We start from the raw sequence: 243793 nt of genomic DNA on the forward strand, positions 1-243793 counted from the left end.
TGCAGTGTATACAATGCAAAGGCATACTAATATTACTTCTATTAAATGTATAATGTAACTCCCCACAGGATTCTAGCAATATGTCTACAATTATAAGTGACCTTTATAACACTTATTAACATCAACCTGTAAGACAAATAGGATAAAAAGAAAATTCCTCAATCTCTGGGATACTCAGAGTCAGGGTTAAGCACCTGGGTCTGGTCTTTTGAGGTTATTTTAACCTGAAGATGCTGTGCAGACTCTGTCTCCTGCGTATCTAATTTGGAGCTTTCCTGCAATACAGTGTTGCCCCTTTTTGACCCAAGCAGCTGGTCAAAGTGCTGGGCCCTGGGGCTGTTCCAGTTGGAAGTAGAAATTGATGGAGTCTGGCATTTTCTTTGATGAAATCTTGTTTATTTACAAGGAGTGTACAAAGTCTTCCTCTGAATGCGGGAAGAACAAAAAACAAAAGGAGCAGTTTCTTAGCTTACAGCTCCAAGCCTCTTTAGTTAACAGACCCAAAAGCACTCTCTAGCTTTTTCCAGGGTCACATTGGGTTGACAGGGTACTGCTTGGCTTTCTTGTATTTTGCATCTCTCTTCATTCTCGATCCAGATTTTTCTTCTTTAGTTGAGTACCTGGGCTGAGGTCCAGGAAGAAATATATCTTCTGGGGTCCTTGCAGAAGTTTCTTTCATTTTACTGGGCTCTGGATACTCTCCTTTTCCTATGTATCTGGAACTATAAAGCTAAATAGTGTCCTGTAGTCAATTCTGATGAATTTTCGAATCCTCTGCTTTATGTACAACTGTTAGAGATTATTTGATGGAAGGTGCTATGTATTGTAAGTGAAATTTGTATTGTTGCAATATTAGAGCTGATTGGGAGTTTTCCATCATATTGATTGTTTTGACCAAAAATGCAGTTTCAGCAAAATGGAAATTTTACTTGGTCCTGCCTCAGGGAGAGCGGCTGACTTCTCAAGGTTCCTATCAGCCGTACATTTCTGCTGAACTAAATGATTTGACATTTCTGATTCAAATTTTTGTGGAATTTGCATAATGCAAAATTTTGATATTTGATTTTTTGTCAGAAGTCAAGACAAAAACAAACTTCCAAATACATGAATGTCTGGTGAGATGGAAAGTCCAATTTTTGCTCAATTATTGTAATTGGTACTAGTAGTGCCACCTAGCAGTTAAGGTTGTCTGACACTTCCCATTATGAAACCGTGTTTTTCAGTTGCTTATAACTTTACCAAAGTTTAACCATTAGGACTGAAGCATCCCAGGCCAGATGTGTGCCTCAGGCTGAATTGTTTTGAAAAGCTTCAGCAAAAATGGTTCAGTTTTCATAAAAACAAAATTAGAGAAAAATGCTATTTCACCCAAGTTAAAAACAATTCTTACAACTGCTTTGTTGGGAAGTTCTAGCAGCTCCTTGTTTTGGAGCAGAGGATTGAAATTTGCCAAGGGATCACCATCACATTTGCCAGTTCCCTGGGGAGGAGGATGGTAGTGGAGACAGACTGGGATTGAGAGGAACAGAGGGGATGGGAGATTGAGATTTGGAGTAAAGACTAGGACTGGCTGCACAAGGAACCTGTGTGGGAGAAAACTGGGATGAGGAACCTAGGGAGAAAAAGTGGGACTTTGAGCCAGGGATTGGAAACTTGGACTAGGAGCCACAAGGGGGAGATTGAGACTGGCTGGGCAAGTAGGCCAAAAGTGGGATGAGAAGCCCATGAGAGTGGAGGCAGAGACTGGGATGAGGAGATGTGGTTTGTGGGATGACTGACCGACTGGGAAGGGGCAGGTTGAAGAAAACTAGGGCAGAAGGGGTCAGGCTTGGGGGAACAGGGAGAGAAGGATGTATGCTCATGAAAATACGCTCTCCTACAGGATTTGGAATTGAACCTAAGATTCCTGAGTCTCAACAATCCTGTGCTGCCAGCAAATTTGTGTGAAACCCACTGGCAAAGTGACTGGTCCACATAGAGGATGACAATCTATTACTACTGTCAGTTACTCCCTTAGCTCAAGTGGCAGAGGTCTGGGTGGTGGATCTAAGGGTTCCAAGCCTGCTGTTGATCGATGTGAGTGTCAGTATGAATACTCATGATGGAATCTCTGTTTTTCAAGTTGCTTTTTTAAAAACATAGGAAACTGAATAATGAGTAAAGTAGGAAGACTTAGGGCCACACATTGAGCACTGAGAAAAAAATGTTGAATAGCTGCTCCTTCAGTGAACACCATCCATCCTGAGCACTGAATGAGGCATGGGTCATGTGGAAAAAATAATAAACGATCATGTAATTAAAGACTGTATCATAATGCATTGCTACAAAGGGGCCAAAATAAGATTGCACAGGTAGCCTTCATTCTGACATTTCTTAATGTCTTAATTGATTTTCTAACTTTAACTTTCTTTTAATGTAGACTCTGTGTGTGTGTGTATTATTATGTATAGTAGATGCTCAACTCCATTATGGTGTGTGATGGGCAGCACTTACTGGTGGTGCTGTATAGTGGTTAGGTACTTGGTAGTGAGACAAACCTCCACCCTCACATACCCAGTCATGTTGTGTAGGGACTGAAAGCATTTCAGGGACATATAGAGGAGATATGCAGGCCCCCCCCCCCCCAGAAACCCCTTATACTTAGACTCAAATATCCCAGAGGAGCGGGGTTTAAACCCAAAGAGTCTCGTAAATGTAGGCGAGGAGATGGACTCTGGAGAAGGGGGTCCCAGACAACAAAGCATCCCCTCAGTCTCCCACCTTGACAAGAAGCTGGCAGCAGCCACTCTACAAGGGGAGGGAATATTTTGATGAGTTTCTCCAACTTTGTCAAGGAACAACGAGTAGATGAAACCCTGAATCAATCATACAGTCAGATGGCCAAGGTGAATGGGGAAATAGTTGGCCCTCAAAAGGACAGTCTACATCCATGGTTTGAGTTCCACATGGAGCAACTTTACCACATAGAAAAAGACCAACAGATGGGGGTGGAGTGGGGAGGTGGGGTCTGGACACAGCTTCTAGTTCCATGGCCACATTATCACGAAATTGTGTGGTTGGCTCATGACATGCCTTTTGCAGGAGATCTGCACAAAGAGAAGACCCAGGACCAAATTATGGCCTGTTTGTACTGGCTAGGAATGTATAAAGCTGTCACTGACTTCTGTGCCTCATACCTGGAAGATATCTAGTTGCTCCCAAGGGAATACTGATGGGGGTCTTTAGTCCCCCTCCTGTTGGTGGACACCCCATTTGAGAATATAGAGATGGACCTTTTGTGCCTCTCAAAAAGAGTGCAGTGGGGTATAAATATATCTTGGTAATAATAGATTATGCCATAAAATACCCAGAGGCTGTTCCAGTATGCTCAATGAACTCTAAAGCCATTGCTACAGAATTGATGAAGCTCTTCGCCAGGGTAGGGGTGCATGAGAGATTTTAACAGATCAGGGGACCATCACATCATTGGTGATGAAAGAATTGTGCAATCTTCTAAAAATCAAGACCATTTGCACCTCTGTATATCATTCCCAAACAGACTGTCTGGTGGAGTATTTCAACCAGACTTTGAAATGACTGCTACAAAAATTTGTCATTACACACCCTTGCCATTGGGACCAACAGCTCTCGCTCCTCCTATTTGAGGTGCAGGAGATTCCCCAGTCATCTACTTTGAATTCCTGTGTTTTAAACTTCACAAAAGGCTAACGGCCTTGAGCATATCTATAAAAGCGAATCTGCTTAATGGCCAGTGTAGACGAGGCCTAAATTAACAAGAGGTGATCTAACTTACAACACCTTGTATATAATTTCTGAATTTGACCTGACAAGTTTACATTCATTCACATAATTTAACATTTTTTTCTGGAAAAGTTTCTCAAAAACCTTCTCTTTTAGTGCACATATAGCAATAGTGAAATTCTTAAAACGTTTGAGGTTTTTAGCTACATAAAAATGGCTTCCCAAGAGTTTGGCCCTCCATATGTTGTGAACCCAAAACTCCCACTGAACTTGGGTGAGTGAGATACCTGGATGTGCAAATAATACAGGAGTGCTAAACTAGCATAGCAATAACTTTCATAAAACTCCATGAATAATGACTATGCTAAATACTCATTAGCTTGACATATTAAGATTATTTCCCACTTAGTGACTAATGTACATAACTTTCTGAATGAGTTTGGAATATGGTGCATTTAACCAGTCCCTCTTAATTTCTGCAAACAATTTAAACAGCTCCATTATCCAAAGTCAGGGAGGATAAGTGTGTCTAAATACCTGTCAAAGACACATAGGCTAAAATTGTCAAATGTATCCACTAACTTTGGGTGCCTCAATGTTTAGGAATGTACATTAAGATCCAGTTTGTCAGAGGAGCTGAGCACTTGCACCTCCACTTCTTTTTAGCTTCATTTGGAATTTTGCATGTTCAATGTCTCTGGAGATTAAGATCTAGGTGTTATATTTGGGTACCAAAAAACTAAGGACCAAAAATTAGTGGACACTTCTGACATTTTGGGCTTTAATGTACATCTAAGAGATGTGTACTGTTGAGAATTATTCTGATGAATTAAATAATTAGTATTGATGGTACTAGCTATTTTTAACTTTCATTTTTCACCTAGTCATGACTAAAATGCTTGAAGTTAATCTTTCACAGAAATATGTAACTATTTCTAATACATATTCATATCTTATCTCTACAGTTTAGTTGAACTGAAAACTCTTGTCTTTGGAGTATTAAAAATGCCAATTTGATTTTCCTAAATAGAGTGTATGAAGTACTGTTCTCAAGAGTTATAGGATATATTGAAAGGCATTGCAGGAGTGCAGCACTGTCCCTTTTTAAAGATGCTTCTGCAAAGCCATGTATAGTAGCACCAACATCTTTAGGATCTCTCTAGCAAAACATGCTTAAATAGCCCTCTCCTGGACAGTACAAATATGTTAAATCCATTATGCCCGTAAGGAATAATATGCAATTGTTATCCCAAATGGAGTTACCCAGACACTTCAACTTGAACACATTGGATTAGATAAAACAAGTGTTTTATCTTCAAAGAGATAGATTTTGAGTGAGTACAAGTAATGAGGCATAAAAGTCAGAAATGCTTAAAAGAAAAATAAAGATAAAATGCCTACTGATGCCCAATTTAACGAACTACATTAGATTCAAAGCAAAGTTTTTTCACCACATGCTTTCAGCAGTCTTACTGACCAAACTCGCTAGGTCAGGACTCCTACCCCAAAGTCCCCTGGCGGCTTCCTCTGTCTGTTCAAGTGCAGTGAATAAATTGGGCAGAGAGACAGAGAGAGAAGGCGGTGCCTTGGGGTGTTTGTCCCTACTTTTTATAGTTTAAGTCCTCTGCTTGAAAAGAAAGAGATTATGTGGAAGAACATTCCCTGCTGTTTTTTTCCCACCTGTTTGAACTTCCTTTATTTTACACCCCTTCTTGATGACTCTGTTTACTGCTTAAACTGCAAAGTAAGGCAAGCACACATTCCTTAGTTTAGGATAGATCTGTTCGCCAACTTCTGTTTGGGCAGAGCTGTGGGGTTTGGAGCATGCGTTAATAACACCATACAGGAGAATCTTTTAACTTCTCATACAATGTTGCCATGTGTATTTTACCAGGACAATACTGTCCAGCAAACTAAGAATGTTCAAATGTGACCTTACAAGGCATACTTTGTACAAAGATTATTACAATAATGTTTAGGGTGTGAATACAGGGGTGTATTGCATCACTACTGTTTTTTAAGTTGGTTTACATCACAGTAATGCCCTACACTGATCAGGGAAATTATTAGAAACTCTGTGGTTCATTACAGAGGTGCTAACACAGTTTCTCTGGCCAGTGTAGACATAGCATAATTGATTTAACTATTGATAGTGGCAACACTGGGAGTGCTGATATAAACTAGCTCCTGGCATTTTAACCACTGTGTTGTCTAATTGCACACTGCAGATCTACATGACACCATGGAAAAATGACTGGAAGCCTATCTAAACTAAATTTCCCATGAGTGCAGCTACACTGGGGTAGCAATGGCAGGAAATTTTAAGAAAAAATGTCTGGTATAGGTAATGGCCAAAAATGAAGTTTATAAGACTTTTACATGAAATTATCAACCAGAGTGGAGCTTGCTAGAAGCATCTCTCTGGCATACTACTGACTGTTTTATTGTACTGAGGCATTATCTCCTGGCTATTCAGATGATGGTGACAAAACACATTCTGCTAATCAACATACTGTGCTGACTACTGATGTTCATTTGAATTTCACAGAACTAAAGGGGTATTAAGGGACAAAAGCTCCTGTTACATATCAGACTATAAAGATATCAGGATGAAAGTTGAAGATATTTTAAATTTACAAAATAAAGTTGTGTTCTAGAAAGCCGAATATAGAAATGCTCCATTCCCCATCCAAAAAAATATATTGTTTTTTCTAATAGGGTACTCAAAATGCAAACAACAGCAGTACTGGTTCAAATGGGCTGAATTGCAACAGTTAGAGATGGGAAATACCTGTTAGAACAGGGAGTCCACACCACTGCAAGTTCGGGGTTTACTTCCCTGATAAAGGACATGTCAGATATTGCATTTCATCATAAGCAAAAGGTTGAGAGGATTAAGAGGGCATGTCTTCACTTGGAACAATTCATAGAAACTTTTTGTAAATATGATGTTTTCATTGCTTTTACTTCTGGTTGAAATCCACATGCTATAATCTTTCACTTTTGCTGTACTCAGATCACTGGAGGGCAAAGGCCTTTCTAACCTGACTGTGCTGCTTCTTGTCTTGGAAGTGATTAAGTCAGCAGACTCCTGCACCACTACTTTATGAGTTCAGAGCTTTATATTAGCTATTGTATAAACTGCCTGCCAATGCTATTTTTTTTCCAGCATTGAAGTGTCATTCTGCAAGCAGTTTGGCTGGACCCAAAGAAGTCCCCCGTGGAATGTTAAACAAGCTGCCAACTTCCCAAATTACAGTAAAAAGAAACTGAGCTGAAGTGAGAAATCATATGAAGTAGTTACTGATGTACAGCTCCCCTGTTGTTTTTAATTTTAAATTGTTCTAAACATTAAAAATTTAACACTGAAAGCTTGTACAACTTTTACTATATTGGAGAAATCACTTTTTAAACTTTTGTTTTTAATTAAGCTAATCCAGTTCAGGGCTGAATAAATCCAATCAATTTTTAATTCCTTTTTCCCCCATAATATGGTAGAAAAGAACTACAAAACAAGACACCCAAATAGTATGTCGTCACCAATACATGGCTTTCCCATACCATAAGCTTATAGCTTGTTTTCCATTCCTTTAACGTCCACATAATATAAAATTACAAGTAAAGTAGAAAATTATGGCTACCATAAGAAACTTAATTTCTTGATCCTGCAAAATTATATTCCCATTGACTTCAGTGGGAGTGGAGGATGTTCAGTATCACTCATCATCATTCTTTAAAAGTGCATAAAACAATTATTAGCCATTGACAACCGTCCTCCTAGTAAATAGAATCTCATGAAGTAGGAGCATCAGCAGTTCCTCTCTTATTAGCAAAAAGAAAAGGAGTACTAGTGGCACCTTAGAGATTAACCAAAATTATTAAATTGGTTAGTCTCTAAGGTGCCACTAGTACTCCTTTTCTTTTTGCGAATACAGACTAACATGGCTGATACTGTGAAACCTCTCTTATTAGGAATATGACAGCAATGTACAGCAATGGTCAAAAAGGGCTTACAAAAGTGTTACCGTATTATTTTGGTCAATCATTCTAGTTTGATTGTAAAAGGGATTTTACAACATGTGGTAATGCATGCTCATGTAACTAATATCAGGATTAAGCTCTAAATTGGAATAAGAAAGCATTTGTTTTGAGAAAACGTAGTTTAAAAATGTTATATTTTGGCTGAAGGACTCACACCATCTTTAAGGAATCTTTAAAGAAGATTTTTCAAATTGGTGCCAACTTTTAAACAAAGAAAAAAACTAAGATATAAACAAGCTACTCTGACAGTATGTATCCATAGTCTCCTCACTATAATTATTGGAGCCCTGAGTATGTGTTTAGCACTATGGAGTACTGTATTCTCAGACATGAATTATCTTTACCAATTACTGCATTTAAGATATTGTTTTAAAAAGAGCTTTATTTTTTGTAGCCCAGCTTCTCTATCAGCTTAATTCTGTAGCAAAACTGTAATTCTCTGTTTATGCATTAGTCTCTTGCCATGGAAATGATTTTGATAATGTGTATGGAATAGTAAGACTTCATATGAATAAGTTGATAGGAAAAGATGGGATATGAGGAGAAATTTTTCATTTTGAGGAAAATATCTTTGTCTGATGCCAAGATAATCTTTTTTAAAAAGTGGGGAGTTGAGCGTAAATGGTGAGAGGGCCCAGGAGAAGCCCTCCAAAACACTGAAGACTTGCAGTCAGCTGTGCTGGGTCTGAGAGGGTACAGGTGGCCTGTGACTCACTTTAGCACTGTTTCCATTAATAGAGCCAGTGTGATAAGCATTTGGTCAGCCTCTGAATCTCTTTCTAGTAATATCAGGTTTCTCTTTTTTGTCATTTTGGTTTATTTTTTGAAGTTCCCTAAAATGGTAGCTACTATGTAGCCCTTACGTCCAAGGCACCTCTTCCTATGGGTTCCATGACTACTTGCTTAGATGCCACTTACAGGACAGTGTGGTTGTCAGATGGGCTTTTGAAATATGTTCTTGGGCCCTAAGACATGCTAGTCATATTGCATTTGTTACTAGGGCAATGTAGACTTGACTAATATCTCAGAACTAGTTTAGTCACAACTCAGTCCTTATTGTGACATTTCAGATAATATTTCTAAAGTTTCCCAGCTGTCTGCTTTACTCACAATGTAGTTTTTGACAGTATTTAGTGGCTAGGGCCACCATGAATAATTCTTCTGTGAATCACAGGCATTTGTGATGTAACAGCTGGACTCTGATTCCATTGCAAACTCCACCAATGTGTTCTGCCCTTGTAAGAGTTTTTTATAGACCTTAACAAAACCACTACAAAAGAGCTATCTAATTCTAAGCACTGTTTCCATTAATAGAGCCAGCTTGATAAGCATTTTGTCAGCCTCTGAATCTCTTCCTAGTAATATCAGGTTTCTCTTATTTGTCATTTTGGTTTCACCTAGGTGCAACACACTAGTTTTTGAGTAACTGAAGGAATTATTTTTGAGGCTTGCACTCTGCCTCTTTCTCCATTTGCACCAGAGCAAACACCACTTAAGGCCTTTAAGGCCATAGACTTGAGTGGAAAGACCACATGCTTGTACCACCACTGAATTTGGTCCGGAGGCTGAATAATCTCCCTGCCCTTTTATATCTTATGCCAGTCAACAGCCTTGTTGGAAGGCAGTAGGTGCTTGGCTAGCAGTGCTCCTTTTGTTGAGCCCAAATGTCTTCAGATATCTGGGATTGTGCAGAACTCAGAGTCAGTCATTCCCTGGACTGAACTCAAGGTCCTTGTCCATAAATATTCAAGTTTCTCACCTCCCTATTTTCTTTCTCACCTTCCCTAGTCTAGTGCAGAAAAGTGCGGACCTTTTCCATGCAATTATCTTTGTCCCTCAGACTCACAGAATCTGGTAGGCTGGCTTTTGTTTTATGCTAATGCAAAGAAACACGGGGCTTCATGGATGTCCTTCAGTTTTCAATCCTATGACCATGAGAGCAGATGTTTTTTGGTTTTTTTTACATTAGAGTCCTAAGTCAGACCAGTGTCTATTCTTAGTGTCTCAGTGATCCAGGTTTTCTGACCTAATGAATTCAGTGGTGGAGCCTTCCTGAACTTAGATTTGCTATATCAAGGCCAGGTTCCCTTTTGATCCATCTCTCAAGTCATACTTGAGCCTTGTGGTCTACCAACTGAGGAACCAATTCTTGAGGGAGGGCTTCTACTTAGAAGTCTGTGTCTGTTGTGCTACAGCAGCAAATACACTTGTTCAACATATCCTTTTAGGTTTTTAAAACCTGGCCTAGCTAAAAATATGTTTAAGGGCTCTGTGGTTACAGAAACTCAGATTCAGAACTACTGTATTTCCCCCAAATAGCATCTTTTGTCGTCTTCTACAATTTATGTGGCCTGCCAGATGGAATCCTACATTTATACCACGGTAGCTTCTCATGTTCCTAGTAGCCTTTTTAGTAACTGCTCTTCCCTCCAGGTAGAATTGTTTTCATTCACCTCCTGTTTTCCTCTTCAACTTTTCAGACTTTCATGTTAACCTAAATAGAAATTACCTGCCTTTTCCTCAGATTCTATACTCTCTCTGCATAAGATGGTTGATGCAGGAAATGTAAAACATGTACAACATACATCCTCATAAATGATCTGGAGGATGGTGTGGATTGCAGTCTCAGCAAATTTGCGGATGATACTAAACTGGGAGGAGTGGTAGATACGCTGGAGGGCAGGGATAGGATACAGAGGGACCTAGACAAATTGGAGGATTGGGCCAAAAGAAATCTGATGAGGTTCAATAAGGATAAGTGCAGCGTCCTGCACTTAGGACGGAAGAACCCAATGCACAGCTACAGACTAGGGACCGAATGGCTAGGCAGCAGTTCTGCGGAAAAGGACCTAGAGGTGACAGTGGACGAGAAGCTGGATATGAGTCAGCAGTGTGCCCTTGTTGCCAAGAAGGCCAATGGCATTTTGGGATGTATAAGTAGGGGCATAGCGAGCAGATCGAGGGACGTGATCGTCCCCCTCTATTCGACATTGGTGAGGCCTCATCTGGAGTACTGTGTCCAGTTTTGGGCCCCACACTACAAGAAGGATATGGATAAATTGGAGAGAGTCCAGTGAAGGGCAACAAAAATGATTAGGGGTCTGGAACACATGACTCATGAGGAGAGGCTGAGGGAACTGGGATTGTTTAGTCTGCAGAAGAGAAGAATGAGGGGGGATTTGATAGCTGCTTTCAACTACCTGAGAGGTAGTTCCAGAGAGGATGGTTCTAGACTATTCTCAGTGGTGGAAGAGGACAGGACAAGGAGTAATGGTCTCAAGTTGCAGTGGGGGAGGTTTAGGTTGGATATTAGGAAAAACTTGTTCACTAGGAGGGTGGTGAAACACTGGAATGCGTTGCCTAGGGAGGTGGTGGAATCTCCTTCCTTAGAAGTTTTTAAGGTCAGGCTTGACAAAGCCTTGGCTGGGATGATTTAATTGGGGATGGGTCCTGCTTTTGAGCAGGGGGTTGGACTAGATGACCTCCTGAGGTCCCTTCCAACTCTGATATTCTATGATTCTATGATTCTATGATACATTCTGTGACTTGTAGAATACTTTTTTGGGGACGTGTAATTATTGCTATTTTTTGTGTGATGGTATCTCCTAGAAGGCCCAACAGAGATTACACCCCCATCATGTGAGGTACTGTGGAAACACATAAAAAGAGACAGTCCCTGCCCTGAAGAATTCACAATATAAATAAATAAGACAGACAAAGGCTGGAAGGGTAGACAGTGCACAGAGAAGTGAAATTACTTCCTCCAGGTCACATGGCAGGTCAGGGAAGAGATAGAATAGAACTTGATTATCCTGAGTCCCAATCCACTGCCCTTGCCACTAGATCATGATGCCTCTCAAATAAGATGTAAAAATAAGGTAAAACGTATTTGTATGCTCTCAGATACATAAAGATAAGAGAACATTCTAGACAACATTGTCATATTGTCTCATTAATCACAAAACCCAGATGTATAAAGATGCAACGAGCTTTCTTTTAGGGATCATCTACTTGGTCATGTCGTGAAGAAAGAGTGATGAGACACTGATAATAGGTATTTGTAGAACCGTCACTTGGATGAAGTGCTCTCATGGTTCGTCCACTCTCATCTGGACTGGTCTTCATTCTCTGAGGCAGACAATGGCAAATGACTACTACAAACTGCCATTTAAATCCACTTCCATCTTACAATACTGCACCTGCCAATTATAAGAAATTATTTCCTTTGTAGAATGAGATAATAAGTACGATGATTGTATTTACTAATGTAATTAACTTAATTACTGATCAGTTTACTTCTTTTATTTAGCCATAACATAGCTGAATGTAAGCACTTTTGAAAAGGGAGCTGTGAAAGTGACCCTGGAAAAAGCTTTTAAAAATGGTCCTTCTTATATAAATATTTACAGATGTGGGCATGACGGCTAGTGAATTTTTCTTTTTGGTGGGCTAATTTCATTTAAACATAGCAAGAGTTATAACTTGTTCTGTGTTTGACGTCCTCATCCACTTGTGCACTAGCTGCCCTACTAAAGTATTGACACACCTGTGTAACAAATTTTATTACTGTCACTCTCATCCTTTTGTCTCACTACTTTTTAAAATCCATTTGGGGTGTCTTGTCTTTAAATGTAGATTGTAAGCTGTTTGGGGCAGGAATCTGTCTCTATAGCACTTAGCTCAATGGTGCTCTGATCTTGATTGTCATTTATAAATGGTACTGTAAAACGAATCTATAATAATAATTAGGGCTGTCGATTAATCACAGTTAACTCACGTGATTAACTCAAAAAACTAATCATGATTAAAAAAATTAATCGTGATTAATCTCAGTTTTAATTGCACTGTTAAACAATAGCATACCAATTGAAATGTATTACATATTTTGCATGTTTTTCTACATTTTCATATATATTGTATTCTGTATTGTAATTGAAATCAAAGTGTATATTAGTTTTGATTATAAATATTTGCACTGTAAAAATGGTAAACAAAAGGTACAGTATTTTTCAATTCACCTCATACAAGTACAGGTTGAATTTCACTAGTCCAGCATGCTCAGGACCTGACCAGTGCTGAACCATAGAATTTGCCGAACCACAGGAAGTCAATGCAGAGTGCCAGTGGGTGGGAAGTAGGGGTGTGAGGGGTGCTGCAGCACCGCCAGGCTTTGCACTCAGCGTGGCTCCTCACCCAGGGGCCCCTCTGTCACCCAGGGTTCCAGCCACCGGCCCCCCGCCCGGGGGCTCCGATGCTGGCCCAAGGTCCCAGCCGCTGGCCCCTTGCTTGGAGTCCCAGCTGCCAGCCCCAAGTGCTCACCCTCCCTCCCAGAGCTTGAACGCCCTGAATCAGCATTTTGTGGTGCTCCGGAAGCACTGGGAGGGAGGAGGAGGAGTTGGTAAGTGCGGGGCCATCGGCGCGCGGGGGGAGGAGGACAAAGGAGGGAACTTGGAGCCAGTGGATGCTCTGCACCCACTAATTTTTCCCCATGGGTGCTCCAGTCCCGTAGCACCCACTGAGTCTGCACCTATGCTGGACCACGGACGTTGCCGGACCAGGGAGTGCCAGATTAGAGAGGCTCAACCTGGACTGTAGTGCAATCCCTTTGTGATGAAAGTGCAATTTACAAATGTAGATTTTTTTTTGTTACAAAACTGCACTCAAAAACAAAACAATGTAAAATTTCAGAGCCTACAAGTCCACTTAGTCCTACTTCTTGTTCAGCCAATCGCTAAGACAAACAAGTTTGTTTACATTCACAGGAAATAATGCTGCCCTCTTCTTATTGATAGTGTCACCAGAAAGTGAGAACAGGCATTTGCATGGCACTTTTGTAGCTGGCATTGCAAGGTATTTATGTGCCAGATATGCTAAACATCCGTATGCCCCTTCATGTTATTCCCACCATTCCGGAGGACATGCTTCCATGCTGATGATGCTCATTAAAATAATGTGTTAATTAAATTTGTGACTTCACTCGTTGGGGGAGAATTGTATGTCCCCTGCTCTGTTTTACCTGCATTCTGCCATATATTTCATGTTATAGCAATCTCGGATGATGACCCAGCACATGTTGTTAATTTTAAGAACACTTTCACTGCAGATTTGACAAAACACAAAGAAGGTACCAATGTGAGATTTCTAAAGATAGCTACAGCACTCAACCCAAGGTTTAAGAATCTGAAGTGCCTTCCAAAATCTGAGAGGGATGAGGTGTGGCGCATGCTTTCAGAAGTCTTAAAAGATCAACACTCCGCTCCGGAAACTACAGAACCCAAACCACCAAAAAAGAAAATCAACCTTCTGCTGGTGACATCTGATTCATATAATTAAAATGACCATGTGTCAGTCCACGCTGCTTTGGATTGTTATCAAGCAGAACCCGTCATCAGCATAGATGCATGTCCCCTGGAATGGTGGTTGAAGCATGAAGGGACATATGAATCTTTAGCGCATCTGGCACGTAAATATCTTGCGACATCGGCTACAACAGTGCCATGTGAATGCCTGTTTTCACATTGTAAACAAGAAGCAGGCAGCATTATCTCCTGCAAATGTAAACAAACTTGTTTGTCTGAGGTGATTGACTGAACAAGAAGTAGGATTCAGAGAATTTGGAGGCTCTAAAATTTGACATTATTTTTGAATGTAGGTTTTTTTGTACATAACTCTACATGCGTAAGTTCAACTTTCATGATAAAGAGATTGCACTACAGTACTTGTATTAGATGAATTGAAAAATGCTATTTCTTTTGTTTTTTTTAGTGCAAATACTTGTAATAAAAATAATATAAAGTGAGCACTGTACACTTTGTATTCCATGTTGTAATTTAAATCAATATATTTGAAATGTAGAAAACATCCAAAAATATTTTAATAAATGGTATTCTGTTATTTCTTAACAGTGTGATTAATGTCATGATTAATCATGATTAATTTTTTTAATCGTACAATTAATAGTGATTAATTTTTTTAGTTGCTTGACAGCCCTAATAATAATAGATTTTTGTTTCCAACCTTTTCAGCCTGCCAGTCAAACATACTATTTCAACCTAAAGGGGCACGATGAATACTTTGGGGCAGATATTCTGTTTTGCTTCCTTTGCATTGCTGTGCAAAGGGAGTGGACAATACTCACAGGTTCCATGACAGACACTTACCCAACCTGCGGGGGCGGGAGGGGGGAACTGCAGCAGGCACATAGCCAACTCCCACACTTCCTTCCTGTAAAGGGTGTGGCAGAAGTGGGGAGGGAGAGTGACAGGAACATGCTTTCCTCTAGCTAATCTCAGGCGGCATATGGTTCCTTGGAAACCATACCCAGCTGGTACAAGTTAGAGCAACCAGGGCTGAGGCAGAGAACCCCCAGGAAACCATAACTAGAGTCTGGACATTGATTCTCAGCTTCTCCTCTTTCCCCTCACCTGGGTTTTCCTGAGTGGTTGCGTGTTCTTTGCTAGGCATTCCACTTGGGTCAGGCAGACCCAGTCAAGGTCCTATCCTTTCTCTGGGGCTCCCACAGCCTTCACCAAAGCTGTTGATGGAGCGAGTAGAATTGGTTTCTCCCTCCTGGCATTCCAGCAGGTGTTCAATAATGGAGCCGCTGAGGAGCTGCGCAGGCAAGGGCAGTGATGTGATGTGTGGTAGTGCCCCCCTGTAGTGATGGGCCTGATTCCAACACTTCAATTTAAAAATCAGAGGGGGGAGATCATTTTCTGTTATATAATCTAATGCAAATTTCCTTCATAGCTCCCCTCAAAGGGCACAGTTTAGAGCAAGGCGCCACCAGGACATAGTTTGAACACCACTTCCATCGATTATTTTGTTTTTGCTGAATCCTTTTATTAAAAAAAGTCTGATTATAATGCAGTTTGCTTATGCCTCCCTTAAGGAAGCCAATTTTGAAACACAGCGTTTTATTTTAAGAAAATAAAAACTTAAAAAAAGTGTTCCTCCTTTCCTCTTTTTTTTTTTTTTTGGTCCATCCTGAATAATGAGATGTACCCTAAGAAAAAAGTCAGATTTAACATTGAGTTAAATTAAATTAAATTAAACATTGACTGTTCTTATAAACACTACTCTTTTCACCTGAACTACAGAGTTTCAGTCATTTGAAGACAGACTCTTGTAAAGTGCATTAAGGGAGTTTTGAAAGGCTCTCCCCGTTATGAGGAAAGGTTTTACTGTGTTTTACTGAGATATTTAAAATCTTGTTCATTCAGATTGTCAAACAGCTTGATGCTCTCTGATTTATTCCAACACCCTTAGAATTGCATCTTACTGAGCCTCTCTCATCTCATTTTTAGGCAATATCCCAGAGAACCTTGAGGGGATTAAATGCACAAAGACATTTACCAGGAGGTATTGCCTTTGAAACAGCAGCGATCAGTATGCAACATAATTTGATGACACAGAATATATAAAATAGTAGTTTCTAACCTTTTTGATTAGGTCAGTCTATCAAACTAAATTTCCACTATACTGGTCAACGTGTTATCTCCCATTCAGCTGTGCATGCTCTGACCTGTTGTAAAGATCAGGGTTTATAGCAACTCAGTTCTATGGCACTTGACGCTGAGGGTGCCACTGGCATGATCAAATAGAATGTAATACTAGTGGGAATTGGTGCTATAAAATATGCCCTACAAATAAGCCCTGATGGTAGACATGGAAGGATTCTCCTTTACCTTTTTATGGAATGTAACACATTGTATGTTTTAATTTTCCCTCTGTATAAATTTTGATTTAACCCTAAAACGTGATTTAGTTGTTTTTTGTATGTAGGAATTGATGATTACTGACACCCATAAAAATGTAATCTTGCCAAGATTTAGGCAGTATGTTGGCAATAGCATATATTACTATACATCTGAGAGAAGCCTGCAATATGCTGTGCCCTGATAATATTCATTCCAGTAATACTTTAGTAAGTAATGCAAACACAGCCAAAATGTAAAACGGCCAGCCATCTGTCCATGATTATGTTGACGTTTTTGCCCACTGTGCCCATTGGTCATTAATGGCCATTTCTGATGTGGCGGCAGGTTGCCCTACGTGCTGTGAGGCTACCTCTGTTTCCATTCTGTTCCATTCACATTGTTTTCTTCATCACTTTTAAGGAAAGCCTCATTGCGCATAATGCAGAGATAGTCACAGATTCTAAATAAATTTGTTAGTCTCTAAGGTGCCACAAGTCGTCCTCTTCTTTTTAAGGCCAGAAGGGATCTTAAATCATTCAAACTGACTTATAGCATAAGTCATAGAATTTCACTTTGTTACCCCTCCATGGAGCCCAATAACTTGGGTTTGACTGTATAACTTGCAGAAAGAAGAAGTGTTCTTCTGAAGACGGCAAGGGATGGAGAATCCACTACTTCCGTTGGTAGTTTGTTCTAATGGTCGATCACCCTCACTATAAAAAACATGAACCTTATTTTTGAGTTTGTCTGGCTTTAACTTTCAGCTACTGGTGCTTGTCGTGTCTTTAGTACCCTCTAGTTTCTCCTTTGAAGATGCTTATACCTCTCAGTCTTTTATGATTAGCTGAATAGATTGAGTTCCTTATGCGGTTGGGCAACTTCTTGTATTTTGCGTGCTAATACAGCAAGTGTTTGTTTCACCGCTTTCCTCTGTGGGTTTGCCTGCGGGGTCACTAAGCTTGCAGTGGCCGGGGGGAAGGTGCCCACATGGGCACATATCTCCCTGCTTAGTCTCACACAGAGACACTCTCTCTCTCTCTCTCTCTCTGGCAGCCTCGAGGGTCTGTTTTTTGCTCTTCCCAGGGTCGCCTTTCTCAGTACGGGAACCACCCACAGCACACGCCCTGCTCGCAGCCCCGCGGAAGGAGGGCGGCAGCGGCCCAGGCCCCCAACAGCAGCGCGCGGCAGGTGTGTGTAGAAGGAAGGGGGAAGACTAAGAGGCTTCTTCTTTACGCGTGCGCATCGCCTCCCCGAGCCCATTCCGGTTCTTCCAGGGCCGGCCGCTGGAGCCGGGATTCCCCCGGCCGCGCCTGCGCGCTACGCTCTCCCCTCAGGCAAGATGGCGGCGGGGAGACCAGTCAGGGAGGGGGAGTGAGAAGGGGTGGTCGCGTGGTGGGGGCGGCCGGTGACTGAGGCCGGAGGGAAGCTCGGAGGGGCCGGGGCTGCCTGGCCCGTGCCGCGGGGATGAGGAGCCGGGGCAGCGGGATAGGGGCCGGCCCATGCCTGTGAGAAGGGGGAGTGTCTGTCGGGCCCAGCGCCCTGTCTCTGCGGCCGAGCCCGGCCCCGGCTGCCTCTTCCGCCTGCTGCCTGGGGCCGAGCTGGAGTCGGAGGAGTCGCCGCGGCTGGGTGAGGAGAGAGCGGGCAGGTGAGTGAGTGAGTGAGTGAGAGAGCCGGGCTCCTCCGCGGGCTGCTGCCCGTCCCCGCATGGCACCAGCAGCGCCCCATGGCAGCGCCCCGGCGAGTCCCCGTCTCTTGGCGGCCCGCCCCCGCATGCTGCCGCCCGTGGCACGCTCCATCCGGTAGAGCCCCGGGTATTACCCTCCCCTCCCCCGTTCAGCCACCCCCGGGGAGCCCAGGCCCCTTCATCCCCCTCTTCTGTGACCTGCTGAGCCAGGGGTACTGACTCAGTATTTCAGGTTTTGATTAAATAACCCTTTCCGATGGTGGCTAATAGATATTCCCGCAATACCTGTCCTGTGCGTTACCCCTTGGACGTGGGGAAGAGGAAGGATGATGTTTTGGCTGAGGCACTAGACTTGGGACTCACATCTAGATCTGAGCTCAGTTCCCAGCTCTGCTGTAACAAATACGGCCTGCAATATACAGCTTTCATGTTGTAGTAGTATAACAATATAAATTTAATGCTTTATGGCAGACTTTGAAAAAATTCCCGAATGCCAGAATGTGTATGACAGCAATGTCTGTGAGAAGCCCAGCTCTTTTCATCTTCTCTGAAGGGGGGGAGAAGATGGGTATGAAGTTTGAAAGTAAAGTCCCAGGCATCCCACGCCTTGCTCTGGTTGCTAGAGAGGACCTTCCTCCCTTATCCCGGACTCCAGAGCCTTCTGAAGGCTATGGGGGGTTATTTCTTCTGCTGTTATGAGTCTGTGTAATGTAACTCTACCTTTCAATCACAACCTCCGTTTTTGAGGTGTTCCTAGCCCTTCTCTCTGCTCATGACTCTAGTCTGTTTCACTTTCCAACTTCACTGGGTGACAAGGTGTTCTGATTAACAGCTCTAAAATTTACCAGTGCCCTGTTAGCTTTCACAAAGGGCATCAGTGAAATTATGAATAGTAGTAGCAGCACCCTCAGGAAGGTGGTCCTGCATCTGTTGACATTTGAAAAGCTTATCCTAGCAGCAATAAGGCTAGAAACCTTAAGACTTCTTGGGGAAAAAAAAGAAATTCTGCAGAAACTGATAGTTTAGGCTCACTTCCACCAACTCCTGATCCTCATGAAAAGGTTTTTTGTGCCCCCGGTGGGGGAGTAGATTTTTCATGCTTTGCTTATATGGTGTTATATATTTGAAATAGTAGTTTAACTGTACTTCTTGCAGTGGTCCTGGTTTGATTACACTCTGATTTAAATTACAAAGGAATATTAATTTATTCTTTACCCTGGGCTTCAAGAGTTGTGGCATGAAAGCTTTTCTTTTTTAAAAACTGTGAGTTTGAAGTTGTTATGCCAAGTTTCAGAGTAGCAGCCATGTTAGTCTGTATTCGCAAAAAGAAAAGGAGTACTTGTGGCACCTTAGAGACTAACCAATTTATTTGAGCATAAGCTTTCGTGAGCTACAGCTCACTTCATCAGATGCATAAAGTGGAAAGTACAGTGAGGAGATTTTATATACACACAGACCATGAAAAAATATACATTGTAAGGAGAATGATCACTTAAGATGAGCTATTACCAGCAGGAGAGTGGGGTGGGGGGAGAGAGAACCTTTTGAAGTAATAATCAAGGTGGACCATTTCCAGCACATTTCCCGGAGTTAACAAGAACGTCTGAGGAACAATGGGACCAGTCCTAGTGACCTAGGAAATGTTACTCAAGTTAAAGTGGAGGTCATAAAATGCTTTACCTTACTTTTTTGGGTGGACTTCAGTTTTCCTTGTTATGTCTCTTTCCCTCCCACTCTGTAAAAGGCTTCATCACACATGCAGCATGTTCAGCCCAAGGGAGAGGACTCTGCAACTGAAAGCACATCTTCCTGATGGAAGGATAATAGCTATGATCTGAGGCCTCAAGGAATATAGGGATATTCTGAGTTGCACAAAGAATGTGTATGACTTACCTGGCAAAAGGATGGCTATAATTAGTGGTATACTACACAAAAACATAGCTGACAATTTTTTTTCAGATTTTAGTTAATTCTGCCTCCCCAAGTGTTGGGATGGTATGCATATGTAATTTTTTGTTCCTTTTTTTCTTGTGATATTTGTAGTAATACACTAAACATACTATTACATACAGTAAAAGTATATTAAACTACACGTTGAGAAAGAAAAACAAGAATAAACAATACTGAATTCTCAAATCTGAGATTTAATTTAGCTTTAGATACCTAAACTTTTGCATTTTGACATATTTGTTTTGACTGTAAAAATTGAAGTTTCATTTTATTTAAAATATCAAACAAACAGTAAAGACCATAAACAATGTGTTCTTTTGCATTTCCCCTTATTGAAAGATACAGTAATCAAACTTGTACTAGAAAATAAGTCTTGCTAAAAGAGAGCTCAGATATTTGAGAATAAAATTGAGTGGTGGAAGAGTAAGTACACAACACAATTTTCAAGTGTTGGATCTGGCTTGTATGCATTATCTTTTAATAGCTAATTTCTGTAAAGAATCCCCACAAACCTGGTCATAGGCCCTAGTCCTTGCCAGAAACCAACAGATCAAAACACATTTGTGTCTAGTCCAAACCATTTCAAAGTTAAAACAAGTGTGCAAAAAAAAAAAAAATAATGTTCAAGAAATGAAATCACCTTTCTTTTTTAACTCTATCTCAAATGCTTGTCTGATTTACCTCCGCATTTCCTGAAAATTTCTATTCTTCTAAAGATTCACACATGAAATTTCAGATGCATTCATTCAGGTCAGAGGAGCAATGCTATGCTGATAGCTGCTTATCCCAATGGGCAACTGCATTTTACTTTTACTGAAGTTTATGTATGCTTTTATTCAAGTAGAACTCATTAAATTAATGTTAGTTATTTCTTTTTATGTACTTGCGGATACCTTGGTGGGTTGTTTGCAAGATTTGCTTGTTCATATAATTCACCTTCAGATATTCCTTTCAGTGGTCCATCAATAACCAAAACTAAGTGGTAACTAGTACCTTGAATTGTTGTCTTTTTCCAGTTGGATCAGCATAAAACTTTTTAATACATGTTGAAATGATCAAGTTGAACAAAATTAGATGTGGTTCATTTGGTATTGGCTAACAGACTAAAAATATATTGGTAGCCTAAGTGAAAATGAGACACCCAAATTGACTTATGTTAGTTAACTTTTTCCCTCTGTGTTAAACCATTTAATGTACACATCTTGTAAAAAGTAATAACTTTTCACAGAATTATTAAATTCTTGTTGTCAGAGCATTTTGCTGTACGTTAAATATCAGGTTGTTCTACAAGTATGATGAATGACATTCTAATAGACTTAGGTTTAGCATAGAGTTCATCTTACACACACTTTAATTTTCAAAGTGTCCAATAGCCATTCTATAGTTCAATAGTGTCATATAATAGAAATCACAAACTCCAAGGCCTTGTACACGTATCTGAAACCTTTATGTGGAAAAGTGGTAAATCTCAAATGTTGTTTTTTTACTCCAAACTAAGTCTGTTGCACAATGAAGACAAATTTCAGTGTTTTCCTTTATACTTTAAGTCTTCATATTTTAAGAATCTGGGTTTTAGTATGATGATGATGGAATGAATGAACAATGAATGAATGGAGCAAGGCTAGTTAGCTAATGGATTGATTACTAAAATGAACATCTGATTAGCTGGTAATTCCTCACATCATAGTAGTGACACTGATACTTTGTTCTTAACAATAAAAAAAAGCCTATGCTAGCAATATTTTGCAAGTTTAGGGGTTTTTGGTCTTGTTAAACTCAGACTGTAATTATGAGTTTTATTGAAATAATATAAGGTGGGCATGATAAAGGAATACAAATTTATGATGTAACTATCAACCATACTATAGTGCTGTAGAACTTTTTGATCATATGATGTCAAACTATTTTAATTGTAGACTTGCATCTTGTTACAGAAGCTGGGAATATCTGTGCCTGTGTTACGTGACTGGATAGGGTTTAGTTCTCACTCCTTAACTTGAAAGTGAAGAGTATTTTTATTTTGGGCTGGACACTTCTCTTGTTCACTACTTCCCTAACTGAGTTGACAGTCTTTGCCTTGCTAGTTTGCATTTGTGGAAGCTGCTCTCTTGTTGAGGAGAAATGTTTTCTGGCATCCAGAGAACTGTATTTAGTGGATGTGGTATTGTGGGGAGGCACATGGAAGGGAGGAAAGGCAGTTAGCAAGGACTACAAATAAAAGGAGAGAGAGGTAGTTGACAAGACTGTTAGCACATTTGCCTGTAATACTTCTGATATTGAGCATTGGGTGCAGGGCCATAGTGCATTAGTTTAACTTGATGGAGGAATATTAGTAGACACTTCACAAGACTGTCCATTTTGGTGTCCTAACTAGAGGTTTATTGCTTTATTTAATAGTAGTTGTATCTAGTGGGAACCAGAGGACTTGCAAATAGTAGTTGTGTTTTCGGAAAGGGGAAGAGATGGACTCTGCTTGGCCCATGCCAAGGCACAGTATATTTAAAAAAAAAAAAAAAATCTTGTTCTTTCAAACTAGTTTCGGAACAGTGGGCAGTAGCAGCAAAGGAGTTACACGAACTATGCTCTACTTGGAAAATATCAAATTTTAAAATGTGATCATTGTATAATAATTAAAATGACCTTATTAAGCCTGGCCTCATAGTTGAGTGCAAAGATTGAATCAGGCTGACGCATAAAATAGTCTTATTGTGCCATTCCCTAAATATTAAGGATTGTCAAAGCTCTAAATTACTTCAACAGTTACAAAATATTGTAAAATTATAAATGAGACTGCTGTGATGCCATTTCAGACTAGTTGTACAGGAATTAATTATTTAAGTGCATAGGGTATGTATTTACTTGTCAACAAACAAACGTCTGTAATATATTTATAAATTACTTTTAATTGTTTCAGAGTAGCAGCCATGTTAGTTTGTATTCGCAAAAAGAAAAGGAGTACTTGTGGCACCTTAGAGACTAACCAATTTATTTGAGCATAAGCTTTCGTGAGCTACAGCTCACTTCATCAGATGCATCACGAAAGCTTATGCTCAAATAAATTTGTTAGTCTCTAAGGTGCCACAAGTACTCCTTTTCTTTTTTAATTGTTTGTGCACTTAATGTATTGGTGCTTGCTTTGTACAGATTCATAAGGATATTAATCGTGTAGATCTGAACTTAGCTCTTTGTGGTGTGAAAATTGGGTTGGCCTTCTATTATTCAACAACTGGCAAGAGAGGGAGAAATGGAAGAGAGATGAAACATTTCATTAGTGTGTTATAAGAATGTAAAGAAATTATGAATGACGCAAACATAATTTAGGTGAGCTGACTTTCTCTTAACTTATTGATGTTAAAAATTCTCAGGTTCACAGTGTCTCTTTCCCATTTTAAAGCCTTCATTGTTGAGACACCACATTACAGAAACTATCATTTGAGCGAAGGACTGTCTAAGAATCAGTTTGGAATTAATCAATGCTATTCCCTAATCAGTTACAGAGGTCACAGTTGAGTTGTATATAGATGTGATTCTTTCACTCTAGGGTTAATATATTGCTAATTAGAGTTTTATACCTTTGTCAGACTCAGCTCTGGTTCCCTTGGAGTAAGACCTAAGGGCTGCAAATTAAATTCAAATCTCCCAATTGATGGGCCACAAATTGTCATGGGGAATTGGATGCTATCGTGCCTGAAAACATGCTTCTCTGCTGAAGTTTTGGCATTTTGATTCCAAACGTCCAATGAAGTCTGTAGGAGAGTCCTAGCAAATGTTGTTTACTCAGAATTAGAAGAGGGAAGAAACTGTCTGAACTACTTAATTGAATAAAGAAAAGTAGTACTAGTGGCACCTTAGAGACTAACCAATTTATTTGAGCATAAACTTTCCTGAGCTACAGCTCATGCTCAAATAAATTGGTTAGTCTCTAAGGTGTCACTAGTACTACTTTTCTTTTTGCGAATACAGACTTACATGTCTGCTACTCTGATACTTAATTAGATGTAACCTCTGTCTATTTAAAGAATATTCACAAGCAGATTGTGATTTTCATTAATTTTACTTAATCAAATTTGACTAGCCTTCATAATTTTTTTCACTTTATAGAGGGATCACAGATGACTTACTCTGAGCATTTGGTATGGTATTGTCCCCATTTCCTAACTAGGTAATAGCTAAGGGTATATCTACACTATGAAATTAGGTCTGTTTTTATAGAAGTCGATTTTTAGAAATCGATTTTATATAGTCGATTGTGTATGTCCCCACTAAGCGAATTAAGTCAGTGGAGTGCATCCTCAATACTGTGGCTAGCATTGACTTACGGAGTGGTGCACTGTGGGTAGCTATCCCACAGTTCCCACAGTCTCTGCTGCCCATTGGAATTCTGGTTTAAGCTCCCAATGCCTGATGGGGCAAAAACATTGTCGCGGGTGGTTTTGGGTACATGTCGTCCTCCGGGAAAGCAATGGCGGACAATCATTTTGCATCTTTTTTCCTGGGCTACCCCTGCAGACGCCATAGCACGGCAAGCATGGAGTCCGCTCAGCTTACCGCTGGTGTTGTGAGCATTGTAAACACCTCGCACATTATACTGGAGTATGTGCAGAACTGGGCTAAGAGAAGCCAGCACGAGGACAATTGTGATGAGGACATGGACACAGACGTTCCTGAAAGCACGGGCTATGGCAATTGGGACATCATGGTGGCAGTGGGGCTGGTTGATACAGTGGAATGTTGATTCTGGGCCTGGCAAACAAGCACAGACTGGTGGACTGCTAGTCTTGCAGGTATGGGATGATTCACAGTGGCTGTGAAAATTTTGCATGCATAAGGCCACTTTCCTTGAACTTTGTGAGTTGCTTTCCCGCACCCTGAAGCACAGGAATACTAAGATGAGAGCTACCCTGTCAGGTGAGAAGCGAGTGGCTATAGCCCTGTGGAAGCTTGCAATGCCTGACTGTTACTGGCCGCTAGGGAATCAATTTGGAGTGGGCAAGTCTACTGTGGGGACTGCTGTGATCCAAGTAGCCAGTGCAATCACTGACATTCAGTTATCAAGGGTAATGACTCTGGGAAATGTGCAGGTCATACTGGGTGGCTTTGCTACAATGGGGTTCCCTAACTGTGGTAGTGCGATAGATGGAACACACATCCCTATCTTGGCACCGGACCACCTTACCAACCAGTACGTAAACCGCAAGGGGTACTTCCCAATGGTGCTGCAAGCACTGGTGGATCACAAGGGAAGTTTCACCAACATCAATGTGGGATGGCTGGGAAAGGTGCATGACGCTCACATCTTTAGGAACTCAGGGCTGTTTGAGCAGTTGCAAGAAGGGACTTACTTTCCAGACCAAAAAATAACTGTTGGGGATGTTGAAATGCCAATAGTTATCCTTGGGGACCCAGCCTACCCCTTGCTCCCATGGCTTATGAAGCCGTACACAGGCAGCCTGGACAGTAGTAAGGAGCAGTTCAACTATAGGCTGAGCAAGTGCAGAATGGTAGTAGAATGTGCCTTTGGACGTTTAAAAGCTCGCTGGCGCTGTTTACTGATGAGGTTAGACCTCAGCGCAACCAAAATTCCCATTGTTATTGCTGCTTACTGTGCGCTCCATAATATCTGGGAGAGTAAGGGTGAGATGTTTATGGCGGGGTGGGAGGTTGAGGCAAATCGCCTGGCAGCTGATTTTGAGCAGCCAGACACCAGGGTGATTAGAAGAGTACAGCTAGGTGTGCTGCGCATCAGAGAGGCTTTGAAAACCAGTTTCATGACTGGCCAGACTATGGTGTGACAGTTGTGTGTGTTTCTCCTTGATGCAAACCTGCCCCCTTTGTTGATTTGATTTCCCTGTAAGCCAACCGCCCTCCCTTCTTCGAAATAAAGTAACTATTGTTTTGAAACCATATATTCTTTCTTTATTTTATTTTTAAAAAAAGTGAGAACTGACAAGGTATCCCGGGTGGGGTGGAGTGAGGTGGGGTCAGGGAGGAGGGAAGGACAAGGCCACATTGCTTATTGTAGCCACGCTACAAATTAAAACTGTTTGAATGACAGCCTTCTGTTGCTTGGGCCATCCTCTGGAGTGGAGTGGCTGGGTGCCCAGAGCCGCCTTCTGTCTCCCCTCCCCCCCGTGTTCTTGGGTGTCTGCGTGAGGAGCATATGGAACTTGGGGAGGAGGGCAGGTGGTTATACAATGGATGCATTAGGGGTCTGTGTTCTTGTTGGCTTTCCTGCAGCTCCAACAGACGCTTCATCATGTCAGTTTGCTCCCCCATTAGTCTCAGCATCGCTTCCTGCCTCTGCTCTCTGCCCTCACTTAATGCTTTCCTGGCCTCTGCCACTGAATGCCTCCATGCATTAAGCTGTGCCCTATCAGTGTGGGAGGATTGCATGAGGTCGGAAAACATGTCATCGTGAGTGCGTTTTTTTTCACCTTCTAATCTGTGATAACCTCAGGGATGGAGATGATAGGGGGAGCATAGAAACATTTGCACCTGAGGGGGGAGAAAAAGGGAGAGTAAAATTTAAGATAATATATTTCTGAGACTCTTTCACAGTGAATCAAGTCACAGTGAATCAAGTCAATTTGAAGAGCCCTTTAGGTCAACAGAGCGGGGTTGGCTGTGCAGACGCATTCATTTTAAAATCGACCTAATGCAGCTAAATTCGACCTAATCCTGTAGTGTAGGCCAGGGCTTATAGGGAAAGGACACAAACATGGACAAAGCAAACTAGTTTTAAAATTTAAATGAATATTTGAGGACAAAGCTTTTGTAGTTTGCGTATAGCTTTATTGAATCCAGTTGAGTTCTGACAGAAGTTTGGACTTAATGTAATGGTTTAACTGGTTAGGCTGAAAGGCTTTAGTTTATACTTGCAGAGGGCTGAGCAAAATTGCCATGTCTTAGTCATAGAATATGAGACTATTTGGGGAAATAGAAACGATTAAAAGAACACAAAGATTAAAGTGATCTGTGAATCAAGTTCAGATCAGGCAATATATGCTTGCCTTCAGAGAACTTCATGAATACTATAGAAGATTCAGGTTCTCCAGTGAAGGTGACAGATAATTTTGAACTTTTCAGTGGCTTACCCAGAATATTTTTTTTCAGTCAAAGGTTAAGGCTTTAAAGTGGTTTCAATTGACTTTATTGCAGCTGCGGTCTTGAATTTCCTCTAATGGAAGAGTATCAAAACAGCCACTTTAGACGGTTTTAAAGCTTAATTTTTTAGTCTCATCCCTTCTTTCCCCAAGATCTGAGTTTTTTTGTTTGTTTTTGTTTTTTAATTTTACATTAATCTTTTTCTACATACACTCAGGCAGAAAAAAGGGTATATTTCTTCTCCAGAGGTCTTTTGATAGCCCTCTTTCCTGCTATATTCCCACAGCCTGGAAAGGCCAAAATTGGAACTGTGTTGGTTAAGAGTGCATGTGACTCCCATTATTACCCATCCATGCTGCTACTACTATCATCATCAATAAGAAATGGTGAGGGAGCGATTACTAGAGTGCTTTCAAATCCGGTAAACTGCTACTGGAAATCATAGATTGTAAAATAGAGAACTTTTTCATACTGCATCACCTCCAGATGCGGTGGAGGATTACTATATCAGAAGGCTGCTGTTGATGTCAGTTTCGCTGTTCTGCTGTTACCCCTCTCTTGGCTCACTTGAACTACGAGCAGAATTGCTGGCACAATTTATCTTCTGTAGAGGAATTACAAAAATGTGTAGATATATGGGAAATGTAGGATCTCAGTGATGGCACACCAAATGTAACCTTGGTTAATGATTGGGATTTGAGGCACAATATTGATATCCAGTCTGATGACATGGAGCATACCGTAGCTTGTATGTTTTATGTTTCATACTATCTAGTGCTCCTTTCCTTGTGGAGAAATCAGTCACGTGCAGAAGTTGGGTGCATCACAGAAAATGCAGTATGATCTATATATGTTGGACTCTTGACTGGCAAAACAAATCCTTCACCATGCAGGTACAGTTCTTTAAGATCCTGTCAGATTTGAATTTTGAATGTTGCCTTTTCTTTTGTGAAGAGAGAGGCTTGATAACTGCTGTATACATTGAAATTGACCCTAACCCTCATATACTGGTTTAAATCTTATGGACTGTGTGATGTCACTATACAACTGTCTTTTTTAGATTAATTTGGGAATATTGAAAAAGTAAAACAAGTTTAGTAGGAACAGATACTGAGATGAATTGAGACTTTTTCTTGCTTATGTAAGCAAGAATTGAGATACAGGATAAAAATGGCAAAAATCAAATGTATTTAAATATTAACATATCACTGGTGCTTTTGTAGAAGTGGTTCATCGTTCACTCTCATTTCCTTGCCTTCCCAAACAGTTTTGTAATCTAATTTTTTCCTCCAATTATAATCACCAGAAATAAAAGAACAAACCATATAAAGTGTGGTGTTAGCCTTCTAACCAACTAAAATAGCTTGTGCCATGTGTATCTATAAGAAGATTCTAGGATGGTCACTCTGGGCATGTTTGCACTGCAATGGAAGCTGAAGCTCAAGCCTGACCACCTTTCTATCTAAGCACAAATTACACTAACTCAGGGCTCAGATCCAGGGTCACAGGACCCTGTGGGGCTGGAGGGTTCAAGCCTGAGTCAAGCCAGAACCCAGGCTTCAAGCCCTGTTGCTTTGCCGTGTAGATGCAGCCCCACTGGATTCATGCTCAGGAAGTCTGCCATAACTGTTCCAGAGCCCACCGCACTATTTTTTTTTTTTTTGTCATCTGTACAGTCAAGTTTTCCCACACTGCACCAAGAACAAACGGCTACAGCAGCCACATTTTGGGAGGGTGCTAAGAAATCTATGATGTGGGTGTTTGGACTCGGTCCTGCATAATGCCATCTAGAGACCCAGTGTTCAACAGTTCCTAATCTGGATTTACAAGAGTATAGATGCTCAAACCCTACAAACCGAGGGTTTGTTACCTTGAGTTCTGCTAGTCCTGGTCTTAAGTTGCAGTGTAGACGTACCCTTTGTGTGTCACTCTGAAAGCAAGAATATCTGAGTCTGTGTGAAGTGAAGGAAACCTCTACCAAGCATGGCTGAGAATATCACCAAATTGAATCATCAGTGGGATTTGCAGTCTTTTAGCATCCAATTTTAAAGATCTCAGCTATTTTGACTTTATTAATTCCAGCTGTACACTGTAGAGCTATGGTAAGGCACATATCTATGCCATCTCAGGAGTTGTAGGTCATTATGATATCAGAGGTAACTCAGCCAATCACCAACCTTACTCAACAGCTAATTTACATGCAACTCTTTTTTGGTTGTATGAGAGAGGCCCAACTGCCACATCTATGCAGCAGCATGAGCTTTCAGCTCTGTGTGTGTGTGTGTGTGTGTGTATATATGTATATAAAGCTGTTTACAGTACATTTCTACAAAGAAACTTGTTTCTAGACTGTTTTACCAATTTACTACATCAGGTATAGAATACAAAGCGATGATTTCTTGCAAAATTATTTTGTGAAGCATGTTTTTAATGAATTTTTTTTTCCTCTGGTATCTTTCAGACAACTTTGTTTCAAATTTGCTCCTATGTCTAGGGTAGCTAATGATGCTTTTCCTTTAATTAGTAGTCACACTAAAGAATAGTTACCAGGGTAACTGTATTATAATTACTTCTTTTTCAAGTAACTGGCTTTGCTTTGTGTCCAAGGTGTTTAAGCTGTTGCTTACCAAGTCCCCAATTTGTCTAAAAAAAAAATAAAAATCAAACTTCACTAATTTTTTTATATATATCATGTACATGCAAAATTTTATTAAATGTAATTTAAATAAGAGTGACTCAAGCTTTTGAGCATGATAATAAATATTAAAGAATGGAATAATCAATACATCAATTATTTGCTTATCTTATACATCAAGATGTTCTGGGTCTTAATATGTATGTATTTGTTGGTCACCTTCAAATTGGAATAGATTGTGGAGCAAAGGTATAGCTTATTTTTTGTCTTGAGGTATAAAGTTGCTTGAGATGAAAACTGCAAATATCTGGTCACTACTCTGGCCATAATTGTAGTAAGTGACCATTTCCAAGAATACAACTTCCTTCTATGTTACCCAGTCATAAATAGGAGCTGATTGTGATATAAAAACTTGAATAGAATAACAAGTGGGCTTTGTGACTTGATGTGGGGCGCTAGAGGGAAGGTCAGATGACTCTTTACCCATCAGATGCATATTTAAAATTAATGCCTTAATCATTTTATGTATCCTCTTGCTTATTTTTTTAATTTGAAAGATATTTACTTTTAGGATGCTTAAAATAGAAAAAGGGATGCTAATATATTTTTGAGTTCCTAGAATTAAAGTCAGATCTTGGTCTTGCACAGAAATTCCACTTGTACCAATACGCAGACATCTATGTTATGCTGCCATTGCCCATCTGGTCCATTGTACAGGCTTAATTTGTACTGATCAAAATAAATACCTGACTTTTGTTCCTTACCTCAGTTCACCACCTCCGTGGTACTTGTACTTTGAAGATGCAGCTGAATCAGAAATAAATGTTTGGGGTTTTGTTCTTGTTTTAAGGTTTTACTGTTCCTCATCTTGAAGGTGTCCTTAGCTGTGGAGGTAAAAGCAAATACTAAAGCTGTCAACCACTGGCAGCTGGATAGTATTAAATAAGAATAAAATGCTGTGTGGTTAATATCTAGATTTGTGCAGTAACTTTTCTTCTGTGTTATTCCTTCTCACCTGTTCTATTAGCTTGGAAGATGCTGATTCCAGGGTCTGAGGCTTCAGAGCATTCTGCCAAGCCTCTACATAATAGCTAGAAAGGGCCTAGGGAGGTGCTTGGCCTTCTCAACAGCACTCCTATCCACTTCAGGGGGTAAATAGTATCCTTGTTGAAGTCAGCGGTGGTTGACTGATAACATTTGAATCAACAAAATACAGAATCTTCAGAGATCAGATCTTATGTCAGGGTTATATCCAGATAAAGATCTGCACCTGGACTGCCAGAGTCTCAGAAGCACAGGCCTCTCTTGAGCCTTACATCAAAGTTACCTTTTGAGTACACAGGTAAGTCTTAGTTTGTTTTGCAGAGACATGGAATACTGTTACCAGCTTCAAAAGATTTATACTTCTTAGGTCTGTATGCTTGCATTCATTTAGACTGTCACTGCAGTGTTATATTAGTGCATGCAGTGCAATCTGTGAACTAAGATGTCATGGTTTCCTGTAGTTAATATTAGACTAATAGGGTGTTTGAATTGGTATGGAATTAGGTCTTTGACAAAAGGTTTAGATGCCAGCTCAAGTGATGGCCTACTAATTAAATGTCTGAATGTTATTGTTGGGACCTTGAGAACTGAACTTGATTCATTAAGCTTTTTCCAAAAAATGTTTCAAGTGTAAGAAATTGAAAAGAGTGAATTGAATGGGGAGAAAGAATCCTTGTCTACTTCTTTAACCAGTAGATTTGTGAACTGCTTTATTTCCATGAAAAAGTAGATTTCTGTACATGATTGTCTTTATACTGTTCCAAATCCATTTCTCAATTTTACAAGGGAACAAAATGTCCAGTTCTTTTCTCTAGCTCTGAACTGGTGCCCAGAATGATATAAAAGTACTAAAGACCCATGTGAAACAAGCTACTATACATGCAGTAATAAAGATCAGAACCCAGTCAGAAATACAGCAGGATCTTCTAGTTTAATCTGCTGTATCATCTTCATAAATCTGTAGCCTCTAATTGCATCTGACCATTTAAAAAACATTTGTCATTTTTCATTGTTTTCTTTATCTGACTGATTAGTCACCAGATAGATATGACATTTATTTATCTGCACCAAGAAAGAGGCATCAAAGGTAACTTTAGAGGATGACTTAAAAAGGCATATATACATATTTATAATGCAGATTTAGGTAGATTCTCTGGCAGAAGAGTGTGTTCTCATTATTGCTCTTTGTTCTAGTGCAATTTGTATTGTTTGAATCTCTTTCAACAGACTAGAATGACAAGGATGTGTTTCTGGACTTGAAGTGGCTGGCCACCTAGCTAATTGAAGCTGAATCATCAATTTGTTTTGTTCGTACTCCTAAATCAGTGAACCATTTCTAAACGTGTATTTAACCACACCAGTCTGGCCCTTCAGGCAATAATATACATTTGGATCTTTCTGAAACGTCAGGTTATTGCATGGTCCAAGAGGAATTTTTTTGGAAGCCACTGGTCTATGAGTTCCTGGTCCTTTTTTTGGAAGGAAACCTGAAAGTGCAATAGGGTCCTGAAGGAGGTGAGGCGATCAATAGCTGAATCTAGCTGTGCCTCCTCAATGGTTTCTTGAGACCTGTAAAAAAGAAAATATTATGTATATTCACATTCCAAACTAGCATAGTTTTTATGTGGAAAGGACAGCACTTCATATAACAACCTATAAAAGAACTTCTCAGTCATTAGATAAGAGCACACACTGAGCTCTGGGGGTTTTATGTCAATAGTAAAAGATCAATTTATAGCAGATAAAATTCAAATCACTGTGGTGTAACCAGTAGTTAGAAAAATGGCAATCAGCCAGCATCCTGGATGCCTCACTGACAGCGGTCAGACCAGGGCACAGTACAGATGGTTCTAGTGGCTCTAAAAGACCACCTTATGGTCATGGACACAGCAAAATGTTCATGTGTAGGCTGCTGGACCTCTCTGCAGTCTTTGACACAGTGCTACTGACAAGGTGGTACTAGCACACCTATATGACATAGCAGGAGTAGATGGTCCAGAACTACAGTAGCTGCAATTGTTTCTCTCTGGCAGAATTCAGAGAATGATGATGGGTAACTGCTCCTCCTTTCCAAAGGCCCTCACCTGCAAAGTCCCATAAGAGCCATACCTTCTCTGTCTTCTCTTGAATAGCTATGTGAGACCGCTGTGGGTAGAGTGAGACCTCATGGGCTCAGTTGCCAATACTGTGCTGATGGCACTCAACTATATATATCATTCTCAACTTATACAACCAGTGCCACTACTAACCTAAGAATGCCAAAAGAAATCAGCTGTTGGGTGAAGAACAGCTGCCTCAAGCTGAACTCAGGGAAGGCTAAAGTGATGCTGATCAGAAAAAGACAAATGAATAGAAGAACTGGCAGAGACGTTGTCTCCATCTTTTATTGAAGGCATACAGCTCCCATTTGTCAGAGTGGTGTTAGACTCCCCACTTGGTATGCATGACCAGGTTGCATCAGTTTTTAAAAATGCCTTTCAATTCCAGCTTGCTAGGAAACTTCTTCCCTTCCTCCCAGATGAGGACCTGGTCACAGTGATCCAGAATACTGAATTTAGCTTTTGTAACTTTTATTATTTCCATTATTTATAGAAATAGAGGGGGTTCTGGCAGTGAAAATGGTAGACACCTAGACTTTCTTTCCTATAGGAAGAGATGGAAAAGATTGAGACCATTTACTTTAGAGAGGAGGAAATAAAGATATTCAAAACAGTGAATGAATGGTCTAGCAAAGGCAGATTGGGAATATCTGTATATCCTTTTTCCTCAGACTATGTCTACACTGCACACCTTACGACTGTGTGGCTGTTATAAGGTGTGCTGGGTAGTTGCTCTTTATCGCTGGGAAAGAGCTCTCCTGGTGACAAAATAAAACCATCCCAACCAGGGGCAGTAGCTTTGTCGCCAGGAGTGCAGATCCCCCCCCACAAAGTGTTGTCCACACTGGTGCTTTTTGTCATTAAAACTTTTGTCATTTGGGGGGCGACAAAAGTTTTTTAATGACAAAGCCTAATACAGTGACAAGGGGACAATCCGTGAAAGGGTAAGACAGCAAATCTAGTGAAAAAGAAATACTCCCATTCTCTTCTCCTTCCCTTCCTTCCCCAACAACATAAAGTTAGTCTGTGGCACTCTGCCCTAAGCAGGGCCAGGGAATGCAATCCAGGACTCTAGGACACTATGACATGGAGTCCTTGTGGGTTTCTTCCCCTGTGTCATAGTACTGCCACCCTTCATTTGGAGTGAGTGGTGGCAGCTTCCCTCCATTTCGGGGTGTGTATGTTGAGGGGACAGGGGAGAGAATGAGAATTCCTAGTATAGTGGCTCTTGGAGTTAAATTTCCACTGAGATACTGGGGCATTCACACCCCCAAAGTATTGTTTTGAAGCTCCCTACAGACTTAAGACTTGTCTACACAGGGGTTTTTGTTAGCATTAATTCAAGCTAGTGTGAATTGAAAATGCCTGTGTACACACAATGCAAACCCTTAAAGCACACTGACTCTCTATTTGCTGCAAATTCTGCTCTCTGCTTTCAGAGTGGAGTAAACTGCAAATATAGTTAGTGCAGATTGTTGTTCATGTGCCCACAATAGTTTTGCACACTGCTTGGCAGTCCTTCCACTGCTATCCCATGCTGCTTTGAGGGTATCTGTGACTGACCTGTCTGTTTACCTGTGATCCACTGCTAAGGGATCAAGTTGACAGGATGTCTCCTCCACCCTGTAAAAACAGGTGAGAGGCCAGGATCAGCTCATTTGCTCCTGGATTTCAGTATATCAGCATTGCAGCAATATTTGTGCAGCCACAAGGAGCTGGGGTGAGATTTTTTTTGATCTGGTAATCTGGTGAGAAATGACTGGTTGCAAAAGCTTGCTGTACTAACACCACCATAAGAATCTTTTTGAGAACAACACTAAACAGAGGGCCAAGAAGGGTCATAGCCAGGATGTTAAGCAGTACAATATAAAGATCAGAGCTCAAAAAAATGTACAAAAAACCCTGGGGATGCCAGAAACAAGTCCAGAAGACCCATGTGACCAATCTGCTCTATGAAGAGCTGGGCAAGTTTTTTGATGGCATGCCACTAGAACCCAATCCTCTTGTGAGCAGTGGTGCCCCTGCTGAGGACACTGTGGCCCCCTGAGGATGGTCACAATTCATGGGTGGAGGACAGTGAAGTGATCTCCTCATATAGCCAGGATCTCTTCAGCACTCGAGACCCTCGAGAGGCCCAATTTCCAGCCCGTATCCCAGCCCAGGTTACAGCAGGAAGATCCTCTCCAGGAGACTTTTTCATGTAAGTATGTATCTTTACAATTATGCTATACAGCTGTGCTAGCTTCTGTTCTGGGTGCCCAATGGCGGCTGCCATTTGGGTTGTATGTGAACTACCAGCCTTTCTGAGCCTCCTGCCCTCACCCAACACTGTTCCTCCCCTTTGTTCTGCCTTCCCTAAAAATATTTTCAAAATGGCAGCTGGGTCAGGTAATCAACTTCTATCTTGTGCTAATACCCTGACCATCAACTGTTCACAAACTCATGTCATGAAGGGATATACCCATCTACTAACTTCCTAGCAAATATTGCCCCTTCTCTCTATTCGCATGCTGAAAATGGTGGCCACATGGCACAGCTACAACTTTCCTCTTCCATAGTGTGATACTTTCATTTGAATCTATGTAGTGTGTAAAATTCAGCAGTTTTCTAAGACAGTCATTTGGGGGGAAAAAAGTTTGGTTAGTTTTCAGTTTACATGAGGTAAATATGGGTATAGGCATTTGTAGCAGGGTGCTGGTGCAAAAGTACCTAATTAGCCCTTGCCCAGTCAGCTCTAATCAGGGGAAACAGATTGTGGCTGATGGAAAAGGCCTGATGCTGGCCTGAGGATTGGCAACACCTGCTGACCTTACAAGTCAAGGGCTATAAAGGCTGGGAGGGAGCCAGAAGGCAGGGGGGCAGCCAGGAAGAAGTCAGTCAGGGAGGGAACTGGAGGCCTCCTAACTGATGGCTGGCTCTGCCTGTAAAGGAGTAGATTAATCCTGTACGTAGATGGACACTGGTGGTGAGATGAAGTTAAGTAAATAAAGACATGGGTGTCACACAACCCCGAAGCCTCTCTGAGCCTTATTGGGGAGGGCAAGTGGGCCTCAGGAAGAGAGGTGGGTTGTGAACCCTGTTGCAGCATTGCATGCCTATATAGCTAATAGAGCTAATGATTCTTGCAGAAATGTGTATAGTCTGTAACAATGTTGCATTGCAGGAAAAGATTAGGTTATGAATTTCATGACTACAGCTCTTAAGGCAATTGACAGAAGTATATCAAATATCATATCAAATATCATTAATCGTTATTGCAGTAAAGTAGACAAAGGAGGCATAATGGCCTTCCATAGGTTATATATTTAATAGAAAAAGACTGGGAGCTGTTAAGTTTTAATCAATGTAGAACCCAGTCTCCTTTTCTTTGCACTTTCTGAATCTCTGCAGGAGAGAGAGAACAGACTGAAGACTGAGAAAGTGCTCAATTTTAGTATGGACATTCAGCAGCATTACCATTGTTCCTGGTATAGCTTGCAACTCCTTTGCACTTCTGAGAGGACCATCTTGGTGAATAATTCACAACATATCTCTCTTGCCTACCCTTTGCCTTTTAAGCCCCTTCTCTGTTCCTAGTCACCTGCCTCAGTGTAAGTCTTCAAGGGTCAGGACAGCCTAAAGGGGATGCAGAGGGAAATGCTATCCAGCTCCCTCTTGATTCATCCCTACTTTCATCTCAGTGCCCCAATCAGGAATATCTTGCATGCATAGAAGTACCTTCAAGGCACAGCATTAACTGCAAGCCCCAAACTGGGAACACCAATCGCAGCATCCAATTTAGCCCACATGCACACACCACTTATCTCTGAGGTCTCCCGACTGCGATGAGTCTCAAGGGATGGAATTCAGAGAGAGAGGATAGGAAACGTGCTGTCACTGCTTCTGTGGAAACAGTACTAATATGAACAATAGCTATTTTTTTCGTTTCTCTGCTCCCCCAGCCATAGTACCTTCAAGAACAGAGCCTTCATCAATGTCTCAGTGACTGGCAACTTGAGAGGGAAGAAATGGAGGTCCAAAGAGAAGATGTTTAGAGCCCTACTTACAGACTAGCAAAAAACCAAACACCCCAACACTGCCCCCCACATCCCCCCAACACACACACACACACACATATCAAGAACTGGATGATGTTTTTAATGTATGAGAGGGAGGTATACAGGCAGCTATCCAGAGACACCATTGAACTGGCCCAGGACAGCATTGTCATATGGCCAAAGACACTGTGGAGAAAGGTAAGGGTGTACAAAAGCAGCTCCTGGAGGTGATGAACAAGCAGAACGCTCTGCTGGAATGCATGCTGCTGTTAGGCCAGCAGGCAATGCAGTGCCCTCAGCGAGGACCCAGTCATGTTCATCAGACCCTGGATAATACTGGGAACGATGTCCCCTCCCCAGCCCCAGCACAGGGCAGCAAGAACACCCCCATATGGGAGGCCAGGAAATTTGAGTCAACCTGTGCACCTGGCAACTTTGAGCCCTGGCAGTGAACTTCAGAAGGCACAAAGGCTAGAAGCAGCAAATGCAAGACATACCCCTCCCTCTGAACAGGAACCTTCCCACCTCCCCACAACTGCACTGCATGTAAATGTGCACTTTTTCACTTTAGAGCTGTTTCATCCCGATGAGAAAAGTTTGTAGTGTTTTCAAAGTTTTATTTTTGGTGGTGGTTTACTGTTAGAATTTGTTCAATAAAAAACATTGAAGTCTCAAAGCATTCACAATGTTTGACACACAAACACTAGTTTTCAACTTAACAGGTTTTAACCAGTTATTAAAGTATACATACTACAGTCAAACAAAAAAAACACCATAATGTGCCACTTCTAACATCTGTAAAATCAACTACAGTGCTCAAAATCCAACCCTCCTTTCCCTGAAGACACAGCTGCACATTTTCAGGCACCAGTCTCAAAGAAAAAACAAAATATATCCCTGACAGTACTGTCCTTGTGTTTCACATTTTGTAGTGGGTGTCTTGCTGGCTGCCCATATTGCTAAGCAATTCTCTACATCTCAGCTTCCCATCCATCACTGAGACTTTCTCACAGATATTGTGTAAAATATAACATGCAGCTATAATCCTAAGCAAGTATTGTTCAGCAGCCTCTAACCTCGTCATAAGACAGCACCACCTCACTTTCAAATGGTCAAATGCCCACTCCACTCTCATTTTGTAACTTCTAAGGCAATTGTTAAACTGTTTCTTTCTTCTATCAGTGTGCCTTGAAATAGAGGATAAGTCAGCTCTCCTAGGCTTGTGCGCAGTTCTATACAGGGAAGATTGTTTTGATTAGGCACTGTTGATTGTGCAGTGACCTGTATGGGTAAAGGCTCAGATAAGATCTTGTAGAAGCTCAGATGCCATTGGACCCTTGGAAGAATACAGGAAGTAGTTCATCATCCACATTTTATGTTCAAAATTGCAATGGTGATGCAATATCTACTTTGCCTGCATGCAAAGGCATGCAAATCTTTGCCAAATGCTCTTTTGACATGCCCTTCAAAACTGTCCTCACATGGTGGGAGTTTGGCCCATGACTTGTCCATTGTGTTTCAGTCTAGCCATCAAAATCGATTCAGGTCTCTGTGGGTCTTTTTCCTCTCACTCTGGTCATGTGCACTGTTACTAACTTCCTTGCTGCTGAAAGTGCAGCACTCCCAAGTTTTAGCAAGATCTCTGAAACAGTACGCTCCCTTTGTTTTGACAACATTGAACAAAGATTCACCCCACCCAATACAAAATAAGATGACAGTCACATTTTGTTACTGTATATACAGTAGCAAGTATATTGCAGAAGTCAGGAGTGAGTGCATCACAAATTGCATGCACAGGTATGAAGCAATGCTTGTCAGTTGTGCTGGTAATGGTGCCTGTTTCAATTCACATGTTATCTGTGTTCCATTTATGGAAATCAGTGAACAGCAAGGACAAAATATCTGTATCAGGTGACCTCTAATTACTGTGGTTCCTTTGACACTGTGAGACCCACAAGCCATATTGACATGTACAGCAAGTAGAAGCATCCTTGTGTCTGCTTCCTCTTATGTACTGTACAAGTTATGGGATTCTTCAGCACCTCTACTGATGATAGACTTTGCTATTTCACTATTGGAAAAACCTCCAGCAAAGAGGAGTGTTCCTACACCCTCAGGTATATTTTGAAATATATATATTTACAGATGAATTTTATAACTGTCTTGCTTGTTGGATGCCATGTTTGGAAATTTTTCCACGGAGGTACAATGTATCCACCAATCACCTAATATTTCTTACATCTAGCCTTTGATCCTGTCTGGCATGGCCTTTCTGCAGTTTTTAGAATTACTGTTGTCTTATCTGTCAAAGACTTCAATTATGGAATTAGCTTTGTCAAATGCTTTTAGTGTTTGCCTCAAGTACTCAACAGCCAATTTAATGAATGTGGTGGAATTTGTCTTCAGCCATCATTTTATAAAAGCCATTGCATCCCTGATTTCTTTGTTACATGCTCTTAGCTCATGGATTCTTTGAGCTTTTCGCTGATGCCCTAATTGAGCTTTTTCTGTTCTTATTGTTCCATCAGCGTGGAAGAGGGACATAGGCACAGGTCCTATCGGGTGACTAAGAACAATTGGCATTCAAACATCTGTCTTGCAGATGACAGGGCTCTATGGGAAAACAATTTCTGGACTGGTAGCTGCTGTGATTCTCTCCCTCGCTAGACTTAAATTTGATGATTTTGGCCATGTCCGTAAATGTTTTGATAGATTTTTTTTGACTGGACTGAAGAAGCTACGTATCCCATCAGATTGAGTGCACCTCTCACAAATCTTTGTTCTTCAACATCTGCTCTTGTACATCTGATGTTACATGCAGTCCAGTAGATATGTTGATAAGCACCTCTGGAAGTAATTCAGGGTCAAAAGGATTTGCCATTATTGTTGATGATGTGGTTGGTAAGAGCTGTAACATGCTCTTCATCCCTCTTCAGTGTAGAGGTAAGGATTTGTTTGTGGACTTTGTTTTCACTACTACTTGTTAGGACACTTCTTTCTTGCATATTCGCTCAGGACATGTCTTGTGAGGGTCCATCTGACAGGGGCTGGCTTCTTTTTTGTCAGTCCAATCCCGCTGCTGCCCTTGAGTCTGACAGTTTTCTCTGTTTCCATGACACTGCAGATTCCATGAAAAGAGCCAGGAGTCTGATGTACAGCAAATTTCCCAGATTCCAAGACATTATGTACTTCTAGGACATTTAACATATAAAGAATGTAGATTTGTACCTACTTGGCATAGTTGGGCCTATTTTGTGGTAAAGGAGTATGGAAGCATGGCATTGTGTGTGTAAGTGAAGTTTCCAATCACCTCTCACTCTGCATGGACATCTTGAAGTAGCATCTGGAGAAAATAATCCCAGAACATGAATGTTGGAGACTTGGCATACCATCACAACTGAAATTCCTCCAGTAGTGGTAGCCTATACTGATTTTAAAAAAAAATGTCCATAAGGTGACTGTTGCAGAGTAATGGTTTTGCTTTGATTCATTTTACTCAAGTTGGAAGAAAGACATTTTGAGTGACAAACTGCATCCTTAACGATCAAATCTTCCATAGGTCTGCATGACATGTCATTGTTTTTGATATTCTGCATCCTTTAGATTGGTTCCTCTCTCTGATATTTCTGTTTTATGAGGCTTCTTGTCTTGTGTGTGTTTTCTCAAGCAAACAATGCAACAGGATCAATCAGAGGACATGCTTTCTTTTTGTTGGCTGTAGAAGCAGGTGAACGTGATGCTTTCTGATCAGTGTCAGTCTGGTTCCCTTTCCTCCCTTTCCCCCAATCAATACAACTCTGACATGCCAAATTTGACTTGCTTGAGTATTTCTTAAAGCAACCCCCATGATAGAGTATTAGTGGCAATCTGAACTAAAAAAATTCACCCAGTAGCTGCCAGTACAATTAATCTCTCCTGGCTTCTGCTTCCAGCATCACAGAATTCTGTCTAGCATCTGGTGGCTTTTGCCATTTTTTTGTTTTTTGTTTTCATTCTCTTGATTTTTTTCATTTCTTGAACAAACCCCATTTTTCAAAATTTGTGGAGAGTCTCTTTCTCTTTGATATAAGTTTTAAGAGGCTTGTATTCTCAAAGTTTTCATATATTGTAACTTCCCTGTAGAGGTAGAATTCCCAAAGTATATTGTTAACATTACCATCATTGCTACATTTTTTTATTTGTACAAGTATACGGACTTGTGCTAAATTAGATTTATATATTAGCATCAAAATTGCTGTTTTTGATAGAAGCCCAGTATGAATCTGTGTATTGTCATAACTAATACTGATCTGTGCATAAATGTCACTGAATTAAAAAGCTACTTTCTAGAATATTCAAAAGCTAGTACTGCATACATAGGCATTTACAAATTAAAATCTTCTACTAGACAGACTAGATGCTACATGTATGTAAAAAGATTACAAATGGAGAAGCATTACATTAAGAATTCACATACATTTCTCTGCCCACTATGCAGTACATACCTGTGGGCATGGAATGAACTGCTACTGGTGCACGACCTTTAGTGTGAGACTGATCTGGTCAACAAATGACAATTAAAAATATAGAACGCTATTACAATCACTTGAGATACATTAACTTAAGAATATCGGGTATGAAAAATGTTATAATAGTATATTGTAAAATGTTGATATTCACCATTTTTGCTGCATGCTAAACAGCTTCATCGTTCTAGGGGGGAAAATATCTTTCCCATGCAGAACCAATAAAAAAAAATTAATACATTGTCATTTGGTAACTTTGACCAATAAATACTGCATTAAGATGCTGAAATTAATGTCAAGAGTAAAGCTATAGTCAGTTGTGATGCAGTATTTCTGGAACTGGAAAAAAACCCCTCATTTTGGGTACCATTGTTTTACCTTGCCTACAAGCTTATGATATCGCTTGACCGCTCCAAATCACATTTCATCTAAATGTACATAAAATAAGCATTCAAATGATGTGGGTACATTAAACTTCAAAAATATTGCCCTTTTTGGAGAATTGCTGCACTCCTACAGCAGACTACTATACACTGAATTAGAATAATGTGTTAGTCTTAAGTGCACGTTTATCAGGTGACTTTTTATAATAAAAGTAATTTATGGTTTATATAACCAAAAAGCTTGTTTGATGGAAGACATGTGAAAGCATTGCATTCTGTTGAACTGTAAGCAAATCCAGAAATAATATTAGGGAAGAAAATTATTTTAATGGATCTCTAAGCAATACTTTGTTTTGGGTTTTCAAAAATAATTAATTGAAGTATTAGGCATATACCTTTTAGTTCTGTTATAGGATTAACTTGTTTTCTTGCATTCCTAAAGAGCTGTCTGAAGGAGCAGAGCCCTAATTTCCAACAGTTGAATGTTCAGTAGTTCCTTTGATAGGTTTTTTTTAAAGTTTTTAAAATAAGGTGGTAACTATCCATGATAGGACTCTTTGTAAGTGTAAAAGATTATTTTTTGCAGACTTGGGTAGTTTTGCATTTGTTTGACTATTTTTACTGAAAGAAGAAATCCTAGAATTATAATCCTCAGAACATCTTGTGATGTAGACAAATATGGTCTCAATTTTTTAAAATGGAGAGAATTTAAGTGAGTGAGTAACACAGTTAGGATTTATAATTGAGGGGTTTCTTGCCTTAAATCTTGTGCTAAGGAAATGTCTATTGTGTATCTGAAATATTTTTTCTAATTCAAAAGCAAGAAAACAAGTCTGCAAGAGGTGGCTTACCCATTGTGCAGGTATACCTATCTGCAGTCTGATTCTAGTTGTCTTTTCAAAACTACTGCTCCATGTTGGATGCATATTGGCATTTGAAAGAGAAAAATTATTTAGCATGGTATTGGTCTTCGCTTGGAGTTGTTCCTGATTAATTCCACATGTGATCGTGCTCATTATGGAATGATGCTCTTATTCCAGAATAAGAGTGCCTGTTTCTGTTTAGCTTAACTTGTTTTTGAAAGTGTCCACACATGGAATTATCCAGGAACAGCTATTGCACTTAAATTCACATTCTATCTTAATCCATGTTCAAGTGAAGACAAAGTCTAACTAAGACATTCAATACACAGGGAAGTGAGGTTAGCACAATAGCTATTCCACACAAACTCCCCTTGTGGACACTTTTATTCTGCACTCACAGTACCTTTTTTGCAATTTAGGAATAGCTCTTGCACTTTAAATTTGCACCCGACCTTATTCTGCACTTACTTCCTCAAAAATAGTACTGTTCATCCTCTCAAGTTGAACTGTTGAAATTGTTTAGGTATCTTAGTGGTTGTTTACACTTGAAAGTTAATTTGGATTAACCTGGAGTGTAAATTTAAAGCACAATAGCTGTTCTAAATAATTCCATCTATTTTAGATAAATACCAAAATAGGGAATGGACAGACTATCAATATTCACCCTCATTGCTGTGAAAAGTGATTCCTCTTCCCAGATACTTGACATATTAATTTTGGCAACATCTCTTATACCTCATGCTGCTCTATGTGTGCTGATAGTAAGTAATAGTTTGGGATCGTTTTGGCAAATAGTAAATAGAGCAAGATTTGCATTTTTATTTGGGGGGTGTATTTGCCTCCTCCTCTTTCCACTTACTCTCCCCACCCACCTTCAATTCCCACTCCCATTTCTTCACATTCTCTGTTGCTGTGCTTTGCGATGATCACTGACAGGATCCCTCCCCTTCCGTCCCCTCGGAACTGACCAGAGTCTTGGGGGGGGGGGGGGGGGGTGAGCTGTTTAATCCTCTGGATGCAGACCAGGGCGCATCGCATCCTATAATGCGAGCTGGGCCATTGGCTGCACTGGGCTAGGCTGGGCGCACGCGTGATTGGAATGTGGTTGGATTGGCTCCGGCTCCAGTGCAGCCAGTGGGTACGGGCGGAGACGGGGCTCTGGAGACGGAATGGAGGCGCAGCCGGCTTCGGAGATGGGGTAGGTGAAACTGGGAGGGCACGGCACGCCGGCCGAGTCATGCTGGGCTGTAATATTCAGTGTCTCTGTCTGTTGCTGTGCAGTGCGTGTGCCTCTCCGGGCTGCTGCGGGGAGAGGAGCCTGTTTTGTCCCAGCTGCTGCAGCGAGGAGCTCTGGATGGTTTCCTGTGGTTCTGATCAGTGTGTTTGACAGGAGAGGAGGAGGCGGTGGCGACGGCGAGCTGGGGAAGGGAGAAGAAAGGGGCTTTTGTAGCTAGAAAATAGGGTGCTTTTTTTAAAAGGTTTGTTGACATAGAAAAGAGGAAAAAACAGTATCTAAGGAAACGGGCAAAGGGCAACAAAGAATGTAGCAGATTTCTTTGCGAGGAGGAATGAGAGCTTGAGCTCATTGAAGTCGTCGTCCTCCTGCCGCAGCAGCCGTGGCTGCCAGAGAAAGGGACACAAAGCAGGGAAGGAGATGCCTTGATGTGAATTTAACAGCTCCACAATGAAGGCATTCTGGAGGGAGGATGAGGCAGGTATTGCAGAGCATGGCATTCTCTTGCACTTTTTAAATGTTAAAATTTTGCTTTTGTGTGAATCTGCAAAAGCCACCTCTGGGTATTACAGATAGGTGTCTTTGTTAGTGACAGGACGTGGTAGTGGCTTATTCTGCAGTTGACTGCAGCAGCTTTTGCTCCTCTGCTGAAAAAGGAGAAAGCTGCAGAGGGATGAGAGGCTGTGCTGCACTGCTACGCCCAAAAATGCATTTAAAGCATAAGGTTCGGTGGCCAATTGCGACCCATGTAGCAGCAGAAATATTGAGGGATATTTTTTAAATAATGAAAAATAAGAAAGTGTATATTTGAACATCAGAACACACTGACTTGTTAAAAATTTATTTAACATTACAATGAGATGCTCAGATCAGTGAATTTAACTTGAATACTCTTGGAAATCTTAATAAATTATGTATGAAGCAGTGGTCCTTTCTCTCTCTTTGTCAGACACAGCTTTTATTCTAGTAATTAGGTCATCAGTAACCAAATCGCTTTTAGTTTTGCAAAAATGTAAAATAGTTTTTTAGAAGGTGAACAAGATATTGAATAACTTGAATCAGTATTTAAAATTTACTGTTTGAAATTAGTTGAATTTTAATCTGAGTTGTCTGTCATCTTTGGACTTCAAATATAAGCCATAGGCAGCATTTTTCATTTACAGGAGCTTGTTTTTCTTAAGGGATCAGCAAGACAAAATTTGTGGTGTTTAATTTGGGTATTTATACATTCAAAGATACTTTTTTTAAGTATATTTTGTATTCTTCCAGTTTGTACAGATATATTTTCAGTAAACTCTCTGTTATGCATATGTGGATAGTGTACTTTAGAATTACTTAATTTTATATTTTGAATAGCATTTTTTCCCCCACCCCAATGAGCAGAGATGGTACTTGTTCTATTGCTTCTAAATCAGTTTTTGTGGTTGAAAATGCTTCTTAATGTTCTTTCTGCTTAACATATTAATAAACAGTGAAGTTTTCTGTCAAATCCAATAGTCGGTAGACTTCCGATTATTTCATCAGTGTAATGGAAGTCTCATGAAGCACTTAATCTTCCTTTTTAAACTGCCTGTAATATACACATTAAAAGTAGTTAGCTGGAAGAGGACTCTTAAATATTTTTAATGAGGCTCCTAAGAACCTCCTAAAGTGCCTGCCAATAAATTTACTTTTATTTTTGTTAAATGTAAGGTTTCTAGCACCAATACTGAATGACACACCGAATGAAAGCATAGTAGTAATGGGATCTGATAGGAAGCTTTTTAGCTTAATGAACCCCTGTCTGAAAAAAACTATAAACCTTAATTTTTTACACACTGTAAATTAGCTTGAGTATAGCTCTCAGGCTTCCTATCCGATGATGGGATATATTTTAGCTGGGTTAATATGTTAAAACATAAGCTGAGGATTTATAAAACGGTAGTGTAATTGGAATCAGAAGTTAAACACCATACCAAAGGTGTTTGTTGTACAAAACTGAAAGTGGATTTTAGTTGCTTAATCTATCAAGATACTAGTAATCCTAATGATTCAAAGACACTTTTCCTTTATTCCCTGAGAGATACAACACTATGGGGATGTTTCTTGCTTGAATTATTATTATTATTTTTTAAACCGTACAAGAGCTGTTTTGTACACCTGGCTAAGTAGTTTCCATTTCTAACAGTGGGACAGTTTCTAGTAGCGTCATGAGTAAAAGACAGTTAGTAAATGTAGGCCCCAATTCCACAAATAGTGACTCTCTGCATGGAGTGATGGACCGTATTTGTGAATCATATTTCTAAAAGGATGCATTTTGTGAGCAACCTCATAGGACAAGTGTAAATTCAAGGCAAACCTTCATGTTTATAGTCAAAAAGCATGATTCATAGCTCATGGTGTAACTTCAGTATAATTCAGAGTAGTCTGGGAAATAAATAGATTTAATTGACCTCTTTGGTCTACAACTACTTATTGTGGGGTTTATATTTCTGTTAAATATTCCATCAACTCAACTGTATTAATATTTTCATCAAGTTGATTACTTTTTCATGAATTTAATGAAAACTAACTTCTGCATCCTTGGGGGTGTAACTTTAAGTAGGTCATGCTGGTAGGAAACCGGGAGATTAATATTGTCAAAAAGACTGAAGAAGAGCTCTGCATAAGCTCAAAAGTTTCTCTTTCACCAACGGAAGTCAGTCCAATAAAAGATATTACATCGCCTACTTGTCACTCTAAAAAAGACTCAGACTTCCAGCTGGTTGTATTTTTTAAGATTCATAGTGTTGTGTGTGAACAGATGCTAACATACTTCCTTGAAGACTAATGGTTTCCCATTCTCTTTAGGTGTTGGCTGAAGATGATACTAATGGATCACCATAATGTGAAAAAAAATTAAGGGTGATACAGTACAGACCCTTAATACTTGATATTTTAAAATGTTTTTGTATTGTCCAATTTTTTAAATGTTTGTGACTGAAATTGATGTTTTCAGTTACAAATGAGCCTTTTATGGATATTAATACCTAGGACTTTTAAATAATCATTTTTCAAAAGTCAAATAAATAGAAGGTTGCAAGAAATAAATAACAAGGCATACATAGAGAAGGCTAATGACCCATGAGTAATTTAGCCAAAATGATGATTAAGAATGAGTGTACATATTTGTGAATCACCCTTGGTCCAGTATAGTTTGGTTCAGATGCTGTCTGAACTACTTTGTGTTAAATGGAGACTCATCTAAGGGCAGATTTTCTTATTTTCAAGGACTGAGTACAGTGGGACAAACAAGCTAGGGAACTTCCCAACCCAAAATTCTAAAGCAAAGAATATTTTTTTTTCTTGGGCTGCTAATGAAAGCTGAAGTTAACGTGCCTGTATATAACTTGTTCAATTTCATGACTTTTAATTTTCCTACTTTATTTTTTGCTAGTAATATGATAATTTTCAGGATCTATAGGTGATATTTTGTAAGAATCGAACTGTGCTTTCTTCTAAGACCAGAACAGATATTAAAATAAGATTCTCCTACCCATGACAAGCAAGGGAATTCAGAGTTAAAACCAAATCTCCATCCATACTGCCCTTGGTGTGGTCCCATGCTCCAGTATTTGAGGAGCGCAGTGAACATAGCTCATCCATTTTTCTGAGATCTTGTTGAGAAAGCAAGTTTTGGCTAAGAGGAACCGCCCTGAAGACTGATTTTGCTGTTATGCTGTACCTGAGGTCTGGCCAGGAGCAGCTGCTCCAAAGACAGTTGCTGCTAGGGGATAGTGTGTGGAGTTCTAGGCTACAGTAGGATACTTTCCAAGGTCTCACATGCTAACTTTTGGGATTGGCATAAATACAGGCCATCTTTAAACAATGGCACTCTATAATTTTATGTAGTAAGTACTAATATGTTAATGATCCAGAATCATGGTCAGGTCACTGTATGGTGTAAGGCAGGACATACCCTGGACTGGATCCTTTTGCCTGGATGTGTTCATAAATATGAGAGACTCCTCTCTACAGGGTTAAGACCACTTCCTTCTGCAAGCAGAAGTAACTCTTACCTTTACAAGACCAGAGGAAACCATTGTCCTGGTGTGCTCCCAAAAACTCTTGGTCTTTGCTAAATTCCAAAATTTAATCATAAAAACTCAAATCAGCCAAGAGACCAAAGAATAGAAGTCTTAGCAAGACACTACAACAGTCTCTCATTACTGCTATATTTACTTCAGCACTGAAGTGCTCTCCCTCACTTCATAATTCACACAGATTGCATTAATTCTGTCACTAACTGTGGCAAAAAAACAACAACCACCAGGAAGGAAGAATGTAGTCTGATACAGATGAGGACACAATTCTATAAGCTTATGCCTTTCTAAAGGAAGCAATGAGTACCCTGGAAAAAATTTTTGGACTATACGCTGATTCTGTACTTTGTCCACTCAAACCTCAAACGTAGCAGCCCTTGCTGTTAGGAATTGTCATCTCATTTCATGGTTTACCAAGAATGAAGTAGGGGGACCGAGATTGAGACCAGAAACATAGTGCATTCTTTCCAAGGATTTGGTCCATTCACAAGTAGTAGTCAAAGAAGCTGATGGCAGTCAGGGCTGGCACCTCTAACTCTGACCCATGCCTTCCTATGTGTTTTTTTTTTTTTTTAAAGTAGGCAACACAAAGGACCCCTCAGTAATGAGATTGTCAGCACCTCTTTTGATATGGGAAATCTACCCCGCTCCACAATCCAGTAATCCAAACAATTCTTTAAAAAGCACCGCTTGATGTTTGAGACCTTGCATGAGTTCCTGCCCAGTGTTTAACCAAAAAAAGAAGCTTAAGCAAGCTAATTGACAAAGTCTCCAATGCCACCTGTTGGCTGCCATTATCCTGGATTCTTCTCTCAGGCTTCAGGTCAAGGCACAGGACAAACACCGCACTTGTTGCTTTGGTGAATGACCACCTCCTGTCCACATACAATGGACGTATCTCTATTTACCTTGCAGAACTATTTTATCATTTGATACCATTGATAGTTATATATTCCTGTTCTGCTTCTAATAGCCTCCAGGGATAAACTGATATTCCCTGAAATGACTCAGATATGTCCTCTTGCACTAAACCCAGAGGGTCATTACAGGCATAGTCCCCTGAGGACTCTGCAACTAAGGTTCAGACCCCTCTTCATAATGAGACAAATGGTGAGATAAACAGTGTGAAGTGCCAGCCATATCTATCCTTTGCATTAGATATAAACAGAGCACTGTCTTCTAGCTTCCAGTGGAAATCAGTACCTGGATAAAGAGCAGCTGGCTAAATCTGAGCCCAGACAAGGGTGAGGTGAAGCCAATAGGAAGAGGGAAGTACTTTGGAGAACTTGCCTCTCTGCTGAAGAGGCCATACTAATCTATGCATGCATGAACTTCGAGCTTGATTATTGCAGTCTGTTTTATCTAGGAAAGAAGCCACATGTAATTAAAAAGCATCAGCTGGTATGGACTGTGTGAACACATCTTTTTATCAGCCCGGTCTCCTAATAATAGATCACTTGGTGTATTGCTTTCTGAGCTGGCTACCCAGGCCCTGATCCAAAGCATTTGAGAAGTCTAGTTCAAGGTACACGTCCTGATATTCAAAGTACTCCATGGAATTAGCCTTCGCTTCTTGAGCTGTTATATCTTCCTCCATAGCTATGATAGCTATTTTTCATCAGAGCAATGAAAATGTTGAACAATAGGAAGAGGCTTGTGAGTTGAGAAGAACTAATTTTTACAGGGGTTGGACCTAGAATATGGGATTTACCTATGCAGGAAATACGCACTACGTTAAAATCAAAGTGCCTGATTCCAGTGATAAGGGCGTTCAGTAACTTTTTCAGAAGGGACTGAGCAGCTTACAGGAACAAGCTATATGTGTAAAACTCATTTTTTTTTGGACTTTGGCAAGTTCAACACACATAACCAGCCAAACAAAAACTAATCAAAATATTTCTCCTGTCCTGCGTTTGTTTTTATTTTAAAATATTTTGGAAGCACTCCTGATAGATACTGTGTTGATGAGGGCTAAGTAAACACTTAAAAAAAAGTGTGATATGTTTGCTATGTGAAGCTACTTTGAGAGAAAAATGGAGTACTGTGGCCCAGCGAAAATTCTTTCTATCGCAAACTTTAAATACCAAATCAACTTTTTAGGTTAAAACAAACTTTTTGGTGTCTTAACACTGACTATGCATATAGCAATTTTCCTAACCCTTCTTGTGTGTTTACCAGTTGATAAATGTTTTCTTACTTCTCGGAACAAACACATAGCTTGAAATTTTATAATAAACTATTAAACTCTTAATTTAAAAAAAAATCTAAAAGAAAATGTCGTAAAGGAAATCCCAACTATTCAGTAATTTTACATCCGAGTGTCTCCCTTGTTACTGCTTTTAATATGAAAGTTGTATTTGACAGTTCAATATTGCTTCATGGGTGCTTAATATATATTCGACCTTTGAAATGTAGTATTCCAAAATGTAGCCATGACCTGAAATGCAAGAGGAAAACCAAGAGCATGGAAATATTTTTAAGAAGCAGATATTTAAATGTTTACATGTCTATCAGCAAAGAGCAATTTGACTTCAATCCTATGAATATTTTACTATCCTCTCCTATTTAACCTCTCCATCTCCAAATTAACAGAATTGGGGACAATCTTTAACAGAAATAAAATGCTGGAAATACGGAGCTATACATCTTAGACCAGTACAATTGCTGATAAATGTCCTACTTCCCCCCATTCTTTATCTCTTCCCGCCTCCCCCCTTTTCCTTCCTCTACCCTCTGCTCTTTCATTTTTCCTCTTCTGTCACTGATTCCTGCTCTCCTGTATGCCCACCACCTGCCCTGTTGACTCAATCCTCTTCCAGCTGCTGACTTCCCTTACTTCTACCCTTATTCTCTTTCTTACTTCCCAGATGAGGTTTTTTCATTCTCCTTTAGCCAGTGGCTGTCACAATACAAGCATACCATAGTCCTTCCATTCTCAATAAACTGTTCTGCAGTTTCCCCCTTTTTCAAATACTGACTCATCTCCTGCCTTCATCTTTAGGCTCATCAGATTGTGCTTTTTGTAAAAGCTGCCTCAGGTTTCTCCAACTTCATCGTGGATCTCATCTCATCTAATCTGGCTTCTGCCTTTTCTGTTCTAATGAAATTGCTTACATGTAGGTCTCTGAGTTCTTACTAGCCAGATAGAATAACCCATACTTCATTGTTATCCTTCTTTACTTTCTGTTGCTTTTGAAACTGCTGATCCTTCTTGTTATCTTGTCCTTCCTTGGCTTTCATAACTTACCTTTTAGATCTCTTCCCTCTCTGAACATTCCTTCAGTATCATGTTCTACTTTCTGTGGGCAATCCCACAGTGCTCTGTCCTAATCTCCTTTTCTCTCTCAACCCTCCTGTTAAGGGTCTCATTCGCTTGCACGGTTTCAGCTTGTACCTTTATGCAGATGACTCTCAAATCTACCTCTCCAGTTTTTCCTGGTAGTCTCTTTCAAATCCTGCATCTCAGGCTGTGTTTTTGATCTCTCCTATTGTCTCACCATAAGTGTCACGTGGACAAAACTGAATTTTTTCCCAAGCCCTCCCCACTGTCTCATTTCTCTGTCGCTGTTGACTACGTCACTCTCCTCACTGTCACTTAAATCCAGAATCTGGGTGTCCATTTTTACACTTTGCTCTATTGTCCCATAAATCTGGGCAATGTCTCTGTCTTGCTGCTGCCTCCACATCACTAAATTCCAACCTAGTCTCTCAGTACACTCGTCTGAAACTCTTTCATCGGGCCTATTGTGTCCTGTCTTTATGATTACAACCACTGCCTCTTTAGTTTCCTTGATACCTGCATCACAGCCCCTTCCCCTCCAGTCAAAATATAGCTGCCAAGGTCGTCATCTTAGTGCTGATAATTGAATCCCTCCACTGACTCCCCCTTTTTCCCACCACATCAAATTCAAAATGTGTTCTTGCCTTCAGGCCCTTTCTGTTTCTGGCCCTCTCTGATTGCTACTGTATCTTATCAAGTTGCTCTCCACTCTCCTAACTTTCTGAACTGGTGCCCTCATCTACTTGCTGCTTTACTTCTCTGGGATGCATCTTCGTGCTTTCCTTCATACCACTGCTTACTTACAAAACACCTCCAAAAACCATAATTAAATTAGCCATGTTTTCTTTCTTCAGATCCTTCCTCAAGACCCTTCAACAGTGGTTCATATCTTTGGTCACTACCACGATACAAATATTTATGTAGTAGCAATCTCTCTTGTGTGTTTGTTCTTCCTGTTGGTCTTTCTTCTGTCATAGAAAGAATTTTTAAAAGTTCATTTACAACACGTGATATTCCAAATCCTATTTGTGTCCTTACCTTTTCTGTTCCTTCTGTGCCACCTCCCACTGCTTACGTAGCTCTCCAACATGAGGTCTGATCTGTTGTGCAACACATATTGCAGAGGGAAACTAGCCTGTAGTGTGCAAAGAAAAGGAAAGGAAGACACAGGAGCGTCATTTGCATGGAAATGATTAAGTGGACGTGATATAAGATACATAAAGGACTGATGCGTGTTGGCAATATGATATAAAGAAACACACTTTTCTCTCCCATGTGGTAATTTAATCATGAAGGAAACCTGACATCTTATTTTTATTTACAGTAAGGACAATATAGGGACAATACTTAATTTTTAAGCTTCTGGGAAGGTAGTCTAATTATTTTTTGTAAATACCTGGCCCTATATATAGGGAACACTGCTCTCCATTACCATATTCTTCCTTCATGTGAAAAATGGCTACTAATTTTAACTCCCTTATTAAGGTAGACTCAACCATACTGTGTGCTTGTGGATCTATATACAATATTGTATATATTGTATTGTATCACTTGTCTCCTATATTGTACATACCCCATGCAAGAAATTGCATGTGGTCGTGTAATTACTGTCTTTCAATTCATATAACATATAAAGAGGCTTTTGTGTGTAATGTAATAGTTTTTTAATAAAAGAAAAAACAAACAATTCCATCACCTGATACTTTATCAGATCCCATTTCCTCTACTAGGCATGGAGTACTAGTCCCGTTTTACAGACACCTTAGCAAAGCTGCATGATTTTGGCATATTCAGTTTGAGAGGCAATGTAGCTAACTGATTGAGGCTTGGATCCACAATACTAGAGGCCAGAGTTTAAATCCCCATTCTGCCAAAAGTTACCTTGTGTGACACTTGAAATCATCTGTTCTTTCATCTGTGAGATTAAGGAATACTTGCTTGCCTCTTTGATAATGCTAGTCTGTGAAAGAGGTGAGACTAGAACTAGATGGGTAGTCTTCTGACTCCTAACCCATTGATCGTTCCCTTGAACTGTAGGGTTTTTTGATGGATGGCAGAGGAAGGGAAGGTGGCTTGATCTGTTTTGCTTATGTCCCTTCTGGAAATCTAGCTCATGCTTATCATAGATAGAGGAAACAAAAGGCTTAACAGGGCCTAGGAGAATGGGCTGTGCATTTGGAATTAAGAGCCTTTAACAAGTTGTTGTGCTTATGCAATTAATGATTTTCTGTGACTTACAATCTGGTCAGATTTTCTGGGGGACAGTGAAAGGCACTGCTGTGACCTCAGGAATATCTGTCAAATTTATGTTTTCTACTCCAAATCATGGAGGATTTAGAACTGTACAAGTTTCTTTAATTTAGAAAAACTATCTTGACAGAGCCTTGGCTGGGATGATTTAGTTGGTGTTGGTCCTGCTTTGAGCAGGGGATTGGACTAGATGACCCCCTGAGGTCTCTTCCAACCCTAATATTCTATGATTCTATCATCTTTTTACTAATCTTGTTCTCTGAAATAGCTGTACATTTTTGTTCAAGCTTTCTCAAAATTCAACCCAAACAAGAAAAATTTCAACCTGAATAGTTAGTTCATCAGTTATAAGCAACTGAAAACAAAGGGTTACAATGGAAAATGTTGGCCAGCCTTAACTACAGGGATCATTACTAATCCACCTATAATGTCATATATGAAATTTCATATTTTAGATTAAACAAGTTGTGTTTTAATTTGACATTCTGTAACATTTTGTTGCCTCTGGATTCTGACAAGGCCAAGACTTATGTATTCTCAACATGTTACATTGAAAAATTTGAAGCCATTGGTAACAAAAGTAGTTGTTTAGGCTGATAAATCACTAAAGGAGTTTAAAGAAATATTTTTATGAAACCAAAATTCAGAGCTCCTGGTGTATCCCAGACTGTCAAGACTGGGCTGCTTAAACAGAACCTATTCAGATTACAATATATTGAATGTTACTTGATTTCCGACAAAAAAAAAGAATTGACTAATGCAGACTCATAAGATTTCATAGAAGTCAATTGTTTTTGTTTCTATCTATTAGGATTTCAATCTAAAAATAAGTTACAGGTTATAGAGTTCCTTGACAATTCTTTTACTATTCTACACTGACAATTGTAGAAGTCCTTATTCAGATCTAACGCTGTATACATCTAAAGCAGTGCTGCTGAAGAATCTTCAGTTTAGTGCCGGACAAAAAAAATCTGACTTCTGAAGACCTTTGTTTAGCTGTCTGAATTATGCAAAGTGGTCATTCTGCATGGAAGCAGACTGTCAGAAGGAACACTGTTGTGGTTTTATGTTGCTAGGAGAATTCTGCAGTAAAATGGAGCACTTCCAGAGCGATGACTAAATATTAAAGAAATGAGACAGTTTGATGGAAAGAGACACGGTGTTAATCACTGTTTAGTTTGTATACTATCTTTCATATAAAATCTCCCTGTACTGTTTTATTAATTGTACACAGATACAGCAAAAGGGAATAGTGTGGTCACAAAATGACTTGGGTGGCAAGTTGGGAGTAGAATCTAAAAGTAGCTAGCAAAAGCAAGAGAAGAGTTGGGAGGAAAATCTGCTGATCTAAACTGGAGAGAATGAAGGCATGAATAACAGTGAGCAGATGGAGAATAGTAATAACATGTTCTTAGTGCTTCATCCATAGATCCCAAAGTGTTTAACAAAGGGAGATAAGTATTGTTAGACCTGTTTTACAGACTGGGAAACAGAGAGAGAGGTGAAATGACTGACATCAGGTCAGCGCTAGAGCCAACAATAGAATTTAGGTCTTCAGAGTCCCAATCCAGTGCCCTGTCCACTGCATTGTGAGTAGATAATATGGGCAATATTATGGAGGTTACGGTAGTTCTTGAAGAAATTGTTGATGTGATGAAAGGAGATTAATTTGGGGTCAAGGAGAATGCCCGTTTCTGGGACATGTGGTAAAAGCCACAGATGGTTGAAATGGTGGTAGAGAAGATGTTACTGAAAATATGATTAAAAGACCTCAGACTTAAATACTCAGCTAGAGGAAGCTGGAACAGGAGTTCATTGGTGAAAAAGATACATGGAAATAGGCACAAAGTGTAGTATTTCATTCTGGGTCGTATATTGTCCTCATCACTGTAGTATCTGGGAGTGTTCCAGAGTGCATTAAGTGACATGACTAACATCTGTCACATGTGGTTCATTCTTTCTCATATAATTTCCCCCACGTGGAGTGGATGAATGTAGTGTAGTTTTTTTTAATAGGGACACACTGGTAGGTATTCTATTACCAATGCCAACATTAAAAAAGCTTGCACTTGGAATGGAAGGTGGGGAGGTCTGATAGTCCTTAGTTCCTGTGAGAGTTCATTCCAAAGTCTGGACCAGTCCCCAGGAAGGCTCTGGTGTCTACAATACGCCTTTTTACCTTTGTGATATACAGTTCTGTTGTGCCTGAGGGGCAGTTTTGTGAACCACTGTTTCATCTGAGATTTAGATGATCTTTTTAGGTATCTTGAGCCCAGGCCATTGAGTACCTTGACGATGGGGATCAAGATCTTGAACTTAGCTGTGTTCTCTGGGAAGCCAGTGTAGAGAATATGTAGGACAAGTTTGATAAGCTCACTATAGCCCGTGTTGCTAAAGAGATGTGCTCCTGTTTTTCTGTACTAGTTGCAATTTCCTAAGGGCTAATGGCTGCATGCCCAGGAATATTGAATTGCTGTGGTTAGATGGGAGGTGACAAAGCTGTGTATTATTGAGGCCAGGTCATCGTCTGCCAGATTGGAATAGTTTCCCTGCCAACCAGAGGTGATAAAAAGCATTACTCATGGGTGCTGCTATGTAAGAGCTTAGTGTCAATGAGCAATCCAGGAGTACTACTAAACTGCAGATGGATCAGAGAGGAGAAAGTGGTAAATATATTTTTCCATTTCAGCTTGTTAGTATTAGAAGGCTGAGACCAGTCCTTGAAGGACTCTGTGGATTATGGATTTTGATTGTAATGGATTTAGTTTTAAATGGTCTGCAAAAATAATTTTCTTATTTCTGGTTGATTTAGGCTTTCTTAATAAAAATCCTTACCTCAGATTGCTTAATTTCAGTTTGATATTTTTAATGATCTCTGAACCAATAAGCATTTCTTTGACTTCATACTAAATTGAGAAATCTGTGCAGTAGCTCACAGCTGTTCCACTAATGTTGCTTCACTTTCTAAATTAAAGATCATGAAAATTTGAAATACTCCAGTAACTTCTGGTAGTTCTGCTCTGGACATAGCAATTTAACGTTATTAGAGTGTTTGGCATTTTTAAATGCCTAAATTTGGAAATAATTGGGGCCTGGGATGTATGTAGCAACTTAGTTTTTAGACTGTTGCAAATTTTGTTTAAAAGGGTTCTGTAAAACAATGTACTCTGTATTTTTGTGTGTATTTTTTCTGATTAACAAATAATCACAACAAAACATTCTACACATCTGCAGGATTGTGGTCTCTGCGATGACAGATTACAGACAAGATATAAAACTGAAGAACGGCACAGGTTACAGCGGTTATGCATTGGCCTCAGGTTACAATATGTATTTTTGGTGGCAAAAGGGTTTGTTGTATTAAAATTTGAAATATGGACATTCAATTTTGTATAAAATGCTAAAGAGAATGAGTTTTAGGAATGATTTGAGAGAGACTAAAATGGAGGCTGTATAAAAATATCATTGTACACAAAAAGTTGGGATGGCTGGGAACACTGTAACATTGAATTTTAAAGCACACTAAAAATTTTTTAAAAAATTGTCCTATAATCTTTACGAAAAACCAAAACAATCAGTCTTGCACAGAATCATTTTGCTTATTGTAAACTACTCAGATTAATTTCTTAAGTAATTCTAACCTGCCAGCAGTAGATTCTCACATCCTTTACCTAAATGTCATCTCACAAAGTTCATATCCAGTTCATTTTCTCTGCAGCCAATTAAAAATGCCTAGAAATCATAGCATGATAGTAAGCAGAGGATATCCCTTCCCAGTGTGCCACCCTTTCTCTACCCTTCCTGCTTCTCCCCTCCCCCCCCCCCCCCGCACCCTCCAATTAGGGCTGACGAAGACTTTCAAGAACACAAAGTAATGACAACACAGTTTTTTATGGTGTATTTAACAGTTGGGCTTTCTTAAACTCTTGTATGGAGATACGATAAAAAGTCAATGTAAAATATCTACATATATTCTAATTTCTTTTATGATGTAAAAGCAAATGTGTTATTTACATAGGATTAATATGTAGTTGATGCATCCTAGTTAACACTTCTGCTGTGATAAATCTAAGCTTTATTTATGGGCCCCTTCCAAATTCATGGTCCATTTTGGTCAATTCCACGGTCATGGGATTTTAAAAATAATAAATTTCATCATTTCAGATATTTAAATCTGAAATTTCATGGTGGTGTAATTGTAGGGATCCTGATCCAAAAAGGAGTTGTGTATGGGGGAGTCAACAGGTTTATTGTAGGAGGGGTTGAAGTGCTGCTACCCTAACTCCTGCGCTGCTGTTGGCAGTGGTGTTGCCTTCAGAGCTGGGCAGCTGGAGAGTGACAGCTGAAGGCTGAGCTGACGCCAGCAGCAGCGCAGAAGTAAGGATGGCATGGTATGGTATTGCCACCCTTATTTCTGTGCTGCTGCTTGCAGAGCTGGGCCCTCGGTCAGCAGCTACCTCTCTCCAGCTGCCCAGCTCTGAAGGCAGCGCAGAAGTAAGGTTGGAAATACTGCAGCCCCCAAAAATAAACTTGGGACCCCCACCCATTTCGGTCAGGACCTCCAATTTGAGAAATGTTGGTCTCCCCCGTGAAATCTGGTCTTTGCTGTGCTTTTACCCTATACAGATTTCACAGGGGTGAGGAGGGAAACAGATGTCTCGGTCCTTGACATGTTTTTCATGGTCGTGAATTTGGTAGGGCCCTATTTATTTAATATTCATACTCATTGTAAAGTATTTTGAATTATGATAAGAATTAAAGCCAAACCAGATGTGTTTGACTGAACTGTTGTAACCTTATATTGTCTGCATTCCTATGTGAAGATTAGGTATTTAAATAATTGTTTCAGTTATAGAAACCATTTTACAAAAATAATTTTTTCTTTCTTTTTAATAATGAAAATATTTTTCAGTTCACTTAACTCAGGGAAACAGATAAATATTGACATAGTGTATAGGTAGACAACAGGCAGTTAAATTGATTTTGCTTGTTTGAAGTACTCTAGGGGGCACACCATCCAAGCAGCACAAAACTTGTTTCATAACTTCGTCCTTCATATAATTTCTGCATCCTTTCATATAAAATTGATCTGTGGACCAAACTTTGAAGATCTCATTCTGTTTCTATTTATTTGGAGAGTCCAACTGGAAGACTACTACTTAAGAGTAAGAACAGCTAGTTCCTGTACTGGGTAATAGAGAAGGGGTCGGCAACCTTTCAGAATTGGTGTGCTGAGTCTTCATTTATTCACTTTAATTTAAGGTTTCGCGTGCCAGTAATACATTTTAACGTTTTTAGAAGGTCTCTATAAGTCTATATATTATATAACTAAACTATTGTCGTATGTAAAGTAAACAAGGTTTTCAAAATGTTTAAGAAGCTTCATTTAAAATTTAAATTAAAATGCTGATCTTACGCTGCTGTCCCGCTCAACCCACTGTCAGCCTGGGGTTCCGTTCACCTAGGTCGGCAGCAGGCTGAGCGGGAGTCAGGGCTGGGGTCGTGGGAGGTGCAGGGGTCAGGGCAGGAGGCTAGGGGTGTGTGAGGGGGATGCAGGGGTCAGGGCAGAGGGCTGGGGGTGTGGGCTGGGGTCATGGGGGTGCTCCCAGCCCTCTGCCCTGAGCAGCTCATGGCAGGGGGCTGAAGGGGATATGCCCTGATTCCACCCCATGGCCCCGTCCCCATCTCTTCTCCACTTCCTCCCCGGAGCAGTGAGCGCGCTGAGGCTCTGCTTCTCCCTGTTGCTGGCAAGGGCCATCAGCTGATTGGCGGCAGTAAGGGAGAGGAGAAGGGGCAGGAACCCAGCATGCTGGGGGAAGAGGCGGGGCGGGGGGGAGCTTGCCTGCTCTGCAGCAGCAGCTGGCAGGACCAAGCTTCTTCACGCTGCCGGGGGTCGGGGGCATGGAGGGGCAGAGAAGAGTGGGCCCAGGCGGGCAGGATTTTTAATGGCATGCTCCTGCATGCCAGGGTCCCAGCCTGGGTTCGGCAGCGGGCTGAGCGGGGCTGGTAGCTGGGACTTGGCAGGCAGCAGCGTGCCATTAAAAATCGGCTTGCGTGCATGCTGTCTTTGGCACGTGTGCCATAAGTTGCCGACCCCTGTAATAGAGCTTTATAACTTGTCTAAAGTCTGGTCATGGTACCTTGCAGTGGTTGTGGGGGCAACCTTCAAAGTATGAACCAGTGCATTGTTACCTGCCTGAATTTGCAGCCACTCTCAAGCAATAGCTTAATTCTGTGACTGTGGAATTTGACATTTTTCTCAGATGCTACTGAATTCAGCATTTCTTCCATGAAACATGCTGTTAGGAGGCCTCTGAAACTTTGTTTTTTTGTTGCCCTGCCCTTCTAGAACCAGGTAAAACCACCTGTTGCTCTCCAGCTTTCCTCACAAAAGGAATTAATTGGATTTCAGTGCCTATTCCTTGCACTGTGCACTGGAGCTAGGTGCTGGGGAGCTGGGATTTTGAGCTACAGGGCAGCTTACATTCAGAGAAATGAAAGCTCCCCTTTCCCTGATGCACATGCAAGAGAGAGACATTCTAAGACAGGCAAGAGATACAAATATATTAGTGTGCTATATTGTCAATGGAATAAATTAATGTTGCCACTGAATTTTGGTTGTTGCAGTGATATTAAGTCCTGTTGTGCTGTGGAGGACCTGAGACACGGGGTATTAGTAAGAGGGAGAAGTTACAGTATAGAAGAATAATTATTAAACTCTTGGGGAGAGAGAGAGACTGGATGATCAGGGTTTGTGTGCTAACCAGGAACCTGGGAAACCCAGATTCAATTCCCTGTTGTGTCCCAGGCTACTTGTTTGATCTATTTCTTCTACTACTACTAGTGTAGAGAGCTTTGTCTCTCTGTGCTGTAGTTTCTCCGTCCTCCATCTCCTTTTATAAAGTGCTTTGAAATTTACAGAAGAAAAGCACTGTACATTTAATATTAAGACCTGAAAAATGGAGTAAAGGTGAACGGAAAGGTAATTGTTAATGGACTGTAGGCATTAAAAATATTTTACAGACATTTTCATTAGAGAAAAATATACTCAGCCCCCTTAAGTGGGTGTGGGGAGAAGGGGGTTGTTTTTTCGGAAGACATGGCTGTGGAGCTATTTCTCACTCTGGTGAGAAGGTTTAGTGCTTCAGCTAGTAGGTGATAGGAATATTTTTGAAGCCCTGTGTCAAAAAAATGGCATCTATTGTATCCAAGTGTCGCTCCTGCAGAATAGACATGAAGAGAAGTGATCCTTAAATGGTCTGCAAGTTTTCTTATTGTGTTAGGAGTATAACTGGCACGTCCAGAGAGACATGCCAGTTTTCGGTACTTTTCGTCTTCCTCTGCAGATGGGGCACGGATCACTTGTAGATTTAAACTAGTGTAAATGTTGGATTCACTGTAACTTTAAGTCTTTAAATCATGATTTGAGGACTTCAGGTTACAGGTCTATTACAGGAGTGGATGGATGAGGTTCTGTGGTGAGCAATGTGCAGGTGGTCAGACTAGATCGGGGCGGGCAAACTTTTTGGCCTGAGGGCCACATCGAGTTTCCAAAATTGTGTGGAGGGCCCGTTAGGGGAGGCTGTCTCTCCCCAAACAGTGAGGTGTGGCCCGGCCCCTGCCTTCTGTCCGACCCCCCTGCCCCGCTTCTCTCCCCCGATGGCTCCCCCGGGACTCCTACTCCATCCACTGCCCCCTGTCCCTTGACCACCCTCTACCGCCCCATCCAACCCCCCCTCATTCCTGACTGCCCCCCAGAACCCCTGCCCCATCCAACCCCCCTATTCCCTGCCCTCTGACCACCCTGACCCCATCCATACCCCCGCCCCCTGACCACCACGCCCAACTCCTCTGCCCTCTATCCAACCCCCTCTGCCCCCTTACTGCGCTGCCTGGAGCACCGGCGGCTGGCGGCGCTACAGCCGTGCCACCCAGAGCACCGGGTCAGGTTGCGGCTCTGCAGCTGCGCTGCCTGTCCGCCCAGAGCCTTGTGCTGGTGGCATGGTGCACTGATGCTGCAGGGGAGGGGGGACAGCGGGGAAGGGGCCAGGGGTGACCCTCCCAGGCTAGGGGGTCAGGGGCCAGGCAGGAGGGTCCCACAGGCCGTAGTTTGCCCACCTCTGGACTAGATCATGATGGTCCCTTCTGGCCGTAAAGTCTGAGTCTATGATTATACTAGAAAAATTTGTAGTTCTGTTACCTCATTGAGCTGACTCTTGGTTGTCTGTTTTCTCAGAGGTTTTGGGCCCCCTGCAACAGAGGAGAAAGTGAATTGCTTGGGATTATAGGTTTTGGTGGATCATAACTGAGCCTTGGTTTTTCCTGATCGTGGAATTCACAGAAAAAGGTGGCTAACAATATTGTCAACACTGAAGATTCATGAGATTTGGCTTAAAAATCATGAATTTAAAAATAAAATGTAGAGTTCTTTTTATTTGCTTTTTGGCTTTTAAGACTTTACGTTACTCGTTTCACATTTTAAAGCTTTTCTCTACCTCTAAAAGCATATTTTTAAAAATCATAAAAGCTGAGGTTCTCATGTAAGAACTTGACTCCAGTAGCTAGAGCTTGAAGCAAAACACTAAATATTGCCAGACTGATAAAAATCACAAAGTTGGCAACACTGGTGTGAATCAGGCTGTAACATTTTCTTTTTTCCAACTGCTAAATTTGGTACTGGTCTGATTAGCTTAGCTGTATTTTTTCAGATTTGAAAGCAAAGATCTTAACCACAGTTGCAAACAGTGTTGGGCCAGGCATCATCTGGTTCAGCCTGCTCCTCAGGACAAGAGGATCTCTCTCACTTTATAGGTCACTGTATAGGGTTTCTATAAATGTCATTTTACTTTTTCAGTGAACAGGAAGTGATCATGCAAGGAGGAACTGTGCTGTCAGCATATTTCTGCCCTCACTTCCATGTGGCCTTGGTTTGCAAGACACACTGGAGTCTTGATGTATATTTTTGGAAATTTGATCTTATGTTTAATGCTTGGGAAGTCCCTATAGTTTTTTCTATAAATGAATTCTGAATTAGGGATGATGGTTTCTAGACTAAGGGACTCTTCTTTTTCTTAGGTTCGTTTTAAGGAATTATTTCCACCTTGCTGAGGAAAAAGGCATAGCTATTATGTCCGGTATTTTAGTGGCTCCATGTCTCCCCTGCATATACATACAATAATCCTCTGTTTGTGTGTGGACTGGTATGAGAGTTTCTTCACACAAGATTTTACAGAAATATAGGAGCAAGCTAATAAATATCAGTGTCTCTAAAATGGAGAAATTTGGAAACTGAAAAAATGTGAATAGTAGAATTGAGTGAGAACCAGATTTTCTGTTTCATGGGAAATTCTACAAGTTCAAAAAAAAAAAAAAAATCATTCCAGAAAAGAACAAACCAAAATTTTTCAGAATTTCCTGTGACAGGAAATATTTATCAAGTGTTTTCATGTCTATCAAAATGTTTTGTTCTGGTTTTGATTTTTTTTAAATTAAAGTCAATTTTTCATTTAGAAATTTATTTTATATTCTAGTGTTCTGTTCCAAAATGTCAAAACAGAATGTTTGGTCCTTATCAAAATGCATTCCTTCCCCCCCAATGAAAATTACGCACTTCCACAAAACCCTCAGCTTTCAATGAATCTTCAGTTTTTTGAGAACCCACACTCTTTAATTTTTATATTGGCTTTCTGGTTAATAGCAACAATTTGAGGCAATTAAACAAAATTGGACAGCTGAAGTCAATTTTTAAATTCAGCTCTGAGGCTTGCTGGCTCAGTTGAATTAATCTGAGAGCAGAATGGGGAAAAGCAAGCTTCAAATTAACCATGTGCTGCATTCCCCTCTTAACTTGGTTACTTGAGAGCATTCAGTACCTAGTCCTGCCACTGAGGGACTTTCCAAAAGGACTGATTTTATTACTGTGTTTTAGGGGTGGAACTTTCCCCCCTTTCATTTGATAAAGTGACCCCACAGTATGTTATGTCCAAAGACACATTAAAGGCTAATATCGTTTACTGGATTTGGGACTGATTATATTAAAACATATAGCCAATTTGAGTTGCATCTACCTGGTTTACAACCTGTTTCAGATTTCTGGTATATTGAACAATCTTTTATTTTTTTTACTTTCTTTGTGATAAATATCACAAAAGGTACATTGCCTTTTTAAAAAGCTTTCATAATTAGAACTTTACGGATTTTAACACCCCTACCCCAAAAAAACTCCAAACAAACTCTGAGCTCATTTTTTATTTAAGAATCTTTTAATTAGGGTTATCCACTTACCATTCTTCCACTCTGTTCAGATCCTCTCATCTTCCATTTTTCTCCATTGAATTCTGGGGATGTTATAACTCTTTTATGCAACTAGTCCCACCTATTTCAAGGAGACTACATGCTTGAGTAAAGACCATCAGCATGAGCAAGACCGGCAGAGTCTGACCTTTGGTTTCATATTCATTACTCTCCCTCTCACCACTGACCAACCCAATTTATAAAATAAATAAATAAAATCTGATGCAGATGCTCAATACTCATAATACCACCACCTGTTGATTAAATTTAAAATGCAGTTCTTTAATAAACAGATGGCAAGGTGAGGTATCTGTCTTCCTGACATTTCAAAGGTGCAGCAAATGATCAATTAAATTTGCCACCTGGTGTAATCGTATAACCTGAAATGAACACTGAGATGCTGTTGACGTTACAAGCCTTAAAGACTGATAAAATACTGTTGTAGAAATTAGAGATGGAGAAGTCCATAGATCTAGTCCAGTGTAGGACTAGTGTGGGATTGCTCACTGTAGCTATAGAAAGAAACGGAACACTGCAGTTATTAGTTGTATTTCTTAGGTAGGCAGGTAGTTAACAAATAAATGAAATGTGTAAAACGAATGTAAAATGGGAGAGTGTGTGCACAGTTTTATATAAATATTGATATGTTCACGTAACATCACATACGATAATCAAACAACCTATTTACCATCACTCTGCCTTTTAGGTAGAATTAACTTTTTATCAACACAGACTCCATTGAGCAGAGCTAATGACTTCAGAGTGCCTTAATTTCTCCAGAATGGAGCCTCATTCCTAATGTGAGCACAGCATGGAAGAAATTTGGGATTTTTCTGGGACACTCTTGCACCCTCTCACTGCATCAGTTCCTCAAATGATTCATTCCCTTCTTAGCCCAGCTTCTTGAATGAGGTGAGATGATTGGGATGTGAAAGTTTGCTTCCTAAAATCAGAGGGTAAGAAGGTTTATCAGATAGCATCCATGTACTTTTATTCCTATTCCTCTGATCATCAGTGTGGGCTTTGTTTTCATCGAGTGAGCTAAATAAACGTAGGTCGATTAGAGAGACTTTTCAAAGTGTATACTGGAAATTTACAACAAATTAGTTTTTTAGATGGTCTTGGGTACAGTTCTGAAGGTACTGAATAGTTTGCAGACTGTACATGTATGCAGTGTATTCAAGACAAGATTTTAAATCTGAAATTTTAGATTTAAGGCAATTCCCAAAGTAGCACAGTCATGACTAGAAGATGAATATACCAACTTCTAAGCCTTCTATATTCCTCTTTTGATTTGTGGGTTTAATGTCTTATGACATATTCAGATAGGAAATTCTTTCTGTAAGGTTGACAAGGTGATAAGATGGTGTGCATGTATGAAATGTTAAGCCTGGTATTTTTCTGCTGAATGGCAGATGATTAAGAGATTAACTGTCATTTTGAAATATATCAAATTTGACCAACCTATTTACATTACTTCATACTACTGAATGTTAGTTGCACAATTCTTACTGTGTGCTAACTATTAAAGTCATCATAGGACACAATTTGCTTTTGGTTTTGCAATATAATTATTACAAAATGGCAGAAAAACGTGCATTTGGATACGTGAATGGCAGTGGTGCTATCTTGGGCTGGAATCACAAATATCATTACTTTCCCACAAATGAAGATTACTGACCAATCCATGTAGATTTGCTAGTGGTATTGTTAATTCGTACTATTTCAATTACAGCTTCTGTTGATAAAAATGTTAGTAATAACAATATAATCAACCTTTTATTTTGTCATTTCTTACCTTTCCTGCTCTCTTCCTCCCTATTTTCTATGTGTAATATCTTAATTTTAAAAATAATCAGTTATTTCTGCTGCTGTGCAATCAGATCACACATAGTGTTGGAAATATATTGCAGGTCTCTAGAAGTACAGACTGCTACAGTTGCAAAACCTCTCTGTTGGGACTGCTGCTACATTTGATACTGTTTTAAGATGTTTTGTGTTAAGTCTCTTGAATATTTATATTTGTTATCCTTTGACCTACAGTCTCCATAAGCCTGGTCTTGAGAGGTGCTGGTCACCCAGAAATCCCAGTGACTTCCTGAGATTTGTAGGTGATGAATGTCTTTCAGGAACAGTTTATAAATGCTTATTGATTGTTCTAAAAATGAGCTGTTAATAAGTCTTTACTCAGGTCATACACAAAGAGCAAAGAATATTATCCTAATGGCTTTCATACCACCTTGGCCACATCTTTCCTCTTGTTGCTTACATTGCAGTGATGAGCATGATATAAATATTTAGGTAATTGCCAATTTACTTGTCAACGCCTTGTGTGTAATGTGGAGCCTTCCCTGATGTCAGTAAGTCTCCCTAAGACTTAGAGCATTTTTTCCTTTCACTTATTTTACTTTTTGTCCTCACAAAACTAAGACACAAAAACATTCTCCCATACTTTCTCTCCTTCTTGTTTGTGTTTAACTTCTTGTACAGCAGCCATGTAATGGATATTGCATCATATATCTAAATAAATATTTCCTGATCAATTTATTTATGTACTTTTAAGATTAGCAGATATAAAACTTCTAACAACTTGTCTTTCCTTCTTCCTTGAATTTGTCATACTGATTATAAATTTAGTAATTTAATAAATGTTCATATTAAACTTTAGAAACTGGGGAAGAGAAGAGAGGTAGAATTGCCTCAAAGTTCACAATGCTTTTTTTCTGAAACACTTGGACTAAAAATCTGTGGTTTTTTTAGGTTCAGGGGTAGCCCAGGATGGCTGCAGCTTCGTATGATCAGTTGTTAAAGCAAGTTGAGGCGCTAAAGATGGAGAACTCAAACCTACGACAAGAACTAGAGGACAACTCAAATCATCTTACAAAACTGGAAACTGAGGCATCTAATATGAAGGTATTAAAAGAGTGTTCCTGTGTACAGGGAAGCTTTTGATGTAACCTTTTGTTTTGGAATATTTCTGTATGAACATTTTAAGGGTTATTAGATGCTTAGGGATCTTATTTGGTTTTAGATTCCGACAAAAATCTTCTTGCAATATCTTTAAAGAAGTGTATTGATCAAGTCTAATTTCTTTCAAGAAAGTTTTCATTAAGAAAATAAAAACAATTTCAAAACTGTTTTTAGAACCATCTTCCAGTTTTTGATATCCTCTTATATTCTGGTGTGTATTAATGATTACTGCCTTTTTTCTGCGACAGTACTTCCTAGCAGGAAGTCTAGTCTGTTGACATAGTTTGACAAATATAGTTAAGATTAAGACCAACTTTCTATTTATAGTGCTACTGTTCAAAGTGCTCTAAAATATTTATGACGAATCGGATTGTCTTGAAATTGTGTACCTCAGAGGAGTACATGATTTAGGTTAGTGAACTAAATTTGGGGTTATTTGAACAAAAGGTTCCTGAGATACAGCGCCCAGTATTTTTCTTTTCTTTTCTTTTCCTTAAAGTTCTTATTCTGGTAGCCAATTTTTGGACACAGATAGATATAAACCATGGCTGAGATTGTACCAGGCTCTCCAATGGTTGAGGGTTATCCAAACAAAGTGCATGACGTCTGTTAACCTGTTTGGGGGAAATCAGATTACATATAGTTTGCTTCTCCAGCTAGGTGTTCCAGCACCTAAGATTCACAGGACCTGTGTAGCGCCAAGGAAATTTTCTAGCCAATGAATCTGCACTCCGCATAATCATTGTGAGTTCAAATCCAACCCAGAGCAGAATTTTGAAGTAGTAATAAAAATAATAATTAATTAAAAAAAAAAAAGGAGGCATGTTGCTCCAACATGGAGTGTTTTCATTTTGGGGAAATGTAATCTGAGTACAGCAGAATATTCAGAAGTCACCAGAACTATTTCTGAAAAGAAAACCAATTATACATGCAGTGATTGCTGGGAAGGGTAGGTGATTAGGGGTAGAAGAGTAGGTGGAAATAAGGAGAGGGAAGTTGGAGTGTAGTGAGGGAGGGGTTAAAAGGGATGGATGGGGAAGTGAGGGATTGGAGGGGTCAGGTGAACAGGGACTGAGAGGGATGGGAGATTGGGAAGCCTCCAGCCTCTCTCTGGCACTAAAATGCTGAACAACATTTGCTTGTTTGCTGCCTCAATTGATCACAATTCAGATGGCAGCTGTTTGCTAAGTAATTTTTCATTTTTATTATATAGCTTTGCAAAATTTGGTAACTTCCTCACTTTTGCTATTGAATGTAGTAATTTTTTTTAAAAGATACTTTTCATTGAACTCTCTTTCCCGTATGTAGCTTGAAAACTACACCCCCATTAGCGCAAGGCTTTTTTTTTGTTCGTTCTGGTCTAAACTGCCATCAGACATGATAGTTTGTCAAAGAATTGCATTTTTTGCCACTACAGATATATATTTTAATCCTTGCATTGCCCTTTTACAGTATATTATGAAAATATATCTGCTTTGGTTTGGGATGAAATCACAGCCTTTTACACCAGCTGCTTGATGCTAAATTCAGTTCTAGTCATGTTTTTTCAATGAATATTTAAGAGGAAAATTATATTTAAAAAAAAAAAACTTTAAAAATATCAAGGATGATATTTTCACAAGAGCTTTCCAGTATGTCATCTCCCGCTTCGTTCACTGCAGTCAGGAATGAGGAGTAGGGAGTAGCAGATACTTTCTCTCCTTAAGATTCTGGGATGAAATAAGGAAAACAAGAACACCTAGAGATAGGAAAGTGTTTCAGACTTACCAGACTCTTAGAAGCCAAAGGTCTATGTGAAAGATGGAGATCACCAGAAAGATCTAGGGACAGCATCATGGTAGGAATACTAAGCCGCCTTCTTTTGCAGAAGCTAGTGATAGGAACTGGCTTCTCACTAGCACTAACTGGGACCTCATGTTGTGTGCTGTCTTTTCCCTCTTTATCTTTGATATTGGCACTTGCTTGTATATGAAAAAGTTGTCTAGCCCTGCTTTGATTTATTTTGCAGGCTGATCAGTAGTATTGGTTGCCCTTATGCAGTAAACCTGGGGATGGGAATGGCCTTGGGATAATCTTTGGGTGAACTTGGGCTGCATGCACCAAAGATATACTTTAAATTCTTTTTTCTTAATTTTTCTTTCATGGTCTTTAGCAGTGGCTAAGACAGTGATTTTGTTCCCTTAGAGGAAGCTACTTGCCTTCACAGCTAAAGTCAGTGTTTGTATAGCACAAATGCCATGATGAAGTATGGATGAAATGTTTATAAAGAAAAATAATTAGCAGGAGTAGACACAGAAATGGAGTGGATGAAAGCCCTGTCAACACCATATGAACAAGTGAAATTCCAAATACTCCGTCTCAAAGATTAATCTCTACTTTGGGATGTATTCTGCCATTGTTCATGAGTTGATGTAGAGCTTTAGCAGACCTGACACCAAATAAAACCCCAAAGAGGAGAAAATACCAAAAGAAAAGAATAGTTGAGATCTCCTGGGTTTGTAGAATTTTTACAGAAACATAGTCATAGTCTTTTACATCCTCTATTTGACCTGTACTAGAATAATCACAAATAGATTTTATCTATTCTCTGGATTGTTATTTAAATTTGTCACTTTGACCTACAGTTTTGTGGATAATCCTTTAATATTAGCAGATGCAGGGAAAATCTATTTATCACATTTTTGTGAGTATATTTTAAAGAAAGCATTTTAAAAAGTTAATATTTTAAAGAAATTGGTAATTATGTAATTCTAAGTGATAGCTGAGAGAGAATTGGGTGCAGATGTCTCATTCTTAATAATCTGCCAGTTTCAAAAAATGCAAGGGTTTAATATTAGAATTAAAAGTTTATAATTAGCTAATCTTACAGATACAAAGTCTGAAAGAGGAAACTGTTTCTGTGTACAGGTGACTTGCATCATACACGCATTTAACTTATACGAATTCAACTATATGCGCTCGGGGGGGATCGATCTAAGTTACGCAACTTCAGCTACTTGAATAACAGAGCTGAAGTCTACATACTTAGATCTACTCACCGCGGTGTCTTCACTACGGTGAGTTGACTGCTGTCGCTCCCCCGTTGACTCTGCCTGCGCCTCTTGCTGCAGTGGAGTACAGGAGTTGACGGGAGTGCGCTTGGGGGGGTCGATTTATTGCGTCTAGAGTAGACGCGATAAATCGATCCCCACTGGATTGATCGCCGCCCGCTGATTCAGCGTGTAGTGTAGACAGCCTCTACATTCTGTTGAAACCTCCTGCCGAAGAGGGACAGCCTTCTGATGAGAAGGAATTCAAAGCCAGCCAAGATTGGCTTAACAGTTTTAGGAACTGCTTCAACCTCAAAAACGTGCAGACTACTGGTGAAGCTGCATCTGCCAAAGAAGAGGCAGCAAAAGCCTACCCCGAACAATTAAAGAAAATCATAGAAGAAAAGGGCTATCTTCAGGAACAAGTTTTTAATGCTGACGAGACTGGGCTCTTCTGGGGAAAAAAAATGCCCAACCGCACTTACACTTCAAAATCAAAAAGACAAGCTCCTGGCTTCAAAGCAGCTAAAGACCATATGACTGTGTTGTTCTGTGGCAATGCAGCTGGGCATTTAATAAAGCCGAACTTGCTCTGCAAGGCTGCAAATCCCCGTGCCCTACAAGGCAAGAACAAAAATCTCCTACCTGTGTTCTGGCAATCAAATAAAAAGGCTTGGGTGACAGCAGCATTATTTCTGGGTTGGTTCCACAAGTGTTTCATTCCAGAGGTCAAGCGGTACCTCAAAGAGAAAGGACTTGACTTTAAAGTGTTGCTAATCATAGACGATGCTCCTGGCCACCCTGCGGCACTCTGGTTTGCGATTTAAGGGATTTTCAAGGGTAATTTTGACTATATGCGATTTTTGCCTTACACGCTGACTTTAGAACCTAACCCTAGTAAGATGCGACTCCACTATATATCTATAAAGAGAGCTACAATGATAAATGAGACTGGATGTGCAGTATTGTAAGGAGTGCTACAAATGATCAAGGAAACAATCTCCAACTTATTTTTTAAACTTTCATGGCATTTCAAGAATTAACTGTTTAAAAAAAATACAAACCCCTCTTCAAACCAATTATAGTTTACAGAAGAGATGCAAGTGCTGCCATTGGCTGTGTCAAATGAGATGCAGCAGTGCAAGAAGGTAAAATATGCTCTGTAAATGAGCAAATATGGTGTTTAGTGATCAAGACTGCTTATATTGGTCCATAAAAACTGAAGAAAGCTTGAAGATTCTAGAAGATGATAAAACATAAAATTCAGACTATTGATAAATTTGGAAGGAAACTGGAGCTTACAGCTTTATTTATTCTTGGTAAAATCCTGTAAAATCAATAAAGAAACAAAAAAGCAGTATAGTGTGTGACAAAGTTCCTTCTCTACCTTGGTGGGTCTTGCGCTTATTGGCAGATTTGCTTGCCTTGGAGCTTCATGGCAGCCCTCAGTTCGGCTGTTTTCGTGAACCCACACTCCAGGTCAACTCCTGTGTCTGACCAGGAGTTGGGAGGTTTGGAGGGAACCCGGGCCAGCCCTCTACTCCGGGTTCCAGCCCAGGGCCCTGTGGAATGTAGCTGTCTAGAGTGCCTCCTGGAACAGCTGTGCGACAGCTACAGCTCCCTGGGCTACTTCTTCATGGCCTCTTCCCAACACTTTCTTTATCCTCACCATAGGACCTTCCTCCTGGTGTCTGATAATGCTTGTACTCCTCAGTCCTCCAACGGTATGCATTCTCATTCTCACTCTCAGCTCCGAGCGCCTCTTGCTCCCTGCTCCTTACACATGCTCCACAAACTGAAGTGAGCTCCTTTTTAAACCCAGGTGCCCTGATTAGCCTGACTTAATTGATTCTAGCAGCTTCTTGATTGGCTGCAGGTGTTCTAATCAGCCTGTCTGTCTTAATTGTCTCCAGAAGGTTCCTGATTGTTCTGGAACCTTCCCTGTTACCTTACCCAGGGAAAAGGGACTTACTTTACCTGGGGCTAATATCTGCCTTCTATTACCCTCCTGTAGCCATCCGGCGTGACCCTGTCACAAGTGTTAAAGTTGTCCACACCCTTTTTCATCTGTAAGTATAGTACTCTTCTTGTCAGACCTTAGTTTTATTTAAAGTTTTTTAGAAATATATGTAGCATTGTAGTTTTACTGGAAGATTAAGAAGGGGCAGGTATAGTGTTGACCCTGCCTAGCTACCTTGCAGTAAAAACTACAGGTGTCTTGGCTGCACTAGGATTTACAGCAGGATAGCTAAGGGGCATTAGTTATCCTACTGTAAAAAACAGACTTTTTATATATAGATAGATACAGCCTTAGTGTTCTACGTATGACTAGGTTTCACCCCACTTTTCAGTTTATAGTATTCTGCATAACTCTTCTAGAAATTCAACAGCTTCCATTTCCTTTCTCCTCCATCCACATGTAGCTATAGTAAAATGTCAAGCATTTCACTTAAGTCTAGGAAACAGAATTAATTTATGTGAGCAGCTATCTGCCTACCTTTGTAGGGGGTTAAAAGCAGAGGTAAGAGTGCAAGCTGGATTCTTTCTCAATACATAAGAGGTTTATATATTTAATTCTCCCATCTGCTTTCCCTCCGTGTATTCCCTTTATAAGAGTTAATATACAAGACAAGATTTTTCTCTGGTACACTGATGTATATCTGGAGTAACTCCACTGAGAGCAGAATCTGGCCCTCAATATTTACTGTGACTGCATTTCTTACTATACAGTATAAACTTGAGGATGACCATTTTATTGCTGTTTGTGCACAATTGTGGTTATGTTTTAAGGGTGCCCTATCACTATTGTTGTTTGGACTGATTTAAAGTGATGATTTGGAGCAGTACTCCAAATGTGTGCATACATTTTTTTCCTTTGCTGTCAATCCAAAAGTTGCTTTTTCATTTTCTTCATAGTGCTAAATGTAAATTATATTCCCATGTTAAAAACAGAAGTAGTAGAGAACAAAGCACGTTTAGTACACAGTTTGTTAGATCAGAATAGAAACACTTGATGAAATTAATAAACAAAAGTAAGTTGAAAAAAATACAGGATGTGTATGTTCTACAGAGTTTCAATGTAAATAGCTTTTAAACTCTAGTTAGCTAAGCTCTGCCAGAAAGTCATTGGTTACTTTTTCATTTCAACACCATTCCTGTTAAATACTTTTTTAAAAGCAGAAAAAATACACACCTTGCTGATAACATAGTTGAATAAAACAGAGCTAGTGGCAGCAGTAGAGTGTAAAAATAAAGTAATTGGCACCTCGATCAGTGATTCTGCTCTGTTAATCATGTTTAAGGCTGCGAATTTGTCACAGAAGTCTTGGATTCCGTGACTTTCCCTAACCTCTGTGACTTCTGCAGCGGCCAGTGTGCCTGGCTCATAGGCAGCTCAGGCAGCCCTGCACCAGTCGTACCGGCCGCTGCTGGGGCAGTCTTGGGCCACCGCATCACGTTCCCCCAGCAGTAGCAGAGTTACTGTGGGAGGGGGCAGGGTTGGGGCACAGGACGGGGTGAGATGGGCTCTGAGCGGTGCTTACCTGGTGGCCTTCACATCCCCCTCACTCAGCTCCGGGGGGGTGGGAGGGGAAAGGCAGCTCTGTGCACTGCCTCCACCTGCAGACACTGCCCCTGCAGCGCCCGTTGGCCGCGGTTTCTAGCCAATGGGAGCTGCGAAGCCAGCAGTCTGGGCAGAGGCAGTGTGCAGAGCTGCCTGGCCACGCCTCTGCCTTGGAGCTGAGCGAGGGGGATGTCGCCACTTCCAGGGAGCCCCCCTGATAAGCGCCGCCCAGAGCCCACCTCACCCCGTCCCGTGCCCCAACCCTGTGTGCCCTCCCACACCCAAACTCTGCTGCTGCTGCGGGAGGAGGGAAGGCATGGAACCAGATAGGGAGTCTGCCGGCCCCGCCAACCCCCTCCCAAGGCCAGTGGGGGTCCTGGGCTGCATGCCGCCACCCGTGGCACCGCCCCTCCCCCCAAGCACTAGCGGCACCCCCAGGCAGCCCCTCTACCCCTAACTAAAACTTGTGGGCTATAATAGAAGTCATGGACAGGTCAGAGGCTGTGAATTTTTATTTACTGCCTATGACCTGACTTTTATTAAAAATACCCGAGACTAAAACGTAGCCTTAATCATGTTATCTGTTTCAATTACAAAAAGTTAAATTCAGAATATTAATGTTGATCTTGATCTGTATGATATTTGGTGATGGGAAAGAGGATATTTTATTCTATATACACTTGCCAAAAATTCTCAGCAGTTGAAAGACTAAGAATCCACAGGGAAAGGAGGCAGTAAGTGTTAACATATTTCTTAATACAGCTACTTTTAGATAAAATTCTGCTATTGTGATTCAGAAAGTGACATGTTTTACGGTGCATTCCTTAACATAAATTCAAAATACATTAAAATACATTGTTATCCTGATCATTTCTTGCTCTGTTTCTGATCACTATTGAGATGCATTCTAGCATATTAACTTTGAGCTGTCTTTAAATTTTAGCATTAAGACAGTTTTAGTGCAAGTTATAGGAACATTTAATTTACTGAATGCATTGTTTTGTGTTCCTCTTTGACATGAAATTACTTTATTTAATTGTTGTCTCATATCAGATATAAATAAGGGGCACAACATTAACAGGTAGGGTGGAATTGGACCAGAAGGTTTGCTTTAATTACATAATGAAAATAAAGAGACAATAATAGTATTTTGACCATCAGGAACTATTAGTTATCCTACTAGTAGAGAGATATTAATTTTTTAAAGCTTTTTAAGTTTTTTATGGCTTCTGTGAAGGACAGGAAAGATATAAAGTAGCAATATTTAAAAATTAATGCATTTGTCAAAACTAAGTATGAATACTTTATTTAGCATAACTTTATTTGTGAATATTTACCTTATGTTTATATAATTCAGAAGCAATCAGGCCAATGTACATATATGTTATACATTGAACAATATATTTACTTACAACATAAACAGTGAATAAATATAAGTTATTGTCCAGTGTGAGTGAATATGACTTTGTTACCTTTCTGTCTTCTTCTTTGATTGTGGTTATTCCTTTATGGTTTACTTCACCAATAAAACATTTAATTTAGAAAAGGACAATAGTTGGTGAAAACTGATGCTACCCTTATGCTCAACGGTAGAGTGCTGACCTTTGTTCCCTTTCCCATTCACTACAATCCCTACTGCATCTTCTCGTATCCCTATAAATTGCTGAGGGGCATGCATCCACATCTCCAGTTCCCTCAGTCCTGATCTCTTTTGTGTTACAGCTAGACTAAGAAAAGTGGTTGAGCCTAGATTGGGGCTTGCTATGATCTTGTAACTAACCCTGATCTAATCTTGAACACTTTTTTCTAGTGTAAACAAACTCTTTGCTTACTTCAGAGCACCTAGCAGTGGGATGACTTTAAACGGGCTATTTGGCTGTTCTGCAAATGCAATAAGTAAGGATCTGATTCTGTCACAGAGGTCATGGATTCCATGACTTCAACGGACTTCTGTGACATCTTCAGGCTGCCTCAGCAACAGGGCTGGAGTGGTTGTCAGCCCCCACCCAGGAGCATCAGCTGCTGGATCAGCCACTGCTGGGGCCAGCAGAGCAGTAGCAGAGGTCCCCAGGGCTGGGTCAATGCCACAGGAGGAGTGGCGTGGGACTGGAGCAGCAGCTGGAAGTCAGCCCCCACTAGGGATTCTTAGTAAAAGTCGGGGGTTTCTTAGTAAAAAATAAAGGATAGGCTGTGCGCTTTGTGAATTTTTGTTTATTGCCTTCAACCTGTCTGTTACTTTGCTAAGGTTACGTTTTTGTCATGGGTATTTTTAGTCAATAAGACCTTCTCTGGTACACTGCTAGCAGAACCTTCTCACAGCTAAGACTACCAGGAGGACAGTCTCCAAAAGGAGATGCCTCTTGTGTTTGAGGCCCTACTAATGGGCCGCCTTGTTGGTAATGGGAGTTTGAGGCAGCTTCCTTTTGTGGTGGACCATGGCTAGAAGAAACTCAAACACAGATCCCATTCACCCCCCGCCCCTTCCCAAAAGGGGAAATTCCAGTGGAGTCTAAAGGAATTTTTTTTCTCCTAAGGCAGCAGACATTTCTTTGGAAGCTTGTTGGAGATAATTCCCATGCAGGATGGCAGTATAGTCAGTGGAAGCCCGTTCAGCTTTATGCAAAAGTCTGAGCCCTAAAGGTAGAGAAACTAATGCAACCCATGGCACTTTTGCAAGCATGTGCAGTGATTGTGATGCCCTCTTTTTACTCTTAAAACTGCAGAGAAAATATTTTTGTTTACATACAGTGGAAGGTTTTGGTAGGGCATAGAGAAAGGAAAATCTACTTTTTAAAACTTGACCTTTAGATTTGGTAATAGTAAAATCTCCTGGCGATGTGGAAGGGAGAACTGTTTATTTTTAATTTCACATAATGGTTACTGTTCTAAACGTTCTACTAATATGGATTAGATTGGTATTAGGCAAACATGAGTGTTTTTATTTTCAGTGACCAAATACATTACAACTACAACTTCTGTAACTGAAGTGCTTATTTAAGATTTGAAGTTAATATGCTACGTTTTTCTTTTTGTGTTTTATTATGCACTAGTCATTAAAATTATAGACTCCAAAACCAACATTTGAGAATCTGGTTCCCAAGGCAGAACAATATGTATGCTATAAAAGTTGTATCAGTGGTCCCTCTCAGTGGCTTTAGGAGCTAGGATACTGTACCCTTTTCTTAGGGGAAAAGTCAACTATATTAGTATGGGTTATGGTCTAGAGTAGTTTTCATGCAATCATACAATATCAGGGTTGGAAGGGACCTCACGAGGTCATCTAGTCCAACCCCCTGCTCAAAGCAGGACCAATCCCCAACTAAATCATCCCAGCCAGGGCTTTGTCAAGCCTGACCTTAAAAACTTCTAAGGAAGGAGATTCCACCACCTCCCTAGGTAACGCATTCCAGTGTTTCACCACCCTCCTAGTGAAAAAGTTTTTCCTAATATCCAACCTAAACCTCCCCCACTGCAACTTGAGACCATTACTCCTCGTTCTGTCATCTGCTACCATTGAGAACAGTCTAGAGCCATCCTCTTTGGAACCCCCTTTCAGGTAGTTGAAAGCAGCTATCAAATCCCCCCTCATTCTTCTCTTCCGTAGACTAAACATCCCCAGTTCCCTCAGCCTCTCCTCATCAGTCATGTGTTCCAATCCCCTTAACATTTTTGTTGCCCTCCGCTGGACTCTTTCCAATGTATCCACATCCTTCTTGAAGTGTGGGGCCCAAAACTGGACACAGTACTCCAGATGAGGCCTCACCAATGTCGAATAGAGGGGAATGATCACGTCCCTCGATCTGCTGGCAATGCCCCCTACTTATACATCCCAAAATGCCATTGGCCTTCTTGGCAACAAGGGCACACTGTTGTCTCATATCCAGCTTCTCGTCCACTGTCACCTCTAGGTCCTTTTCTGCGGAACTGCTGCCGAGCCATTCGGTCCCTAGTCTGTAGCAGTGCATGGGATTCTTCCGTCCTAAGTGCAGGACTCTGCACTTGTCCTTGTTGATCCTCATCAGATTTCTTTTGGCCCAATCCTCCAATTTGTCTAGGTCCCTCTATATCCTATCCCTACCCTATATACCCAGTGTATTTACTTCTCCTCGCAGTTTAGTGTCATCTGCAGACTTGCTGAGGGTGCAATCCACACCATCCTCCAGATCATTTATGAAGATATTGAACAAAACCAGCCCAAGGACCGACCCTTGGGGCACTCCACTTGATACCAGCTGCCAACTAGACATGGAGCCGTTGATCACTACCCGTTGAGCCCGACAATCTAGCCAGCTTTCTATCCACCTTATAATCCATTCATCCAGCCCATACTTCTTTAACTTGCTGGCAAGAATACAGTTATTTTGTTACCAGGAACTTTGTAGTAAAAAATATCTGTCATCTAATACAGAAAGAAGAAACTGAAGTAGATTCTTCAAAGAAATCACAGATAACAAAGTCTAGTCCAAAGTCCTGGAGAGCAATTACCTGAGTAAACTCCAAAAAGTGTATTTTTGGTGAACAGTTGATCCCTGCTTTGCATTAACTTAAACTAAAATGTTAGAAAAGGTATAAGGATGTTTTCTGTAGCTTTGTTATACTATTAAATAAAAACTGTTTACATTCAAAAAGCTTTATTTAAATACAACAAATTGCTAACTATAAACTATACAATCATTATTATATATCTATCTTAGGGGAACTATATACCAATTTTAATAGCTCTTACTATTTTTGTATAGTAGAAATGCCCACGTTATAGTTAAACCAATACAGTACCCTTATTAATTGGCTCCTGTCTGGGAACATATCAACTTTAATAAATGCTACCCAAGAATTACAGAAAAACATTTGCCGTATTGATTTTAGTTGGCAAAGGTGTTGAAAGTAGAGCTTTTTATATAATACAAAATGTCAGATTATTTGGCTATAGTTAAGGTAATCATTGAAAAATACTTAGTATTTAATGCTTTACTTCTACAAAACATTGTGAACTTATTGTGCCACCAGTGTCTAGGCAGTTAGTGCACCAAGGCTGCTAAACATAATTGTCACCTTGTGCTTCCCTTGTATTCCACTTGGTTTGTTTTTTCTCAGCCTGTTGCTTCTTGTCACATGCTGGTAAGCTGTTTGGAACAGGGACTCTATTTTTATTACATATGTGAGCAGTATCTATCACAGCAGGGCTCTGGTTGTGGTTTTTGGGTCATATAATTTTTTTTATTGATATCCTAAACAATGCATCTGTGAAACATGTACCTATTGGATTCTCAGATGTGTCTAAGAAGCAATAGGCACAGCAGAGGAAGGATGTGTGCAAAGGAGCTATTTCCAGCTCCCAAATGCTGAGGCCAATTTTATGCCATCCTACTCCCATATAATAGTCAACTATAAGAGACGCTTCTGCCAGTGGCCACAAAGGGAATTTCTAGCATCTCGAAATTTGTTGGAGCTTACAGGTGCTCCAGAAATAGCCCCTTTCATTTGACTGTGCCCCCTGTGTCTGAGGTCAGTGGGAGGTGGTGTAGAGCAGGGGTTCTCAACCTTTTTTTTTCCTCTGAGGCCCCCCCACAACATGCTATAAAAACTCCAGGGCCCAGCGGGGTAGAGGGGCACTTGAGGCTCTGGGCCAGAGGGGGTGAGAGCTTGGGCATAGGTGTAGTTTGATTTCTATTTGGGGTGGGCAGGGGCCAGCGGGGCTCAAGGCAGCTACGCATGGTGGAGTCTGGGGAGGGAGTGCCACCTATACCCCCGACTCACCTCAGCAGGCCACCCAGCCTGTCAGGGTTGTGGAGGGTGGACACAACCAAAAATTGTAACTCAGAGGTGGGGGGCTCAGCTCAAAAAGTTTGAAAACAGCTCAGGATGCAGGGTATCTGGGGGCTGTGTGCAGGCAGGAGGATAGCTCAGGATGCGGGGGGGGGAGTATCTGGGGCTGTGTGCAGGCAGATGGATAGCTCAGGGTGCAGGGAGGGGGGTATCTGGGGGCTGTGTGTGGGCAGGAGGATAGCTCAGGATGCAGAGAGGGGGGTATCGGGGGTCTGTGTGCGGGCAGGAGGATAGCTCAGGGTGCAGGGAGGGGGGTATCTGGGGGCTGTGTGCAGGCAGATGGATAGCTCAGGGTGCAGGGAAGGGAGTATCTGGGGGCTGTGTACGGGCAGGAGGATAGCTCAGGGTGCAGGGAGGGGGGTAGCTAGGGACTGTGTGCTGGGAGGGCTTCCCTTTGGTCCCTGTTCCCTGAGGGCTCTGCCAGCCACCGAGCCAGGTGCCTCCGCCCAGGCAGATTTTACTGGCTGTTTAAGCAAAGGGGCTTGGAGTTGAGGAGCAGCAGCAGGAGACAAGGGAACACTGCAGCTGCCTGTTTCATGGCACCAAACAGAACAGCAGTTATCCTGCACTGTGGCTGTGACCTGGCCAGGGGGCGGGGAGAGAAGGAGGTGGAGGGGGTGGGTGGAGCTGCCCTGGGTCTGCCCTTCTCTTGTACTGTAGTTTCAGGGGCAGGTGGGACAACACCCCTGTGTCTCCCCCACTCACCCTCCAACTCTGCCCATGGGCTCAGGGCTTCTGCCCTGTGGGGATCATTGGGTCTCTGGAATTCAGCCCTGCTGCTCCGGGCTTCAGCTCTCCAGAGGGTCTCAGGAGTCAGGGCTTCAGCCCCGTGGGAAGTGCTGGGGCTCAGGCTCCGGGTTTTAGCTGCGGGGCCCTGTGGCTAAGGAGCCGGTCATCCTGTTCTCTAGTGTGATTTGGTAGTATGTAGCAGACACCAACTAGTACCACATCTTGTGCTTCATCTTGTGTTAGAACACGGATCATAAACATTCAAGATCATTTATTTCCAAATTGTCAGTGACTTGGAAACAGGTGATGCCATTTTTGTAGAGTGCCACTTTCCCTCCCCTTTTGCCTTTACATCCTTCCTTCTTAAATAGATTGTAACCAGCAATTTTAAAATTTCTGATCATGTGAATTTTCTAACCAGATTTCAGTAATACCAACTAAGTTGAATTTATGCTCATAAATGAGGAATTGGAATTGCTCTCGTTTATTAGTTAGGCTCCCATCATTGGTGTCTAAGCAATTAAATAAAATCTCCTCCTCCCATCACTTGATGCATTCATGGTGCTCAAAGAGTTGTAATTTGGACGCTTCATGCCTCCATTCTTTTCTATAGGCTGGGTTCTTTGTCCAGACTACATCTCCCTTGATTAACTGCAGTTCTCTCTTCACCCCCCCCCCCCCCCCCCGTTATGACATATGGGAATCCTGTGACTATGGCACATCATGAGATTTAGCCCAGCCAGGAAGTCCTGTGCACAGGGAAGAATGAGGGCACGAGGCAACCAAACTACAGCTCCCATGAAGCACTGTGGCACCTTAAGTAGATGTTCAATGTTTAAACTGACTCAAGATTAAATATTTTAATTTAGGAATGTTGAAACATTTTGTTTTAGTAGAAAGTGTTGAAGCAAAATATTTTGACCTTTCTGAATAGACTTTTTTGCAAACTTTCATTCTGTAAAACTGTTAATATTTTGACTTGCTGTCCCAATTTGTAATAAAAACAGATGTTGACATTTTGGAACCTCCCAGGTGATGGAAATTCCAGTTTTTGCTCAGTTGTGGTCTATAGAATGTTACATTATATGAAGAATCTCAGACAGAGTATTGAGAAAATTAAAATGATAGAAATCTTATGCTTTAAATGACAATTCATACTTTTGTATTTGTTTCAAGTGGCAGTTTTAAATACTAATTTTTGAACCTTTTTTTGCTTGTTCAAGATAAGAAATGCTTTCCATTGTTTGTAAACATTTAAAAAAAAATGTGCATGGCAGAATTTAATCCAGACTCTGACCTTAATACTGGATGTTGGACTCTGCTTAATATAATGCAACATTGATTTTTTTCCATTGCCTTTACAAGTCAATATTCAAATTAATAAAGCACAATCAGAGCAGAGCCTGGCCCTTGTGCAGATTAATTTGGATAGAAGCAGAAACAAATGGAAAGGGAAAAGGTAGGAAGATTAATAAATAAAAAAAAAAAGTGGAAGAAACATGGGATAGGGCTAAGGTTTTTGAAAGGGAATTTAGTGAGATGGAGTAAACTAGGGTGGATAAAAATCAATGATTTTTAAAAAATAAAAAAAATCAGATTTTTTTTATTTAAATTGGATTTTGGGGGGAAAAAACTATCTAAAGATAGATACATGAGCTCAAAGATATCTCATCATGGAATAGGGATTATAAATTCTATAGTATGAGACAATATATTCATGTAATATTTAAGAAAAGATTTGTAAATGAGTTCCAATAGTTCATTAATTAGGGACCCAATCTTATGGGGTTCCAGGGGCTTCTGTATAGATTATTTAGGTTCATCTTTCTATCTACCCAGTGGGGCTCAGTCTAGAAGATACCATCAGAGATGCTTAGTTTTGCAGTTCTCAAACTGTGCATTTGTGTCTCCAGAGATAACATGCTTATTAACAGCTAAAATGTTTTTAAATTAATATATATACACACATGGAGGTGAGAAATAGTTAACTAAAATAATTTAAATGTCTGTCTGTCTGTTCTAATACAGCATGGCAAGAAAATCCTCCAAATATTAATGATTAACATGTTGAACTGGAGATAGTTCACCTCCCAATGACTTCATAAATATCTGCTTCAGTTACCTTTGGTAAATGAAATAACCAAACAGTCATTCATTTTCTGATGTAGCTGTAAAAGCAATCTGAAAAGTTTTCAACATAAATCACTTTAAAAATGTATAGTGTGTACCTTCTAAAAATGAAACCTACATCGATCTCTGAGTTGTGAAGAATATGTATTAAGGTTATAACAACAAACAAGAATGCACTTTTTATATAGAAATTCATGATTAAATCAAGTCTTCCTAACTAGTGATTTAAATCATGATTTAAATCAAATCCACCCTGAAGTAAACACAAAATTTAATCTATAAAGGGTGGAGAAAATGACTATTTACATTGTAATATTGTATTAATATCCTTTGAATCTAAATGTAGAAACAGTGATCAGTTAGCTATTTGTAAAACATACTCTGAATTGCTTCATCTTTTTAATTTAAAAAAAGGAACAGCAAGACTAGGAATCCATAATCCAAACTCAGAAATATGATTATAAATATATAAAATGCTTCACAAACTTCTGTGTGGAAATAAATAAAAGTATTTTATCAAACCTCTGAGTGTGAACTGTTCACAAATTAATATTGCATGCATGAACTGAAAGAAGTGAATAAATTATAAGTCTCTTGATAATTGGAGGATGAATATGAGCTCATGACATAAAGATGGCCTATATTAGGTACTATAATAACCAATATGTGCCAGAAAGAGAGCTGGAGTAGGGGAGAGCAGAAATAAGTAATAATTGATCATTATAGATTCAAAGTAATGAAAATTGTCTATTTGCATAGTGCAGATACTAGTTAGAGGGGTTATTCAGTTGTGTAGATATACACATTACATTAACATTGGGTTGGGAAATAGATATAAAATGAAATTCTCATCAAACAGTACAATTGTGAAGTGACATTTTACTTGCCTTTGGAACAGAATTCGACTTTGACAAAAAACATATTCAGTGTAGTAATTGCAGTAGTTGTTCTTCACTCCCCCAAAATGGGGAACTAAAGCTCAGGAAAAGTAGCTGGCAGCAGTATAAGCCAGTGATCCTTCGGTTACTTTTTCTGCAGTCTCTTTCTGGGGGGCCATTGGTCTGGCACTATCAAATAGGCAATAAATGAACAGTGACATCTGATAACTGTATAAGTTGATAGAAATCCTAGAGTTTACTGCTTTTCTTTAATATGCATAAAGGATATAGCAAAGTGTCTTTAAATTGTCCACATTATCTTCCTCAGTTAATACAGCTGCAATGTCTGATCTTGTCTACAAGACAACAGGGTGGTTTGTTTTAGAGAGTGAATGAATTCTCTTTGTGAAAATGATCAGGTTAGTTTTTTAAAAATCAAACAAACACACACCTCAAAACAGTATGTTCACTATCCTGAAATTGCTTTAAAATATTATCACACATCGTAATGTATTTTACAAGTTCCTCAAGGATCGGTTTTGGGACCAATCTTATTTAATCTTTTTATTACTGATCTCGGCACAAAAAGTGGGAGTGTGCTAATAAAGTTTGCGGATGATACAAAGCTGGGAGGTATTGCCAATTTAGAGAAGGACCGGGATATCATACAGGAGGATCTGGATGACCTTGTAAACTGGAGTAATAGTAATAGGATGAAATTTAATAGTGAGAAGTGCAAGGTCATGCATTTAGGGATTAATAACAAGAATTTTAAGTATAAGCTGGGAACGCATCAATTAGAAGTAACAGAGGAAGAGAAGGACCTTGGAGTATTGGTTGATCATAGGATGACTATGAGCCACCAATGTGATATGGCTGTGAAAAAAGCTAATGCGGTCTTCGGATGCATCAGGAGAGGTATTTCTAGTAGGGATAAGGAGGTTTTAGTACTGTTACACAAGGCACTAGTGAGACCTCACCTGGAATACTGTGTGCAGTTCTGGTCTCCCATGTTTCAGAAGGATGAATTCAAACTGGAACAGGTACAGAGAAGGGCTACTAGGATGATCTGAGGAATAGAAAACTTACCTTATGAAAGCAGACTCAAGGAGCTTGGCTTGTTTAGCCTAACTAAAAGAAGGTTGAGGGGAGATATGATTGCTCTCTATAAATATATCAGAGGGATACATACTGGAGAGGGAGAGGAATTATTTAAGCTCAGTACCAATGTGGACACAAGAACAAATGGATATAAACTGGTCATTGGGAAGTTTAGACTTGAAATTAGACGAAGGTTCCTAACCATCAGAGGAGTGAAGTTTTGGAATAGGCTTCCAAGGGAAGCCGTGGGGGCAAAAGATCTATCTGGCTTTAAGATTAAACTCGATAAGTTTATGGAGGAGATGATATGATGGGATAACATGATTTTGGTAATTAATTGATCTTTAACTATTCATGGTAAATAGGCCCAATGGCCTGTGATGGGACCTATGATGGGATGGGGTGGGATCTGAGTTACCCAGGAAAGAATTTTCTGTAGTATCTGGCTGGTGAATCTTGCCCATATGCTCAGGGTTTAGCTGATCACCATATTTGGGGTCGGGAAGGAATTTTCTTCCAGGGCAGATTGGAAGAGGCCCTGGAGGTTTTTCGCCTTCCTCTGTAGCATGGGGCACGGGTCACTTGCTGGAGGAGTCTCTGCTCCTTGAAGTCTTTAAACCATGATTTGAGGACTTCAATAGCTCAGACATAAGTGAGAGGTTTTTCGCAGGAGTGGGTGGGTGAGATTCTGTGGCCTGCATTGTGCAGGAGGTCAGACTAGATGATCATAATGGTCCCTTCTGACCTTAGTATCTATGAATCTATATAATATGCATGCACAGGCAACCTTAATTCTGGCATTTCCTAACTTTTGAGTGCTTGACTTTGCAACCTCAGTGTTCTTTTAACGTATTTTTTTTGTTGTGTAACCTTGTGCTTATTGTTTATGATATAGTTTTTAATTATATGATCACATACTGTTTTTTCCACAGGACTCTCCAACCTCTTTCAGTGCACAGGATGAACTAGTGTCTAAGCACACAACTCTTTTAGACTATTAAAAGTATTTGCTACTAAAACTACATATTGTGCCTTTCCTCCCTACGTATCCCCACAGTAATCTAGCATATAGTGATCCCTTCTGGAATTAACCCATATTTTCAAATATTTATAAATTTTGCAGACACAAAAAACAACTTTAGTCTGGAATTTCCCTAAATCCGGGATCATGTCTAGACTTGGGGGGGGGAGGTGTTCTTTTGAAAATGTTAGCTACATGACCTTAGAACTGTCCCCTCCCACCGCCTTCAGCAGGGGAGAACCTTGGCTGAACAGCAGGGAATGGGAGAATCCCAGAGTCTGTGTGTTGCAGGATGGAGGTTGCCCTTCCCACTCCTTCGGTCCTCCACTTAGTCTTTGGCTGGGTAGAGGGGTGTGGTATGGAGCCATCGGATTTTGCTGTTGTGTGCCCTCCTTTTATTTAAATTAGGCCTGACATTTCAAAAGCCTCTTACTCTCTGGTTGGCTGCCCTGTCTATTCTCCTCTTAGTTGTAGATTAGGAGCCATGTTGCTTATGAAGCTGCAGGTCTGACCAATAGCCTGTTTTAGGGATTGGGAAGGAATTTTTCCCATTATGGCCAAATTGGCATGAGGCCTCTTGAAGCCACAGTTAGGTTGAAAGCAATATAAATCAAAAGTTCATATAATGCTGGTAAGACTACTGGTTCATTGCAACTTGCAGCCGGTGTCTAGTGTGGATAAAGGACAAAAGGGGCAGCTCCTAGGTAAATTAGACATGGGATTTTGCTGCTGAACTTGGCGCTCATAGTGGGGGAGGGACCTGAAATATTTGCAAATTAACACCTCCCCACCATCCTTGTGGCCTCTGTCACTCCATCCCCCCATTATTCATGAGATTGTGGCGAGCTTCCTCAACAGGACTGAGGCTGCAGGATAGACTGGGGAGGGTTTACCCTGAGTATTGTTTGTGGTTAAAACCCTGTAACCTGTACTGGAACCAATTAAATGCCTCGTGAGAGCTGGGAGTGGGCATTGTAGTGCTCCTCCCAAATGTATAATGAATAAAATTGTGGCCTGCAGATTAAACCCACCCCATGTGTCTGTCTTTCATTTGCCTGCATGTCTTTGTTAATCTCTTAGCATCTAGTGTAGACAGAATGTAACATGTTTTTAAAGGCTACATGAAATACTAAGTGGTGTCTAAAATTGTATTGACTAACATTTTTTTAAAAATACCTTTTTTCCCTACTCTTGACAATGTCTCAAAGAGAGTTTTTAGCCAAATGTAGTTAATCATGTTATTTGTTTATTTCCTGTCACTAAAACATGGAAGGAAGGTTGGAAGCAATTCTGGACTTAAGATATTTTTTCTTTTTAAGCCATGTAATGAACAGCTTTGTTTTAAAATATCAGCACATAAACAGTAACACTTAGTTGGCCTTTATATTTCATCAGACATAGATGCTTTCCCTTGTTAGAAAATAAACTTTAGAAATGCCAGTTATTGGAAAATGGAGCATACAAGAATCATTTTTATAACTTTACTTATATTCCTATTTTCATTGATAATTCTTTGTGCTCCCCAAACATTCAGTCGTCATAACCATTTTGATTTTAAACTTTATTTGTAGTTTTGACTTATGTAAATATTGTTGAAACTTTTGACACTTTAAATTGGAGAGTAACTTTACACAAGAGAGTAGTCCCTTTGAACATAAGTAAAGTTACTTACCAGTATGTCCTTTCAGGATTGGGTGCTAAATTCTGAATCGTCAAGTGCCTGCTGTTCTAATGCACCAAATTTTTTATTTTCAGAGATGTGCTTGTTTACATTTAATTTTAAAAATTTCCTTTACAAACTTGTAAGCAATTGATCATTTAAAGAGTGTTTTAAAAGAATGGTCAACACTGGTCCATCAAAATTTTCAACTCCTTAGGCTGTTTGCAAGTGCTAAAAAGCTAGACTGCTGTGGAGTCAATATTTGTGGCCTCCTAAAGAGAAAGATTGGGTTTGTTTTGAAAATGTAAAAAGACAAAAACACCCTCTCAACTTTTTCCTCTTAACTTAAAAAAAAAAAAAAAAAAAAAGTTGAATTCACCTGCAGTAATTCAACATTACATCTGAAAATTTAAGCAAGTTAAGGAAGTATGGGCTGGATGAATGCACTACAAGGTGGGTAGAAAGCTGGCTAGATTGTCGGGCTCAACGGGTAGTGATCAATGGCTCCATGTCTAGTTGGCAGCCGGTATCAAGTGGAGTACCCCAAGGGTCGGTCCTGGGGCCAGTTTTGTTCAATATCTTCATAAATGATCTGGAGGATGGTGTGGATTGCACTCTCAGCAAATTTGCGGATGATACTAAACTGGGAGGAGTGGTAGATACGCTGGAGGGGAGGGATAGGTTACAGAAGGACCTAGACAAATTGGAGGATTGGGCCAAAAGAAATCTGATGAGGTTCAATAAGGATAAGTGCAGGGTCCTGCACTTAGGACGGAAGAACCCAATGCACAGCTACAGTCTAGGGACCGAATGGCTAGGCAGCAGTTCTGCGGAAAAGGACCTAGGGGTGACAGTGGACGAGAAGCTGGATATGAGTCAGCAGTGTGCCCTTGTTGCCAAGAAGGCCAATGGCATTTTGGGATGTACAAGAAGGGGCATAGCGAGCAGATCGAGGGATGTGATCGTTCCCCTCTATTCGACATTGGTGAGGCCTCATCTGGAGTACTGTGTCCAGTTTTGGGCCCCACACTTCAAGAAGGATGTGGATAAATTGGAGAGAGTCCAGCGAAGGGCAACAAAAATGATTAGGGGACTGGAACACATGAGTTATGAGGAGAGGCTGAGGGAGCTGGGCTTGTTTAGCCTGCAGAAGAGAAGAATGAGGGGGGATTTGATAGCTGCTTTCAACTACCTGAGAGGTGGTTCCAGAGAGGATGGCTCTAGACTGTTCTCAATGGTAGCAGATGACAGAACGAGGAGTAATGGTCTCAAGTTGCAGTGGGGGAGGTTTAGATTGGATATTAGGAAAAACTTTTTCACTAAGAGGGTGGTGAAACACTGGAATGCGTTACCTAGGGAGGTGGTAGAATCTCCTTCCTTAGAGGTTTTTAAGGTCAGGCTTGACAAAGCCCTGGCTGGGATGATTTAACTGGGAATTGGTCCTGCTTTGAGCAGGGGGTTGGACTAGATGACCTTCTGGGGTCCCTTCCAACCCTGATATTCTATGATTCTATGATTCTATGAAAATGTAAAGTCAACCTTCACGCAGCAGTCTTAAACTTTTGAAGGCCATAGACAAAGTAAATGTGTCCTCTTAATCACAACATTGGGAAATAAGATTTCTAAGGGCTAATTCTGTTCCTTGTACATTTGCATTATGAAATTTTCTTTCTTTGATCATTTAGAATTGGGTGGTTGATCATGTGGAGCCATAGAAGTGGGACATACTTTATAGAGGTAATAGTAATAGAAAAGATTTTCAAAAATTGGTGCCTGTTTGACTCATAAGCCCGTATTTAGGTTACTAAATAAGTGGTCTGATTTTCAAAAGTGTTCAGTACCTAGCATCTGAGTTCATTGGGAGCTTCATTTGGTCTCTGAATTTACTTCAGAAAATGTTGTTATATAAAGTATTTCTGCAGTGACTGAAGTCCTAATCTTGGAGACATTTATGTCTTTATGCATGCAGACATTTATGCCTTTGAGTAAGGCTAAGTGGGAGAATGATTTCTGTGAGGTTCTCTTCAAGAAGTTTTGCTTGCACTATTCTGTCAGGGGGCTGACTGTCTCACTTGCCCCCACCCCTGGCAGAATGAGCCTCTGGGGTCACCAAAATGCCCTGGAGATTCACCAAGGCCTTCCATCTGGAGGCCCTGTGTTTCTTTCACTTTCTGTGGACCCACAATATCTTTCTGCTTCCAGGATCATCAGGATTGAGGGTTCTTCATGGAAACAGTAGTACATGCCCTGGTTGTATTATTTTTTCCTGAGTAATTGATTCAGGGTTGGTGTGGGGGATAATATATGCCATTCTGCCCAATGTGGGGCTGCCCACCTCCTTTCCCCAGGCCAGTCTCCTCCACTGGATCTTAGTCATGCAGCTCACTTTCAAAGATCCCATCCATCCTTTCCATGCAGAAGGGAAGAGGGAACCATAATCAGGCCGTGATGTAGGGGAGAGAAGGCAATTTTTAATCTGAATATGCTATTTACATATAAGGGATAAAATCTGATAGTGGTCAACCAAAAAGTATTGAGCTTGAAACACAGATAAACTTAGAAGACAAAAATATCAGCTTATATGCATTTTTATTAAGACTAGTTTTATTATACTAGTCAATGGAAAAGAAATCAAATCAAATACACTCTAAGAATTATTCCTCTTGTGTGATTATGCAACTAATGTAATTTGACAAATTGGGATGGGTTTTTCCATAATTATATACACTGAATAATGTTCAAACTTTGAGTACCTTGAAAATATATTCTTTTATGCTGAATTTTGCCAGCTGTATTTCAGTTTCAGATATCACTGAATATGTGCATTTAAACAAGTGGGAAGGGATGCCTTTTCTGTGACTTTACAGAGTCCTTAGTGATTTTCTGTTACTTCATTTCCAGAAGCATTGGCTTTTGGAAATAGTTCTAAAGGTTGCATGCAGAAACCCAACTGATTGGATAATCAAATAAAAACACTTATTTTTGTGAGAAGAATATTAGGCAAGATCGAGCTGGTGATGTTTATAGTCACTGACATGACTTTGGACATGCTATTCTCGCTCAGCACAAAATGGGATATTTAAACTGATCTGACATTGGACTTAAACTAAAAACTGAACATAATTCAATATGTAGCTACAGAAAATGACAGCTTTGGAGCACAGTGACATCAGATGAATACAGCTACTAGTTTTCTTACTGAAAACATCACCGTCCAAAGAATCTGATAAGTTAATAGCCTTTGTTATGTGAACTGAAGTTATATTTTCCTAAAGTGAAAAGTTGAGCTATCATAGTGTTTCAAGAGGCAATAATATGCTATTGACTATTACTATAATTAGTACTACTAACCGGGTTTCAAGTTCGGATTTTTATGGAGGTCAGGTAAGATATCCTTTAAAGTTATAGTAATATTGGAGGAACTTTCAGTGATGGGTACCCTTGGGAAGTGGGGTTGTAAGGCACCTTGCTACCATCTGCCTTGAGTGTGAGGAAGCCTTGTCTGTGCCTGCTGTGGGTCAGGAATCAGTTCCCCAACTCTGCCAGCATTTAGTAACATGAACACCGCCTTTCAGGCTTCTGCAGGCCCTGTTCTCCCTTTAGAGGTTAATGATAGGGACACTCCAACTCCTGAGCACAGTGTGTCCCCCTGTTCCACTGGACTCACTCAGAATTCACAGATCTGCTATTCTCAAAGGAATAGTATACATCGGCTTACCAGTTTCATCTCAGGATCACCACTCTGCTCTACACACAGCACTTAAATACATGTATAGTAAAAACAAGAAGTTTATTTAACAAAGAACAGAGATTTAAGAAGTAGTAAGTAGAATTCATGGAAATATATGATTACATATAAAATAAAATCATACATACAAAATAAAATAAAATTAAAATAAAAGCATGCTTTCTAGAGCCTAAACAAGCTATTCTCCTGTCTCAAAAAGGTTGGGTCACTTGAAATTTCTCTCCCAGAATCAGCCAGCCAGACCAGCTGTAATCTTCTGTTCATAAGACAAGTCAGCTGGCAGCTTGTCTCCTGAGTGAAGGATAGCTGGTTGTATCTCTGCACCCTCAATATAGTTCCAGTGATCCATTGCCTTCACTTGTTGTAGTAACTAGTATGTAGAAACCGGACCCTGTAACCCTTATTTATACCTGTGCCCTCTGCCAGTTGACTCCAAGTGGTCCCTTGGTCACACCTCCACAAATGCATAATAAATTGTTCAGGTTTTTTTTACCCCATTATTTCAATATTTTTTAAATGTTGCTCAGTACATTTGACTATAGACCTATTTGAGTTTGTTTTTATATTTACATTTTACAGCCCTGCTTCTATTTTTTTTAAAACCTGTGTTAATGGGAGAGATGCACAAAACTGGAGATGAATATGAAAGATCCATCCACCTTTGTATGCAGTTACCAAACATTAGGAAACTTTCAGCATTTTTGGTTTAAAAATATAAACACAAGTAAACATTGGTCCTTTTTTGCTGACAGGAGTGCGAGATGCAAAAATTCTGTGTGCTTTTTTGATTAGGTTGCAGTTCTAAATCTTGTCATTCTAAATTATGTAGAATAATACTAGTTTTAATCCTGTGTTGTACAGTTTGAGAGAAATGCCTGTTTGCAATCTCTTAATCTGATAACAGAAAAAGTTGCTCTTACATATAAACATTTAAACCTATTCTGATTACAAACATGGTAAGAAACATATAATGAGGTGTGATGTAGTGTGAAAATGAATGTCATTCAGTCAAGGCCAGGTACTTTGGAATATTTGGAACATCAGATATGAAGACCATGTTACTAAATATGCAAAATCAGGCTCTAAATTCTTTTTGACTAGGTACCCAGAGCTGTCAGTCAAAATCACCAACCCAGACAGCTGACTATGTCTTTTAAAGTCGTTTCATAACTGGATTTTTTCCTGATGTTGACAAGTGTCTGCACCTCCCTTGCATCTCAAGGGAAAGCTCACTTGAATTTAATGACTGACCCTCTTAAAAATAAGAGCTTACATTTAAATGGCCCAGCAAGTTCAATATATCTTGTTTTTTGCATATTAACCCAACTTGATGCCAAGATTGGGATATCTGTGGCAGCTGTTTACATCTACCTCAAATTTTATTTCAGGAGAAGTATTGGTTTATTTTGCTACAGTCTGAATAAATTTAAAGTTTCAGATAAATGAAAGTATGCAACAAACAGAAGTTCATTAAAGTTAAAGAAACAAAACATGTAAAGAACAGTGACAGTTCTGTCATAATAAACCCAGACCCAACAGACTACCAGAAGCTGGGACTGAATGATAGGGGATGGATCACTTGATAAATTGCCCTGTTCTGTTGAAATTGCCCTGTTCTGCACCAGGACTATCTGAAGGCAGGTTACTGGGCTAGATGGACCATTGGGCCTACCCGGTGTGAATGTACTTGTGTTTTTAATGAGCTGGGGCCAGGGCTCTGTGCATGTCCCCTTCCCCCCTTGACTCCCATTTCCCCTCCCCATCATTAATTTGCTTTCTGTCTGGGAGATAAATCATTCAGAGTGACAACATATTAAATTCTATTGGGAGGCTGAGCAGGGATATAGTTATACAGAAAGGCATAAATTGGTGCCATCGACCAGTTTGATCTATAGACAATTCCACAGGTGCTTGAAGCTGTGACTGTGCTAATCAAATGGCAGGGGCTCTATTTGTTCCCCATGTTCCTCCCCCTTTTGGTTTTCTGATCGATCCTCCCCTGAAAATCAGTAGGATTTTAGATATTGATGCCTAGAGCATTCCTTGAAATTTTGGAAATGATCAGTTGTGATGTTCAAAAGTTAATGCGTTGCATACAGACAGATAAACACAGAAATGCTGTTGAATTTGAGTGTAAGGCCATCACAAGTTCAACCAACAAGTTTACTATAAACTGATGTTTCATAGCTCTCTACTTTCCATTGCTATCTTTAAATGATTCCTTTGCCTATATCAGTACAAATTTCCCCATGCTTGGCCGTTTTGACAGTGAGGCCTGGTCTGCACTTGGGCATGGCTACATCACTTCCCCTAAGTGCTGTGCCTATGCCTACCTAAGTACCAGTGTAGATGCAGCTAGAATGGAAGAATGCTTCTGTTGACCTACCCACCAATGCTGAGGGAGGCAGATTACCTACAGTGATGCAGGGGGGACGACCCCTTCCATCACTGTAGGAAGCATCTACATGATGTACTCAATGCTTTTTTTGCCTCTGTTTTCACTAACAAGGTCAGCTCCCAGACTGCTGCGCTGGGCATCACAAAATGCGGAAGAGATGGCCAGCCCTCTGTGGAGATAGAGGCGGTTAGGGACTATTTAGAAAAGCTGGACGTGCACAAGTCCCTGGGGCCGGACGAGTTGCATCCGAGAGTGCTGAAGGAATTGGCGGCTGTGATTGCAGAGCCACTGGCCATTATCTTTGAAAACTCGTGGCGAACCGGGGAAGTCCCGGATGACTGGAAAAAGGCTAATGTAGTGCCAATCTTTAAAAAAGGGAAGAAGGAAGATCCTGGGAACTACAGGCCAGTCAGCCTCACCTCAGTCCCTGGAAAAATCATGGAGCAGGTCCTCAAAGAATCAATCCTGAAGCACTTGCATGAGAGGAAAGTGATCAGGAACAGCCAGCATGGATTCACCAAGGGAAGGTCATGCCTGACTAATCTAATCGCCTTTTATGATGAGATTACTGGTTCTGTGGATGAAGGGAAAGCAGTGGATGTATTGTTTCTTGACTTTAGCAAAGCTTTTGACACGGTCTCCCATAGTATTCTTGTCAGCAAGTTAAGGAAGTATGGGCTGGATGAATGCACTATAAGGTGGGTAGAAAGCTGGCTAAATTGTCGGGCTCAACGGGTAGTGATCAATGGCTCCATGTCTAGTTGGCAGCCGGTATCAAGTGGAGTGCCCCAAGGGTCGGTCCTGGGGCCGGTTTTATTCAATATCTTCATAAATGATCTGGAAGATGGTGTGGATTGCACTCTCAGCAAATTTGCGGATGATACTAAACTGGGAGGAGTGGTAGATACGCTGGAGGGGAGGGATAGGATACAGAAGGACCTAGACCAATTGGAAGATTGGGCCAAAAGGAATCTGATGAGGTTCAATAAGGATAAGTGCAGGGTCCTGCACTTAGGACGGAAGAACCCAATGCACAGCTACAGACTAGGGACCGAATGGCTGGCAGCAGTTCTGCAGAAAAGGACCTAGGGGTGACAGTGGACGAGAAGCTGGATATGAGTCAGCAGTGTGCCCTTGTTGCCAAGAAGGCCAATGGCATTTTGGGATGTATAAGTAGGGGCATAGCGAGCAGATCGAGGGACGTGATCGTTCCCCTCTATTCGACATTGGTGAGGCCTCATCTGGAGTACTGTGTCCAGTTTTGGGCCCCACACTTCAAGAAGGATGTGGATAAATTGGAGAGAGTCCAGCGAAGGGCAACAAAAATGATTAGGGGACTGGAACACATGAGTTATGAGGAGAGGCTGAGGGAGCTGGGATTGTTTAGCCTGCAGAAGAGAAGAATGAGAGGGGATTTGATAGCTGCTTTCAACTACCTGAAAGGGGGTTCCAAAGAGGATGGCTCTAGACTGTTCTCAATGGTAGCAGATGACAGAACGAGGAGTAATGGTCTCAAGTTGCAGTGGGGGAGGTTTAGATTGGATATTAGGAAAAACTTTTTCACTAAGAGGGTGGTGAAACACTGGAATGCGTTACCTAGGGAGGTGGTAGAATCTCCTTCCTTAGAGGTTTTTAAGGTCAGGCTTGACAAAGCCCTGGCTGGGATGATTTAACTGGGAATTGGTCCTGCTTTGAGCAGGGGGTTGGACTAGATGACCTTCTGGGGTCCCTTCCAACCCTGATATTCTATGATTCTATGATTCTATGGTACTTCAGCAGCATAGTTGTGCTGCGGTAGCACCTGTAGCGTAGACGTGGCATCAGAACAGGTCCACTTCATACAGATGGACTCAGATCTGCTGGAGCCTTCGTACTTAGGATGCCACCCTCCTGGAGACCCAAAATAAGGAAAATAGTGTTAAATTAAGTAAATACAAAATTTGCAGTGATTTAACTTTTACTGTTTAAAAAACAGTTTAGTTAAGCTGGTGCAAAACTCTTTGTAGATGCTCTTTATTTTGGTTTGGGTGATTTTGTTTTACTTTAGTCAGTAAAGAAGTGAAGTTTAGACTTGAAATTAGATGACGGTTTCTAACCATCAGAGGAGTGAAGTTTTGGAATAGCCTTCCAAGGGAAGCAGTGGGGGCAAAAGACCTATCTGGCTTTAAGATTAGACTCGATAAGTTTATGGAGGAGATGGTATGATGGGATAACGTGATTTTGGCAATTAATTGATCTTTAAATATTCATGGTAAATAGGCCCAATGGCCTGTGATGGGATCTTAGATGGGGTGGGATCTGAGTTACTACAGAAAATTCTTTCCTGGGTATCTGGCTGGTGAATCTTGCCCATATGCTCAGGGTTTAGTTGATCGCCATATTTGGGGTCGGGAAGGAATTTTCCTTCAGGGCAGATTGGAAGAAGCCCTAGAGGTTTTTCGCCTTCCTCTGTAGCATGGGGCACGGGTCACTTGCTGGAGGAGTCTCTGCTCCTTGAAGTCTTTAAACCACGATTTGAGGACTTCAATAGCTCAGACATAAGTGAGAGGTTTTTCGCAGGAGTGGGTGGGTGAGATTCTGTGGCCTGCATTGTGCAGGAGGTCAGACTAGATGATCATAATGGTCCCTTCTGACCTTAATATCTATGAATCTATGACTTAAGCTAAATCCATCTAAGAGTGAGTTATATTGAAGTAGGAATATGTGCACTCACACTTGCACAGGTTTAAAAACACACTTTTCTAGTTAAAATGGTGCAATACATATCTAACAAAAATGACATCACCACAATTGTACCTCAGTTGTTTTGAGTAAAGATATAATTTCAAAACCCCACACTAGTTCTGCAGAAGTCAGTAGGAGTACAGCAGAAGAAAAGGTTGCAGATTGGGTCCTGGACTTGTGAAAAAAAAAAAAATTAATTTGCATCAACCACCGTGTAAAATATTTTATACCATCTGTGACAACTCTTAAATTTGGCAGGATAGAAAATTGCTACCTGACCTTTAATCTAATGGGAAAAAAAGATAAAATGTAGTTTAACAAATTATTTGACTAGGCTAGAGAAATAAGAGAATATATGAATGAGCAATTCCCTTTGACAACATCACACCAACCCATTTTTAGTGTTGTTTTAATAAATTCTCTATCTTGTTCTCCAGGAGTTTAAAAAATTTATAACTCATTTCAAAGGCTTTCTCCCCACCTCTAGCCCTCAGCAGCATGGGAATCAAGGGGGTCAGGTTATTGTGTCTGAACTATATAGTTCCATTGGCTGAAACACTGGCCTGTAATTGAACAGTGTGCCACAACTACTTGTGCAGCCCAGAGACTGCAGAGTGGCTGTGTAGTTGCTCCATGCTCTGACCCCTAGTTGGTGCAGGGAAAATTATATCACCCTACCCTGTGGAAGTGTCTCCTCAAAACCCTTATACTTGAAATTTGCATTGGGGACAATAATTGGAGCCTGAATAGGACTTTAAGGTTGCACCCCTATCATAATATAGAACATCTTAGCTTCTAAGGGAATCCATTCTTTCTCTCTTCCTCCCTACCTCTTAGTGGAGTACAATGTATCTGGTATCTCTGCTGAACGTGTTCCAGGAATTGTTTGCATTGAGGAAGAGTGGCTCAGCAGACATTTCCTTAAAATACAAAGGACAGCAACTGGACGAAGATACTTGTAATTGTTTGTCTAGAATTCTTTAGGTTTGTAACAGTAAACAAAAAGATGCACAATTCTTGATGTAGGAGCAGTTATCCATATATAATAGCTAAGGAGTACCTCTCTAATTATTTGGACATGGTCTCTCTCTGTGACTACTGTTTCTTTTAAAAGCAGTTTCTAAACCATGAGATAAGATGAATAATATTTTATTCCTGTTGAGGGGGAGGGGTTTGCCTGTGGCAATGCTTTTCAATTTATTTTTGTTATTGATGGAGTCTCCATTGTAATAGCAAAAGCTTTCAGACTTAACTCACATTTGATTGTTCACCTGAATTTAGGCCATTGAGCATTTGGAGCCTGGAGGTAATCAGTGTTTTTACAGTGAATCTTTTCTGCATCGTGTTTTTTTTCTTGCTCAGTTATATAATTTGATCAAACATTGCTTTTATAGTATAGAGTGGAAAGAGATGTTTGCTTCAAATCCTAGGCTGTACATGTGTGAGTCTTAAATCTTTTTCTCATAGGCCAGGTAGTAGCAGCTGTAATATGTTATGATCCGTAATACTTAGTTACTACAGTGATAAGTCTTTATGGAGAAACTTTGGCAACTCAGCACCTATGCTTCTACTAAAGTCATTGGGAGTTAAAGATGCTCAGTTCCTCTGAAAATTAAGCTACTTTTATTTTGGTGCCTAAATAATAGATTTACAAGACTAATTTTAGGCACACAAGTTTGAAAACGTTGGCCTTCATTTCTGTGCACCTTGATTTCGCCACGTGTAACATAAAGAGAACGCCTAACTCCTTGAAATACTGAGATAAATTGTGCTGTAAAAGGTGATGTGCTATTTTAAGGGAATGAACTCCTGAATGCAGTCGTATTTGAAAGAATGTTGAAATCAAGTCAAATAACATTTTAATGACAGTGGATTACTGTTCAGATGAAATGTTGCAGTGGGCTTGTGCCAATATTGCATTAGTAGTTATAGTGAAATCTGGTATTTGGAGAGGAAGAGATACATTTGTTCTGTGTTTCAATTGTTGTGGTATGGATTTTTTTTTTAGTTGTGCTCCGCTCTTTTTTTTTTACAGGAGGTGCTGAAACAGCTACAGGGAAGCATTGAAGATGAGGCAATGGCTTCTTCTGGACAGATTGATTTGTTGGAGCGACTTAAAGGTAAATTTGGAAAGATTTTTAAATAGGGTTACTTGCTTGCCAATCGTAGTTGCTGAGGTGTAATATTTTCAAGGATCTCAAATCCCCCTGACTTTCAGTGAAACTTAAGACTCCTAAGTGCCTAAGTCACTTTTAAAAATAGAACTAAAGACCCTAAATCACTTAGGTGCTTTTTGAAATGTTTATCCTAAGTCTCCATGCAAAATACTATTGATACACAAGCTACATTTTATTGAACTTTCATAAAACTGCACTTGATTTGTATTGCTCAAATAGGGGTTTATTACCTTTTTGTTTAGATTAATAACATGATCCTCCAACTGTACTATCAAGGTTGGTTGGTTTACACAATATTTTCCTTTGGGATCTGTAGAAAAACCTGTTTGTTTCCACCAACCTGAAGACAAAAAAAAGTTTACATGACACACACAAAATATAAAATTAAGGTGTAAACAATTTTTTAGGTTTGCTGCTATTAAGCTTCTGTTCTATAAAGCTTTGTTCTTTATTTTTCATTCAGAACTGAACTTGGATAGCGGTAACTTTCCTGGAGTGAAGCTAAGGCCAAAGATGTCCTTGCATTCATATGGAAGCAGGGAAGGGTCCGTGTCAAGCCGTTCAGGAGAATGCAGCCCTGTTCCCATGGGATCATTTCCAAGAAGAGGGTTTATGAACGGAAGCAGAGAGAGCACTGGTTATTTAGAAGAACTAGAGAAAGAAAGGTAACTTTTTAATTGGTGTTCATTGTGCATCAACTTCTTTTAATTTTAAAAATATAAACTTGGTGATATCTTTAAAACAAAATGAAAAATATCCCCCCACACTAATATTATTCAGCCATCACTTGTATTTATTTTGGGCAACAGCATACTCTGAATTAGATGAACACTTAAACCTGTTGTAGATTCCAGGTTCCATTAAATACAGAAGAAAGTGCAATTAAAACATGTACTGTTACTTCAAGTGTTTGTCCATGTGTGTTCCACTGTTGCACCCCAAGCCTTGATTTTGGATTCTTTTGGCCAGCAGTGTCTGAGAGTTAGTGTTAGCATGTATTTGATACTTAGTGTTTTCTTTTGATTTAAAAAAAAAAAGGCAGAAAAAAGCTTTTTTCTCTGAAGGACTTCATCTGGTACTGTCCAGCCCTTATGATAGAACAGAGGTTTCCAGGATTTAAGATGTGTCCTCCTTGTGAGGCAGTAATGCCCCTTAATGATGGACATTCAGTGATGGACATCCATAATAATGGATATTATGCCTCAAGCAATTAAGGGCACATTCTAGAGAGATGTGCCATCTGCAAGTTGTTCTCGAACAGAACACAAAAAATGAGAAGTTTACCTGAAGCTGTTTTTAATGAACATGACTATGCACCACTCCTCATCTCCTGGAGTGTCTGGAACTAAAATCCTTGAGCAGACCTCTACAAAAAGTCTTCCATTGTTTCTGAGGGTATCGCTACAAAGCAAAGAAAAACCCATAGCTGGCCTATGCCAGCCAAATTGAGCTCGCGGGGCTCAAACTGTGGCTCCAACTGTGTTTCGTTGCGGTGTAGACTTTTGGGCTTGGGCTGGAACCCAAGCTCTGTGACCCTGCAGAAGCCCGGAAGTCTACATGACAATGAAACAGCTCCACAGCCTGAGCTCCACGAGCCCGAGTTAGTTGACATGGGCCAGCAAAGGTTTTTCTTTGCTGTGTAGACATACCCAGAGGGATCTTCCTAAGTGTCCAGTAAAACATCTGTGGATAGGGGAAGAAAGGATCACTGGTCCTCTAAGGGGTATAGATCTAGGTCCCCCCTCGTCAGGTCCTAGCACTAAACAGCAGGAACCCTTTCATTCTGCTGCTCAGAAGGGTAGTTCAAGGCCCAGGGAGGGTCCCTCTGAAACCCATGGTACGGGGGGGGCGGGGCTGTGTTGATCGCCTGTGATATACAGGAGATCAGACTTAGATGATCTGGTGATCCCTTCTGGTCTTAAACTTTGACTCTGACACTCAGACACTGGCCGCCCTGCCACTGGAGCACAGAGGCGCCTGATACTGATGTCTTTGGTACTGATTACTCTGGTACTGACCATTTCCATTCACATGAGTCTTTATGGCTTTGATAAATCTCAGAGTCTCTGTGGTCTTGGAATCACTGCAATTGTCAGTGGTCAAAATTCCTCTTGTACCATCCACTACTGCCTTTCCAATACCAAGCACACTTATAGTACTAAATAGTCAGTATACTGAGTGATTGCCTAGCACCCCAGCTATAACTGCTTCTGCCCTAGAAAAGGATTATTCTTTCTCCCTCCTCTGGTTCTGCCTGTACCAGGGAGGTGCCACCTTCTCATTCATTAGGGTGTGGGTCCTTTGCTATCTATGTATCAGAAAGGGACTCTAGGGCATACTGCTATTATCCAATGCCCAAAAGTTCTAGGAGAAACACTGCCTCTTGGTACCTGCCTGAATGGGTGCCATATCATTGTCAGTGTCTTGTTCATACTGAGCACAATGGGGACTACAACCTGTCAGAAAGCCTGCTTCTGCCACACAGTCTAGAGCTAGGTCTTCCTCTCTCCTGAGCCATCGGGGGGTATGGGGCTTCAGTTCCACCTACTGCTCAGCAGAAACAAGGCTTTGATAAGGAAGAGTTAGACTAATGACCACGCCATGCCAACTCGTATATCATCATCTCCTAATTAGGCTGTGGTACCTTCAACGTCTAGTGCATAGCCTGATGACTATAAGACCTTTTAGGAGTTACAGCACAGGATCATGGAAGTTATCCAGAAGAAGTCACACAAGCACTTGAACATTTTACACATCTCTGCCGGGATGCCTTACAATGCTTATAAATGAGGGCATTTTGGAGTCAAACAAGCTACATTGACAGATGGCTGCTTTCTTAGTGATGACATCAAAATGGGGACATCACCATTTTCAGGTACTCATGTATATATTGCTCTATATACATTGAGCAATTTTATACCCTCCTGGTACCTGTATCTTTGGTTTTAGCAAAGATCCATGAGAGGACCAACCGTCATGGGTCATTAAAATCAAACCCTGAGATAAGGATCCCAATAAACAAGATCTATTCAGTTGCAAAAATTACTCCTCAGTCAGTTTGCAGTTGAGAATTGCCAATTATCAGACCTTTTTCGTGAAATATGACTATTAAAATTGAGACACTATCTCCAAATTTTCCAACAAGATTCATCATGACATCAAAGAGGTATCAAAGTTCATTATCTTGGAGAGACAGCTGGTTGCATGCAGCTCTCAATGTGTCAGACACAACAGCCAACTCCATGGCCATCTCAGTGACCAGTCCTCTGCTCCAGATGAGGCTAGGTCCAGGGATCTCTGTCAGAAGTGATTAGAGTCCCCTGGACTCCAAATCTAATGTATACATATCCTCTGATTCCACTAATCTCAAGAGTCATCCGGGTACTAAACCAAGATGATCATGCTGGCACCAGCCTGGCCAAGGCAGTTCTGGTTCTCAGAGCTGATGAATCTCTGTTTGTCCTCCAGTCCAATTACCTCTTCAGCCAGACATAATATCAAAAAGGAAGGGGTAGATGGTCCCTTCAGATCATCCATGCACCTCATACCATGAAGCCTGGCAGGGTAACATTGGTAGAGAGAGAAGCTACTGGGTGGAGGTACAGAATATCCTTATCCACAGTAGAAAGGACTTTTCAAAGGTTGGTTTATTCAGTCAATCCCACCAACGTCCGTTATCTCTGAAACTCACATACCTGATATACTGGAATATCTCCTGTCCTTAAGGAATTCAAGACTGTCTGTCTGTAAATTCCCTTAATGTTCACCTAGCAACCATTTCAGCTTGACATGCTCCCATTCAGGGCCATTGAACATTCTCATGTCCCACAGTAGCTAGATTCTTGAAGGGCCTTATGCAGGTGCCTCTCCTTCCATGGGATTGCGACGTAGTGCTGATGGGTCCATCCTTTCAGCCCCATGCTATGTTTCCTCTTCCACTTGTCCATCAAAATAGCCTCTTAGTGGCTATAACATTGGCCAGAAAGGCAGTAGGGTGATGGGACCTCCGTATATGATGCCTCATAGAGACAGGAGGACCTTGTTGCCTTCCCCAAAGTTTTTGCCAAAGCTAGTCTTTGACTTCCATTTCAACCAAATAATATACGTGCCTGTATTTTTCCCAAGCCACATTCCAACAAAGGCAAAAATAAAGTTTACACTTCAGTCAAGGTTCCTTCCCCACTCTGAACTCTAGGGTACAGATGTGGGGATCTGCATGAAAAACCCCCTAAGCTTATTTTTACCAGCTTAGTTTAAAACTTCCCCAAGGTACAAGCTATTTTACCTTTTGCCCTTGGACTTTATTGCTGCCACCACCAAGTGTCTAACAAATATATAACAGGGAAAGAGCCCACTTGGAAACCTCTTTCCCCCCTAGAATCCTCCCAAACTCTACACCCCCTTTCCTGGGGAAGGCTTGAGAAAAATCCCCACAATTTGCATCGATGAACACAGACCCAAACCCTTGGATCTGAAGAACAATGAAAAAGCAATCAGGTTCTTAGAAGAAGAATTTTAATTGAAGAAAAAGTAAAAGAATCACCTATGTAAAATCAGGATGGTAAATACCTTACAGGGTAATCAGATTCAAAACATAGAGAATCCCTCTAGGCAAAACCTTAAGTTACAAAAAGACACAAAAACAGGAATATCCATTCCATTCAGCACAGCTTATTTTATCAGCCATTTAAAGAAATCATAATCTAACTTATATCTAGCTAGATTACTTACTAAGTTCTAAGACTCCATTCCTGTTCTTTACCCGGCAAAAGCATCACACAGACAGAGCCTTTATTTTTTCCTCCCCCCTTCCCGCCCACAGCTTTGAAAGTATCTTGTCTCCTCATTGGTCATTTTGGTCAGGTGCCAGCGAGGTTATCCTAGCTTCTCAACCCTTTACAGGTGAGAGGATTTTTCCTCTGGCCAGGAGGGATTTAAAGGTGTTTACCCTTCCCTTTATATTTATGACACGCCCCCGCCAAATCACAGCTAGGGTGAAATGCTGGCTGGGATTTCTTCCTGGAGCTCTAGGAAAAACAGAGTTAATAAGACACATGCACCTCTAAATATACTACCAAGTACATAAAGACTAACAATATTTTTCACATCTCAAGGACGATTTTAACCAGTTGATTCTGGGAAACTTTCACGGGAGAGTGTGTCAGCCACTTTGTTAGAAGCTCCTGAGATGTGTTGGATGTCGAAATCAAAATCTTGGAGAGCTAAACTCCACCAAATACGTTTTTTGTTATTTCCCGTGGCAGTATGAAGCCACTGTAGCGCAGCATGGTCAGTTTGCAGGTGGAAACGCCGTCCCCAAACATATGGGCGTAGCTTTTCCAGAGCGTAGACAATGGCGTAACAATCTTTTCACTTTTCACTTTTCTTTTCATTGACTGACGAGTTGCTTTCCCTCTCAGACAGTTTTTTGCTGAGAGACACTACAGGGTGGAATTCTTTTTCGGTCCTTCCTGCATTAAAACTGCTCTCACACCATGCTCGGACGCATCTGTGGTTACTAGGAACGGTTTGTCAAAGTCTAGGGCCCTTAGTACAGGGTCAGACATGAGTGTCGCTTTAAGCTGGTTAAAGGCATTCTGACACTCTTAGGTCCACTGAACGGCATTTGGCTGTTTCTTTTTGGTTAGGTCTGTCAGTGGGGCGGCAATTTGGCTGTATTGTGGTACAAATCTCCTGTAATAACCGGCCAAGCCTAAGAAGGATTGAACCTGTTTCTTTGACCTTTGGATAGGCCACTTTTGGATAGCATCCACTTTGGCCTGTAGGGGGTTGATAGTTCCTTGACCCACCTGGTGTCCAAGGTAAGTCACTCTGTTTAGGCCTATTTGACACTTCTTAGCCTTAACAGTTAGTGCTGCCTCCCTAGTGCGCTCAAAGACTTTTTGTAGATGTTCCAGGTGTTCTGCCCAGGAATCCGAAAATATGGCCACGTTGTCAAGGTAGGTGACTGCATATTCTCCTAATCCCGCTAGGAGACCATCTACAAGTCTTTGGAAGGTGGCGGATGCATTTCTTAACCCGAAAGGGAGTACATTAAATTCATACAACCCGACATGTGGTGAAGGCTGATCTTTCCATGGCGGATTCATCTAGCGGTACCTGCCAGTACCCCTTGGTTAAGTCCAAGGTAGAGATGAACTGGGCCCGTCCCAGTTTCTCTAATAGTTCATCTGTGCGTGGCATTGGATAGTGGTCTGGGCGAGTTACAGCATTTAGCTTACGATACGTTTTTGCATGGACTATCTCCCCATCTGGTTTGGGAACTAGAACCACTGGAGATGCCCCTGCACTTCCAGAGGGGTGAATTACACCCAACTGTAACATATCTTGGATCTCCCGTTTTATAGCAGTTTTAGCTTGAGGAGACACCTGGTAAGGTTGGACTTTAATTGGGTGAGCATTACCTGTGTCAATGGAGTGGTATTCCCCTTCAGTCAGTCCTAGGGTGGCTGAGAACGTTGGCGCATAGCTAGTGCACAGATCCTGGATCTGCTGTCGCTGCATACGCCCAAGGGTCATGGAGAGGTTCACCTCTTCCAAGCCACCAGCACTTTTCCCTTCGTAGTAAACACCTTCAGGCCACTCAGCGTCGTCTCCTCCCTGGGCTGTAAACTGACAAACCTTTAACTCTCTGGAATAAAAGGGCTTTAGAGAATTAATATGGTACACTTTAGGCTTTCGGTTGGAGGTGGAGAATGCTATGAGATAATTAACAGGCGCTCCTGGACCGTGAATGGCCCTTCCCATGAGGCTTCCATTTTATGGGCCTGGAGCACCTTTAAGACCATGACCTGGGTCCCCTACTTTGAAGGAACGCTCTCTGGCATGTTTATCATACCAGGCTGTTTGCTCTTTTTGAGCATCCTGTAAGTTTTCTTTAGCAAGGGCTAAAGAGGTTCGGAGGGTGTTTTGTAGGTTGATTACAAAGTCCAGAATGTTAGTTCCTGATGAAGGTGTAAATCCCTCCCATTGCTGCTTCAACTGTAATGGCCCCTTAACCTCGCGGCCATATACACGTTTAAATGGTGAAAACCCTAAACTGGGATGTGATACAGCTCTGTAGGCAAAGAGCAACAGCTGCAACACTAGGTCCCAATCATTGGAGTGCTCATTTACGAATTTACGTATCATGGCCCCCAAAGTTCCATTAAACTTCTCCACCATGCCATTTGTTTGATGGTGGAAAGGAGTGGCAACCAAGTGATTTACCCCATGAGCTTCCCAGAGGTTTTCCATAGTTCCTGCCAGGAAATTAGTCCCTGCATCTGTGAGGATGTCGGAGGGCCAACCTACCCTGATAAAAATGTCTGCTAGTGCCTGGCACACACTTTTAGCCCTGGTGTTGCTTAGAGCTACTGCTTCTGGCCATCGGGTGGCAAAATCCATGAAAGTCAGTATGTACTGCTTTCCTTTGGATGTCTTTTTCAGAAAAGGACCCAGAATATCCACAGCTACTCGCTGAAATGGAACTTCAGTGATGGGGAGTGGCTGGAGAGGGGCTTTGATCTGGTCTTGGGGTTTTCCCACTCTTTGGCATACTTTACAAGACCGGACGTAGGTAGAAACATCCTTTCCCATTCCCTCCCAGTGGAATGACCCCCCCAAACGGTCTTTGGTCCTGTTCACCCCAGCATGGCCACTAGGATGATCGTGGGTTGAGCTCAAGAGCTTGGCCCAGTACTTAGTTGGAACTACCAACTGTCTCTGAGGATGCCAGTCTTCCTGGTGTCCCCCAGAAAGAGTTTCCTTGTATAAAAGTCCTCTTTCTGCAACAAACCTGATCGATTAGAAGAGCTGAGAGGCGGTGGGTTGCTCCATGCCGCTGTCCAAGCTCTCTGGAGGCTTTCATCTGCTTCCTGTTCGGTCTGGAACTGTTCCCTTGATGCTGGAGACATCAGTTCCTCATTGGATTGTGGACCTATGCTTGGTCCCTCTGGAAGCTATGTAGGGGATGGGTCTGTTTCTGTTGACTGTGAACCGCTCTCCGCTGGGGCACTATGTTGGGGTTCAGGCTCTGGCTAAGCCTCTTGTGTAGGGGTATGGGCTGCTGTTGGTTCAGGTTCGGTGGGGCCCTCTGGTGTTGAGGTTGCAAGTACTGGATGCAGTGCTGGCAGTGGGTCTGGTGCTGGTGGTTCCGCCGGTTCTGGTTCTGGGACTGGTTCCGTCTGGGTCTCTGGGACTGGATCCACTACTGCTGTTGCAGACATTGGCCCGGGGTCCGGGTCCATCACCTCTGACCGGGTCCTGGTAGAAGTCTCTGGAACAGCGCTAGGCATGACGGCTGGTTTAGTCTGGCTGCCACCCTCTTGGCTGACTTCACATGATGAGCCAAGTCTTCCCCCAACAGCATGGGGATGGGATAATCATCATAGACTGCAAAAGTCCACGTTCCTGACCAGCCCTGGTACTGGACAGGCAACTTGGCTGTAGGCAAATTGAAAGAGTTGGACTTGAAGGGTTGAATCATCACTTGGATCTCTGGGTTGATTAAATTGGGGTCCACTAAGGAAGCATGGATAGCTGACACTTGTGTTTCGGTGTCCCTCCACGCGGTGACCTTCTTCCCGCCCACACTCAGTTTCCCTCTGCTCCAAGGGTATCTGGGAGGTATCTGGGCCTGAGGACCTCTGGTGTGATTGCAGTGCAATGAATTGTAATCTGTTGGGGTTCTTGGGACAGTTGGCCTTTACATGCCCCGGCTCGTTACATTTAAAACATCGTCCAGCTGACGGGTCACTGGGGCGAGGTGGGTTGCTGGAGAACGGTGTGGTGGGACACGCTTGGGTGTTAGCCCCATTCTGACTCTCGCCTTGGTTTTAAACAGTTCATACTGGTTCATTTGTTCCTTAGGCATTTCAGCCGCCACCTCAGCTACGCATCCACTGAGCTGCGGCCTCAGCTCTACCATGTATTGGTGTGTAGAGATGCTGTACCCAAGGCAGGCCCTTTCAAAGTTTTCTAAGAAGTCCTCGGTATCATCGCCTGCCTTGTAGCTGGGGAACTTTCTGGGATGGGAAGTGGTACCTGGAGAAGGATTGCTAGGATTTGTTGGTATATTTTGCTGAGCCCTTGCCCCTTCTCCATCTCCAGTTCATGCTTCCTCTCTTTTTCCTTCTCTTCCTCCACATGCTTCCTCTTTTTCCTTCTCCTCCAGTTCTTTGGCCCTTGCCTCCAGTTCTTTTTTCCTTTGCCTCCATAGCTCTCCTGTGAGCAGCTTCTAGGGCTTTTTCTGCTTCTTTCACTGCCTCCAGTTTGGCTAACTCCAATTTGTGTAGTGCCTTGGTGTCTGTCATCTTTACCTCTCTGTTTTTAATTAACTTTACACCCAAGGGTTAGAAATAAAACAAACAAAACTTGGCTTGTAAAATTTTGCTGTGCTGTAATAGGATACCTATATTCTCTGATGGTGATTATCAGCCTACAGAAAAATCCAAAAAAATCCAACCCAACAACAATAAAAAAAATTTTTAAAAAAAAAACCAAAAACCCTAACACCTTTGTCTCCAGGCAAGTAGACAGAAAACCCCTCAAGTTACTTTTAGGTTAAAAAAAAAAAAAGAAACTAACTTCAGGTCTGTGAAGACTTGTGAATTTCCCTGCAGGAGGTTAACTACTCTGCCTTTAGGTAGAGAAAACTGCAATTCACAAAAGATAATTCCCTTTTGTCTCTGCTCTGGCCCCAAAGCAAAGCAAAAAAACCTTCCAAATATTTCCAGTTGGAGACCTGCTTTCTAGCAGCCCAAAGGATTTTAAAAATTTCCTTTTAAAATCTGTTTTTCTGGTTCAAAAAATCTCAAATTGATCGCAAAATGATTTCAGGTTAATCCCACCGCTCTGCCACCATGTCAAGGTTCCTTCCTCACTCTGAACTCTAGGGTACAGAAGTGGGTACCTGCATGAAAACCTCCTAAGCTTACTTTTACCAGCTTAGGTTAAAACTTCCCCAAGGTACAAACTATTTTACCCTTTGCTTTTGGACTTCCACTGCCACCACCAAACCTTTATCTGGGTTTATTTATTAGGAAAGCATTGTTTGGAAACGTCTTTGCCCCCCAAATCCTCCCAACCCTTGCACCCCACTTCCTGGGGAAGGTTTGGTAAAAATCCTCACCAATTTGCATCGGTGACCACAGACCCAAACCCTTGGATCTTAAGAACAATGAAAAAGCATTCAGTTTCTGAAAAGAAGGATTTTAATAGAAGCAAACAGTAAAAAGAATCGCTTCTGTAAAATCAGGATGGTAAATACTTTACAGGTAATAAGATGCAAAACATAGAGAATCCCTCTAGGCAAAACCTCAAGTTACAAAAAGACACATAGGAATATCCATTCTATTCAGCACAGCTTAATTTCTCAGCCATTTAAAGAAATCATAATCTAATTTATATCTAGCTAGATTACTTACTAAGTTTTAAGACTCCATTCCTGTTCTTTACCCGGCAAAAGCATCACACAGACAGAGCCTTTATTTTTTCCTCCCCCCTCCCCCCCACAGCTTTTGAAAGTATCTTGTCTCCTCATTGGTCATTTTGGTCAGGTGCCAGCGAGGTTATCCTAGCTTCTCAACCCTTTACAGGTGAGAGGATTTTTCCTCTGGCCAGGAGGGATTTTAAAGGGGTTTATCCTTCCCTTTATATTTATGACAGGCAGCAACTTGGAATTATACGCATATGCTTACACAACATTACTTCATAATAGAAACATCAAGATCCAATGCTCATTTTGGCAGAGCCATCTTACAATCGTTGTTCAAATAGATTCCTAGTGCCTATGTCCTGTGGTCTAGGTTGCTGCTTATGAATGACCAAAAGTGGAATGAATATATATATATAGATAAGCACTCAAAGAAGAAAAAACTTATTCACCTTACAGTAACTGTAGTTCAAGATGTGTCATCCAGATGTGTTCCATACCCCACCCCCCTTCTCTGCTGCTGTGGAGTCTGAGAACACCTAGATTCTGCATTGGTGAAGGGACTGAGGGATGATCGGGTTGCCTTGCCATTACTCCCTTGGGTTAGAGGCACGATGACCCTTAGGGCTTGTTTTCACTACCAGGGTAAATCGACCTAACTTATGCTACTCCAGCAACATGAATAACATAGCTGGAGTCAATGTAGCTTAGGTCGACTTACCGTAGTGTCCTCACTGCGCTACGTCGTTGGGAGACGCTCTCCGATTTACTTTACTCTCCTCAGAGAGCTGGAGTACCTCGGTTGACCAGAGAGCGCTCTGCCTTCAATTTAGCAGGTCTTCACTAGATCTGCTAAATAAGCAGCATCGATCTTCCCGTAGTGAAGACCAGCCCTCAGAGTACAGGTGCAGCCCCCAATGGATGCTGCTGGCCTGAAGAATCCAAACTCAAGTGTCTGGGGTACATGCACAAGAACAGTGTGCTATATAAAGAGAACACATCTTGAAGAACCACAGTTACTGTAATGTAACTAATCTAAAAGTATTTTTAACTTTATTTTCCTATGTTTTGTGTTTTAAATTTGTTTGACATGTTTGCATGCTAACTTTCTATTCTTAAATATAGAAATATCAGATATGTATTTTATTTAATTTTAAAAAACCCAAAGCTTTCTGAAAGTTCAATGAATCTTTGACATACATTAAAAGTTTCAAACAATTTAAACAAGAAAAACAAGTAGAACAGTTTTCTAAAACCAAAAAGAGAAAAAAGTTCCCACACCTATTATAGCCATGAAGTTCATCCCACTATGCCCATCATAACCCTCAACTCCCTGCCAGATTCACACATTTTTACTAAGTAGAAATAAAATGGATGAAAAATCAACTTTCAAGTAAGTTACACTGCTATAGCTGTAAAATGTTTTTTAATGTGTGCTTTCACATGCTTAGAATTCATGTTGTATTACATGTTCTCTGTTTTGTCCAAAGCTCATTTCAGAGTGAAACAGTATCCCTTCAGTGGCACATGTCCAACTGTTAAGTAAGGGTTGAGCCCTGTTTGTTTTTTCTAGTTTAGTGAGTTTAGTACCCTGGCCTTTATCACCCCTGTAACACATCAGCAGAGAACTGGACTGGACAACTTGTCTGGGACTGACGAGATGCTGGTAAATTGTCTAATAATGTATTCTTATTCCTTCTGTTTTGTCTTCCAGTGGGTGTGTGTGTTTTCTGTGACCTTTTCTCACCCTTTTTCTGTGTCTGACCACTACTTGCCTCTTTACTAGGCATTTCTAATGGCTACCAGTAATGCTTGCTTGTCCTAGGGGATTTTAATGCAACTTCAGTTGTTCCAAAGGTACAAAGTTTGTGTTTAGTCTAAGTATTAGCTATGCTACAGTATTTCTGAGGTTAAACAAACTTAATGTCAGTTTTCTTACATACTAGACTGAAACTTTCTGACAGTATTTTCAGTAGAAACTAATAGTATATCCCAGCTTTTGCTAGTTTAAGCATCACTGCCTAATAAATTTAAGTTGCTTTTCCAAGCTACTTTGCTTCAAAGATTTTTCATGTTCATAGATGTTTTATGCATTAGCTACTTAGAAGAGACACATGGTTTGCTTTTGGCATTGAGCAGAAGTTACTGTACTTGGTGAAAAATCAGTCATTTTTATAGGAAATTATTTTTAGGATTTTGGATTTGTTTTAATGTTCATTTTCTCATTTTATGGCCTAAGAATATAACTGAGAATATTTGTTATATGTGCAGTTATATAATATAAACAGTGTAGTTGATGTTTTGTTTCTGTCCTTTCTTTTAACAGAGGGATATTATTGATTCCCAAAAACAAGGCAGTGCCTATCCTCCACACTAGCTCTAGGTGCTGCAAGAAAGAACCCACATGGACATGCCTTGGGAACTGCTAACTTGTCAGAAAAGAAGCTTATGTGGCTATTACCTATGCTATTCCATTGGGGTTAACATATAACGGAATAAATTAGCAACATTTTATATTGAGAAAAATTTATGGATGTAATGGTCCAAGATATGCTTTCATCTGCACTGCTGCAACACCACTGAATTTGCCCACGTGTAACTGAGAACAGAGTATGGCCCAATGTGTTGTGTGTATAGATATGACAAATCTTCAATTACAAAAATGGGATGAACATTTGTGTTTTTGATATTTTTCCTTTGATCTGTAGCAATTCTTCCACCTTAAACTCTCAAGTTAAAAGGAGTTTTGCATCTGGATAGGTGGGTAAAGTGCCCTCCTAAGTGTCTGATACAAATTTCAGTTCATGAATCAGCTAATCAGATGCATCTCTGCATGGAATTGATACCGCACTCTCAATTTCTGACAGACAGGTTGCACATCATACAAACTATAATCATACATGGAACTAATTGACAGTTTCAGCAGACAGTCCTAAGACTGAATAAGCATGGATACTAACTCATTGTTGTATTCTTAGAGGTGGTCCCTCTAAGTGTTGAGGCATGCTATCAGGGTGCTGTGTGGGTTGATGCTGTGCCTGTTCTGTGAATAAGCAGATTCCAGTCTCCAGAGCTGTTTAATCTGGCACTTTTCATGAGCATTACATTATTAATAAAGAAAAGGGAAGAGGTGGAGGCTTGGAAGTGAATTTAACGCACTTCTCAAAATGGCCAGATGAATTATAGATTAACAGATTTGTTTTATCTCTTATCTTTGTACCTCCTATATTTTAAATAGGTATCTGGCACATTTTTTATATTTCATACAACTATTTTGTTCTACTTCCTTTAAGTTAAATCTCCATGTAGTTTTTAAAGTAGTATATTACTACTGCAATATTTTTTTCAGATATACTAGTTCTGTTTTTTTACATTGACATCAATAAAATATTGAAAAGAATTTAATTTCAGAGGCTGGAAGTTTATTTCATGTCAATAGAAGCGTTTCTAGGGATTAATATGTTTTGATGTCCAAAGCCTCACATTTCAAATCATATCATAGAACTGGAAGAAACCTCGAAAGGTTATCTAGTCCAGTCCCCTGCACTCATGGCAGGACTAAGTATTATCTAGACCATTCTTGACAGGTGTTTGTCTAACCTGCTCTTAAAAATCTCCAATGATGGAGACTCCACAACCTCCCTCGGCAATTTATTCCAGTGCTTAACCACCCCCTAACAGTTAGGAAGTTTATCCTAATGTCCAACCTAAACCTCCCTTGCTGCAATTTAAGCCCATTGCTTCTTGTCCTATCCTTGATCACTGCAAAATTTGCAAGTCGTTTAAACCGCGGACTAAGAGAGAAAGAGACATTAGGTTCCGGGCCATTCTCATGGAGTCGGTGCTGACCCCAGCTCTGGCGCGCTGCTCTGAGTCAGCACTAGGCACCGCCGCATCGCTGCACAGCGACCTCCCAGTGCCTTCGACTAGTCAGCACCGCTCCCCGTCTATGGGGCATAAGAAGGCTAAGTAAGTACCTTCTTCACAGCGGCACTGAGGTAAACCAGGGGCAGAGACTAGACCCATGTTGGGCAATCCTCAGTCCCCCCAGCCTCTAGGCCTCTGACTCATGTTGAGCGGAGTAGCCCAGCCGCGTCGGACTAGGCCTTCCCAGATGTCTGGATGCCGTCCACGCTGGTGAAAACTGAAACAAAGAAGTCATTAAGCACCTCTGCCATTTTCACATTTTCTGTGGTTATGTGAGTAGTGATGCAAATGTAATATATAAAACAGGGATAGGCAACCTATGGCAGGAGTGCCAAAGGCGGCATGCAAGCTGATTTTCAGTGGTACTCACACTGCCCAAGTTGTGGCCACCTGTCTGGGGAGCTCTGCATTTTAATTTAATTTTAAATGAAGCTTTTTAAACATTTTAAAAACCTTATTTACTTTACATACAACAAGAGTTTAGTTATATATTAGAGACTTACAGAAAGAGACCTTCTAAAAACGTTAAAATGTATTACTGGCACGCAAAACCTTAAATTAGAGTGAATAAATGAAGACTCGGCACACCACTTCTGAAAGGTTGCCGACTCCTGATATAAAAGCATGAAATAAAGTCTACCTTACATGATCTTTGTGTGTAGAGTATAGTTTTTATGTTCAAATGTGCTTTTTGCCACAAGTGTAGAACTCTTATGGTATCAAGTGCATAATCAACAATTTCAACTGCATTGGTAAATTTTATACATAAAGTATGAGACTTAATTTTGACAATGATTTCTTGCTCAGAAGATCACATCCAAATAATAGCAAAACGTTCTTTAAAATGTGAAGCTAACTTGATGGCAGCCCATTGGCCTATTAAATGAGTTCTTGGCTTTTGATGCACTTGTCCTGTTTATGCAGAGATTAGACAGGTAGAGAAATGATGTGCGCTTGCAGCTGTTCTGTATCTTCTGTAGCATTACATGCTGGTTGCTTCATAGACCGTGCAAGGTATTACTAGTAAAGTCTCATTAACTTTTGCCTCTGAATCAAAGAGGATCATGTAGTTATTTTACCATTTTTGAGAGAGAACAATAAAGGGGGAACAAAACTGTTTCTAGTATCTGAAATATTTTTAGAGATTTCCCTTACCTCCGTTGATGTTTAATCCATAATATAATTTTGGGATTTCAAAAGATTACTGGGCAAGACATTCAAAAATGCTTCAGTACATCAAAACCTTTAAAATATGGGGCAAATACTAGAAGTCATTTAAGCTAACTTGTTGTTTTAACAACCTGTGTGCACTATTTGATGTCTGCATTTTAGCGTACAGAATTCCAAATCTTGTTTGAACCATCTTTTAGGATTTAAGGGGACATAGCTACTACTTGTGTAGGAGCTGTTGTTCCCCCTGTACATCATCTTTATTCTCTCCTTTATTTTGTTTGGGCGTTAGCCTCCCTTTTTTGCTTTCCATCATTTGTTTTGTTAATCTTTCTCTCTTGTCAATAAGAAACATCAGTGGATAAATCTTCAAGCAGATTCTAAAAACAGTATATCTTCTACACACACATTTTTTACTACAAATAATTTGATGTCTGTAGACCGAATCAGGTAATCTTTTTGTTTGCATTCTTAATGTATCTATAGTCAGCAGTAGTTGAGAATTATCTGAATCCCACTTGCAGAAATTTTTTTTAAAAATAAAAATTGCTTTTAAAGACAGAATTAATTGCACCTTTGTAGATCTCACTTCACAACTGTCACCTCTGTTCCTTCCTGCAACACTAGAATAAGTACCCTCTTTTGTCTTTTCCTCACTAATCCGAGTATAAAACCTGTCTGTCTAAATATGTAGTCTTATCTATCTTCGTATTATTGTGTTATTGTGTGAGCAATTCTGGTTTAGCTTAACTGAAACTACAACAATGTGATATGGAAAGAGATTTCATCAGGTTCATGTTTAAATATATTCAGCGCCCCAGTCTTTTGGGTCTAAAATGAGGGGGAAAACAGCTAGGTGAATAGTGTGCTGCACGTTAATCTATTTTAAGACTAATACGGCTGTCATTAAGGTTACAATTCATTTTTGATGGATGTTTTTATGCTAGATTTGGGAATTCCAGATAATCCTTGTTATATAGGCCATTAAAAAAGATCCAAAATAACTAGGCTCCTGTTGTTTTCTCAGATATTTTAAAGCTTGCCATTTCCATAGTAGGTATTGTTCTCCGTTTCACCAAAGTATCCATGAATTAGAAAACAACAGCAGGAGATAGTTAGGGAATTAATAATGTGATCTAGATACCATTGCAAAGCTTCCATTCTGAGTCCAGTTAAGGTAACTTGTGGCTAAGGTTCTTTCTGTAATTAATATTGAGTTTGTCAGCAAAGCAGGTTTTAAACAGTTTGCCAGTGTGGTGAATACCAAGCATAACTATTTTAAAACATAGGTTGAACACTGTTCTAAATTAGTCCTTAGGCTTGGAAGCTTAATCAGGTCCAGGTCAGCATGGAAACATTGGCAGGGTAGTAGAAGGAGCTTGTACTACTGCTATCTGTTCGGTTTAAAAACATTTGTTTATGGTAGTGCGCGCACTGTGCTCTGTGCTTGACAAAGATTCAAGAAGGAACATGGGTCCTGTCCAGGGAGTTCACAATCTAAGGACAGAGAGAGAAAGAGACAGGCTAGGGAAAGGAAAATAACAGGCAAATTAATATGTTAACGTCCTATCCTATTGTTAAATAGCTGACTTCAGTTCTCAGGCTTTTCAGTCCAGTACCTTTTTATGAATACTGTATTCACTTAATGCTTTAAAATAAATCACCTGGAGAATTTTTTGTCCAGTTGTCTAGATATACTGAAACGTTAAGTAGTGAATTCTGAATAGTTGCTATATTAGGGAAGGTTATATCCATTACTATTTGAATAAAGTTAACAATATGTCAGTGGTTCCCAAACTGGGGTTCGCAAAATGTTACAGGTTGTTCTCCGGAAAAAAATTCTCTAATGGCGGACAGAGTTGTCTCTAGGGACCCCAGGTAGCATGGGGCCAGCAGCCCAGAGCCCCTGGACTTCCAAGAGCTAAGCAAATCAAAGCAAGCATATCAATCACACTGAGGAGATTTAAACTTCAAGACTCCTTAAAGAAATGGAAAGGGACGTGGATATTTTTTGCTGTTTTTAAAATTAAATAGGCAGCTAGTATTGTTTTTAAAATTATTATGAAGAACAAGTTTAAGCTTTGTTGTAATGTGCGTTGTTTGCCTGGACTGCTCCAGACCTGAATGCTTGTATAGGAGGAACTCTTTGAGTTGGCTTCTTAAATACCTTCATGCTGTTTCACATCTGATACTCCTGGATGAAACATAGGAGCCTTGTCTTATAACAGGCTTATTCAAAGTGATGCAAGCTACAAAAGTGAGATCTTGGATGAGTGTTGCCATTTGCATAATGTAATAAAAATACTGTAACGATAAATAATAATTAATAATAAATAGTGGGTAATAAGCATGGCATAAAAACAAATTTTATATTTCCAAGATCACTGCTTTTATAATTTATACTCAGGTAAAGGAGAAAATACCTGGAAATATTGATTTTTAGAGGGGGTTCGCAAGACTTGATATTTTAGTGAAAGGGGTTCACTGGTTGTTTGGGAACCACTGCAATATGTTTATAGGAACTTAGATTGAGAAAACCCTACCTATTGGAGCAATGATTCATCTGAAATGTCTACTAGACAGATTTACTTGGACCTACAATTATCTTTTTCCTTTTCTCTAATGTCTGTCAAAGAGCAATATGAGCATTTCAGAAGGGAAAAGTAATAACAGGAGAGACTTTTAGAAGAAACTATCGGTAGTAGATTTTTAGAAGAGACTGATTTCGGTGGAGGTTTGTATCGAAGTGGGATCTGCCTGTATGGATCTAGTTGTAGGATCAGGGCCTTGAAATTATTATTTTTGTATGCCTGTACCATATAATAACTATAGGGAATTGCAGTAAAGAAAATAGTCACAATTTATATTGGAATAAAATTATATTTCATAAAAAGAATAATAAAGAGAACTTAATAAATGGGTGATCAATTTTATAGATTGTGCTTATAACCATCTATAACACATACTACTCATGTCTGTAACATGCTTGTAAATATCTATAATTTATTAACTCATTATAAATACTTATAAATGTAAAAGAAATGGTCTGTAATCACCATTTAATCAATTTATTTGATTTTGAATCCATCATTTGGAATGGGAGGGAGGAGACAACAGGATAGTACAGAGACAGCAAATATTTTGGGGACTTTGCTATAATGGAGGATTGAGGTATATAGATTTTCTTTTAGTGCTAGTATCTTATTTTTTAAAAAGGTAATTAGTTTGCTACATTGGGAGAAGTATACCACCAAAAAGAGAAAATAAAATGGTCTAAAATGGATTGCACAGGATGTAAATTAGCACAGATCTAATAATACTTACCTTTCATATAATGCTTCTCATCTGTGGATTTCACCGTGCTTTTACAAAGAAAAAGAGGTATTCTACTTCCATTTTACAGTGGAACTTAAGGCACAGAGCATTTCCAATGATTTGCCAAAAGTCACACAGCAGAGCCAGGGACTGAAGAACAGAACACAGGTCTCTGAACTTCTCGTTCAGTTCCGTCATCACCAAGTCTCATCTTTTCAATTTGACACTTTATGTATATATCAAGGTTTACTGTGTATTTGCTGCCATATTTATAATTAAGGCTATGTTTTAGTCACGGGTATTTTTAGTAAAAGTTATGGACAGGTCAGGGGCAGTAAACAAAAATTTACAACCCATGACCTGTACATGACTTCTACTATATACCCCTGACTAAATCTTGTGGGGACTGGCCTGGGGGTGCTGCAGGGACTCGGGGAGAGGGAGGACGGCCCAGGACCCCCGCTGGTGCTGGAGGGGTGCAGGTGGCAATGCACAGCCCAGGACCCCCGCTCGTGCTGGGGGTGGGGGGTTTGACTGGGCCGGCAGGCTCCCTACTTAGCGCCACACTTCCCGGGAAGTGGGGACGTCCACCTTGCTCAGCTCCTAGGCGGAGGTGTAGCCAGGCAGCTCTGTGCGCTGCCTCTGCTGAGATCGCCGGCTTCGCAGCTACCGTTGCTGGGAACCGCGGCCAATGGGAGTGGCGCGGGATGGTGCCTGCAGGCTGAGGGAGCGCGCAGAGCTGCATGGCCATGCCTCCGCCCAGGAGCTGAGCCAGGCGGATGTTGCCACTTCTGGGAAGCTCCCCGAGGCAAGCACCTCCCAGAGCCTGCCACATCCCTGAGCTGCCCCCGGGCCAGGCGTACCGGCTGCTGCAGAAGTCAAAGGGTCACGGAAAGTCACAGAATCCATGACAAACTCGCAGCCTTATTTATAATTGTTAATGGAAACTTACTGATTTTGTTTTTTTAATAGATCTCTATTGCTGGCTGAGCTTGAAAAGGAAGAGAAAGAAAAGGACTGGTATTATGCTCAGCTTCAGAACTTGACTAAGAGGATAGATAGTCTCCCTCTTACTGAAAATGTAAGTATCTACCATAGCAGCTTATTGTCTCATGTAACTGGTGCTGTGATGTGCATTTTGATGCTCTGTATATTTTATAAACTAGTTAAAATTCTTTTTTTGTGAAAAGAGTGTTTCCTATGCTCCAAATAAATATCAAATATTCTGTTTAAATAATATAATTGCACTAATACCAGCAATTGCCTGCTTTCAAATGTCACTTTACAAGGAAAAATCCATGCAAGAAGTCCCCCTCATAGGGAGGAACATGGTGAAATCTCATGCTGTGTTAATTAAAATATGCTATTTTTACTCTTTTGACGTTCTACATCAAAGTCCTTAATTTCTAGCAGCTTCAGAATTTTCTTTAACTTTGAGAAGCAGTATTATGTTAGCCAAAAATACAGCTTCAGTAGTGAAATATGGGTATAGATTTTGCAGATGCAGCTGACCCTCTGGGACTTCGCTTTGTCACCTGCAGCACCATAAATGGGAATGAAAAAAATACTACAGCAACACTGACTTTTTTACTATGAATAATTAAGGCTGAGGACTTTAGCAGGAAACATGTACTGTATTAATAAACTTTTCTGAAACAGTTTTAACAGTACATATGTAAGGGTAAAGACACATGTCATATTATGCCAATTGTATCACATTTGAACAAAACAGTTTTGAATCATAGAAATGTAGGTCAGAAAGGGACCTCAAGAGGTCACCTAGTCCAGACCCCTGCACTGAAGCCGGGCCAAATATATCTAGACTATCCCTGACAGGTGTTTGTCTGACCTTTTCTCAAAAAATCTCCAATGACAGGAATTCCACAACCTTCTTTGGAAGCCTGTTCCAATGTTTAGCTATCTTTATAGATAGAAAGTTTTTCCTTCTGTCTAACCTAAATCTCCCTTACTGCAGAATAAGCCCATTACTTCTTGTCCTACCTTCAATGGACATGGAGAACAATTGATCACCGTCCTTATTATAATAGCCCTTAACATATATGAAGACTGTTATCAGTTCCCCCCACTTAGTCCTCTTTTCTCAATATTCAACATACCAAGCTTTTTTAATCTTTCTTCGTAGGTCATGTTTTCTAAACATTTCATCATTTCTATAGCTCTCCTCTGGACTTTCTCCAATTTGTCCACATCTTTCTTAAAGTATGGAACCCAGAACTGGAGACAGTATTGCAGCTGAGGCTTCACCAGGGCTGAGTAGATCAGTGGAGTTACCTCCTGTGTGTTACATTCGACACTCCAGTTGATACACCCTAGAATGTTAGTCTTTTTTTTGCAGCTTCATCACATATTGACTCATATTCAATTTGTGATCCACAACAATGCCCAGTGGTCCCCAAACGGTGGGGCTCACCCCTGTAGGGAACACAGAGGAATGTTCAATGGGGTGCAGCAGGGCCTGGGCCAGCCCCTATGTGGGGGAGGGGAGGGAGCACCATCCAGCCCCTCTCTGCTCCCAGCTCCACCCTGGCCTGAGCCTTCTTAGCAACAATGGCACACTGTTGACTCATATCCAGCTTCTCGTCCATTGTCACCTCTAGGTCCTTTTCTGCAGAACTGCTGCCGAACCATTCGGTTCCTAGTCTGAAGCGGTGCATGGGATTCTTCCGTCCTAAGTGCAGGACTCTGCACTTGTCCTTGTTGATCCTCATCAGATTTCTTTTGGCCCAATCCTCTAATTTGTCTAGGGTCCTCTGTATCCTATCCCTACTCTCCAACATATCTGCCTCTCCTCACAGTTTAGTGTCATCTGCAAACTTGCTGAGGGTGCAATCCACACCATCCTCCAGATCATTAATGAAGATATTGAACAAAACTGGCCCAAGGACCGACCCTTGGGGCACTCCACTTGATACCGGCTGCCAACTAGACATGGAGCCATTGATCACTACCCGTTGAGCCCGACAATCTAGCCAGCTTTCGATCCACCTTATAGTCCATTCATCCAGCCCATACTTTTTTAACTTGCTGGCAAGAATACCATGGGAGACCGTGTCAAAAGCTTTGCTAAAGTCAAGGAACAACACTTCCACCGCTTTCCCCTCATCCAGAGAGCCAGTTATCTCGTCATAGAAGGCAATTAGATTAGTCAGGCATGACTTGCCCTTGGTGAATCCATGCTGACTGTTCCTGATCACTTTCCTCTCCTCTAAGTGCTTCAGGATTGTTTCCTTGAGGACCTGCTCCATGATTTTTCCAGGGACTGAGGTGAGGCTGACTGGCCTGTAGTTCCCAGGATCCTGCTTCTTCCTTTTTAAAAGATGGGCACTACATTAGCCTTTTTCCAGTCATCCGGGACCTCCCCCGATTGCCATGAGTTTTCAAAGATAATGGCCAATGGCTCTGCAGTCACATCCGCCAACTCCTTTAGCACTCTCGGATGCAGTGCATCCAGCCCCATGGACTTGTGCTCGTCCAGCTTTTCTAAATAGTCCAGAACCACTTCTTTCTTCACAGAGGGCTGGTCAGCTCCTCCCCATGCTGTGCTGCCCAGTGCAGCAGTCTGGAAGCTGACCTGGTTCGTGAAGACAGAGGCAAAAAAAGCATTGAGTACATTAGGTTTTTCCACGTCCTCTGTCACTAGGTTGCCTCCCTCATTCAGTAAGGGGCCCACACTTTCCTTAACTTTCTTCTTGTTGCTAACATACCTGAAGAAACCCTTCTTGTTACTCTTACCTTCTCTTGCTAGCTGCACCTCCAGGTGTGATTTGGCCTTCCTGATTTCACTCCTGCATGCCCGAGCAATATCTTTATACTCTTCCCTGGTCATTTGTCCAATCTTCCACTTCTTGTAAGCCTCTTTTTTATGTTTAAGATCAGCAAGGATTTCACTGTTAAGCCAAGCTGGTCGCCTGCCATATTTACTGTTCTTTCTACACATCGGGATGATTTGTCCCTGTAACCTCAATAAGGATTCTTTAAAATACAGCCAGCTCTCCTAGACTCCTTCCCCCCCTATGTTATTCTCCCAGAGGATGCTGCCCATCAGTTCCCTGTGGTTGTCAAAATCTGCTTTTCTGAAGTCCAGGGTCCGTATTCTGCTGCTCTCCTTTCTTCCCTGTGTCAGGATCCTGAACTCAACCATCTCATGGTCACTGTCTCCCAGGTTCCCATCCACTTTTGCTTCCCCTACTAATTCTTCCTGGTTTGTGAGAAGCAGGTCAAGAAGAGCTCTGCCCCTAGTTGGTTCCTCCAGCACTTGCACCAGGAAATCGTCCCCTACACTTTCCAAAAACTTCTTGGATTGTCTGTGCACCGCTGTATTGCTCTCCCAGCAGATATCAGGGTGGTTGAAGTCTGCCATGAGAACCAGGGCCTGCTATCTAGTAACTTCCGTTGGTTTCTGGAAGAAAGTCTCATCCACCTCACCCCCCTGATACGGTGGTCTATAGCAGACTCCCACCACAACATCACCCTTGTTGCTCACGCTTCTAAACTTAATCCAAAGACACTCAGGTTTTTCTGCAGTTTCATACCGGAGCTCTGAGCAGTCATACTGCTCTCTTACATACAATGCAACTCCCCCACCTTTTCTGCCCTGCCTGTCCTTCCTGAACAGTTTATATTCATCCATGACAGTACTCCAGTCATGTGAGTTATCCCACCAAGTCTCTTTTATTCCAATCACATCATAATTCCTTGACTGTGCCAGGACTTCCAGTTCTCCCTGCTTGTTTCCCAGGCTTCTTGCATTTGTGTATAGGCACTTGAGATAACTTGCTGTGTGTCCTCCTTTCTTAGTATGAGGCAGGAGCCCTCCCCTTTCGTGTTCTCCTGCTCGTGCTTCCTCCCGGTATCCCATATCCCCACTTACCTCAGGGCTTTTGTCTCCTTCCCCCAGTCAACCTAGTTTAAAGCCCTCCTCACTAGGTTAGACAGCCTGCTTCCAAAGATGCTCTTCCCTCTCTTCGTTAGGTGAAGCCTGTCTCTGCCTAGCACTCTTCCTTCTTGGAACACCATCCCATGGTCAAAGACTCCAAAGCCTTCTCTCTGACACCACCTGCGTAGCCATTCGTTGACTTCCACGATTCAACAGTCTCTACCCAGGCCTTATTTGCACTGTAAGAAACAAAAGAAAATGTATTTTTCAATTCACCTAATACAAGTACTGTAGTGCAGTCCCTTTATCATGAAAGTTGAACTTACAAATGTAGAATTATGTACAAAAAAAAAAACTGCATTCAAAAATAAAACAATGTAAAACTTCAGAGCCTACAAATCCACTCAGTTTTACTTCTTATTCAGCCAATCGCTCAAACAAGCTTGTTACATTAGTGGGAGATAATGCTGCCCACTTCTTTTTTACAGTGTCACCTGAAAGTGAGAACAGGCATTCGCATGGCATTGTTGTAGCTGGCATTGCAATATTTTTACGTGCCAGAGATGCTTAAAAGTCATATGCCTCTTCATGCTTCGACCACCATTCCAGAGGACACGTGTCCATGATGATGACGGGTTCTGCTCAATAACTATCCAAACAGTGCAGACTGACACATGTTCATTTTCATCATCTGAGTCAGATGGCACCAACAGGAGGTTGATTTTGATGGTTTGGGTTCCGTAGGTACCGCATTGGAGTGTTGCTCTTTTGACTTCTGAAAGCATGTTCCACATCTTGTTCCTCTCAGATTTTGGAGGGCACTTCAGATTCTTAAACCTTGCGTCAAGTCCTGTTGCTATCTTTAGAAATCTCACATTGTTATCTTCTTTGCGCTTTGTGAAATCTGCAGCAAAAGTGTTCTTAAAATGAAGAACATGTGCTGAGTCGTCGTCTGAGACTACTATAACATGAAATATATGGCAGAATGTGGGTAAAATAGAGCTGGAGACATACAATTCTCCCCCAAAGAGTACAGTCACAAATTTAATTAATACATTCTTTTTTTAACAAGTGTCATCAGCATGGAAGCATGTCCTCTGGAATGATGGCTAAAGCATGAAGGGGCATACAAATGTTTAGCATATCTGGTATGAAAATAGCTTGCAATGCCAGCTACAAAAGTCCCATGCAAACGCCTGTTCTCACTTTCAGGTGACATTGTAAACAAGAAGAGGGCAGCATTGTCTCCCGTAAATGTAAACATACTTGTTTGTCTTAGCAATTGGCTGAATGAGAAGTAGGACTGAGTGAACTTGTAGGCTCTAAAGTTTTACATTATTTTGTTTTTGAGTGCAGTTACGTAACAAAAAATCTACATTTATAAAAGTTGCACTTTCACGATAAAGAGATTGCACTAAAGTACTTATGAGATTAATTGAAAAATACTGTTTCTTTTTTTTATCATTTTTATACTGCAAATATTTGTAATAAAAATAATATAAAGTGAGAGGTATACATTTTGTATTCTGTGTTGTAATTGAAATCAATATATTTGAAAATGTAGAATAACATCCAAAAATATGTAATAAATTTCAATTGGTATTCTATTTAACAATGCAATTAAAACTGCAATTAATTTTTTGAGTTAATCACATGAGTTAACTGTGATTAATTGACAGCCCTAATTATATACATTTACATGTATGATATATTTGTGTACGGTTGAAAACCTCTGTGTAGTCTGATTATTTTTTTTAATGAAGCTTCATGTATAGTGAAGTTTGTTCTGTGGAAAAAATATTTCTTCCCTTCAGGCAAATAAATAAAATATATGGCACATGACAATAAATAACATTGTATTAAAAGATTAGAAAAGTAAATTTTAAATTTGGCTCTAAAATTATCATTTAAAACTATATGAATGCCCTAGGGAAAAGAATTCCAACACATTCCAATATCCTGGAGTTAGGATAAATCTGAGATACACTGAAGAAAAAGAATTGAAGAGAGGCCAAAGTGTATGTGCAACGTATGAGATGGAATGTAAACCTAAATTTGGCAAATATAAAGTTTTGAGATACATCTCAAGCAAGTACAGGTTGTTATTTTTTAGTTTTTTATAATGTGTAAATAGGCAAATTATATACCAAATTTCTGCCCAGTGCCATATTTTTAAAAAGCTATATGTTAAAATGCTAAAATCAGGAGCCTAGGACATATCTGTCCACAGAAATACCCAGTGAAGTTTGTGGGATAGGGAACTTCTCCAGGATCTCCTTAATAATGTGGTATGGGGCGGTTATCCCATCCAGAAGCAAGGTTTGTTTCTATCTTCCACCATGCTTAATGCTTCAGGGTTCCACCCAGAACCCAGAGGTCCTGGGGGATCCACCAAAGGCTGGGACCCTTGATGCCGACTGTAGGTTATCCCTAGTTCAACACTCAGTACCCTGATTTACTCTAATCCTGGACATGCAAAACTTCCCTTGTATACCCCATTATCCCTCTTCAAGGATTTATTTTCCCTAGTAGAAGGGGATGTGTCAAGGCTGAATCCCCACTCTGGCACTTCAAGTGCAGAAGGTGGAGGCCCACAAGGATTTTAAAAATTAATACTTGCCACTCCAGGCTTGTATTACACTCCCAAGGTTACAACTTTTCTCTGACCTTGGCTTAGTAAACGCTGCCACCACCCAAATGCAAAAAAAGCTCTTGAACCCAGGAAGGAGCACTTGGGAATTCCTCCCTGTGGGGTACCCTCAAGCCCTTTCAGCCCCCTCTGGGGAAGAGCTGAGAAAGAAACAAAGGAAATTAGCTATTGCCACCAGCTAATTAAACAACATATGCACAAACCTCTTAGGACACCAAAAATCCAATTCTGTTCTTAAAAAAGGTAAATTTTATTAAAAACAAAAGGGAAGAAAATGCATCTGGAACTTAGGCTTTTGCTAGATTTTAAAGGAGCAATTCCAAAAATTAAGCACCCAAAATAGCTTTCTTGGGGGTTCAGCTTAAAGGTTACAAGCAAAACAAAAGTATCTGGAGTCAGTACACAGGAGATCCACAAGCCAAAATAAAGAAATAAACCTGATTGTGTCTATTTAAACATTCCCTGTCCAATGATTTTTTCTTGGTATGGAAGATTAATTTTCATACCTGGTTCAAGTCTTACACAGCATTCCTGCTTATAGCATTGCTGCTCCGTATCTCCTTCTCTGAAGAATAACAGACAAAGTGGAAGGTTTTTTTCCATTTTAAAAAGTTCTAGCCTTCCCATTGGCTCTTTTTTGGTTGGGTGCCCACTCCTTTTCTTTTACCTGTGGGCTTGGTAACCCTTTACAGGTAAAGCAAGCAGAGAACAGCCACCGAGAGGTACTTTATAGCTAACTGGCTGGCTGGGCGTTCATAAAAGGGACCTACCGCCACCCCCTTTCATTCATTACATGATGCATCCTAGAAGGAGCTGACTGAGGAGATAGCTGAGCCATTAGCGATTATCTTTGAAAAGTCATGGAAGACAGGAGAGATTCCAGAAGACTGGAAAAGGGCAAATATAGTGCCAATCTATAAAAAGGGAAATAAGGACATCCCAGAGAATTACAGACCTGTCATCTTAACTTCTGTACCTGGAAAGATAATGGAGCAAATAATTAAGCAATCAATTTGCAGACATCTAGAAGATAAGATGATAAGTAACAATCATTACGGATGTGTCAAAAACAAATAGTGTCAAACCAACCTGACAGCTTTCTTTCAGGATAACAAGCCTTGTGGATAAGGGGGAAGCGGTAGACGTGATGTATCTTGACTTTTTAGTAAAGTTTTTGATAATGTCTCGCATGACCTTCTCATAAACAAACTAGGGAAATGCAACCTAGATGGAGCTACTATAAGATGGATGCAAAGCTGGTTGGAAAACTGTTCCCAGAGAGTAATCATCTGTGGTTCACAGTCATACTGGAAATGCATAATGAGTGGGGTCCTGCAGGGATAAGTTCTGGGTCCAGTTCCGTTCAACATCTTCATCAGTGGTTTAGATAATGGGATACGGCGTACACTTATAAAGTTTGTGGATGATAGCAAGATGGGAGGGGTTGCAAGTGCTTTGGAGGATGGGATTAAAATTCAAAATGATCTGGACAAACTGGAGAAACGGTCTGAAGTAAATACAATGAAATTCAATAAGGACAAATGCAAAATACTCCATTTAGAAAGGAACAATCAGTTGTACACATACAAAATGGGAAATGACTGACTAGGAAGGAGTACTGCAGAAAGGGATCTGGAGGTCATAGTGGACCACAAACTAAATATGAGTCAACAGTGTAACGCTGTTGCAAAAAAAAGTGAACATCCTTCTCGGATGTATTAGGAGGAGTGTCGTAAGCAAGACACGAGAAGTAAAGGAATTGGCGGCTGTGATTGCAGAGCCATTGGCCATTATCTTTGAAAACTCGTGGCGAATGGGGGAAGTCCCAGATGACTGGAAAAAGGCTAATGTAGTGCCAATCTTTAAAAAAGGGAAGAAGGAGGATCCTGGGAACTACAGGCCAGTCAGCCTCACCTCAGTCCCCGGAAAAATCATGGAGCAGGGTCCTCAAGGAATCAATCCTGAAGCACTTACATGAGAGGAAAGTGATCAGGAACAGTCAGCATGGATTCACCAAGGGAAGGTCATGCCTGACTAATCTAATCGCCTTCTATGATGAGATTACTGGTTCTGTGGATGAAGGGAAAGCAGTGGATGTATTGTTTCTTGACTTTAGCAAAGCTTTTGACACGGTCTCCCACAGTATTCTTGCCAGCAAGTTAAAGAAGTACGGGCTGGATGAATGCACTATAAGGTGGGTAGAAAGCTGGCTAGATTGTCGGGCTCAACGGGTAGTGATCAATGGCTCCATGTCTAGTTGGCAGCCGGTATCAAGTGGAGTGCCCCAGGGGTCGGTCCTTGGGCCGGTTTTGTTCAATATCTTAAATGATCTGGAGGATGGTGTGGATTGCACCCTCAGCAAATTTGCGGATGATACTAAACTGGGAGGAGTGGTAGATACGCTGGAGGGCAGGGATAGGATACAGAGGGACCTAAACAAATTGGAGGATTGGGCCAAAAGAAATTTGATGAGGTTCAATAAGGACAAGTGCAGGGTCCTGCACTTAGGACGGAAGAACCCAATGTACAGCTACAGACTAGGGACCGAATGGCTAGGCAGCAGTTCTGCGGAAAAGGACCTAGAGGTGACAGTGGACGAGAAGCTGGATATGAGTCAACAGTGTGCCCTTGTTGCCAAGAAGGCCAATGGCATTTTGGGATGTATAAGTAGGGGCATAGCGAGCAGATCGAGGGATGTGATCGTTCCCCTCTATTCGACATTGGTGAGGCCTCATCTGGAGTACTGTGTCTAGTTTTGGGCCCCACACTACAAGAAGGATGTGGATACATTGGAGAGAGTCCAGCGAAGGGCAACAAAAATGATTAGGGGTCTGGAACACATGACTTATGAGGAGAGGCTGAGGGAACTGGGATTGTTTAGTCTGCAGAAGAGAAGAATGAGAGGGGATTTGATAGCTGCTTTCAACTACCTGAGAGGTGGTTCCAGAGAGGATGGTTCTAGACTATTCTCAGTGGTAGAAGAGGACAGGACAAGGAGTAATGGTCTCAAGTTGCAGTGGGGGAGGTTTAGGTTGGATATTAGGAAAAACTTCTTCACTAGGAGGGTGGTGAAACACTGGAATGCATTACCTAGGGAGGTGGTAGAATCTCCTTCCTTAGAAGTTTTTAAGGTCAGGCTTGACAAAGCCCTGGCTGGGATGATTTAATTGGGGATTGGTCCTGCTTTGAGCAGGGGGTTGGACTAGATGACCTCCTGAGGTCCCTTCCAACCCTGATATTCTATGATTCTAATTCTTCCGCTCTACTCAGTGTTGATTAGGCCTCAACTGGGGTATTGTGTCCAGTTCTGGGCACCACATTTTAGGAAGGATGTGGACAAATTTTCCAGAGAAGAGCGACAGAAATGATTAAAGTTCTAGAAAACATGACCTATGAGGGAAGATTGAAAAAATTGGGTTTGTTTAGTCTGGAAAAGAGAAGACTGAGAGGGGACATGATAACTTAACTGTTTTCAAGTATGTAAAAGAGGAAGAAGAAAAGCAATGGGCTTAAATTGCAGCAAGATAGGTTTAGGTTAGACATTAAGAAAAACTTCCTGTCAGCGTGAAATAAATTGCCTAGGGAGGTTGTGGAATTTCTATCATTGGAGATTTTAAAGACCATGTTAGACAAACATCTGTCAGGAGTGGTCTAGATAATACTTAGTCCTGCCATGAGTGTAAGGGACTGGACTAGATGACATCTTGAGGTCCCTTCCAGTTCTATGATTCTATGATTAAATTGATTTTTCTTGCAGGCTTTTATTTTTTGTCTATTAATTTTCAAAAGAACAGTACTTTTAAGTCTACATGAAGATGTTTAAAACTAGACTTGCTTGATGCCCTAGACAATATGCTGTGTGGGACCACCTGTAACTTTATTAATGGATTGGTGATTGACTAATCCATAACCAATATTGATCTTTTAGAGCACAGTGGTCAATAAATGTTCAGTCACTTGAGAGCTACTGCATTAGGAATATTGGTATCATTATCATTAGAATAAGAGTCTCTAGAAGCACATGAGAAACCATTGCAATTTATCAACAAATCCACTAAGCAGATAAACAATCCTGCAACCATTGAAATACAATAACAGACAGACAGATTGTGTAAAGGGTTGAGCCCTATGACTGGCATTACTCACATCTCGCAGGTCCTGCTGGGGGACCGTGGAGTGGCAGTCATTATCTTCCTCCTCCTCCTCCTGTGGTTGTCATCCTGGCTCTCCCCCTTGGCACCCTTCCCTCCCACTCCTCTTCCCCTGGCACAGAGGATGGGAAACACCTTTTTATCCTGAGTTATGCATATGCCTGCTAAGGTTCATGCATATGCATAAGGGTTCCAACTCCTTTTCTCTTATCCATACTTCCACACCCCACTAATTTAGGAATGCCCCATTTCTTATTGGCTGTCTCCTTAGTTTCCCTCATTCTCATTAACATCTCTGTCAGAAAGTTACCATAGCAACTAGAGGTTATTACAGAATCCCCCAAAATGTTACTGTTTGGCATCTTGTGGTATTAACTGGCACATTGCAGCATATTTTCAGGTCTGTTGCTTCATAGTTTCCAGAACATCAGCACGTACCCCATCTTTTACTTTAATATTACCCTTTACTGGTACAAGGTTACTTTAGTCTTGCCAAACTGTTTCATGCCTACAGCCTTGTGCGACTAAGCTGATTATATCACAGGCCTGTAGGCCCCATGTTACAGCATTAATTAATACTTATATTTCACCTCTAGACCCCAAATCTACTTAATATGTTTTATTCTTGGGGTATGAGCTTGATAATCTACTGCATCTAACAATACTGTAGTAAAAGTACCTGTATTAGCAGTGGTTGATTAATATGTACATAGAAGTTTTTTTTTTCATACTTAGAAAGCTTGCAGAATAAATAAGTCTTCTAGTGGTATGCTGATTTACATATTTTGGTGTCTGAATCCTCCTTGCATGTTGTGGTGTGGTCTTTTGTTTAGACAGCTTACGTGATTTACAGGAAAAAAGCTAGCCGTTGGATACTAGTATGTATCCTTGTTGATAACCAATAAAATTTTATTTTAGGCCCAGTGTTCAGTTTTTGTCTAGATTTATGAAGTACCAGTATGAAATTAATTGTTCTGCATTTGTTCAGGATAGTTTTTATCCAGAATTGCTTGCTAAAATGTCTTTTCCGTGTTTGGATTCCAGTTCTCCTTGCAAACAGACATGACAAGAAGGCAGTTAGAATATGAAGCGAGGCAAATCAGAGCTGCCATGGAAGAACAATTAGGTACTTGTCAGGACATGGAGAAGCGGGCACAGGTAATGTAATTTTTTTTTAAACTATGTTTTACTTTTTAAAGTTAAACTGAATAGAATGGGTTATCCTTTTGATTTTCTTAAATTATTGGTGATTGTGTCTTTGAACGTTTATGAACACAGCAGTGTCTTAGAGTTTTTCCACGTAGAGAACTTTTTAAATATTAAAATGGGTATCAAAACATGTATTGTACAAAATCCCTGCCCTCTACAGTAAATGAACAAATATCCCTCTACTGGATTAGTAGAAGACTTAGGAGCAGTTTTGAGAATTTATGAGGTAGAAAATCCTTCCAAAAGGGGAGTATTTTTAAATATTGGTTAATGAGTATTATAACTGTAATTTTAAATAACATGTGTCTGAAACTGCATTTTTTTCTATTCTGCTATACTGTCTTCTTTTAGTTTGCATTATTGAGTTTAAAATAAAATCCCACTGCTTTTGTTAAACTTTGTCACCAAAGTACATATATAAAGGGCTAATCATTAAGTCCAGATGAACCAACAAAAATATACTCATACTCATAAACTCATATTCCCATAAATCCCTGTTTGCTCCAGCAAAGGGTTGTTTTGCCTTCATGAATGCATGCATAATTTTGCAAGCAGACTATTTCATCCATATTTGAAAATAGAACCCAAAATGGAGCTGTGTGGCACGAGAAATGGAAATTATCAATTGCTGACTGCTGATGCAGACTACTGTCACTGTGTCAATGTTGGATAACCTTGATAATTCATTACCACCAGTTCCAAAGCATTTACGTAAATAACTCTCAGCAGAATTGCATGCTTTCTTGTGACTGAAAGTTTTATCAAAATGAATTAATCAAAGTAATATACTCTTCAATCTTCATTTTCTTCATTGAACTCTCACTTTAATACAAAATAAATATGAAGTAATTTTAATTAGTCAAGTGTCTAATTATTTTTAAGAAGATTTTTCATAATGAAACAGGTAAACAAACTAGTGGGACTTTCCCGGTATCCCTGGTTTATGTAAAATTCATTTTTGGCAGCATAATCTGTAGTTTCTCATTTTAAGACTCACTCTTTCAGGTGTGTAGATTAAGGCTGTAGGAGAAAGCAATGTTGAACCACCAGCAGAAGTGTTAAATGTAGTCCTTTATTATGAACACTTTGGTATGGTGAAGTAAGATGAGTGGGAACTGTAGCCTGGATGCCCAGCTTTTATGGGCACTCAAAAGAGCCGCTTCTGTTGTTTGAAGTAGGAGTAACGGATATATTTAAAATGGCACACCCTATCTGGTCACTGGTTTTAACCTTTAAACACTCTTCCTCTCTCTTCTCTCCCTCCACTCCCCAACTGTAGCTTTATTATTTTGAAAGGATGTTATCTCTAAGTAGCTACCTCCTTATATGTTCTGTTTTCTGCTAGGAATTAACATAGGTAGATCTTTGTTCATGAAACCCTTTAAAAATGTTCACTGTCCTGTTGATTGTAATCAAAGCACCATCCCTATATTTCTACAAAATTCAGAAAAAGAAGGGAAGATATGTGTGTGTGCAAGAAAACTATAACTTTCTTCTGAACATGACCTCTAGCTCATCCTGGATTTTTCATATCAAGGGTAGAAATTGTGATATTAAAAATAGATAAAAGCTAACTGGCTTTCCTAGGAGTAAACTGACATGTTGATAGTGAACTCTATGTAGATTAGTTCACCATAGTGTTCAAGTAATATAAACTAGGCTATTCAAACTTGCAAATGCAATGAACTCATACATTCTGCAGCTTTCATTCTGCTCCATGGTTTTCTAAGCTTTTAATGTCTTCTGTCAGAATGTATATCTGACACTAAACATTTCACATGTAAAACGTAAGCTTGTGGAAAAAGAAACAATTTAGCCATATAAAAATGTGAAAACAATTAAAAGAGCCATATTACAAAGGAGGTTAGCCATTTAAATAGTTGTTAAGGAAGTTATAATAAACTGACTTGGTCCACTTCCTAGAGTTCATAACTTCATGTGGAGATTAGAATTGACAAAAAGAGAAAACAGATTTAACCTGTTTTGTTTAACTTGACCCTTTGAACAATTCTGTAATACTGCTGCTGTTAATAGAGAGAGGTCAAAACTAGAACCATGGATTTTAACTCTTTAAGATTTTGGAGAGAGTAAAAGTTAAAAATTTTAATCCTGCCCTTACAAATTTTGTTTCTACTTGAATTAAAAATGAGAAGGCTCTTATTTGTCCTGAACATATAATCATAGAAATGTAACCCTGGAAAGGACTTTGAGAGGTGATCTAGTCCAGTGTTTTCAAACTTCTTTTCCTCGCGACCTAGTTGAAGAAAATTGTGGATGCCCGCCACCCAACGTAACTCTAGTTAAAAGATATAATTTTCATAAAATCATAATAATGCAATACATTCCAGCTTTAACCCACTTTACATAACTAACAGTAGACAAAGTCATTACTTTTAAACAAAACACTATAAAGGCGATCAGGTTAAGTTTCACTTACTTAATGTGACTGGTGGGGCTGTGTGTTCCTCATGATCTCGTTCCAGTCAGGATTGCAGGATGAAAGGGCTACCAGCATATCAGGTCCACTGTTCAGTCAGTTTCTTTCTTTAGTTTTTAATCTTGTCAAAGTTTAAAATCCAGCTTCACACATGTGGGTTGTTGTGAAAGGTAGTGACAAGAGCACACTTACTTTACTTAGCTGTGGATATTCTTTGGAAACACTGATCCAAAATGATGACAGGTTTATTGACTTGTGCCGTGTTTTCAGAGTGTTATCACAGGTGAGATGCAGCAGCTCATTCTCTTGCTCAGACGTGAGATTTAGCTCCATTATTGCCTCACGGTTTTTGAAAGCAAAAGGATCTTTCACCAGAGTTTTTCATTCAAATATTCAAACTCCTTTATTGGGAAATTGCGACTAAACTGTCAGAGCTGCAAGATGTAACTGTCTGATAGTTTTCATTTCATTCACTTTTTCCTCACTGGTAGTGTTCTCCTCAATGTGTTGTAACAGTGTTGGGAACATGTAGTAGCTGGGCCGATTACTTTTCAGACGTGCTTGCCACAGTGCCAATGACTTCTGAATCACTTATATCTCTTCACAATGTTGAAACAAATCATTGCATCTTCCTTGTAACTTCAAGTTTAGTTCATTTAAAATCGAGAAAATGTCAACAAGGTATGACAACGTATTAACCAACTGTCATCAAACAAAGTTGCCAAGTTACTGTTTCCCCACCCAAAAAAATAAATGTTGTTCCTGGGTTTTTACACCCTGATAAGTACTGTGCCCCATGACAGCCACTTATTTCAGTGTGAAACAGTAAATGCATGTGTCCTGTTCCCATGTCTGAGCGTAGCACTTCAGAAACCCTGCTGTTAAGTGAGCACCCTTTAATGAAGTTTACGATTTTGACTACTTCCTTCAGTACTGCCATAAGATCAGCAGGAATACCCCTGGACGCCAAAGCTTTGCGGTGAATGAAACAGTGATTCCAAACAATGTCATTGCCAGCTGCATCACAGATTTTTTTCACAACTCCACTTTTCTTTCTGGTCATATTTGCTGCATCCTAGGTGAAGGCGCTCAAGTGGCTCCATGCGGCTCTTGCCCACAGGCACCACCCCTCCTCCCCCAGTTCCCATTGGCTGGTTCCTGGCCAGTGGGAGTGTGAAGCCTGTGCTCAGGGTGGGGGCAGCGTGCGGAGCCCTGTGGCCCCCCTGCCTAGAAGCCAGACCCACTGCTTCCAGGCGCAGTACGGTGTCGGAACAGTTAGGACTAGCCTGCCTTAGCTGGGCAGCACCACTGACGGGACTTTTAACATCCCGGTCAGCAGTGCTGACCAGAGCCGCTAGGGTCCTTGGGTGCTGAGCAAGGCAACCCAGTGCCTTACATGCCATGACCCAGTACTGGGTCACGACCCGCCCTTTGAAAACCACTGATCTAGTCCAGCCTCTTGCACTGAGACAAGAAAGACATGTGGAAAGAAAGATGATGCAAGGGATATAGTTTAATTAGGCCACAACCTTATTACTTAACTCATCTGGGAGCTAACCAGCAATAATTTGTAAAAGGAAGGTCATGATTCCTTCCTTAATCACTTTCCTCTAGTGGAAGGCTGCTCCCATTCCTCCTCCCAACATGTTCCCAGCCGATTGCTGGGAGCCCACTGCCCTCTCCTTCTATGAGGGTTAAGGGACTGGGGAAAAGGGGGCTGTGTTTCAGCTGTACCAGACATTAGGAGCCCTAATCCTTTCCCCAGCTTCTTTAGGGCTTGTTTCCCCTAAGTCCACTTCCAATTCTGATTTATCAGTGAACCAGACTGTCAAACAAACACTTGCACTGGATAGGAGCCAGTATTTTCCCTGAGCCCCACCAGCTCATGTGATGCCCCCCCCACTCTCAAAGTCTCTGGGGGGGGGACCTTAAAGGGATATACTACCCTTTTTTCGCACCAGTCAAGATAAAGGGAATCTTGCCTTAAGGTTGTGGAGCTTACATTTTCTAGATTCAGATGTGTCTGAAATTTTGTAAGCATAACTGTTCTTGTGAGATTTTGGCTCAGACTATCAGAAATCTTGTGGAAACAGGTGGCTTTACAAAATTTCCTATATTTTTGGCCCCAAACTCTTAAACTGTTCAGGATTTCAGCACTGTCAAATCTGTTCACAAATCTTAACCTAAATCTAACCTAGATTAGAGCTTCAGTTTAGTATTTATAGATATTGCTTCATTCTAGCATTTATAGATACTACATCTTTAGATGTCTGAAATATTCTTACATCTAACTTATTTTTCCTAACCTTATTAAGTGTTTTAAATCAGATATTATTATAGTTTTATTTTAGCTTTACAAAAGTGATGATAAATTCACCTGTAATCACACTCATTAGTAAAATTATAATTAATTATAATAAAGTATTATTAGGATTTGTACACTGTATTTTGCATAGGAAGACTCTTTATCCGCAAGTCTTTTGTTAATAATCGAGATGATTTAGAACATAAGAACAGCCATACTGGGTCAGACCAAAGGTCCATCTAGCCCAGTGGCCAGTGCCAGTTGCCCCAGAAAGAATGAACAGAACAGGTAATCATCAAGTAATCCATCCCTGGTCGCCCATTCCCAGCTTCTGGCAAAGAGAGGCTAGGGACAGCATCCCTGCCCGTCCTAGCTGATAGCCATTGATGGACCTATCCTCCATGAACTTATCTAGTTCTTTTTTGAACCCTGTTATAGTTTTCGCCTTCACCACATCCCTGGCAAAGAGTTCCATAGGTTGACTGTGCATTGTTTGAAAACTTAGAAGTATTATTTTTTAAATGAATTTGATAGAAATTAGGGCTGTCAATAGCAGTTAAATCATGTGATTAACTAAAAAAATTAATTGCAATTAAAAATTAATCACACTGTTAATAGAATTGAATACCAATTGAAATTTATTAAATATTTTTGGATTTTTTCTTCATTTTCAAATATATTATTTAGATTACAACACAGAATACAAAGCGTACAGTGCTCAATTTATATTATTTTTCATTACAAATATTTGCTCTGTAAAAAAGATTAACAAAAGCAATAATATTTTCAGTTCATCTCATACAAGTACTTTAGTGAAATCTCTATATTATGAAAGTGCAACTTACAAATGTAGATTTTCTTTTTGTTACATAACTGCACTCAAAAAAAACAATGTAAAACTTTAGAGCCTACAAGTCCACTCAATCCTCCTCCTTCAGCCAATTGCTAAGAGAAACAAGTTTGTTTACATTTACGGGAGATAATGCCACCCACTTCTTAATTACAATGTCACCTGAAAGTGAGAACAGGCATTCGTATAGCACTGTTGTAAATGGTGTTGCAAGATATTTACTTGCCAGATGTGCTAAAGATTCATATGCCTCTTCATGCTTCGGCCATTGTTGCAGAGGACATGCTTTCATGCTGATGACGCTCGTTTAAAAAAAAATGTGTTAATTAAATTAATGACTGAACTCCTTGGGGGAGAATTGTACATCTCCTGCTCTGTTTTACCCCCATTCTACCATATATTTCATGTTATAGCAGTCTTAAATGTTGACCCAGTACGTGTTGTTCGTTTTAAGGACACTTTCACTGCAAATTTGACTAAGTACAAAGAAGATACCAATGTGAAATTTCTAAAGATAGCTACAGCACTGGACCCAAGGTTTAAGAATCTGAAGTGTCTTCCAAAATCTGATCAGGACGGGGTGTGGAGTATGCTTTCAGAAAAGTTAAATGAGCAAAACACTGATGCAGAAACTATAGAACCCAAACCACCAAAAAAGAAAATTAACCTTCTGCTGTTGGCGTCTGACTCAGATTATGAAAATGAACATGCGTCAGTCCGCACTGCTTTGGATCGTTATCAAGCAGAACCTGTCGTCAGCATGGACGCAGGTCCTCTGGAATGGTGGTTGAATCATGAAGGGACATATGAATCTTTAGTGCACGTGTGGCATGTAAATATCTTGTGATGCTGGCCACAGCAATACCATGCAAGTGCCTGTTCTCACTTTCAGGTGACATTGTAAACAAGAAGCAGGCAGCATGATCTTCTGCAAATGTAAACAAACTTGTTTGTCTGAGCGATTGGCTGAGCAAGATGTAGGACTGATTGGACTTGCATGCTCTAAAGTTTTACATTGTTTTATTTTTGAATGCAGGTTTTATTGTACATAATTCTACATTTATAAATTCAACTTTCATGACAAAGATTGCACTAAAGTACTTTATGAGGTGAATTGAAAAATACTGTTTCTTCTATCATTTTTATAGTGCACATATTTGTAATAAAAATAATATAAAGTGAGCAGTGTACACTTTGTATTCTGTGTTGTAATTAAAATCAATATATTTGAAAATGTAGCAAACATCCAAAAAAATTAAATAAATGGTATTCTGTTATTTAACAGCATGATTAAATGTGATTGATTTTTTTAATTGCTTGACAGCCAAAATAGAATATATTGCAAAGAAACCAAAGGAAAAAAATGGAAATTTCATGTAAAGGACATAAAGTTAAAAGAGCATTCCTATATTCAAACAGATTAAAGGAACACTTGAAGATTAATTAAAAATCATGCTCAAAGTATCAGTAATACCCAAGTGAAGTGGTTATCAGTATAAAATTAGACATTATCTATTATATCAGTAATACTGCCCATTGTGTTAGTATTTCTCATATTTGGTTTGAGACTCAGTCTTCCATCATATTAAAGAGAAGGTAGGTGAGCTAATATCTTTTATTGGACCAACTTCTCTTGGTGGAAGATACAAACTTTGGGCTTCACAAAGTTCTTCATGTCTGAGGAAGGTAATCAGTGTCTAAGCTAAATACCAGGTAGGACAGATAGCTATACATAAGGGGCTCACACATGCTGTAGGAGACCACTTAAAATAAAATGGGCAATTAAGGGTAGGAGGAAGAGGAGTGTATTACCAATTGTTGTCATCAGTCTTAAAACCAATGTCTTTGAGTTCCTGGTTTTAGTGTCTAGCAGAGTTCTGAATTTAAGTTCCCATGTTTGCCTTTGAAAGTGTGGTGCAGGTTACCTTTGAGTACTAGGACTGAGAGGTCAGATATGGAGTGATTGCTTTGTGAAAATTGTTCACTCATGGGTGACATGATATTTTTGTCTTATCATTTTTCTCTGAGAGTTTGTTTGAGAGTGCAAAAAGAAAAGGAGTACTTGTGGCACCTTAGAGACTAACCAATTTATTTGAGCATAAGCTTTCGTGAGCTACAGCGTGAAAAAAGCTTATGCTCAAATAAATTGGTTAGTCTCTAAGGTGCCACAAGTACTCCTTTTCTTTTTGCAAATACAGACTAACACGGCTGTTACTCTGAAACCTGTCAATCTGAGAGTGTAGTGATTGTCTGGTTTCACCCATATAGTTGTTGGGGGCATTTAATGCTCTGGATGAGGTACGCCACTTGTGATAGGCATGTTTAGGACCCATGAATCTTGAAAGGTGTGTTATTGTGTAGTATTGATTGTCATAGCAGTGGAGATATGTCTGTAGGTTTTGCATCTGTTCTAACAGGGTCTAGTGTTGCTTTAAGTTGGTGTGCCTGATCTGTGGGGAGCTTGCTTCTAATGATTAGCTTGGTGAGGTTGGGGGGGTTGTTTGAAGGCCAAAAGAGGGAAGATGATTTCTTTCAGTATAGGGTCTCCATCAAGTATGGATTGTAATTGTTTGATGGTACCCCAAATGGGTTCCAATGTGGGGTGGTTGGTGAAAATTAGCGGTGTTTGGTCAGCGGGTTTTTTTTTCTGTGTTGAAGCAGGTTGTCCTGGGCTATTTGGGTGGGCCATTCTATGATGCGATCTACTTCTCTGGTGGAGTGTTCTTGCTTGCTGAAGGTGGTTTTAAGTTTGATAAGGTATGTATCCCAGACTTTCACCTTGGCGCAAATTCTGTAGTATTTGAGTACCTGGCTGCACATAACAGATTTCTTGGTGTGTCTGGGTTAGTTACTGGATCTATTTAAGTGTGGTGATCCGGGGTTTTCTTGGATATAGGCCTTCTGTAACATTCCATTGTTGGAGCTGATCGTGGCATCCAGGAAGTTGATGCTAGTGTGGGAGTATTCTAGAGAGTTTGATGCATGGTTGGTGGTTGTTGAAGTTGTGGTGGAAATGTAAGACAGCATTTAGGTCATCTCTCCAGAGGATGAAAATATCATCAATGTGTCTCAGTTATATCATTAGTTCCATAGTACATTTTTCCAGAAATTCTTCTTGAGGTAGCCCATGAAGAGGTTTGCATATTGGGGAGCCATCTCCTAGTACCGAGAGCTGTTCCCATGGCTTCGACAAAGAGTTTGTTGCTGAATGTAAAATTGTGATGGGTGAGGATGAAATGGTTGAATTTGGTGATGTGTTTAGGGTGGATTTCCTAGTGTTGTACGTTATCTTGTAGGTATTTGAGGCAGGCAGCGATACTGTCATGATGAAGGATGTTGGAGTATAGGAAGGTGACATCCATGGTGGCAAGAATGATTTTCTGGGGGAAGTTGTTAATGCTGCTAAGTTTCTGGAGGAAGTAGCAATTGATGTAAAGATACAGTGTGTAGTTTTGTCCGTTGGGGGGTGTCCAGTCAACTGATTCTTTTTTCCTCATGATCATCAGTGGGAATGTGGTTGTTGTGGGGTGGTGTCATCGTTGTGAAATAATTCCTCAATGTGGAGTCTGCAGAAGAATTCTTCTAGTTTTCCACTTGTTAGTATGGTATCAGGTTCTGTGGTGGGGCAGAAGTTCAGTCCTTTGGAGAATGAAGATACTTCAGTTCTTTTTGGGGTGATCTTTATTGATTGATTAGGTTGGAGTGTCGTATCGTGTCTGTGTGGTGGGTCCTGGTCTCTTGGTTTTTCTCAGAGGTGGTCTGTTAGTTGTGGAGTTACTGTAGTTGGTTCCATGTTTTGTTTTTGTATTGGATGGCTGTCATTGAGTTATTTGATAGTTGTTTTGGGTTTCCTCCAAGATCTCCAGGTAGGTTTCCTGATTTTATTTTTTTTTCTTCCAGTGTGTTGGAGCATGTGTTGGTCTCTTTTTTGAGAAGGTCCCTTTTGGAGTATCTAAGGTGCAGAAGATAATTCCTTAGTTTTTCTGAGGTCCTTCTGCAGAGCTGTTCATCATGTTTGGAGTTATATGTAGTGGTCAAAGGATTATAGATGGTGAGTCCTCCTGGGAATGATATTTTATTTCTTGCATCTGTTTGGGAAGTAGATGTTGCTGTTCAGTGTAGCTTACTTTATGGTGTGACATTTCTATTTTAATACTTACAAGAGTTTTGTTTAATTTTATCCCAAATTTCTCATACGATTTCCAGTGACATAAACACTGCCTGGACATTTTTTGTCTTCTCCTTATCTTTATAATCTAAATCACTTCAACATGTTCTTACTCAGATCCTGATAAATATCCCGCAATATTTTACAGTTCGGCATGGACACAGATGAAAAAGTATAATTTTCCTGTGCTTTGTTCAGTGATTCTTTCCGTGTTAGACTAAACTATTTCAGATTTGGACCAGTGTGTGAATGAAACAGGATTCCAGACTTCTTTATTGCCTTTATTGTTATTAATAGTAAACATAAGCATTTATTTTATGGTAGCACTTAAAAGCCACGATTTGGATTTAGGGGCCCAATTGTGGCAGACACTGTACGTACATATTGTTACAGGGTCAGGCCAGATGGCTACAGGAGAGTGATAGAAGGTAGATACATTAGCCATAGATTAAGCAGGTCCCCTTTCTCTGAGTAAGATAATGGGCTGTTCCAGAACAATCAGGAAGTTGCTGGAACCAATTATGGCAAGCAGGCTAATTAGGATACCTGGAACCAATTAAGAAGCTACTAGAATCAATTAGGATAGGCAGGCTAATCAGGGCACCTGGTTAAAAAAGGACTTCACTTCAGTTAGTGAGGCGTGTGCGAGGAGCTGGGAGCGAGAAGGCGTACTGCTGGAGGACTGAGGAGTACCAGCATTATCAGACATCAGAAGGAAGGTCATGCGGTGAGGATAAAGGAGGAATTGGGAGGAGGCCATGGGGAAGTAGCCCAGGCAGTTGTAGCTGTCACACAGCTGTTACAAGAAACACTGTAGACAGCTGTGATCCACAGGGCCCTGGGCTGGAACCTGGAGTAGAGGGAGGGCCTGGGTTCCTCCCATCCTCCCAACTCCCTATTGGATAAAGGAGGAGTTGACCTGGACTGTGGGTGCCACCAGAGGGGAAGGTTCCTGGCCTGTCCCCCAACCCACTAGGTGGGCCAGCAGAGACCGCGGGAATTGTTCTCCTTCCTTTTTCCCATGCTGACCAGTGATGAGGTTAGCTGAGTGGACAGCAGGTTTGAGCCACTAGCAAAAGTGGCCAAACTGAGGGCTGCCGTGAATCTCCGAGGTGAGCAGATCCGCCACTAAGGCAGAGGAGGAACTTTGTCACAATATATAAGACATAGGTGCTGATTCCATGGATGCTCTGGGGCTGGAGCACCCACAGGGAAAAAAATGGTGGGTGCTGAGCACCCACTGGCAGCCCTCCCCCAGCCCCCAATCAGCTCCTCCTCCTCCATCCTAGCGCCTCTCGCCCACCACGATCAGCTGTTCCGCAGCATACAGGAGGTGCTGGGTGTGGGGAGTGAGGGTAGGGTGTCCTCGGGGGAGGTGGTGGGAAGAGGCGGGGCGGGGGTTGTGCACCCCCAGCATCTCTGAGGTAAGAGACCATATCTGGCACACAATAGGAAATGTATTAAGATTTTAAACAATGTTTCTTCCCCATGAATTCCTCCTTTTCTTGATATATTATTTTTTCCATTTCTTATCATGCTGTTTTTAGATACAGTAGAACCTCAGAGTTATGAACACCACAGGACTGGAGGTTGTTCGTAACTCTGAACAAAAGGTTGTTTTCAAAAGTTTACAACTGAACATTGACTTAATATAACTTTGAAACTTTACAACGCAGAAGAAAAATACTGCTTTCCCTTTATTTTTTAAGTGGTTTACATTTAACACAGGACTGTACTGCTTTTTTTAAATATCTGCTGCTGCCTGATTGCATATTTCCAGTTCCAAAGAGGTGTATGGTTGACTGGTCAGTTCATAACTCTGGCATTCGTAACTCTGCGGTTCTGCTGTAACACTTTTCTACTCATACTTTCAAACGCTAAAGAGGAAAGGATGGTCTGGTATTTAAATGACCGCACCAAGAGTAACATGATATGGGTTTAATTCCTGGTTCTGTCACAGTTTTTCTGTGTTGAATTTGTACAAATCATTTAATTTTTCCATTTCTCCATCTGTAAAATGGAGATATTTCTCTATTGCACAAGGTACTGTAGAGATAAATTTTTTAATGTTTGTGAGGTACACAAATACTACTGTGATGAAAGCCATATAAGTACCTAGTTAAATATTTCCATTACATCTGCTAGATTATATATTTTGCCAGTTTTGTTGCATCTGTTTGTGGCAAAAGTTGCCTCAAATCCTGAGAAGTCTGAATTTTTTTTCATTTATGGACCCATTTTCTCCTATTGGTTTTGAGCAATAAATTACTAATAGCACTTAAACCCAATTTTGGGGCAGTTTCAGTCAGACATAGAATCATAGTAGAAATAGAATAACTTCTTTGGGTTATCCATTCCATCACTGTACCAATGCAAGATTGTTCCCGACAATACATTTTTTTGAATGTTTTTAGTATAATTAAGAAAGTTCTTCTGTTCCTAAAACTCTGTTGGCCTTTTTGACTAGCGCTGCACAGTGAGTGGATATTTTCAGAGAACTATCCACAGTGACTCCAAGATCTCTTTCTTGATGGTAACAACTAATCTAGACCCCATCATTTTGTATGTATAATTCGGATTATGTTTTCTAATGTGCATTACTTTGCATTTATCAATCTTGAATTTCATCTGCCATTTTGTTACCCGGTCACCTAGTTTTGTGAGATTCCTTTGTAACTCTTCACAATCTGTTTTGGACTTAACTATCTTGAGTAATTTTGTATCATCTGCAAATTTTACCCCCTTTTACCTGATTTTACCACTATTTACTCCTTTTTGCTGATCATTTATGAATATGTTGAACAATACAGGTCCCAGTACAGAGCCCTGGCGGACACCACTGTTTACCTCTCTCCATTCTGAAATTTATTTATTCCTACCCATTGTTTCCTATCTTTTAACGAGTTACTGATCCATGAGAAGACCTTCTCTCTTATCCCATGACTGCTTACTTTTCTTAAGCCTTTGGTGTGGGACCTTGTCAAAGGCTTTCTGAAAGTTTGTGTACTATATCCCCTGGACCACCCTTCTCCACGTTTGACCCCCTCAAAGAATTCTAAAAGATTAGAGAGGCATGATTTCCCTTTACAAAGCCATATTCTCTCTTCTCCAGCAAAATTGCAGGAGTAATACAAATTAGAATATAGATATACTACAGTAACTAAGCTCTGTGTGAGAAAGTTTGTACAGCATTAACCAGCACTACTAATCCTGCTTTTTTGTGCTTTTCTGGTCACATTTTTAATGCTATTTTTTCTGTATTTTTATAGTAAAACTAAGGGGAAATATTAAGTAGACATTAATGGGGGTGTCTATAAATAAGATGTTCAGTATTTTGGAACAAAATTTAATCATGCAATCCAGGGTGCAATTTTAGTTCTGCTCATGTTTTTCTGAACATTTGTGAACTTTATACCAAAAAACAAAAAAAAACCCAAGAAAACAAAAAAACACTAACTTTGGTTTTATAGTTGATTTGATTTTGTATGTGTGTCTTGACTCTGTCATACCCAGTGTGATTTCAGTGGAATAGTTGAGTTCTGTGTCAAGACTCAGCTGAATTCACAAATTCATCAGATAAAGGCTGATTAAAAAGGACAAATTCTGAGTATGTTATGAGGAGTCTTCATTTTTGGCCTTAAAAAAAGGTTCAGAATCTGTCTTTCATAATCTGTTCTTTGTGCCTGATCTTTCCCCATTTTTTCCTTAACTTTTTCTGTTTCCTTTGTTGTTTTTTCCTCTTAGCTTTCCTACATCATAAAACAGTAAACACACATTTAAAATGTCCTCTTACGATATGGGGAATATGGCTCTATATAGTACTTACATATTTTATTTATTTCATTGAAATGTTTTTTCCTTACTGTGACAGGAACCCCGGGGTACAACCTGGAACTGTGGGACTGCTGTGCCCCTTTAACTCTCCAGGCTGGGCTGTCTCACACAATGCTATGCCAGTGACAAGCAGCAAAACACCTCCAGGCACTGATCACTCGGCCATCAGCATGTGGAGCCCCACAACCAGCTAAATCGCATGAATGCTCCCTGAGCCACTCATAAGTCATATAGAGAGGGGCACCAGCAAATCATCCCAGCTAGATATATCCCATTTTACACTGCTCAATACTCCATTGGCCAGTGCAAGCTCATTAATTAGTTCGCCACTTTGTCAAAGGAAAGTGGACATGTGCCAGCTTTTGTAATCTGAGCTGAGATTCCCCCAAGCACTTCAAACAAACACACACTGTTTTAGGTAAAATATAAAACAGATTTATTAACTACAGAAAGATAGATTTTAAGTGATTATATGTAGCAGACATAGAGTTCAGAGTTGCTTACATCAGAATAAACTCAGTCTAAATTCTACAGACTAAGCAAGATTTGAATCAAGCAGTCTCTCACTGTAATAGATGTTACAGGCAGTTCACAGTTCTCAATACACAGGTTGGATCCCTTCCCAGCCTGGGACCAATCTCTCCAGTTCCAAGTCTTTGTCTTCCAGACAGTCTTCCAGGTGTTGAGGTGAGGAGGAGAGAGGCCAAGTGATGATGTCACTGTCCCTCTTTTATATTTTCTTCCAGCTGCTAGAAAGATTCTTGGTGTGATGTGGCAGGTAAGGCAGATGTCATTGTGTACGTGCCGCCTTCAAGAAGTCTTTGGGATAATGGATTCTTCTTGATGGGCCATCAACGCCTGTCTGGCCAGTGATAGTTGCCCCTTTGTTGCTACTGAAAGGCCTACCAGCTATGGGCATCTCCCAACCTCACAACATATTTCAGTAACACACATAGCAATACTTCATAACTTCACATTCAATGATAGTACATACAGTTCAACAGGATATTAAGGTCCAACATATCAAGACTTTTAAAATGATACCTCACAAGGCATGCATCATACAAAACATATCATAAACATGTGACAGTGGTGAACATGGGAGATCCAGAGTGCTACTTTGAGGTACAGTGTGTCACATATATACATTTAAAAAACTAGATCAAGCATTAGAAAGCAAGAGGCACTAATGCTTGCAAAACTTAAAATTAAGCTACAGGTATTTAAAATTAGGTTTTCAAAAAGTCTACACTCAAAACTATTTCATTGCTTCGAAACAAGAAACAAGATTATAGATTATAACATTTTACCTAAAACTTCATTAAAAGGACTTTAACAAAGCTATGCTGAACTAAAACTACAGCAGAAACTATTAAATAGTCAACATTTGGCACGTGTTGATACACATAGATATCCTCTGTTTTGTTGTAAGTATTGTGACAGGGTCGGGCCAGATGGCTATGGGAGAGTAATAGAAGGCAGATATATTAGCCCCAGGCTAAGTAGGTCCCTTTTCCCTGGGTAAGGTAACAGGGAAGGTTCCAGAACAATCAGGAACCTTCTGGAGACAATTAAGACAAGCTGATTAGAACACCTTCAGCCAATCCAGAAGCTGCTAGAATCAATTAAGGCAGGCTAATCAGGGCACCTGGGTTTTAAAAAGGAGCTCACTTCAGTTTGTGGTGTGCGTGTGAGGAGCTGGGAGCAAGAGGCACTAGGAGCTGAGAGTGAGAACGCGGACTGTTGGAGGGCTGAAGTGTACAAGCATTATCAGACACCAGGAGGAAGGTCCTATGGTGGGGATAAAGAAGGTGTTGGGAGGAGGCCATGGGGAAGTAGCCCAGGGAGTTGTAGCTGTCGCACAGCTGTTCCAGGAGACACTCTAGACAGCTGCATTCCACAGGGCCCTGGACTGGAACCTGGAGTAGAGGGTGGGCCAGGTTCCCCCCAAATCCTCCCAACTCCTGGTCAGACACAGAGGGAGTCGACCTGGACTGTGAATTCAGAAAAACAGCCAAGCTGAGGGCTGCTCTGAAGCTCCAAGGCAAGCAAATCCGCCAATAAGCACAAGACCCACCAAGGCAGAGCAGGAACTTTGTCACAGTATATAGAAAACTGGCAAAGGCTGACTATTTAGTGACAACAACTGTGGAAACTTCTTGATTCGTAAGTAAGGCTGTGAATCTGTCACAGAAGTCACGGATTCCGTGACTTTCTGTGACCTCCATGACATCTGCAGCAGCTGGTATGACTGGCCCGGGGGCCGCTTGAGCAGCTCGGGCAGCCCCTGGACCAGCTGCTCCGATTGCTGCTGCTGGGGCAGTCTCGGGCTACCCTCCCTCCCAGTAGCAGCAGGAGTTGGTGTGGGAGGGGGCTCAGGGCGGGGTTTGGGGCACGGGCTCCAAGCGGTGCTTATCTCGGGGCTGATGCTCAGAAGCGGCAACACATCCCTCGATTCCTAGGTGGAGGAGCAGCCAATCAGCTATTCGCGCTGCCTCTGCCTGCAGGCACCATCCTGGCCAACAGGCACTGTGGAGCCGGCGCTCAGGGCAGGGGCAGCACGCAGAGCCACCCTGGCCACACCTGTGCCTAGGAGCTAAGGGACATGTTGCCATTTCTGGGGAGCTGCGCAGCCAGGTAGGGTGCCTGCAGCCCTGCCCGCCCCCCACAGCAGCAGCAGGGCACCCGGGCCGCTGCCACCATCCCCTGTAAGCACCCAAGTTTTAGTTAGGGGTATATTGTACAAGTCATGGACAGGTCACGGGCCACGAATTTTTGTTTACTGTCCATGACCTGTCCATAACTTTTACTAAAAATACCCATGATTAAAATGTAACCTTTATTCATCAGCACCAGAAAAATTATCAGGCAGTTCTTCCAAATGTTCCAGTTCCATTCTTATGAGTAAGCTGAATATGACATTTACAAAAATGCTTGAGTAGAAAAAAGTATTTCCAAATATTTCAATATTCTGCATCCTCACAATAATAAGTCATACAGAGTGGAGTAACAGTATGATGTGACACCCACAACTGGTCACAGGCTAATTGCTTATAAACTGGACTCTTTATAGTAGCAACAGAATACCTTTAAAAAATAATGTAACTCCCATTTTGGGAGGATGAAAATGTTTTCTCAACCCTAAAACTATGAGAGAGATCTGGTTTTAGTGTCCGTTAATATCAAACTGTTACTCTTGAGTTCTTTTGAAGTTTACGTTTATTTTTTTGCTTAGTTTCCTATTGTTGCTACTTAGCAAGACTTCTGTATATAATACTGTCTTACTGCCTTTTATTATGCAAATTGGTGTTTCTGAAGTCAGTTTTCAGTAATGTAGAAGTAACTGTGATAGGGCTAACACAGGACTGTAGTAATATTCATAGTTTGCCCAAAGAATGGCTAATAATACATGGAAGTTATTCAGTATTTTACAGGCTGAAAACACTCTGCAAATGTAAATCCTTGCAAAACCTCTGTGCAGGATAGCTATGTATTTAGTTTTATCTATATTTTACAAACAGGGCATCTAAGACAGTGAGGTGAAGTAACTTTCTCAAGACAACATGATACATCAATGACAGAGGGAGGAAACTGTTTAGGCGGAAAAAGTGTTTTCTGGCTAATGTGTCTCTTACCATACTTTAATAGTTTATATAGTATGTCAGTTTAATAATAGATCCAAATTAATGTCAGTTGTGTTAAAAATCCAGATGACCATTACGCTGTGTAAAGTATTTTCACGTATGCCTCTTTCATGCGTATGCGCAGTTACTGAAATTATCACACTAATGAAGTAGTTCTGTTTTGTAGTCAACAGTTTTTGCCATAAACTCTTTTTTCACATTGTCATTTTCTACAGTAAATATTTCTTTTAAAAAAAAACAACTATAAATTTGAAAATTTATTCATTTTTAGGTAAGGGTGGCAAGAATTCAGCAAATAGAGAAAGACATACTTCGTATACGACAGCTCTTGCAGTCACAAGCAGCTGAAGCAGAGGTTAGTGAGCATTTGCCTTTTTTTGCTTAGAGGATGTGCACACGTGTGTTTGTATGTTTAAAGCAAAGCAAAAAGTCAATCCATCAACACTTAATAGAATGAACTGGGTGGGCTAGAATATTTTGGCTCAATAAATGACATGATGTAATTACAGTATATCTTGATGTTGGTTCCTCTGCTATAGTCTTTCTTTTCCTAGTCTTATCTTTGCGGGGGAGGAAGAAATATTAGTTTTGCTGCTAGTACTACTGTTCTTCTGCTTCAGCCAAGAAAATGGGTGCCTCTTGCTTTCTCAGCCATTGTAGCTTTATGAATTAATCAGTGGGAATTGCAGAGAGTGTCTTCTGTCTTCCTTGGCAGTACATTTTAATAACATTACTTCAGTGTACTTCAAATGAGCTAAAGCTAGAGATGCAGAGAGCAGCTTGGGTTACCGCTGCTCTACGGGTGTGGTGAGTACTGATATTTCAGTTAAAAATCCAGGTTCAAGAATTCAATAAAGAGACAAGACTGCAATACCTTGGAAAGGTTAGGACTGAGATTTAGCTCGTAACTATTATAGCCAGACTATTTGGTCAAAGGATTTGTCATGTTGTTTTCCTAATATATCTGACAAGTTGGAGTATAGTAATTCTCTTTCTAAATTTAGAGATCTGATAAGGCGTTATGTGGTTTGTTAATCTTCTGAGAAGTACAGATAGGAAAAGGGTGAATGCTTATCCAGTTTGTGTGAGACCTTATTTTAGAAGTCTTATGTCACGCTTCTACAGGAAAATACTGATATATAAATAAAGATAACAGGATTCCTGTGTCATTACATGCCAGCATCTATTATAGTGGTCACCGGTAGCAGCCACTGTAATTAAGTTGTAAATCAGTTTCCTTTATGAGCCCATTTTACATACTTGTATCTTACCCAAACATTGACCACTGGGGCTGAAATTTTCCGTAGTTGGTCTGTGTCCAAAATTGTGTTTTTAAGTTCAAGAAAATGTTCGTCATTTTGGAATTGAGAGGATAAAAACTAGCTTTTTTTCTAATATAAAAATAGTTCTGATAGTTATTCTCTGAAAAACAAACAGACTTCTTATAGTATGGGGCCCAAAACTGGACACAGTACTCCAGATGAAGCCTCACCAATCCCGAATAGAGGGGAATGATCACGTCCCTCGATCTGCTGGCAGTGCTCCTACTTATACAGCCTAAAATGCCGTTAGCTGTTTTGGCAACAAGGGCACACTGACTCAAATCCAGCTTCTTGTCCGCTGTAACCCCTAGGTCCTTTTCTGCAGAACTGCTGCCTAGCCACTCAGTCTCTAGTCTGTAGCAATGCATGGGATTCTTCCATCCTAAGTGCAGGACTCTGCACTTGTCCTTGTTGAACCTTATCAGATTAAATGTACCCCCAAGTTTTACCTCACTTAAAAACTACTTGCAGCTCATCTCCAGCTGTGTGGGGATGCTACTGGAGAGCAGCATGCGTGGAGGAGCAAGGCTGGAGTGAGAAATTATTCTAAGGGGCAGAGATAGCAGTCATAGCTAGTCATCCACACCTGGATCACAAATTGAGGATCTGTAGAGCTGGTACCAGGTGATATGGGAACAATGGCTGAGCATTTCAGAAACTCGGGGGCTAAAGGGGGAGGGGAAAGAGAGGGAGGTTCTGCCAACAGACTCAGGAGGTTCACTAGCTGAGGGAGATGGTATCTTGCTGTCAAATATTATAGCCACCCCTGGTGTAAGGCAGTGCAAGCATGGATTAGCATGGAAATATTACACACATTTAGATAGTGTGGGTGCTATGGGCTCATTCAATCTGGAAGAAGAATCCGTGTCAAATGCTCAGCTCCTATATCACCAATTGATATGTCTTGTGTAGACAAGGCCTCCCCCATTCTGCTGCAGGATTGTGGTACAATATGTAATACCCTCCCACTCTTTAGGGACCCTAATAGCACTTGGACACAACTACAGAATTAAGGACCATTTTTATCTAAACTTAAGTTATCTTGCCAGTGAGTATTTGGAGACTCTTCAATACACAAATAGGCCATGGCAGCATATCACATCAATGCAACTTCAGAAAGGGCTGGTTTTAGGGGCAAGAAATATATGTGACTACCTGGTTATTGTTTTTACTGAAAACTATAGAATTTAAAGCTCTTTGGGACATATATGTTTTTTTACAGTGCCTACTATAGTGAGGCCCAACTTTCTTGTGGTCTTTAGATGCTACTACATTACACATAAGCAGCCATTTGTTGTTCCATTAGGTTGGCATCTTTGTGGCATATATAAGGCTCCTATCCTTGTAGAATCTAGGACCAGTAGATACTAGTAGTATAAGCTTGGGTAATATATCGTACCAAAAAAATTCATCCTGAAAGAGACATTCAGAATAGAAAATTTCAGTCCAAAAGGTTAACGTTTGGCAAAATTTTATAAGCAACTGAAAACCGGGTATTATAATGAAAAGTGTCGGGAAACTTTACCTACAGAGGTGGCACTGCCACCTCTGCCTTTAAGACCCATGTTACATATATATTCTGTGGAATGAAATGCTTACGCTATATTTAGGAGCCATCTACCTGTTTTGTTCGCAGTACATTTTTGAGTGAGGGCACCTCAAAAGATGAACAGTTTTGGCTGGCAACTACAAATGTAAATTTGCATACAGAACTTTTTTAAAAAGCCATTTTGCTGTAAATGCCTTCCTTAAATATTTTACTTTGTTTTAATTTACTGTACAGGTACAAGCACTGTCAACATAATATCCATAATTTGTAGTAGGTGAAGTGTGTTTTCATTGGATGATGATGATTTCTGTAGACAAAAGAGAGAGGATTTATTTTACCCAGAGATTATTTTCATCAAGCTTTAAGCTGTTTTTCTTATGCAACATGAGTAATTGCAGCTGTTAGGGATTTGGCAGACTAGTATTTTTCTTTGTGATTCAACAGCAGCAAAATTCAGCTTCATTTGTTTTAGTCTAGTGATTGGACCCTATTTTTCTGTTCATCCAGTATCCTTTGTTTTCAATTTCTTTTTTTTTTTTTTTTTTTTTGTATCTGTGGTGGAATTACAGTAAAATAAACATTTATTCTTTTCGTATCTTCAGAATGGGGGTGTACCTTCAGTGTTTGAACCTCAAAAAAATAAAATGCATTGTGAAGTAACAATTCATTTTTGCCCAGAAAAGCCATCAATTGCAGCAAACAGTTGACTACCTTTGCAAATGATTAGTCACTGTTGTTCAAAATTAGAGCTATTGCTAGCCAATCAGTACAGTGATGATAAAAGTTCCACTATTGGAACAGATTTCAGGAAGGAGGGAGAGAGAGTGTGTTTGTTTCCGCCCATGCAATGCCCTGTACTTTAGTAGAAGGTACACTAACCTGCAAGCCCAGAGGCTATGAGTTCTAGCCCAGGCTTTTCCACCAACTGCTGTTGATATTTTTGTGCACTTCACAACCCGTACTATGAGCTAGGGTCTCAGACTGCTACCTTGAGGGATAACTATTATTCACCCATTTCAGATAAGATAACTTGCACAAGGTTATTTTAGGCAGTAATTGGAATAGAACCAGGCTTCTAATATAACAAAGCCAAGGCTAGAGTGGATAAAAATCAAGTTTTTAATTCTAATCTGATCTTTTTATTTAACTTGGATGTTTAGATTTCAGTTAAATATTTTTCATTTTACAAATAAGCCTATTTAAAATTAAATTTGAAATTGACAACCTATGTTAAGTCCTAAACTTACTACAAGCTATTAAAATAATTTAAATTAAATAAATAAAATATTAAGCAGTACACTGTGCTGCCAAAGTTTTAAAGAGTGTCAAACCATTGAACTGGTGGAAGTCACTGGCTAAGCACTGGATCACAGAATTCTAATAGGTGGGGAGGCATGATTTCCCTTTTCAAAAGCTGTTTACTTTTCCCCAACATATTGTTTTAATCCATGTGTTTGATAATTCTGTTCTTTTCTATAGTTTCAACCAATTTGCCTGGTACTAAAGATAGGCTTACCAGCCTGTAATTGTCAGGAATGCCTCTGGAACTTTTCTTTAGTGCACTAGATGAGATACACCACATGTTGTGATAGCCATTTGTTGGACCCCTGGATCTTGAAAGGCGTGTTGTGGGAGTGTTGATCATTGATCATAGCAGTGGAGATATGTCTACAGATTTTGGATCTGTTGTTCTGGCACGGTCTGGTGCTGTTTTGAGTTGGTGTGTCCTGGTGTGTGGAGAATTTGCTTCTGATGATGAACTAGGAGAGTTTAGAGGGTTGTATGAAGGCCAGGAGAGGGGGTCTGGAAAGACTTCTTTCAGGATGTGGTCCCCATTGAGTATGGGTGGTAATTGTTTAATGATATCTTATATGGGTTAGTGTGGTGCTAGGTGACAAAGAGGGGTGAGTGATCGGGGAGGGGGTTTTATTTCTATATTGAAACAGGTTCTTTCAGGGTGTCTGGGTGACACACCTTTCATAACATATAGAGTACCTCATCCAGTGCACTAAATGCCCAAGTAACAGCTATGTGGGTGAAATGAGACAATCACTATGTTCTCAAATGATTTCTCAGAGAAAAATAATAAGACAAAAACACATCATCATCTGTGGATGAACACTTTTCACAAAGCGATCTCCTCTATATTTGACCTCTCAGTCCTCATCCTCAAAGGAAACCTGCACCTTCAAAAGATGAGCATGGGAACTTAAATTCATAACTTTGCTAGACACTAAAAATCATGGACTGAATAGAGACAATGGATTTATGGCTTATTACAACAATCTGTAACTCACTAACTCCCACCCACACACAGGTTTTTTCCCCCTCTTTTCTCTCCTGTGACTGGAGAGGTATTTACTGGACAAGTCACCTAGAATGATTCCATTAAATGTGTTAACTACTTAGACTAAACAATCTGTATTTAGCTGTGACACACTGAGTGCATTGCCCAGACCTGAAGGAGAGCTCTGTGTAAGCTCCAAAGCTTGTCTTTCTCACCAACAGAAATTAGACTCATAGACTTTAAAGTCAGACAGGACCATCATGATCATCTAGTCCAGTGGTTCTCAAACTGTGGGTCAGGATCCCATTTTAATGAGGTTTCTAGGGCTGGCTGAAACTTTCAGGGGCTCAGGGCTGAAGCCCAAGCCCTACTGTCCGGGGCCGAAGCCAAAGCCCGAGGGATTCAGCCCTGGGCAGTGGGGCTCGGGTTACAGGCCCCCTGACTGCGGCTGAAGCCTTTGGGCTTCAGCTTTTACCCCTTTCCCGCCTGGGGTGGTGGGGCTCAGGCAGGCTCAGGCTTCGATCCACGTCCTGGGGTTGTGTAGTAATTTTTGTTGTCAGAAGGGAGTCGCGGTGCAATGAAGTTTGAGAACCCCTGATCTAGTCTGACCTGCACATTTCAGACCGCAGAACCTCACCGACCCATGCCTGTAAATAAACTCCTAGGCTCTGGCTGAGTTACTGAAGTCCTCAAATAATGGTTTAAAGACTTCAAGTTACACTAGTTTAAACCTCCAAGTGACTCATGCCCCAAGCTGCAGAGGAAAGCGAAACCCCCCCATGGTCTCTCCGAGTCTGATCTGAGGGGAAATTCCTTCCCTACCCCAGATACGGCAGTCAGTTAAACCCTGAGCATGTGGGCAAGACCCACCAGGCAGATACCTGAGAAAGAATTCTCTATAACAACTCAGAGCCCTCCCCATATAGAGTACCATCTCCAGCTGTTGGGGATTTTTGCTACTGACAGTCGCCAATGGGCAACAGACCATTGTAGGCAGTCCCATCATACCATCCCCTCCAAAAACTTAATAAGCTCAGTCTTGAGGCCATTTAGTTTTTTTGTCCCTACTACTCCCCTTGGAAGGCTGTTCCAGAACTTCACTCCTCTGATGGTTAGAAACCTTCTCCTAATTTTGAGCCGAAACGTGTTGATGGTATCCCTGATATTTATTACTCTGTATTTATAGAGAGCAATCATATCTCCCATCAGCCTTCTTTTTGTTAGGCTAAACAAGCCAAGATCCTTGATTCTCCTCTCATAAGGTAGGTTTTCCTTTCCTCAAATAATTCTAGTAGCCCTTCTCTGCACCTGTATCAGTTTGAATTCATCTTTCTTAAACATGGGAGACCAGAATTCGAGATGCTGTCTCAGGAGTGCCTTGTATAATGGTACTAACACTTCCATCTCTCTACTGGAAATACCTCATCTAATGCATCCTAGGACTGCATTAGCTTTTTTCACAGCCACGTCACATTGGTGGCTCATAGTCATCCTGTGATCAACCAATACACTCTAGTCTTTCTCTTCCCCTGTTGCTTCCAACTGATAAGTCTCCAGTATATAGCAAAAATTCTTGTTGTTAGTCCCTAAAAGCATGACTTTGCACTGTTAAATTTCATCCCATTTCTATTCCTCCAGTTTACAAGGTCATCCAGATCTTCTTGTATGATATTCTGGTCCTCCTCCGAATTGGCAATACCGCCCAACTTTGTGCCATCTGCAAATTTTATTAGGATATTCTCACTTTTTGTGCCAACGTCAGTAATAAAAATGTTAAGTAAGATTGGTCCCAAGAGCAGTTCCTGAGAAACTCCACTAGTAACCTCCCTCCAGCCTGACACTCTACCTGTCAGTAACACCAGTTGTAGTCTCCCCTTTAACCAGTTCCTTATCCACCTTTCAATTCTCATATTAATCCCCATCTTCTCCAGTTTAACTAATAATTTCCCATGTGGAACTGTATCAAATGCCTTACTGAAATCCAGGTAGATTAGATCTACTGCATTTCCTTTGTGTAAAAAATCATTTATCTTCTGAAAGAGTGAAATCAGTTTGGTCTGGCACGATCTACCTTCTGTAAAACCATGTTATGTTTTATCCCGATTACCATTCACCTCTACATCCTTAATTACTTTCTCTTTCAACATTTGTTCCAAGACCTTGCATACAATTGAGGTCAAACTAACAGGCCTGTAGTTTCCTGGATCACTTTTTTCCCCCTCCTTCTTAAAATTAGTATTATCAATTCTCCAATCATAGGGTACAAACTCCGAGTTTACAGATTCATTAAAAATCCTTGCTAGAGGGCTTGCAATTTCATGTGTCATTTCCTTTAATATTCTTGGATGGAGATTACCTAGGCCTTCCAATTTAGTCCCATTAAACTGTTTGAATTTGACTTCCACCTTGGATGTGGTAATTTCTACCTCAATACCTCATAGCCATTAGCCACTCTGCCACTACCCCTAAACTCTTCATTAACCTAATTAAAAACCGAGGCAAAGTATTTGTTTAGGTGTTGGGCCATGCCTAAATAATCTTTAATCTCCACCCCCTCCTCAGTGCTTAGTGGTCCCACTTCCTTTTTTGTTTTCTTCATTCTTCATTTCTTGATTAATCGCTGTTAACTCAAAAAAATGAATCATGATTAATTGCAGTTTTAATCACACTGTTAAACAATAGAATACCAATCGAAATATATTAAATATTTTGGATGTTTTTCTACATTTTCAAATATATTGATTTCAATTACAACACAGAATACGAAGTGTACAGTGCTCACTTTATATTATTTTTATTACAAATATTTGCACTGTAAAAATGATAAACAAAAGAAATAGTATTTTTCAGTTCACCTCATACATGTACCATAGTGCAATCTCTTTATTGTGAAAGTGCAACTTACAAATGTAGATCTTTTTTGTTACATAACTGCACTCAAAAACAAAACAATGTAAAACTTTAGAGACTACAAGTCCCCTCAGTCCTACTTCTTGTTCAGCCAATTGCTAAGAGAAACAAGTTTGTTTACATTTACAGGAGTTAATGCTGCCCGCTACTTATTTACAATGTCACCTGGAAGTGAAAACGGACGTTCACATGACACTTTTGTAGCCGGCATTGCAAGGTATTCATGTGTCAGATATGCTAAACATTCATATGCCCCTTCGTGCCTTGGCCGCCATTCCAGAGGACATGCTTCCAGGCTGATGATGCTCGTTTAAAAAAAAAGTGTTAATTAAATTTCTAGCTGAACTCCTTGGGGGAGAATTATGTCTCCTGCTCTGTGTTTTACCTGCATTCTGCCATATATTTCATGTTATAGCAGTCTCGAATGATGACCCAGCATGTTGTTCGTTTTAAGAACACTTTCACAGCAGATTTGACAAAACTCAAAGAAGGTACCAATGTGAGATTTCTAAGGATAGCTACAGCACTTAACTCAAAATTTAAGAATGTGAAGTGCCTTCCAAAATCTGATTGGGACAGAGTGTGGAGCATGCTTTCAGAAATGTTAAAAGAGCAACACTCCGATGCGGAAACTACAGAATGCAAACCACCAAAAAAGAAAATCAACCTTCAGCTGGTGGCATCTGTCTCAGATGATGAAAATGAATATGTGTTGGACTTCACTGCTTTGGATCGTTATCGAGCAGAACTGAGCATCAGCATGGACCACGGGTGGGCGAACTACGGCCCGGGGGCTGCATCCGGCCATCCAGACATTTTAATCTGGCCCTTGAGCTACCATCAGGGAGCGAGGTCCGGGGGTCGCCCTGCTCTAGCCGGGGAGCGGGGTCGAGGGCTTCCCCTGCTCCATGCGGCTCCCAGAAGCAGCAGCAAGTCCCCTATCTGGCTCCTATGAATATAGGCAGCCAGGGGGCTCCACCCACTGCCCCTGAGCCAAGCGCTGCTCCCGCAGTTCCCATTGGCTGAGAACCACCCCGTTCCCCCTCCCTCCCTCCAAACCCCTTGGACCCAGCCCGGAGCATCCTCCTGCACCCGCAACCCCTCAGCCCCACCCGAGAGCCTGCAACCCTAGCCAGAGCCCTTACTCTTCCCCCACCCAGCACCCTAACCCCATGCCCCAGCCTGGAACCCCCTTCCAAATGATGAACTCCTCATTTCTGGCCCCATTCCAGAGCCCACACCCCTAGCTGGAGCCCTCACCCTCTCCCATACTCCAACCCTCAAATTCATGAGCATTCATGGCCCGCCATACAATTTCCATCCCCAGATGTGGCCCTCAGGCCAAAACTTTTGCCTGCCCCTGGCATGGACACATGTCCTCTGGAATGCTGGTTGAAGTATGGAGGGACACATGAATCTTTAGCGCATTTGCCACATAAATATCTTGCAATGATGGCTACAACAGTGGCATGTGAACGCCTGTTCTTGCTGTCAGGTGACCTTGTAAACAAGAAGCGGGCAGCATTATCTCCTGCAAATTGTGACCAAACTTGGGTTTTTTGAGCGATTGGCTGAACAAGAAGTAGGACTGAGTGGACTTGTAGGCTCTCAAGTTTTACATTATTTTATTTTTGAATGCAGTTATTTTTTGTACATAATTCTACATTTGAAAAGTTTAACTTTTGTGATAAAGAGATTGCACTACAATACTTGTATTAAATGAATTGAAAAATGTTATTTTTAATTTTTACAGTGCAAATATTTATAATAATAAATGTAAAGTAAGCACTGCACACTTTGTATTCTGAGTTGTAATTGAATTCAATATATTTGAAAATGTGGAAAACATCCAAAAATATTTATAAAAATAGTATTCTATTCATAGAATCATAGAATATTAGGGTTGGAAGAGACCTGAGGAGGTCATCTAGTCCAATCCCCTGCTCAAAGCAGGACCCAAGTAAATCATCCCAGCCAAGGCTTTGTCAAGCCAGGCCTTAAAAACCTCTAAGGATGAAGATTCCAGCACCTCCCTAGGTAACCCATTCCAGTGCTTCACCACTCTCCTAGTGAAATAGTGTTTCCTAATATCCAGCCTAGACCTCCACAACTGCAACTTGAGACCATTTCTTGTTCTGTCATCTGCCACCACTGAGAACAGCCTAGCTCCATCCTCTTTGGAACCTCACTTCAGGTAATTGAAGGCTGCTATCAAATTCCCCCATCCCCCCTTTCTCTTCTGCAGACTAAATAAGCTAAATCAGCCTCTGCTCGTAAGTCATGTGTCCCAGCCCCCTAATCATTTTCATTGCCCTCCGCTGGATTCTGTCCAATTTGTCCACATCCCTTCTGTAGTGGGGGGAGCAAAACTGAACACACTACTCCAGGTGAGGGCTTACTAGTGCCGGATAGATGGGAATAATCACTTCCCTCGATCTGCTGGGAATGCTCCTGCTAATACAGACCAATATGCCAATTGGCTTTCTTAGCAACAAGGGTACACTGCTGACTCCTACCCAGCTTCATGTCCACTGTAATCCCCAGGTCCTTTTCTGCAGAACAGCTGCTTAGCCAGTCGGTCCCCAGCCTGTAGCAGTGCATGGGATTCTTCCTTCCTAAGTGCAGAACTCTGCACTTGTCTTTGTTGAACCTCATCAGATTTCTTTTGGCCCAATCCTCCAATTTGTCTAGGGCCCTCTGTATCCTATCCCTACCCTCCAGCATATCTACCTCTCCCCCCAGCTAAGTGTCATCTGCGAACTTGCTGAAGATGCAATTCATCCCATCATCCAGATCATTAATAAAGATATTGAACAAAACCTGCCCCTGGACTGACCCCTGGTGCACTCCGCTTGATACCAGCTGCCAACTAGACATCAAGCTGTTGATCAGTACCCATTGAGCCTGACAATCTAGCCAGCTTTCTATCCACCTTAAAGTCCATTCATCCAATCCATACTTTTTTTAACTTGCTGGTAAGAATACTGTGGGAGACCGTATCAAAGCTTTGCTAAAGTCAAGATATATCACATCCATGGCTTCCCCTATATCCACAGAGCCAGTTATCTCATCATAGAATGCAATCAGGTTGGTCAGGCATGACTTGCCCTTGGTGAATCCATGCTGACTGTTCCTGATCACCTTCCTTTCCTCCAAGTGCTTCAAAATGGATTCCTTGAGGACCTGCTCCATGATTTTGCCGGGGACTGAAGTGAGGCTGACCAGTCTGTAGTTCCCCGAGTTCTCTTTCTTCCCTTTTTAAAATATGGGCACTATATTTGCCTTTTTCCAGTCGTCCGGGACCTCCCCCGATTGCCACGAATTTTCAAAGATAATGGCTAATGGCTCTGCAATCACATCAGCCAACTCCCTCAGCACCTTGGATGTATTAGATCTGGACCCATGGATTTGTACATGTCCAACTTTTCTAAATAGTCCTTAACCTGTTCTTTCACCACTGAGGGCTGCTCACCTACTCCCCATGCTGTGTTACCCAGTACAGCTGTCTGGGAGCTGCCCTTGTCTGTGAAGACTGAGGCAAAAAAAGCATTGAGTACTTCAACTTTTTCCACATCATCTGTCACTATGTTGCCTCCCCCATTCAGTAAGGGTTCCACACTTTCCCTGACCACCTTCTTGTTGCTAACATATCTGTAGAAACCCTTCTTGTTACCCTTCACATCCCTTGCTAGCTGCAACTCCAGTTGTGCCTTGGCCTTCCAGATTACATCCCTGCATGCTCTAGTAATATTTTTATACTCCTCCCTAATCTTCTGTCCAAATTTCCACTTTTTGTAAGCTTCCTTTTTGATTTTAAGCTTATTTAACAGTGTGATTAATCACAATTAATTTTTTTTTAATCACTTGATAGCCCTACTATAAAACCTTTTACTACTGGTTTTAATTCCCTTTGCAAGCTTCAACTCTGGTTAGCTTTTGGCAGTTCTCACTTTCTCTTTCTGACCTCCAAGAGGTAGCTTTCCCTGCTGATCCCTGCCATCTTCCATTCCTTGTAGGCGTTCTGCTTTCTCTTAATCACCTGTTTGAGATGCTTGCTCATCTTCATCCACCTTGCAACCCTACCCTATGAATTTTTCCCTCTTGCTTGGGATCTAGGCTTCAGATAGTGTCTGCAACTTTGACTTAAAGTAATTCCAAGCCTCCTCCACATTCAGATCCTTGAGTTCTTCAATCCAGTCCACTTTTCTAACTAATTCCCTTAATTTTTTAAAGTTAGCTCCTTTAGCACCTTGATCATCCAGGGGCCCTACTGCCTTTTTGGCAGGCTTCCTGTTTTTCATGTATTTTAAAAAGTATTTGCTGTTAGTTTGTCTCTTTTGCAAGTTGCTTTTTGAATTCTCTTTTGGCCTGCCTAATTATACATGACTTGCCAGAGTCTGTGTTGCTTTTTTTTTTTCCTCAGTAGGATTTGGCTTAGTTTTTAAAGGGTGTCTTTCTGCTTCTAACCACCTCTTACTCTGCTATTTAGATTCTCTTACTGTTTGTTTTGTTGTGTATACATTTAATCTGAGCTTCTGTTATGGTGTTTTTAAATCGTCTTGAAGCAATTTGTAGGCATTTCATCCTTCTGACTGTTCCTTTTAATTTCCATTTAACTGGTTTCCTCATTTTTGTGTAGTTCCTCTTTTTGATGTTAATTGCTGTTGTGGTGGGTTTCTTTGGTATATTGCCCCCTACAAGAATGTGAAACTTAATTACATTATGGCTATTACCAAGCGGTTCAGCTATATTCACCTCTTGGACCAGATCCTGTGCAACACTTAGGATAAATCAAGAATTGCCTCCCCTTGTAGGTTCTAGGACTAGCTGCTCCAAGAAGCAGTCATTATTGGTGTCTAGAAATGTTATCCCTGCATTCTGCCCTGAGGGATGTGTCTGTCCAAACTGTGTGCTCCTCTGCACCTGTCAGCTTTCCCCCAGCCCTTAGTTTATAAACTTCTCTATGACCTTTTTAATTTTACATACCAGCATTCCGTTTCTGTTTTGGCCTAGGTGGAGCCCATTCTTCCAGGCTCCTCCTTTCCCAAAAGTTTCCCCCTTTCCTAATAAACCTAAATCCCTCTTCACAACACCATCGTCTCATCCACTCATTGAAATCCTGCAGTTCTGCCTATTTATCTAGCTGTGTGCATAGAACTGGAAGGATTTCAGAGAATGCTACCATGGATTTCCTGGACTTTAATCTCTTACCTAGCAGCCTAAAATTGGCCTCAAGGACCTCTCTCTTACCCCCCCTGTGTCATTGGTATCTACATGACCACTGGCTGCTCCTGAGCATTGCACATAAATCTATCTAGATGTCTCAAGAGGTCCACAACCTTCATAACTGGCAGACAGTTCACTGTGCGATTTTGGTCATCACAATATTTCTAATAATCAAATCCCCCATTACTATCACTTGTTTCTTCCTAATAACTGGGGTCCCCTCCTCTGCAGGGGTATCCTCAGTGTGAGAGGATATCATGACATCATCTGGAAGGAGATGTTGTAGAACATGTTTAGAAGTGAATTTGGATGTTTCGTTAATATTTGTTTTACTGTTGCATTTTGTGTGTGTTTTTGGTTAATGCGAGCTGTTCCTTTAAGAACAAGGTGTAGCAGACTGAGAATGTGGTTGAGATACGGAGCAAATGTATGAAATTTTGCCATGTGTTCAAAGTGTGGAAGACCTAGGGGGCCTGGGTAAGTTCCAGAAAAGTCAGAACTTGATTTAATAAATTTATCTTTCCAGAAAGCAAGGCTTATTCTCACCAACTGTCTCAGGGCATAGCTAATGAGCAATAAAGGTTTTCGCCTCTAGGTCATCTGTCTAAATCTTGCCCTGTTCAGCAGAGATTAAAAGGTGTTCCCATCTAATGGATAGTTGAGTCCCAGTTGCAGCTCCCACATGTTAAACTCATCACCATGCTTTGGTCTAGTTTGTAAACTCTTCAGGGCAGGAGCTATTTCTTACTTTGTGTTTGTACAGTGCCTAGCCCAACAGGGCCCCAGTCTCAGTTGAATCCTCTAACCAGAGCTCTTGTACTGGGAGCCAGAATCGCCTTACTTGCTATAAACTGGAAAGACTCAACAATGTTGTGATTGTCTCACAAACATACTGGTGGGCAGGGGAAGTTCAGGAATCAAAAAGATTAAAAATGATTTAATCTTTTATTTTAATCATGATTTTTGGAGGTTGACTTGTGATTTCTGTTTTTTCACTGTTTGGGGTTGGTAATGCTGATATTAACCCAGGTGCAGCCTGCAATAGTCACATGTAAAATGGCCACTTTTGGGCTTTAGCAGCTTCTCCTTCCCAAATGTAAAGGGTCTGCTACCAAAAAGGCATGCCATAAGAGAGTGAATCCACAGTGGGAAGATCAATAATAACTAAGCAATCATAGGTTTCAGAGTAGCAGCCGTGTTAGTCTGTATTCGCAAAAAGAAAAGGAGTACTTGTGGCACCTTAGAGACTAACCAATTTATTTGAGCATAAGCTTTCGTGAGCTACAGCTCACTTCATCGGATGCGTTCAGTGGAAAATACAGTGAGGAGATTTATAAACACACAGAACATGAAAAAATTAGTGTTTATCATGCACACTGTAAGGAGAGTGATCACTTAAGATGAGCTATTACCAGCAGGAGAGTGGGGGGGGCGGGGGGAGAAAACCTTTTGTAGTGATAATCGAGGTGGGCCATTTCCAGCAGTTAACAAGAAAGTCCGAGGAATAGTGGGGCGGGGGCGGAATAAACAAGGGGAAATAGTTTTACTTTGCGTAATGACTCAAGGAGAAGCTCCAACAGAAGGGGGTAGTGGTAGTGACAAAAATTTAGTTTTCATTCAGTTAAACAGAGGAAGATTTTACTTCCATAAAGAACTGAAGCGTCTGTTTTCACCAGGTTTTCTACATCATTTGTATTTATTTCAGTATACAAAGATTAGGTTTGGTATGACCATATAGTTAAAGCTTTGTTCACATTAAGATGGATACACTTGTGTTTCTCACATTAACAATAAAATGTGGATTCCTTTATTATGGTATAGATACACCATATGTGTATCATTCTGTCCACCCAGAAAGTGTTTGTATTTGGTTGTGAAGTTTAAGTAATAATTTAACTGTACTAGCCTTAGTCTCCAGTAAATGCATAGATTGTGTGACAGTGCAGAGGAGACAGTTGTTTGCTCCAGTTCTGTTCTATTTCTGATAGTGATGTGAGCACAGCTGGTGGAGGATGGTGTTTCTGTGTCTCACAGCAAATCCTTTGTCTTACAGGGCTATAATCCTCAGAGGACATGCTTCGCTTTCATCTTACAATTTTGCTAAGACAGTCAGTCTCAGTTGCTAATTATTGAGGCTAGAGGTTATGAAATACAAAGCACAGTTCAATGGCTTTGTGAAGCTACGACATAGATGCATTCACAGCTTAGAAAGCTTTGACTGATAAAGTGTACTCCATTTCTATATGTAATGCCGTAAACTCTTGCATTAACAGAGGGCACCTCAAAGCAAGCATGATTCAGGCTCACATGAAGCAGAGAGGCAGAATGAAGGTCAAGGAGCAGCAGAAATCAGCATGGCAACTACTGGTAATGGTCAGGTAAAGTAAATATTTATTGGTAACATTTTTAAATATAAAAAATGTCACTCTTATGGGTGTGATCTGGAAATTCTGCTGTATGTAATTGTGCTTCAATGGATTTCTTCAGATGTATTAATTCTGAAAAGGCTGACATTTTTCTTTATTTCTGTTGGGAGGGAAGAAAGCTGTCAAAGCGGTTACAAAGGATATTTTAATGAGATAGAATTTAAATATTCCATAACACAAGACTCTATTTTCTTTTGCTTAAAATGGTTAACACGGATATATTTAAGCAGGGATAAGCCAATAGTTTCGTAGAAAAAATGATTTTTTCCTATTTGTAACTATTTGTGTTTGTTATGATTTAATGATGGAATTTACTCAAAAATTTCAGTTCAGAAATGATCACTGAAAACACCACTATTTAAAAAATTAAGTGACCAGTTTCTCATTACAAATAATTACAAATATTATTGTAATTACAAATAATTCCTGTTTCTTAGTTAAATGCATTACATAAACCTCTGGAACTAAAAATCTCATCAGAGGTAATCTGCATGTGTGCTGAAGGGTTATGTACATGCTCATTTCATATTTGTCATTGCTATTCCTTTAATACTTAAATATATTACTGGGTGAAATTTAGGACTACACTAATTCTTTAAATGCAGATTTCTTTAATATTCATCAAGAGTAAGATAGTTTTCTTTGACTTAATAATTTTATATTTTGATTTATTTTACTGTGCTATAATACCACTTGCTTCATTATCTACAAGTATTGCTCAGCCTTTCATTTTAGTAATGCAGGTTCTCATAACCTCAAACAATAATATGACAGTGCAATTCATATGTAAGATTTTTCTGTTTTTTACTTTTTGTTTGTGGAATTATTTCAATCCCTTTTAAAGTATCGTGTACACAATGATTTGTGGGAAGGATTATGTCTGTGGTATGGCTCAAATATTTCATTAGATTAAACACTAAGCACAGTCCCTAATTTTTCTATTAAGATGTATTTCATCACAGTTTGGAACCCAATTCTCTTTGCTACATCTGAGCAGTTGCCTGAGGCCCCTATTCTAATCCTGATGACAGCATTATTCTAAAGGAGAAAAAAATAGTTCAGTGATGCTTTTGGGCTGAAAGCATAATGTGTTTAAATAATTCATGCATTGTGGCCACATGTTCTTTCTTGTGTGAATGGGAAGTTATTTTGGACAAGAGAGATTTTTTTGGAGGAGGAAGAAAGGGGTGCCTGTCTTGTACCCAGAAAGAATCATATCAGTTAAGGAGTAGCTCTCTTTTTGGGGGGCATAGAATTTGAGCAGTTTGGAGTTAATATCAAGCTACAGGACGAAAATATTATGGCTGTGGGATCTGAATTTGTGCCGCTATGAGACGTAAGGGGATTATTTACTTTTAGTGCAAGGGCAGGGAAAGGAGGCTTAATGGATTGGCCACTAGTGTTTTATTTCTGGGAACCCAGATCAATCCACCATGTACCCTTGAGCAATGAGGATTAAACAGAGTGCAAAAAAAAAAAAAAAATCAACCTAATTGTTTGGGGCTAGCTAACAGTAAGCAGTAAGACAAGCAATCTGAATTGAAGATTTGCCCATTGTGGACAGTATTTTTCAGGACTCAGTCATGTTCTCTTCTGTACCTCCTCTGCTCTGCAGTACTGTGCTGACAGCAAAATGAACTTTACTAAAATCTTGATTTTTTTGCAAGCTGTCTGTAGGATTTTAAAGAATTTCACTGCTTTATTAGTAAACTGCATCAAAATACAGGAAAACAATATAAAGGAAGAAAAATAAAGCACAGATGAAACAACAACAAGGGCATGAAAGAATATAATATTAAAAGGAAGGAGTATAAAAGGGGAAATTGCAGGGAAGGATGCTACACAAGAATGGGATTGAAGCAAGGTGGGTGGAGGGAGAGCACATGAGAATTGGGGAGAGAAAAGAGTCTACCCAAGAAGCATGTAAGTTATCAACTTTGGTCTCTTGCCAGTTTGTCAAATCAGTTACTACCTATTTTTGGTAGTAGTGATTTCAGTTCAGTCTTTAGTGCACCAGTAATAAAGATAATTGGGTTTGATTTGGGCCTCTTGGCAAAGTAGAAGGAGCCAAAAGACTCTGTTATCATGTTAACTACCTCTAAGCTCTGAAGAAAATAGCCTGTCCAGGTCAGGGTTGATATAATTGTTAGGACAGAATGGAAAAATGTGTGCTATTTTTGTCTGCCCCATAACGGGCTTTAATATCTAATGTTTCCAACTTGCCACTTTTTTACCTTTTTGGGTAGAATGCACATATTACAATTAATCAATAGTGTAACATTTTTGGCACATTTTGAATAAAAAAAATACACTGCGTGTGTAACCCTTAGATCACAACTTGAAATCAAGTTGAGCGGAAAGAGATGCTGTCAAGATAAAAACAGTATTAATAATTATACCTTAGATTGTTAAAATTGAAAGAATTGTAGAAGTCTACTATACTTTCACTGTTTACAAACTTTCTTTAATTTTTTAATTTCTCTCAGGGAAATAAGGGCTTGTCTATATGGAAAAATTATACTTGTATAAGGAAAGGTGTTAATTTAAACTGCTATAGTTATGCCAGTGTAATTCCTCATGTGAACACTTATTCTAGAATCAGAATGACTTTTTGTGACTTAGTTTATGTAAAATCTAAATTTGCGACAAATTTTACAATGAGATTATGTGACCAAAAGTAGGGTTTGATGGAATTTACAAACTGAGCAGTAGTTAATTCTGCTATTCAGTACGTTACTTCACTTTATTCCATTGTACTGTAGAACTGTTTTTATTCACAAACAAATTGTATACCATAGGCAGGGCTGGTCTTGTTAAAACACAGGATTAGGAGTCAAGAGTCTATTCTTGGCTCCAGTACGTACTACCTGATCAGTGTTTGATTTCCCTGTTTTTAAAATGAGAATGATACTTTCCTGCCTCACAAGTATATTGTAGGACTTAATTCATTAATATTTGTGAAGCACTTTGAGATTCTTGAATGGAAAGTGTTAAGTTCTAAGTATTATTACTATTTTCATTGTCTAATTGTTTTTCAAAATTGTGTTGTGAACATTTTCTTTCTGTTCGTCCATAAATGGTAGAAATACTAAATTGTTTTTCTTACACTGTATTGACCATTTATAAAGCACTTCAAGGAAATTGTGGTTTCATTTAAAACAGCTGTTAATTAGGTCTTAGAAAATGTTTTGTTTGGAAAAAATGACCTTGAGTGAATAAAATACTTTGAAAATAATTTATTTTTAAAATAATGCTAATAATTTTATACATTCATTTTTATTTTTTGGACAATCAGTTGCAGGATAGGGTCACCTAGCTAGTGGTCAGATATTCAGAGAAACTGAGCACCATAGCTCCCTGTAATGCCAGTGGAGTGTTGGGTGCTCAGGATCTGTGAAAATCTTTGGTGCACAAATAAGAATTTAGGTAATTAACTTTAGTCACCTATATTAGAAAATTTTGGCCTAAGATCATACTGAAGAACCTCTTAATCTCTGTTTCTAATTTGAATTATCTTTTAAAACTAGTATATTTTAAAAAAAGCAAAAACCTACAATTAAAACATTTTAAAATTACTCTTGTGCAGGCTTTTAAATGTGACTTAATCTGCAAATTAAACAATAAAATAAAAACAAATAACATGTTTCTTGTAGGATTTGCATCTATGATTCCACCACAGTTAGGTTTTTTTGGTTTTTTTTTAAAGTTAAGGCCCTTCAAGTTCCTTCAAGGGGAACTACACAAAAATGAGGAGGTTAGTGAAACAGAAATTAAAAGGTACAGTACCAAAAGTAAAATCCCTGCAAGCTGCGTGGAAACTTTTTAAAGACACCATAATAGAGGCTCAATTTAAATCAGGGATCTCAAACTCAAAACACCACGAGGGCCACATGAGGACTAGTACATTGGCCTGAGGGCTGCATCACTGACGCCTTTTCATACAAAGATACAAAAGCCCCGCCTCTCTGCCCCCACCCCTGCCCCTACTCTACCCCTTCCCCAAAGTCCCCACCCCAACTCCGCCCCTTCCCTGCCCCTATTCCAGCCCCTTCCCCAAATCCACGCCCTGGCCCTGCCTCTTCTTCACCTCCTCCCCTGAGTGTGCCACGTCCCCACTCCTCCTCCTTCCCTCCTGGAAAGTCCTAAGCACCACTAAACGGCTGTTTGGTGGCAGGAAGCGCTGGGAGGTAGGCGGAGGAGCGGGGATGTGGCACGCTCGGGGGGGGAGGTGGAAGCGGGTGGGGGAGGGGGTGAGGAGAGCTATGGCGGGCCGAAGGAAATAACTCCTTGGGCTGCGTGTTTGAGACCCCTGACCTAAATGAATACCCCAATTTAAAAAACATAGTAAGAGAAACAAAAAAGAGCTACTGTGGTTAAACAACAAAGTAAAAGAAGGAGTGAGAGGCAAAAAGGCATCCTTTAAAAAGTGGAAGATAAATCCTAATGAGGAAAATAGAAAAGAGCATAAACTCTGGCAAATGAAGTGTAAAAATATAATTAGAAAGACCAAAAAAGAATTTGAAGAACAGCTAGCCAAAGACTCCAAAAGTAATAGCAAAATTTTTTTTAAATACGTCAGAAGCAGAAAGCCTGCTAAACAACCAGTGGGGCCACTGGACGATCGGGATGCTAAAGAACACTCAAAGACAATAAGGCCATTGTGGAGAAACTAAATGAATTCTTTGGATCGGTCTTCACTGTTAAGGATGTGAGGGAGATTCCCAAACCTGAGCCATTCTTTTTGGGTGACAGATCTGAGGAACTGTCCCAAATTGAGATGTCATTAGAGGAGGTTTTGGAACAAATTGATAAACTAAACAGTAATAAGTCTCCAGGACCTGATGGTATTCACCCAAGAGTTCTGAAGGAACTCAAATGTGAAATTGCAGGACTACTAACTGTCATCTGTAACCTATCATTTAAATCAGCTTCTGTACCAAATGACTGGAGGATAGCTAATGTGATGCCAATTTTTAAAAAGGGCTCCAGAGGTGACCCTGGCAACTACAGGCCAGTAAGCCTCATTTCAGTACCAGGCAAATTGGTTGAAACTATCATAAAGAACAAAATTGTCAGACACATAAATGAACATAATTTGTTGGGAAATAGTCAACATGGTTTTTGTAAAGGGAAATCATGCCTCACCAATCTACTAGAATTCTTTGAGGGAGTCAACAAGCATGCAGACAAAGGTGATCCAGTGGATATAGTGTATTTAGATTTTCAGAAAGCCTTTGACAAGGTCCCTCACCAAAGGCTCTTAAGCAAAATAAGCAGTCGTGGGATAAGAGGGAAGGTTCTCTCATAGATTGGTAACTGGCTAAAAGATAGGAAACAAAGGGTAGGAATAAATTACAAGTTTTCAGAATGGAGAGAGGTAAATAGTGGTGTCCCCCAGGGATCTGTACTGGGCCCAATCCTTATTCATAAACAATCTAGAAAAAGGGGTAAACAGTGAGGGGGCAAAATTTGCAGATGATACAAAACTACTCAAGATAGTTAAGTCCCAGGCAGACTGTGAAGAGCTACAAAAGGATCTCACAAAACTTGGTGACTGAGCAACAAAATGGCAGATGAAATTTAATGTTGATCAATGCAAAGTAATGCACATTGGAAAACAAAATCCTAACTATATATATATATATACAATGATGGGACCTAAATTAGCTGTTACCACTCAAGAAAGAGATCTTGGAGTCATTGTGGATAGTTCTCTGAAATCATCCACTCAATGTGCAGCGGCAGTCAAAAAAGCAAACAGAATGTTGGGAATAATCAAGAAAGGGATAGATAATAAGACAAAAAATATCATATTGCCTCTATATAAATCCATGGTAAGCCCACACCTTGAATACTGTGTGCAGATGTGGTCGACCCATCTCAAAAAAATATGTATTGGAATTGGCAAAGGTTCAGAAAAGGGCAACAGAAATGATTAGGGGTATAGAGCGGCTTCCGTATGAGGAGAGATTAATAAGACTGGGACTTTTCAGCTTGGAAAAGAGGCAACTAAGGGGGGATATGATAGAGGTCTATAAAATCATGAATGGTATAGAGAAAGTAAATAAGGAAGTGTTGTTTACTCCTTCTCATAATACAAGAATTAGGGGCCACCAAATGAAATTAATAGGTAGCAGGTTTAAAACAAACACAAGCAAGTATTTTTTCATGCAACGCACTGTCAACCTCTGGAACTCCTTGCCAGAGGGTGTTGTGAAGGCCAGTACTATAACGGGGTTCAAAAGGGAGCTAGATAGATTCGTGGAAGATACATCCATCAATGGCTATTAGCCAGGATGGGCGGTGATGGTGTCCCTAGCCTCTGTTTGCCAGAAGCTGGAATTGGGTGACAAGGCATGGATCACTTGATGATAACCTGTCTGTTCATTCCCTTTGGGGCACCTGCCATTGGCCACAGTCAGAGGACAGGATACTGGGCTTGTTGGACCTTTGGTCTGACCCAGTATGGTCATTCTTATGTACCTATAAATCTTAATTATTATAACAGCCAATTGAGTCTAGTTTAATTTTTAGATGACTAAAGGGTAGAATTAGTTAGATGGGCAGTATACTGGTGTGGTTTTGGTGTAAGGCTATGTCTACACTACAGACCTTAGATATACTACTGCAGCTGTGCCACTGTAAGGTCTCCCATGGGGCCGCTCTATGCTGATGGGAGAGAGCTCTCCCACCAGCATAATTAAACCACACCAATGAGCAGCAGTAGCTATGTTGGTGGGAGAGCATCTCCCGTTGACATAGCTCTGTCTACACTAGCGCTTTTGTTGGTGAAAGTTATGTCAGTCAGAAGTGTTTTTTTTTCACACCCCTGGGTGACAAAAGTTTTACCGACAAAAATGCTAGTGCAGACAAAGCCTAAGTCTCTATCACAGTACCTACTGTACAAGTATGCATATCTTTGATATCTCTCTCTTCTATTAAACAGATTCTCTTTAGCCACTCTCTCTTGTTTGCTGAGAAGGAGGGGAACCACACGAGAACAGAAAGGCTAAAGAGGCCCTCTAAGAGTATAAAAAACTTGAATTTGATTTGCTATAGTTCTATTAAACGTTTAGCCTAGTGGTGGGGTTTGGGTTTAAGATTTTCAGTTCCTTATTCTAGTTTTAAATACCAGTTTTTCAAAAATAATTATTTAGTAGTAGTTTCAGTAAAAATTCAGTTGTAAAGTTAATATTCACTGTGGAATATCTGTATCTATATGAATAGCCATAATTTTAAAACGCCACTAAAAATAGCCCTATCTTAAAACTATAAAATTGTGATTATTGTCCTTTGATCTTATTAATGACATCTGATGCTGACTGGTTATGTTAACATTTTTTCTGGTGATACAGAAGCAAATTGCAATAACTATCCAAGATCTCTACCTCCTGACTTCCAGGCTAGCAGAGATCTGAGATTTCTGCAGAGGCAGAATATTCAGCCGCAGAGGAGCAAGAGTGTCTAACGTCTCTCTGCTGTGACTCTTGCGGTCAGTATAAGAGTTCCTTTGATGAATTGCAAGAAAAGCATTTCTGCCTTAGGGAGAAGGAGCACTAAAACTACTGGGGGAGGTTTCTAGAGGCCTAGAAAAGCATGTGAGAATTTAATCTTTTAACTTTTGGAAGAACTAGAAGTTTTTGGTTTTTGCTGCTGGCCTGAATGGAGACGCTGCATAATTTTGGATGCGTCATCCCCTTACTATGTCCCATTAGTAATGTGTTACCAGAGCTACAGGTGAAAGGATGGGAAGCTCCTTGGAAGTCTCCTGCCTTTGCTCTTTTGTAGATAGCTACTATGGGAAAAGCTCACGTAGTAGAGGGCTGCAGGCCCATGAACCAACTCAGCTAAAATTCTCTGCTGCTGTGGCACTCGGCTCAGTCGTGAGATAACATGTAGTCCAACTCAATAGAGCTACTCTTTGATGCCCCAAACATCATGTAACCTTCCATTAAGTGAATGAGAAGGGAGCTATCAGGGATCAGAAGCAAACAACTAGAATGAACTTTTAAAAATTATACACAGAAAGCCAAAAAAGAAAAAAATGTACATAATAAAAAGATAGGACAAGGAGGAGAAAAGAGAAGAATAAAGAACAGGAAAGAGACAAAGGGGACAAAAAAAGTAATGGTGACAACTGTGTCAAGATATAGACTAAGGGGGTACCCATTCACAATTTTTTTCTAGAGGGTCTCCAGTAAATAAAAAGGTTAAAAAACACAATTAACCTCTTTTCGCTCGACAGACCAGAACTGTATCATCCACAGATTTGGCTTGTTAGTGACACTGTCTAGCAGCTTTTCTTTTTGACCCACAGAATCTCTTTCTTTGTCAGTTTTTGAATGACTAGTTGTATTCTGAAGTGGTTGAGTTTTTCGACTGTGGGGTTGTGAGAAGCAGGGTCCGGATCTGTAATATCACTGATGCAGAATTCCTACTTGTTCTGTATAAAATGACCTAAAAGCAGAGTCTGGTTTGTTGTCCCTTGTTCTTGCTTTTATCTACTGCTGCTTGTCGTTGTTGTTGTTTGTTTCAGTTCTCCTTTCTCCTAATAAAAGTAGTTATTTTAAAACTCACTCAATAATTAGAACTAATTTTGTAGGAATATAGAACTGCTTTGAGAGAGAATTAAGGGACTAATGAGTAATAAGCCATCTTTGTGAATTTTATTTAAGTAATTTCCAAATTGTATTGCAGATATATATTACTAAAACACAGGGTGACAAATTATGGTTGCAAACATGACTAAATGGTCAAATGCTGAAACTAAAATAGTCAACAGTTGGCCCTTCAGTAAAAGACTTTTGGATGCTACCTAATTGTTCTTTAAACTTGTAGGGTTCAACTGCTCGAATGGACCATGAAACAGCCAGTGTTATGAGTACCTATTCCGTTCCTCGAAGACTGACAAGTCATCTGGGTACCAAGGTAACCGAAGATTACAAACCACAGGTCGCTAACACTACGTTTTTACTAATACAATAACTTCATTGTTTCTACCAGTTTCTATTATATTCACTGAATGATCTTTCCACATTTACTAATTTCATGGAATTAAATTTTTTTAAATAGTTTTTCTCAGGCTTTTAAAAGTATGCATTAAAAATCCTTCAATTTTAGAAGAAAATATGAATTCCCATTGGTAAAATTATTTGTAATGAATAAAATTTGATTGCAGGAAATTGCTGGAGCACCTTAAAACCTTGTATTGTTACTAGATGATCGGTGAAAATGAACCCATTCTAAAGACCAAGTTTTTGGTATTTGAAATGCTCATACAAGACTGAATTCTTGAAATAGATGTCATTATTGAGAAACTTTTTAAAATGTGACCTGAGTCATTGATGCTGCTAAATCAACATTGTGTCACTACAGTTACAGTATGTGAAAGAAAAGTCGTATTTGTCTAAAGAGGTGTTAAATTAAAGGAAACTGGGAATTTAGCATTGCAGTAAAATTTCCTAATCTCACTTCCATTTGAAATGGAAAAATAGGTTCAAGTGGACCGCATTTTGTGCCAAGAGTAGATTTCCAGCATGCATTTGTTCTTCATAGCAGGTACATGGGACACATCAATGCAAAGACTTTAAGGAGTTCTTTTTTGTGAACTGTGTGTTGGGCACAAAACCACTTTCTGTATTAAATATTCCTTAATTAAAAGTGCGAAAATTTATAACAATACTATCAATCACACAATTTGTGTACCAAAGAGGTACCAAAGATATATTGATTACACCAAACATTTAATTGTTTTTACAGAGTATGATATTAGAAATTTTAAGTACAATCTATACAAAATATATTTTTTAAAAGGTGGGATAGGAGAAGTGGAGAAGGCTTGAATCCTTCAATTTTCTTTCTAGTGTAGATAGAAATTGCTTCCATATCAGCAGGATCCTCGGCGCCAACTTCTCCTCTGCCCCATCGGTGCTCGATCCCCCCCACCGACCCCCTCTCGCCCTGCTCCAATTCCACTCCCTTCCCCCCAAGTGCCCGCCCTGCCTCTTTACTGCCTCCTCCCCCTCCCTCCCAGAAAGTCCTAAGTGCCGCCAAACAGCTGTTAGGCGGTGGCTGGGAAGCACTGGGAGGGGGGCAGAAGCGGGGACACAGTGCACTCAGGGGAGGAGGAGGGGGTGGGGGCAGGGGGAGCTTGGCTGCACCTGGAGCACCCACTAATTTTTCCCTATGGGTGCTCCAGCCCTGCAGCATCCACAGAGTTGGTGCCTATGAGCAGGACTAAAAATACTAGTTTAGCAATATCTGAAGAAGACTCAATGTCTGAGCTTTGTTCAAGAGACACAATGTGTCACCAGTAGGATTTTGGGACATCAGATGTCTCAGTACTCAATACTTGAATTTTATGTGGTTGATTCTTTAAAATAAATAAATAAATAAAATCATCTAGAGATGGGAGATTTTCCCAAAATGAATCCATAGTATGTCAGGGACATGGTTTCAGAGGAGTTGTGCAGAGAACCTTACAACATTCATATGCCCATGAATACATGATCATTTGTTTTATGCAGTTATTGTAGACTATGCTGTCCACTAAGTAAACTGTGCTAATAGCAGATCCCTGTCCATGAGAGCTTACAGTCTAGAGCAGTGGTTCTCAACCTGCTGCCCAATCAGCACAGAGCTGCAGCCCATGTGACATCCTCAGGGCCATACAGGTAGTATTGGATGCGGCCCACATAACACATTGTGGGTCGCATATGTGGCCCACAATGGTAAATAGGTTGAGACCCACTGGTCTAGAGGCACTAGACCAGTGGTGGGCAACCTGCGGCCAATGGGCCACACATGGCCCATTAGGGTAATATGCTGGCAGCCTGCGAGACAGTTTGTTTACATTGACCATCCACAGGCATGGACCGTCCACAGGTTCGCTATTCCCAGCCAACGGGTGCTGCGGGAAGCGGCGCGGACCTCAGGGACGTACAGCCCGCTGCTTCCTGCAGCTCCCATTAGCCGGGAACAGTGAACCGTGGCCATGCCTGTGGACGGTCAGTGTACACAAACTGTCTTGCAGGCTACCAGCAGATTACCCTGATAGGCCATGTGCAGCCCATGGGCTGCAGGTTGCCCACTACTACACTAGACTGTACAAACTTACATAATCCTTTTCTCCTAGACCATGGTCACTAGTAGACCTAGTCTCTGAGGTAGACAGTAAGGGCTTGTGTACAAGGGAAGTTAGTGCACAGCAAGTTAGGGTGTGAATTTACAGCACATTAACTACTACACACTAATTCCCTAGGTGGACACTTACTGCATAGTAAAGTGCTGAGTAAGTTAATGTAGACTAGCTAGTGTGCTGTAAATTCACACCTTAGCTTGCTGTGTACTAACCTCTCTGTGTAGACAAGCTTTAAAGCTGCTCCCTCAGGGGTCTGCCCAGAGGCATACATTAAGTAGATAGCTTTCATTCTCTTTTGAGAATACAAGTGTGCCAGCTCCATAACATATTTGACTGTTCCCAGTCCAGGAAGTGAGGCTCTCTAAACCTCATTTCTCAGGCACGTGCCATTGTACTGTCACAAAGCTGGCTCACGGGCTCTGTCAGGTTTTGATTCTATCTTTTTTACATTTAATATTAAATAGTTTGTGGATCCATATGATCATATAACTTTACAATGTTTAATACTTCTACTTTTTCAGCAATTTCATTGATTATCCTAGTGTTCATAAAATACGTGGTTTTCTGAATACTCAGTCTAGTAAATTACCTAGATGCACTCAAACTTTTAAATCTTGTACAACACAGTGATGTTAGATTTTCTCATGTATGTCATAGGATATTTTGTTGAACTTGTGACCATTTGCAGCAATTTAGCTAGGATTAGAGAATTTTATCTAACTTAGTATTTGGCAAATCTGATTTCTTGTCTAGCTGGTACATACGGGAGGTATCACTCTGCAGAGACTCATCAACTGCTTCTTCTGTGTCCCAACTGGGTAGCCCGCTTATGAGTAGCTTCTCAAACCGTGGGTTTTTAATATTTTTATGTGACTGCCTCAAGAATCCCTCCTAAATTAATACTTAGATGTGAAATCCACGAGGGTGTTCTGAATTTGGTATCCCAGTAATATGTATATTTGTACTTTAATAGGGTCAGTTTCACAAAGCTGAAAACTATTATGAACCAGATCATCTGGGAGAGAGAATTTAATCAGAAAAATGTGAATGATAATTGGGACTCATTTAAGAACACCTTACTAGATGCCCCAAAAACCACAATTGAAGAAGAAGGCTGTGCTGGTTTGAAAACCAACCTGGTTTAGAGGGGAAGTGAAAGCAGCTGTAAACAAAAAAAACCATTTTAATTATATAACAAATAGAAGAAAGGGGAAGTTGACAGCAATGAATATAAATAAGAAGTTAGGAACTATAGAAAATTGATAAGTGAAGCCAAGGAACACAAGGAGAAATCTATGGCCAGCAGAGTTAAAGATGCTAAGAAGGAGTTTTTTAAATGTATTAGGAATACAAAGAATCCTGACAATGATATCAGTCCATTACTAGATGGAAATGGTAGAATTATCAATAATAATGCAGAAAAGGCAGAAGTGTTCAATAAATATTTCTGTTCTATATTTAGGGAAGAAACAGTTGATGTAGTCTCTCCATATTATGATTATTACACTCTTTCCATTCCACTAGTATCTCTGGATGTTGATAAACAGAAACTACTAAAGTTAGATATTTTTAAATCAGCAGGTTCAGATAACTTGAATCTAAGAGTTGAAAAGAGTTGGCTGGGGAGCTCACTGGACAATTAATGTTGATTTTTCAGTAAGTCTTGACACGTTGGGGAAGGTCCAGAAAACTGGGAAAAAAGCTAACGTTTGTGTTAATTTTTAAAAAGGGTAAATGGGACAACCTCAGTAATTATAGACCTATCAGCCTGAGATTGATCCTGTTTAAGTTAATGGAGCAGCTGATATGGGAGTCACTTAATAACATGGAGCAGTGGCTGCTGAGCTGTCCCAGGGGCCACCTGAGCAGCTGGCCCCGGGGTCAGCCACACTGGCACCTGCAGAAGTCACAAAGGTTGCGGAAAGTCACAGAATCTGTGACAGACACAGAGCCCTATGCATCACTGACCATTTTTAAATCAAGATGAGATATTTTTCCAAAAGATCTGTCCTAGGAGTTATTTTGAGGAAGTTCTATGGTCTGTGCTGTACAGGTCAGACTAGGTGATCATAGTGGGCTCTTCTGGCCTTGGAAACTATGGCTCTATAAGCATATTTAACTTTCACTCTAGCAAATTATTTGTCATTGGAGAGCAGCCTTTAAATGAAAGTATTATTCATGTAGATAAATTTCTCTTCGAAAGAAAAAGAATTCATAGTAGACATATCCTGGCTTGTTCAGGCTAAAACATTATTGGGTAGCACATTTTCATTAATATGCTATTGTTTTAATCCTATAGTACAATGAAAATCCAGAACTGTTCATTAGAGGACTAGATGAACAAAAATATAGATCCCATTTCATTCACATTACTATCGAGTGGATTCATTATATGTTATTCATGTTATAAACACCAAAGAACCAGTAATAATTATGCAATTATTTTTTTAAATGATACTGATTGTTGCACAATTGGGGGGGGGAGATTTTTCCCTTGCTTTTATATATCATCCATCACTTCATTTCAATTTGATGTATCTTTTTTTAGAAAATGTAACCGTATTTTTAAAATCATTTGGCCTACAGGTGGAAATGGTGTATTCTTTGTTGTCAATGCTTGGTACTCATGATAAGGATGACATGTCACGAACTTTGCTAGCTATGTCTAGCTCCCAAGACAGCTGCATAGCCATGCGTCAGTCTGGATGTCTTCCTCTCCTCATCCAGCTTTTACATGGCAACGATAAAGACTCTGTGTTATTAGGAAACTCTCGGGGCAGTAAGGAGGCCCGTGCCAGAGCCAGTGCAGCGCTGCATAACATCATTCACTCACAGCCTGATGATAAGCGAGGCAGGCGGGAAATCCGTGTACTCCATCTTTTGGAACAGATCCGAGCTTACTGTGAAACATGTTGGGAATGGCAGGAGGTACATGAACAAGGCATGGACCAAGACAAAAATCCAAGTATGTCTGTCATAATGCTTTAAAAATGGCTAACAATATATTATACAAAAACTTTAAAACCGTAAATTTCATTTTAAGCTGAATTTTTGGTATGGTAGAAATATACGTGAATTAAGGATCTTTTTTCGTATGAAATTTTTTAAAACAAAAGTCAAAGTAATATCTGAAAACCGAATGTCTCATGTGTAATACGTACTGTCTGTAAATGCTCTGTGGAAGACTGACCTTTAAATCCTAGACTTTGCATCTCATAAAACGTATAATCCTGGTAATTTTTTTTGTGTACGCTATACAAATTTGTATTCATGCTCACTGCTATTTTGTCTTTCTTTAATGTATGTTATGAACACTGTGGTACACAAAAGTCTGTTGTTTTTTTCAACCTACCTTTTTCTCATCCTGTCTTGATTGGGTAGTTGTTGGGGAGGTTAAGGTAGGCACAAAAAGAGGAATCTTGTTCCAATCAATTCAGTATAATCCAAACAACTATTAAAAATCCAATTTGATATTTGTTTGATGTTTCTGACATACAATCACAGCCTCTTCAATGTAAAATAAAGTTTTTTCAGATCGGTTTGAAAATTTATGTAACTCTTTAACTTCCCTAATTGCATTTCTGATTTGGGGGAAAATTACAAAAACAGGCCCTGATCCTCTAATATGTTCTATATTGGTGGTTCTTCATGCCCACAGAGAGTACCACTGAAATCAGTGGGATTGGCATGGGTGCAGGATGCAATCTGATCTAACTACAGGGATCATCCTGCAGAATCAGAGCCCATGATGACATCCTAACACAATCTGTGGCCTAGACAAAATCTGGTACAAAAATGTTGAGAACTACAAATGCTTCCTAGTGTGAGATAATGCTGATTACCCTTCAGAAGGAAGGAAGGAACAAGACAATTTTATTTTTGATATTGCATTATTAAACACAACCAGAAAACCTAACCTATCCCACTCTCTACACTCCAAAGCCATTATCAAGATAATTAGGAAATTAAATTAATCAGCATTAAAATTTGTCTCTTGTACGTCTGAGAGTATGGAAATGGTTTTTGTTAGAATGCTCAGTGACTTTTGTCTTCTCTTGCATTTTCTCAGAGATCCAGATCCTGAAAAAGTGATCTAAATATTTACCTTAAACTTTGAATCTCTTGGTAAGGCTTATTATTTTGACAATGCCCTTGTAAAAGATCAAGTCAGTATTAATTGTTGCCTTTTTTGGGGGACAGGGCCAGCTCCAGTTGAACATCAGATCTGTCCTGCAGTGTGTGTTCTGATGAAACTTTCATTTGATGAAGAACACAGGCACGCGATGAATGAGCTTGGTAAGATGAAATATTTTTCTCTATACAGCTATTGAGAAGTTTGATAGAAGTTTTAACTTTCCTTTGTTGTACACTTAATAGAAATCCAGTAGGTTTCTCTGTCACCAGTTCAGATCCGATCAGTCATTGCTCAATACTTCTGCAAATCTGGCCCCTGATGCCTTAATTTTAGGCACCCAGAAAATGAGTACAGTTAGTGCTCACCTTTACAAATTTGATTTCAATGACTTACCCAGCATAACATGGGAACTCTGTGACTGAGGCAGGGATAGAATTCAGTTTTCCAGGGTGGCATTCAACTGCTTTAACCATGAGACCATCTTTTCTCTTCCTGCAGTCCTCTGCCTCATTCACTATTCACCTTCCAGCTTCTGCAACACATGAGGCAAGGCCCTGCAGGTAATAGCCTCCTTCACTAGACAACCCTGATTCATTTCTAGAGCATGGTTCATCTTGTGCACAGAATGAGCCAGGGATCCAGTGGGAAAATGGTTGTAAAGATCATATGATAATACACGTGAACAAGGGGGCTGAATTAGGGTTGCAGAAGTTAGGAATTCTGGCATTTGCTGACTTTCGAATGCTTGACTTTGCAAGTTTAACATTCTTTTAATGTCGTTTTATGTGTAATTTCCTACATTTAAAAAAAAAACTTATTGAAACAAGAAGACCCATCATATTGAACATATTGACACCCACTCCCCCACCCCCAATTGATCACCAGCAGGACTGGAACCTCTAGATCCACAGCACAGACCTCTGCCACTTGAACTGAAGGAGTAACTGGTAACAGTAGTACACTATTATCCTCTCTGTGAACTAGCCACTAGAGGGGGATTAGATGCACACTTTTCTAATGAGTTTTGCAGCTGTTTTGCTGACAGCAGAGGAATGGTAAATCCTGGGTGTAATTTCTTGGTTTTGGAGGAGAGTGTTCTCAAATGGTAATAGAGCTTTTTGCACCACCACCACCACCCCATGCTCCTTTCCACCTCACTGGCTCCTGTCTCTGTCCCACTCTGCTCCTCTTCCTCCTCTTCTCATTTGTTCTTACCCTTGCCCCTAACTGTGTAAAACTTCAGAGCCGATAAGTCCACTCAGTCCTACTTCTTGTTCAGCCAATTACTACAGCAAATAAGTTTGTTTACTTTTACGGGAGCTAATGCTGCCCTCTTCTTATTTACGTCACCAGAAAGTGAGAACAGGCATTTGTATGGCACTTCTGTAGCGGCACTTCTGTACGTGCCAGATATACTAAACATTTGTATGTCCCCTCATGCTTCGGCCACTATTCCAGAGGACATGCTCTCATGCTGATGACACTCGTTAAAACATAATGCGCTAATTAAATTTGTGACTGAACTCCTTGAGGGAGAATTGTATGTCCCCTACTCTGTTTTACCCACATTCTGCCATATATTTCATGTTATAGTAGTCTCAGATGATGACTCAGCACATGTTGTTCATTTTAAGAACGCTTTCACTACAGATTTGGCAAAACACAAAGAAGGTACCAATGTGAGATCTCTAAAGATAGCAACAGGATTTGACCCAAGGTTTAAGAATATGAAGTGCCTTCCAAAATCTGAGAGGGAGGAGGTGTGGAGAATGCTTTCAGAAGCCTTTCAGAAATCTTAAAAGAGCAACACTCCGATGCGGAAACTACAGGACCCGAACCACCAAAAAAGAAAATCAACCTTCTGTTGGTGGCATCTGACTCCAATAATGAAAATGAACATGCGTTGGTCCATGCTGCTTTGGATTGTTATTGAGCAGAACCTGGCACCAGCATGGACGCCTGTTTCCTGGAATGGTGGTTGAAGCATCAAGGGACATATGAATCTTCAGCTTATCTGGCACGTAAATATCTTGTGATGCTGGCTACAACAGTGCCATGGGAATGCCTGTTCTCACTTTCAGGTGACATTGTAAACAAGAAGCAGGCAGCATTATCTCCTGCAAATGTAAACAAACTTGTTTGTCTGAGCAATTGGCTGAACAAGAAGTAGGACTGAGTGGACTTGCAGGTCCTAAAATTTTACATTGTTTTATTTTTGAATGCTGGTTGGTTTTTTGTTTGTTTTTTTACATAATTCTACATTTGTAAGTTCAACTTTCATGAAAAGGAGATTGCACTACAGTATTTGTATTAGGTGAATTGAAAAATACTATTTTGGTTTTTTTACAGTGCAAATACTTGTAATCAAAGATAAATATAAAGTGAGCACTTTACATTTTGTATTCTGTGTTGTAATTGAAATCAATATATTTGAAAATGTAGAAAACATCCAGAAATATTTAAATAACTGGTATGGTATTATTAACAGTGTGATTAATTGCGCAATTAATTGCTATTAATTTTTTTATAGCTTGACAGCCCTAATTGTACAAAATTTTAATATAGGCAAAATGGTATATTTTCCCCTATCCTCCTTCTCAGAAATGGCTGAACCATTTGATATGAAACTTTCTAAAAAAATTTAATCTGAGGCCGACACTTGGTTTGGTAAATTTCAGCCTGAATGGTTAACCATTTAGTAAAGTTATGATAAACTGAAAACAGTGTCTTGTAATGGAAAGTGTTTTGCAACCTCAGCAGTAGGTGAGACCTCCAGCGCTGCCTAAAATATGTTCTTAATCGAGACCGTGTCTCAGAAATTGACATTAGTGTGCATGTGGTGGTATTGTTTTTTAATTATCCTGCTGCTGCTATTGTCTCTCCATTTTGGAGAAGGAAAACTAAAATACTGTACTCCTAACATTGGCTTCAATTATATCATTTATGTAGGGGGGTTGCAGGCTATTGCAGAACTGTTGCAAGTGGATTGTGAAATGTATGGGCTTACAAATGACCACTACAGTGTTACATTAAGACGGTATGCTGGAATGGCTCTAACAAATTTGACTTTTGGAGATGTGGCAAACAAGGTAGGTTTTTAAATTAATTTGCATCTAATTTTAATTTTATAATAGTTTTATTAGAGAGTTGAGTTTAAATTTTAGTTCTTAGAAGAGTGAGAGGGAGAATCTCTCGGGGTAGCATACTGAAGCTGGGCAGAGAGCAGAATTTTCCAAACAACTCTGCCATTGTACTTTACTTCTAACATACAACAAGGACTATAAATTACATTATAAGCATAATAGCTCCTCTCTTATTAAATCAGGTTAAGTTCAGTTTGTCACTCAAGCAGAGATTAATCCTCTTTGTTTTATTTTTGTATGAAGAACACAGTTTATCTTCCCCAAGTTTACAACACATAATCTACTGAGAGAGACTGAATTTTCTGTGGATTTTTTATTAAAGCTGTAACTGTTTGAGTTAAAATTAAGAAATGGTAACTTTATAAAATTTTCAGTCTGATCACTTTTTGCAACCCTTTTGCTAACAAATGGCTGATTTCTTATACTTCACACTTTTCATATAGTAAAAATGCATTGTAACTATTTTTTGGGATACATTTAGGAAATTAGGCTGTAATTAAGCAAAGTTATTAGCAAGTATTTTCTGTTTCCCAGTATATTCATAATTTCCCCTTACTCAAAATATCCACCATTTTGTCTAATTTGCAATGGGATAGAGGCAGCTGAATCTGGTTGAAGCTACACAACTGTGATACTTCAAGGAGTGCCCAGGACTGTGAGTTGCCTTACTAGCCCTGTCTCCAGTGAGAGAGAGACTTGGTGGTGCTTAACTGGGAATCAGTTCCCTGACACCTCCAGTCTGTTAGCAACCCAAACAATCTCCTCTGTGCAATGCTAGCCCTTACTTTGCTTTGTAGGTTAACAATAGGTGCATCCCAGCCCCTTTTGAAGTGTTCCCCTGTGACATCCAGCCCTTGTAACTGACTACTCACAGAAATACCAGGTTTTCTATTCCCAAGGGGATAGTGTACACACCAACCTGTATCATTCAAGTGAGGATCAGCGTCTATATAACATCACAGCATTGAGATATATTTATAGTGAAACAATCACAAATTTCAGGGGGTAGCCGTGTTAGTTTGTATCCATACAAACAGCAAGGCGTTCGGTGGCATCTTAAAGACTAATGGATTTATTTGGGCATAAGCTTTCATGGGTAAAAAACCACTTCTTCAGATGCATGGAGTGAAAATTACAGATGCAGGCATTATATAATGATACATGAAGAGAAGGGACTTACCTCACAAGTTGAGAACCAGTGTTGACAGGGCCAATTTGGTCAGGGTGGATGTAGTCCACTCCCAATAATAGATGAGGTGTCAATTCCAGGAGAGGCAAAGCTGCTTTTGTAATGAGCCAGCCACTCCCAGTCCCTATTCAAGCATAGCTACTTTTAAATCTGTTATAGAATGTCCAGGAAAGATTGAAGTGTTAAATCACAAATTTGTTATCAAGGGTTAAGATTTAAGAGATAGTGGGTAAGGATAATGGAAACAGAAAGGTTTCATATAAAAACAAAATCAGTACATGCTTTCTAGAGACTAGACTTAACTTTAACAGACTAACTGTCTAAAAGCAGTTTATTCTCCCCTAAATGTCCTTGACAGTACTCCTAACTGGGGCAGTTTCGGATCCCATTTTCATGAATGTAATCACACTGCCCTATTACTTTCAGATACAGAATAAAGAGATGTCCTTTTACCTTCTCCTTGTATCCCCCCAAATCTATTTTTGGTCCCCGGAGACAGGATGACCCCTCAAGGTTTTTCCCTGGTGTGCTGACTTCTTGTTGACTTCACATCCTCATGTTGACTTCCCTATGCCCTGGTCTACACTAGGACTTTAGGTCGAATTTAGCAGCATTAAATCGATGTAAACCTGCACCCGTCCACACGATGAAGCCCTTTATTTCGACTTAAAGGGCTCTTAAAATCGATTTCCTTACTCCACCCCAACAAGTGGATTAGCGCTTAAATCGGCCTTGCCGGCTCAAATTTGGGCTACTGTGGACACAATTTGATGGTATTGGCCTCCGGGAGCTATCCCAGAGTGTTCCATTGTGACCGCTCTGGACAGCACTCTCAACTCAGATGCACTGGCCAGGTAGACAGGAAAAGAACCGCGAACTTTTGAATCTCATTTCCTGTTTGGCCAGCGTGGCAAGCTGCAGGTGACCATGCAGAGCTCATCAGCAGAGGTGACCATGATGGAGTCCCAGAATTGCAAAAGAGCTCCAGCATGGACCGAACGGGAGGTACGGGATCTGATCGCTGTTTGGGGAGAGGAATCCGTGCTATCAGAACTCCGTTCCAGTTTTTGAAATGCCAAAACCTTTGTCAAAATCTCCCAGGGCATGAAGGACAGAGGCCATAACAGGGACCCGAAGCAGTGCCGTGTGAAACTGAAGGAGCTGAGGCAAGCCTACCAGAAAACCAGAGAGGCGAACGGCCGCTCCGGGTCAGAGCCCCAAACATGCCGCTTCTATGATGAGCTGCATGCCATTTTAGGGGGTTCAGCCACCACTACCCCAGCCGTGTTGTTTGACTCCTTCAATGGAGATGGAGGCAATACGGAAGCAGGTTTTGGGAATGAAGATGATGATGATGAGATTGTAGATAGCTCACAGCAAGCAAGCGGAGAAACCGGTTTTCCCGACAGCCAGGAACTGTTTCTCACCCTGGACCTGGAGCCAGTACCCCCCGAACCCACCCAAGGCTGCCTCTGGGACCCAGCAGGCGGAGAAGGGACCTCTGGTGAGTGTACCTTTTAAAATACTATACATGGTTTAAAAGCAAGCACGTGAAAGGATTACTTGCCCTGACATTCACGGCTCTCCTGGATGTACTCCCAAAGCCTTTGCAAAAGGTTTCTGGGGAGGGCAGCCTTATTGCATCCTTCATGGTAGGACACTTTACCACTCCAGGCCAGTAACACGTACTCGGGAATCATTGTAGAACAAAGCATTGCAGTGTATGTTTGCTGGCATTCAAACAACATCCGTTTTTTATCTCTCTGTGTTATCCTCAGGAGAGTGAGATATAATTCATGGTCACCTGGTTGAAATAGAGTGCTTTTCTTCAGGGGTCACTCAGAGGAGCCCATTCCTGCTGGGCTGTTTGCCTGTGGCTAAACAGAAATGTTCCCCGCTGTTAGCCACGGGGAGGGGGTAGCCACGCAGTGGGGGGAGGCAAAATGCGACCTTGTAATGAAAGCACATGTGCTATGTATGTAATGTTAACAGCAAGGTTTACCCTGAAAGAGTGTAGCCACTGTTTTATAAAATGTCTTTTTAAATACCGCTGTCCCTTTTTTTTCTCCACCAGCTGCATGTGTTTCAATGATCACAGGATCATTCTCCTTCCCAGAGGCTAGTGAAGCTTAGAAAGAAAAAAAAAACGCACTCGCAATGAAATGTTCTCCGACCTCATGCTGTCCTCCCACACTGACAGAGCACAGACGAATGCGTGGAGGCAAATAATGTCAGAGTGCAGGAAAGCACAAAATGACCGGGAAGAGAGGTGGCAGGCGGAAGAGAGTAAGTGGCGGGCTGAAGAGAGTAAGTGGCGGGCTGAAGAAAGGGCTGAAGCTCAAATGTGGCAGCAGCGTGATGAGAGGAGGTAGGATTCAATGCTGAGGCTGCTGGAGGACCAAACCAGTGTATGGTTGAGCTGCAGCAAAGGCAGCTGGAGCACAGCCTGCCACTGCAGCCCCTCTGTAACCAACCGCCCTCCTCCCCAAGTTCCATAGCCTCCACACCCAGACGCCCAAGAACGCGGTGGGGGGGCCTCCGGCCAACCAGCCACTCCACCACAGAGGATTGCCCAAAAAAAAGAAGGCTGTCATTCAATAAATTTTAAAGTTGTAAACTTTTAAAGTGCTGTGCTTAAAGTGCTGTGTGGCATTTTCCTTCCCTCCTCCACCACCCCTCCTGGGCTACCTTGGTAGTCATCCCCCTATTTGTGTGATGAATGAATAAAGAATGCATGAATGTGAAGCAACAATGACTTTATTGCCTCTGCAAGCGGTGATTGAAGGGAGGAGGGGCGGGTGGTTAGCTTACAGAGAAGTAGAGTGAACCAAGGGGCAGGGGGTTTCATCAAGGAGAAACAAACAGAACTTTCACACCGTAGCCTGGCCAGTCATGAAACTGGTTTTCAAAGCTTCTCTGATGCGTACCGCGCCCTCCTGTGCTCTTCTAACCGCCCTGGTGTCTGGCTGCACGTAACCAGCAGCCAGGCGATTTGCCTCAACCTCCCACCCCACCATAAACGTCTCCCCCTTACTCTCACAGATATTGTGGAGCACACCTCAAGCAGTAATAACAGTGGGAATATTGGTTTCGCTGAGGTCTAAGCGAGTCAGTAAACTGCGCCAGCGCGCCTTTAAACATCCAAATGCACATTCTACCACCATTCTGCACTTGCTCAGCCTGTAGTTGAACAGCTCCTGACTACTGTCCAGGCTGCCTGTGTACGGCTTCATGAGCCATGGCACTAAGGGGTAGGCTGGGTCCCCAAGGATACATAGAGGCATTTCAACATCCCCAACAGTTATTTTCTGGTCTGGGAATAAAGTCCCTTCCTGCAGCTTTTGAAACAGACCAGACTTCCTGAAGATGCGAGCGTCATGCACCTTTCCCAGCCATCCCACGTTGATGTTGGTGAAACGTCCCTGGTGATCCACCAGAGCTTGCAGCACTATCGAAAAGTACCCCTTGCAGTTTATGTACTCGGCGGCTTGGTGCTCCGGTGCCAAGATAGGGATATGGGTTCCGTCTGTGGCCCCACCACAGTTAGGGAATCCCATTGCAGCAAAACCATCCACTATGACCTGCACATTTCCCAGGGTCACTACCCTTGATATCAGCAGATCTTTGATTGCGTGGGCTACTTGCATCACAGCAGCCCCAACAGTAGATTTGCCCACTCCAAATTGATTCCCAACTGACCGGTAGCTGTCTGGTGTTGCAAGCTTCCACAGGGCTATCGCCACTCGCTTCTCAACTGTGAGGGCTGCTCTCATCTTGGTATTCATGTGCCTCAGGGCAGGGGAAAGCAAGTCACAAAGTTCCATGAAAGTGCCCTTACGCATGCGAAAGTTTCGCAGCCACTGGGAATCGTCCCAGACCTGCAACACTATGCGGTCCCACCAGTCTGTGCTTGTTTCCCGAGCCCAGAATCGGCGTTCCACAGCATGAACCTGCCCCATTAGCACCATGATGCATGCATTGGCAGGGCCCATGCTTTCAGAGAAATCTGTGTCCATGTCCTGATCACTCACGTGACCGCGCTGACGTCGCCTCCTTGCCCGGTATCGCTTTGCCCGGTTCTGGTGCTGCATATACTGCTGGATAATGCGTGTGGTGTTTAATGTGCTCCTAATTGCCAAAGTGAGCTGAGCAGCCTCCATGCTTGCCTTGGTATGGCGTCCGCACAGAAAAAAGGCGCAGAACGATTGTCTGCCGTTGCTCTGATGGAGGGAGGGGCGACTAACGACACGGCTTACAGGGTTGGCTTCAGGGAGCTAAAATCAACAAAGGGGGTGTCTTTACATCAAGGAGTATTTCAGGCAGGACTTCACAGAGGGTTCCAGTAAGAAATGGGCACCTAAGTTATTGTTCTTATTGGAACGAGGAGGTTAGCCTAGCCTCTGATTGATACATGGCTAGATTTACCTCACTGCACCTTCTCTGTGAGTGACTGCAGTGTGACCCAGAGGAATGAGTCCCCTAGACAGGGGAGGAGGCAAATGAGTACAAAACAAATCTGGTCTATTTCTTGTTTTGATCCACTCCATCGATCTTTTACATCTTTGGCTGGCAGCAGACAGTGCAGAAGGACTGCATGCCATCCACATCTCATGGCTGCTCGGCAGAAGATGGTACAGTACGACTGCTAGCCATCCTCATCTCTTGCCTGCCCGGCAGAAGATGGTACAGTACGACTGCTAGCAATCCGTATCGCCTGCCTGCTCGGCAGAAGATGGTTCAATAGGACTGACTGCCCGACTAAAGAGAATGACCTGGTCAAGTCACTCCAAATTTAGTCCCTGCGCCCATGTCTGTCCAGGCGCTCCCAGCCGATGTGGCCAGGAGCACCTCGGACATGACGATGACGGCTACCAGTCGTACTGTACTGTCTGCTGCCACAAGGCAAGGGGTTGCTGCTACTGTGTAGCAGTGCCGTACCACGTCTGCCAGCACCCAGGAGACATAGGGTGACGGTTACCTGAGCGGGCTCCATGCTTGCCGTGGTATGGCGTCTGCACAGGTAACTCAGGAAAAAAGGCGCAAAACGATTGTCTGCCCTTGCTTTCACGGAGGGAGGGAGGGAATGGGGGCCTGACGATATGTACCCAGAACCACCCGCGACAATGTTTTAGCCCCATCAGGCATTGGGATCTCAACCCAGAATTCCAATGGGCAGCGGAGACTGCGGGAACTGTGGGATAGCTACCACAGTGCAATGCTCCGGAAGTCGACTCTAGCCTCGGTACTGTGGAAGCACTCCACCGAGTTAATGCACATAATGCACTTAGAGCATTTTCTGTGGGGACACACTCACTCGAATATATAAAACCGATTTCTAAAAAACCGACTTCTATAAATTCGACCTTATTCCATAGTGTAGACATACCCTATGTGAACAGGGCTTCCCTTGCATTGGCTTACAATGCTTAATTTACATGTGAACCGAAGCAGACAAGTGAATATACATCCTTTGTGTGGAAGAAACCTGTTTGTCAATCCTGCCTTGATTCAGAGTTTAGGAACGTATTTTCATTATGCATATATAACTTTTTACATAGTATCTGTACATACATTTAATTGCAATATTCATGATCAGTATGATCCTGGCTTCCATTTAACTCGTACATGACATCATTTGTGGGTAAATACCATTAAAGCAGTATGCTGAGTTTGTCAGGCCTGGTAGGAGTTACTGTTACAGAACACATGCATCTGACGAAGTGGGTATTCACCCACGAAAGCTTATGCTCCAATATGTCTGTTAGCCTATACGGTGCCACAGGACTCTTTGCCACTGTTACAGAACAGCCTTGGCCCTGAGGGGTTCTTAGGGTTACAACATGCCCTCAGTAAAGAGGGCAACTACTTTACTAGTGGGCATGTGTATTTGCTTCTGATAAAGCCTCAGGACAAATGGGTCCCTTTTTATTAAAGGCTTTGCTATCCTACCTGTCAAATTTAAAATCTGTCTGTCTTACTGAAATGTGTAAAACAAACAAACAAAAACAAAACTAAACCGTGAAAATGTGCCTTGCTGTGTTAAGCCAGATTGTGTTTTAATTATAACAGCTTTTATATTACCTATAATATTTTTAAGAATATTTTTCATTATGTGAATTAAATAAACCATTAAACAAAAAGAAAAATAATTGGAAAATCTCCTTAGATTGTGAGCTTCTTGAAGGATGGAAAATCATTCTTAAGTGTTTGAAAAGTATGTAGAACGTAGGGAGTGCTAATTCAAAGAAAAAATGGAAATCTATCATGTGACTCACTTTCAAGTGATACAAACCCTTATTAATTTCTAGCCTCAGAATTTTGCAAGATATTATATTGGACTTTAAAATAACTTCATTTTGGTTTTCCTCTTGCTTCATATTCGACATGGTTGCTAGTGGGACCTATTTCAAGAAGAGATAGAACTATACACAAATGCTTTATATAATCTGAAAACTTTCAATCCCAGTTTTCAAATAGAATAATGTATTAATCCCTAACACAAGTGAAGTGGTTTATGAAATGTTCGCTATTAAAATCATTTGAACAGTAAATGCAGTAATTTCAGTGTTACTGATCTTACAGCATAGACCCAGATGCTGAGTGTTGTAATGCAAGAGTTATCCAGCCAAGGAATAGTGAAGTTCTGAACTGAATTATATTTTTGTTTGTGGAAATGAAGATTATTTTATTTATTAATATTTGAGTCATTTATAAAACGACATTACATTGTCTTGGCACGTGTAGATATGTATCTTATTACAAAATTATATTGTACATAAACCATATACTGTATTGTTATAAATCATTACCTTTTCCCATAGGGATGGGGGGAGGGCACTAAGTGTTTTCCAGGGGAAAGACTCTCAGGAGGATAGGAAGAAAAGGAAAGCTGGAGGTGGGATGTAATTCAATTATTAATCCCTGTGTATATCATTCTTGACTATCCTGTAAGTATAGGATTTCCATGTTTATATGAAAACATCTAAATTATTACAGTATTGAGATTGTATTGTTTTCCTGTGCAAGGTATATTATTATTTTTATTCTTGTTTCTGTTTTAAGAAATGTATATTGTTCTCCTGCTTCTTGGCATATTAGATTAATTTCTGATGCAAGTTGCATAATTTTTAGTTACTAGTTTTAAAAAGACATTTCTTCCCCTCAGACAGGTCAAGATGATCTGCTTCAAAATATTATTTGCTGCAGGAGATGGGGGAGGGAGGAAGTATAATCAGGAGAAAACATACCTATAGGTAGAATTTAAATAGACAATGGGTAATGATACATTGCCAGATCGAGGCAGTAAATAAAATATCCAGTATTTTTTGGGAACACTCTGTGAATGCCTTCAGGACTAGTAAACTCTTCCAGGTCTCATCTGAGACCTGTTATCAGGGAGGGAGAACTTGGATCCCTGATTAGGATAGCTCTGCCATTTGCAGATCTCCCCAGAATAGAAGCTGACAGTATAGTGCTTTACAAAACTTTTTAGTGGTTTATGATGTGGATCAAATGTCTACTGCTGGAACACTGAGATAATTAAGCTGTTTTGGAACCCAGATCGACACAGGTGAATAGTTTAATATATTAAGCCTCTGCACCATCAAGTTGCCTAATCTTTCTTTTAATAGACTCTCTTTTTCTTTTTTCTTTCTTTTTTTTGGTAACAGGCTACATTGTGTTCTATGAAGGGCTGCATGAGAGCGCTTGTTGCCCAATTAAAATCTGAAAGTGAAGACTTGCAGCAGGTAATTTTTCATTGAGAAGAAGAAGTTGCCCCACCTTTGATCCTTTCATTGTGACCTGCTATATCTTCCATCATATTATATTGAACTCTTCATCCCTGCTCTGATTTCCGTCTTACATTTCCTCCCAATCCTCCTCAATGGTCTCTACATTTCCTCCTTTCATGCTTTATTTCATTAAGAAAAGGAGGACTTGTGGCACCTTAGAGACTAACCAATTTATTAGAGCATAAGCTTTCGTGAGCTACAGCTCACTTCTTCAGATGCATATCGTGGAAACTGCAGCAGGCTTTATATATACACAGAGAATATGAAACAATACCTATTCCCACCCCACTGTCCTGCTGGTAATAGCTTATCTAAAGTGATTTCCAGCACAAATCCAGGTTTTCTCACCCTCCACCCCCCCACACAAATTCACTCTCCTGCTGGTGATAGCCCATCCAAAGTGATCACTTTGGATGGGCTATCACCAGCAGGAGAGTGAATTTGTGTGGGGGGGTGGAGGGTGAGAAAACCTGGATTTGTGCTGGAAATCACTTTAGATAAGCTATTACCAGCAGGACAGTGGGGTGGGAATAGGTATTGTTTCATATTCTCTGTGTATATATAAAGCCTGCTGCAGTTTCCACGATATGCATCTGAAGAAGTGAGCTGTAGCTCACGAAAGCTTATGCTCTAATAAATTGGTTAGTCTCTAAGGTGCCACAAGTCCTCCTTTTCTTTTTGCGAATACAGACTAACACGGCTGTTACTCTGAAACCTGTTATTTCATTAAGGTTTCTCATGCCCTGTTCACCAAGAGCCCTCTCTCTTTCCCTTCAAAAACACTTTTCTTTCTATCCTCAGTTGTTGTTCTGTGTTTTGTTTAGTTGTCTTGTCTGTGTTAAATTAGATGCTTTTTGGTTCAGGGATGTGTGTCTGTCTTCTATAAAGTGCTATGTACATCTTTGTTACAATATAAAAGCCTCATAATCATGGACTAAATTCTGGTTTCTGGCAAAACTGCATGCAGTACAAGTGATATAAAGGTCACCTTTATGCTTCTGATCTTGGGGCCATTGAATAGAAGTCTGATTTCCTGGGATAAGTTAGAGCTGCCTAAGTGCTTGTTTAGCTGGCTGCTAAGGAACTGAAATTGCAGCTGGGGATCAGTGCAATATAGGGGACAGCATGGTCAGGTCTCCTGTCCTCTTAGACTTCCCCTATGCCAACAGCAAGTGAATGGTGGTATAGAGGCCTCCACTGCAAAGAATAAATCCCCCTTGCACTGGACTGGGTGATTCTCCGAGCATCAGATATGCAGGCTCTGTGGCCAGAACCAGCTACCAATTTGTTACGAAGTCGCCATGCTGCACCAAAGTATCTAGCCTAATGTTTTTTACCAGATAAAGAAACAAATTTAGTTAATACAAGTTTTTTAAATAACTCTTTTAAAGCAAGTGGTACAAGTGATCCTGGGCATTAGACCAGTAAGCCTTATTTCGGTACCATGAAAACTGTTGGATAATTAAAAATAGAATTATAAACCACCTAGATGAAATATGATAGGAACAAATGAGCATGACCTTTAGAAGGGAAAATTCTATTTATCTGCTGTTTTGTTGATACACTTGAAGAATTATAAGGAGAAAGAAGTTCTGGTAGATAGAATTAATTTAGACTGTTAAGAAACCTTTGACAAAGTTCCTTACAAGCTATTACTATTAAAGAAACTAAGTAATTGTAGATGAGAAAGTGGCTGAGACAATAAAGGGTAACAATAAGATGTCCCCTGATTTTATTTTAAGACAGGGGATCAGATGCCAATGTCTGCAGATAACACAGAAATATTTAGGTTAGTCAAGACTAGAGCAGACTGTGAGGATATTCAGAAGTAGCTAACAAAAGTAAGAATGGGCAGCATGATGAAATTCTGTATTGACAAATGCATTGGAAGAAATATTTTAAAATCTTCATACACTTTTAGGTTTTTAATTAACTGAAGCCATTCAGGGCAGAGGGAAAGTGCTGGTCACACTGTGGGGACTTCTCAGTACACAGCAATGGTTAAAAGACCAAACAAAATTTTAGAAGATAGAAAATAATATTGAAACTATTAAAATGCCCTCACCTAATATACTAAATTTATCTTTGGTCAGCCTATGGGAGAGGATAAAATTGCAGAAATATAAGGTGACCAGAGATGGGTGAGGAAAATCCTTAGAGGTCTAGAAAGACTTCAGTAGAAAGAGAAACTGAAAAGACAGGGACTATTCAGTTTAGAAAGGAGACTGGTGAGAGGACATGAGAGAGGTATAATAAAATAATGAATGGTATAAAGAAGATAAATTAGGCACTCCTATTTACCCTAATAGAAGAACAAGAGAACAGTCAATGAAACTGAAAAATAACAAATTAAAAACTGCACATAATTACCTCTAGGATTTGTTGTCATAAAATATCACTGAGGCCAAGAACTTTGCAAGACTCAAAAATGGATTACACACACATGGATAAAAAGAACATCCTTGTGCTTCCTCCTTTTCCTTCTTACTACCTGGGCACAAGTAGGGAGGCACTGAGAACACAAGAGAGGCAGCCTCTGGCAACTGGATGGAGCAGTTACATCACAAATCCTGCTTAGCTCTTGCATTTGTGGGAAGGAGCATGCTCAGTTGCTTTGTGGGGATGGTGCATGTACAATTTAGTCACACAGGAGTTGTGAGGGGATGGAGCATACTCTGCGAGAATGGTGCATGCGCAGCCTGGTCAGCACTAGGAGCTGTGAAAGGTTCAAGCATGCTCAAAGAGGATGGAATCTTCAGAGATTTTAGCTGATACTCAGTAGAGACTCATTCGAGTTTATGTGTGAACTGTGATTTTTCAAAGGTTTATAACTTGGCCACAGTCAAATGAATTTTCACATGGACAGCAAAAAGGCACATCTCTGTCACATAGGCCATCCCTAGCCAAATTTCAGGTCCCCTGCACTAAAGCATGGGGACTTTTTCCCCCGAAGAATAGTTCACCAGAATTTTTTTTAACATGGAAAAACGTTATTTTCCCTACTCTTATTCTCAATAATAGCTGTACCATTTTGGCTGAACCCACCCCAAGAATTTCAACCTGAGGCAGACACCCATCATGGAAAATTTGAGACCAAACAGTGTTTTGAAAGTTAAAAGTAACTGAAAATAGGGTCTTAAACTGGGAAATGTTGGGCAACCATAATAGGCAGTGCTACTAGCCCTGCTTACAATAAGGGATATAAATTATCATGCTTCAGGGCATAACTATGTATTAATTGATAGGGTTAGTTTGTTCCATAATTGTCCACTATGGGGTGGTTTTGGGGTTTTTTTGGCATGTTTCTCTGAAGCATCTGGTACAAGCTGGTCTCAGAGATAGGATGCTGAACTAGATGGATTGTTGGTCTAATATTGTATGCCCATTCGTAGTTTGGGGATATTATATTAAAATGTAGTATTTTTCACTTCTAGAACTTTGCATCAGAAGACCTCAAAGAGCTGTATAAACATTAATAAATTTAGCTACACTACAGCTATATGAGGTAGAGAAATATTATCCTGTTTTTACAAATGGAGAAACTGAAGAAAAGGGAATTTAAGCATATCAGTGAGGTTACACAAGAAGGCTATAAAGAGGCAAGAATAGAACTAAGGTCTTGAGTCCCAGTCTAATTTCTCAACCGCTAGACTATCCTTCCCCACAAAATACACACACACACACACACACACACACACACACAGATATCACACACACAGATATCAAGCTTGGTATTTGCATGTGAGCCTAAGACAGACATCAAAACAAAAGCAAACCTAAGGTACAGCCTTGGAGAAAGTGCAATTATTAATGGAATACATACTTGTTCTTGGCATCCAGAGGTTATTAATGGAGTGATGATAATCTAGTAAAGAATTAAATATATCGATACATTATTTTCCTTTTACATTTTGCAGGTTATTGCAAGTGTTTTGAGGAATTTGTCCTGGCGAGCAGATGTAAACAGTAAAAAGACTTTGCGTGAAGTTGGAAGTGTGAAAGCATTGATGGAATGTGCTTTGGAAGTTAAAAAGGTAAAGGTTTTAAAGGACTATTGTGTGATATATTTTCAAGAAACTGTATGAATGTTTCCTATTCTTTTGTAAGCAACAGAAAAAGTATTGCTACTCTTTTTGACCAAAGTGGATATCCAATATTTGGAGTATTGCGGGTTGTTTCCATTAGGAGGAAGAATTGATGATAGAGTGAGTTACTACTTTGGTGCAATCCTGATTATTTACAAAAAATGTACACAAATTTCTGTTTCCCTAAACACAGTTAGAATCAAACTGGAAGCAGTTTGTTTGCTCATGTTTCTAAGTCTCTCTCAAGCAAGCACCATTGCCCAAAAAGCTCCCTCTCTTCACTTTCTCTCAGGACCATGTTTTCAGTTCTTCTCTTGCTGTCTACTTGGAGTATTTGGCTGCTTCTCTCTGCCTGCTCTCTGGATGCTTTTGGGGACTTCTGATCACAGGCACACGCACCTCCATCAAATGATACTCAGCAAAACCCCTCCAACTGCATAGCTCAGTTTTCAACCAGCTTTGCTTGTAGTTTGTGTTTTTGGTGACGATCGTTTCAGCTATATTATTCCAAAAAGGAGCTTAGCTGTTTCCTACATTTATCCTGAATGAAGGGTGACTGTCGTGCCTGCTGGCTTCAACAAAGTTTCAGCCAGCCTCCATCAAAATAGTATGATATTTCTTTCTTCTCAGTTAAGCAAGACAAGCTAAAATAAACATTTGCTATTCCCTTAAAATTACTACCCTGTGTGCTTTACCACTACTACTAAAATATGGCATGAATACTGTATATTTATAAGTTATTTGTAATTTAGACTTTAAATCACTAGAAGGAGATATTGTCGTGTTAAAAACATCACTGGTCAGATACAAATAATTGTTAATTTTCTGTCAGGACTACCATTACTATTTAAAAGATAGAGGGAAGGCTAGTTTGTTGAATTTTAGATTACTTATGCTGAATTACAAATTCATCTCTGTATACTTTAGAGTAAGGATGTAAGGAGCAAATGCTGTCTAAAATAGTCTCATCCAGTGGTTCTCTGCCTTTTCCATTCCAGGACCTTGTCAAGACCCCCTCCCATTTTACAATGTGGGAAGGGCAGGGTGGTTGCGACCCCTGACATCTGTTCAGAACCATGCTGGGAGTTTTGACCCCTGGGGTTGAGAATCCATGCATATCTTGCCCTTGAAGAGAAAATCATTCAGAGCAAGCTGATGCTGATCAGAGGCTTATTTGTTAAGGGAAATCTTTGTCTTCTCTGAGATCAAACAAGTGATCCAAAACTTTGCTACCATGAAAGCCGTATTGGGGAAGAGGAACTGCTGATCTTGAGTGCTCATTTCCTCACATAAAATAGTGAAATGTGTGCATTGTTGGGCTTACCTTTAATTAAGTTCACAGCTTTTACAGCCTCATAAAGTACAATTTTCATTTCTTCTGGCAATCTTCTGTGCCTTCAAAGCTTCATGATTATTTACATAGTGTCCAAATGGCTTGTGGTGGAATAGATAGGATTTTAATCATTAGTCTATGCATGTGTTTTCCTGTCATATCTCAGAAACCTTCAGTGCAAATAACAAAAAAGCAAAGCCAATTCAACCCAGTTGTGAGAACTAACTGTAGGAAGGCTTCAAACACTTTTCTTCCCATATCTCGTGTACTGAGTTGGACAGAAAAACAGGAAGTACTCATGTAGGAATCCTTTCTACTCATGCTGGACAAATATTAAAAATTGGGCAGAAGAAGATACATTGGTAGTTTCTTCTAGTTGTATTAAGTACAGGGTCTCCTAAATTTTCAGAATGGCGATTCCCAAATATTTGCAGCCATGTCATGAATAGACAATAGCTGACTAGATCATTGGAGAAGGGAGTTGCTTTGACTAACTGGCAGCAACTGATCCCACAAACACAAAGTACAGTCACTGCTTCCCTACTTGCGAGGCTTGGCAGCTTTCACTATTTAGTGATTCCAAGTAAGATGACCAGCAGACTTTTTTTAGTGGTGTTGCTGTTTAATAAGTCTTCTGATTTCTCTGAAGAATTCAATGGATGTAAAGATAGTAGGGCTGTCAAGCAATTAAAAAAGTTAATTGCGATTAATGGCACTGTTGAACAATAATAGAATACCATTTATTTAAATATTTTGGACGCTTGCTACATTTTCAAATATATTGATTTCAAGTACAACACAGAATATAAAGTGTACACTGTTCACTTTATATTTATTTTTGATTACAAGTATTCACTGTAAAAAAACAAAAGAAATAGTATTTTTCAATTCACGTAATACAAATACTGTAATGCAGTCTCTTTATCATGAAAGTTGAACTTACAAATGTAGAATTATGTGCAAAAAAACTGCATTCAAAAATAAAACAAGGTAAAATTTTAGAACCTGCAAATCTACTCAGTCCTACTTCTTGTTCAGCCAATTGCTCAGACAGATAAGTTTGTTTACATTTGCAGGAGATAATGCTGCCTGCTTCTTGTTTACAATGTCACCTGAAAGTGAGAACAGGCATTCCCATGGCACTGTTGTAGCCAGCATCACAAGATATTTACGTGCCAGATAAGGTAAAGATTCATATGTCCCTTCGTGCTTCAACCACCATTCCAGTGGACATGCGTCCATGCTGATGACGGGTTCTGCTCGAGAACAATCTAAAACAGTGAAGACCAACACATATTCATTTTCATCCTCTGAGTCAGATGTCACCAGCAGAAGGTTGATTTTCTTTTTTGGTGGTTTGAGTCCTGTAGTTTCCGCATCGGAGTGTTGCTCTTTTAAGACTTCTGAAAGCATGCTCCACACCTCCTCCCTCTCAGATTTTGGAAGACACTTCAGATCCTTAAACCATGAGTTGAGTGCCGTAGCTATCTTTAGAAATCTCACATTGGTAGTTTCTTTGCGTTTTGTCAAATCTGCAGTGAAAGTGTTCTTAAAATGAACAACATGTGCTGGGTCATCATCCGAGACTGCTACAACATGAAATATATGGCAGAATGCAGGTAAAACAGAGCAGGAGAGATACAATTCTCCCCCAAGGAGTTCAGTCACTAATTTAATTAACACATTATTTTTTTAATGAGCGTCATCAGCATGGAAGCACTTCCAGTGGCCGAAGCATGAAGAGGCATATGAATCTTTAGCACATCTGGCACGTAAATACCTTGTGCCATGTGAACGCTTGTTCTCATTTTCAGGTGACATTGTGATAAAGAAGTGGGCAGCATTATCTCCTATATATGTAAATAAACTTGTTTCTCTTAATGATTGGCTGAACAAGCAATAGGACTGAGTGGAGTTGTAGGCTCTAAAGTTTTACATTGTTTTCTTTTGAGTGCAGTTATGTAACAAAAAAGCCTACATTTGTAAGTTGTGCTTTCATGATTAAGAGATTGCACTACAGTACTTACATGAGGTGAATTGAAAAATACTATTTCTTTTGTTTCATTTTTACAGTGTAAATATTTGTAATAAAAAAATAAATATAAAGTGAGCCCTGTACACTTTGTATTCTGTGTTGTAATTGAAATCGATATATTTGAAAATAGAAAAACATCCTAAGATATTTAATAAATTTCAATTGGTATTCTATTGTTTAACAGTTAATTGTGATTGAGAGCCCTACCAGAATCCTTTGCCAGCTACTTCAACAACTCTTTTGAAGAACTGTGGTAGAGGACCAACATTCTGGTGCATATTTTGGTCTGAATCTGTTTGACAAAAAAGTTAGATTGCTAGCAGCGGACCAACAGAAGAAGGTGAAAAAGAGAAGGTAGTTGCAACTTCTCAGCTCCCTGGCTCCATGTAACAGTGCAGGCAGTATGCACTGTAATCAAATTAATTCCCTTTTTTAGTGAAAAGCTGGAGACATAGAGGTAGCTTCAGGAAGACAGAAAGCAAAACATTGGGTGCACCTGAATGTAGCTAAAGGATGAATTCCATGACAAAAATTCCAAATTTTGTAGCAAATTGGAAAAATGCCAGATTCCATAGCTACTGAATTACATAATTCACGGGCCTTAATTGAGATCAGTGAGGCAGTTCACACCTCTTAGAGCTGTTGTTTCAGGCTATCTGCAGATTCAGGCAGGCATCACTGAATCGGTTTATGTTTTGTTCACATTTTCAAGGTTATCTTTGCAACCATTAGAGTTAGAAAATGGGAGAAAGATGGCGACCTCCCTGAAACCTGTTTGTGAATCTCCCAGAGGCTCATGGCCAACATATTGAAAACCCCTGGTCTAATTGTGTCATTTTCACTCTTGTCATAGGAATCCACCCTTAAAAGTGTATTGAGTGCCTTATGGAATTTGTCAGCTCATTGCACTGAGAATAAAGCTGATATATGTTCTGTGGATGGTGCTCTGGCCTTTTTAGTTGGCACATTGACTTACCGAAGCCAAACAAATACTTTAGCCATCATTGAAAGTGGAGGAGGAATACTACGGAATGTTTCTAGCTTGATTGCTACAAATGAGGATCACAGGTAAATGCACCATCTGATTTTACAAGAAACAAGCATCATGTTTTTCTGAAAATCTGAAATCTGTAGCAGAAATTTATTTACAAGAGAATTCACAAAGAAGTGTTCTCACGTGACTATATATACCAAATAAGTATCGTAATCAAGGTTGATTTTATTTTTAAAGGCTTTGGTGAGGAAAACCATCCATTTAGATAGTAATAGTCTATGAAAAGGTAAATGCAGTATCCAGAGGTGAAAGTAAGCCGCTCCAGTCCGGTATGGTATACCAATAAGAAAGTGGCCGCTGGTACACAGCTTACCGTACCGGCAGGGCTGCTGATGCAAGGGCGTGGGTGGCAAAAAGGGGCAGCTGCCCCGGGGCCCGGCAATTTAAAGGGCTTGGGGCTCTGGCCGCTGCCGGGAGCCCCGAGCCTTTTAAATCATTGGGCCCTGGGGCAGCTGCCCCTTTTGCCTCCCCTGCCCCACTAGCATCAGCGGCCCTGCCAGTATGGTCGGCTGTGTACCAGTGGCCACTTTCTTATTGGTACACCATACCATGCCAGCAGCTAAAGCCCCGGGCCCTGTAAATCACCGCCAGAGCCCCAGGCGGCGTAGGCCGCACAGCACTGAAGGGCTGGCTGGAGGAGTCTGGCCCCGGCCTTTCTGCTCGAGGCTCTTGCCCCTTCCAGGGGCCCAGAGCCGCCACCCCCACACACCTTGCCCAGGACCCCTGCCACCCTGCATACTGGTAAGTCCTTTAAGTTACTTTCATCCCTGGCAGTATCAGTTTTGCTTGTTAAATGCTGAATAGTAACATTAGTGTCTCCTGCAAAGATAGGTTTTCATCCATCTGGTCAGTCAGAGGAAACGACTGGGAAAAGACTGACATAGAAGAAGGTGGTAGGGGAGGGGGAAAAAAACCAATGAAGTGATAACTGCTTTAAGAAATTGCTTGATAATCAGACTGTAATTTAGGAAAAGTAACACACTTTTGTGCTGCAGAAATCATATTAATTATCTTGATTAAGGACAAAATTTGGCTACAGCCTTGATAGGTTTTTGTTTGTCTTGTTGAAATGCTACTTATTGATTTTTTTTCTTTTTTCTTTTTTTTGCTTTCAATTTCTTAATTCCAGGCAAATCTTGAGAGAGAACAGCTGCTTACAAACGTTGTTACAGCATTTGAAGTCACACAGCTTGACAATAGTCAGTAATGCATGTGGGACCCTGTGGAACCTCTCTGCACGAAATGCAAAGGACCAGGAAGCATTGTGGGACATGGGAGCAGTTAGCATGCTCAAAAACCTCATTCATTCAAAGCACAAAATGATAGCTATGGGCAGTGCTGCAGCTTTAAGGAATCTGATGGCAAATAGGCCTGCAAAGTATAAGGATGCCAATATTATGTCTCCAGGCTCAAGCTTACCCTCTCTTCATGTTAGAAAGCAAAAGGCACTGGAAGCAGAGTTAGATGCTCAGCATTTGTCTGAGACTTTTGACAACATTGATAATTTAAGCCCCAAAACATCTCACCGTAATAAGCAGAGACATAAGCAAAATCTGTATAGCGAATATGTTTTGGATTCTAGTCGACATGATGATGGAATTTGCAGGACCGAGAGTTTTAATACAAGTAACGTGACTGTACTTTCACCATATTTAAATACTACAGTGTTGCCTGGCTCCTCTTCCTCCAATAGAGGAAATATAGAAAACTCTCGATCTGAAAAGGACAGAAGTGTGGACAGAGAGAGAACAATGGGATTAGGCAACTATCACCCAGCTACAGAAAATGCTGGGAACGCCTCTAAGCGAATAGGAATGCAGATCTCTACTGCTGCAGCTCAGATTGCCAAAGTAATGGAAGAAGTAACGAATATGCATATTCCACAAGAAGACAGAAGTTCTGGATCCACAGCTGAAATGCACTGCTTGACAGAAGACAGGAATGCATTAAGAAGAACATCCACTGCCCATGCCCATTCGAACACTTATAACTTTCCTAAACCCGAGAATTCAAACAGGGCATGTCCTGTGCCTTATGCAAAAATGGAATATACGAGAGCTTCAAATGACAGCTTAAATAGCGTCAGTAGTAGTGATGGCTATGGTAAAAGAGGTCAAATGAAACCTTCCATTGAGTCTTACTCTGAAGATGATGAAAGTAAATTTTGCAGTTATGGACAATATCCAGCTGATTTAGCTCACAAGATACATAGCGCAAATCATATGGATGACAATGATGGAGAACTGGACACTCCAATCAATTACAGTCTTAAATATTCAGATGAACAGTTGAATTCTGGAAGGCAAAGCCCCTCACAGAATGAAAGATGGGCAAGACCTAAACATATAATAGAAGATGAAATAAAACAAAATGAACAAAGGCAGTCAAGAAGTCAAAGTACAACCTATCCTGGATATACTGAAGGTGGTGATGATAATCACATGAAATACCAGTCACCTTTTGGCCAGCAAGATCTTTTCAGATCAAGAGGATCCAACAGTTCAGAACAAAACAGAGTAGGCACTACTCATGGGATGAATCAGAAAGTAAACCAGTCCTTGTGCCAGGTTGATGATTACGATGATGATAAGCCAACCAACTACAGTGAGCGTTACTCTGAGGGGGAACAACATGAAGATGAAGAAGACAGACCAACTATTTACAGTATAAAGTACAGTGAAGAGGAGCACCATGTAGATCAACCTATTGATTATAGTCTGAAATACTCAACAGAAGTTCCTTCCTCTTCTCAGAAACCATCTTTTTCTTTTTCAAAGAGTTCGTCAGTACAAAGCACTAAAACTGATCATATCTCATCAAGTAGTGGGAACACATCAACCCCTTCAGCTAGCTCAAAGAGACAGAACCAGCTTCATCCAAGTGCTGCACAGAGAGGGGGTCATGCTCAGAAGCCTGCCTCCTGTAAGAGTCCTTCCATCAACCAGGAAACTATACAGACTTATTGTGTGGAAGATACACCAATATGTTTTTCAAGATGTAGCTCTTTGTCATCTTTGTCCTCGGCTGAAGATGAAATAGGGCGTGATCAAGCCACACGTGTAACAGATGCCAGTAACACACTGCAGATAGCAGAACTGAAAGACAATAGTGTCACTCTGTCAACTGAAGGTGCAGTTAGTGAAGTCCCATCAACATCACAACATATTAGAACAAAATCCAATAGACTTCAGGCTTCTAGTTTATCTCCTTCTGATTCATCTAGACATAAAGCTGTTGAATTTTCTTCAGGTGCCAAATCTCCTTCAAAAAGTGGTGCTCAGACTCCTAAAAGTCCACCAGAACATTACGTACAGGAGACTCCACTCATGTTTAGCAGATGTACTTCTGTAAGTTCCTTGGATAGTTTTGAAAGCCGTTCCATTGCTAGCTCTGTTCAAAGTGAGCCTTGCAGCGGAATGGTAAGTGGTATTATAAGCCCCAGTGATCTTCCAGATAGCCCTGGACAAACAATGCCTCCAAGTAGAAGTAAAACCCCACCCCCTGCTCAAGCAGTTCCAGTAAAGAGAGAAACAGCTAAAGGTAAAGTACCCAATGTTGAAAAGAGAGAGTCTGGTTCTAGACAAGCAGCTGTAAACGCAGCTGTTCAAAGAGTTCAGGTATTGCCAGATGCTGATACATTGTTACATTTTGCTACCGAAAGTACACCAGATGGATTTTCTTGTTCCTCCAGCCTAAGTGCTCTGAGTCTTGATGAACCATTTATTCAGAAAGATGTAGAGTTGAGAATAATGCCTCCTGTTCATGAAAATGAAGCAGAACCTGAACAGCCAGAAGATACAAAGGATAACCAAGAGAAGAAAGCAGAGAAGCCTACTGAAACAGAAAAGGATATACTAGATGATTCTGATGATGATGATATTGAAATATTAGAAGAATGTATTATTTCTGCTATGCCAACAAAATCTTCACGCAAAGCCAAAAAGCTTTCTCAAACAACTGCTTCAAAAATACCTCCTCCTGTAGCCAGGAAGCCAAGCCATTTGCCAGTGTACAAACTCCTCCCTTCCCAAAATAGATTGCAGTCTCAAAAGCATGTTAGTTTTACACCTGGAGATGATATGCCACGTGTGTATTGTGTTGAAGGTACACCAATAAATTTTTCAACAGCTACATCTCTGAGTGATCTCACAATAGAATCACCACCAAATGAGTTGGCCAATGTGGAGAATGTGGGTACAAGGGCAGAATCAGGTGAATTTGAAAAGAGAGATACCATTCCTACCGAAGGTAGAAGTACAGATGATGCTCAAAGAGGGAAAGACTCAACTGTGTCTAACTCAGGATTGGATGATGACAAAACAGAAGAAGGTGACATTCTTGCAGAGTGCATTAACTCTGCTATGCCAAAGGGAAAAAGCCACAAGCCTTTCAGGGTAAAAAAGATAATGGATCAGATTCAACAAGCGTCAGCATCTTCGTCTGTAAGTGGTAAAAACCAACCAGAAGGTGAGAAAAAGAAGCTAACATCTCCAGTAAAGCCTATGCCTCAAAGTAATGAGTACAGAGCTCGCTTAAGAAAAAACACAGAGCCAAGAAGTAATTTTAGTAGTGAAAGAACCTGTTCAGACAACAAAGATACAAAGAAACAGAACTTCAAAAATAACTCGAGAGACTTCAATGATAAACTTCCAAATAATGAGGAACGTGTAAGAGGAAGCTTTGCATTTGATTCCCCTCATCATTACACACCTATTGAGGGGACTCCTTATTGTTTTTCACGGAATGACTCACTAAGTTCACTAGACTTTGATGATGATGATGTTGACCTTTCTAGGGAGAAGGCTGAATTAAGAAAAGGAAAAGAAACTAAGGAAACAGAAACCAAAGCTTGCACTGATACAGAACAGACTTCAAATCAGCAGTCAACTAGTCGGACACAAGGTCAAAAACATCCAACAGGCAGAAGTCAGCTTAAAACTTTGATGCAGAAGCAAACCCCTTTCCCTCAACCATCCAAAGATATCCCGGACAGAGGCGCAGCTATGGATGAGAAAATGCAGAATTTTGCTATTGAAAATACTCCCGTTTGTTTTTCTCGCAATTCATCTTTGAGTTCGCTCAGTGATATTGATCAAGAAAACAACAACAACAAAGAAAGTGAAACTACAAAACGAACTGAACCTCCTGATTCACAGATAGAATCCAGTAGACCACAGGCCTCTGGTTATGCACCCAAATCATTTCATGTTGAAGATACACCTGTGTGTTTTTCTAGAAACAGTTCTCTTAGTTCTCTTAGTATTGACTCAGAAGATGACCTTTTGCAGGAATGCATTAGTTCTGCCATGCCTAAAAAGAAAAAGCCCTCAAGAGTCAAGAGTGAAAGTGAAAAGAATAGTTCCAGAAACATGGGTGGTATATTGGCAGAAGACCTGACACTAGATTTGAGAGATATAAAGAGGCCTGATTCAGAGCATGGTTTCTCACCTGATTCAGAGAATTTTGATTGGAAAGCTATTCAAGAAGGTGCAAATTCTATAGTTAGCAGCTTACACCAAGCTGCTGCTGCTGCTTCACTGTCTAGACAAGCTTCATCAGACTCTGATTCCATCCTTTCACTAAAATCTGGAATTTCTTTAGGGTCACCGTTTCATCTTACTCCAGACCAAGAAGAAAAACCCTTTACTAGTAATAAAGGTCCGAGAATTATTAAGCCAGGGGAGAAAAGTACATTGGAAACTAAAAAAGTAGAGTCGGAAAATAAAGGAATCAAAGGAGGAAAGAAAGTGTATAAAAGTATGATTACAGGAAAAGTTCGCTCTAATTCAGAAGTTTCAAGCCAGTTGAAGCAGCCCCAGCAAACAAATATGCCTTCAATCTCACGAGGTAGGACAATGATTCACATTCCAGGGGTTCGAAATAGCTCTTCCAGTACAAGTCCAGTTTCAAAAAAAGGGCCCCCACTCAAGAACACAGCCTCCAAAAGTCCCAATGAAGGCCAGAGTTCGACTAGTTCCCCGAGAGGAGCCAAGTCATCAGTGAAATCAGAGCCAAGTCCTATAACCAGGCAGCCATCTCAACAGGGTGGGTCAAGTAAAGGACCTTCTAGGTCAGGATCTAGAGATTCCACTCCTTCTAGACCTCAACAGCAGCCATTAAGCAGACCTCTGCAGTCTCCAGGTCGAAGCTCAATTTCCCCAGGCAGAAACGGTATAAGCCCTCCTAATAAACTGTCTCAACTGCCAAGGACTTCATCTCCCAGTACAGCTTCAACTAAGTCCTCGGGTTCAGGACGAATGTCATACACGTCACCAGGCAGACAGATGAGCCAGCAAAACCTTGCAAAACAAACAGGGTTACCCAAAAGTGCTAGTGGTATTCCCAGAAGTGAGTCTGCCTCAAAAGGTTTGAACCAAATTCTTAGTAGTAGTGGCTCAAACAAAAAGGTTGAACTATCTAGAATGTCATCCACAAAATCCAGTGGAAGTGAATCTGACAGATCAGAGAGACCTGTTCTAGTGCGCCAGTCAACTTTTATTAAAGAAGCTCCAAGTCCAACTCTACGAAGGAAATTAGAAGAGTCAGCTTCATTTGAATCTTTGTCTCCTTCTAGACCCGATTCTCCCACCCGATCCCAAATACAGACCCCAGTTTTAAGTCCATCACTTCCTGATATGTCCTTATCTTCTCATTCAACTGTACAGGCTAGTGGTTGGCGAAAATTACCTCCTAATCTTAACCCTTCTGTAGAATATAATGATGGGAGACCAGCAAAACGTCATGATATAGCTCGCTCTCATTCTGAGAGTCCATCTAGGCTGCCAATCAATAGATCAGGAACATGGAAGCGTGAGCACAGTAAGCATTCTTCATCGCTTCCTCGTGTTAGCACTTGGCGTAGAACTGGAAGTTCTTCCTCAATTCTGTCTGCTTCTTCAGAATCCAGTGAAAAGGCAAAAAGTGAAGATGAAAAGCAACATGGAAGTTCTTTTTCTGGGTACATACAAACTAAAGAAAATCAAGTACCAGCAAAAGGGACGTGGAGAAAGATAAAGGAAAATGAAATTTCTCAGATAATGAGTAATCCTTCTCATAATTCCTCTTCAGATGCTACAAATGGTGCTGATTCAAAAACTTTAATTTACCAGATGGCACCTGCTGTCTCTAAGACTGAGGATGTGTGGGTGAGGATTGAAGACTGCCCTATTAATAATCCTAGATCTGGACGATCACCTACTGGAAATACTCCCCCAGTTATTGACAGTGTTTTAGAGAAGGGGAATGCGAATGGTAAAGATTCTAAAGATATTCAGGGAAAACAAAATGCAGGGAATGGAAATGTTCCTGTTCGCACAATGGGTTTAGAAAATCGCCTGAATTCATTCATTCAGATAGACAGCCCAGATAAGAAGGGAACTGAAACAAAACCTGTGCTGAGTAATCCTGTTCCTGCACCAGAGACCAATGAAAGCATTATTAATGAACGTACACCATTCAGTTCCAGCAGCTCAAGCAAACACAGTTCACCTAGTGGAGCTGTTGCAGCAAGAGTGACTCCTTTCAACTACAATCCAAGTCCACGAAAGAGCAGTGCAGACAACAGTTCTGCTCGACCATCACAGATACCAACACCAGTAAATAACAGCACAAAGAAACGAGATTCAAAGACTGAAAATACAGACTCTAGTGGAACTCAGAGTCCTAAACGTCATTCTGGGTCTTACCTGGTGACTTCTGTTTAAATAAATTAAAAAAAAAACTGATGTATTATTTACAAGTGCTATGTAGAAATTTTGTTTCAAATGAAACTTTAAAAGACTGGGGATTGGGGTTTTTTGTTTGTTTTTGTAAATAGGTTTGATTCCTGTAGAGGGTCCTTGTTCTGGAAGCCATATTTGATAGTATACTTTGTCTTCACTGGTAATATTTTGGAGGGATACCTGATTGATAGTTTGGAATAAAATCGCTACAAGCAAGTATATTTGTACAGTATGTTTTACATGTATTTAATTAGCATCCCATCCCATGATCCTTTAAATATTGCTTGTCTTGAAATAATGAACACTTACAGATAGAGATGATACAATTATATTGCTGTTTCAATCATTTCTAGATTACAAACTGACTAAACTACATCAGGGAAAAATTGGTGGTATTTATGCAAAAAATATACTCCGTTTTGGTATTTGTGAATCCATCTAACCCTATAATTAATCATGTGGCTGTGAAATTCACAGTAATATGGTTTCTGCTGAACAAGCTTTCCCAGCCTGCTTTTTTGCATGAATGGAAATGATGGTTCATTTTCTGAAGTAATGATTAACATTTCTGTGGTCACATAATGTGCATAGATAGCTATGGTGTAACAATTTACACTTTCTTTGTGTTCTGCAAAAAAGGAAATCTGTGTCACTGTAAAACCTTGAACAGAATTATTTTACCTGAACTAGATTTTATCTGAAAGTAGATAGAATTTTTGCTATGCTGTAACTTGTTGTATATTCTGGTATTTGAGGTGAGATGGCTGCTCTTTTATTAATGAGACATGGATGATGTCTCAACAGAAACTAAAATGAACATTTCAGAATAAATTATTACTGTATGTAAATCTTGTTGTGTGTTACTTCTGCACTGCTGAAGAAATCAATATTTCATTTTGAGATGTCACCTTAAAATATGTTGTATAATGCACTTAGACTTAAAGCCTGATCAAGCATGTCTTAGACACGCCTCATGCTCTCTGACTTTTATCCTCCCATTGATCAATGGTTTGTTATAAATGTATGTAAGGATTGCAAGATCAGGCCCTAGGTCTTCTGTACTCTATTTGCAGTTGACAGACTTTCACACATCTCAGGTGCGTAAAAAGACTAAAGGCAGAGTATGTCTAGGAGCCAAGAAGTGTAGTTGTTTCACAACTGCATAGCCTGGAATATTGTGTGTATAACATGGAGATTTTTTTTTTTAAAGTATGGTTACTACTTTTCTTTTTTTTTAATTGGGAAAATATGAAATTGGGAGTGTGACAACTTTTTATTCTGATTTCAAACTTCCATACATTTTGGATTTATTTGAAAAAATTAAGAGGCGGAGGGAATAAGCTCTAGGATATTAAATCTTCAGTGTCATGGTAAAAAATCAGATTTGTTCCTAAACTGTGATATTCAATGCCTGAAGCCTTTTGAAGTGAAATGAGCTTTGGTTTAAAGTAGAGATGCTCATTAAACTGTTTCTGAAGGAAATCCTCAGATAAAATAACAGTAAGTCCTCTGCACAAATGTATCAACATGTTTTTGCACAATTGATCAAACCAGGAGTAGCAAGTCAGCTTTTCTGAAACTTAACTGGTTTTTGTTATTACAAAGTCATCAATCTAACTACTGGTACCAGCATTCACGATCTCCTGACATCAAATGCCTAGGGGTGAGGCACTCATACAAACATGTCAGTTTAACAGCATATGAGAGAATTGTACTGAGTATTTGGCATCCATAGCCGTTGCACTTGATCTAGTGTTGAAATTAATCTATTTTTCTCTTCAATTTTGAATATTTATGACCTGTAGCATTTCAAAACATATGAGTCACTGCAGACAAAGCATTCCCATTAAAGTCAATCTAGGCTACACTGAATGCAGACTCCAAAAGCCCTCTATGAAGGAGAAAATGTTTTAATTCGCTATTTTCTACTTTCTCTCCCTTCCCATTTGTTTGCTGTAACATTCCTAGAGATATTATTTATGTAGAAGTGTTGGTGAATGTAGTAATAAATAATTCCTTACATTTCAATAATACGCTAAATGTGAAGTTTCAAAATACTAATTCTCACAACACCTCTGTGAGATAAGTACTATTCTCATTTTTCAGATAAAGAAATGAAGGTACAAAGAGAGGTTAAATGACTTGCTCAAGTCACACAGGAAGTCTTAGAATAAAACCCAGAATTTCCAGTCTAGTATTTTAGCTGCAAGACCACATTTCATATCAAGGATGCAATTTTTGTGTCTGTCTTTTAATCAAGTAAGGTATATCAAAGCATACCACAATCGTACAGGAGGTTCAGTTTACACTAGCCCAGTGTCTGATTCCTGTTAAATTAAATCTCATCCATATCATGAAACTAATTAACATTAAATGTGTGTATATCTAAATATACATTATGTTCAGCATCCATTATCTATGGACCCATGAAGGATTCAAGCGCACACTCTGGTTTCAAGGGGTTAACTCTAGCCTCACTTCCTCTTCCCTTGTACAGCTCAGCTATAAAAACAGCTCCTGGAGAGAAAAAAAAATTCAGAAATCAGGCTGTGGGAAGTACATCCAGATGCTAGACAAATGCCAGATTGGGGAATTTTATTATGTATGTTCTGCTTAATGGTAACCTGTTTTGATGCATATTACTCTAGATTTACTCTTGTTCATTACTGTTTTATTTCTGCTGAGCCATCCAGCAGCTTACTAGAGATTTAAAGTGGAACCCATGTTGCCAGAATTTAAGAAGTTCACAGGTGGTGTTGGAAAATTAAACTTCATAGCCAAACGTGTGCAGTGAATAGGATTTGAGAATTTTTCACCTTTGCCTCTGGATCTTATAAACTGTACAGGAGGGAGAACAAACTTAGTTCACAAATGAATGAATGTTTGCTTGTCACATGTGGGCCATGAAACTGCAGAATATTTTGTCTGCTAAATTGACCACTGAGTTCCTTCTTACTCATTCTAGAATTTTCCTATCTAGTTTTTCCCCAGATGAGGGAAAGGAAAATGGAGACAACCAAAAGGATAATGAACATATGTCTCTTGTGGTGAGACTTTATTAGCTGGTGTCTCTATGCATCTTTGCCTAACATGTGACATTTCAGACCTATCTGCCATAGACATTGAGGCAGCAAAAAAAATTCAGTTTCTGCATGATCACCCTCAGCTGGTGAGAGGAAGTCTTCCAGAGGTAAGCAGTCCAAAAACAGAGTTGGCAGAACTAATACTAAGAATCCAACTTACTGTGTAGATGTTTCCCTTCCTTTTTTATTTTGTGCAGTCCTGCTTGCAAAAGCCTTTGTCATGGTCAGAGCTGAGGTGGAGGGTCCTATCCTATTGGCAAAGCCTCACATTTATAAAGAAAAAAACACAGTAAAAGTTCCCACTGTCCTGCTAGTAAAGAAAGTCTAGTTTGTGTGTCCTGAGTTAATTTGTTTGTGGTTAGTTTTTCAGAGAAAAAATTCCTTCCCTAATGAAGACAATATTACCCACTGGATGGACATTCCAATGGTGAAAGGTCAACTGATAGCTTCTCTTGTTACTTGATGCCACCATCTACTGTTTGTTCTCAGCCAGGGCTTTCACTGAACAGTCTGAGTTCTTTATTCCCTACCAGGAGACCACATCTAAAGGTCCCAAGGAGACTCTCCTTCTGTAGCTGGTTTCATGTACTGTTGTATGTGGGATGCCTTGCATGATTCCAACTGTATGACTTGTGATTGTGTCAGGATTTTCACTTACAACCTTCACTCTTGTGTGTTAATTAAATGCAAGCGCACAGTTCATCTGTTTATTTTGAAGTCCCAAAAAAGGTCACAATGCTCTTAAGAACAAAAGGTCTCAGTGAATATAAATGTGTATTGCTGATGTCCATGTTTCCTAAAGTCACCCTTGCCCTGCCAAGGTTCAGTCTACAAGATGTGCTGCCACCTTGTAGAAGAAGGTGGGTAATCCCCCTCTAGAACAGATTTGCAAAGATCCAGTTTGGTCTCTTATAATTTCCAAACCATGCTGAATGTAGGTACTTATGGCTCTGCAGCATTCAGGGGAACTGTTTCCTGCCTGACAAAGAATCTTTTTGCTTGTGGCTGTGGGATTGCTATAAAGATCCCAGGAAGACCCAGCGAGAGCTTGTGAAATTGGCTCCTGTGCAGAGGGCCAGCCCAATGCTTATACACCAATTAACTATCTCTTAAACACTATTTTGAGATTTTTAATGGGATTTAAGTGCATAAGCTTTATGCTGGCTCTCTGCACAGAGACAAGTTTCAAATTCATAGAACATCAAAGTTGGAAGGGACCTCAGGAGGTCATCTAGTCCAATCCCCAGTCTTTTTGGCCCCAGATCCTTAAATGGCCCCCTCAAGGATTGAGCTCATAACCCTGGGTTTAGAAGGCCAATGCTCAAACCACTGAGCTATCCCTCCCCCATCAAAAAATGTTATGTCTCTTTTTAAACAAGCTCCATCCACAACAACCTTTCCTTTGGTTTTCTTTTGCTTCTGCTTGAGACTCATTCTTGTTGCTGATGTCCTACCTCTGTAATGTATCCTTCCTTCAACAGTATTTGAGTGTATTTTGTTTAACATTCTAATTCTGGATTTAGTCTTGCTATGCAAAACTTACTTATTACTTGCGGTATTATATAAAATTTCTTTTGATTGCATCTTGTCAGAGCGGAACTTTTTTCTTTTCTAGCATTTACTTAGGTCCAGTGTCTGTCTCCTTTGTCAGTATTGTGATTTAATTGCAAAGACAGTTACTGATGAGGCACTTAAGGAGATGCCAGAGGATAACTGAATTGATGCTTAAACAGGCCATTTGGTTTCATTTGTGGTTATTTGTATCCTATTCAAACATAGAATCTTAGAAATGTGGGGCTGGAAGGGACCCCGAGAAGTAATCCAGTCCAGTTCCCTGTGCTGTGACAGGACAAAGTAAACTTAGACCATCCCTGACAGGTGTTTGTCCAACCAGGTTTCAAAAACCTCCAGTGAAGTTTTTCCTCATGTCTTGCTTAAATCTCCTTTGCTGTGGATTAAGCCCAGTACTTCTTGTCCTACCTTCAGTGGACATGGAGAACAATTGATCACTGTCCTCATTATAACATCCCTTAACATATTTGAAGACAGCAGGTCCCCCCCTCCCCTCAGTCTTCTTTTCTCAAGACTAAACTTGCCCAGTTTTTTAAATCTTTCCTCGTAGGTCAGGTTTTCTAAACCTTTTATTATTTTTGTACCTCCCTTCTAGACTATCTCCAATTTGTCCCCATCTTTCCTAAAGTGTGGCACTCAGAATTGGACACAGTACTCCAGCTGGGTTCTCACCAGCGCTAAATAGAGCGGGACAATTACCTCCTATGTCTTACATACTGCACTCCTGCTAATACACCCCAGAATGATATTATCCTTTTTCATAGTTGAATTACATTGTTGACTCATATTCAATTTGTGTTCCACTATAACCCCACAAATCCCTTTCAGCAGTACTAGCTATTTATTTACCATTTTGTAGTTGTGTGCTTGATTTTTCCTTCTGAAGTGAAGTACTTTGCATGTGTCTTTACTGAATTTTGTCTTGTTGACTTCAGACCAATTCTCCAATTTGTCAAGGTGGTTTTGAATTCTTATGCTGTCCTCCAAAGTGCTTGTAACCTCTCCGAGTGTGGTGTCGTCTGAAAATTTTATAAGCATACTCTCCACTCCATTATCCAAGTCATTAATGAAAATATTGAATAATACTGGACCCAGGACTGACACCTGCAGTACCCACTAGATATGCCCTCCGCGTCTGACAGAGAACCATTGATAACTACACTCTGACTACAGTCCTGCAACCAGTTGTGCCCTCCCCCTTATAGTAATTTCATCTAGACTATTTCTCTAGTATGCTTATGAGAATGTCACGTGGGACTGTGTCAAAAGCCTTACTAAAATCAATATATATCACATCATCTGCTTTCCTACTATCCACTAGGCTAGTAAGCCTGTCGAAGAAGGAAATTAGGTTGGTTTGCCATCATTCATTCTTGACAAATCCATATTGGCTATTCCTTATAACTGCTGTCCTCTAGGTGCTTATTCAATAATTTGTTCCAGTATTTTTCCAGGTTTTGAAGTTAAGCTGACTGGTCTATAGTTCCCTGGATTCTCTTTAATCCTTTCTTTAAAGATAGGTACTATGTTTCCCTTTCTCCAGTCTTATGGGACCTCCTCACCTGTCCTCTAGCAGTTCTCAAAGATCATTTATAACAGTTCTGAAATTGTTTCAGCTACTTCCTTAAGTATCATAGGATGAATTTCATCAGGCCCGGCCAACTCGAATACATCTAAATATTCTTTAACCTGTTCTTTCCCTGCATTCCTTCCCCCATGTTGTTAATATTAATTGTGTTGTGTATCAGTTCACAATTAACCTTTAGAGAACACTGATGCAAAATAGGCATTAAATACCTCCGTTTTCTTGATGTCATCAGCTATTAGCGCTCCATCCCCACTAAGTAGATGGAGAAAAGCCCATTAAGTTGTAAAATTACTTAATCAAGAAATATCATTCACAGGTAAGAAAAGCTGTCTGTTCTCCTGCAGATTTTATAAGATTCATAAAAGGAAACCTTTCTCCAGCAGAGCATATAAATGCAACAAGCATTCTTCAGCATTTATAAGTAAGGCGAAGATTTAGTCATGGGTATTTTTAGTAAAAGTCATGGACAAGTCATGGGCAATAAACAAAAATTCACGGCCCTGTGACCTGTCCATGACTTGTACTATATACCCCTAACTAAATCTTGGGTGTTCTGGGGGGCTCCAGGGGTGCAGTTACTGCTCTGCAGGGGAAGCTCTGGGGCACTCGTTGGTGCTGGGGGTGGGCTCCAGGGCACCCGCTGGGGTTGGGAGCTTCATGGTGCCAGCAGGAAGGGCGGCCAGGGACCGCCGCAGCCATGGGGCAACCTGGGATTGCCGCTGCTGCTGCTGGCAGGGGAAGGGTCCACTGGCCCAGGACCGCGGCTGCTGCTGCTGGCATGAGGGAGCCTGGGACTGCTGCCAGGGGTGGGAGGGCTCAGCCTGGGGCCGGTGCAGCTGACCCCAGGACCACCCAAGCAGCTCGGGTGGCCCTGGGGTCAGTCACAGCTGCTAGTTGCAGAAGTCACGGAGCTCCCAGAAAGTCACAGAATCTGTGACTTCCATGACAGACTCTGAGCCTTATTTATAAGTTGTGCAGAAGGGAGCCAATTTCATCCTGATATTTTTAACCACAATACAGTCTCATTAACTAAACCTCCTCCTCTGCACAATGGACATCTCTCATCAAAGAGCGGTGCTGGGGCTGGGAACCTGTCACTTGCACTCCACAAGACTGGTGGATAAAAATCAATTTAAAGCAGATTTTTTATTTACATTAAATACAGGTTTATATTTTTAAAATAAACCTATTTAAAATTAAATGTGATATTAACAACCTACATTAAGGCCTAAACATATCCATTAAAATCATTTAAATTAACTACAAAAAATGTTAAGCAGTATGTAGTTGCTGCCAAGTCCGAAGTCAAACCACTGAACTGATGGAAGTCACTGGCTAAGCGTTTGGAACTAGAGTTTGCTGAAGTGCTAAACCACCTTTTGACCAGAATAGTTTGGTCAAAGTTTTAAAAAAAATCAATGGGGAGTTGAAAAAAGTAAGAGAACTTGTTTTCCTCTTCCAATTTATGAACAAAAACTAGATGTGAGAAGAGATCTACTAGTTTTAGAATCATGAAGGATAAAGTGATCAGAAATAATCAGTTCAATTTCCTAATTACAGATTATACTTTTTGTTTAATCAGTTAATTTTAAATGCAAAATATGTTTTGATCAACTTTTTTCTTACATTTTCAGCTCATTTAAGGTAGTTCTTATTTTACTTTTATAAAATGTTGGCTTTGTGCATTTTAATTGAATTTGAAGTTCCAAATAGAGTGTGATACTAATCACAAGTAAAAAGTTAATCACCATCTAGTAAATTAGAAAATGGTGTATGATCTATTTCTTAAACAAAAAAAGTAAAAATTACGAATCTGAATAAATATAAGTTAAGCTATATAATTGCTTAAATAGCTATAGATAAAGTGTATTTTCCTGGTTAGCAAAAAGAAACACCAACTTTAGTGAAAAGGCTGTATTTCGTTGCAAATAAACATGTTTTAATGATTACCAGCCAATGTGAATCAACTTTTCTTTAGGAAAATGACTGAAGTACAAATGCAAAACAATGTAAAGCAATAATTTAAATCATTATTGCTTTAAATTGTTTTGCATTTGTACTTTATTATTGTTGCTAATTTAAATTCATTAGAATTGGCTATATAAATTGCTTTGATTTACATCAGTTCATCCTGCCACAGGAGAAAAAGATTATAAACTCTGCACACACAATCTCTTCTGCAAAAAGAACAGGAGGACTTTTGGCACCTTAGAGATTAACAAATTTATTTGAGCATAAGCTTTCTTGAGCTACAGCTTACTTCTGTTCATATTCGGTTCTGCATATACGCTCCAATGGAGCATTTAAACGCCAAAGACACTCTCCTGTTGAGTTAATAAAATCAAGTTTTCTAGCCTCTGAGACTCTTTGGTCAGAGCCAAGTGGGAAGGAAAATACATAGAATCATAGAATATCAGGGTGGGAAGGGACCTCAGGAGGTCATCTAGTCCAACCCCCTGCGCAAAGCAAGACCAATCCCCAATTTTTTCCCCAGATCCCTAAATGGCTCCCAAGGATTGAACTCATAAACTGGGGAATTTTGTTTTTATATGAAAAAAGGAAATTTACAGATAAATAATTTCAATAAATTAGTTAATTTTGTAAATTTTCATAAATAGCATATGGAAAAATCTATTAAAAGGCTGCAGTTTAAATTCTAAATTAAGTTTACATTTAAATTAAGTTAACATTTAAAATAACCATCTGACAGTATGGAAATGCAGTTAAGGTACCCAGAGCAGCCTAAATTCTTCCCCGTAGCCTGACAACTTGCACTACTTCTGTAAGATACGGTCCTGTAAATACAAGTTTATAAAAGTTTAGCAGAGTGAGATAAACTTGAATTGTACATAAGTTTCTAAATTTCACACTCACTTGTGCATATTTTCCAGACTGTTACAAAGTTCTGTGGACATAGATCCTGAGGTTTGGCCATACTGCACATGGCACAACTTGCAGGGAAGATGCAAAGATAAGAGTAAAGTGCACCTTTGCCCTCTCCCAATCCTAAACCAATTCTGTGCTTGTTTTGGTTCCCCAGCATAAATTAAAGCAGTATGAGACAAGATAAAAATAGCAGGGAATGAGAATGGAGGTGCAAGAGCCCCTATTAATTTTCAAAGGATCCGCCTTGTACTAGGTCACTGCTTTTGTAGCCAGTTAAACTAGGATTTGAAGGAGAATCCATTGGCAGTCTGGTGCAAACTGGCCACACCATACCCCAGTGATCCACTGTATACAAATTTCCACTTTATAAATTACTTCTCTATGTAAATTAGTTAAGATTTAAGCCAATCGAGCCTATTTCCAGATACTTTTAGTTCTGAAGATTGTATACCGATTCAAGGTAAATATTTGATTCTCTGTCACTGTAGGGGCCAGGACTTGCACAGTAAAACAAGCTAAGTATAATATAGCTTTTGAAAATTCTAGGGCTATTCCTAGGCTATTTATGGGGAGGAGATGTGGTACAGAGATTGATTTTAGGACTCCACTGTACTGGTGGACAGTGGAAGGTTTTCTGTTGTGTGATGATAAAGATGAGATGTGTAAACATTGTTTCCTGAATTGTAGAAGTGGGAAGGGTATGGGACAGAGCTTTGGTGTGTATGTGTAAAATAAGAGACAAGAGTTTTGTGTAACTGGCTTGTCAAGGTGGGGAGAATTGGAGGAGAGTCTGTGGAGGTGAAATAGACGCTTACTCAATTTGGGAGGCTGATGTGTATAGTGTTTTGAGTGGGACACAGTAGAAGTATATGGCTCAGTGTCCCTACTAAAGTTGTATTGCATGCAGGTGTAAGTGCTTCATGCATCTGGGTGGAGCATATGCAGGGATGCACAGGGTATCTTACCTCTTGCATTCACACACATTTTCTGTATAAGACATTTCTGTAATGCTCATCACTGAAGTACCTCAGAACTGAATGCAGTAAATTAGATCTGTATGAGATTGTCCATAGTAGCTGAAAAGCTTACATTTAGAACCCTAAAGTTCTGGACAAAATCCACTTCTGTGCAGATGGCAAGCACAAATAGTCTGCACGAGGGGTTCTCAAACTGGGGGTTGGGACCCCTTCAGGGGGTTGTGAGCTTATTACGTGGGGGGTCGTGATCTGTCAGCCCTCCACCCCAAACCCCACTTTGCATCCAGCATTTATAATGGTGTAAATATATTTAAAAGTGTTTTTAATTTCTAAGGGGGGGGTCGCATTCAGAGGCTTGCTATGTGAAAGGGGTCACCAATACAAAAGTTTGAGAACCACTGGTCTACACAATACTTAAGTCCCTATCCAAGCCCTCAAAATAGGACCAGAGAGGGACTTTTAGAACATGGACCTTGTTACCATGACACACAAGTGAAATTCACTCTGTGAAATTTATTTTGACTTTATACTACAATCTCCATAACACCAATTTGTAAGCAGTCAACATTTTACAAGCCAATTAGCAACATAGAGTAGGATGTCATTTATTGTTGCATACCTGTCTACCCCTGCATATTCTGTACTGCAGAGTTTCAGTCCTGTCACTTTACATTATTATAATGACAATACTTGCCCGCTTTTTTGACTGTATCTCCCATCTTCGGTCAATGTCCGCATTATCTTCCCCTCATTTTTTGTATAAAGTTCAAGCTTCTGCTCATTTCAAATCACTCTCGCCCAATTCGGCCTAGATCTACACGAGCATTTTTCTCCTTTACGCTCAAGATTTTCCCAAATAATCCATTTAACGACTTTGTCCACTTCCAACTTAGTCATTATTTGATGCAGCACTTGGAACAGCTTCTCAGTTAATATCTCCAGCTCCTACCTCTTTTCTTTTAGTCCCACCCACCTCCCCATTGTGTGAAGCACTGCAACTCTCAAGATCATGGGGAGTAAATGGCAAAACTTTAATGGGGCCAGGATTTCACCCAATGTATCGCTCCTATGTGATTGGTATTATATATTTTGGAGAAGCTCAGGCACCAGCCTTCCTAAAAATATTACCCCCTTTTTTAATAATGTCATTGTTCTAAATTTTATAAGCATTTAAAATGGAACAGAATTAAGAAGTCATATAGCTCACTAGAATCTTGACTACTGTATTTTTCCCCTTCCTAATGTCTTTAATAGTGACAAAACAATGCATGCCTGGCTGAGTGGGTGGCTAACTCTGTGCTGACATTGGGTACTACAAGCAAATTTTACAGAATCCTCAATTGAAATACACGCTTTATATATTGCAGTTACCACTTCATTCTTCTCAGTGCCCTGTCACTTCCACATCTAGCATTATGTAGACATGACACACAGTAATTTCATGAGTCTATACAAGTCTCTGCAACCTGCATATCCTTGGTGTAAAGACAAGGAATTAATTAGGAGTTGTGTAAGTTTGCTTAATATTCAGGCATATGTAGGTACACTATGCAAGAGCAATCACATCTTAGCTTCATATTGCTTTTAAAAAGATGCACAAGCCATCAGGTTTTGAACTTCACTGCTTAATTGTTGAGTTTCTGATGTTAGGGGCACTGGACAGTTGGAGAATGCATAGTGCTGTAGCGAGCCTGATCTAGTGTCTTCTGTGACCTACTTTTGACTCTGACTTCTGCAGGCCATAAATATGCAGAATTCAAGATATGAATAGATTACTTTTGACACTAGAACAAGTGCAGTGACTGTGGATGCCATATACTCAGTGAAGTCATTTTGTAAGAATGGTGGGAATTAAATTGACATGCTTGTATGAACGATTCACCCCAGGCACTTAGTTTCAGGAAATCCTGAACCCTGGCACCAATAAGTTAGAATGCTGCATAATAATGGAAGCCAGCTGACCTGTAGAAAAGCTGAGATGCTAGCCCTGGTGGGGTAGGTCATGTGCAGAATATAATTCAGTTTACAAGTAAACAAACTCAGTAATATTTGTTTAGAGAAAGCTGTCATTTTTATTTGTTTTCCAACTGAAATGATCATGACACATTTAATGTCTGTACCATTAATACACATACAAATTTTCATATAGGAAATACAGCTTTCAGTGATGTTTTAAAGACATGCAGAAAGACAACTCCTTAATACTCTTCATGCTGTTGTTAATATGCTATGTTAATTCCAGCATTCAAAGGAAAAAACAAGTGTGTAAACTACCAAATGCTACAGCATAAAACAGACAGCTTGACAAAAGTGTGGCTTAATTTGAAAGTGTTGGAGTACTGCAATAAACTGATCTTTTACGAAGACATCAGGTTTATTTCTTTCCTACTTGCCTTATATACATATTGAATGGGAGAAGGACAGAACAGAACCCTGCAGCCCTTACATGCCACACTCCTCACCTCTGATGAACAATGGTCCATAATTATCTACTGGGCCCTCTCAAACAAACAGGAGCTCAACCAATCCGAAATGTTTCCAAGTGCTCTCGCTAGGGACCATAATCACATCAATATCTCATGATCAGCTGTATCAAAGGCACCCGATAGATCCAACAGAATCAGTATGGACACTTTATTTTCATCTACTACTAAAAGGATGTTATCAACTAATGCGCTCTTAGTCCCATAGTTAAAGCAAAACAACAAACCGACCTATGGGAAATAAACCAAAAGATGCTAAATATTGCTAGAGCTACTTTACCACTTTCTTGATAAATCTCTCAATTTTAACACAGGCCAATAGTGGGCTGTAGCATTAAGCAATTTTTTTAAGTAGTGGTTCTTCCAAAGCCTCTCTGTGAACATCTACTTCTCCCCTCATGTAAACTCCAATTCAGAAAAGCACCTAAACGCTTGGAGTGTATGTACTTCTCAGCCACACAGCTTTTTTTCCTCTTTCATTTCACGCACATAGCTCAAACAAGTTTACTTTACAACATTTCCTAACTCCATGCACACAGAGAAATATTTAAAGATACACTATCACACTGAATTTTTTTAAAATTGCAATTTTCTACTACAGCATCACATCAATATATCCAGAGGTTTCTTAACTTTTTTTTAAGAGCTCTTCTGACATCCTGTTTGCTTAAGTCTTTAAGTCAGCTTCTTCCTAGTTGACTACATAAACTCCTACCAAATGCACAAAATAGACAAACAGTTTTGCCAACTTTTTTCTATAGTAAGCTTAGATGGGTATGTAACAATAGAAGGTACACAATTTTCAAACAAAGTCTGACTTTCACATTGATATATTTTCCAGAATCTCCTTTTCCCTTCCTTCTAAAAACAAAAAATCAAGCTTCCCCTGCGGAAGCCAACTTTTTCCTTTTCCTGCTGGTTGCTCTAGTGTATAATAGTCCAAGCATTTGAAAAAAGCTACTTTGGCCTGTGTGCAGTCAAGTGTGTTTTCTGAACATTGAGATTTTAAATTTGTATATGAGGAATAGGAATCCTTCTACTATAACATTAAAGAACCAAAATTTCCATATTCTATCAACAGTAGGGTGACCACGCGTCCTGTTTTGGCTGGCAAAGACCAAACTAGACAAATGCAGTTTTGTCAAAAAATTGGGGTGCGACCCCCCAGCAGGGCATGGAGGAATGTGCGAGAGGGGGGCTAGTGGCAATGCCAGCCATGTGCGGGAGGGAGGGCTCCGGAGAGTGGCTCAGCCAGGCCAGCCCTGCGTGGGTGGGCAGCAGGGGGACTTCAGTTCGCCCCGTGTGTCGGGGGAAGGAGGAAAGGGGACCTCTGGCCAGCTCCGGGCAGGTGGCTTGGGTTGGCCTAGCACATGGGGGAGGAAGGAGGAGTGAGAAGGTGTGGGAAGGAGGCAGGAAGGGCTGGGCTTGCATGTTGTGGGAGGGTCCTCCAGCTGGCCCCAAGTGGTGTCCCGTTCTCCCTTTGGGAAAATATGGTCACCCTAATCAACAGCCAACCCAGGTGAGGGAATTCTTCTTTCTTCTGCTTGCCTCTCAGTACAGCCCTAACAGCTCTTCAACATCTCTTACTCTAGTGGGTTTTATAAAGGCCTTTTTAATCTGTACACCACCATCCATAAGTGGAAGCTTCCGATCACAAAACATGAATTTAAAAGAAAAGTATGACTATCGTAGAACTCTACAGAATAAGATTAATATTTTATTAATATATTTAGTTTAATAATAGTTAATAATTAATATGTTTAGTTTAAAATACTTCACTATTAGTCATTTGGAGCCTGATCCAAAGCCCATTGCAATCAGTGGGTTCCTTTCCATTGACTTCACTAGGCTTTGGATCAGGCCCCCTAGCAAACAGTATCCTAGGCACCTTTTTGGTTTATATTCTGATTGGGACAACAAATTTGTAATTTAAATTACAACACTGATTCCTTCTGACTCACAATATGATGTAGTGCTGAATAATATATGCCTTACATATAGGCTTGGCACAATTTGATTTTTTAAAAATAATTTTGACAGATATCCATTTTTAAGCATTTTTTTCTATTTTTATTTATTTAAATTCACAGTTGCACAAAATTATGCGGTTTAAGCATTTTTTTAATGTTTGAAACTTTCAAGGTTACCAGAAATTGGGGGGGGTGAGGGACTTGTAAATGTTGAGATTCAAAAAGTTAAAGCTTTTATAACCGTTAAAATAAACTGTAAACATCACATCAAAATATACAAAGTATATATATATCCTTAAATCAAACTAATTTCTCAAGTAGCATTTGTTACTTTGCCTATATGTACATTTTATTGAAAGTATTTTTTCATCATTTTTATGTATGGTGAAATTGACATTTATTGATGATCTAATTCTTCCAACCCTACTTACGTATAATTGCCATACTACCCCCCACTGTTGGTTTGTCACACACATGTAGTGTTTCAGAGTAGCTGCCGTGTTAGTCTGTATTCGCAAAAAAAAAAAGAGTACTTGTGTCACCTTAGAGACTAACCAATTTATTTGAGCATAAGCTTTGGTGAGCTACAGCTCACTTCATCAGATGTTTTGTACTTATCAGGCAATTAAGTGAGAAAAACAGAAGGGGTTAGAGATCGTCTGTCTTTATAATGGGTATGGCAAATCACAGCATAAGTCATGTAAATAATTGTGTTGCAGGCCTCTTTAAATTTAATTACTGAATTGGATAATCACAACACTTCCCACACCCCCATCTCAAGAAAATCAGGGATGTGGATACAGAATTAGCACTGTCCAAGGTTTCTGTGGTTGTATCATCACCACTCTTGCAGAGACTAGCCAGGACTTTGTATCAACATTTCATGCCTTTAATAAAATAGGTAGTTTTATTATACAATAGGGTCCATCCACCTCTTTACTCCGGAATAGAACCGATTTTGCATATACTGAAGCTCTACCCTATAGGCAACTTCTGCCATACATTGCTCAACGGTGAGCAGAATTCAGATTCGAGGGGGAAACCAGTGACACTCAAACCAACTACCCCCAAACTAAGTCCTAGCCATACTAAAATGAGAAGCTGGCAACGTCATACCGTCCTCGGGTGCACTTTGATCAGCAGTAGTCCTGCCATAAATTGTTATCGCTGCTGAGCGCTGGGCCAGGACTGCCCACCCCAGGCTTTCAAAAATCATGAGTCAGCCCCCGAGGAAGGCATTAGGTTATTGGACGGGCCCTGTGACTTTCACCAAGGCTGGGCGCTCTGTATTTGCCAGCTGGGCTTTGAGCCTTTGGGTTTCACGCTTTGAAGCTTGAATCTGCAACGGCAAGGGCTGGAAAAACTACTTCAACGGAAGCGTTTGCGGTGACTGATCTGCCAGCAGGACCTGGGGCACCGCGCTTCCACCCGTGCCCGGGCAGGGGATCAGACGCTGCGTTGCCGGGGAGCCTGAGCAGCGGGCACAGCCCGGCCGCCTGCGCACAGAGCAGCGCGGACCCGCGCGACAGCGGGGTCTCAGCGCCCCTCGCGCTATGGAGGGCCGCTGGAGGACCTCTGGGCCCTGCGGCCACCCTTGCGAAGGCCTAACCGGACTCCGGCATCAAGGCCGTCCCCGGGCCGCGAAGCGCTGCGACGGTGGGGGCAGCAACTCACACGCCGCCAGCCTCCCTCCCTCCGCGGCGCGCCGCTGACCCGAAGAGCGCATGCGCACCACAAAACGCGCGCCGTGCCCCGGCAGGAAGCTGTTCGTCCAGCCTCTCGCTATCCCGATTCAAATGTCGCGAGAGTTAAAGAGCACGACCCATAGGATGCCGCGTGTACCGTCTTCTTTGAGTGACAGTTCTGTGGTCCAATAGGAATATGGCGCCGCGCGTGTGCGCGAGACTGTGTGTGGGCTCGCCTCTCGCACTCCCTGCTGGCCTGGCAAGAGCTCTGTGTTTGTGAGGAGTGAGCGGGTAGTAGCGAGTGACGGTGGGGGAGGCGGTGCTGCGCTGCGCTCCCCCCCCCCGCCCCACAACCGCCATGGCCTGGGCCGCCACCTCCCCGGCGGACAAGGAAAGGTAACGGCCCCCCGCGCGGGGCAGCCCATGTTTCCGGTACCTCAGGGGCGGCTGCGGCTCCCGGGTTGCTCGGTGGCTCTGGCCCTGTGGCCCCTGCGCCGGTGGGGTGGGAGGAGGCGCTGGGGCTCCTCTGCCCCGGTCCTTCACACGTCCTGCAGGCCTGCTCCCCGCGAGCGGGCCCTGGGCGGATCGGCGCCGCCCCCGCGCTGCTCCTGCCCCGCGCTCCCTGGCTGTGGAAGGGGGCCGGGACCCACCTGCTGAGCGAGCCGGTGACAGCTGCGTGCGGGGCTGGGCGCCGCCGCTCCTCGAAGGAGCTCTGGGAGGGGTGGCGGAAACGCGTATGGGGCTGAACAGGGGCCGCGAGTGAGCGGCGAGCTGATCTAGCGTGGAGGGGGGCAATAGATGGCAGCAAGAGGTGTTTACATTCACGCCCAGACAGCGTTGCCTTAAATGAGCAGGGCTGCGAAGTCAGGCTCTCAGAGCTAGCACAGGTTTCAGAGTGGCAGCCCTGTTAGTCTATCAGCAAAAAGGAGGAGGAGTCCTTCTGACACTTTAGAGACTAACACATTTATTATGGCATAAGCTTTCGTGAGCTAAACCCAATTTGTTAGTCTGTAAGGTGTCACAAGACCTAGCACAGGGAATCTTAAATCTGTCCCCTTGGGTGGCTACGTTATACTACAGCCTGTGGTTCAGTGGTTCTCAAACTTTTGTGCTGGTGACCCCTTTCACTTAGCAAGCCTCTGAGTGCGGCCCTCCCTTATGAATTAAAAACACTTTTTTGTATATTTAACACCATTATAAATGCTGGATGCAAAGTGGGGTTTGGGGTGCAGGCTGACAGCTCATGACCCCCCCATATAATAACCTTGCAACCCCCTGAGGGGTCCTGACCCCCAGTTTGAGAACCTATGGTCTAGTTACATGGTCACAGAAATATTTTTTCCCCAGGACTCGCCACTGCTTCATTCAGTGGGCAGAATGGGCTGTGCTCACTTGGGGAGCCACTACTCAGTATTTTGTTTTCTCCCTATTGTTTATTGTGCGGCCCTAGGCCTTATGTGCTGCACACTATTCAAACCCTACTCTGAAGACAAGAGTTATTAATTTTCTCATGGACTTTTCTATGGTGATTACCACTGCAGTGTCGGAGTGCTTCATAGAGATGAATTTTATCTTTGCAATACTCCGGTGAGGTGAGGGGGTGATGATAGTCTCATTTTACCCAGAGTGAACTGAGGCACAGAGAATAGAAGGTGAAGAGTATCCACTAATTTTAGGTGCCTAGGACCTGTTTTTTTTCAGGGTACTTAGTGTTGTATAACACTTTATATATTCAAGCACAGCTCCCACTGATATTTGTTGCAGTTGTGAGTGCTCAGCACCCAGACTCAGGTTCCAGGGTCTCAATTTGGGCACCCAGAAAATGAGGAACAAACAACTTGTGACAACCTATGAAAGGCTGGGTTTAAGTGACTTGATGAACATCATACAAGAACTCTGTGGCAGTGACATCTAATCCAGAGCAGTATTCATCTGCTTTAATCATGTGAACCATCCTATATCTACCTGCTGTGTGCTGCCTCATTTACTACATACTTTCCAATTTTGATGACAAATAATACAGAAAACAGTGTCCTTTACTACACAACCCTGATTCATTTCTAGAGGCCAGTCCATCCTGTGCACTGAATGAGGTATGGGTCCTATGGAAAAAATAGGAGTTATTGTGTATACAAAGATAATGCATATGCGCAAGGGCAACCTTGATTCAGCCATGTCCTAACTTATGAATGCTTGAGTTTTGCAACCTTAATTATGTTCTTTTATTGTCATTTGTTGTATGCAGTTGCCTAGGTTTTAAAAAAGGCAAACTGAAAAAACAAACTCCGTCATGTAGCATCACACTGATAGCCATATGGGTCATCATCAGGGTTGAAACCTTTAGATTCACTCCACGTACCTCTGCCACTGGAGTAACTGATAGAAATAGTAGGTTGTCATCCTCTGTGTAGACCAGCACTAGAGGTGGAGGGAGAACAACACATTGCCAGTAGGTTTCCCACGTATTTGCAAAGATTCTTTTCCCCATCATTCCCCATTCTCCCTCTTCTGCTCCAACTCTGGCAGTGTCATATAATGGGAAATGTCTGGCAACTTCAATATAATCATCAATGTAGAAAAGGTTAGTAAGGAATTCCTGTTTACTCTTTAATAATGCTATATTTTAGGTTTCCAAACGAAATTGGAAGACAAATTAAAACTAAGAAGGGTTTTTTTGGTTTGTTTTTTTGTTTTTTGCATAATTAGACAGTGGAGTTATCTGTTGCAAGATATCAAACCCTGGAGCTTAGCAGGATTTAGCAAAGGAATTGTTTTTTATAATAGTTTACACGGCTGCTTAAAATAGGACAAAATTGTAAAGGATATAAAAACCTCATGCTCTGGGGTTTTAGCTAGCCACTATCCTAGTATTAGGAAAAATCTCTCCCTATGGTCCATCATTGTCCACGGTGTGGTTTTTTGCATCTTCCCCTGAATTGTGTGGTACTTTCACAATCTGGCAATTGTACTAGATAAACCAATGGTCTGATCTGGTATGACAGTTTCCAAGTTTTAGAAGTGGGCATTCCTTTGTTTTTTTATGTGCTTTAGAAGATATTACAAAAAACAGTATTTTCCAGAACTTATATTACATTTTTTTTTTTTTTTTAGATTCATCTGCATCTATCCAGCATACTTAAATAACAAGAAGACAATAGCAGAAGGAAGAAGAATACCTATGGACAAAGTAATTTGTGGGTGGCATGGGAAAACTAAGTTTTGCTTCATGATAGCTTGGAGGGAGTTTGGGAAGGAACTAACAATTGTGAACAAGGCTACTTAAGCTTTTTTGAGGAGAAGGAGAGGAAAGTTGATGATTGAATTCTGTAACATATTTGAAGACTGACCATTCGTGTCAACATGTGAATTCAACATGGGAAAGGCTGCGTTCAGAACCTCTTATTTTCACATGAGCAAGGCTCAAACAGATCAGCTGGGAGAGACTGAATGCAACCTTGAAAATCTCTTGAAAATTCACTAGTACAAAATCTTCTTGCCTGTCCTTGCAGTGATGAAGGAAACAGATACTGATCACCTGGGCAAGAAGGATTTTGTAAGGCTGCCTAATGATTTGCTTGTAATTTCATTATCTAACTAGTTTAGATGTGCGTGTTTTGCACTCTTGTTTTGACTCTAGAGGCCCCCTGTAATATCAAGGATGATGGGAAATGGAAGGCATTTGAGTCACTGTCTGTAATGTACCATTTCTTGTCTGTTACTTCTGTGTCCATAACTAGTGCTTCAGGATCCAATAGGAGCCCAGCTGATAGTGGAATAGACATATAGTACATGGCTTACTGAGAAGTGCCACTGATTAAACACTGACTGCTAAAACATCCATATTTTCCATATACTTTCTTAGATGTTTTTCCTGTTATAGCAAAAAGTCAGTTGTTTTAACTTGAACTAGTAGTTAAGTCTGTTACTTGAGTGATCAGGCCCCTACATCTTTGATAACTGATGCCTGGCCTTCTGTTCCTTTCTCTTCAGTCTCTAGCTGACTCCTTGGCAAGAGATGCCTGTCACTCAGTCAATCCTCTCTTAGTTCCTCAGTCTGTAGCTGAGGGTGTACACACACACACCCTGAAGCAGCAAGTCTCTGAGCCTGGGTCTCATATACTCGGGCTTGTGCTACAGGCTAAAAATATCAGAGTAGACAATCATTCCCACTTGATCAGGAGCCCGGACTCTGAAACCCACTGAGCAGAGTGTGTCTCAGAGCCCAGGCTCCAGTCCAAGTGAGAATGTCACAAAAGCCCAACTCTGTAGGCCTGGGCTCTGAGACTCATTGCTGCAGGTTGGTGTTTGGGTTTAGGGTTTTTTTTTCCCTTCTAATTGCTTAAACCACACACAAAGAAATCTCTTACTCCTATCTCACTCCAAAGAAACCAAAATTGTTTTTCTAAAGTACTAACTCTGTCCCTACTCCTTCCTGGGTTCCTGCCCAGGCCTGTCTACAGCTAATGTTTGAGCCCAGGCTTATTTTTTCTTCTCCTTTGGTGCTTTGTTCCTTTCTTTCTAATATATTCCAGGAAATGTACATGTCCTGGTTCATAAATACCTTACATAAGTGGAAAAGCAAGCAGATCTGTTTTCCCTGATCCATCTTTGTGCCCTCCCTTTCCCTGACTACTGCTTTCCCTGAGGAATTTCAGGAGCTCATCCAATCAACACCTAATTACGATGGATTTGTTTCTCAGCAGTAGACTAATTTTTTTAAAAGGGCAATGTACTAATTTAAAACATTATTTTAATAGGCCATTGAAAATCCCACATCTACAGAAATCCAAGATGTATGTGCAGCAATTGGACTCAATGTGCTTGTAGAGGTAATGTGAAACTTTATGAATACATCTTGATAAAGACTTTTTTTTTTAAATTGAAAAAAATGTTCTGTAGAAAAACCATTGTCCTATAAACTTATCAACCAAGTCCTCTGATTTCTTTGAACATACGTTAACTTAATATTTATGGGGATGTTGGAAAAATTGGAGAGAGTACAGAAAAGAAATTTAAAAATGTGAGGGCTAGAGAAAATGCCTTACAGTGATAGACTTAAAGAGCTCAATCTGTTCAGTTTATCAAAAAGTACATGAAGAGTTTTCTTGATTAGGGTCTAAGTACCTTCATGGGGAGAAAATACAGGTACTAAAGAGCTCATTAACCTATTGGAGAAAGGCATAACAGAAAACAATGGCTGCAAGCACGGCTGTCCCTACGGGGTTGCGGGGCCCAGAACAAATCAGCCTCCCTGCTAGTCTGCTCTCTGCCTCATCCCTCCTGCCTTACCTCGTCACCTGAATATCAGGACAAATGCCGTCCCGATCGTACATTGATCGGGATGGGGGACAAAGGGCTAAATATCGGGATTTTATTGAAACATGGGCCCCCGCAAAGCCAGGGCCCTGGGCAGTCTCCCCAGTTCGCCCTACCCAAGGGACAACTCTTGCTGCAAGATGAAGCCAGACAAATTCAAATTGAAATTAGGCACAGTTTTGTTAACATTGAAGGTAATTAGCCATTGGGACTAACTAGCAAGAGATGTGATGGATTCTCCTTCTTTTGGCATCTTCACATCAAGACTGGATGCCTTTCTCACAGATATGTGTTGGCCAAATATAAGTTACTGGGCTTCATGCAGGGGTAACTGGGTGTAATTCTAGTCTGACCTCCTGTATGTCACAGGTCATAGATGTCTCTTTTGGCATTAAAGTTCTGATAGTTTAACTGTATTGGCACATAAAGTGCAGTTTGACAACAGAAAAGAGTAATTACTCCAGTACCTTAGATTAACCTAAAAGTGAATACTGTAAAACTTATATCCTCATAAAAACATTTAGGTTTTCATCAATAAGATCTTCCTTTTAATATATACATTCAAATACCCTGAAAACATCAATCAAGTCACTAGTCATAATTAAATATAAAGATTTTTTTCTGAGAAGTAAAGAACAATTCAGTTATTCTCATGAATTGCCCATTAATATAAAATGTAACCAGTAGTACCATAAAACTTGCTCATTCAGGTACAGATTTTGCCAGCACCATCTTAAATTTTCATAAATCAGATTTTTTTTCTTTAATCTGTACAATCAAAGTTGCTAGCATTATCGTAATAAAAATTGGAAATTAAGTGGACCTTGATATATTTTAAAGCATATATACCTTTATCATTATGCTTTCAGAGAACTGTCTGTATTTTTCTTATCCCTTGGGGAGACACAAATATTGACTGTTACTTTTGTAACAGGAGCAAAGCCAAATAAGAGAGAGGAAGAATCTTTACTAGGAATTACAAAGGGTTTCAGAACTTTCAAGTGAGCATCACATTTTTCAGTAGTAACAGTTTTTAAGAATTAGTGCATTAGATTGCTTTCATCAGCATCTTCAGGAAAATTTAAAACATTGGTTGTTTGAAAGGGAACTTTCAAGTACCTCTATCTTATGATGATCGCAGTAGTCACTTATAGCATACCTGAGCATCTCTGATGCTTATAGACATTCCCTGGCCTAGACCCAGTGTGCTGGATAGGAGTTATAAAAGCCCCTTAGCTACCTGGAGAAGAGTTCTTCAGCTGTGGTTGCTGCTTAAGACAGCCTATGGCTCTCACAGGTCAAGCATGGGAAGTCTGATGGAGATAGGGCTATAGCACTGTGTTGTGAAGCTGCTCAGAGGCATCCTACATGGGACTGTTGTAACTTTATCTGCCTAAATTATGCCAGGGGTGATTTCAGTGCTCGAACTACGCAGAATCTCAAGGCTTTTAAAGCCACCTTTGCCCCTGGGCTCTGAATGTGCAGCATTCAGTCTTCCCTATTGTCCTGAAGGATGTCAAAGGTTTAGATCTTTCACCTGTGTCTAGATGACACTTCCCTCAGTATTCTGTATGGATTGCTCAATTGATGCCCCCTTCATTTCTAATTTATAAACTTCTAACATAAGATTGACAAAATCTTAATCAGATTTATTAAAATGCAGTGCTGATGGAGTACTGCGATGTAATGTTTCATACTCCTCCTTTCAGATAACTTCTGTCAGGTTATGTGGCTTATCTCTGGAACTTTGGGAGCAGTGACTTGATTGGGATGTTTAAATACAAATAGGTATACAGCTAAGTTACAAATAACTTTCTTCTCATAACTGCTAGTACATTCACAACACAATCATTAAAATGTGTTTTTAAAAATTCTAAATAAAACTTACACAGAAAATAGACAAACATAAATAATTTATGGTAATGTCTTTTAAAGATAAAATCTTAACGATATTCTTCAGTAAATGTAGTAATACACATTGTCATACTTGAATTCTAAGTCCTATAAATGGTTTCCATATGTCATAGACCCAGGTTTTTTGTTGTTTTAGGGTCAGAAGGGTCCATTAGATAATCTAGTCTGACCTCCTATATGTCACAGGCCATTAAGTTTCATCATTACCCTGTATTTGAGACTAATAACTAGGGCTTGGCTAAAATACATCTTGATTTGAAGTCTCCAACAGATGGAGAATCCACCACTTCTATTTGTAGTTTGTTCCTCTGGCTAATCATCCTCACTGTGTGGGTTTTATTGTTTGTTTTGTTTTTTAAATTGTGCCTAATTTCTAATTTGAATTTGTCTGGCTTTAACTTCTAGCCATTTGTTCTTATGTCTTTCTCCACTAGATTAAGGATGTTTTTATTACTCAGTACTTTCTCCCCATGAAAGTTCTTAGATACTGTAATCAAGTCATCTTTTAATTTTTTTTTTGAGAAACTAAAATCAGACTTCTGAAAGGAGTACCGTAGTCTGGAAAGGTTGAGAACCACTGAGCTAAACAGATTAAGATTTCACAGGCATTTTCTCCAATTCTCGAATACTTTTTGTGGCTTTTTTCTTCACCCTTTCCAATTTTTCCACATCCTCTTTAAAATGTGGACATCAGAACTGACATGGTATTCCAGTATCTGTCTCACCAATGCTAAAATCCCCTTCATACTCACTTCTCCCCTCTTCATGCATCCAAGGATCACACTGGCTCTCTTTGCTACAGCATCAGACTGGGAGCTCATGTTCAGCTGTCTGTCCACTACGATTTTAATTTTTTTTCCAGTCATTGCTTTCCATGGTACAGTCCTCCATTTTGTAGGTGTGGCCTTCATTTCTTGTTCCTACATGTATAACTTTGCATTGGGCTGCATTAAAATGCCTTTTGTTCAAATGGGCCCAGGTTACCAAGTGATACAGATGGCTCTGTTTGACTGTCCTGTCTACATCATTATTCAACTCTTCACCAGTCTTTGTCATCTGTAAATTACTTTTATCAGTATGTCTTCAAACACCTCTCTGGTTTTGTGCTGTATGAATTATTTTGTGAAGAGAAATATGGGAGAGGATAACTATTCTGCTTCCTTTGAAAGAATGTTTTTTTTCCAGTGGTTTAACAGTATTCACTTCATCCTCACTAGTCCAGCCCAGACGTAGATTGCCTTTACTTCTGAAATTTTGTTCTGAAGTTTAGCATACATACCACCAGGTTAGTTGTAAAGTCCAGAGTATGATCATATTTTCCCAATAAGCATGTGTGACCGTTCACTTTCAAAGCATGTACCTAAGGTCTACATGGCTGAGACACCTCCCTCAAAAAGGTGTACGTCTGTGAGCAGTGTCCATTTGGTTATGGACATTTTAGTACATAGCAATTTTAAATACATATTTCTTTAATGTCTGATGCTTATCTTATGAAATGCCTTTCTGCCTCTTAATCTCTAGTTTAACTGTGGTGTTCTTTTTTCCACTTGCTAGAAGAACAAGTTGTACCCTAGAGAGTGGAACCGTGATGTGCAATATAGAGGCAGAGTACGAGTTCAACTCAAGCTGGAAGATGGCAACCCATGTTTACCTCAGTTTCCAACACGTGAGTGCAGTATTTGTTGAGGGGGTATGTGCAGTGAGAAAACTTGGGTAACAATTTATTTTTACCTACTTAGAAAAAGTTAGGGTCGGTTGCCATAATGTCAGGCTGTGTTTGTGTCTCCCATGCTAATGTTAGTGTGACCAGTCTGTTAAAACATTAATAGAGAACTTTGTTGTTAGGCATTTTAGTTCCTACCATTTGAAACATTTGGCCACTATAAGCCATATAAACTGGTAACTAAATGAGATTAGCCAGAGCCTGTTAGTGAGGAAGTGATTCTGTTTTAGGGCACAATCTTCAGTCCTGTTTTTCCTTAGATGGTGCTTCATTCTCATTTTAAAAATTGGGAATTGAACATTCTTTTGGGCACACTGTGTGACCACTGTCTCCAACAAAGCAGTAGTGCTACTTTAGTGTACTGTGTTGTGGTAGACGGTTTCGCTCCAAAAACAAAAAAAAAAATTCTGCTTTAAAACTACTGTATTTCACTTAGTTTTTTCTTGTGTAAACTTGTCATACCTCAGTTAAATTTCAGTGCAGTTGATAAACTGATGTAGTAATCCTGTTTGATATTGCAATTTTCTGCCTAAAATGCTCATAGGAAATCTAAAATACTAACTGGCCTAACTAAAGAAGCCTTCTTAATATTGACAGGTAAGTGAGGAATTAGTGTGCAGAAAGGATAGGGGCAAAGACTAATCTACAGAGTGGGAGAATGAAAGTGCTAGAAACGAGAGAGTGCCATTGATGGTGTGATGGCTTCATGATCTCCACTGATCAGAAGGGGAAGATAGAGCCATGGAGTCTTCTGGTGGGAGCAAATAGTTGGGTCAGCATCTTGCTCCCCTGTAGCATGTTTTGGTTGTCCATCCACTTGTCCTTTTGAGGTCCAGACTAGCCCCAGATAGTTACAATATTAGCATGCCAAGTCCATATAAACAGAAGGCAATGTGATGGCTTTTTGGAGGCTTGGTCTTCCCCTGCACTTTCACCTTTGAGGCAAGTAACTGCTATAGGGAAGTAAGGGGCGGTGGGGGCTGCGCCTCATTGTCTGTCTGTACAAGCTAGTCAGCGGTTCTCAAACTGTGGGTCACGACCCCATTTTAATGGAGTTGCCAGGGTTGGCATTAGACTTGCTGGGGCCAAAGCTCGAGCCCCTCCACCCAGGGTTGAAGCCCAAGGGCTTCAGCCCTGGGTGGTGGGGCTCAGGTTACAGGTCCTCCGGCTGTGGCTAAAGCCCTTGGGCTTCTGGTTTGGGCCCTGCCCTTTTGGCTTTGTCTTTGGCCCCCATGTGGGACGGTGAGGCTTGGGAAGGCTCAGGCTTCAGTCTCCCCTCCTGGGGTTGTGTAGTAATTTTTCTTGTCAGAAGGGGGTCACGATGCAATGAAGTTTGAGAACCCTTGGGCTAGATCATAATCTAATTGATAAAGAGCAACTCAATTCCTTGATTAGGTCCCAAATTACTGTGAGTTTTCTCTAGGCTTGCTCTGGATTCTATTAGTTCTAATGATTCCCCCAGCAAGCACTGAGTGCCTACTTCCAGAGAACACCCAGTATCCCATGGATACAGGGGGAAAAAGCAGAGCTTGGGACTTTGTATCCAACTTGACGAGGGTTCCGGGTAGGCCCGAACATTAGCTAGGGATTCTAATGTTCAAAGTGTTACAAATATTCATATAAATTAACCCTTGCCTTTTGTTTCTAGGTAAATCGGTGATGCTGTATGCAGCAGAAACAATTCCAAAGCTGAAAACAAGGACACAAAAAATGGGAGGTAGTGACCAAAATCTCCAGCCAGGAGAGGGAGGCAAAAAAGGAAAAGGAAAGAAGAAGAAGTGAGCCTGTCTCTGGCATAATTGTTACTTTATATAGTCATTCTATGGCAGATATGGATGGACGTTACTATTTGTGAATCTCAACTGAGATCTAAAAAACAAGAAAACTGGTGAAGCTGTACAGAATTGTCTTCAATTTTTTACTGAAGTGGAATGCATGTACTGTGCCTGACACTGTGTAACATTAATCACAGAACCCCCAAATCCAAAAGTAGCAGCTAGTTTTGGAAGTTACAAACAACATAGACAATTTGAGGGTGGAAACATGATTATTTTTATGGATACATGTGCATTTGTTTGGCTTTCAAAATAAACAAAGTTTATTTTATGCAGGCTGGATATTTGAAGTTGATTGCCTTAGTACAAAATGTATCTATGCTCATAAAGATAAATTTGTCTTAAGTCTAGACCTTATATATCACTGTACTAGGTAAATTTCCAATGAAATTATCATTACTCTGTACATTTCACTTTTTAATGATTCACAAATGTTAAGTCTAATAAAGGTGGAAAAAACAAATTTTGAAAACCTAGTTGTATAAAATACTTTAGTCGGAGCTTCATCACTCTTTTTTTTCCCCCAGATGACTATTTGAAGAGAAGATATTTTGTACATCTCACCCATTAAAAGCTTGTGGCTGGCTGCATTCTACTGTGGGATAGAATGTCACAGATTCTCTTATACTGCCATGTATATGAGAAAGGGCTTACTGACTTAATATTCTTTTGTCTTTAAAAAGAAAGTACCATCTATCTTTAGTCTTACAATCAGATATTGGAAACACAACTTTATTAATGTCATCATATACAAATATCTGTTTGTTTTATTTTATTAGAGGTGCGTATTGCCTTGGGGAAAAGTTCACTTCGTGCAGAAGCTTAAGCTGATCTCCTACTCCCCACAGCTGATGAATCCAAAATAAGGAAGACTCTTGGAAGGAAGGGCCTCACAGAGAGTAAAAAGTGCACTTTGTAAGTTCCAGAGGAAGGGATGGTTTGGGAGCATGAAGAGGGAGAGATTGGAGAGGAAACAGCAGAGCCTGTTCAATAAGTGATCTCATGTAGGTCTTTTTCCCCCACTTACATGTTGAGTGAACCTCCATGTTCATTAAATAATCATTCTGTTTCCGTTCAGGATAACTCTGTAAAAGTGAATATAGTGCTTGTTAACATGTGTTTACAGACACTGGAAATTGATCAGTTTTATCCATATACCTGTATGTAAGTTGTGGTGCAGGCCTTCCACCTAAGGATGATATTTTTCTCTTCCCTCCTGCATGTCTTCCCTGGCACGCATCCTTTATGTGGTAGCTGTTTAAGCAGTGTTTAAATGTATGGAGTGTTAGATTTGGCTGTGGTGGATTATAAAATCACAAGGATATGCTCACTTAATTTCAGTTCCTACCTCACTGACCTTGCAGTCCATCCCAGCCAGTGTTACTAACACTGTGAGGAATCAAAAAGCCTGGCTGTGGGGGATGACATCAGAGTTTTAATTCTTGACAGCATAAAGAGAAGGCCCACAAGAATTTCAGAGGGTGATCTTCAACTTTTATTAAAACATAGCTAATGGTTGATATACAATGTAAAACAATGTGAGTGTCTACAATTTGACTCATTATTTAGTATTGAGGGTTTTTTAAAGACTGCTTACAAAAAATACATAAAGCACTGGCCCTGAAAAGTGGCAGTTTTGTTTTATGGTAGGTTTTGACACTGGGTTTGGAAAATTGGGGAAAGTAGATGGTATATGATGCACTTGCCATACGGCCATTGCTTTTTCTGTTGTAAGTAGCTGAAATACAAATAGGTATTTAGTGTGACATCTGACTAGTATTTTTTCTATGGGGGTAAAGTGTATGCTAGGACATTCTCAGTCTATGTGAAGATATAGATAGCAACAGTGTCTTACTTAGTCTCCATGCAGATCTTAGTTTTTATATTACCTGTTTCTTCTGTTCTGTAATTCAGTGTGTCATGATAGCTCTTTGGATATCTTACCCGCAGGTGGCATGAGGAATTAGACACTTTCTGGAATCAGTGTTACTTTGGGCAATCTGGACTGATAAATACTTAATTTCCTATAATTGGAACTTCTAATTGGGAACAGAATTTTTTTTCTGTAAGTTAGTTGAAATCTGTCATGACTACTCTTAGATTTTGCACAACAGCAAAGGGTGAGAATTTTTATTTACTAACTACACAATACTTTAATTACACCATTTCATCCTTGTTGCAGCTGAGCAAATTCAAAAATTCATGACCGGTCTAGAGTCGGATAGGCAAAGGTGCTATGGAGTTCAGCCAGGGTAACGGCAATAACTCACAAGGCTACCTTATCTTGAGAGGTAAGCGATCGCTTGATAATAAGAGTTGGGGATTGTGGGTTTGAGTGAGCATATTTAAATATTCAAGGCCACAGAAGGAAATCAATTTTGTGGGGTTTTTTGTGAGGTTATTTTAAAACTTTGAGTTATAGAGGCTCTTTTTGTGGGCCATGCATGCATAATCTACTGTGAATTACTTTTGGAGAATCTCTTTGTAAACACACACTGAGGTTTCCAAAAGTAACAGTTAAAGAAAGAAGCTGTATTTATACTGAATGCTTGAGCTGATGGAAGCCTTACCATGTGAATGCTATGTGGTTGGGACACTGTAGGTGTATGTCTGGCTGAGCAGGATGAATGGTAAACATGGGATGCAGTCAGTGGCATGCTCTCCTGGGAAGTGGCAAATGTGGCAGGAATTATTACTTCGGTCACAGTTAACTTCCATTCTGTACCTTATATGTCTCTAGAAAGGGTGGGATTGTGCAGTTGCAATGGGGGAGTGAACGGCAGTATAATTACAAGGCATGCTAGTAAGGAAGAGGGGAGACATGGCATTTGCACTCCAAATACTGGGCTCAACAGCGTGCTGTACCTTCTTCCCCCCTCATGGTAGCTCCTGTCCACTGTTGAGGAAGGATTGACATTGGTTTTCTGCAAAATGAAAGCCCCGGGAACATTTTTTTTTTCCTTTTAGAAAGTTCTGTGCAGGAGGGGACAATCTGGCACCAGGGTTTTGAGTGACTGCTAAGTGAGGCTCCTTAGGACTGTGATCTACCTAATTCTTATCCTTGTGAACAAAACTTGAATGTTCAAATTTAGGCAATTGGTGTATTAAAAAATGTGTGAGGTTAAATACTGATTGGATGTGCATCTACTGTTCATAGTGGCGAAGAGTACAATTCAACCTCTATTTTGGTGTACTGTCTGGATAAATAAAAGCATTTTAATTACATTGCCACCTTGGTTATTAAATACAGTAAATATGTAATAAAAACAAAATTAGTCCATGTTGACTCCTAATACATTTATATGCTTTGAAAAGGAGCTGAGATGGATACTTGGCAATGACCATACTGTAATGCTTTGACAGAGGTGACTGACCTCATAACCCCCTATACTGATGAGATTAAATGAAACTACCAAAACGTTGTTCAAACTTGCTAGGTACAAAACTGGCTACACCCTTTAACAGACATATGGTGTTTAGAGAATTAAACAGCTGACAGTGTTGGGGTCTTTAGAAAAGGCTGTTCTTAACTCACAAATAAGTTCAGGAATGTGTTATGCACACAGTGGCTTAAGAACAGCTCCTGCGTGTGAAGACCAGTTTAACATGAATGATCTAACCTCCATAAATTGTTTCAGGAGCATCTTAAAGTTAAACTTTGACCCTTCTTTCTGTGAGATGAAACAGATTGGCTTGAAATTTTCTGGTCTCTAGGCTTCAGTTTTGAACAACTTTTCAAATACTAAGAGCTGGAAAAGACAACAAAGGTATTAGACTGTTAGGGGATACTGATCCTAAAACCTATTGGTCTTTTTGTTTTTTTTCTCCTCGCCCATGACATCCTTCTCAGGCAGAATGGACATTTCAATAAACATGCTCCACTCATTGTGTGTAATGGAATCTCAGACTCTCCTAGCCTTCAACAACTTCTCTTAATAAATATTTGGAAAAAAATGTCAGTTACTACAAAAAAAAATACAGTGAAACTTGGACAAGAGACCACACTTAGTGAAACACCTCTTGTTTTAAGAGAGTGGCCCATTTAAATGTTGTATTTTCATCATCTTTTCCACATCATGATGTACATAAGGCAGCAGTTAAATGGCACCAATTACCTTGAACCTAGCTGATTTTTCCAGGTCTTCTATACTTTGCTCTAATAATGCTGCTTTACCCCTTATTGTGCTGTGCAGTGTGCCTTTAGGTAACCTTCTTTGGCTATTGCCTGGAGTCACCAAAGAAATACTTGTTTAGGAAGCCTGTTTTGGGGCAGAGCCGGCACTAGGCATAAACAGACTCAGCAATTGCTTAGGACCCTGAGCAACTTCGGGGGGCCCCCTATTTGCTTTTTATTATGTGGTGTGGGTCGAGCAGGGCTGATGCCAAAAATATTGCTGCTTAGAGCCCCCAATGTTGCGAGCACCATCTCTGAAAGATGTTCCATATATGTCTATCCCTTCTTAGAGACAGCTTTGTCTGTAGGGGTGAATCTAAACTGATCAAATATGATTCTGTTCTGCCTTTTTATTAGATTGACAAATTCGTTGTTTAAATAGGGGTGGCAATTTAGACAGGTTGCACTGTATTCATAGCGAATACAGCTTTTTACTTTATAGGTAAGGACAGAATGCAGTTGTTTGGTTCAATAGCGTGCTAGATATCTACAAAATTACTCCTCAAGTTATCATAACTGGCTGTGGGTGGGAAAACTTCTCCAGGTATTTTTTCCTCTCAGTTGTGAAAAATGGAACCATTCCCTTGTGTGCGTTTCATGTAACCCAGTCATGGATCCTCTGTTTATTTTAAAAGGAGAGGAAGCAGATATTCTAAGTGCCATATGAAAATCCTATTGGAGGTGTTGAGACCAACAATTCAGGAAGTAAACCTGCTTTGCTTCAAAAACTGGGTGATAAGAGATGACTTTTTAAGGAATTCAGGATCTGGCATCCATAGTAGTTCTTAGCCTAGCTTACATTTTGACCAATGAGAGTTTACTGGCATAAGGACAGTAAAAACTCACTCAGGTCCTCCAAAATTTGCTGCTTGGAGCTAAGAAAAACTAGTTCTTCAAGTGCTTGCTCATGTCAATTCCATTTTAGGTGTGTGTGCTCGCCACATGCACCAGTGCCGGAAGTATTTCCCTTAGCAGTATCTGTAGAGGACCAGCTCTGGCGCTCTCTAGAGTGGCGCCCACATGGCACGGTATAAGGGGCGCCACCCTCAGTTCCTTCTTGCTGCCAGTGATGGTACTGGAACATCTACTTCGGCTAGCGTTGTTTCATTTTCTGTTCTCGCAAACTTTGAAAACCTGTAAAATAGTTATATATAGTTAGTAGTTTCTTAGTTAAACCCTTAGTAGTAGTTTTCAACTCGTCGTTAGTCCTGAATGGGACTCAGCCGGGGGATGGGGCATGCCTCGGTCCAGAGGCTTTAAGCCCTGCAATAGCTGTAAACCACCTATGCCCGTCAGCAATCCACATACCAGCTGCCTAAGGTGCTTAGGCACTGGGCACATAAGTTGCAAGTGCTGTATCTGCAAGTCCTTTAAACCTACGATGAAGAGGGAGCATGAAACTCGTCTAAGGCGCTCCTAATGGAGTTGGCACTAACTCCAGCACTGGAGCAGTGGTCCACCTCTGCGCAGAGCACCATGGCCTCCGTGTGCAGTGCTCTGCCAGCGCCACCCACGAGCCAGCACTGGTCTCCCTCCATGGCTCTGGTCCTGCAAAGGAAAGGAGAGGGCTGGGGGGCGAGCCACGACCTGTACCGGGCAGCTCAACACCCCCTTCAGGAAGTCAGGCCCCAGCTCAAGTCAAGCGGTGCAACCCATCCTGTACTTTGCCTGCAACTCCAGATAGCGTCATGCCTCGGGACTAGAGTGGCAGGCTCAGTGGAGCCCCCTTCAGTCCCTGCACTGGGGACACCAATGGAGGGATTCGAGGCATTCCTCGCTGGCGGATTGGCACAGACAGTCTGGGGCACGTGCTGCCTGGGAAGATCTCAGGGACTTGCCCTGACCATCTCCAAAGGGCTGATACTGATCACAGGACTGATCGGGGAGCAGAGACCACCAATTGCCCAGTTGTCATCGTCTGTCTTCTAGGAGATTGCCCTTTTCACGAGGTTCCTCATGACAACTGGTCTGTAGTGGCTCCTAGTCCTGGTCAAGCAGCATGAGGTGTGGATTGCCGGGTTTCTGACACAGATCCGCCAAACGTCATCGGTCTCCGAAAACCCTACCAAGACACCTGACTCGCTCGGACAGGTTGGCTTTGGGTCACAGCAACCGGCACCGCAGTGTTGGACAAGAGCCACCACTCCACCCGTTCCTGGTTGCCTGGTACCAACCACTCCACTTACAGCTCCAGCACAAAGCAATGCTCCCTGGCTGTGGGACAAGCCCCAGTGCCTACAGCATCTACGGCACTGAAACCTGTTCCATGGCCTCAAGGGCAGTGGCCGGTGCCATAGTACCTGTGGAACCCTTGGGGGTTCACCCAACCATCCCAAGCTGCCCGATCGGTGTCGGGAGCCTCGGAGAGGCCAGTGGCCTTGGTATCCCGTCCCCTTCCAGTGCTCGATGCTTCAGGGGGAAGGATCCCACAGGTCCAGGAGGACCCAGGGGAGCAAGCTGCTGAACCACCAGTGGACATGCTGGTGCCGCGGGAACCTCCATCGTCCTCATCGTCACCAGATGAGGCTATCACGGGGCCCCCTCACACAGTTCCTCAGGATGACGCCAAGGCGCACCAGGAACTTTTGAAGAGGGTCGCTTCCAGCCTGGGGCTTCAGGCAGAGGAACTGGAAGAGCTCTTAGACTCTCTGTTTGATGTCCTCTGCTCCTTCCAGGGTGGCCCTACCTTTTCATGAAGAAGTTTCCAAAATCACTAATGCCCTGTGGCTGACCCCCTCTTCCTTGGCCCATATCTCTGAGGGCCGAACGCAAGTACTTTGTGCCAACCAAGGGGCATGAGTACTTATACTCCCACCCAGCCCCTAATTCCCTTGTGGTAGGAGAGGTTAACCACAAAGACAGGCCAGGGCAACCAGGGCCACCCCCAAAAATAAAGACTTGAGGAGGCTGGATCTCTTTGGACATAAGTTATTCATCTTCCAGCCTTCAGCTGAGAGTGGCCAACCACCAAGCCCTCCTTGGCTTGCCACATATTAGAGTCATACCAGCCATGGCCAAGTTTGAAGGATCGCTTCCTGAGGCTTCCAAGAAGGAGTTCTGAGCAACCCTCAATGAGGGCATGCCCGCGGGCAGGGCAGCCCTCCAGGCGGCATCAGATGCCACTGATGCTGCTGCCCGCACCATGGCTTCTGCATCTCCATGCGGCAAGCCTCCAGGCTGCTCCTCTCTGGGCTCTCCTCTGAGGCTCAGCAGTCAATGCAGGGCTGTTATGGTCAGGAAGCCTGATGTACACGTTCCGTCCAATTCCACTCATCAGCAGAGTCCTGGCAAAGATCAAGAGAGACAAAGTGCAGGTTGTCGTGATCGCCCCGGCATGGCCTCTCCAGTGTTGGTTCGGCACACTCATGAGCTTGTCAGCGCCCCCTCCCTGGCCCCTACGCAACCGACCAGACCTGCTGTCACAGGACCACGGTTGGCTCCTACACTCCAACCTCAAGTCCCTCCACCTCCTGGTGTGGATGTGTGTGGCTCAACCCGGAGGAGAGGACCTGTTCGGAAGGAGTCCAATAGGTCCCCTGGGAAGTAGAAAGCCCTCAACTAGACTGACTTACCTGGCCAAGTGGACGAGGTTTTCCCCCTGGGCATCCAAGCATGGCATCTCTGCCTCGTGTTCTTCTATACAGGCTGTTCTGGACTACGTGCTCCATTTGAGGAACCAGGGCCTGGCATACACTTCCCTTAGAGGGCATCTTGTGGCCATCTCTGCTTTTCACTTGCCTATCCAAGGACAGGCAGTGTTTTCCCATGACATGACAATCAGATTCTTGAGAGGGCTCAAGATTCTTCCCACAGGTATGGGCTCCTGTCCCACTGTGGGACCTTAACTTGGTCCTCTCTAGGCTCACCGGCCCGCCTTTCGAGCTGCTGGGTTCCTGCTCCTTTTCCCACCTGTCATGGAAGGTCGCGTTCCTGGTGATGGTGATGTCGGTGAGACAGGTCTCTGAAATTCAAGCCTTGACCTCAGAACTACTGTACACAGTCCTCTGCAAAGACAAAGTTCAGCTGTGGCCCCACCCAGCCTTCCTTCTGAAGGTGGTATCCACCTTCTGTATGAACCAGGACATCTTCCTCCCGGTGTTCTGTCCCAAACCACTCAAGACAGTAAAGAGAGGCAACTTCATGCTCTGGATGTCTGAAGGGCCTTGGCTTTTTACTTAGAACATACCAAGCCCTTCTGTAAATCAACTTGGCTCTTCATCGCTACAGCAAACAGGAAGAAGGGCCTACCGGTGTCCACCCAGAGGATTTCCAGTTGGATCACCTCATGCATAAGGAGCTGTTACGATCTGGCGGAGGTTCCACCGCCGCCGATTGTCAGAGCCCACTCGAGAGCTCAGGAGTCTTTGGCAGCCTTCCTGGCGCACATCCCTATCCAGGACATCTGTAGAGCCACAATGTGGTCCTCTGTTTACACGTTTACCACTCATTACACCATCACTCAGCAGGCCAGGGATGATGCTGAGTTCAGAGCCATGTTGCAATCTACACATCCATTAACTCCTACCCACCTTCAAGGGTACTGCTTTGGAGTCATCTAATATGGAATGGACATGAGTAAGCATTTGAAGAAGAAAAGACAGTTGAGATGTATTGCTCATGTCCATTCCAGAGCCCGCCCTCCTTCCCCACTGTCGGAGTGCCTGGCAAGAAGGAACTGAGGGTGGGGGGAGCTGGCAGCGCCCCTTATACTGTGTCATGCAGGCGCCACTCCAGAGGGTACCAGAGCCGGTCTCCTACGGATACCGCTAAGTGAAACAGTTCCAGCACCGGTGCATTTGGCGAGCACACACACACCTAATATGGAATGGACATGAGCAACACCAATTATGGAAAAGGTAACTATCTTTTTCCTCCAGGTGGCGGTGTTGGCAAAGGCATAAATCCATTCTGGGAATTAAAAGGCTCTGTCCCATGCAAGTGTGGAATATCTTAAAGGTAATGTTTCTCTTGAAAAATAATAGCCAAGATTGTTAAAAACAGGTGCTTAAAGTTAGGTTCCTAAATCCATATTTAGGCATCTAAATAAGATGCCTAATTTTCCATAAGCACTGAGCAGCTTCAGCTCCCACTGAAATCAAGTACTGAATTGGTTTGTTTAATGATAGAAAATTTTAGAATTGTTCTACAGCTGGGAAAATTTTTGTAACACTTCAAAGTCTCTCCTTCATTGTCATTTATTTTTAAAAGCACTACTTGAGACCAGTTCAATCAAAGTTTCTCTAACATATTTTACTTTGGAAATTTTAAATAAGTAGTTGTATGTTCATTCAAAACACTTCTGCCTTTAGGAGTCTGATATCTGTACATAGTTTTTGCTGCCATAGCAAAACAATACACCTTCATTTTTTGTATATATATTTGAAATTACAAGTCATACCATTTAAAAGCTTTTCTGTTTTTCATAACATGATTCTTATGAGTCATCTTAATTCTGCTTTAGAAGTCTCAAGATCTCTTCTTTTCTGTATTTGACAATGTGACACTACGTTGTTATATCCAGTTCCTAACAATATTAAGCAACATATATTTATAGTATATTTATACTATAATCTATTTTACTATATGTGAAGTAATAGGAATTTTATTAGTAGTGAAAGAAATCTACCTGGGGGGGGGAACCTTGTGCGCTAATAAAATGTTTCCATCATGTTTTAGGAATACTATCAACTTGATTATTTTTTTAAAAAATAACAGGCTTTTAATATTGCAGTTTCTCTGTTGTGCTCTTTAAACAGCATGTCAGCTCCTGTGTCAATATCTGAATCTCTTTGGCCGGATAAAGAAACATGACTGCACAAAAATATACAGCAAACTTAAAAAAAAAAAAATATATGAGGGGATTGCAAGGCATATAACCTGTTTCTTATTATAATGATTTTGTTACTTTAAACTAGAATGGGTATGAAAGTTTCTGACAGGAGTGTGATTTTTTTTTTTCAAGCTGACAGTGTTCGTGTAACACTTTCTATAGATCGGCAGATGATAAGATTGATATTAGGCACAGAGCAAAGACTGCTTTGAAAAGTGAAGTCACACAATGAAAGAAAAGCCTTCTTAAAAATGAGAGAATATAAATAGGCACTTTATTTACTTTTTCAGATATCTGAGGGCAGAATCTTCTGCAGTGGAAATGCAGACCCTTGCACTCAGATCTTGATGTAAAGAAAGTGAGAGTTTCAAACATTTTATTTTAAAATGTATGTTTGATTTGGGAAATGGCATTTAAAAATTACTACAAGTAATTTTTCATCCTTCTCCACAATGTGCTAATCACAGAGGAAAAACTTTAAGAAAACAACTTTTTTTTTTATATAGCACCTAAGAGAAGTCATTTCACCTCTGCCTCAGTTTTGGCATCTGTAATATGGGG

The 243793-nt window shown here is 40.7% G+C and overlaps 2 protein-coding genes across 13 annotated transcripts; both read left to right on the forward strand.

Moving 5' to 3' along the window:
• The first annotated feature begins 17829 nt into the window (after positions 1 to 17829).
• Positions 17830 to 207044, forward strand: APC (APC regulator of Wnt signaling pathway). 9 transcript variants are annotated; one of them, XM_073344697.2, is made up of 18 exons: positions 17830 to 18126; positions 24625 to 24899; positions 27995 to 28112; positions 66664 to 66816; positions 97715 to 97799; positions 98320 to 98521; positions 117676 to 117784; positions 129446 to 129559; positions 147120 to 147203; positions 162416 to 162520; positions 171407 to 171520; positions 176295 to 176673; positions 177909 to 178004; positions 180793 to 180932; positions 189846 to 189923; positions 193886 to 194002; positions 198275 to 198489; positions 199605 to 207044. In XM_073344697.2, the coding sequence occupies exons 4-18, from the start codon at positions 66682 to 66684 to the stop codon at positions 206176 to 206178; spliced, it is 8547 nt and encodes a 2848-aa protein (XP_073200798.1). In that variant the 5' UTR covers positions 17830 to 18126; positions 24625 to 24899; positions 27995 to 28112; positions 66664 to 66681; the 3' UTR covers positions 206179 to 207044. The 9 variants fall into 9 exon arrangements, with proteins under 9 accessions (XP_073200798.1, XP_073200797.1, XP_073200802.1 ...); XM_073344696.2 differs by lacking the exon at positions 24625 to 24899; XM_073344701.2 differs by lacking the exon at positions 24625 to 24899 and having other exon boundaries at positions 171407 to 171496.
• Positions 207045 to 222244: 15200 nt separating this feature from the next.
• SRP19 (signal recognition particle 19) lies at positions 222245 to 233700 on the forward strand. Of its 4 annotated transcripts, none has more exons than XM_073344717.2 (6): positions 222363 to 222836; positions 224183 to 224533; positions 225552 to 225627; positions 227198 to 227269; positions 231225 to 231336; positions 233042 to 233700. In XM_073344717.2, the coding sequence occupies exons 2-6, from the start codon at positions 224529 to 224531 to the stop codon at positions 233173 to 233175; spliced, it is 399 nt and encodes a 132-aa protein (XP_073200818.1). In that variant the 5' UTR covers positions 222363 to 222836; positions 224183 to 224528; the 3' UTR covers positions 233176 to 233700. The 4 variants fall into 4 exon arrangements, with proteins under 4 accessions (XP_073200820.1, XP_073200818.1, XP_073200819.1 ...); XM_073344718.2 differs by having other exon boundaries at positions 224205 to 224533; XM_073344716.2 differs by lacking the exon at positions 224183 to 224533.
• The last annotated feature ends 10093 nt before the right edge of the window (positions 233701 to 243793 follow it).

Source organism: Lepidochelys kempii, chromosome 5 (genome assembly GCF_965140285.1).
Source record: "Lepidochelys kempii isolate rLepKem1 chromosome 5, rLepKem1.hap1, whole genome shotgun sequence".
Classification (NCBI taxonomy): domain Eukaryota; kingdom Metazoa; phylum Chordata; order Testudines; family Cheloniidae; genus Lepidochelys; species Lepidochelys kempii.

Excerpts from the sequence above, each read along its gene's own strand:
- SRP19 (XM_073344716.2), top strand. The coding sequence starts at position 222,799 with ATGGCCTGGGCCGCCACCTCCCCGGCGGACAAGGAAAG. Across the intron at positions 227,270-231,224 it reads GACTCAATGTGCTTGTAGAG|AAGAACAAGTTGTACCCTAG; the intron begins GTAATGTGAAAC and ends TCCACTTGCTAG. Across the intron at positions 231,337-233,041 it reads TTTACCTCAGTTTCCAACAC|GTAAATCGGTGATGCTGTAT; the intron begins GTGAGTGCAGTA and ends TTTTGTTTCTAG.
- APC (XM_073344697.2), top strand. The coding sequence starts at position 66,682 with ATGGCTGCAGCTTCGTATGATCAGTTGTTAAAGCAAGTTGAGGCGCTA. Across the intron at positions 147,204-162,415 it reads CACAAGCAGCTGAAGCAGAG|AGGGCACCTCAAAGCAAGCA; the intron begins GTTAGTGAGCAT and ends TTGCATTAACAG. Across the intron at positions 178,005-180,792 it reads GCACGCGATGAATGAGCTTG|GGGGGTTGCAGGCTATTGCA; the intron begins GTAAGATGAAAT and ends TCATTTATGTAG.